The sequence below is a fragment of the Delphinus delphis genome, chromosome 10 (genome assembly GCF_949987515.2).
Source record: "Delphinus delphis chromosome 10, mDelDel1.2, whole genome shotgun sequence".
Lineage (NCBI taxonomy): Eukaryota > Metazoa > Chordata > Mammalia > Artiodactyla > Delphinidae > Delphinus > Delphinus delphis.
In genome coordinates, this window is record NC_082692.2 from 31865363 (window position 1) to 32109155 (window position 243793).

Consider the following 243793-nt stretch of genomic DNA (forward strand, 5'->3'; position numbering starts at 1 on the left):
CCGCCCAGAAATGCAGGCCTGGTCCCTCGACCCTCCCGCATGTGCGCCTGCCTGTCGGCACGGCGGTCACTCGGTCACAACAGAAGTGCCCACCGAGTGCTCATCGGGTGCTTGGAAGTGGGTTCAGTATCCGAACGCGGAGGTTTGATTCCTGTCACCTCCTAGCTGTGTGACCTTGGATGAGTTACTCAACTGCTCTGTGCCTCAGTTTCCCCTCTGTATACAAAGATCATAACAGCACCGATCTCCCGTTCGGTGTGAGGATTAGGCGAGTTAATAGCTGCAAAGAGTTTAGCATGGTGCCTGGCCCATAGTGGGTGCTCAATTACTCTAGCCACTCTGTGTCCCTTGACCTTTGGGGATATGAATAATAACACCCGAGCTTCACCTGCTTAATCCCTAGGAATGGTAATAAGATGAACAAGAGTTTGCCTCTCAGCAAGCTTTTCAGCCTAATAACAGAAAAAAATAACCACCAAACGAAGGCATGAGTGAGTTCATTGTGCCTGAAGGTGGGCACCTCGCAGCCTTTGGTCCTGGAAAACTAGCCCGTGGGTGATGGACTCAGCGAGGGCTGGAGGCGCTTCCTCCTCCAGCTTCAATCAGAACAGCCAAGCAGATGGACTGATTGACGCCCCTAAAGAAGGGTTGGAGCGTCAGAAGGGGGCTCGCTTGGCCCTGGAAGGAGGCAGCCCGGAGGCACGGGGGGCAGCTCCGCCGAGGCCCGCTGAGCAGCCCACGGGCTCCACCACGCAGGCTCTGCTTTTGCTTGTCTGTTCTCCTTCGGCTAAGTCCAGAGCCTCTCCAATCTGAATGCCGAGAGAGCCCTCGCCCACCACACGGCCAAGGAGACTTCCCGCTCCTCGAGGCGATGTTTTCTCCTGGATGTGAACGACGTGACTTGTGATTGTGGCTGGTTTCCACTGGCAGGAGGGGTAGGCTGGGTAGTAGGCCTGTTTTCTCACCCCAGTGAATACCTGGGCAGTCTAGGGTCTTCCTCAGACTGTGATTCCCCCTGGGCACTGGGGAGGAGGGGGGCTAGGACACTGGGGCTGCTCCTGCACCCCAGTCAGATGTGCCGACAGACCCTCCCCAGCCAACCAAGGCAGCGGGGCAGGCAGCACACCTCTGGCCACCAGGCTTCCTTCTGCCCCACTTTCATTCCGCTGTTCATTCTATAAATGTTTAGCTGAGCATCTGCTTGGTACCAGACTGCATCCTCCACCTTTCTGGGAGGCCGGCATCAGCCCCATTTCACAGGTGAGGAAAATGAGGCTTTGAGAGGTTAGAGAGAGAGAGCTAGGAAGATTCAGAGTGGGACTGGAGGCCAAGCTGTCTAACTCCAGAGCCCAGACATCGATTTCCACCTCTCATTAGTCTTCCCTCTGACACTGGGATGATGGTAACGATGCAGAGAAATTCGTTGTGCCCTTCCTATGCGCCAGGCCTCACTCTGAGAGCTTGATGTCCTCACAGCACAGAGATTAAGAGCTTGCCCCAGGTCACAGAGCTCAGTGTGGAAAAGCTGGCCTTTGAACCCAGGATGTCTGGCTCCAGAGTCACTCGTGCTCACACCACTCCTGGACAGATGCCAACACCTGGACCCAGGGAGATGCGAGGTCGCTCTCTGCGCACGGCTGTGGAATACTAGCAGCTCTCCCAGATAGATGATGAGGGGAAAAGCCAAGGGGCAGAACAGTGTGGTCGGGAGGCCGCCATTTGTAGGAGGGCAACCTAACAACGTAGCCCTGTTGACACTGCAGGTGGGGGACCCTGGGGCTGGGGGTGGCAGGCCCCGGGTGTGTGCAGTGGCAGAACCTGAGAGGGGGTGTGATCTCTGAGCTTTAGCGGGGTCACGGGACACAGGGGCTGCATCCCTGGATGGTGCTGACTTATTGGCAGGTCTGGGGTTCATGATATCTGGCTGGAAAATGTCCCTGGGGAGACATTGAGGGGAGCATCCCCAGGTATCGAGCAGCAGCTTTGAGTCCGCATGGAGCTGGCAGTACCAAGGTCTGGACTCAAGATCAGGGGAAGGGGGACATGCCAGGCAGGATGAGGTTCTGTCAGGCCTCTAGGAGGCTGGGATCAGAGGGCTACAGCGCCCACCTAGGATGTTTGCTAAAATACAGCTTCCTGAGGCCCAACCCTGGAGAAACCCTGATTTATAGGAGGTCCAGCGATGGGGCCCTGGAATCTATAGTTTTGTTTGATTTAAAAATGATTTTCATATAGTTTTGTAAAGGTGAAAAGAACAGAGGGAGAGAGGGAGGGAGGGAGGAAAGAAGGAAGGAAAGAAGGAAGGAAGGAAGGGAGGGAGGATGGTACTGAAGAGAATACAGTGACAAGCAAGTCTCCCTTGGGTGCTCCTTCCTGGGGACTGTCCCCTGGGGCCAGCAGTGGCCAGCAGTGGCCAAGCTACTTGCCTTGTTCCAGGTACATGCCCCACCCATATCAAAGCATAGAGGGCCGCTTTTTCACAGCTCTGTTGTAAAGAAGATGCATTTTTAAAAGCTTCTCAGCAAATTTTGATAAACAGCTAGTTTAGCTTAGAGAACTCCTTCGGAGCTGACAGCCCTAGATTCAAATCTTGCTTCTGACATTTATGAGTTTAAGTGAACTTGGGCAGAATACGTGACCTCTCCAAGCTGCAAGCCTTCACTTTTCTATGCATAGAAGGGGGTAATCCTGGTAGAGGTTTTTTTTTTTTAAGATTTATTTATTTAATTTATTTTTGGCTGCATCGGGTCTTTTAGTTGCAGCACGCAGAATCTTCATTGAGGCATGCAGGATCTTTCGTTGTGGCGCACGGGCTCTTCGTTGCGGTGCACAGACTCTTTGTCACAGTACGCGGGCTTCTCTCTAGTTGCAGTGTGTGGGTTTTTTCTCTTCTCTAGTTGTGGCGCAAAGACTCCAGGGAGCATGTGCTCTGTAGTTTGCAACACGCAGTCTCTCTAGTTGAGACACGCGAGCTCAGTAGTTGTGGCACGCGGGCTTAGCTGTCCCATGGCATGTGGGTTCTTACTTCCCTGACCAGGGATCAAACCCGTGTCCCCTGCGTTGCAAGGCGAATTCTTTACCACTGGACCGCCAGGGAAGTCCCCTGGTAGAGTTTTAATAAAGATTAGAAATAATTTTATGGCCAGTGCCTGGTGCATACTAGGAGATAATAATAATAACAAAGGGGATGAGACATTTGCACGTATATGGGGTAACATGAGAACAATCACGAGGAGGGTTTCAGGGAAGGGTTCAAAAGACAGGCCGCCTGCAGAATGAATCCTCTGAGCTCGGCCAGCTGAAAAATCAGTGAATGAACAAAGTGAAAGAGTGAGCCACATCCCCGCGGTCCATGAGCAGCGTCTGGGGTGGTGGGGGCCAGGCGGGGTGATGGGCCAGATGAGATGCCTTTCCACCTCTGGCCGGACCACTCTGAACACCAAGAGAGAACTTTCTGGGGAGAACTGACAAGTCTGGTATGCACTCTGCTTTGGAGGATAATCCGTTTTGGTCTGGATGGCAGGTGTCACTAAATCAGGGCTGGCAGGACCAGGGTTTGCTGGGAACCACAGTCGTGGGGAGATAGGGTCAACTGCCACGGGAGCTTCCATCAGGCCCAGTGTTTGGCTGTTGCTTGGCCTGGTGGCTCTAGGGACTGGGACTTCTTGGGTCCAGCGTGGGGCACATGCAGGAACTAAACAAATCCTTACGGAGTTACCTTTTGGATCCCAAACCTAACTGGAAAAAAATAATTCCATGGAATTCAGAAAAAAAGTCAAGGGAGGGGTTGAGTCAGCAATGGGTCCAAGTCCCAGCTCTACAATGTCCAAGAGGTGTAAATTCAGGTGTGCTCTAATTTTCCTAAGCCTCAGTTTCCTTGTTAGTAAACAGGGCGTCCCTTCAAGGATTAAGCCATATAATGTCTGTAGAGCAACTGGCATAGGGCTTGCTACACAACAATAATCATAGTCTAAATTTATTATTTTTCCTTTTCAAAACAGCCAGTTGGAATTCAATTGATTATATTTGCAAATGAATTTGATATACACTGCTCTGGAGTAGTTGTCACTGAAGTTAGGAAAGCTTGAGCAAAGAGATTTTTTCGGTAGAAGTGAGTTCTGAATTAGTGTTGAAAAGGAAAATTGCCTCTATTTAATTCAACAATTTTTATTCGGCGTCGACCACATACAAGGCAAGGTCTCAGGCCCTAGGGATGAAGCAGTGTGTAAGGCAGACCCACATCCTTCTGCCCTTGTGGAGTGTACGTTCTAGTGAATTATTCTAGGACTAAAGCACCCAGTCATGGTTGGCGGGGGGCGGGGGGGAGCTTTTCCAAACCAAACAAGCCCCTTTCTCCACTGAGAGGGTTAATCTAGGTTGCATCCCACTCAGGAAATAATGACTTGGCTAGTACCACAGGGACACTTTACTGATCCCATAGAAACCCATTCTGGGTTTGATGAAAGACTCACCTGGAGTGAGGGACTGGCACTGCCTAGAATAGGCTCTAAACAAAGGCAGAGAACCCAACCCATTCTGGTTTCTGTACACATCTAGACTGGCTCCCTCCAGATGGCTATCCCAGCAGACACTGGCCTTCATCCAACCATGAGGTGGATGGGAAAGGATGGACCTTACTTCCCAAAGGCCCAGCTAGTGATAGCGCTGTCTTTTGAGTCCCTGAGCTGTGTTTTCTTTCCCCTTGAACTGGGGCTCCCTGAGGGCAGGGCTATGTCTGCCTCTCAGACTGCAGACTTTTCCCCTCTCCTCCTCTCCACGCCTGGCCTCTGGGGAAAAGGGATTTTCTTCCCAATTTCTGAGGTGACGGCTGGCAAACTAAGGACTGAGTTGAGCGGAATTCGCTCTCCTGCTGTCAGGCCAGGACTCTGTCTCATACACAGAGCACGCTCAAACTCTCAATGTGTCCTTTATCTCCTAACAAGCTCCAGAGTCATCTCTGCCCTGTTCACAATGCTGTCAGGAGGCCTGGTTTCCAGGCCAGCTGCTTTCCCATCTCAGGAGAAAGGGCACTGTGAACGCTGGTACTTTCTATCTCACCCCTCCCTGGGAACTATTAGGTAAGCGAGGTGTTGACTTTTCCGAAGCCCTTACTGTTTAGCTACGGGATTAGTTCTAGTCCATTTATTCACCAAGACCGCTGGTCAAACGCTGGGACCAGAAAAGCACATCTCCGTTGCATAATAAATGTTTAATAACGACAGTCGGGATTGACCAGAAAATGCCCTGGCTGGCAGGTCTGAAGTCGCATCGGCTCCAGGAGCGATGAAAGTTCAGCTCCATTGCCCCCACCTACCTACTCTGCCTGCCTCCAGGCTCTGGGAGCTCACAGGCAGCCTGCTTACCTGCCTCCCTCTGCCACCTGCCCACCCTGTGGGAGCCAGCGGAGCCAGCAGGAATGAATCCCTCCACAGCCCTCCAAGGTCCTCTTCTGGGTTTTAGGATGGATCCTGCCTCCTCCTTCAGCCTGGGGCTTCCTTGGGCAGGGGTGCCCTTCTCAGACTGAGCTCCCTGAGGGAGGGGCTGTGTCTCCCCTCAGACTGAGGCTTCTTCCGGAGGGCAGGACTGGGTCTCCCCCTCACTCCCAGCCCCATTCAGCCTGGGATCTCCCTTCTCACGTCTGCCCACCCAGCTCAGCACAGAGCTGGTTCCACCTGAGGCTGCTCTGCACCCAGGCCCCAGGCTCATTAGCAAACAAAGACCAGATCTGTGTGAGCGCTGGCAGATGGGAAAGATAACCCCACTCTGCCCTTTAGGAATTAGTCTAAAATATACGATTATATTTCAGGAGACTTAAGGGTGTTTCTGAAACCTTGGGGCCCAAGACAGTTATAACATATGTCCATTTTAGACTTTGGAAAATAGGGCGCTATAATTGGAAAAGTTAGCAAAGCACTAAGTACAGGGAGCCGGTCTCTTTACATCTCAAATACCAGGTATTTAGGTGGCTTTCTTGGAACCTGGCATTAGGGACACGTGTGAATGGGCCAGGCTCGTTTCTGAGGAGTGAGTGGGAGCAGCTGGTGAGGGTGCTCACGCAGGGCAGGCGGCACCACCTCTGGGCCTCAATGTTAGTGTCCCACATGCCTGGCACAGGGACCCCTTCTTCTTCTCTTCTGACCTGAGCATTCCAAGGTCCCCCGGAGCACGTTGTGGACTCGGGCTTGGCACTCATGGCATAAAGCATGCCAGGGCCTAGCCTTTTCTCCAAGGGTAGCTATGCCCTTGGGTGCTAACGCCAGACTGTCTGAGTTCAAATCCTCCCATGCCCACATAGGCAAGTTACCTAACCTCTCTGGGCCATGATTTCCTCATCTATAAAATGGGATGAAAGTCATAATACTTACTTCCCAGGCTTGTTGAGATGATTAATGCAATAACTTACATAAAGCATTTCACACAGTGCCTGGCACATAGTAAGAACTCAATGTTAGCTACTATAATTATATTTTGAAAGAGTTAAAAATACTTCCAAAGCAATCTTCATTACACCTGGACTCTCTACTGACCCTGCCCTCCTGGGAGACCCCTCTATACTTCTCTCACCTTCACCTCCTGCTTTGATCCAGATGAGTTACTTTTCGTTTGCAATTTATTCATTTGTTCATTCATTCATTGGGTCCTCCAATACGTACTGGGGAGTCCATTGTTGACACAGGCAGCCCTTGCCTGCCAAATGCTACCCCAAACCCTCATCTAAGAGGCGTGACACTTCAGCAGCTTTGTGAGAAAGCAGGGGTGGTCTGTGGAACCCATCCCATTCCTGGAGCTACAGATCCAAGCATGAAGCCAAGTGATAACCACCTGCAGAGTTGAGGGAGGGGTGGGTAGCCCCCCACCTCTACCCCCAAGTATTCCCAGAGCTTCAGCAACTTCCTGTGTAGTGTTTTAGTTTCAAGGTGTGAGGATGACACATCTGGTGTTTTGGTGTAGAGAAAAGCACAATAGACTTCAAGTTTTTCAGACAGTGCAAATGTCCTGGGGCCATCCACATGTATTTCAGTTACCTAGAGCTGTGTAACAAGCTACCCCCAAAGTTAGTGGATTAAGACAATAGTTATCTATTTGATGTTGATTCTGCAGTTTGGACAGGGTATGGTGGGGATAGCTCATTTCTGCTCCATGGCTCCATGCCTCAGACTGTAGGACCACTTCCAGGATGCGTTCACTCAGGTTGGCGAATCGGCGCAGGGTCAGCTGGGGCTGAGCACGGGGCCTGAGTTCTCCTCCACGTGGCCTCTCCTTCTGGCTGTGTTGGGCTTCTCAAGATTGGAAGCTGAGTTTGGAGAAGGAGCATCCCAAGAGCCAGAATTCTAAGAGTACAAGCCCCGCTATGTAAGTGCTACCCAGTTTCTATCTGCATCACTCTTGCTAATGTCCCATTGGCCAAAACAAGTCACATGGCTAAGTCCAGAGTCACTGTGAGCAGAGACCACACAAGAGTGTGAATCCTGAGAGGGATGATCTATTGGGGACCACCAAAATAATAGTCTGTCAAAGAATGAGTCCCAGTCTCTCCAGTGACCAGACATATCCATGTAGGCCCAGATATGGCCATTTCACTGAGACACAACAGTAATGAGTATGTAGGGTAAGCTGCTGGGACAAAGAAACTCCAAAATACAGAGGTTTAAGCAGGACCGAATTTGATACATTTATATATCCAAGTATGCAGTCCGCAGATGATGCAATGGTTTAATCGTGTTAGGTATCCAGATTCCTTCAGTCTTGCTGCTCTGCCTTCCTCAATGTGCAGCTTTCATCGTATGGTCCAAAATGACTGCTCCAGCTCCTGCTATTGCATCTGCATTCCAGCCAGTGGGAAAGAGAAAAATGAAAGGGAGCACTCCTTCCTTGCCATCCCATTGGCTAGGACCTGGTCACAAGCCACATCTAATGGCAAGGGAAGCAGGAAAATGTAGTCCCTGGTGGAGAGTGTTGTACCCAACTAAAACTTTTATCACCATAAAAGAAGAGAAGAGATATAAAGGAACTTTGTGGTCTCAGCCACAGGAAACAAATGACCAGCCCCAGGACATTCTGTCTGTTGATCTTCTGAGTTAGGAGGGATCATATTCCTGACATCAGGAGCAGAGATTTTAAAACAACCTTGAACTATGGCTCTTGACATAGGAGAAGGGTCACCCATGGGTGACAGGTAGACTGGGCTCCGAACAATCAGGAGCCAGCCGACTTCCTAGGGAGCCAGCAGAGAGGAGCACTGGTTCCTACTGGTTCTATCAACTTCACTGCCTGTGGGAAGCCCCTGAGCATCTCCAAGGCGTGGCAGAGGAGGGTCCACTAAGACCACCCACAGTTCCCTAGAGGAGGCTGTGAACCATCCGCTACAGCCCAAAGCACTGGGCGTGTGCTGGCTCCCAGAGCCCGTGATGGAGCTCTGGACCACAGAGGCCAAGGTCATGGATAGGATCTCACAGGTAAACCTGAATCCCTGGCTTCAGAGAGCACCTCTTGTACCACCAGCACCCCCAGCTATGGAATAGCTGGGAACATCTGGCAAGAGCAGGCAGCTCAGTGCAAAGCTATCTGGCTGCCGGTTAAAGGCTGACCTGATAGTTGTCAGCTCTCCCTGCCTGGAGGGGCTCCCCCTGCCTCCACACCACTGGCACCCTGCAAGGGTCTCTCACCAGGCCTGGCCCCTCCCTGTCGGTGTCAGCTGCTTAGTTTACTTTGTAGCATGCCCCCTCCTCGGTCTTACCCCCTTTGATCGAAGGTTCTGTGCTTCGGAGCTAAGCGATTTGTGGGCGATTTGTCCCCCAAAGGGTCTGGGGATAGAGGGCGGGAGAGGACCCTCAGCTTCTTATAAGAACGATGGCACATTTCCACAGAGAGTGGTACAGATACAGGAGCGCTCTCTCTGGGAGCCTGGGGCAAAAGTGTGTACACATTCAGTCCAGAATTGAGACGAGACAAGAGCCAAGGAAGAGCGGACAGGGGAGGCAAACTGAGGATGTGTCCCGCAGTACAAGCAGCAAACCAGGGCTCCTGGGAACTCGCAGTTGATTCATTCAGGAGAAGGCGGCAGACAGGAGAAGGCAAATGCAGAGATCCTCCTAGCTGGAGAGGTCCCTGCTCAAGACTGTCTAGTCCAAGTAGCACGCCAGGTTGGCAGGGAGAAGGCGGTTTCTCAGAAACACTGATTGGGAAGCCAGTCAAAGCCCCTCAGGCTTCAGGACAAAGGAGAAACCACTTAGGGAGAAATCGTCCTTGCTCCACCCACAGCCCCTCTCAGCACATCGTTGCTCTGTGTGGCATTCATACCTGTTAAGATATAAAGCATATACAAGGTGGGTGGATGTGGACAACACACACAAAAGGAACATAAGGAAACATATTCAGCGTTACAAATAATCCAAGAAAGGCAAATGCAAACAAATTAGCATTCACACCAGTTATACAGTGTATACTTTTTGTTCAGTGCAACAGTGCGTCGTGTTAACCCTTGAACACACCATGGGTTTGAACTGTGCAGGCCCACTTATATGTGGAATATTTTTCAATAAAAATTCAATAAGTTTTAAAGTAAAATACAGGACTACACAATCCATGGTTGGTTGAGTCTTCAGATGCCAAGCCATGGATACAGAGGGCCAACTGTAGTTATACACGGATTTTCCACTGTGTGGCGGATGGGTGCCCCTAACCCCCGCATTGTTCAAGGCTCAACTGTACTACTTTTAAATATGTTTTGGCAAATTCCAATGCTGGGACATCAGGATGGTCTGTCCAACTGCCCTCATGGCCCACCCTCCTCCTGTCTGAGCCTACCCCCATCACAGATGATTGGACCTTGACTCTAGGGTTCCAATCCATAGGCTGACCTGAGCCAACCAGGTTCTCCCTCTTCAGAATTTGAACTCAGAAATGATAGGCCATTAGTGGTGGATAAGGGGCCTCTGTGTTGCCAGGGAGACTGGGATAGTGGTCCAGAGTATATGTTTGCAGTGAGGCAAGCCAGTGAGGTGGGACCTGGCCCCGCCAGTTACTGACTACATCTTTGAACAAGTTACTTAGTCTTTCCTTGTCTTGGTTTCTTCAGCTGTAAAATGGGGATAATTATAATCCCTACCCCAGAAGGTGGTTGTGAAAATTAAGGTAATTGTCACAGGCAGTTGGTACAGTACCTGAGACAAAGTAAGTGCTAAGAACACGTGAGCAGCGAGTTACAGAGTGATTTGTCCTCAGAGCTGACAGCTCTGCTAGGTCAAAATTTAAAAAGCTCAAGAAAGAGAGAGAGATGGAGCTGGCAGAGCAGAGAAGCTGGAACAAGGCAGGCCCTTGGGAGCTGGAGGCATCTGTTTGAGCTCCCGTTGGCTCCCAGCTCCGGTTTCCCAGCAGCCTGACTGTACTTGGCTCCCAGTGTGGATGTATCCCTACATTAAACCTCCTTCATTGACTTTTGGAAAGCAGTTTGGCAGGCCACATCAGATGGCACAAAAACAGCCTTGCTCACTGACCTGGGCACTTATCTTACAGAAATAATTAATGAGAAGGAAAGAGCCACATGCACAAAGATGTCCAAGGCAGCTTTATTTATAATAATGGAAAGCTGGAAGCCATCAAATGCCCAGAGATCAGGGAACAGAAAAGTCCCTTGGATGGAATATTATGCAGCCATTAAGAATGACTAATATGAAGACCATGTGGCAACATAAACTGTTTATGGAAGAATAAGCAAAAAAGAACAGAACACAAAATTGCAGGAGACTCATTACATTGTGTAAAAAAAAAAAATGTGTATGTGTGTGGATAGGACTGGCTGAGGTTGCCGAAAATGACAAAAACAAGCTTATTCTTGGGCTATCTGGGGGAAGGGCTCTCTGGGGGAAGGAGTCTCCTTCCCAGTCACCCCCAAGGCACCCCAGCTTGGGAAGAAGAAGGATAAATGACCTCAAACCCCTGGTCCCCACACCCCACTCCTTGTCAGCCCCCACCCCCCTTCTCTGGGGAGAGGATGCTCAGAGCTCGGGCTGCTGGTATTTTTAGCCAGGACTCTTGCAGTCCAGTGTTCCAGGGTAAAAATAGCTGGGGTGGAGGGCACAGCACTAACTTCACTGCTTTCTGCGGCACCCCCCCCCCCTCCCCTGGACCAGGCGCCTCCTGGTCTTGGAGCCATGGTTTTCCACTGCTTCACTCTGGCTCCATCCCATCTCTTAAGGCTTCTCAGCGGCCAGGGAGGAATGTTCTGGTCTGGTACGTCTTGGAGTCTTGGAGGTCAAGTGTTCCATTTTATGGATAAAGAAACTGAGACCGAGATAGAAGGGACATGCCAGGAAGTAGTTGGCCAAAGTAGTCCCATCCTCACCTGTACCCATCCTTTTCCGCCCACCACCCTCTCCCCTACTGCTGTCACTTACAGGAGGGAAGAAGAGCCACGTGGTAGCCACAGGGCTTCAGACAGGGGAAGGGGGTGCTGGAATTGGCGTCATGAGATATGCATTTGACTCCTGGCTCTACTGTTTGTTAGCTGTGGGATTGCAGGTAGGTCACTTTCCACTCCAGACTGCAATTTCTGTGTCTGTAAAATGAATAAGTTGGATAAGACCAGCTCCATCAGCTTTTGGATTGATGAGTTGCATCCGCCATCCCAGGCTGGGGGCCAGACTTGCCAGCTGTTTCCACCTTTACCTACCATCTTCCTAGGAACTGCCGGGTGCTGTGAAGTCTTAGCTCCCCAGGTGGATGGCACACCTCAGTGATTATCTGTGGCCATCACTGCCTGTCAGGTGAGCTTCCCCCCAGCTCCGAACACACATTTGAGGTCCCTCCGTATGTTGGGGTACCTCCTTAAGGAACGAACACTCATTGTAACAGCTGAAACCAACGCTAATTAGGGAGGTAAATCCTACAAGTGCAATTTGAAGCAAAATACATGAGACTTGAAGATAGTCAGCTGCTAGAAGCCTGGAACTCCTCTCCACTCCCCCAAAGCATAGAGAGTGATCCTGGCAAGAATGTACCCACGACAGCAGAGACTATCCCAATGTGATGTGCCTTCCACTTGACCCACAATTCTGCTCCCACGCTGGACCTCGCCCTGCCAATAGAACACATCACGCCCCGCTTGGACCTGTGATTTCAGTCCACAGATCTTATCCCCCGACTAGCTTGGACGTTCCCACACATCGCCCGGTTCACAGCTCATATGGGAAGGGCTTAAAGTGAACAGCCCCAAGTGAGAAATCATAATGCTTGGAGCCAGGAGACAAGCTGAGCCTAAAGGACTGGGCTGGCAAACAAGTCCCATCACCCCAGGCCCAGCCTGCTGGCTCTTCTGGGGCATGTGTGTTATTGTGTATGTGTGAATGTGCGTGCCTGCAGGCCTCTGTACGTACGTGTCTGGAGCCCGTGCGTGCCACAGAACAGTCTTATGACTCCTCTAAGCGTCCCGAGCCTGGGGGCCCAAACCCTCAGGAGTCTGTGATGATAGGACGGGTCCTGAGCTCTTTTCAATATTTCAAACATTAACCTGGAAATTCTACCTGGTTCCCTTAGACAGTTGCAACCTCTAACCCAAGTGTCAAATCTCTGCCCTTAGGTGACACTTTATTGGTACGGTAACACTGGAAACTCTGATTATCTCGGGAACAGGCCTCCCTCATTAATAAAATGGGGAAATGGATCAGTGCATGTTTCGTAGACAAAACACAGAACCCAGGCAGGGATGCTAATCCTGAAATCCTAGGGCTGAGAAGCCCGAGATCAAGGATTCTGAGTCAGGACTTGGAGATCTTGAGAGCCGAGGTGGCTGGAGAGAGGTCTGCACATTGCGGTGAGTCCTCAGACCACACGCGAGACACTCCTCAGCGTCTCAAAGGAGGGTAGAGGCGAATGTGGCCTGTGGGAAGCTCCTGTGGGACCAACCCTTCCTTGTCTCTTGCTGCTCCCTTATCCTGGCGGCCAAAGGCAGAACCAAGCACTCAGCCTGGCAGGCAAAGGAGGGAGAGAGATGGACAGGGGGTCTTTATCCAGCCGATCCTCTGCTCATGTCACCTGTGGGCAGCACAGTGGCCTATCCTCTGGGCAGGGCCACGAGGGCACATCTGGGATCCCCATGGCACTGAGTCACCTGGCAGGCCCCCCAACACAGCCCTGGGGCTTCTAAGCCCTCTCTGAAAGCCAGGTGTCCCCCAAATATGTGTCTACCATGTGGAGATCAGAAGGATGGTCCAGTCATTGTGGTGTGGAAGAAAGAGCCTGTTAACTTAGGTTTTAACTTGGACCCTATCTCTATTAAGCTTTGTTTCCATTGTCCTCAGCCTCGGTTTCCCTGTCTATAAAATGGGAATTGCATACAGACTCTGGGTTTCTTACTAGTCCCACTTGCTAACTGACCTTGGGCGAGTTACTCAATCTCTTTGAACCTCAGTTTCTTTGCCTGTAAAATGGGGACGCTAATCCACTCCCTGCCTTCCTCGCTGGGCTGGGTGAGAATCAAATGGTATAGCATCTGCTGAAATGCTTTGAAAATCAAAGGCTCCTCTGATTTTCAGGAGGAGGACCACAGGGCAGTGTTATTATGACCAAGGACATACGGTGCTCCCCACCTGGGCCAGGCCCTGGGACCACAAGGGAAAGCAGAGATGTGGCCCTGTCCTTAGCCACCCTCTGACTTGGGGAAATAGAAATGACCAGTGCCCATTCTGACGTGGAGGGTGAGCAAGGTACCTAAGGGCTGAAGGGGTTCAGTGGCTGGAAGGGACCCCTAGGGGACTGGAGCTAATCTAGGAGGCTTCCTGGAGGAGGTGAGTCACCTCAAGTAAATGAAGGGCTTTTAAAGTAAGCCCTTGGGGGCTTACTTTAAGGGCTAAGTAAGCCCTCTTACTCATAGAGGGCGTGCTCTGCTCCTGGCCCACACCAAACCCCTTGAAGCCCCTTTACTGGGCTTTTTAGTTACAACACATTGTCTTATTTGATCTTGAAAACAGCCCCATTAGTCAGTTATTATCGATGTCCACCAACAAAGAGGTCCCCCAGCCAAGAAGGCACAGAGGTGAGCCAAGGGTGACCCCAGATATCTGCTGCCCTCCCCGTTTCTCTCCCCATCCCTGCCCCTGCTCCTCTACCTGCATGAAACACAAATGCAGATGGGCCCTTTAGCGTCTCCAGGGATCGAGAGAAAGACTTGCTGCTTGAAAGCCAGCGGGCCTGGGCTGCACAAAAGGCCTTTGCTGCTTCCCTTCCCCAGCTTGGGCGCGCAGCCCCTCCCGTTGGCCACGGGCGCGCACCTGATCGGCTGGAGTCGGGGGCGGAGCGGGGAGCATGGGGGGGAACACTTCCCACAACATGCAGTAGGGCCAGCGCCTTATGCTCCCTTGGAGTACATTTTCTCACCTTTGTTGGGTGATTTGTGTGTGGAACTGTTGTCCCTGCTGGGCCAGGCACTGTCACATCTCAGAATAATGGGAAAGGGAGAAAGACAACCAGAGACACAGATTGACAGAGGGACAGACGTTGCAGGAGACGGAGAAGCATTCAGAGAGAGAGAGAAGGAAGAGAAACAGGGGGTCAGAGCGGGAGAGGCAAGATGGACAGCGGAAACCTACCAGACACACAAAAGAGACGCAGCGGGAGAAGATACAGAGATGGCAGGAAGAGGGGAAGGAAGCAGGGCGAGAGGAACAGGGCGAGAGACAGAAGGCGAAGACATTGACGAGTCAAAAATAAAGCAGAGACGGAGTTTTGAAAAAACAGGCCAAAAAATGTAGAGCAAAGTGGTAAAAAGAGGAAACAACGGTAGTGACGTAGAGATGGGCCGGCAGAGCAGGAGAGGGCGTCCCCAAGCTCGTCATCACTGACGGGGGTTCCTCCAGACCTGACCCCCACTCTGAGCTCCTCACTCCCCACGCCACGAGGTTCCCTCCTACCCTCCGGGCCCCACAGCTCCCCGCCCAGAGGACACCCAGCCTCTGGGACCAGGTGGCCGGAAGGGCAGCGACAGGGGGCCTGAAAGCTAGCAGACCTGGAGCAGGAAGGGCGGGGGCACCTCGTCAGGAGTCCCCGTACTGCCTCCCCACCAGGGAATCAAGTCTAGCAGGCCCAGCCCAGTGCCGAGAGCCCTGGGCCAGAAAGCTGGTAATTCCAGGGCAGGATCTTGCCCCGCCCCTTTAAACAGGCCTGGAGGCGTCAGAACCAATCTCCGTAGCTGACCTTGACCTACGCCTGGCCTGGCCCTTCACCCTTTCTAGAGGGCAACGACCTAGACTTTCTGAAGCCAGACCTCTGGGTCCTCCATTCCCGCCCTGTCACTGACCGCTGGGTGACCTTGAACCCATCACTTCTCCCCTCTGAGCCTCATTTTCCTTATCTGTGAAATGGGAGATAATCGCAGTGCCTGCCTCGTGGGATGACTCTGAGGTTTAGATACGACAAGGGTGACGTGTGCTCAGCACAGCGCCTGGCACGGGGCACTGTGCCACTGAGGGGGGGTCCCTGGGGTGCCGCTGCCAGTGGCAGCAGCCGTGGCCGCGCTGATGGTGTGGGATAGGAATGCTGGCCCTGCCTGACTCCTAGGGACTTCCTGAGGTTTATAAGAGCTAAGGGATGGGAAAGGTGTCCCCACCAGATGACCGGGCTCCGTGCTGGTTCCTGTGCCCAGGCCCCGTGCACCCACCAGGCACAGCTGGGACAGGGTTAGCCCTTAAGACATTTAGGGGCCCAGGAAAATGTTTGGTTTTATTTTAAAGTCAGAAGGAAAAAAATTATCTTGTAAGTCAAAGAAAAGGTTTTCATATGTAATACACATGGGTTTGTCTTTATGCCAGCGAAGTTTATGGAAGAAGGCCTCACACAGGCAAAGTGCCTATGGCCCACAAAAGTCACAGCTCGGTCCTGCCAGCCAGTGAAGGGAAGGACAAGCACACTTTTTGTGGCCCCAGTGGACCAGAGGGAGTAGAGCTGGGCCAAAGCCTTTAAGACCCCTAAGCTGAGGGAAAAGCACATTCTCTGCCCTCATGGAGCCCCAGACCGAGGGGAGACACGGCCCCGCCCTCATGGAGCCCCCGGCTGAGGGGAGACGCGGCCCCGCCCTCAGGGAGCTCCCAATCTCACAGCAGAGACAAAATACAAAAATTTAAAACAGCAAGCAAAATCTCCAAGGCTGTCCCACAATTAGCTGTGTGGCCGTGAGAGAAGTCTGAAGAGAGCTCCCAGGTGGCTGGAGGAGGGTGGTCATCTCAGCAGAGACGAAGGCCCTGGCCTAAGGCGGGAAGAGATGTGGAGGATGGGCAGCAGGGAAGGGAGGTGCTGGCACTGCTCTCAGGAGGGCAAGCCGAACGGAGCGGGGAGGACTGTGGGTCCGGGTACAGAGGGGTCTCAATGTCCAGCCTAGCCCCTCCACGCTGTGCCCACACCTGGGGGCTCCACAGACCACGGCTGTCCCTGAGGCATCTGTGTCCAGAGCTGCAGAGAGACACAGGAGTCACTCCTGGTGCGGTCAGGTAACCGCACACCCAAGGTGCCCCCACAGCCAGGCGCCCAACAGAATTAAATTACCATATTGGAAATAGCAAAGTAAACACCAATAGGTAAAGTGCAAATTAAAGCCGGTCCTCCCAGATACCTTATTTATAGACCTGAGCTCAGTGGCCGCGCCCTCCTGGGCAGGAGCCGCAGGAGCAGAGCAGGGCACCTGCCCGGTGCCAGCCCATTCCCCGGACACTGGGCTTCTTTCTGGCAGGGGTTGTGGCAGGACCCACCTGAGGCCCGGCCACCCCCAGCATCTGGCCTCCCAGAGGGGTGAGGAGGGGCCACCCGCGTGCCTGGGCTTCAACAGCTTGAGGGCTGTGGGGCCAGTGAAGGCTTGCTTGGTAGGAGGGAAGGAGTGGGAGTGGGGGCCAGATGGGGGGTACAGGGTCCGTGGAACCAGTGTTGGGGGTTGAGGTACTGCAATGGTAACAAGAGCTGACACTCACGTAGCGGTTACGGTTCTAAGGGCTTCCAAGCCTTAGCTCACTCCATCCTCACAAGAGGCCTGTGTTCATCCCCTTTTTACAGATGGGGACACTGGCGCAGAGAACGGTACACCACTGCTAAGCGTCCTGTCCGGGATTGGAACCCCACAGTCTATTCTCTTAATCACCACACTCTGCCACCTCTCCAGGGCCACTCCAGCCAATGTAGAAAACTGGCTCAGCGGCCTTATGTGTGCCTCCTACCTAGCACTTGCTTGGTCTCCAGCGTTTTCCCACCATCATACGTGCCAGCCTTCACGTAGGAAAGCACCCAGCTCCACGCCTTGCCCAGCGGCAGCCGGTGGACCAGCTCAGTTAGGCCCTCCCAGGGCTGGGGACACAGAGATGCCCACAAGCTAACCGGCACACAGCTGCCCCCAGGGCGGATCCCTGAGGGCTGCAGGCTGAGGCATGGGACAGAGCACACCTCCCTGTGATGCCAGCCAGTCGGGGTAGAGCCTGACCTTGGCCTTGCTGGCACGGTGCTCTAAGCCATGGAGCGTGAGGCCATGGCTGGTTAGCCACAGGTTTATTAGTGGAGGGAAGATGCCGGGCCAGGGCCAGGAAACCACACTTTGCCCAATTTGCTCATCCCACCAGACCTGGGAAGGCTGTCACCATCTTGGCGGCGGGGAGCCAGGAACAGAAGCTGTGGGCTTGGCAAGAGGGTGGACAGGAAGGAGAAACGGCCACATTGTGTAAAGGGAAAAGGCTCGCCAAAGCCTCATGCTCTCAGCCAATCGGTTGCACATCCGAGAGCTGTTTCTAGTTGAAAGCCAAGGGACACCACCAGACTGACCCTTTGCAAATATCCCCGCCGCCAGGCAAACAGCACCTGCTAAAAATAGCCCCTGTCCTGAGTGGGCTGGCTGGAGGCACTGGCCAAGGGGAAGGCAGGCCCCGAGGATGGGCTCAGCCTGGCTCCTGCTGGGCGCACACCTGTCAGGGCCCTCACCTTCCCTTGCTGGGACTGGCCAGTGGAGATCCTTGTCTCTTTGGTGAGGGGTAGGGGGAGGGCTCTAGTGGTTAAAGATCAAGAGGCAGCCAGTGTGCTGGCAAGAGCCCTAAGAGGGCCTGGGTTCTGCCATCCCCAGCTGTGTGACCCTGGAGCGGTCACTTCTCCCATTTAGGGCTCGGTTTCTACATCTGCACGGAGGCGACAGCCATCCTGCCTAGTCAGAGAACAGGAGCCGGGTGAAGGAGGCAGGGTTGCCATCCTGCACCAGACCCAACAGGGATAAGAATACTGACTTGGAGAGCTTTCTATGTGCCCGGCCTGGTGCCACGCACTTTACCTGTGTCAATTCCTTTAACCCTCATGATGACCCTAGGATGCAGGTATTAGCCCTAGCTCCATTTTACAGGTGAGGAAACTGAGAACAAAGAACTTAGGGCACTAGCCCAAGGTCACATCTAACGAGGACCCAAAGTGGGACTTGAACCCAGGCAGTCCGGCTCCAGAGCCTGGGTTTTCACCACGGCAGACACCAGGTGAGGCATGTGTCATTGTAAGGGTGGAAATGGAAAGGGGTGTGTGTATCAGCCCCATGCTCCCAAGAACCCACCTCTCCTCAAAGAGACCTTCTAGAAGCCAGAGGCCAGGATGAAGAGGCGGGAGATCCCTCACATCCCGTCCATCTCTGCTCCTCCCTCAGGGGGCCAGATGGAGCCGGGAAGGCCACTGCCGAGCCGGCAGGGTAACCGGCGTGTGAAACGTGCCCCGGTCAGAGTGCCCAGGTTGGGTGGGGGAGCGGGCTGCCGTCCATGTGGTCCCTAGCCCACGCACTGTCTAGCTGCCCAGGGGGTGGGTTGGGGAGCCCATAAATAGCCGGCTTCTCATCGGTGTTGGGAATAGAAACCCAATCCAAACAGTGTGGTGAGTCGGGGCTTTCCATAGTGGCCACAACCCCCAGGGGCCTGGAGGCAGCTGTGAGGGCCCCCTTCTCCTCTCGTGTTTCCTAAGGGATCAGGTCATCTTGGGGAGAAAGCCTAGCTGGCCGCAATCCTGGAATCCTTCATAGCTCAGGGAGGAACACTAAGTGGTGACAGGGACACACAAGTAATATTTATTGAGCACCTGCTAGGTGCCCGGCACTGTTTGAAGTGCTTTACGTGGAGTATCCCAGTTAACTTCACCTCAATCCTATGAAATAGGCTGATGATTCTACCCATTTTACAGAGGAGGAAACTGAGGCACAGAGGAGCGAAGTCACATGACTGAGGTCACACAGTTAGAAAGTGGTGGAGGCACAGTGTGTCTCCTGCTCATGGGCCTGGGGGCACAAACCAGTCACACTGGGTCCTACTCTTGAGGTCATCTTGGTCTGGGGGGCCCAACATTCAAGGAAAAGACAGTAGTGGCTCAAGGTGTGTGCACTGCAGGCCTACCAGACAGAGCTGGACCTTCTGAAGTTCCTGGGCTAGTCTGCCCCGTGAAACTTGAACACATCCTCCCGCAGAGCAGAGCTTGAGGGGCAAGGGGGCCGGGAGGTCCCCAGCAGGGCTGACTGGCTGAGGGCCAGCCCGGCCTTGAAGGTGAGACCCCTGTTCCTGGGCCCACTCCATTCTGCAGGGAGGAGTGGAGGAAGGGTGGGGGGATTCCCCAGGGCCATCGAGAGGGGTACAAGTACTCTTAAGGAGAAAAGTCCTGAGGGTCCCACCCCATTGCCACCCACTCAGAGGCCCTTCCAGGATTCTGAGGCCCAAGGAGGGAGTTCATGGTCTACTGTTAATGCCCTTTTGAGATTTGATCAGGCTCAGATACCGCCTCCTGCCACAGGGACCCCACCAGTCTTGGGACTCTGTGTGTTTTCTTGTTCCCAGTAGCTGCCCTTCCCCAGGGTCCCTCGTCAGGACACTCATGATGCCGATTTGCCGGCCTGGTGGAGGGCTTCATTTCTCTTCTCCTTCCAGGATTCGTTGCCAGCAGTCAGCAAAGACATGGAGAAATCTGGATAGAAGCCTAACATCTAGGAGTTCTTGGAATGAGGAAGTCTGTGCCCACGTGGGGCAGGGGCAGGTGACAGCTTGTGGCCTGGATTCTGAAGCACAGGAGAAGGTTGCCCACCTCTCCACTTGGGAGACACAGGTGGGCTGGGGGGAATCAGACCCCTGCCGTGCCTCCAAGGTGCTCCCGGGAGAGGGACCTTGGGCAGGTAACCGGGCATTTTGGCGCAGGGGGTCAGCAGCTGGGGGTCGGGGAGGGGGCAGGAGAGGGAAGCTTTCTCAGAATGGGGCTTGAGGAAGAAGACACAGGCTGGCATGTGTCCTTCAAATCAAGTTCCTGGCTTGCTCTCCGTCCTCCGTACAGCTGGCTTTCCACCCTGCTGCCCCAAGAAATTGCCTCTCTCACCCAAGGGAGGAAGTAGGGTGGGATGGGGTTGCGTCTAGAGGCTCCCTCTCCTGCTCCCACGTTCTCTGGGCCCTGCCTCACAGCCCAGCCCTTCCTGCTTCAGCTTCGTCTTATATGGCCTCCTGGGTCAGGTTGGGCCGGTAGCGGCACAGAGAGCTGGAAACTGGGTCCCTCTCCCCATAGAGGATGCTCGGTAGGCATTATTTTGAGGGAACAAGTGTTGAGAGGATGCAGACGGCCTTTTGGAGGAAATGCTAGGCGAGGAATTCAGAGTCTGCAGAGCTGCTCTGAACTTGGACTTGAATCCAAGGCTGGGAGAGAAAGGGCAGTGCTTCCCGCAAGTCTCAGAGGAAGTGGGAGGACTTCCCTGGTGGTCCAGTGGTTAAGACTCCGGGGCGCGAGTTTGATCCCCGGTCGGAGAACTAAGATCCTACATGCAGCGTGGTGCGGCCAAAAAGTTTTTTAAAAATTTGAAAAGAGAGGAAGGAAGCGGGGCAGAGCTGGCTAAGGACGGCAGCCCAGAGAAGGATGCTGTGCAGAGCCCAAGGCAGACTGCTGGAGGCCATGCTGCGTGAACTGGGCACAGGAAACGGGTGCTTGGGGTCAAACTCGCTGTCCTCTGTTCCCTCTGGCCGTGAGAAAAAGAAAGCCGCTCAGAACCACAGACCCCAGGGCTTAGCAGACCGTGGCACCCACCCTCCCCCAACCTCAGGGTACCTGATGGTTAGAGCTTTTGAGCTCTGGTCTTGGGGCCGTTCAGTCGTTCTGCATGCATTTATCAAGTACAGGTTGCACTGATCGAGGACCTGATCCAGCAGGGGACCAAGGGCAAAATCACTGCCATCGTGGAGCTTACATTTCAGTGAAGGGAGACAGGCAATGCACAAATCAATACAGAAGAGCTACCGAAAATAATAATGACAAAGCAGAGCAAAGGGAATAGAGAAAGCTCGGGGGTTCGGGAGGTGACACTGGGGCAGAGACCTGAAGCAAGTGAGAGGGAGCCATACGGCGGCTGGGGAAGAGCCTACCGGGCAGAGGGAGCAGCCCGTGCAAGGGCCCTGAGGCCGGAGTTCGTGTGGCCATTTGAGACACAGCAGAGGCAGCTGGTGGGGCTGGAGTGGGGCCAGTGAAGCGAGGTGGTAGGAGAGAAGTTTGGGGGCACTGGGAAGCCAGATCAGGCAAAGGTGTGGTGGCCTATGTGAGGCCTTGGGCTTTCACCCTGGGCGAAAGGGAGCCACTGCAGGGTCTGGAGGGAGGACAGCTGTGGGCTGTGTCCACCAGACTCGCTCCGCTGCCATGCTGGAAATAGTCTGAGGGGGCAAGGGAGGAGCAGGGAGACCAGATAGGAACTGTATGATTTGGGGTCTGAAACTTTGCCTCTCCGACCTGGGAGCAGAAACCTCTTGGAGTTGTGACGAGCTTTGAATAAAATTGTTCCTATAAAGGGTCCCACCTGAAATGCAGTGATGACTCCCCGCATCGTGGGTGATAATAGGTTATTCTTGTTATCCTTCATGTGGGGTCCCCCAAGAATCACCCCCAGCAGGTGGCCTTCCTGCCTCTCCTTGAATCCCCCTGGCCATGGGAGCCTTCCAGGAGGGTCTAGGCTTTTCACAGGAGACAGGTATGCAGGGCCTGCAACGTTCTCCAACATTCCCTCTGATACCCGGGCAGACAGTCCCCCCAGGAGAACACTAATAGGCCATGGCTTGGGTCGCTGCTGCCAGGCCCGTCAGAGCTGACCTGGGCTGTGGGGCTCAGGGCTACCCAGGGCAGGCAGGACTGCCCATGTGAGTGGGATGGATGGCAGAGCCAGGGAGAGGGTAGGGAAGAGGTGGCAGATGTGTCTAGGAGGGATTGGGGGGATGCACGTGGTTGCCACATCGTCACAGCTTCTCCCTCCTTCCTGACACCAGTGCCCTGGGGCAGATCCAGGGCAGCCTGCACTGGCTGGCAGGGCTCCTTGTCTCCCACGGTGCTCAGGCAGCCAAGCAGGCAGGCTCTTCTCACTGGTTCCTTGAGCATGGCTGGAGCCACTGTCCTACACAAATATATGACGCTCTGAGCCTGGCTGGGACCTCGCAGACACCTGGGATAACCCTGGCCTTGGACCAGAAGCAGCCTGAGGCTGGTGAGGCAGAAAGGCCGGGACTACCATTGATCAAGAGCCTGCCGTGGAGAGGCCCTGCTCATTTGCTCCTCACAGTAGCTCTCCCTGGAGGACACTGTTGGTGCCAACCTCAGCTCCTCCAGGTTCCCCCAGATCTCTTTATGGGGCCTGGGCGCCTCCTCTGCCTTCTGTGGCCCTCCCCTTTGGGCACACTTCCCTGGGTGACGGCCCCAGGCTACAGGACCTGCCTTGCCTGCAGAGCCAGAAGTGCCTGGAAGTTTACACCCCCAAAGTGGCCTTTAGCCAATGACTAGGGAGCAGGAGAGTGAGATCCCAGCTCCCTTACCTCTGATGGGGACAACCTCGAGAGCCCCACTGTGGGACAGGCTGAGAGCACCCTCTGCACCCCTGTTGGCCTCTTCGTCTCCTGTCCAGCTACACTCAGTCTCTCGCCAGTGTCCTTGGGGAGCTCCGCCTTAGGAAATCACTTAGCTGTGATTCCCCATCTCAGCATCTGCTTCTGGGGAGCTGGACCTGAGACACCTTCTAAGGTGATAGTAGTAGTTGTAGCAGTGACAGCTAACATTTATTAGTTCCTGCTATGGACAAAATACTGTCTTAAGTGCTTTACCATATTAACCTCACGACAACCAACGAAGTAGTTACTCCCATTATCCCCACTTCCCAGATGAGGAAACCAAGGTACAGGTAGGATAAGTCCGTTGCCACAGAGATACTATTGTTATCCTCATACAGATAAGTGGCAGAGTCAGGATTCTTATTTGATACCACTTCTGGTAAGGCATGGACACACACAGACACTCATACCCGCACACACGCATACACACACACACACACACACACACACACGCACACACACATATTGTGATGATGCAGCCTGCAGGGCTCATGGGCCAAACCACAGCAGACACTGTGCCTGGCACTGAGTAGGCATTTGGAGGATGTCCCATAACATGGTATAGCTGAAGACCCAGGGCAGGCCACCCTATCAAGCCCTGATTTGTCCCTATGGGTTCAACAGGGGCAACCTCGGGGCTGTTTCTTGTCCAATCCCTCTCTCACATTCAGGGGGGCAGGACAAAAGAGGCCCACTGAGTGAGGGCAGCCCTTGGGCCTCCAGATGTGTGGTCATTGCTTGGCTCATCCCACACTCATAAAAGTCCCCTGATTAAATACACGGATTACCTCAGGCCTAAAGGTGGGGCCACAAACCAATTAGGCTCCACAGAGCCAGATTTTTGGTGGAGAAAACCAAATATGCACATACATATGCATATTAAATTGAATCAACAAAAAATACTGTTCCCAATAACTTTTGAACAAACAAAATCATAATCAAATCCAGAACCGTAAGCTCTAGGGCGCCCACCTTAGGCCGCTCATTTTGCCAGAAGCCACAGGGACCTGCAGACAGGCAGGATGGAGACCCCAGCCTCTAAAAGTACAGACTACCTGGGCCGGGGTCTTGAGGAGGCCTAGGGAGCATCTTGACCATCAGGACCCAGGAGAAGGGAGTGTCCAGGAAAGGCACTCAACTCAAAAGGCATTTTCCATTCTCAACTGAACAGCCAGGCGCTCTGTGTGTGCCAGCTGAGCCCCACCCTCTCCTGGGCCCCCGCCCCAGCTCAGCGGGTCACTCAGGCCGCAGATGCAACCAAAGAGGTCTTCCATCATCTCATACACACCAGGCCCGAGCCCTTTCAGGCCCAGAATCAGAAAGGAGAACCCAGTCACGCCCACCAGGCAGATTCTGGGAGAGAATGTTGCTCCACGTCTGGATCCCTGCTGCTGCCTCCTGACGGCTCCCAAAAGGGCTTCCCCTGTGCAAGCGGGCGGCCCTCCTTGTCCGGTGGAGGACGTCAATGTACCCTTTGTCACAAAACCCTTTCAGAAGCGAAGCTATTCAGACAGGGCGGCAAACTTTGGAACGATTCATTACCAGGCTGGGCAGCCGCTGCCGGCCGACTCCCTCCCCTCCTGTTTCCGTTTTTCCCTGGGGTGGGGAGCCAGCCTCAGTGGGAGCCCGCACTCCTCCTCTCACGGCTTCCTGCGGGGGCGAGACTCAAGCAGGGCAAGACTGAAAGGCCTCATGGCCTCTAGTGATGTCCCAGCCACGTAACATCCTCTGAGCAGCATGCCAGCCATGGCGCCAGGCAGAGAGGCTGGTGGGTACCCGCTGTCCAGAGAGGGACAGCTCCGTTTCCTCGGGGCTCCAGATGATTTCAAGGGTCCTGCTCCCCGTCACTCTGATCCCCCTTCCTAAGGCAGTCAGCAGAGAAGAGGGACCCTGTGCACAGCACAGTGCCAGGCAGACAGTGGGTATCGACAGATGTTACTGAATAAATGGTCAGGTTGCCACTTCCCACTTATGACACCAGCCTCTCAGGAGAGCGATTCCGGCCAGAGCCTCCAGGACTGGGGAAATCACTTGTGCTCCTGGTCCCAGCGCAAAGCCCTCCCTCCCTTCCTGATACGCCCTCCCCTACGGCCCTGGCCTGTGACTGCTCTGGCTCCACCGTCCCCCCTCCCCCACCTGTTCTCTTCTCCTCATTTTCCTTTCTCACTCCCCATTCCTCGGTCTCTTCTCCCTCTATCCCTTTGGCACTCCTGCGCTGTGCTGGCCTGTGGGGACAGGGCGAATGGGCCATGGTCTGTACCCCAGGGAAGCAAGTGGCAGCAGTCACCATATGCTGGAGTTCAAGGGCCGGGTAGAGGTGTATGTCAGAGGCTCCTGAGTCCCCATCCTGCCCACAAAGGGGAGAGGGCTTCCCAGAAAAGGGCCGTTGAAATGAGTCTTGAAAAATGTGTGCTTATGAGATGGAGAAGGTGAGGGTGGGGGAGGGTATTGCTTCTAGAAGAAACAGCTCTGCAAAGGCCTGGAGACAAGCCAGAGCACGGCATGGGTGGGAGGGGACTCGGGGATCCAGTGTGGCGGAAGTGGAGTCACTCCAGGGTCCTCTTCACCTCTTCCCGCCCATGACCCACCCTTTTTTCCTTTTGCCCTGACCTGTAGCAGAATAGCTCTCCAGTCAAGGTCAGTAGGAGGGCATGGGACGGGGGCATCTGGAGTCGGTACCTGGCTCCACCACCTATAGAGGGTGCTGCTGGTCTCTCTGCCCAGACTCCCCATCCCTTCTCCAGCAGCATCTGGTGGGAGCAGCTTAGCACTCCTGCTACTTGTAGTTCAGGCAGGACTGCTAACTGTTGTCCCCATGCTCCTGGCTACAGGGATGGCCTGGGATCAGAGATGGCCTGTCGTAGAATCCCATCCCCTTGGGCAGAATGATGGGTCCTGGGACGAGCATGTAATCCAAGACGTCTCCTGGATTTCACATACAGCCCCTAGGAAAGAGAGATGCTCTGCACACCTCAGTAAAGGGCAGGAATAGGGTTGTGGTGAAAATTAAGGGAGGTGACGATACACTGATACACAGTGTTTCATTCAAGGACTCCCTAAGTGCTTGGTGAATGTTACCTTTTGTTTCTATTTTCTTTTTCCTTCCCAGCCACACACTCCGGATTGCTCAGGCTAGTCACACCCCTCCTGGTACACAGGGGCACACTGGGGCCTGGAGAGAGGCTGGGACTCGCTCCCTCACTAAGTCTCCTGACTCCAGGGCTGGTTCTCGCCCCAGTCACTGCTCTGGGGTGAGAGGTGGCTTTCCCATAGTGATCTCTCTTCCCAAGCAGAGAGGCAGTGGTGCCTCAGCCTACCGCGGGGACAGTGGCGGAGTGCAGACCCGGTGCCTCCCAGCTCACAGCCTTCCCCACGTGTCTCCTCCTGCCCCTGCTCGAAGCCCTGGCTTCTACGGGCTCCTTCTGTGTCCCTGCCCTGCCGTAGCCTGGCACAGGAGCCAGGCCTCTGGGGTCACTCTGCCCAAACCACCGCATGTTTCAGAGTAACCTCTGCTGTTCCCGTGGGAGTGGGACAACCAGGAAAAGGCCTCGAAAACCGACCTGGAAGGCTTTTCAAACAAAAGAGTGTGATTTCCTTCAGGGGAGGGAAGAAAAAGGGAAAAAATACCCCCCACGGTCCTCCTTGGCTCCAAGTGCCTCAGTCACCGTCTTGGGTGCATTTAGTGGTTTGGCAACTCTGGGTATATTTTAAAATCTGCTGTCCAGGCAGAGAGACAAAGGAGGCTGGTGTAGGGCCAGGGGAGACCTCAGAGGACAGGGGTATTCATCTTGTTAAAAATAGCCCACCCCGTTGCTATTTCTATAGAGCTTGGCAAACAGAGCTGTATGATTTTCCCTTTTTTCGGCCATGCTTTGCTTGGACCATCTGATAAAAATAGTAGATAACACGCTCAAAAAAAGCTGGGCTATTTTTACGTGTAAGCCCCACTTGGAGTGGGCCTGAAGTAGGGTGGCCAAGGAGCAGGGGGGGTGGACGAGAAGGGGAGCAGCCTGGGTAGTTGGGTGGGGGCAGCGCCTGTGACCACAGAGGACCAGGGAAGGGAGGAGGGCAGAACTCAGCCCAGGGAGGAGACACGGGAAGGGACAAGATGCTTCCTCCTGTGTCTACAGCTCAGGGTCAACAAACAGAAGCTGGGCCCTCCTGACCCACCGCGGACTCTGCAGTTTCCCAGGCCCTGTTGGCCCCAGCCCCGACCTTGAGCCCCGTACCCACCACCATCCTCGACGTGGGGAGTCTGGGCTGGAGAGGAAGCAGGCACCGGGCATACCTCTAGGTTGGACTAGCCGTGCCAGAGCTTATGGTAGGGAGAAGAGCCTTCTGGAGAGATACCTGAGGCCTGAGGTGGTGTGAAGAAACAGCAGGGTCTGCTTCCACTGGGGGAGGCTCCGGGGTAGAGGGAGACTGGACATTTGCAGGGAGTAGCTTGAAGACCCCATGCAGGTCAGCCTCCATGGCCAGAGGCAGAGGTCTGCTACCCTTTAAGCTAGAGATGAGGGCAGGCCCCCAGCTCACCCACCAACTTCCGGAGCAGAGAGCTATGGGGTGGTGGGGCCTGCAGGGCCACTGGATTAACTCTTCGAAACTTAAGCCCTTGGACGTAAGAGCCTGGAGACTCCCCACAGGCAGAAGTTGTTTCTCCCCGTGAGACTCTCACTCTTCCTAAGAAATGCTCTTTGTGGGAGGAACATTTTTAAGCCCAGGCCCTGGCACACAGCAGGCTTCAGTATTTTGAATAAGCAGGTAAGACGGTGAGTCAGTGCGAGGGTGCAGCAGGGGTAGACCAAGGCTTCAGGCTTCTAAGCCAGTCTCTCCCAGGGAGAGCAGATGTCAGCTGCTGCCCCCAGAGCCATCCCTTGTTTAGCATAGCCATCTCCTGTCCACAGCCAGAGGGTCAGTCCCGAAGGCACTGCAGCCACCAGCGTCCACCCGAGAACTGAGTTAACTCCCTGGGTTTTTTCCCCCAATCATTACCTCTGACAGTCATCTCTGAGGGTCACATCCTGGCCAGGGAGCACCATGGACTGTGAACTCCCTGCTGTCCCCTCCCCCTTCATTGTCCTAGGCGATGTTGACTTTGCAGGAGTCGCTGGCAGCCCATGTGGCGGGATGCTGGGCCCATTGACTGGCGGGGCTGATTTCTCAGCTGAAACTTCAACGCAGGTAAAAGGCAAACAAATAAACAGGAGGCCGAAAGGCACCTCTGTCCAGGGGCATGGGACCCGAAGCAGGCAATGGGAGGACAGTGCCCAACTGAGCCCTGTGACACTTCCCCCAGATCCAGCTGGCCCCTCAGATCTCCTTGGGTTTTCTGGGCTCAGTTCATTCCACCTTGAATATGTGGTTCCCAGAGCAATGGTTCCTCAGGGTTAATAATGGCTGAGAGTTGGCACTGAGTGGGCACCAAATGTGTGCCAGGCACTGTGCTGCGTCTTGTGTAGGCATCACCAAACCCCACCAGCTAAGTAGCTGAGTATTATTATCAACCGTGTTTTCCAGAGAGAAAATAGAGGCTCAGAGAGGTTAAGTCATCTGCCCAGGGGCACACAGCTAGAAAGTAGCAGAGCAGGGGATCTGACCACCTTCTCTCTGTTACTCAGAAGGTCATTGCTACACCCTTTCCGAGCCACCATCATCTCCCACCTGGTCTGCTGTAGGGCCTCCTTGCTGGTCTTCTGCTTCTGCCCTCACTTGTCCCTTATAGTCAATTCTCTACCCATCAGCCAGAGTGAGCCTGTTAAAGTGTAAGTCAGATCACGGCCTTCCTCTGCTCAGCTCACTCATGACTGTGCCCCACCTGATCTGCTTCCTTGCTACCTCCCTGAACTCAGTCCCTCCACTTGCCCCCTCACTCCACTCCAGCCACCCTGGTCTCGTCATTGTTCCTTCAACACAAGCATACACCTGCCTCAGGGCCTTTGCACTTACTGCTCCTGCTGCCTAAACTGCTCTTCCCCATATATCCATATAATTCACTCCCTCATGTCTGTACTCGAATGTCACCTTTTCAGAGAAAACTTCCCTGCCTTTCCTACCTGCCTCCCATCTCCTGTCTCCTCTCCACCCCCTTGCCTTGCCTTGCTTCATGTTTCTTTGGAGTAATTATGGCTACTGATGTATATGCATGTTTATCAGGGTCTTATTATTATTATTATTTTATCTTCACCTACCAGAATGTGAGCTCCAGAAAGCAGGGGTTTTTATCTGTTTTGTTCATTGCTGTATCCACAGAGCCTAGAATGGAGCCTGGCACGTACTAGGTGCTTAATAGTTGTTGAACAGATGAATTAAAGAATGAATGATCTAGAGCTGCAGTTTTTCCGTATTCTGCTGTTGCTACCTCTGTGCTTGCCCTCCTCAAATTCCACTTGTGGGCACAAGCTATGGCAGCCCCTTCCTGCAGGTTTAGGGACCCCTCAGGCTGAGGACTGACTGTAGTTCCTGTTTATTCCACTCTCTACGCCCATCCGCACCCAGCCCCCCTCCCTTAGCAGCACAGAGCCCTAAGCACATAGAGGGTGATTGAGAAAAGTCTATGGAAACTCAGGGCTTTGCATACCTGACGTATTCCCTCACTACAAGCTGGCCAGCTGCTGAGGAGGGGAACAGAATCCATTCTAGCTGCTCTGGGTGACCATCCAGCAATGACCGGCTGGGCCCCACTCAGGCAGCACTACTGTGGACTCAGACCCTGGTGCACAAGGTTGTGCCGCCTTGTCCACGTGCATGAAGGTCCACTGACCCAGAGTGGATGGTCAGGTAACCATACTCGTGGCAACACTGCGCTGTTCACCTGTTCAGGCCGCCCCGTTCACCCCTGCCGGCACCCTCGCGTGGCTGCACAGGCCCTTGCTCTTGCCTGCCGTGGCCTTGAGTCCGCTGCCTCTCCAGCTCCTCCCTGGGGGGGACAGGCCTGCTCTCTGCTCAGACTCTACTCCTGGGTCCTGGGCAAAGCACTTGGACACCTGGGACCTTGGTTTCCTGGTCTGAGAGCAGGGAGCCTGGGGCAAGCTTCAGCTTCCCTTCAAGCAAACCTAGATTTATACAAAGGTTCCCTCAAGGAATGCTCTCTCTACTTTTACAGAGGGATTCACCACAGATCTCTTCAAATAACCAATGACCTTATGGCTTAGTATATAGGATGCAAGTTACAGAATAAAATTCTGATAGGGGCTGGTTCCTAGACCTCGTTGCTGGCCACCCCCGCTCCTTCCTTCCTGGTGGGTCTCTGGGGGACTGTGCGTAGAAGGCCAGTGTATTAATAAAAGAACTTTGGCAGGTTCTTTGCGTGAAGTTGAGGTGACCTGGCCCCTTTCAGGCCACCTGTCTGTACCTTGGGGGCTGAGGGGTTCTTTCTGGTTCCAGCATGCTCTGGGCGTGGCTAGACATCTGAGGGCTGGGGTAGTGGGGGGTGACAGTGCTTGGCCGAGGAAAGCGTGGCTTAGGGGGAGGTGCTTCTCCTGGACCCTGGGAAAGGCATGCCTCCAGGAACCCTGGCTGTTCTCCTGGAACTCCCTAGACAGGGACGCATCAGGCTTCCAGACTGCGAAAAGGAAAGAGGTCTCTTGGTGTAAGTAAGGTCCGACATTTCGGAGGTGCCTCTTGGTTTCTTCGTCTAGCAAGCATTTATAGAGTGCCACCTATGGCAGACATGGTACCAAGAGCTGGTAGAAAAACACAGACCCAGCCTTGCCTTGGAGGGGTTGCAGTCTGTGGAGAGGCAGACATTAGGCCCTGGAACAGGACTGGCCCTTGGTAAGAGGTCACGGGAGGCACACAGGGCAGCTGCCTCAAAGGGTGTTACAGACTTTGCTCCAGTCTGTGACACTGGAGTTGCCATGCCCATTACAGATGAGGAAACGGAGGCCTGGAGAGGTTGGTTTATAAACGGCAAAAACAGAACCCAAACTAGCTGCTCTGGCTCCAGGCTGATGTTCCTACCACTCCTTAAAGTTTTTCCTCTAGAGACATCCTTCCCCCTCACCTCTACACTTAAACTTGAACTTGTATTTTTAGGAGGGGCAGTAGATTTCCTCTAGGACTTCCATTTTCTGACCTGGATCCTTTGTTCCAACAGAAGTGATCTGCAAGAAGTTGAGTGGGAGTTAGATGTTCAAACCTGGGAAAGAAAGCAGAGCCACTCTGATAAAGCAGTATAGGGTAGTGGTTTAGACCAAGGAGTCTGGAGCCAGACCAGGTAGGTTTAGATCCCGGCTCTGCTACTTATCAGCTGTGTGGCACTGCTTTACCTGCGCCTCAGTTTTCTCTTCTGTAAAATGGAGTGATAATAGTACCCGTCTCCTAGGGTTATGAGATAACACTTGAGTGACCTGATAAATGCGAGATGCCTAGAACAGTGCAGGACACAAACAGAGTGTCAGACACGCATTAACATTATTGAGAAGCAGGATTTCTAGCACCATGTCTGGCTCCTGGTGATATGGACCCAGAACTTTTGCATTAAAAGAACAGAGAGCGAGAGAGAGATTATCATAAACACCTAATCATCCTTCAGAACACATTCAGACAGGACCCTTCCTCTAGGTCCCTGCTAGAGTGTTTGCTCTCCCTGCTTAGGGCTGTCACGGGAGTTTGCATCGCTCAAGCAAAAGTAGGGGAAGGAAAGAGAATTCATACATATGAGCGCCTATTATACATAGGCACTGCTAGGCCCTTTCTAGAGTTTATTTCATTTAGTCTCCACAATGACACTTAGAGGTGATATAATTATCCCCTTTTTAAAGGTGAAGAAATGGGGTTCAAAGAGGTAAGCGACATAGTAAGCTGGAAATCAAACCCACTTAGCATTTCTCGTACCGTGTTTAGTTCCTGGTTTCACGTCTGCCTCCCTGGCAAGGCTGATAGCATTAAGGAATTTTTAACCCAGGTTGGTGACATAGGCAGTTTTCTGGGAAAGGGGATATATACTGCTCATCACTCATCAAGAAGACTTTTGCTCCCCAAAAGGTTAAGAAGTCGCATTCCCCACCTCTTTAGACCCTCAGAGCCCAGCAAAAGGCCAAGTACTTGTCAGTACTCAGATGCATTTATTGAATCAATGAACGAACAAATGAACGAACCAAGGAAGAGGAAGGAACAAACCAAGCAAACCATGAGGGAGAGCAGGATTGAATCCATAAGTGAATCTGAAGGAAACAGGATCCTTGTCTCGATTCTCTTTATTACTCTGGAAGAAAACCAACAGCCTGGACGTAGACCCTCACTGCAGGGGGCCGTGCTGTAGGGTAAGAACGAGCTCTGTTTTTGTTTGCCTTCCACCACTGGGCAGCGAGCCCCGTCCACAGTCCTCACCCCCTCTAGAGCCTCCCCTCCCAGGGCGCACTCCTCCACGCTTGGCCCCTCTCAGAGGAGGCCCCTCTCTGCATCGCTGGAGCGGCAAACACCCCTTTTCCTCGGGTGCCTGCCTCAGGCCTGGGAGGGCTGGGGGAAGGGATGGGAAGGAGGCCTGAAAGGCTGTGTCGGGACCTCTCTGGCCTTTTCTCCCCCGGGCCCTCTGAGGACCAGTGGGAGCCTGGCACCCAGTAGGTGCTTGGTAGATGGCTGGCAATGGAAGGGAGCCCAGGTTTCGGGGGGTGGGCGCTCCCTCCCTGTGCCCCACCACAGTCTCCCAGCTGTAGAACCAGTGATCCCAGTCAGTGTGGGCTTCTCTCAGGCCCCGAGCCCATGCCCATAAACACCCTCCTGGGGGTCACCCCCCCCCAGTACTGGAGGCTCTGGCTTTCCCATCAGGGGCCCCAAGGGGAAAGTGACCAGTGGGGTAGGAGACAGAGGCCAGAGCCTTGGTCAATCTGCCTGTGGCTGGCGTCCTGTGGGGTGCCGGCTGGCAAGGGGCACCTCCCCCTTCCCCACACAGAGCTGGCAAGACAACCGGTTCATGTCTTCTTCAGCCACAGCCTGCAGAAAGCATGTTCCCCTCAGAGCCACGGGCCACTGGCCAGTCCACTGGGGACACCCCTCAGGGAAGGGAGGGTTGGGAGGGGCAGGGCGGGCACCCAGGCTGGCGCACTGTGGCCAGCCACCCTGCTCCGTGGACTGGCGGTTTTCCCGTCTGGCTCCCTGCGGCCCAGACGGCCCCAACACGTCACTGTGGGGTGAGCGGGCTCCTGCCCAAACTCGAACTCACAGCTCAAGCTCCCTGAGGCTCAGAGCCAGGGCCCAAGGAGGAGGGATGGGGAGAGAACAGAGGAGTCGATGCAGAGCTCCCGGGTGTGGCTCACAGTCCGGGCAGATCAGGGAGTGTGCTGAGCCAGAGACGGGAATACCGAGAGGGGCAGATCAATCTGCGGACCTCCTGGAGGAGGTGGGGCAGAAGTGGAAGAGAAGCTGGAGGAAAGGAAGAGAAAGACTCTGCACAGAAGGAAGGACAGGAATCTGGGTGGCCAACCAGAGCGCTCCTGCCTCTCTTCACTTACCTCCTGACGCTCCCCAACCCCATTGGGCTTCCCCAAGAAGCCAAGACTCTCCTGCCCCCGGGCCTTTGCACGTGCCATTCCCCCCACCGGAAGTGCCTTCCCAACCCTTCCTCACAACTCCATCCTTCAAGGCCAGCTCCCAAGTTAGCCTCTCTGTAAAGTCTTCCCTGATTCTCCCTAACTAGAAGCAGTGTCTCTTTCTGAACTCTCAGAGCACATCGTTTACGTAGCCCATTCTTTCTGTCTGCTTTGCCCCCCACATATTCATTCATTCATGCAGACAGACATTATTTAAACAGCCACTATCTTAGGTGCTGGGGGATGCTGAGCAGAGTTAGACTTGCTTCCTGCTCTCATGGAGATGGTGATTGTGGGGAAAGAGTAACATAAACAAATCACCCTTCTACAGTGACACAAGTGCTAGAATTCAATTCCATAAGCATTTAAATGAGCACCTACTATGAGGTGGGCAGCAAATAGGCACTTTTGAAACCTAGTCCTGACCCTCACAGGCACTACCTTAGCTGAGGGTTCAAAGCCTCAGCCCAAACAGGTAGTTGGCAAAGGGTTTTTGAAACTCAGGAAATAACATTGCTAAGGTACAGACTTGGCAAGTTGGGGCACTACAGTTTCAGGGCCCGTTTAGCTAGAGTCATAGAGGCCATGAGAGGCATGTAACTGGGGAGGTGGACTGGGGCCAGAACACCAAGGCAACCACACCCAGAGCTGGGGTCCAAGGCCCATTCTCCACCATTCTCTGTTTGGGGAGGCTGGTTCCCAAGGACACCATCACCTCAGTTCCCCCGCCCTCTGGCTTCTCGCTGAATTGAGCCAATGGGAGATACCAGCAGGTGATCTGAGGATGGGAGAAAAGAGAGGACCCCAGAAGCCTTGCTAGACCACAGTTTGGCAGTGGGTTGTGTCCCTCTATCTATGGCCACAGATCCTGGCAGGCGACCCCTCTCCTGCAGCAATGGCTACTGCCCTGGTCCCTACAGGTCGAGGGGTGGCTCCAACCCATGTTGGTTCCCTCAGCTCTGCTCACACCCCTGTAAATAGCCCTGCATCCAACTCTCTTCAGTTACCCCTTTAAGGCAGCCTCAGAAGCCCGCTGGGACCCTGACCCATTGAGACTTGCTTCTGGAGGCCTGGGAGGAGCCCGGAGGGCCTTAGGACAGAGAAAGAGCCTGAAGGAGTGACGGAGGCTCCACTGAGGTGGCATTTTGTGGGACGGAGAAGCAGAGGAAGGTATTCTAGGCAGAGGGCAAAGCTTCTGCCACAGCACAGAGGTGGGAAAGTGCGAGGGACACAGGCCAGGGTGACTGAGCTCAGGACGCCAAGGCAGAAGACACAGGAAGTAGGAAGAGCGGGAGGCAGGAGGCAAGGCCCTCACTGTGTGCTGGGAAGTTTGCTCTTTATCCCGTAGGTAATGGGAACCATCAGAGTTTTTGTTGTTGTTGTTGTTGTTGTTGTTTTTTGCGGTACGCGGGCCTCTCACTGTTGTGGCCTCTCCCGCTGTGGAGCACAGGCTCCGGACGCGCAGGCTCAGCGGCCATGGCTCACGGGCCCAGCTGCTCCGCGGCATGTGGGATCTTCCCGGACCGGGGCACGAACCCGTGTCCCCTGCATCGGCAGGCAGACTCTTAACCACTGCGCCACCAGGGAAGCCCCCATCAGAGCTTTTTAAAGCATGACACAGTGTGCATTTTAAACAACTCACTGGTGACCTCTTGGGGATAGACTGGTGGGGGTTGGGGGGCATGTCTGGATGAGAAGCCAGAGAACCTGCTGGAAGCCTGATAGAGAAGGCAGCTGAAGAAGAGAGCTTGGGAGGACTCGGCAGGTTTGAGAGGCAGAACTGACCAGAGCTTGCAGATGCTGCTGTCTGGCCCCAGGGCTCTGCGGTCTCGGTTGGTCTGACTTCATGGATGAGCAGGGAAGCCAGAGGAGGAGCAGGTGTGGCAGGGGATGGGGGAGGACAATGAGGGAGGGAGGGAGGGGTCTGGGGGAGAGGCGAGGGCTAGAGACAGGAGCTGTGGGTGGATGTGTCGGCAGGAGCCAGAGATGTGGACGAGATCCCGGGCCCGCTCTCTCCAGAGCAGGCAAGGAAAAGGCCAAAGAAATCAGAAAGCACAGGGTGTCCTGGGAGCCGAGGGAAGAATACCCAGCTAGTGTACAAAGGAGTCCGCTGTCTGTAGGACAGATATCCCACCAGGCCCAGGTGCAAACACCCCACACGCCCAGGGACAAATGCCCTGCTACGCCCGGAAGCAGGATAACCCATTGGGAAAGGCTCCTTTTCTGTGCACTACAAATCTCTGAGACCCTTTTGGGGGAATGGGACAAACAATTTCTTGAATTACTATCTTATTTAACCTTCATATCAAGTGCCTCAGACAGGTGGAGTAACTTGACCACACAACTTAGGGAACTGGGGAGGCTGGGATTTGAACCAGGGCAGTCTGGCTACCCCCTCAGTGTCTCTGTGTGACCTGCCTCGTGGTCACACACACCTCAGCTGCTTTCTGTCCATGTCAGGAGCTCATTTCCCTCTCTCCAGGGCAGCACGCTGGGGCTCCAAGGAGTCTTGTCTCCGTTGCTCCCCCCATGAGTATTAATCCTGCTGGTGGAGCAGCCCCCGCAGAAATCCAGCCTGCACTCCGTAGGACAGAGTTACTGGGTTTGAAGACTGTTCCCGCAGCACCCGCATCTCCCCACCCTCCTCTCTGAGCGGGGGTTTGAGGGTCCCTCTCCATCCCCGTTTCCCAATCCTCAAGTTCTGAAAACCTGAAACATAAGAAAAAGCCTCATGGGAATTTAGAAGCAGGCTCTGCTTCCAATACATTCAACACGTGAAAACCGAGACCAAGGGTCCTTAACTGATGATGATGTCCCAGCTTCTCCTGCTTCCCAAAAACATGGTGGAGCCTGGGGTCCCTCCCAGCCCTGAGATTCTGTGGTTCTAGGAACTCCCCTGCAAGGCCTTAACCCTCCCCAAGGCCATGAGGTCTCTGCTTGAGACAGTTGCCAGGACTTCTTCCAGGGACACCATGCCCCACCCCCACCCCTGCACAGGAGGCAGCGTGGCCAGCCCACCAGGACAGATGCACACCCACCCCCCCCACACACACACACAGACACCCCGTGCATCTCACAGCTGCAGCCCTAATCCTAGACTTGTTTAAAATTGAATTATGGGCTTCCCTGGTGACGCAGTGGTTAAGAGAATCTGCCTGCCAATGCAGAGGACACAGGTTCGAGCCCTGGCCCAGGAAGATCCCACATGCCGCAGAGCAACTAAGCCCGTGTGCCACAACTACTGAGCCTGAGCTCTAGAGCCCGCAAGCCACAACTACTGAGCCCACATGCCACAACTAATGAAGCCCACGCGCCTAGAGCCCGTGCTCCTTAGCAAGAGAAGCCACGACAATGAGAAGCCCACGCACCACAACAAAGAGTAGCCCCCGCTCACCCCAACTAGAGAAAGCCTGCACACAGCAATGAAGACCCAATGCAGCCAATAAATAAATAAACAAATAAAATTTATTTAAAAAAAAAAACTGAATTATGAGCCTGTCCTGCAGTAGCTGAGAAGCTGAGGTGGAAAAGGATTTACTGGTCACATTAAATCACGTGCTTATTGTTACGTGAGCTGGCCAAGGAGATGCTCCGCGTCCCTCCTCCTCCCCGGGTCCTGCCAAAGTGCCCACCCTCTCGCCCACAAAGACCACCTCTGGGGCCCTGTCAGCTTCTTCCAGAGGCCCACACCAGTCCCCCAACCCCACACACCTTGCAGTGGTGGGCAGAGATGATTTAATCCCCACTGTAGAGATAAAGGGATCTGAGGTCTCAAAGAGGGGAGGCCATTTGCCTTGGGCTGTGATGCAAGGAGGCAAAAATGGAGCAAACAGGCTTCTGAACCTGGGGACCCTGCGCCCCTGATTTTACAAGCACGTGTAAGCTCTGGGGCCTTTTCTGGGAAGAGGTCCTTAGCCTTAGGTAGAAAGGGTACAGGGAACACAGTAGGCACAGAGCCCAACTCTCCCCGTAAGATCTCAGGCTATTAAGATGAAACCCCTGAGAAAGCACAGAGGCCTGCCCTGGGGGGTCGGGGGAGGAGCCCCAGAACCCAGTACCCCATCCCAACCCCACCCACTCGTGCTGGTGAGTCACAGCCTGAGTGCTGGCGGACAGGTTCACAGCCCAGTGTGAGATTCTCACCAGGGACCAATCACTCAGCCTGGTCCTCACCCCCAGCCCCGCCCAGCCAGTGCCCCCACCCCCATATTCGCATCCACATTCCCACTCCCCATGGCCCTCTGCCCCGTCCACTGTTTACTCACATGCTCCACTCTCTCTGCTCACATTCCTGGCAAGTCCCCTCCCAACCCACTGTCTCCAGGCACCCCCCACTCACCCCCTGCCCCAGGTGCCCCTGGACAGGCCCTGAACCTGGAACACTGTGAGATTCCTGCCAGGCTACCTTCCCAAGGGACCAAGCCCCCGGGGACCTGCTGAGCCCAAAGGACTTGACCAGGGCACCCAGGCAGCCGGCAGGCTCTCTGTGTTGGTGTTGGCAGGACCCACTGCCTCGTGCTGCCCCTGAAAAGAATTCTGAGGCATCTTTGGCTCTGTTTAGCTGGCGTTTCTACTGCTTAAGGCTGGAGGAGGGGCAGGGCCAATGACGCACGGTCCCTTGACATCGGCAGCCCTCCTGTCCACCAAGAACGTGCGGGGGTCTAGCCTGAACCCCACAGCCCTGTCCAAGTCCCCACAAGGGACCCCTGTTCCAAGTAAATGGCACTGCAGGCATTTAAAAGTGTTTCTCATTCATAGTCTTATGAGAGGCCCACAACATACCAGTTTGGGTAGGTTTGGCAGGGGTGGGGATGGTTATTCACCCATTTTACAGGAAAAGGGACTGAGGCCCAGAGAGCAGACCTGAGACCAAGGTGGAAAAGGCCGCACAGGTTCTGGCAGACAGACCTTGACCCCAATGACCTTATCAGGGGCCACTTTCTGTTCGGCTGGAGGGAGACTCCTGTCGCAGAGGCTCACCCGCATCCTCACCCAACAGGGCTGACCTGCAGAGTTGGGAGGGGAGCAAATGTCCCCTGGACATCCCAGGTGGAGCTAGTTGATCCATGCATTTGTCTCTCTGGATTCAGTCCCTTAAGGGCATTGAGAAAGGGCTTATTTTCCCCCACAAGCTTTCAAGAGCCCCTGGCTGTGTGAAGTGGGTCTTCCTGGGAAAAACAGCGTCCTGGACTGAGGAAGCCAGAGAAGGGGGGAGGGAGTGTCTGTGGGTCTCCCTGTCTCCTCTGGGTGGTAGGGGGATGAAGAGGCTGCAGGGGAGAGCCACTGACCCCCAGTGCCCCCCATGCGGCTCAGCCTCCCTCCTAAGAGAGTCCTCACTCCCACCCAAGTTAGGACAGGGCCGGGGATGGTGGGGGATTTGACAAAGCTGGGCCAAGAGTTCAGGTATTTCTAAAAGAGGTGGTCAGTCGTGATAGAGTGGCCAGAGGGAGGGAGGAGGGTCGCGGGGAGCAGAGGGAGAAGTGAGGCCGGGAAGAATCTGGCAGGAAATTGAGGGAAGAACACAGCAAATGAGCATCGTGTCTGTGAGGGGCATTGGGACAGGCATTGCGTGTATCAAATTGTAACCACGGCCTTTAAGGAAGGTAGGAGCATCCCCATTCTAGAGATGAGAATACTGAGGCTCAGGGAGGTAAAGTGACTTTCCTTCAAAGTCATTCAAAAACAAATGACCTTCTAAGCTGGAACTCAGACGCAGACTCTGTGATTCCAAGTCCTAAATGTTTTCTTCCCTACAAGACTCTAACCTCTTTTGAGAGCTATGACCATTGAATCCTCCACCATATCCAGTACTGAGTTCAGGGTTTAATAATGTAATAGGTGTTCAATAAGTATTGTTGCCCTAATGACTTCAGCCAATTTCCTTGTTTGTAAACTGAGCTAATAATTCCTGAGGTGGACATGCCTGGAGGCAGTGTTTAGACCAGGCTCTTAGAGGCCCCTTCCAGCCCTCCGATCTTTATCTAAGCCTCCCAGGCAGTCATCCAGGGGCCACCAGGGCTCAAGAAGACCTCGAGTCCCCATCTATGAAATGACCTGGGGAGACAAGGTGGCCACCCAGGTTCCTCCCAGCATCGGGGTCTATGACCGTCGCCTTCCACCTTCCACCCCAGGACTGCTCCAGGCATCCCAAGAGATACAATACAAAGTTCCCCAGAAACACACGAAGACTAATTAATTTTATGTTTGGAGGGGAAGCCCCACAAATAAATGAAGGAGAACGTGTGACTGATTCACAGAGAAGTGGCTTAAAAGATCCAAGTCTCAGCCTCATGACTGAGCCTCAAGTCCCCAGTCACATGACTATGAGCAAACCTCTCCTCTCAGCCTCAGTTGCCACATCAGTGAAATGGGGATAACTGTACCTGCCCTGCAGCCCTCATAGGACTCTTCCAAGCCTCAGGTGAATCAAGATGTGAAAGACACCTCTGCAAGCAGGCAAGAGGTGTGCAGAAGTTATTTGCATTTATTGCCTTTAAATGATTATAGTTTCTCATTTATTATCATGATTTGGCCATTAGCCCAAAAGGCTTGGGAGCCATTTCTCTGACTGAGGAGTTCATGGGAAGCCCACACTCACTCGTGCTTAGAGAAGGTTTTTCATTGAGGTGACTGTGGGAAGTTGAGCTGCTTCAAACCATGTCTCCTGGTCAATAAACACTGATTCAGAGACTGAATGGAGGAAGGAAGCAATGACCTCTGTGCACGGTTACTCCTGCATCCTGTGCTAAGGTGGGAACATATGGGCAGGGCTCCTTTTCTGCCCCCTGGGTCAGCAAGTGAAAGTTCCTGAAATGAAAAGTTGAATTTGACTTTGATACAAGGTTCGTGGTGGGGAGGACAAGGCCCCAGAGACACAAACCTTTAAGGAATTTTGAACCCTTTCAGGAAACAATTCCAGCTCCAGGCAAAGAGGATGTCTGATGAAGGGGGAGGGAGAACACCTCCCACCATTTTCTCCTGCTCCCTTCTTCCCCTCCCCCTTCCCTAGTCTAGCTCCCTGCCCCCAACACCCTCTGGTGCAGCCAGACCTGGCCTTGCGTTGGGGACAGTGGGGGGAGCCGTGGGAAAAACAATCAAACCTTGGTCAGCCGGATAATTAGCTGTTCCCCTGTGACCATGGCCTCTGTGTCCTCTCCCCCTGGCCATCACCCCCCCCACCCTCGCCCTGGCAAGACAAGGGTTTCCAAACAGCCGGGAGACATCACCTCATTAATGTTAATGGGAAGTCCGGACATGAGCCTGGCCAGTCATAAATTGCTCCGCGTGAGAAAAGGTGAAAGAGTGTGTATCTGTGTGTCCTGCACATGTGTGTGTGTACACAAGCCTGTGATGTATGTGCAAGTGTGTATCACTTGTGTTGCATATGAGGATGTGTGTGTACAGCAAGTATGCTTGGCACAAAAGAGAAAGTACACGTGTGTGAACTGAACGTGTATACTGCATATGTGTGAGTGTGCTTGTGTGTGCACTTGGAAATACGCAGGCAGCAACTTGTGCCTTTGTAATAAATGTGTGTACGTTTATATCAAAGCACTGCATAATATTTAGGTGCCTGCATGTGCATAGATTGTGCACATGTGAATACATGCGTGATTTACACACACATGTACTGTGAGTGTGCTCTGTCAACATTTGTGCATCTCTATTGGTCTGAAGTGTTTAAAGTAAAGTCTGGCCCATACCAAGCACCCATTCAATGTTGGTTATTTTTATCATTAATAGATCTAATCACACACGTCAGCAAGTGCATGCAGGGGTCCGCTCTGTAAATCTAGGTCTCCAGGTAAGTGTTTGAATGTCTACATCCAAGCGGATGCTGTGAATATATCTGTGAGTCTAAGGGTACGTGTGCACACACGTGGTGTCCGCGTCCGTGAGGATCTGGGTCCCCCTGTCCACGTGGACTGGGTTACGGGCACAATGACCGCGAAGAACAGCTGGGCAGCTGCTGCCTGGCCCCACGCTACGGTCCCACAGGGCTGCTTGGAGGAGGGGAGGCTGGACCCGGCACCCCCAGCCCCGCGCCGTGGCAGACACAGGTGCACAGCGCGCAGATGCTCACAGACTGCCCAGGGCCACTGACCGGCCCAAGGGGTGAGCAAGAAACCTGGAGCCTCCCTTCCTCCTCTCCATTCTCCCTACAAATCCTCCAATCTCCAAGTGCTGTCAGCTCCCATCCTAAATCTCTCAATTTGCCCATTCTCCTCTCTGTCCCCTCTCTCGACAGCAGTAGCCTCTTGTCCCTCCAAATCCACTCTTCACACAGCAGCGAAAGTGATCTTTTAGAAATGCAAATCTCATCACCTAGCTCCCTTGCCTGCTTAAAACCCCTTAATGGACTTGAGGATATGGGGAGGGGGAAGGGTAAGCTGTGACGGAGTGAGAGAGTGGCATATATACACTACCAAATGTAAATAGATAGCTAGTGGGAAGCAGCCGCATAGCACAGGGAGATCAGCTCGGTGCTTTGTGACCACCTAGAGGGGTGGGATAGGGAGGTGGGAGGGAGGGAGACGCAAGAGGGAAGAGATATGGGAACATATGTATATGTATAACTGATTCACTTTGTTATAAAGCAGAAACTAACACACCATTGTAAAGCAATTATACTCCAATAAAGATGTTTAAAAAAAAAAAACCTTAATAGCTTCCCTTTGCTCTTCGGATGAGGTCTAAACTCCCCTGCACGGCCTCTGAGGCCCGGCCGGACCACCCTAGCCATGTCTCCGCCCTCTCCCACCCCAGCCATGTCTCCCACCCTCTCCCGCGGCCCCAGCTCCTCCCACAGCACCTTCCCCTCCCAGGGCCCCTACACCTTCTGTTCCCTCAGCCTGGAATGCTCTGCTCCTTCAGGCTTCTTCTACCCCGTCAGGCCTTGCCTCTGGAAGCTTCCACTTACAGATCCCCCCAGTTTTATGCTTTCCTGTCGCCCTGTAATTCTCTCTACTGCCCTCAACACCCAGGCGATTCCATAGTTGTGTTGCTGTGTCATCCTTGTCCCCCCCCTGTGCACTGTGAGGTGTCCTGGTCACCAGGTGCTGCCCACAGGCTCAGGTCCTGTGTGGCCCGGGCACCTGCTGTGTCCCAGCTCTCAAGAAGCCAGCAGTCTCTTGGGAGAAGAGACACAGACACAGAGAAGACTGTTAAATTTGTACATGCACTGAGAGCCATGAGGAGGGGCAAGAGGGATGCTGACAGTGCTGGGCCTTGAGAAATGAAGAGGGAGCCAGGACAGAGAATTCCAGAGGATTTGAACAGCAGACACAAGCAGCATGGTGCCTGCAGCTTGCTGTCCTCGCGGCATCAATTATAACACCGGAGGTAGTGAGAAGTAAAGCTAGGAAGGCCTGTGGGGACCAGACTGGGGGACCTCAAACACGTTCTTATTTTTATTTAACAATTAGACACCCATCAGCCCAAGAATCCGAAGTCCCATCTGTGTTGGGGACACTCCTGTTCATCAGGTACCACATGACTGAGAGGTGGCTTCCCTAATGCCTGCTAGAACCAGCCCAAGGACCGCTGGGATGGCCAACGAGTCCACGGTCCCAAACTTCCACTTATCAGCGGGAAGGAGAGGTCCAGAGACGAGCAGTGATTTCCCCTCAAACCTATAGCTCAACCAAATGTCCCAGTTCAGCCCAAATTGGACCACCCAGACTGCTCAGAGCCTGTGCCCCAGGGGACAGGGGTCAGGGGTCAGGCAGCTCCTTCCCCAGGAAGGCTCCAGTCCCCTCTAAGTGGAGGGGACCAGCCCCTCACACAGGCCCCAGGCAGGAGCTCGGGCCAGGCAGCAGATGAGAAGGCCCAGGCAGGGACCAAGAGGGTGGGACCTCAGTGACAGGGCCAGGAGCTGTAATCCCCCCGTTTCAGTCGCTGCTGCTAATTCAGGTCCCCAGAAGCTTGCTGAGTTTGCCCTGGACCCAGCCACTTCATCTTCTAATACCTCCCAGCAAAGCCCCTTTTTTCTCCTTCTCGCATAAGGTGGAAGGAGCCGCTGCAGCCTCTTCCCCCTCAGCACCTCCCTCATCACTCAGCCCGGAGCCTCTGCTGGTGGCTGTGGCTGTACCTCCAGTCCCTCCCAGGGTCCCCAAGTCCTTTCCAGTAGAGGATAGTTAAGGCAGCTAACTGCTAGTAAAGACACACCTCTGAATCTGTCTCCCCTGACTTTGGGGAAGCCTGACATTGTACCCCACTGGCCCTCGTGCAGGCGGGATCCCCAAACTGGGGCTTTCACTCATCTTGGGAATAGGAAGGGCTTGGCTGGCTCAGAGACACATCCAGCTGCGAGGCACACGTCCTCCGACCTTCCAGGGGCAGTCTGGCTGGGGTCCCCACTCCTAGTGAACAGACGGACTCTGTCCTCTGTGAGTCGTGCCCTTGCACAAAGGCTCACATCTGGAAGGGTCGCACACTTGGTTTAACGCTCTGCTGTCACCATCTTGAAACCCTTAATAATTCTGAGCAAGTGGTGTGGCATCTTCATTTTGCAGTGAACCCCATGAATTAGGCAGGCAGTCCCTCCTGGAGTTTTGGAGGACGTCCAGGAGGCAGCCAGACCGGGATCCTGAGGAAAGCTGGGTTCTGGTCCCAGCTCAGCCTGGATGATGTATGAGCCTGGGCAAGTCCTTGTCCTCCCTCTGGAACTCAGTTTCCCCAAGAGAACCTTGACTTGGAATACTAAACTAGTTTATCTAGCTTGAATACCAAACACGCTGTCTGGAACTATCCAAAAAGCCAAGCTCAACAGGGGCCTAAATAAGTCAGAGATCGTTGGAAGATAAGAGACAGGGAGGGGACAGAAAAGAAGAAGGGGTCTGTCAGCACCCGTCTGGACAGAGCCTGGTGCGAGGAGTGTGAGGGAAGCAGAGCTAGGTGCCTGTCTTGGGCCTCTGTGTCCCTTCCCTGGGGGCTGGGAAGGCCAGGCAGGGAGAGGGGGTAGTCCAGTTGGCCATGGGCATGGAGGGAGGGCAGGCATGGTCCCGGTGCCCATGACCCTAGTGGAAGGCACCCCCTGTGGGCAGAGCCCCCTCTGAGCCAATGCTCTGTTACCATCCTTGCCTTTGCTAGGTGGGAGGGCGGGCTCGTGCTTAGGGAACAACAAGGGGTCAGCTGCTCAGGTGATGCTGGCCAGGACAGCTCCTCTCCCTTCCCAGGTCTAGTAGGACCCAGAGTCTTCCCCAGGATGGTTCCCCCAGACCCAAAGCATGGCGGGGCCGTGTCCAGCTTCCATTCTCCGACCCCTTCTCACTGACCATTATATTAGCCCATATGCCAGGGAAGAGGCCCGGGAGGAAACAGTTCCACTCTTTGGGAGCTGCAGGCTGCCCTCTCTCAGGACCCTCGGGGCAGGGCCCGGCTTTATGCCTGCTGACACAGGGCTTCTGTGGGTCCCTGAGGTGTTGGCTGGCTTCCCCACTGGCCCCAGAGGTAGGGGCTGGGTATCTACCCAGCATGGGGGCTTCCTGGGGCAGGGATAGATTTGCTCTCCTCCGTTTCCCCTCAGTGGTTAGGACAGGGCCCTGCACGGTGAGCGTGGATGGGGTCCCACTGGGGCGCACGGCTCTCGGGGCTTACTCTCCAGACGTGACACGTGAGCCTGCTCTTCCCGATTTTCAGGAAAGAAAGGCCAGGCCAGCCTGTGAGCTCCAGGAAACTAGGGCCCTGCCCATCTGGTTCCCTAGTAAAGCCCAGGTACCTGGCCCCTAGTAGGGGCCCGTTTATATTCATTAACCAAATGAATGAATGAATTCATTTTTCAATTTCATTGAATAAAAGAATGAAATAAAGAACGAATGAAGCAGCACCTGGAAGTTTCCAAGGAGATGTGCCTTTGCTCTTACACAGGCCCTGGGTAACCAGACAGAGTTCTCTTCCCTGTGGTTTGCTCTTTGTATCTGGAGCTGAAACTGAATGAACGGAGAGGGGTGGGCATGGCCCTCGTCCAGGGTCTGGGGAGGCGCTGCCCAATCTCTCGGGGTCTCTAGGTCACAGGAACTCAGACTCACAGCACACCAGGATAGAAGGGACCCCGGATCATCATCACCAAACTCCTCAGGATCAGTTGAGGCCGCTAAGGCCCAGAGAAGGAAAGGAACTTGCCCTAGGTCACACAGCGAGTTGGTAGGGAAATTAGTACTAGGACCTAGAAGCCCTGATTCCCAGCCCGGAGCTCCTTCCATCTCACTGGCAACCCAGCTATGCCAGGCCTGGACACCGTGAGTCTAGGTTCACCCCTGGTCAGGCAGGCTTGGCCTGTGACCTGGGCCCTGGCTGTCCCCAGAAGTGGCAGCCTGGCCACCTGCTGGCCAGAATGCTTGGAATTGCCTGAGAAGCAGCAGGTTTACAGTTTGTTTGGAATCAGACAGCCTTGCACAACCACGAGGCCTGCAGGAAGCTGGGCAGACCCCTTTCTTTTCTAGCGCTGCTCTGGAGCCAGAGGGCCAGCGGGCCACAGGGCACACAGGGCTGAGCCACCAGATCAGGAAAAACTCAGGGCCCCACTGTTTATGGTGGGGATAGCTCCCCAGGCTCTGTGATCAGACCTCATGCAGGGAGGGACGTCACAGACAGCTGCTCAGGCAGCAGCGGGAATGGTGGCCAGGACCCCAGGCTGGGAGACCAGGCTCTGCCCCCCACCCCAAGTTACAGGCTTGGAATGAGCTCCAGCCGCCCCCTCCCCTGTGCTGCACTCCCTGACAGTTTCCAGGGTAGGTTCTGTCCCTCTCTCACCACCACTTGGCCATCAGTATCAGATGGCCCCATTCTACAGACGTGGCAGCTGAGGCTCCGTGAAGGATCCAAACCCAGGTCGCTCTGGCTTGGAAGTCTTCTCCCTTCCCCGCATTCTGCAGTCGAGTGTCTCGCGACACTGTCCAGTTCTCGTGGCAGCCTGCCTTCCCAGACCTCTCTGTTAAGGAAGACACATGGGACCCACAACCATGGGAAAGATACATTAGGCGCTGATGTTAATGGACCGTGTCAAGTCAGCAGACCTAACCAGCTCATTCTCTTCTAGCTGAAACCTTCCATGGCTCCCCAGTACCCACAGGGTAAGGCCTTAGCTCCCCATCCTCTACTGTGATCTCACCCCTGCAGTCCTCTCCGGACTCAGCCCCATGCTCTCCCTGCTTCAAACCTCATGATCTAGTCCCTAGAAGGTGACTTCTAAACCAGTCCTGGCCATGCTGTTTCCAGCCTCCAGACTTACATTCAGGGAGGGTACTCTCTCTGCCTGAACACCCTCCAGCCCCCTCCTCCCTTCTCATAATTTGAGATTCAGATAAACCATTATCTCCTTGCCTTCCACATGCCCCCCAAGGCTGAATCAGGTCCCCCTCCTATGCCCCCTTAATCCTTTGGCATACTTACACCTCACTAGAGAGAAATGATCTGCCTCTGTGCCTGTCCACCTGTCTACACGGTGAACCAGGCCTCCACCTCTCAAACCCAGTGCCTAGCACTGTATGGGGTATCTGATGGGTATGCAATGAATGCTTATTGAATGAATGAATAAAATGGAGTGATGCCCTGGGGAGGTGAGCCCCAGAAGTTATGGGAGTGTCCAGAGGGCTGGGAAAGTCCCTGGCCAGCCAGGAACCCTGTCCCTCCCTGGAAACACTGGCCTGAAATCAACAAGGTGAAATTTAACTGGAATAAATGAAAAAACTTCCTGGCGGTATCCAAGAAGGCTGTGACCAGGTGGCCCGCAGCCAGACCAGGGGAATGGAAGGTCACCTCCTGCCCTCCCCACGGGAGGGTCTGCCATCCCAGTACCAGCCAGGGAGGGTGTGGCCTCCAGAAGCTCCTCGGACTCAGTCCAGCCCTCTCTCCCCTCTTGAGCAGCATAATACCTCCAGCTCTTGCTCCACAGGCAGGCCCAGAAGTCCATTCACTCTCAGAGGGAAGAATGGAAACTTTAAATAAAGAAAGGCTATGTAAGCTTCTAGAAACACGCCAATGGCAGTGAGCCAGGGACCAGGGAGGCATCCCGTCCAGCCTTCCTGCCTTCGGCAAGGTCCTCAAAATGACTGAGCACTTCAGCACCAGATTCCTGACCAGGGAGCAGCTGGGGGAGAGAGAAATGTGCTGTCCGCAAAACATAATCAATATTGTGATTTAATATTGGGAACATAAAAACACACACCCTGTTGTTCCCATATACCAACTGTAGACAAGGTTCCTGGCCGATGGAACGAGGCAGGGGACAGTGGGGCAAACCACGGGGCCACAATTTAAACAAAGTTGACCTGTGCTGCCTGAGTCGTGTTTTTCAGGACGATTGTTTATAGAAATTGGTAAGTTATTAATATTAATGGTTGTCATGCATTTTTCCCTTCCTTAGCACTGTACCAAGACAGCATTTTTTATATGCATTCTTTTACTTTGCCTCATTTAATGCATTAATTATACTTTGCTTTATACTTCTTTGCTAAAGGTAATCTTCTGTGTGTTTGCCTGAATTCTCCTACCTTGCCAAGCACATGAAAATGCTTCGGGATGGATAAACAGCTAAGTTTTATACAATTCTTGCAATAAGACCAGTACAATTTTAGCTTACTGGTGGTCAGAGATGAGGGAGAAACTCCCTGACTTTCTTGCAACGCCTTCTTCTCTTCTCTGAAAATGGTCACACACCCTTTTATCCCAGAAATCCTTGGCACCCACTCTGCTCGCTGAACTCACCAGAAGGTGTTACAGGTGTTTTCCACAATCCTTATATTTTTAAAAAATATTTATTTATTTATCTGGTTGCGCCAGGTCTTAGTCGCTGAGGGCGTGCTCCTTAGTTGCGGGCGTGCTCCTTGGTTGCGGCTTGTGGGCTCCTCAGTTGTGGCACGCAGGCTCCTTAGCTGTGGCATGCAGATTCCTTAGCTGTGGCATGCGAACTCTTCGTTGCGGCATGTGGGATCTAGCTCCCTGACCAGGGATCGAACCCGAGCCCCCTGCATTGGGAGTGTGGAGTCCTAACCACTGTGCCACCAGGGAAGAAGTTCCTTCCACAATCCTGTTTTAATCCAATGAGCCTTTTGAGGACAGGTCCCAAAAGTATGATCTTAAAACCACCACACCATGCCATTCTAACTGGAAGAGTTCATGTTGCTGCCTTTTCCTTGTTTTTCTTGAAGATACTTGTTAGTATTCTGATCTCCTATTAAAAGTTTTATTAAAACTCTGGAAAAAAAAAAAACCAAAAGCACCACAGCAGCTATTAAAAAAAAAAAAACCCACTGTAGCAGAATCGCCTGCGAACTTTACTGAAAGTGCAGATTCCTGGGCAGCCCCCAGTATCTTCCTGCTCCAGAGTCCCTGGGGAGGGGCCCAGGAATCAGCCTTTTTTCATAAGCTTCCTGATTGATTCTTCTGTGCACTTAAGTTTGAGAACCTCTGGCCTAAAGCATGGTAGGTATTCAGGAAATGTGTGCGGAATGAGCTACTAGTGAATGAGTTTCAAGAGGTACAGTGTAAACAGAAGCGCCACATCCACGGAATCGCTTGGTATTCTTCCCGGCTGACCATGGCATTGGGCAATGTTGCCTCTGAGCCACTCACTGGACCTTGCCTGGACACCGTGCTCCATCCCCATGGGGCTTAGGTCGGTGTTCCTGGTGAAGGTTTCTCTGAGAGCGATGAGGTTCCTCACTCTGTCCCTAGTAACTCCTGTTGGTGGGTACCCAGAGGCGGATGGCCAAGGGATCAGTGAATCCCGCCCCTCCACACTGCAAACTGTATTCTCTGCTTTCTATGACCAACTGGGCCAGGGTCACCTTTTGTGGCCAAGCTGTAGGTTCAGTTCTAGTGCAAAACAAACACTTGCCCTTTGGTGCCCGTCACCCCCTACTTCTGGGTATAGACCACTCTGTTTTTGAGTAAGCCATATCTTTGATCCTGTGTACAGACTGACTCCTAATCCTAGGTGTAGACTGACCCTTCGTCTTGGCTACAGCCTGACCCTTAATCCTACCTAGCCAAATCGAATCCCCCTAAACCAGAAAACAGGCTGACTCCTAACCCTGGTCAGAGCCTGATCCTAAACCCTGATCTCCGCCCCTGTAATTCTAACCACAGAGTGGCCCAACTCTACATAGATTCTCCATAACCCTGACCACAGACTGACCTGGGGCTGGTCTACGAGAGGGGGTGGGGGGAGCAGATGGGAAAGGGATGTGCTGTCAGTGGAGGCCAGAAAGTCATGGCCAGAAAAAAAGGGACGGAGTCTGATCAGTCAGAGTTTTGACGGCTTGTATCTTCCCTGCCACAGCCTGGCGGGGCCTGAGGGCACTGGTACCTTGTGACCTTGGCCGGGCACCAGCCTCCCCTATTGCTGCCTGGCTGCCCCAGGGCCCCTGCCCAGCCCCACCGCATCCACCACAGGACCAGACGGGAAAGGGAAGATGACTGGCCCCGATGCAGGGCTCAGGAATGTGCAGGTATCATTAGTGGACAGAGGCCTGGCACGCGTTGGCCTGTCTGCTCCCACCCCCTCCACGGGGGCAGACCCCAGGGCACAAGTAGAGGGGGTGAGCCTGGAGTGTGGTGTGGGAAGGCCGAGTAGACTGTCCAGATGGGCGACTGGGTCTGACTTCTCCCTGCCTCACCTAGGTAGGGACCTCAGATGTCCCATGAATAGGGTGGGAGCAAAGGCTGTTAGGAGGCTGGTGTCTGGTCCACAAGACTCAGCTCACCCTTAAAGGTTTCCCACTTTCCAGCCAGATTTGAAGAAAATTCAGTCTTGGATCTAAAGGAACAGGGGTGAAGAAGACTCACCTGTGGTTCCAGTTTCAGTGGTCACCCCATCCTGGCCGTAGGAAACATTTGGGTGCAGGGGTGACACAGCCCTCCCCTCAGCATCATAGCCTCAGGCCTTAAGGAAACCCCCCAATCTGAAGGGAAAACAGAAACCCTGACTTCAGAAAGCTCCCCGTGTGAAGGAAGACACAGAGGCCCTACTTCAAGCCAAAACACAGCCCCCTCCCCTGCCAGTAGTGACGTTGTGTGTCCATGGTACTGCTGGCCACGTCGGGGCGGGGGCGGGGGGAAGACTAAAGGGGGTGAGACAGGTTTATCCAGGCAGCCTCCTTGGAGATGATCCCCACATCAAAAGGAAGTCTAGCTCGCCCCTCACACACACACCCTCTGCTGGGTCCTGAGAGCACCCCAGCCCCAGGAATGTTCAGGGCCCAAACCATTTCCTTCTGTGCAACCCAGTGCCCAGCCGGCTAGAAGCCTTGCTGCTTCCCCCTGGGGAGTTTAGGAGGGATGGGGGGCAGAAACAAGCCTCCCAGGCATTCCTCCCACATTCCTGGGGCCATGCCCTCCTTCCTCCCTGCCTCAGCCCAGCCATAAACTATTTCAGGCTTGCAAAATCTGGGCTGTAGCTCTCCTACTCACAGCCCCCAGCGAGGCTGAGGCCTGGGCCCCTGCCAGGAAACCCGCAGCACCCACAGAGCCCAGATGGTTCTGGTCAAGTGGGATGGAGGAAACCGGGTATCCTCTTGGGCCACCTACCATAGGGGTGGGGGAACAGAGAGGGTGGGGCAGAGCCCCAGAGCCACACTCCCCAGAGACTGTGTCCAGGGAAAAGGGAGAAGTGTTTAGGAGGACAATCCAGCATGTGTTTGGGGGTCCAACAGGGGCTGGGGGCATTCAGAGGGATGGTCTCATATAAGGCCCACCTCCCCTTCCCCCATCCCCAGGGTCAGGTCATCATTCCCATTTTATAGATGAGAAAACTGAGCCTTCAATCAAGTTTTTCTTTGGGTTTGTGTAATGTCTCCCCATCTGACCATATGCATTTCAAGAGCCTGGTCTTCTGTCTCTCCATGCTAGCCCCTACTCTCCAGCCCACCCAGATGTCAATAAATGTCATTGTCCTTTCTCCTCCACCCCAACTCCCACATACCCCTGCCCTAGATACCTCTGCAGCACCCCATTTGCCCTCCTTTCCCAGAACCCTCCTCCATGCTCCCTCCCCTCACCCCCTGTGGGTTGTTACTTCCTTTCCCCCTCCCTCTCTGGCCACCGGCTATCTGTGTTAACACCTCTGGTCCCCTCTGTGCCTTGGAGGCTGCTCTGGGACCTGACCTGCTTCTCAAGAAGAATTCTTTCCCCCAAGCCCCAGCTTTCCCCTCTCTCCCCAAGGCCCCCTTCCAGAGTCCCAGCCAGCGTACCTAGGCAACATGCTCCCATCTTCAGGCAGCTGGGGCCTGAAAAAAAGGGTCTGAAACCACCTGCTCCATGGGACAGAGGCCGGGTCTGACACCTCTCCGTATTATCAGGGTCTAGAATAGAGAAGGCCCACGAGAGAGGTAGCCAACAGATGAATAAATCAACAAACGAATGACTGAATGAATCCCACGATTCCACACCGAGCGACTACGTGTTCTAGATGCTGACAATATGGCGATAAATAAAATGGGGGGGGGAATTCTTGTCCCCACGGAGCCTCATTCTAGTGGGGCAAGGGAACAGAGGACAAAGAGAATCCACATATAATGTCAGGTACTTCCAGAAGCAAAATAAAGCTGGAGGCACCGCAGGAGGGATAGGCTGGGTGTGTCTGAAGGATGTTCACCAAAAGGGTGCTTTATGCGTATTAAGTCAAAGGATGAATATGGAAGATGCTGGGTGAGGTTCTGACCCTACACTGCCACTAACCGTGGCAAGTCAGGCCTCCTCCCTGAGCCTCAGTTTCCTTCTGTGTAAAGTGAGGCAGTTGGACTGGAAGGCCACCAAGGACTGGCCTCGGCTTTGACCTTCCAGGACTCCAACACATTATGCCTCTGTGAATGCGATGGGAACATTACAGGCAGCTTAGAAGCGGTTCTGAAGGAGACCGTACCCTGCCCCAGCTATTCCCCAGGCTCCAGTTCTTCTGTTGATGTCACAAAATCTGCATGTTGAAGAGTAGATTTGCATTCTAGGTCCCCAAGCTCCTGGGGTGGCATGTCGTGCAAATGTCAACAATTAGCACAAATAACTAGACTCATATTCAGGGAGTGGGGGCAGGATCACCTTGGGCTGCAAGGAAGGTAGAAATCGCTGGAGGCCTGGGAGCCAGCCCTGCTTCTTCTCGCCTCTTCTGGTGCCCTCATTCTCTAATCCCTAGTCAGACAGCCCCGGCTGGGCTACCCTACAAATGCCCACAGGGACCTCCTCACAACTGACTCCTGACAGCAGGACCAATCTTTCATCCAGGGTTGGGGGATAACCTCACGTAAGCCCCTAAGAGGAGCTGCGCAAACCTGAGACCAGCCCTGCCCCGCCCCATGAGCCTCCAGGGTTTGCAGCAGCCTGGGGGGTCCCGAGCACCTCCTCCTTCAGGCACCACCCCCCATGCCAGGCCAATCCTAGAGGCTCCAACCTCGAAAGCCTCCCCAGACCAGTGAACACTGTGGCTTCCGCTCGCTGTGGCTGCCAGGCCAGGATTTGCGAATCTCACACGCGTACACACACGTGCTCTGACCCAGAGTCTTGTGCGTGCTCTCACACACAAGCCCACGCTGAAGTACATAGAGAACTCCCAGTGGGACTGATGATTTGTGGAAGGAAGAAAACTGACATTCGTGGGGAGCTTTACTTTTGCCCGTCACATTTAACCCTTCTCCCACTGGTGGAGTAATATTTGAGCACTCCTGTTTTACAGAAGAAGAGACAGAGGGTCCGAGTCACACCCTCCCCCAAGGAAACAGCAGATCCAGGAGTGAGCCCGGCTCTGTCCGATGCCAGCCCCTGTGAGCTCGCTGCCCCACGCAGGATCCCAAATGTGCACACATGGAGGGGCTGTTGCAGAAGGAGTCCAGAGCCAGTGGTCCAGAGCCCGAGGCGCTGAGCCTGGTTCTGCAGCTGCCTCTCCAAGGGGACCTGGGTGCAACTCTTCCCCTTCCAAGGCCTCAGTGTCCTCACCTGGGAAATGGGAATCAGAACACCTCTCTTTTCTCTGCATGGGATTAAACCAGATGGCCCTTAAAGGGCCCTTCCGATTCCCACGTCCAGGGTCCTCTGAGGCTAAGCTTGAGCGTCGGGCCACACAAGGCTGTGCGTGAACCTGGCAGGGCCTCCCCGGGTGGCCTCTTGCCTTGCCTCCCCATTGGGGTGGTGGTTAGAGGAGGCCGTGCCAGGCTGGGCCTTTTCTTCCATTGGCCCCTGAGCCCGAGCCCCTCTGGTGCTGACTTACAGTTTCGCCTGTTGCTGACATCAGCACCCATCTGTTTGTGGTGGGAAAAGAGGCCTCCTAGGGAAAGAGGTTTGCAAAATCTCAGCCAGGAAGGACCTCCCAGCTGGGCTGTTGGAGCAGGTTTGGTAAATACCCTGGGCAGGCGCCTCTGGAACCAGGATTGCGTGACCAGAAAGCAATGCTTCCCTCAGGTGACCTGCCCCTTCCCCAGGCACCCGAAACCATGATCAAATTTTCATCCCCGGCTTTGGATCTTCCAGCTAGTTCCCTGAACTACTCAGCGCATTCTTCCTCAGCCCAGCCCATCTCCTGCACCACTGTCCCCCACCAGTGCTGTTTCCACCCTCTATCTGTCATCTTCAACCACCAAAAGTCCATCATCCCTCCTCCATCTTCATCCTCACCCCTACCTCCAGCAGCGCTCCCCCACCCCAACCCAAAGGTCACTATCTAATCCATAATCAATCTCACCCCCTGTCTAAATTCTTTACTGAGCGATAAACTTTGGCCGGAATGATATCCACAACAGCTGCTCCAGGAGACAACAGCGTTCTGTCTGCTACTTGACTGGTGTCCCTTCCAGTGGGGTCTATTCATGTGGCCATCTACAAATCCTCAGAAGATGTGGACACTTCCCTTACTTAATAACCAGCTGTCCCAGGGTGAGCTGAGGGGGGCCCAGCTGGATGCGGCAGCATCTCTAATTCCTCTGAGCAAGCAGTAAGCAATGTACCGGGCTTGTTTAAACACAGATAGTCCAGGTGCTGAAGAACAATTAAAAGTGATCACAGTGGATCAGCCTCCCTGATCAGTCTTCCCTGTCTTAAGCTCAGATAAGCCTATAGAGGAATCTGTTTCCAAATCTATCATCTCTGACAGCAGATACACTGGATTTCCCCTTGCAGAGCCAGCTGGGCTCGATGGAGTTCACACTGCAAGTAACAGCAGAAGAGTTGCCTGAGCCTTCATCCAGCCTGATGTGTCTGCAACTTAAGGGCTAGAAATTATTCCAGAGAATCTTAATTAACGTTCAGTTGTGGTGTAGCAAAAAAAAACAAACAGACTCACTTTGGGGTTCAAAGTCTAAGTTGGAGTCAAGAAAAGACTTGTGCTGGAATCCTGAATCTGTCATTTAACTAACGTGCCTCTGTTTCCTCATCTGTAAAATGAGAATGAGAACATCCTCATATTCGCCTCATAGGACTAGTTTGAGGGTTGAGTGTGTTGAAGAACTCTTAAGGACCTTTTTTCAAGCTCAGCCTGACTGCAAGAGTGAACAAGAGCTGAATCTGAGTAGTCATTCTAGAACACTGCCAGAAAAGCTGCACTTACTATCTTGTCTGACCCATGTAATTTTAAGAGTTCTTTTTACGTGGGTCACTTCCAAAATCAAAATTAAGCCTATTACCGACAGTGCAGTTAAAACAGGACAGTGAGTTCCGATAATTTCTTTTATGAAACCACTTACTTATTTTTATACGCAGACACTCTCTCCAGCTTTGATCTGTTTTTATCTTTATGATACGTTGGAGACAAGACGTTGTATCTGCTCTTCCCTGTGTAAGTCTGGCCACGCCCTTTGGCCAAAGGCAGCTGGAGTGTGAACTTCTATCACTGTCATGGTCACTAGGATCTGAATGTTTCTTGGGACTTGTGCAGAAAAGGAAGCAGATGTCTCTCCCCCTGCCCTCCCCAACCTCCCACCAGGCAGGAGGAGGGTTCAAGCTGAGCCTGCAGAGGACAGACCAAAGCTTTAGGCCGCACTTCTCAAAGAGTGGTCCCCGGCCCGGCCCGGCAGCGTAAGCCTCACTGAGGAACTTGTTAGTTGTGCAAAATTCTCGGGCCCCAGCCCACGTGTGCTGAATCAAAAACTCTGATTTATGCACTTAAGGATGCATCACCCGGGTTCGAAAACCACCACATTCGAGAACAGAAACCCTCAACCACAACATGCATGGACAGTAGGAAACGTTAAGGCACATCCAGGTCCGAGGAAGTCATTTTAGCGTGGAAAAGAAAGGAGGGAGGGCATGATGGGCGCAGGCCTGGGCGCCCAGCCCTTCAGCACTCCTGTCAGCATGTGGGGAGGGCAGCCTGGATCCAGAGAGACATCAGAAATCTTGGGAGTTACGGGGCCGAGAGGGAAGTGGTAAAGGAGCAGCTTGCCTGGTGGCCTCTCACTGGCTGGGGGTCCCAGCAGCTTCCCACAGTTGCCTCTGTTGGCAGGAAACTCCTCCTTCCCCAGGCTCACCCTGAACTCATTAGTGATGCTGGCATTTCCAGCTGTGGTTTGGCACCAGGGTCTGGCACCCTCCCAGACCCGGCCCAGGGCTGTTTCCCCGATAGGGACCTCAACCAGAGGACCTGAGTTCGGGGTGCTCAGGCCTCGACTGTATAAGGCCCCCTGGCCCACTGCACTGTCACAGTCCCCCCTCCTCCCTCCCTGTGTGCCTGGCACTGCACCCGGCCTTGGAGCTAGGGTGAAGGGACACAAAAGCCACGACTTCTGCCCTCAAAGAGCCCATCAAGTAGGCCACTGTTCCCCAAGTTGTAAACCGTGTGCACATTGTGCTGAGTTCTTTGTAAACATTATAGGACTTAATGAGACCGTCACCCATGAAACAGATACCAACCCAGGGCAGTGAGCTATGAGCACCAGAAAAGTGTGGTTGGCCACGTGTGCAGAGTCCAGAGAGGGGTGTGGCTGAGAACAGGGTAGTGGGGAAGGTTCCCCAAAGGGAGGAGACCCCGTGCTGATTTGGAGAAAAAGGATGTGGAGGAAACAAAATATTGTCTCTCTGTCTCTAACCCTCTTTGTCTCTGTCTCCACCTCTCTCTACCTTTTCTTCTTCCCATACATAGACCCCTCTATAAATGAGCAAGCTCTTTTTATGACAGACTGTGATCCTGTCATTAAAACTCTATTGGGACGATTCACTGGAGACTGGGTAAACCAACTGTGGAATAGCCGTACACTGGAATACTGCTCGGTGAGGAAAAGGAGCTACTGTTGTAGCACGTCCTGTTGTCCATGCTACAACATGGGTGAATCTCAGAGGCCTGATGCTCCATGAAAGAAGCTGGATAGAAAAAACTACACACTAACGAGATGATCCCATTTAATATGAAATTTCGGGAAAAAGTAAAACTACAGGAAGAGAAAACAGATCAGCAGTTGCCTGAGGTTGAGAGGCGGAGTAGGGACTGAAACAAACAGCACAGGCAGCTTTGCCGGTGACAGAAGTTTTCTAAAACTGGATCGTGTTGATGGTTGCACAACTATGCAAATGCACTCAAATCACTGAATGTGTGCTTCAGATGAGTCAATGTGGTGATAGATAAGTTTTACCTTCTTAAAGGAACATGACAATTAAAAAAAGAAGATAGTGGATGGATGGTTCGACACGTGAAAAAAACGATTGTTGTAACATGTTGATCGTGTGTTTAGATCATGAGATTGTATTGCTACGGGTGCCCCCTGTATAATTTTTTCAGCTTTTCTGTATGTTTGAAAGTTTTCACTATAAAATGTTGGGGGATCTTATAAAAGGATCTATGATTTAAAAAGGTCACTCTGACCACCAGAATGGCAACATGAGCACCGCGGATGGTGGTGGTGGAGAGGATGTGGAGAAACTGAAACTCTGACTCACTGCTGCTGGGAGCAGAAATTGATAGTCACTTTGGACAACAGGTAGCGTCTACCCTACGATAGTAATTCCTCTCCTAGGTAGATGAGAGAAATGTGTACACGAGTGCACCACAAGCCACAGATAAGAACGTTTCTAGCAGCTTTATTCACCATCGCCCTAAACTGGAAACAACACAATAGTTACCAGTGGAACAGACGAAAAGTTGTATATTTATATTATGGGACACCACGCAGCAATGGGAATGAATGAACCACGCACACACAACATGGTGAATTCACAACGTGTGATCACGGTGTTGAGCAAAAAAAGGTCACACACAACCAAGTACATGTGATGTGATTCCACTTATATAACATTCCAAAGTCAGGCAATACTAACTGTCAGGAATAGAAGACGGAAGAGTGTCTGCCTTTGGTTGGGGCAGCAACTGGGAGGGGCATCGAGCAAGGGTTGTGGGAAGCTGGCAGTGCTGTTTATTAGATGATTAATTGCATGTAAAACTCATAAGCTGCGTGTAAAAAATGATCAAGCTAGGAACGGGATTTGTGTACTCTTTGGCGTGAGTGTTTTAATTAGATAAAAATTAAGTTTATTAAACAGTTAAAAAAAAAAAGAAACCAATTTGACCTTCACTTAAGGAAGCTCTCACCTTGAACCTGACCCCTGAGGGGCTCCCAGAGACGTAGCCGGTTTGCTTCCGGCTACTCTGAGCAGCCTGGGATGGTCCCCACACCATGTCTAGCAGAGGCACAGACCTTGGCATTTGTTAGATCTGCAAGGTCATTGGAGGGGAAAGAGGCATCAGACGCTTTGATGCCAGGCTAGCCCAGGGAACCCGCAAAGTCCTAGAAAGTTTGGCACTCCACCCTAAATCAGAGTGAATCATAAAGGAGCATTCCAGCCCGGGCCTGTGTGAGATCAGGGTACATGCAAACTGTGGGTGAGAAGAACGTGAAGAATTGGGGAGAGACGTAGCAGGTCCACTCTCCTGCGCAAAGTCGCCATCCTCAAATAATCCTCTGCCTTGCCAAAGTCGTCTCAAAGGGCTTTAACAAAAATCTGCTAAAACGTACTCAGTCGGAACTCCTTTTGTAAAAGGAATACTCACCCTTTAGATGTATTTGTGAGGTTTCAGTATTCAGATGACAGATCTCTCAGTGCAAAATCTGCCTTTCTTTTTCTTTATAGCCAACTCCAATTTTCCGTGAAGGGAAAGGTGAGAGGTCGGTTTATAGGTTATCTATAACAGGAAATCTAATTCCAGGTAGAACAGTCAGGCTTCCCCATTATCACAGCTAATTTTGGACTGGCATTGTCCATCTGCCTCCATGTGTGTGATAAAACGCTAAGAATGTGACTGGAAATCCCAAGTCCCTGACACAGGAGTGAAATAGTGACAACACGCACAATCTAAAATATTATCAGATTTCACCGACAGTTTTGCTGTGTTAACAGACCCAGAAAAAAACAACCATCAACAATGTATAAACTCGTTGTGAGCACCATAATATTTAAGAAAAATGTGGAGAATGAATGAATGAGCAGGGGCCTTGGCAGAGCGAAATTTTGGAGACTTTTGTGGCCGATGACCTTTCTAGCCCGCATCATGAGCTGGCTTCTCCCAGCAAATACCCTGATAGAGTTGCTGGGTATTGGGGGAGGGGCTCTAAGGCCAGATGATCCCCTACAAGCACCATAACAGCCTTCTGTGCCCAAACAAGTTTGAGAAATGCTGTGTTCAAGCGAAACAAACTGTTGGCAAGGCTATGGGGTAACAGGCTCAAATACAGCTGGCAGCGGTGCAACCGGGAGCGTTCTTATGGAGGGCACCCTGGCAGTATCTTTTGAAATTAAAAATGCACATGGCCTTTGACCCAACAATTCTGCTCCCTTGGCATTTTTCCTACACTCCCACAAGTAGCAAGTGACGTGTGGGCAAGGATATTTGTTTTGCAACATTGTTTATGATAATAAAAGCCTGGAAACAGCCCCACTCTCTGGAAGGGGGTCTGGCACGATCATCTTGGGAGCAGTGGCTCCCATTTATGGAGTGCTTACTGCACGTCAGGCAGGATCCTAAGCCCTTTACAAGCATTATCTCATTTAATCCACACAAAACGCTCAGGGGTAGACGCCCCTCTTCATCCTGGTCGACACATGAGGAAACTGAGTCCCTAAGAGATTAAGTAACTGGCTTGACTTGAAACGACTGGTTTGTAGTAGAGCAGCAATCTACACGCTAACATTCTGCTTCCAAAGTCAATGCTCTTCACCTCTCCATCACACTTTCCAAATGAAAATTTGAATCACCTCTTCGATGGAATGCACTGGAGCCATAAAAAAAGCCCAAGACAGCCCTACGTGTGCTGATACCAAATGGTTTCCAGATATATTGTTAAGTGAAAGAGGCAAAGTGCAGAGCAGTGTGGGGCAATGGGAGAAAAAGTTTATAAGCACATATATTTCGGACTATCTTTAGAAGGGTGTACAGGAAACTGGTAACTCGGATGCCTCCAAGAAAGGGAACTAAGAAGTGGCTGGAGGAAGAGACTTAACATTTCTGTTTGAATTTGTTTTCAGCTTTTTATTTTATTTTGAAGTGATTTCAAAATTATGGAAACGTTGCAAGGAGAATTGCCTATACCCTAGATTCATTCATTTTTACTGTGCTTGAACTTTTTTTTACCATGTCCATACAGTACCTCTTTGAAATAAAAATTAACAAGACAAAGTTAAACAAGCATTTTCTACCACAGAAATTCTGGAGACTCTAAGATGCTGGGTGTTCAAATCTCTCAGGAGCGAGTCGACTGCATAAGCCTTTTTAGGAAGTCGATCTTGAAACACTCTGCCCCCTGGAACAGATGCTTCCTCACCAATAAGGATGTGACTGAGCCTAGAGTTTTGGAGAAGGGGGCTAAGGACGCTTCCAGAACCATCAAGCTGAGGCCAGGAGCAGCCGAGCCTGACTCGGGGGATGAGGCAGGGCTGACACGGGCCACAGGGCTGCTGCCCTCGGGAGGTCCTCTCCACATGGTAAGGACCACAGCAGTCAGGGACAAAACAGAGGGGTGCCAGGTGTCCAGGCAATGCCAGCCAGCCCTCCCAGTCCTGCCTGGCCCCTTTTATTACCTGCTCAGGCCCTGGTGCCTGTGGACTCGATGCCTGAGATGGGCTGAGGGCCCCTACCCTGTAAGCCAGACACTGGGGGGGAAATCTCGTGTCCAAACACATGGTCTAAATAGACAGAGGGCAGAGGGCAGGCTCCCTCTGCCACCTTAAAGGGCACTGCCTCCTCTGAGCACTTGCTACTTAATCTCAGAGCCTGTCACTTGCCCCCTTCCCGGCCCAGCCCCTGGGGCTCTGCTGCCCTATAATCATCTGCCCTAATTTTTCTAGAGCTTTGCAAGGGTCATCAGTCTGTTTCATGTGTGCGTCATTCTCTCCTGCCCCCACTATCACCTGGGATTTTTGTGATAACAGGGCTGTGTCTCCTCAGACTGGGGCTCCCTGGGGGCAATTCTGCATCTCCCCCTTCAGACTGGGGCTCCTCAAGTTGGGGACCTTGGAGAGCAATAGATCGGGCCCTGTCCCTCTCCTCCCACTGTCCCTTTTGGTTCCAAGGCCAAGGCTCTTTGCAGGCACACATTTCACACACCCCCAGTCTGGGTGCATGCACTCCCTGAGGCCCTTTGCCTGCCTGAAAGGGAGGCTGAAGGCCTGTAGCTGACACCAGCGGCCGGTGGTGGGGCCATTGCCTAACAGAGGCCCGGCCGCAGGTTTCCGATGATTCAGCACTATGGCCTGCACAGGACTTCTGTGGGGCTGGACCCAGGACAAGGCTTCTCAGAATCAAGAAGCAGGAGGCCCAAGGAGCCCAGCTCACCTGGGGACCCTACACTGTAGCCCTGACACACTGGGAAGGAGACACACTTCCTGGGCCCCTCCTGGCGGCCCCAGGCCTGGCCTCTCATAGCACCTGGGCCTGAGTGCCAATGCCTGGGCCTGGCTAGAGGTTCCAGGCCAGTGCTGGGCCAGGAGAGCCCACTGGTGGGGCTGTAGATCCCTCAAGCAAGGTTGTGGCCCCAGGGGAGAGGGGCCTGGTGGCCAGAGAAGGGGACCCAAGGGCCAGCCCAGGCCTTGGGGGGCCGGCTTGGCAGTTCTTTTTCAAACCACTAGATGTCACTTCCATTACAAAGGAACCCACTGGTTGGCATTTTCCCCAGTCAGGTCCCCCCCCACTCCCCACCCCCCCACCCCCCATCCCCCCATCCTTCTCCAAGTCTTAAAGACACAGGCCACAAAGGAAAACTCCACTTTCCCCTGTGGACCAAGACATTGGAAACCCAGCCAGGAGCTGCCTCCAAGCCTGAGCTGAAACTTCCAGGAGCTCCATCGTACCCCACCCCACCCCTGCGAAGGGGTAGAACCCCCATCTCCCCGTCTCCCACCACCCTACAGTTTCTTATGGGGATGGTATTTTCTGAAACCAAAAATGAAACACATGGTCAAACTAATGTTGAATGTATTTAGGGGGACAATACTTAAAACAGGGGGAGGACTTCCGTGGTGGCGCAGTGGTTGAGAGTCCGCCTGCCGATGCAGGGGACACGGGTTCGTGCCCCGGTCCGGGAAGATCCCACATGCCGTGGAGTGGCTGGGCCCATGAGCCATGGCCGCTGAGCCTGCGCGTCCGGAGCCTGTGCTCCGCAACGGGAGAGGCCACAGCAGTGAGAGGCCCACGAACCGCAAAAAAACAAAAAAAACAGGGGGACACATACGCCCAAAGATCCTACGCAGGACCAAGAGGTTCCAGATTCAGCAGAGGCCATGTGGTGCAACCCCTGGCTTCAGACCATCATCAGGAATTTCGGGGGGAGATCTGAAGGGAGTTTCCAGAGCTCTGCTCTTCTTAACCCACATCCCCAATATTCAGTCAACATCTCTAGGTTGACTGGTGGCAATATTACAGTTTACAATATGATTTATTCCACTTGAGTGCTCCACTAATCTCCATGAGATATGTATAACTTAACCCCATTTTACAGATGAAGAAACAGAGGTGTGGAGACGATCAAGTGAGAAAGTTCCTTGAGTCTCTTGCTGCTCTCACTTCACCTCCCTGAGCCAGGCCCTCACAGAGAGGGAGGCTGGAGCCAGCTGGTTGGTTTTATCTGCAGCTCAGGTGGCTGCTTAAAGACTTACTCTTTGGAGCTCATTAATTAGTCCTGTGGTTTCCAAACTTCCTTGCACATTAGAATCACCTGGGGAGCTTTTCAAACTCCTGCTGCCCAGGTCACCCCCCTACCAATTAATTCAGAATGTGGGAGGGCCGGAGTGAGAGCTGGGTGTCTAGGTTTTCCAAATGTCCAGGTGGTTCCAATAAGTAGTCAAGTTTGAGGACCGCTGCTTCGATCACCCCACTCCCGGCCAACCACCAACCACTGAGGGTTTACTTATAAGCTTGTCCCGGTGAGGCATGTAGGCTGTATGCTATTATGTAGCTCATATTTCATAATAGGATACTTAGAAACAAAGGCCTCACACGCTAGGTACACATGTATTGTTACTTTTCTACAGAGAAGTGAGGCAACTTGCCCGGTCACCCAGCTCCTAAATTAGCAGAACCAGGACGAAAACCTAGTCTCGGGCGTTCTCAAACAAATGGTCTGGCCTCTGACAAGGTCAGCTTCTTCCAGAGCTGTTAGCTTAACACAAAGGAAACAGTTCCCAGTCAGTATCTGACCCCTCGCCCTGGCCACCGACTGACGGCCGTCATAACCACGACTGACCCTTAATCTCCACCACAAGCTCACTCCAACCTGACCACAGCTTGACCCTTAACCCTGACCATGACTGACCCCTAATTGAGATCCCCATTTTACAGATGAAGAAACGGGTGGAGAAGGTTGAGGAAGTTCTTCCTTGAATCCTTCCTGAGGGCCCAGGCTGTCCCTAATCCTGGCCACTGTCCCACACACATTTGTCACTTGTCAGAATGTGGAGGGCTCGGGCAGCCCGGTCACGACACTGGTAAATAACTCTGCATAGTGTCATAATTACTAACAATAATAAAATAAACACGTGGGGCCTGTGTGCCAGCCAGGAGGTTGCTGTTTTCATATCCATGATCTCTTCAAAGGATCTCCTGTACTACTCTATTAACTATCAGGTCAGGTGTAAAGCCTTCCCAAAAGCTAGAAAACCTCCGGCCAGTCCTGTCACCTCTCACCTCCTCTCCTCCGTGTACCCAAGGCTTGTCCTTCCCCACTGTATGATCAAACACACACACACACACACACACCCCTCATACACACACACCCCCCTCATACACACACACACACACACACACACACCTCACACACACACACACACACCTCACACACACACACACACACACACACACACACACACCCCCCTCCTTGGCTGGAATGCCATTGCTCCGCCTCCCCAACACCCATGACCCAGGATCCCCCCAAGACCTTGCCTCCGCAGGAAGTCTACGGGGCACCGAGGGTCCCACGTTTTTCCTGATACTGACCCCCTCCAGGACATGTCACCAGGCCCAAGAGAGCGAACAGCCCCCCGGCTGAAGCATCTTCACCAGGTACGGGAGGTCAGGGCCAGCATATCCTTGGGGGTGAAGGTCACATGGCAGAGGTCACTCGTCTACACAGGCACTCACATACGCACACATTCACTAAGTGTTTATGGAGTTCTGAGCAACTGTAAACGTGACTCCCTCAGGCTGCCCCCAGGAGAGGGAAAACCGTAAACACCTCCAGCTCTGGCCAGCTCCCCCAACAAGGCAGGTCACCTCCCAGGACTCGGGGACCTCACCATCACAGGGACTGGCTGTACTCATCTACCTTCTCTTTGGCGAACAACACCTAACCTCCTGTCCCCAACACAGGGGGAAGTCTCCCTCACAGGATCCTGCTTGTGCTTCTCCTGAGCCTTTGCCCAGCTGTACCTGCCCCTGGGAATGCCTCACCTCTCTTATTCCTTCCAAACTCACCACCCTGAAAGGCCCACATTAAGTCTCACCTCCTCTAAGACACTTCCACTGATCTCTGTCACATACAGGGAGTACCTTCTGGAAGAGGATTTAGAACCAAAAAAGCATCTGTGGAATAAGACCTACTATTTCACTGTTAGAAATTCATTCCTTTGGCTTGGATATTACTCTCTCCTCAGGAAGGGTCCTTGGGTATTTATGCAGATGTGCCCCATCAGAAGCAATCGGTACATGGGGGCACTACACTGGAACATGCATTCTGGCTCTAACTCTTTCACTACCTGCTTGAGAGGATCATGGCCCTCTGAATGCACAGTGAGGAGGATGGGCCTGAAGATCTCTCGGGCCCCTCAGCTCCAGGAGACAGTGGTTTCTCCTTCCGATCAAGGCTTTTTATTGGGAAATCACACACTTGACCTTCCCACTTTGAAATGTCGCCATAACTTTAAAGGGGGAGAGAAATCCTACTGGGTCAGGCCTAAAGTGGGACAAAATTAAGTTAGCTCTAAGGAAGACTGTGCATCACGAAGCTTAGGGAATGGTCAAAGCAAAACCACAGAATGTTTCAAAATGCAAGAAAGATGCCCCTCAAAGTCTGAATCTGAATTTACCAGAGGTTAGGGCCCTTTTATTATTTTATTTTATTTTTTTAAAAGGAGAGAGAGGGTGACCTCTCCTTGAGCAAGGGGGTGGGGGGCAGGCCTTGATAGAGTTTCCAGTGCCAAATGATAGAGTGCTGAATGGCCCAGGGCCTCACCCCCGCCTCCTCCATTGTCCCCCATTCTGCTTAATGAAGGCTCAAACCAGAACAGCCAATGAGGCTTGGAAAATCCGCCTGTTGTGAGAGAGGATTTTCCATAAATCTCCCTCATTCCGGCGGCGACAGCCCCGTGCCTACGGAGGGAGGGCTGCCTGGCTCCTGGGGACCCTCCTTAAGAACAGGTGCTTTCTGGCCAGCTCCTTGCTTCTCCGGGCCCCTTGGCTCCCTTGGGGGAGGGGGTTCGGGGGTAGGAAACCCACCCAGCTTCCCCAGAGCCATCTCCAAGGAAAATGACCTTGGGTCCCTTCCGGCCTGCCAGGGCGAGGACATGGGCTCTGACTCACCAACGGCATGGCAGTACGGAGGGTCGCTTGGCATCAATTTGCTTGCCACCCGTTCAAGTCCCACCTTGTGAAACTTTATAGACCTGCGTTATGAAGTATGGTAGCCACTAGCCACATGTGGCTATTTCATTTTAAATGAATGAAAATTAGGTTTTACAAATCCAGTGACTCAGAATTTAGTTTAAGTGCATAGATTAAGTGCTCTGAAGCCACATGTGCCCATCTAGAACCTTTTCACCATCTATTCTATTGGACAGCTCTGCCTATAACCACTACTAGGCAGAGTAGCCTCGCAGAGGTGAAGATGGGCCCATTCAGGGCAAAATTCTAGCATCAACAACAGGAACAGAAATCTGGCACTGACAATGGAGAAGGCCTCAAGGACTCAGGGAGCCCCATCTGGGGGGCAGACAGCCCCTGTCCTCAGGGAGCCCTCAGCCCAAAGAGGGTTAACTAATTCCTTGGCCAGATCTTGTTTTCCCCAAGCAGGTGAGGAGGAAAGGGTCCAGCTGTCACTTAGCAGGCTCATTAGTGATGTCTTCTGGGGCCTTGCCCTCCCCATGGGTAATTATTAACAGGCCTCAGGTGTGAGAGAGCATGCAGCCTTGTCCCCCACCCTCCCATCCAGCTGACTGGGCCAGCTGGGCATCTTGGGGGGCCCAGAGCTGAGAGTCCCACCTGGAGACAGCCCCAGGCTGAGTACATCGCCCCCCTGCCCCCCACTCTGAGCCAAGCCTTGCTTCATGTTGGTAAGATGAACCTCCATCCAGGGACGGGGCACTGACCAGGAAAGCTGCCGACCACTTCCTGATTAAACAATAGAAACTGTTCAGCAAAACTGTTCCACATTTGCTGAGACTTCTGTTTGCCTTCTCCATTAGCTTAACAAGCATGGATGGAAAGATGACTAAGGTTATTAGTGACTGAGTGTAGCTGGGACAGAAGGGCCAGGAGAGGATGGGGTGGCAGGGGCTGGAGCGTGGCTGAAGAAGCTGTGAGTCAGACAGAAATTGTGAGTACACGGGGCCTGCGCCAGGCTTGGGAGCTTCAGGCCTGAGGGGAGGGGGCCCAGGATCAGAGATGGCAAGTGATGGCTTTAGCCTTGTTACCGTGGAAACAGCGTGAAAGAGGGTGCAAGCCCCTGGGTGGGTCAGTGGGCCTGGGGAGGAAGAGGCCTATTCTGCAGCCACAAACGGTGGCCCAGCCCAAGCCCGGCCCTCAAAGGACCCATGTTCACACATACTGACAAGGGCCTGGGGATGCCACCAAGGAGCCCCACCTGGACCTCTTAATGGTGGGTGGAAAGGGTGGCAGGAGGAGTGAGTTCTTAGAACCTTCTTCCTGTGGCAGATCCCAAGCAGGCCCTCGGCCATTATCCATTTCAGTAGGTTTCTGATTCTTTCAATCATACGCCTCTATCGATAAAAAATCTGTGACGTGTGCCCCAACAAATGTATATTTCTTTATAATTTACATGTACTCTCATACTAATAAATTATGTACATGATTGAAAAATACACAAAAACTAGACATTTTAAAAGGATGAAAGAAAAAATAAAGTCAGTTTCCAATTCCTTCCCAAATGTGGACGGATCAGTCCTGTTGCACCCTGTTTTGGAGACCACTGATCTACTTAAAGAGTGTGGGTGACACATTGCTAACTAAGCTCCTTAAACAAGCAAATCTTGTGTTTGCAAATTTGACATCAGCCGTGCCCCCCAGGTGAATGTTAAGATTAGTTGCTATCTTGAAATTAGTTTGAACGTGAGTGAACCCTTGTGCGAGGGTAGAGATGGTGGCAGAGCCGGTGTTGACAGCTGACGACAGGCTGAGAGGTTCTCCCACACACACCCCATCATCACTTTGCCTGTGTTCTTCCTTCTGTGTGGAAGGCCCTTCCACCTTTCTCCACCTTGACAATCACTCATCCTTCCAAACTCCAAATCTCTGCTCTCTTCCAGGATATCTTCCCTGAATCTCAGGCTGGACAAGGGTCCCACCTCTAAGATCCCACAGCCCAGTATGGACACCTCCATCCTGGCCTTTACTACATTCCCTCTGCTCTCCCTAGACTGTGAACTCCTACAGGGCACTGGGTTGCTATATTCATCTTTGTATCCCCGGCCACCAGCATACACAGACATGGACATACCCACCTATATGCACCCCTTGACTGGTGTTTCATGGGATCACCTCCTAAATCAGCTACTAGTGCTCAAATCCTTCTCTCGGGGGGAACCAGGCCAAGACACTGACATATATTAGGTGCTTAACAAATTCTAATTGAGGGTCTATTGAGCAACATCTATGTCCAAGACACGGAGGGTTCAAAGGGGGGGAAATCTCACTGGGCTGGAGCAGTAGCGGAAGGTTCCTGAGGAACCTGTGGATAGAGTTGGGCCATCCAGGATGGGCAGGGTGGAACAGGCAGACAGCAGTGGAGATGGAACTCCCGGGAGAAGGAAGAGCACGAGCAAAGGTGGGGATGCTGGAAAGAAGGCGACCAATCCAGAGAGCAATGAGGAAGTGTTGAGTGACACACCCCACCCTTGCCCCAAGGGGTTTCCCTGTTCCATGCCTAGGCCCTGGGTTCCTCCTTCTCCGAGTCCGGAGTCTCAGCAGCTAGACTTGGGGCTTGGCATCTCAGGGGAGGAGCTTCTCAGGAATTCCACGCACTGGCAAGGAGCAAGCCCCCTCCCTGCCCCCACGCTTTGGAGCACTGCTCCCAAGAGCTTTCCCAAGACAGGCGAAGGGATTAGGCCGACTTCTGGGAAGGCTGATGCCTCCAGCTGCCCCCTCTCCCCACGTCTGCAGAAGGGAGGGAGGCAGAAGGAGGGAGCCAGGGGTGCTCTCCGTTTCTCTGTTGATCATTAAATGCAATTAAAAGTAGGCAGGAAACAAATCTGGGCACGCCAAGAGTGCCCTGAAAATCCCCTCGTCCACCTTGGCCTCTGGGGTTCCTGCCTGAGCTGGCAGCCATCCAGGCAGTGGTGGCCACAGCAGCAGCAGTGACGTCCATCCTGGGCAGCCACACTCAGCCAGGAAAGGGGCGTCCAGGTTTGCTCTGAGGCTAAGTCCCCACCCCTTAGAATGAAACTCAGAGAGGGCTGGCCAAGGAGTCCAGATACCTCATGCCCAGGCTGGCTCTGCCATCTGCTAGTTGGGGGACCTTGGATAAGTTCCTTAACCTACCCGTGACTCAGTTTCCCTAGCTGTACAATAAAGGAACTGAATACGGAGTCCCTTCAGCTCTGATGTGTTATGTTCTAAGTCTGAGCTGCATTCTGCCCAAGGTTCTTCAGCCCAGATATTCGAGGGACTGACCCACAAATCTCAAACTAAACTGCTCTGGGGTCCCAGGCTGGGGCCAGAGTGCTATTGTAAAGACCATGACAATTCGGGAGGAGGGAAGACCAGCATTTGAACGCTCAGGCAGGTTCCAGGGGGTGAGGATCCTCACTGGCCCCTCTCTGAGCCAACCAGGCCCCAGCAATACCAGGCCCACATATTTTAGGGTCAGATTGCCTCTAGTTTCTGTCCTCTCTTCTCTTTTCTGAGGAGAGAGTGGTCACCTGGAGCAAGAATATGGGGTCACAGAGAACAAATCACGAAGTTAACCTTCTTTTCTCCTTCAAAAGGGTCTTGGGTCCTGAGAGACACCATGGATACTATGATTCCAGGGAAACCAGAAGGGGCTTAGCACCCCGTCATTCATTGGCGCCTCCCATCTTGTGATTCTCGCATGCCACAGAGGGCCAACATGGAAGCACAGCATGGTCTTTGGTGGAGGAGGTTGAACCTCAGGGAAACTTCCCCACCGATGTGAGGTCCCAGGGACCTGGCCACGTTCCCGGGAAAGCGCTCTAAATTAATACACACAAGGCCCCATCCCATCCATCCACAGGCAAGCCGATGTGGCTTCTCCAGGCACCTTCGGATATGAAGATGACTTGGGTGGGTCCTGCCATGGTTAGAGTCTCTCCCTGGAGCCAGTTGTCCACAGGTTAAAGCAAATAAGGTCAGGGGCATGGGCCCTTCCTGGACCCCTTAGCCCTGGGAAATACTCCACTCTCTGACACTGCATCCATCTCACCCCAGCCAGACCTTGTAAATAAAAGCATGTCCAAATTAGAACTATAGTAGGATACAATTCTTCACCTAGGAGATTGGCAAAAATTCCAAAAACAAAAAAATTGAGAGCACGCTTTGTTAGGCCAGGCTGTGGGGAAATAGTCACACTCATCCATTGCTGCAGGAAGTTTAATTGTTACAATCTCTGGAGAACAATTTGACAATATGTATCAAGATTACAAAAGCATATACCCTTTGACCAACAATTCCAGGTCTGGGAATTGATGCTACAGATATACCTAATAGTGTGAAATGACGCATGTAGAAGATTATTCACTGCCTCATTGTTTGTAAAAGCTAAAGATGGAAATGACCTAACTCAACAAGGGACTGGTTGAATAAATGACAGGTCAGCTGTGCAATGGAATACTATGCAGCTGTAAAGGGGTGGGGAGCGGCATCAAGACATTCCTTATGTACCGTGACCCAAATTCCTCGAAGATAAACTAAACTGGAGAGGTGAGGTACAGAACCATGTGTAAAGTATGCTACCTTTTGTGGAGGAAAGGGAGGAAATAAATAAGAATAGAAACTTAAAAATCCATGCCTTCCCTTGTGGAGACAGGGTAACAGCTTAAGAGCATTGGAACCAACTTGCCCTGCCCATGCCTCCACCTTGGACTGAGGAGTGAATGAGGTAACAGGAGAAAGTCAAGAGCTCTGGACCGACCAGGGGAAGGTACCCCAAGAGCCTGGCTGCAATTAGTCCTGTCCCCAGGCCTCCCCCTCATCCCCCAGGGTCTTCTCATTTACAAGCTAACCTCAGGAAGTAAGTTTGAGCACACTGCCCCTGGCCTCATTAGGGCCAATTGTCCTGGGCCAATGAGGAAAGAGCAGAGGTGGGGCTTAGTATGTAAATGAGGCATCGTATCTGGTAAAAGCAAGCCCTGCCCAGGGAACAAAACCTTAAACTATGTTGGTTGTCGCTGGCGCTCTTCACACCACAAGTGATGATTTGGCTTCAGCACTAAAGTGTCTGTCCTCCGTTTGAAATTGATTGCTTGTATTCTATTCTTTGTAGTTAAACTGCAAACTGATTCTGGTTTTTGAGTCGTGTAAAGGCTGCTAGTGAAAGGTGTTTTATATCTAGCTGTATGTCTGCCTATTTCTAAGCGAACCTGATTGAAGTTAATACTGGGGCCCCCTAAGGATATTTTCCCCTTGAAATGAGGCTCTAGTTGGGGAGGGGGGTATCCTCTTGGGAACACAGTAGGTGCTTAGAAAATGTTTGCTGAAATAATTATCTAATTTAAGTAGGAATCAGATGGAAGCCAGAAGGTCCTGTCCCCCGCCCCCCGCATTGATTGCAGTTGGTGAGGAAGCTAGGCTTTCATCAAGGGAAAGCAGGGGCCCACACCTGGCCTGTATCCTCCACACACCTGCCTGGGGCCTCCAGTTTTCTGCCTGATCTTGTGGTGGTGGCAGACCAGGGCAGACCACTGGCGACAAGGGGCGTGGTCCCCCCAAGTCGACTGGAGCGAGTTCCTGAGATAGGGATGCAATGGCAGGAATGTGAGGGGCCAGAGGCAGTGATGGACCCCGCCAGCCCAAGAGCTGAACAAATATTGACCCTAAGCAAGGCGGCCTCTTGAAAGCCCTCCACAGGATGCCTCTCGCTGTTCTCCTATCTCCAGCCACCCTCACCTAGTGCCTCCAGCAGCGGGGGAGGGGAGTAAAGGGCTGCTGCTCTCCCTTTGGGACCCAAGGCCCAGAAACCCTGGGCGGGGGACACCGTGTCAGCCTCGCTGGTCCTGGTATGAAGTTCTGGGAGCTTCCAGGCCCGGGTCTCACTGTCCTCTAGGCTCTCCAGCCTGGATGTGGGTGGTACCTGGAATAGGATGTGGGCTTCCCTGGAGCCAGGCTGTCCTTAAAATGCCCCAAGGAGGCCCTTGTCCCAGTGCGTTCATTTAAAAAAGAAACTCACTACAGGTCATGGACAACTGTGTAGCAGTCAACTGCCTTCCCAGTTACTAATAATAAGTAACATTTATTAAGAAACTTCTGCATACCAGGCACTAAATGCTTTACATGTATTAACTCATTTAATCCTCACCATAACTTTAAGAAATGGGCACTATTTTTTTATCCCCATTTCACTGAAGCAGACACCAAGGCACAGGGAGAGTGACAAATGCCAAGTAGAGAAAAGTCTCTCAGAGATATCATTCGGCCATTCAGGGTGTGGATGTAGAAATGTGGAGATGGGAGGTACTTTGAGAAGGTTGGGTACCTGCCACCTTTTACAGATGTGGAGACTGAGGCCCTGAGGGGGGAATGACTTGCACGTAATAACTCGGGCCGCAGAGCAAAGGCGCTGAATCAAAGGTGCTGCTGACTGGTTGACATTCCTAGGAAGCTGACCGCTGAGCCCTAGGGTTACCTGAGGTCTTGTCTTCCAAGAATCCCAAATGCTTTGTTTTCTTTTCCTGCAGGCCTGATACTCTGGGTAAACACCCCCAGCCCCTGTCCCCATTGGATCTCTTTCTCCTCTCCCACCTCACTCATCCTCACCCTGACATTTTCTCACATCACCCCAGCAAATTGCTTTCCGGGTCCCAGTCCCAGGGCCCTGTCTTCTGTGGCTTCTCCAGTATGTTTTGGAAAAACCTCTATGGGTCTCCCTGAGGGCATTGGGCTGGCTGATCCCCAAGAACATGCCCTCTGTACCTCTGAGGTTCTAGGAATCTCAGACTCTATTTCTATATTCCACAGAGTGGTTTCTGTCTCCACCTGGACCCTGCTTGGACCCTGCAGGGAGCTGGGGTCTGCTCTCAGTTTCACAGCCAGGTTGGGAGAAAGTCGAGAATGGGGACAGGAAGGGTGGGGAGCTCGGAGAGGTGTATTCAAGAAGGGGTTCACTCATCACCACCCCCTAGTCTCCTAACCAGATTTCATCACTCCATCCCCACATGGCTTGCCAGCCTCCAAGGCCTGGGCTGGACCCCTAGGACCCCTCTGCTGGTGGGGGAAGAATTCTAAGAGAATGTAAGCTGAGATGGGGTGAGGTGGGGTCTGCGGCTCACTGACCTCAGAGGCTGACCTCCCCTCAAGGACGCTGAGGAGCCCTGACTGGGGATGGGGCTGGGCCCCTCCAGCTCTGCCAAGGGCAGCGCCTTCTGCTCAGAAGGAAACACAGCCTGTGTGTGTGTGTGCCCTGGCCTGCCCCTCCCCAGGCTCGCCCTTGCCTCCCAGGTCGGTGACCTCTGGAACTCTGAGAATACTCAGGAAATCTCCCATCCTTCTGCTTGTCTTTAGGTCAGAATCACTGCACGAGATCCCCAAGCAGGGAGAAGCCTCCTGGGTGCTCGCCTCAGCTCTCACTGCCCACACGCCATTTGGGAAAAGGGCAGGGCAGCCCCCCAGAGCCCCACGCAGACCTGCAGGTGGCCCACGCTCACCCCAGCCCAGCTGGGGCCTCAGTCTGTGTGGCGGTGTAGAGTCCACATCTTGCAGGGGAGGCTCTCAAAGAGGCACCAGGCTCCCCACGTCCCCAGGACATGCATTTCCAGGCTCCAGAGCCTGGAGGCAAGAAAGGATGAGGCACAGATACCTTCCAGGGACCAGGGACAAGCAGTCAGAGGAAAACAATCTAGTGTTGACACACTGAGCAGGCTGGGAACTAAGGAGGTATCTTGGGATGGGAAGTGGAAGCCAGGCCTAGAGCATAAGTGGGTGCTTCAGAACACAGAGGAATCCCTCCATTTCTTCTACCTGATGCAGATGAGCTGGGCTTGAGAACTCCCTAGGGCAGAGCTGTGTCTCCCCTCAGACCGGGGGTTGTCTGAGTTTTTTTCCTCATCCGACTAGAAGTTTCTAGAACATGGACTAGGAGCCAAGAATAGAAGTTAAAGAAGACCAATTCCAAGCCATGACCAGAAAGAACTCACTTTTTTTTTCTTTGTCATTTTAATTATCTTTATGGAAAATAAAGCCCACACACATGCTGGATATCAAAAAATTTTCAGTTTGGTCATCAAGCTCACCTACTCTGAGAAACACATCTTCATCTACCAGAAGGAAAAGAGGAACAGCTAAAATTTCATCTCACTTGCTTTTTAAATTAGACAATATATCCAGATGGTTCTAATATCGAAATAATACACAAGAATACACCTTGAGAATTCTTACCCCAATACCTCCATTCCTCCCCATTCCAGCCACCATATGTCATCACTCACAGCAGCCTCTATGTGTCCTTCCAGTGTCTGTTAATGTAAATACAAGTGAATATTCTTGCTTTCCCCTCCCCAGAGAGAACTTTCTGGTAGCTAGAACTAATCCAGTCAATAGCTCAGGTGTGATGCTCAGGTGTGATGCTGACCAGACTGACCTTCAGGCCCCTCGCCTGGGTGGGGGTAACCACCCGTAGCCCCACTTGCTGTGAGGAAGGTGACAGCCTAGGTAATGGCCCAGCATACAGCAAGTGCTCAATAAGTGAGTGCTTATTGTTTGGGGGGGTGGTTAAAGGAGAAATCATCTGAATTCAATCTGTTCCCTTACATTGGGCTAAGCTGGGCTTGTGGGCAAGTGGATTTGGAGAGAAGAGCTCTCCAAGTAAAGAGGACGGGGAGGGAGGGGGGACTGAGAAGTGGGGTGAGGCCAGCACAGATGTAGAGCAAGCGGCACTTCTGAGGTCTGCGGGTTCTGAGAATCTCCCCACCAGGCATCCTGGTCCTGGAACAGAAGTCATGCCCGTGTTTCCCTGGTAGCTCAGGCCCAGCAGCCTCGCAGGCCAGGTCTAAAGCCCTATCTAAGGTACACAGCGTTATCTCCATTCCCCTCGCCCGGGGAGCCCAGGCCTCCCAGTGGTCCTGGCTCCCACTGCTTCGTTAATGTTTACCATCACTGGAGATCGGCAGGCACGCACAGAGCGGGCGGCCCCCCCTCCCACCTGGAAACGAACGCACACCGGGGCTTGTGAAAGCCACACGCAGCTGATCGCCTCTGAGGGTCCCTGTGAGCCCCTCCCACAGCCAGGCGGGCACCAACATCAAGACCCTGCACCCCCCGCTGGCAGCCCCGGCTCCTTCAAGCACAGGGAGGGACAGTGAGACAGATCACCCAGATCTCACTGTCCAGCCCCCACGTGGCTGGTGCAAATCAAGACGCGCTGTAATAGGTGTAGAATGCGTTCAGATTGTGAAGGCTTAGCCTGAAAAACTAACATGAATTATCTCAATTAGTTTTCATCTATTGATTACCTGTTGATAATATCTGGGGATATATGAAGTTCAATCAATACATATAAGTATATAAAATCTATTATTAAAATTAATTTCACCTGTTCATTTTACTTTCTTAATGTGGCTACTAGAAAAATTCAGAACATAGACATGACTCATTACAATTCTATTAAACAGTGCTGACCAAGAGCATTACAGGAAATATATCTTGGAGGCTGTACCCTTTCCCTCCTGTCAGAACCGGGATAGGGTCACACCACCTCTTCCAGCCCCTAGAGCCTTTCCCGTCTCCTGCCATCAGATTGGGGTCCTCTGAGGTCAGGGGCCAGGTCTCTGCTCTCTCCTCCTAGCTGTGCCTAGACAGCTGGGAGGAGCGCAAGGTGGCAACGTGGGAGCCGGCCATCCACACCCTCGGCCAAGTCAGTGAGGGCGTGGCCCAGGGAAGGCCCTGCCCCCAGCCCTGTGGCCTGCCATAATCACAAGACGCTCATCTCATTCCGCTGGTCTTAAGAGGAGGCATCATTTTCCCAAGACTTTGGATGCAGTCATTCAGCAAGTTGTGGAACACACCTGGCTTAGAAACGGCTTGGCATGTTCACAAATGGCAAAATGTCATGGGGAATCCACAGATAAATGTAGGAGAGGTCATGGCACACAGTCTGCCTCCTTTCAGCCTCATTCCACCATTTTTTGACACACAAACCCTTCCCAGGAGGGCTCTTCTCGGAATGGATGATGTCCCCGTGTCCACTCTCTCCCAAGCTCAACATTTTAGCTCTTTACCCTCACAAAGCCTCTTTTCCAGGTCCTCACCCTCTATGCGCCCCCTGCACACGCTCACCATGTCTCCCCCTCCACCCTCCCCAGCTGAACCTGATTCACTTCGTGTGCTGTGCTCAGCGGGTCAGTCATCTCCCTCGCGCTGAATATGTCCATTAACCCAGCCTATAACTGCCTTGCTTTTCAATCACTACACGTTACTGTTGACACATCATGCGTTGTCAACAAGTCTCCAAGTCTTTTCCACTAAGTCCCTCTGCTGCCTCCCACTTAGACAGTTGGTGTTGGGGACCCCAGTCCAGGGCCTGGAAGATGCCATCTTGTACCACTGGATGCCTCGTGGCCACCTGCTGCGGCCCTTCTGGGTCCTGATTCCCTCACTGGTGCTTCACTGCTCTGGTCAATTCTAAGGTGAATCCTCAGACTTCAGCCCGGTTGACTTCTCAGTACCGTTTGGCACAGTTGGTCACCCTCTTATGAAAACCTTTTTTTCACTTGATTTTCCAGCCGTCACACTCTCCTGGTTTTCCTCCTTCTCCCCTGGCTGCCCCTTCTCAGCCTCCTCCACTGGTTCTTTCTCAGCTTCCCAGCTCTGTAACATTGGAATTCCCCACGGCTATTCTTTGAACCCCTTCTCGCTTCTTGTTCTTATTTTCACTCACTCCCCTGGTGAACTCATCTGGATCAGAAGCTTTAAATATTATTTATAAATTAATGCCTCCCAAATTTAAATCTCCTGCCCAGACCTCTCCTCTGAATCCCAGACTCACACATCCATCTGTACATTGTCATCTCCACCTGATGTCTAAGGGGCATCTCAGACTTAGCATTCCATACCTGACCTTCTGATCGCCCCACTCCCACCAACATGTCCACCCACAGGCCGCACCATCTCAGAATTTCGGTCCCATCAACACCATCCTTCCAATGGCTCAGACCAAAATCCTTGCAGTTACATTCAACTCCTCTCTTTCTCTCCCATCCCATATCCAATTTGGCAGCAAATCCTGTTGGCTCTATATTGAAAACGTATCCAAATCCAACCATTTCTCTGTCACTTCCAATCTGGTTCAACCCACTATCATTTCTCGCTCGGATTTTTGCAAGAGCCTCATGACTTTTGCCCCCGCTCTTTGGATTACTACAGTTTCCCTGCTCTGCCCTCCCCCACTACAGTCTGTTCTCAACCCAGCAGCCAGAATCATCCTATTAAAATCTAATTCAGGGCTTCCCTGGTGGCGCGGTGGTTGAGAGTCCGCCTGCCGATGCGGGGGACACGGGCTCGTGCCCCGGTCCGGGAGGATCCCACATGCCGCCGAGCGGCTGGGCCCGTGAGCCATGGCCGCTGAGCCTGCTTGTCCGGAGCCTGTGCTCCGCAACGGGAGAGGCCACAACAGTGAGAGGCCCGCATACTGCCAAAAAAAAAAAAAATCTAATTCAGATTCTAGCCCTCCTCTGCTCAGACACTTCAAGGGCTCCTGCCTCACTTGGAGTAGACGCTGAAGGTCTTCACAGGGGCCCCCAGGCCCTAAAGGACCCAGCTTCCCTTTCCGTTTCCTCCCCATCCCCTCCACTCTCCCCCTCATTCTCTCTGCTCCAGCCATGCTGACTACTTGCAGCTCCTCCAACACCTGAGCTTGCTTCAGCTTCCAGGGCTTTGCAACCGCCTCCCTCTCTGGATAGCCTCGCGCTCCCTCCCTCCTTCAGCTCTCCGCTCAAATGTCACCTTCTGAGGCCTCCCCTGACCACCGCATCTGGAACTGCCACCCCAGCCTCTGGCACTGTTTATCATTCCTTCTCACTTAATTTTTCTCCCTAGCACTTTTTTTTCTTTCTAATATACTATACACATTTCTTATTTTGTTACTGTCAGTCTCCTACCACTAGAATATAAGCTTCAGTGGCGCAGGGGTTTTTGTCTGTTTTGTTCACAGCTGTATCCTTGACTCCTAAAAGAAAACCTGGCACATACTACATGTTCAATCAATATTTGTTGAATGAACAAGACAGGACTAATAACAGATCCCCTGCCCCGGTTGGCATCCACTGGAAACTGAAAACTGTCCTCTTCTAGACCTATGTGGGTTCATTAAGCAATACCCTTGGCATACGGCCTTCTAACACACTACATAATTCACTTAATTTTTCTGGTTTTCATTTATCGTTCATCTTTCCCTGTTGAACATAATCTCCGTGAAGGATTTTTTTTTTTTTTGGTCTGTTTTCTTCATTGATGTATACCAGTGTCTTAGAGGAAAGCCCAGCCAATAGTAGGCCCTCCAAGAATGTCTGCTGAATGAATGGATGACCATTTATCCAGCTACTGATCCGTAAAACCACTTCAGGATCCAGCTCTACTTCCCCATCTTGACCCTCAAAGTACTTGAGAGGCTTTATCAAGAACTCTGCGGAGGGGCTTCCCTGGTGGCGCAGTGGTTGGGAGTCCACCTGCCGATGCAGGGGACACGGGTTCGTGCCCCGGTCCGGGAAGATCCCACATGCCGCAGAGCGGCTGGGCCCGTGAGCCATGGTCACTGGGCCTGCGCGTCCGGAGCCGGTGCGCCGCAACAGTGAGAGGCCCGCGTACTGCAAAAAAAAAAAAAGAACTCTGTGGAGTTCCCATACTTCCCACAATTCCCACATCTTCCAGTCTCCAATCTTCCTGAGAGTCAGCAAGTCCATTAGTCAGAAATCTTAATAGGAGAAAAGACTATGAAAACTAGAGTTTTCTTCTCTCTGATTACCCAACACCAGTAAGACCTGAATGTTTGAAAACACACTGTTAGCCAAAACACGGGGAAATAGACCCTCTCATATGTTCAAGATGGGGACACAAATTGGCACAACTCCTATGGAATTTGACAACTTGATGATATCTATCAAAAGTAAACATGCACGTATTCTTTGACCCAGCAATTCTACCTCTGAGTGTTTATTCTATAGAAACACATACGTATCACATATATCAAACATTCAGGAAGTGACATATATGCAAGGTTATTTGTTGTAGAGATGTTGACGAGAGAGAAAGTCTGGGGACTGTGGGGGACTGACTGAATAGATGATGGGGCATTTGGACCATGGTTACCCCCAGGGCGTTAAAAAAATGTGGTAGCTCCATATGCACGGCTGTGTAAAAATCTCCAAGATACATTGTTAGAGGAAGAGAAAGATTTAAAAATGACAAGTGAAATATGCTACAATTTGTCTTTTTAAAAGGTTAAGTAGGTAGGTAGGTGGATGGATGGATACATACATGGATAGATAGATAGATAGGTGAATAGATAGATAGATAGATAGATAGATAGATAGATAGATAGATAGATAGATAGGTGAATAGATAGATAGGTGAATAGATCGATAGATAGGTCAATAGATAGATAGATAGGTGAATAGATAGATAGATAATATGTATCACCAATGGTAACACTGGTTGCCTTTGAGGATGGGAACTGGGAGGCTAGGAGTCCGGGTTAAGAGAGAGACTTTTCACTGTATACCCTTTGGTACTTTTTGAATTTTATTCCATTTTATTCTGATCTATTTCTCAACACTCTTGTGTGGTTTTTTTAAATTTATTTATTTATTTTTGGCTGCATTGGGCCCTTGCTGCTGCGCGCGGGCTCTCTCCAGTTGTCGCGAGCGAGGGCCACCCTGTGCTGCGGTGCGCGGGCCCCTCACCACGGTGGCCCCTCTTGCTGTAGGGCCTCAGCAGTTGCGGCACGCGGTCCCAGCAGCTGTGCCTTGCGGGCTCTAGAGCACAGGCTCAGTAGTTGTGGCACATGGGCCCAGCCACTCCACCGCATGTGGGACCCTCCTGGACCAGGGCCCGAACCCGTGTCCCCTGCATCGACAGGCGGACTCCCAACCACTGCGCCACCAGGGAAGCCCAACACTCTTGTTTTTAATTGGCCTGACACACTAGTCACGGTGAGCCCATGCTGGCTCCTGGAGACCCCTTCCTTTTCTAAGTGCCCACAGACCATTTCTTTCCCAGTCTACAAGGATCCTGGCCCAGGACTGCCCTCCTCTGTGTAGCTGCACGTTCTGACCTCCTCCTCTTTTTGAAACTCAGAACCACATTTCCTCTTTACTGCGTTCCCATGCCTTAAACTTCTTCCGAAGGGGCCAAGTGGACCCAGCAGTCTCGTTCACAAGCTTCCTTTGTGCCTGAAATGACATTTTATGCGGGGAGACCTCCGACACATCCCAGGAGAAGCTGGTAGGAAGAGCTTGTCCTGCCTCCAGGGCCCCCTGGGCTTCTCTTTCCTCTCCCAGTGTGTGATCCTGTCCTCTGGGTCTGAAGGCAGGTCTCCTGGTCTCTGGAAGAGGAGCAAACCCCAGGAGTGCCACCCTCTAGCCACACCCCGCCCACATTCTGCCACCAGGCCCAGCTGCAGCCTCTTTCTCCCTTGGTCTCCCCCAGGCTCTGGTCCTGGCCAAAAAAGCTTGAGTGGCCCCTAGTATCTTTCACAAAGTTCTGCCAGTTCTTGTCTTCCAGGCACCAGCTTTACAGGCCTGCAGTCCTGTCTCGTATGTGTCCTTGTCTCTTCTGCTCAAGCCTTCCCCAAACAGGAATGTGGCAAAGCCCGTGCTGCCCGCTGTCTCTTTGGCCACCTCTCCTCTTCCTTCATCGGTGGAACATAAACCAGCCTGTGTGTGATTGCACCGTCTGATGTACATTTTTGGGAGCTTCCAAGCCCTCTTGAGATATCTTTCCCTCCCAGAGATTCATGCCATGGGATCCTGCCTATCTCGTCGCTGAAATATTGTCAGGCTGACTTTGGAAAGTCTTACTACAGGCCCTCAGCAGCTCTCATCAGGATGTTTGCAAGAACATTCTTGTTTCAGTCTGAGCTCCTCCCAACGTCTCTCATCCATTCTCCGCACCGGCACTGGGTGACCTTTCTGATGCACAGCTAACCAAGCCCCTCCACTGCTGAAAGTCATTCAAGACCCTACGGGATAAAATCCAAGATTGCCGCAGGACTTACAAAGCCCAGCATGGTGTGGTTTCTGGTCACCTCTCCACCTGCACCTCCCACCTCTCTCTCTCTCTCTAACTCCATCCTTTAACTAAATATTTAATTGTGCACACTTTCCTGGACTCACTATGTTATTTCACATCTTTATGCTGCTTCTCCTGCTGCTCCTTCAGAAGAGGATGACCTTCCAACTGTTCTCGATAGGGGTACTCAAGACCTCGCTCAGGGGCCACCTTTTCCAGGGAACTTTCCCTGACGCTTCCCTCTCCAGGTAGGGCTAATTCTGCTCCTCTGGTTTCTCTTTGCTTCCTGGGCTTGAACTTGGCTCTTGTTACACATAGAAGACACTGCTCATTCTCCCTAACAGCCATACCCCCTACCCCTTCCTCCTTGCCACCAGAGCCCATACCTTTTCAGGTGACGATGTATCCAGGCCCAGAGGATGAATCAAGCTTCATCTAAACTATCATGAGCATCTTGTTCCCAGCCACCTGACCTTCACTTTCCCCGCCTCCCTTGCAGCATCCCCTCTCACTCCCAGCCAATGAGTCATGAGAGGTCATTTTCTAAGGGGGCTTCTGGGGAACACTTTTCTTCCCTGATAAGAATACAGCCTCATTACCTAGAGATTGTCATACTGAGTGAAGTAAGTCAGACAAAGACAAATATCATAAGATATCTCTTATATGTGGAATCTAAAAACAAAAAGGTACAAATGAACTTATTTACAAAACAGAAATAGAGTCACAGATGTAGAAAACAAACCTATGGTTACTGGGGGGGAAGCAGGGGGGTGGGGGGGAAGAGGGATAAATTGGGAGACTGGGATTGACATATACACACTACTATACATAAAACAGATAACTGATAAGGACCTACTGTATAGCACAGGGAACTCTTCTCAATACTCTGTAATGACCTATATGGGAATAGAATCTAAAAAAGAGTGGATACGTGTATACACATAAATGATTCACTTTGCTGTACAGCAGAAACTAGCACAACATTGTAAATCAACTATACTCCAAAAACAAATTTTTTAAAGAAGAATAAACCCTATTTTCTCCTTGGTCTTTTTTTCTGCTTTGAATGTAAATGTAGGAGGCACCATAGCCACCAACTTGCAACCATGAAGCAACAAGCATGTGGACAAAAAGTTAACATGTTGAGGACGGCAGAGCAGAAAGAAAAAGACAGAGGTTTTTTGGGGGGTTTGTTTTATTTATTTATTTATTTTTGGCTACGTTGGGTCTTTGTTGCTGTGTGCGGGCTTTCTCCGGTTGCAGCGAGCGGGGGCTACTCTTCGTTGTGGTGTGCGGGCTTCTCATTGCGGTGGCTTCTCCTGTTGCAGGGCACGGGCTCTAGGTGCTCGGGCTTCAGTAGTTGTGGCACACAGGTTCAGTAGTTGTGGCTCGTGGTCTCTAGAGCACAGGCTCAGTCGTTGTGGCGCACGGGCTTAGTTGCTCCGTGGCATGTGGGATCTTCCCGGACCAGGGCTCGAACCCGTGTCCCCTACACTGGCAGGCGGATTCTTAACCACTGCGCCACCAGGGAAGTCCAAAGCCAGAGTTTTTTGTAACATGGTTGAGTCCTTCCATCAAGCCTGAAGCCACCTGCCCCCAGACTTCCTGCTGTGTGAGACTGATAAATGTCTTTTTTGCTCAAGTCACTCTCCATTGTGTATTCTATTACTTGAGATCAAATGCACTCCAAACTGCTATAACATGGTATATGAAAATGCTCTTGTTGGACTCTGTCTCCATGACTAGATGGTATGCTTTTTTTTTTTTTTTTAACATCTTTATTGGAGTATAATTGCTTTACAAGATGGTATGTTTTTGAGGGCAGGAATGGTGTCTTATTCCTCTTGGTGTTCCCAGAGCCTAACACAATGACTCAAGAAATGATGGTTCAACTAAACTGAACCAACTTCCCTTCCCTGACTATTAGGAGTAAGGGACAGGCTCACCTTTATCCCACATTTCCCATGTCGCTGTCAGTATGCCAACCCACTCTGTCAACCAATCCTCCTGCCCCCATTCACCTCCCCCAACACTCTGAGAGATGAAATGGTCCCCAACACCCGTTAAGAGCTAGTCAGATGCCTGGCGAGTCCTGGCAGATGAGGTCCCCCTACCCCTGTGTCCCGCCCTGGGCCAGGTGGGCGCTGTGCATCAAGAAAGCACCATCGGGGCTCCCCTGGTGGCGCAGTGGTTGGGAGTCCGCCTGCCGATGCAGGGGACACGGGTTCGTGCCCCGGTCTGGGAGGATCCCACGTGCCGCGGAGCGGCTGGGCCCGTGAGCCATGGCCGCTGAGCCTGCGCGTCCAAAGCCTGTGCTCCGCAATGGGAGAGGCCACGGCAGTGAGAGGCCCGGGTACCGCCAGAAAAAAAAAAAAAAAAGAAAGCACCATCCCATCCCTGTCCTTCTGCTGCCCCAGAAGCCCCACGGGCAGAACACACCCTGTTAGCCCAACCAGAAGGTTCCTCCTTCCCAGTGTCTGGATCCAGATTCCTACTGCTTCGGGGTACCTCACCTTCACTCTCTTTAGGAATAGACGTTCCTCAAAGGCAGAAACTTGGCCTTCAGGATGGAGCCCAGCCTAGCCAAGTACAGTAGACACCTCAGTAAAAAAGAGGGCACTGCATCAGCCACTCCCAGCGGAACTACCGACTGCTGCCTTTCCCAGGGCTTGGCTCGGGAAGATGAGACGTTCCAGAATGAAATGCCAGCCTTGCCAGCTCATTATTAACAGAGGCACAAAACATACCTTTTAAACCTAATCGTGCCGAGCGTTTAAACCACTGATGGCATTTCATATTGATTTCCAAGGGCTCGAAATATGTGTACCCAATACTGAACACAGAATTTACCTTCCGGTTAAATGTAACAGAGTGTCACCCTGGGGACAGCTCTCCCCCTTGCCCACATTCTCACCTGGTGACCAACCTCACCTGGGGCCTCAGCCGATAACCCTGCACGGCCTCCGTGAAGCCTGCAGACTGATGATGCCCATGGCAGGGAGGGCCCGAGACAACCCCCCCGCCCCGACCCTGGGGGAGCTCTCCAACATGCCCATCCCTTTCTGCTCCCACCAGCCAAGCCACATGTGTCCCAAGAACCGTTTTGTTAGTCCCTAAATCTGTCTGCCAGTTGTGCTTGTTATTGTAGTTATGTAATTTAATCAACTATGACACAAAACAATGAAATATGACTGTGAAAAGAAAGAGTTTTCTTTTTTTATTAAAAAAACACAAGTTGAATGCTTTGGAAGTTTTGGTAATAGCAAACCACTGAAAAAATTGCCATTGAGTCAAATGGGAAAAAGACAGACTGTAAAGAGTGGGACTGGCAGGCTGGGAGGGAGTGGGGGGGAGTGGGGGGGGTCCAAACATCTGGAAGAATCCTGCCCTTGATTGGTTCTTTTTTTTTTTTTTTTTTTTTTAAGATGTGGACCATTTTTAAAGTCTTTATTAAATTTGTTACAATACTGCTTCTGTTGTTTATGGTTTTTTTAAGTTTATTTTTGCCACAAGGCATGTGGGATCTTAATTCCCTGACCAGGGATCGAACCCACACCCCCTGCATTGGAAGGCAAAGTCTTAACCACTGGACTGCCAGGGAGGTCCCCTTGATTGGTTCTTAAGAGGTATGAAGTTCTCGCTCTACTTTAAATAAACCAGAACTGGAGCTCAGAGAAGACAAGAGTGTCAGGGGTAGTTTATGCAAGAAAGACCATTCAGCACTCAGGAGAGCCTGGGCCCAGGGGAGGGGGCCTCAGCCACACACCTAAACGCAGGCAAATGTTAGCGCATCCATGAGTCTCCAGTTAAAATGGCATATTTACCCTTCATACATCTAATTATTTTATGATCCCCGTGCTAACCAGCCAACTGCAAGCCTTGATGTTATTAGATAGGAGGGCTTCATTGCTCCAAGTATAAACCCTACAGCAGAGGGCTTATCACTCTGCACCTCCATTTCCTCATGGATTATATTTGACCTGTCTCGGAGGGCTGTGAAGATTAATTAGGAGAGTGAAATAGTTAGCAAATCGCCCAACACATAGGAAGCACTCAACTCACCAGCCAACCAATTAAGCAAGTCAGAAACTTTGGAACCACTTCCAGCACCTCCCTCTCCCTCACCTCCCAACTCCTCCTACCCAGCCCATCGTCGTAACCCTGCCAAGTCCACTGCTAAAAAAGCTCCTGACTCTGTCCTAGGAGCTCCAGCCTCACGGCAACCACCCCAGACCAAGTCACCACCTTGCTAGAGGACAGCACCAGGTCCCTACCTATTCCTGCTGCTTGACCTCTCATCCCAACCCAGAGTCCAGCCTCCTCCAGCAATGAGGGATGTTTTAAAAACACAAATCCGGGGCTTCCCCGGTGGCACAGTGGTTGAGAGTCCGCCTGCCGATGCAAGGGACACAGGTTCGTGTCCTGGTCCGGGAAGATCCCACGTGCCGCGGAGCGGTTGGGCCCGTGAGCCATGGCCGCTGAGCCTGCGCGTCCGGAGCCTGTGCTCCGCAACGGGAGAGGACACGACAGTGAGAGGACCGCGTACCGCAAAAAAAAAAAAAAAAAAAAAAAAATCCCACACATCCGATCATGTCACTCCTTTGCTTAAAACTCTTCAACAACTTTTCAAATTCCTTCAAATGGCTGAAAAAGCCCTATACACACACACACACACACACACACACACACACACACACACACATGCATGCACTCAGAGCATTCCAACTGTGCAAGCCACCTGTCAGCTCCTCAGAATGCACTCTGCCCCGCCTGTCTCAGGACCTTTGAACATACTGTGCCCGCCACCTAGAACAGTCCTGACCCCTTCTTGGCCTGGTAAGTGGCTCCTCGCCCTTCAGGCCTCTTAAATGCCATTTTCTCAGTAACGCTTTCCCTTTCACTTATACAAAACTTATTTATTCGGTACCTTCTACATGCCAGGCACAGTTCTAGAAACTGGGAATACAACAGCAAGCAAGACAGACAAAATCCCTGCCCTCCTCAAGATTATATTCTAGTGGGAGAGAAAGATAATATACAATTAAATACTATTTTCAGTTGGTGGTAATAAAAGCATCTAATCAAAATACAATTCATTTTATTATTAGAAGAAATAAATGATTAGAAGACATGATTTACATTTTTAATTGTTTAAGACAATTGTTTCAATAAGGCATTTATTTTGATCTATATCAAATATATGATACATACATGTATACATATATATAACAGGGACTGTTAAAATTTAGTTCTAGAATGTTTTTTGTTTGTGTAATTTGGAAAGTATATGACTCCAGCATGTTCCCTCAATCAAAAGATAAAATAAAATACAATGGCACTGCTCATGGCTATACACACATGAACACACATTCCTAAAAACTGAGATACAGAGCCCGTTACAGGACACAGGCTCACACAGGTACATACACAAAGATACACCAGACTTGAAACAACACACACACACACACAAACTGACAGTCATAAACACACAGAGACCAGCCCCCAAAAGCCAGCCCTGCCTGCTGGAGGTGTGATTACCAAGGGTGATAAATCTCGCCCCCTCCTAAGTCATCATCATTCAGATGCTCATCAGCAGCTGGGGTGGCAACGGGAGGCCCTAAATTCTACCCCCATTCCCAACAGTTACCCAGAAACCCGACTCCCAGGCAGAGGCTGAGGTTAAGTTAAAATGAAGAGAGATCAAGGTACCTTGTAATTTTGTGGTCACTCTCTACACTGACCTCTGCTCAGCCCCCAAGCCCAGCATCAATACCAGTCCCGTTCCCAACACAGACCACCCCACTCAAGACACAGGCACCCATGAGCACACACTCTACCCACACTTAACACCATCCCCGTCCTCACGTCCCTGCACACACACTTACAAACCACACACTCCTACACAAGCCCATCCCACTCACATGGAGATGCAGGTCAGCCACCAGTCTTCTCGGAAAATGGGAACATCTGGGGTGTGAACCCAGGCTCCACGCCCTCACATACCCGGTGCCCATGACCTGCCTTCTCTCCTCACCATTGCCTGAAAGTTGTGACTCACTGCTCTTACACCCAGAGCCACCCAGGCAGGGCCCAAGCCAGTCTCCAAGCCTCCCCATCGTCCACTGGCACCTGACCCACCAGCCACACTGCTCGCGAGCATCAGAGGAAAGGCCAAAGTCTTCAGGGACAAGGTCCCTCCTGAGTGGGTCAGGGCAAGTCACAGGATCTGAGGTGACGTCAGGGGATTCGGGACATCAGGAGCCCAGGGAGGGCTGATCCCTGGGCAGAGGGCACAGCTGACTGCCCAGGTCCAAGTGGGCCTGGCACCCTGGGGCTCAGCTGGCCGTGACAGCAGGGCCCAGTGAAGAGACGGCAGTGGGGCAGCCCACAGAGAAGCCTGTCCGATTGCCACTGGGGAATCATCAGGGATGTCCCTCCACCCTCGCGCTAGGGCTTGGCTCCCAGGTGCCTCTGGAAGTAAGAACAGTGCCAAGGAGATGACCACAAGAGTCACCTCTTAGAGTCTCTGGAAGGAGACAAGACCAACACCCTTTCAGAACGTCTTCTCTCTGATTCCCTGGTTCCAAGAGAGAACCAGGCAGCTGGGAAGCCATAAGGAGAGCAGGCACAGAATGGTTCACGCCCTTCCATGGGAATAGAACAGCCCTGAGACTCTGATTCCAGGACTTGGGGCAGGGGATACAGAGGAGAAAGAAAATGGGGAGAAGCAGCCCTCTTCCAGCTCCCACTCTCCTGAACTGTCACCTATCCCACCCAGCCCCTGTGCCAGCCCAGCCCCAGGCTCCCCTTTAGGAAGTACTGAGAACCAGTAGTTTTCCTTCCTAGGGGTCCTTTCCAGAGTGACAGGAGACCAAGACCCAGCTGTACAGCAGGACAATGGAGAACAGGACCAAAAGTGTCAGGAAGATGCAGCAGGAGAAACTAAGGTCGGAGTAAGGAAGGACTGCCTGGTTGACAAAAGACAATTTAATTCATTTAATAAATACTATACGAGCAACAGCTCTGCATCGGGCACTGTGCGAGGTGCTGGGGCCACAGTGATGTAGGGAGTGTGTTCTCTGCCCTCAAAGAACTGAGACTATAGTGAAGTAATAAGAACATCCAGCACCTATATAATGTGTATGATAGGCTAAGCGCTATTCTCAGGGTTTTTACACATCATATGACTCTCATAACCAGTCTTCTAAACTAGATACTATTTTTACTCCCATTTCAAAGATGGCAAAGAGGGGCTTCCCTGGTGGCGCAGTGGTTGAGAGTCCACCTGCCGATGCAGGGGACACGGGTTCGTGCCCCGGTCTGGGAAGATCCCACATGCCGCGGAGCGGCTAGGCCCGTGAGCCATGGCCGCTGAGCCTGCGCGTCGGGAGCCTGTGCTCCGCAACGGGAGAGGCCACGACAGTGAGAGGCCCGCATACCACAAAGAAAAAAAAAAAAGATGGCAAAGAAACTGAAACATAGAAGGGTTAAGTAACTTGCCCAAGGCTGCACAGGATTCGAACTGGGCACCCTGGCTCCAGAGTCTGTGCTCCTCGCCGTCTTGCTCTCCTCCTCCTGTTGGCAGTAGCAGGCTGTCTTGTGCCCATTTCCCCATAGTACTGGGGCCCCTCATCTTTCCCAACCCCACCCCAGCCTGAATCATCTGTCATCACACTTAGGTCATCTTCACCCAATCACCAAACACACACAGCACCTGCTATGTGCCAGGCCTCGTGCTGGTGCTGGGAATGCAGCCCTCAACCAGGCTGGAGTCTGGCCCCGGGGAGCTCTCTGTCCCTGGGTGAGGTCAGCCAGGTAAACAGAGCATCAGTGTGGGAAGACAGGTCTAGAGGCAGCGTAGATATGGGCCACTCTGGAACCCCGTGTGAAGGAACCACAATGACAGCAGCAAGAACTACCGGCATTCGTGGAAGTTTAAAATCCTTTGTGTATCAAAAGATACTATCAACAGAGTAAAAAGGTGACCCACAGAATGGGAGAAAATATCTGCAAGTCATATATCTGAGAAGGGATTAATACCCAGAATATATATACAGAACTCCCAAAACTCAACAACAACAACAAAAACAAACAACGCAATTAAAAAATGAGCGAAGGACTTGAACAGATATTTCTTCAAAGAAGATATACAAATGGCCAATAAGCACATGAAAAAGTGCTCAACATCACAGATCATTAGAGAAACACAGATCAAAACTACAATAAGATACCACCTCATACCCATTAGGATGGCTGCTATCCAAAAACCCCAGATCGTAAGTGTTGGGGAGGATGTGGAGAAACTGGAAATTTCGTGCACCGTTGGTGAGAATGTAATATGGTGTAGCTGCTGTGGAAAGCAGTTTGGCGGTTCCTCAAAATGTGGTCTATACATACAATGGAATATTATTCAGCCTTAAAACGAAAGGAAGTTCTAACATATGCTACAACAGGGATACACCTTGAGGACATTTTATTAAGTGAAATAAGCTAGTCACAAAAAGACAAATGCTGTATGATTCTACTTACTTGAGGTATTCAGCATAGTAAAAATCATAGAGATAGAAAGTAGAATGGTAGTTGCCAGGGGCTGGGGAAGGGGTAATGGAGAGTCGTTCATAGGGTCCTGAGTTTCAGTTGGAACAGATGAAAAGTTCTATAGATAGATGGGGGTGATAGTTGGGCAGCAATATGAATGTTCTTCATACCACTGAACTGTACACTTTAAAATGGTTAAGACAGTAAATTTTATGTACGTGTATCTTACCACAATAAAAATAATTAAGTAAAAGAACTAGAGGCAAACCATAACTGCAGTGCCAGCCAGTCCGAGGTAAGAAAGTCTGCCCGAGGCATGGACAGGAGAGAGGCCACGGAAAAAGCAGCAAGAGGGAAACCTGGGTGTGGGTGAGGGCAGAGCTGGCCTCTGCCACCAAACCTCATTATGTCCTGTCACTTACTCGCTCGAGGGCTGTTTCCTCATCTGTCTAATGGGATTGAAAAAAACCTGCTCTGCTGAACCCATAGGAGATCGCATGTGCAAAGGGCTTGGGAAAGGATAAACAGGCAGCTTGCTGTATTTGAGACAGGGGACAACCGTTGAAAGCCACAGCCGGGGATCTAGCAGAAGGCATTAGATTTATACACCTGGAGAAAGCATTCCTGAAGAACTCTGTGAATAAATGTAGGACAGGAGCGCGAGCTTGAGACAGAGCCTTCCCAGAGGCAGGGACAGGCCTTTCCACAGAGGGCTTTCCTGTGAGGGTCTTCTTGTCCATCCCCCTGCCTCCTCCAGGCCTGTCTTACTCTACAAGCCCCTCAGAGCCCCTGCCCCTGCCCCTGGGGAGCCCCCGGAGCTGCAAGGAGGCCACAGTCACTTGCAGCCATGGAGCCCAAGGCAGTGACAGGAGGATCCAGCCAGGCTGAGCGCAGGGTTCCCCCCCTGCCCCCCCGGGGAGGACAAGAAGGAGAGACATGAGCTGGATGGGTAAATCTCGAAAGCTTTCCGGAAGCCTGGCTGAGCCAGCCTGGCGAGGAAATAGCAGGGCCACAGCCCATCACCCACAGTGGCAAAAAGCATGGAACGTTGACACAACCCAGGCCAGGGGTCAAGCCCCACTCTGCTCCTTGCTCTCTGTGCTATCTTAAGCTTTCTAGTTTTCGTTTTCTACTCTGGTAAAAACAGGGGGTGGCATTCGTACCCTTCTCACGGGATTGTTGTAAGGAATACAGGTGAATCTATATACTGTCCCCAGGGCCCCATGAAGTTATCATTATTATTACTTGTACGCTGCTTCCCAAGGCTGGGGGGTGGGGTGGAACAGAGATGAGAACGGAAGGACTTAGGGTGTTGCTGGGTCAGGACTGGGCAATGCTGGGGCACCTTCAAGTGTCTGCGGGTGAGGGTGAGGGGACCAGGGGCCTGCCCGGCTAAGGCCTGACCTCCTAGGTCCCAGACATGCCCCTCCCTTCGGTTTGGCTAGGAGCCCCCTCCCACCTATGGGAATCCCAAGCCCGGCATGTGTTTTCCTCTCCCCAAAAATTGCTCTCCTGTCAGTGCCGAGGGGCAGCACCCTGGACTTTACCCTCCCTTTGGGGCTCACAAGTTCCCTGGGCTGTTTGCCCTTAAAGACCCAGGTCCCTCCTCATGGCCCATGGCCAGCCAGGAGAGGAAACAGCCCCAAGAGGAGGCATTCAAGGGAGCCATCGCCTTCCTCTTTGGGTCTCTTCTTAGCCCCGCCCTGGGCCACCCCTCGGTCCCCACCTCCTACTCAACCCCACACATCTGGGTCTGTTGGTGACCCAACAGGTAATCATTAACCTCAGGGAGAAGTGCTGGCCCTTTAAGGCTGCCCTGGGAAGAGATGACAAAATCACCCCACTGGACTTTGTGCCCTGAGGCGGCTGTAGAAAACAAGGCCTGGGAGCTACGTGCAGCCTGCCCAGGCAGGCCCACAGCCGGGCAGTCCAGCCTGGAGAGCGGCTTTTCCTGGCCCCTTTCCCTTTCCCTCTCTCTCCCCCTGATAAGCTTGCCCTGCCAGTGAATAATGGAGCCAGGCTGTGCACTCGGGTCTCCAGGACTCATACTCTTGGAGATGGGCATCCCTCTGCCCGAATTGTGAGGCTTGGTTCATATCCCACCTTCTTCCAATAGGTGTCTCAGCCTGGATCACCCTTTTGATGTCCATCTGTCACTGTGTGAGAAGGGGAGCCCTGGTAAGGGCCACCCATCTGTGCCCAGCACCCAGCCCAGAGCCCAAGGTGCCGACCCTGCAAAGGCACCGGCCTAGCGAAGACAAGGGCAGGTGGTGATCTATGGGGGAGGAGCCAGGACCCTTGGGTTCTGGACCCAGCTCTGCCCTGAGCCATCAGGGGCCTCGGGAGTGTCTCTGCCCATCTCTGAGCCCAGTGTGTCTGCCTGCAGGCGTTGGGCCTTCTCATTGCCAGCCAGTGGCCGTGGCTCTGCAGCCGTCGGGTGGCGATGATGGAGCAGGTGGTGCTGATGCAGGGGATGGCCTCCACCCTCCTCTCCCCTGTGAACCAGGACCACAGGTGGGTCACAGGCATATCTTGGGCTAAACAAGATGGGCAAAAGCTCTCTTAAATGGCTTACACCAGATGTATGGCTGTGTAAGAATCTTTCAGACTTCTTCAGGGAAACTTTCTCTGACAGCCCCAGCATTCGGCCCCAACGCTGAGGCACTTGCTCCGGTAAATATCTCACCTCCGTGAATGCTTTGTACCTCCTTGAGGCCGGGAACTGTATCACCTCTGACTCTGAGAGCCAGAGTAAGCCCAGCGCCTGGCACATCAAAGGCCCTGGGCAAATATCTTTTGAGTGAATAAATGAATAAGTGTCAATGGCTTTAAAATATAAGCACTGCATGCAGGGGGAGCCCCAGATCGGAGTGATGATGTGCAGGTTGGGCCAGGCTGGGCCCAAGCTCTTTCATCGAAAAGCTAGGTGAGCTTGAGAAATAATCTGAGCTTCCTGGCCCGACTTTGGCCCAGATTCTACAGGCCAGTTAGTTGGTGAACATCCATTAGGGGCCAGATGGGAGAATCCAAAGACATGGTCTCTGCCTTTGCAGAGCTCACTTGTGGTCGAATGCACCCCTCTGAAATAATCTGAGAGCAACAGCAAGGAGAAGGCAGGATGGGATAGATAGACCAAAGGTAGGAATGGGAGGGTGATAGAACAGGGTGGAAGCAATCCCAGGAGGCTTCCCAGAGGAAGTGAGTTTGGAACTACCGTACAGACCCAGGACATGAGTCTCATTCATCCATTCATCCAACCATTGAAACAGACATAGTTAATAGCGAGGCCCTGATGATATAATAGCAAATGAGCATAGCCCTTACCTCAAGGAGCTTACAGCCTCATTGGGAAGCTGGCATCTAAACTCAGATGACCACACAGTCTGAGATGTGACCTGAGATATAGAGACCATGTACCCGAAACTGGAGGAAGGGGGAGCCTCTTGGGAAGGTCAACTGTGAAGAAATCCCCACCAGTAGATCTGAGCTTCAAAGGGAGCAGGAGACGCAGGTAATGAGAAGGGGCAGGAGGAACCTCGTAAGGCAACAGGTACCTGGCAGGTAAATGAGGTTAATGAGGACCTCCTGCTTCTCCAGGTTCTTGGCGACCCCACCTTTGACCAACAATTTCCTGGCACTGGCTCAGGCTGCCAAGGGGGACAGAGGGGGAGGAAGAGGATGGTAAACAGCAGGTGAGGTCAAAGGTGGCTCTGGAAGGCAAGGGGCACATTCCGAAAAGTCTCCCCAGCCTCAGGCCTGCAGCAGAGCCCAAAGTCCGATAGCAAACCCACACCTGCATTCCAGACATCCAAAGAGGCCATAAATACCTGAGAACCCACCAGAAAGGATGCTTTTGGCTGCCCGGGCATTCCTCCCTTTCCCCACTCCACAGCTCAGTTCCCCTAAGCCCCACTTTCTCCAGGAGGCCCTCTGGACTCACTGGAAGGAGCTGAGGATTCCCCCCCTCCCCGGGCATGACCACCGCCTCCTCTTCTCCCCTCTCTTCACTCCCCTTGGCCCAGACTGGCCAGTGGGAACCCTAGAGAGCTTACCGTATGCAACCCTCCTGGGCAGTGCCAGAAAGCCCTGACATTTCTCAGCCAGCAGCCAGATCTGGGGCCCACTCTGACCCTCACAGGCTGTGTGACCTTGGGCAAGTTACCAAACCTCACCAAACCTTGGTTTTATCATCCGGAAAATGGGGATGCTGACAGGAAACCCCTTCCCAGGGCTTTTGGAAAGAGTAAATGAGAGAAAGTATGTGAAATAACATTAGGCATTATTGTTCTAAAGGCTGGATGTAACTAGAGTTCACCCAAACTTCTAATGTGACTGATGAAGAAACTGAGGTCCAGAAAAGACCTGAAAAAATGGAAGGACTGGGTATTCTCCCCTCCCCCTCTTTCTCCTATGATTCATCTTCTTAGTTCAGCCTGGCCTTCTAAACATGGGTTCCTAAACTTTAGGGGCACACGTTCCTTAGAGAAAGCAACGAAAGCAAGGACTTTCTCTCCCCAGAAGGCATTCATCGACATACCCCCAACTCTGTGCAGGTAGTTACAGGGGATTCATTGCCCCAGATTGGAGATCCTTGCTCTACTACAGAGCAGAAAAAGAGAGGCTGTCACAGTCCCCAGGGAAGCAGGAAATGACAAGGGGCAAATCCTGAACTTTGGGGAGCAAACCTCACCCAAGGGTCCCCCAAAGCTGATCCTCAAGGCCCTGGGAAGAAAGTCCTGCCTGAGCGCCCCTCCAAATCGCTCATCACCACGTCCCTTACCCCAACCCACTCATCCCCTCTCAACCCACTAAAACCTCCTGAACTGGTCAATTCTGGTCCTTGAAATTCAAGCCGAATCTTAGAGACCATCTGTGCAAACCTCTTTATCTCTCCAGTGAGGACTACAGACAACAAAATGTATACCCACTTGCTTGAAGTCACCCAGATAATCGGTACAGGGTCCAGGCTGCCTTAACCAACTCAGTCCCACAGGCAGGCGTCAAGGACCTACTCTGGGTTCTGTGCCCTGCTGGCAGGGGTGGGGCAGCCAAGAATTGATGAGTTGTGACTTGATTGGCCAAGCAGGCCTAAAATCCTTGGAATGAGAGTGCAAACAGGTTACCAGGCTCCTGATTGTGTAAGAGAGCTTGCAAAATCTCTAGCAGTTCAGCAAAGGCAGAGTTGGAGCATTCATCCATTCGACAAATTGTATTGGACCCCAAGCACTAGACATGAACGTACAGCGGTAAATCACCTGGACAAGGTTCCTGTTTTCCTGGAATCCTAGAGAGGGACAAAGATGATAAACAAGTAAACACATCAAATTAATTCAACTAGAGATAAATGCTATAGAGAAAGTAAATACAGTGAGAGTTGAACAGCTCAGCAATGTAATTCACATTGTGGGGGGAGAGGTGTTCAAGGAAGGCATCTTGGAGGAGGTGACATTGATCTGAGTCCCGAAAGGTGAGGAGAAGGCATCCAACCAAAGGTGTGGAACCAGAATGTTCCAGAAGGAAGGAACAGCAAGAGCAAAGTCCCTAAGGCAGACATGAATCTGATATGTTCAGGAACAGAGAGGTCAGTGTGTGCAGGGGGTGAGGGGCCCTCTCGGGGAGGTTGTCAGGAGGCAGATGAGGAGGATAGACTTTATGGTGCACAGGGAGAGTTTAAGCAGAGACAGCATGATGCCATGTGTGTGGTGTCAAAGCTCACCCTGGCTGCTGGGAGGGACAAGAATCGGAGGGGCTGGAGGGGGACCAAGAAAGCCATGGAGCCCAGGCCAGATGGTGGGAAAGGGGGCGCAAGGGATGGAAATATTTTTGAAGTAGAACAGGCCCCAGGGTTGCTGATGGATTTGGATGTGGGAGATAAAGCAAAAGCGCTGATCAAATATGAATGCCAGGCTTCAGGCCTGGGCAATGGCAGTGATGGAGACACCATTTACAGGTACAGAAAGACGTTCCAAGGGAACCAAGAGTTATGAGCTGTAGACCTGGGAAAAAGCTCAATGTCCTTTGCTCACAAAACCTGTCATGTTCGCAGACGTAGAGAACAAACGTATGGACACCAAGGAGGGAAAGTGGCAGGTGGGGTGGCGGTGGTGGGATGAATTGGGAGATTGGGATTAACATATATACACTAATATGTATAAAATAGCTAATAAGCAACTGCTGTATAAAAAGTCAATAAAATTCAAAAATTCAGAAAAAAACCTGTCCCGTTTGAATGTGCTTTATAACAGTGTGTCCACATGACAACAAAAGATAGAGCCTTTTAAAGGATTCAAAGGAGGTTGTGACAGATGGGGAAGCAGAGGCCGGGCTCTGACAATGGCCAAAAATGTCCAGAAATGTATCAATCATGAGTAGAATTTCAAAATTCCTTTCCTTCTGTGTTTTCCACACAGTGAGGCAGACGGCCAGGCTTCTCCCCTGGGGCCAAAGGAGAGTGGTCAGGGACAGCGGGGCTGGCAGGGAGGCTCGTGCCCAGCGTTTGTGGTCCTTTAACTCTTGCTCACTCTCTCATCCCATCTTCATATTACGGGAACAGTGACATTGGATTGTGACTTTTTTTTTTAAATAAGAGTTCCTTTTTATTGGAAAAAAAAGTATCAGCTGGAATCATATACAAAACCACACTCTGTGTACCACGTTCTGAGGGAAACGTGGGCATGGACCCTGCAGCCAGAGCTCCCAGTGGAAGCCTCCCGGACTTCAGGGTTCCACTGACCACTGCCCCTGTGCCTATCACTGCAAACCCCAGAGAAAGACCCAGCAAATTCCTTCCTCCAGGGATTCTAGTTGGGAAACTCAGCCTCTTCCAACTGTGTATCCCGCAAGGCCCCACTGAACCCCAAACCCACAGTCTTACCCAGCCACAGTCTCAGGCCCAGGCTCATCCCGGCCTCTCTCCTAGGCCTCTGCTGACCTCGGCCACATCCTTCGTCTTTCTCCCCCATCCCAGTCCCTCCTCCATGTGGTCCTTCTTTCCTTCTGATGAAGCTGTCATATGTCTTCCCTCCTGGCTGGTCTAGCACCAGGCCACCTCCTCTAGAAAGCCCCCAGGGGTTAAGCCTGCTGCCACCACCATCCACCTAGATGTAGGGTTTCCAGCCCTCCTTTCCCTTCTGCTCTGTACGCTGGTGTGTGATGACCCTGGAGAGTGTGTGTGTGAGAGACAAGCCTGGAAGAACACATCCCCTACTCAGGATGGGGGATCTTAAGGGGTCTTGAAGCGACCAGTGAACCCCCTACCACTCTCTTCCTCCAGAATCCCCCCTTTATGAGCCTGCTTCTGGCCCTGCCTCTCACTCTCCCTAGGCTCTGCCTCAGGTCCCTTCCATCGAGCTGACAAATATTTACCAAGTGCCTATTCTTTGCCAAGCACGTGCTGGGAGGGCACCAATGCGTGGGGGCATGGGGAGTAGGTAAGTAGTCGAGATGGAGAAAGACAAAATCTCTCCAACAGGGATGGGTGCTGTTCACTCACTCGACAAATTGAACACCTATGATGTTTTGGGTGCTGTTCCAGAAACTTAAGATATAGCAGCGATCAAAACAAAGATAACTGTCCTTGTGGAACTTAAACCCTAGCGGGGGAGAGAGACAATAGACAAGGCACCTAACGAATAAATACCATTTTATAATGTGAGAAAATTAGAAAGTGGTTGTGCTTAGAAGAAAGAGAGTAGGGTAAGAGAGATGAGGGTGTGGGAAGCATGTTGCCCTTTTAAATAAGACACTCAGGGTAGGCCTCCGTGAGAAGGTGATGTCTGAGCAAAAACTTGAAGAATGTGAGGTAGGGAGTCCTGCAGATATCTGGAGAAAGACTATTCCAGGCAGAGGAGAAAAGCTGTGCAAGGTCCTGGGCAAGGAGCAGGCCTGATATGTTTGAAGAACAGCAAGGAGGCCAGTGGGGTTAAAGCAGTGAGGAGGAGAGGAGCTGAAGGTGGGGCCAGGGAGGAAACCAGACTGGAAAGGGATCCTGTAGCACCTTGAAGGCCATGGTGAGGAATTTGGTTTTTACTCTGAGGAAAATGAAGAGCCATTGCAGGGGTTTGACTCACACTTTCCACATTAAATGGTGTGATTGACAGACAGTGATTGGGGCGGGTGTGTGTGTGCTATTTATTTATTTATTTATTACCTAATGAGGTCAGGGAGTTCTCTCTGAGGAGCAGCATCTAAGCTGGGGGCTGAAGGGTAGAGCGTGGACACGCCCACCCTTCTATCCCCTCCTCTTCCTCAGTCTGTCAACCAGGGAAAAGCCTTCTGTGGTCCAACTACCCCTCCCTCATCCTCTTTCCCTCCCTCCCTCTCCTCTCCCATCCCGTTGCTGACCCTCCTTCCCCTCACCTCTTTTTGTTTTCAGCTTCACCCCAAGGAGATAAGGGCCTCTTCCTTCCCACAGTTCTTAGAAGACAGTTGTAAAAAGCAGAAGGAAAGCCTGCAGCAGGCCCTTGGCAGAAGGGAGGGCAGCAGATTACAGTGTCTGGTGCTGGCCGCTCACCCTGTAATCATCAGGGTGTCTCGGGTGCACAGGGACCCTGCAAGCATGCGGGGGGGGGGGCATCTTTTGGGCCCTGGCCTCAGTCCAGCCTTCAAGCCCTGACAGGGCAGAAGCTAAGAGGAACCACCAAGCTTTCAAACACAACCCCTCATGGTACAGAGGGTGAGAAGGAGGCCCTGAGAAAAAATTGTGCAGCTCTAGGTCACATAGTAAGAGTCAAACCCAGGACACTGTCCACACCCCAGACTGTCTCATCCTGCAGCCCAGGCCTTGGGCTCAAGAAGCCAGTCTTTGGCACTCCCTGTCTCAGACAAAGAAGGGAGGGCTGTCATGGGCAGACATCGTGATCTAAGGGCCCGGCAGGGAGGCGCACTGCCGGACACCGGCTCCAAGTGGCTGGGAAAACTCTTTCCCATTGAGAGTGACGCTAACCCCGCAGTTCTGGGAGAACAGGAATGGCTCTGCCCAGCTCTGCTCCCACCCCACTGGAGGAACATGGCCAGCCAGTGGGTTAAAGGCTCAGGAGGAAAAGAAAGCCAATTGGCCCTCTTGTCATCCCCAGCACAGGGGCCTGGGTTCAAGGCCTGAATGAGAGCCTTCTGTCGTCTAGGAAAGGGGACTCGCAGTGTCAGCCTCCTGGGTCATCTGTCTGTCTGAGAACAGGCCCGGCTCTTCTTGGTTGTCACGTGCCACGCGTGGCTGTGGCCTCCAGCACCTGAGTCATCTGTAACTCATTGCCCTCTGCTCTTGGTCTCAAGAGGTCTGGGCCAAGTGGACTTGGCATGGGGATGGTAAGACCTGTCTGGTATCCCTGGTCCAGGCCTGTCCCTCCCCCTCCCTCCACCCTGTTCGGAGATACAGGAAGGGCCAGACCACAGGCAGAGGACACAGTGTGAACACACCTCTGCTCACAGAGGACCCAGAGTGGCTCCTACCAGATCCCTCCCCAGTTCACACACACAGACACACACGCGCATACACACACACACACACACTCACTCACACACTCATGCTGGGTGGCCCCACATGCCCCAGAGCCTCCCTCTGGCTCAGAGCCTAGGCCTGGGACTTGGGCTCTGCTGTTACTCCCTAGGTGAACTCAGGAAGGATTCCTCCCCTTTCTAGGCCTCAGTTGCCTCCTCTGATTCTGGAACTCCCCGATCTCCAAGATCTCTTCCAGTCTGTAATCTAAGAAGGGACTTTCATGAAGTGATTTCAGACCTGTGGTCAGCCAGCAAAGGGAGAGCTGGGAGGGTGATGGTGGTCACCGCTAAGGAGGGGACTCCTTCCTGGTACCTTCCAGATCCCACCACACCTAAGGCTACAGGCAAGCAAGGGAAGGGATGGTAATGCCCTGGCAGACTCTTCCCGAACAAGCTGGCTGACGGCCTCCAGGGCCCCTCTGCAGCCGCCATCCCCAGGCCTGGGAAGGAGCCTTTCACAGGGCTCCCCCTCAGACCGGGGCTCCCTGAGGGCGGGGCCGCGCCTCCCCTCAGACCGGGGCTCCCTGAAGAAAGTAAGGCTGTGTCTGCCCCTCAGTTGAGAGCCCCATAGGTCAAGAGCTTTTGGTTCCACTTTTTTTTTCCAAACCAAATCTTCCCCTTCTTGCGTGATCCTGACCCAACACCAGAGCCAGTTCCCCTTTCTGCCGGTTTTACGATACGTGACCTGGATCCCAGGGTGACAGCTCCCACAGGAACAGAGATGAGCAGTGATGTAGCAAATCTGAAGAGCGATCTACCAGGTCTTTTGCATCTTCCACCTGTTTTACCTCAAATCATCCCAGGAATGTGGGTCACACCTAGATCGCATTCCCCAGAGGAAAGACAGGGCAGAGTTTCAGAAAGCCAGGGATTTTCCAGGTCACACAGCATGGGGTCCCTAGCTCCTCACCCTCTATCTGTGGTGTCCACGCACCCAGACCCTGCAACTCCTGCTGACGGCCACCTCTCCCACCCCCAGGAAGGGGTTAATGAGCACTAGGCCTCGCAGGGTGGAGGGCAGTTGGGAAAGTTAGGGAGGGAGCAGTGTTTCTCCACTTGGCCAGAGCTTCAGTTTCCCAACCCAGTGTTACTGTGGGGCAGAGACAGGAGCCAGGCAGGCGGGGCACCACCAGGCTGCAGATCCCAGCACTGTCTCCTGTCTGAGTGGCAGAGGAACCAGACTAGCCCCTGAGGGCTCTTGGCCCGGAGAGGCCTGGCCTCTGGGGATGGGGACCCAGGCCCAGCTGAGGCTTCTACTTAAGAGAGCAAAAAGGAGCCCCAGAGAGGAGGCTGCTGGCAGGGCTGGTATCCATGAGGTGGAGAAGTAGCGGACACCCTCTTCTGGGTCTCCAGTTGCCCATCCCACAGCCTCTAAGAAATTGCCTTCCCGACATTTTTGTTTTACCATAACCCATGTGAAAAAAGTACATCCTTCATGGGACTCCCTGAACACCTATGCACACACACATACCCCAAGAGTTTCAAGAAACAGTACTTAGCCTTATTACGTGCAAGCTTCTCTGAATATTTTCTACCCTGTTCTCTTTCGTATTTTAGAAAAAGCATCCTGCTGTTGCAAACCATCCCACTGACCTCATGACCCATTGATAGATGACAATTTGCAGTTTGGAAAACACTTCTGTAAGCTCACCAAGCTAGATCCATCGCCATTGCACAGATGGGGACACTGAGGCCCAGAGGGGAACCAAAGCCTTCCCAAGGTCACCGGGCTGGTCAATGACGGAGCCCCAGCTGGAGTTCAGGTGGCTCCCAGGGAAGATTTTCCTCTGTAAGTTTCCAGAGCCTGGGGGACTTCTTGAGATAGCTGCCTGCAGAAACAAGGCCGGGGCCAGGCAGGATTCCCGCCGGCAGACCATCAGAAAAGATGAGATAGACGTTTGCTAACCAGCAGGCTCCCCTAGACCTCCCCCAGGTCACAGCGCTCAAGGCCATATTGAGCCTATGTAAAGGTCGGGCTTGCCGGGTTGAAGGGTGGGTGGCGGTGGGCAGAATTCAGTGCCTCCAGAAAGGTCCCAGCGATGAGGGAGAGGGGAAAGGGAGGCTCCCAGTCTGAGGAGGGAGACAAAAAGCCCCTCCCTCTGGGAGCCCCCACCTGAGCGGGGAGACCCTATCTCTGCTGCGGGCAGAGACTGAGGACATATCCAGAATGAGGGCCCGAATTCCATGTCTACACTGGGAACCTCTCTGGCAAAGCAGCGAGAAGGGTGAGGAGGAAGAAGGGAAGCATCGAGGCACCTGAAGGAATCACCTGAATGCAAAGGCCAGCCACTCCCTCCAGGCAGCGCTGCCAGATTAAGTATAGGATGCCCAGTTACATCTGAATTTCAGATAAACAATGAAAGTGAAAATTTAACCTGTATTTTCATTTGCTGTATCTGGCAACCCGCCTCCAGGACTGTCCCCCCTCAGACCCAACGGATCAGGTTGACCAGGGGCCATGAGGCCCACCTGGGACTCACGGCAGGAGAAACTCAGGGCTCTAGGTACCCGGTACTGATCAAGGGATCCCGTCAGCCTCCAGCAGGCAGTCCTCGAAACCCACAGACACTCCCGGCCCGAGCAGCTGCCTCTCCCCCAGCACCCGCGCCCGGAAGTGTGGCTGGGATGGGGAAGGCCCTGGACAGCCTCTGGGGTGGGCATGTGGTGGTGGCCAAGCGAGAGCCAGCAGCTCCCTTTGCCCATTCTCTGCAGCCCCACCAGGCCAGTCGAGATAAGACGGTCTTCAGGGAAACTTCCTGTTAGGCAAACGCCAACGGCCGGGCCTGGCACATCACCGGCATCTGGAGGCCGTTTCTCTGAAGTCATGGGCCCTGGGGTGCGGGGAGGGCTTTACCATCCCTGAGTCAAGTTCTCTCCCCCACCCTCACGTCTCTTCTGCCCTCCTTCCTCCCTGCACCCCCCAACACGCCACCCACACTTGTGGCTGTCAGTGTGGCCACTGGGGGCAGGCAGTGCCAAGGGTATGGCTGCGGTGGTCCCACTGGCCTCACCGGGAGGGCTTTCCCTGAGCTCCCATAGCCTTTGTGGCCAAAAACGTCCCTTTCCCCAGACCTAGGAGGGGAGCTAAGTGCTGGGTCCCAGGCCCTGCCTGCACCTTATGACTAGGAGGAAAGGAAAAGTTGTTTCTATTTCCCTGTGGGTTTTTACACTGGCTGTTTCCACATTCCACACCAACCAAGGGAATAAACTATCTAAACTGCTGAGCCTTCTTTGGGTACTATAGATCAGCCTCAAGAAAGCAAGCCCAGAGTGGCACCCCAGTCCTCAGGGAGCACCCAGGCTGAAAAGAGAGAATCCATCCCTGCCCTTGGGGACACTGACAGAGTGACGTGACTAATATCCCCTCATTCATTCATTAAACAAGTACTCTATTGATTGAGCCCCTCTTAAGTAGAAATTACTTTATATTCATTACGTAATTTAATCCACAGTAACACCTGGGAGATAGATTTTACCACGCCCACGTGACAGACCACGACAATGAGGCCCAGAGAGGTCAAGCAACTTGCACAGGGTCACAGAGCCAGAAAACACTATCGATGTCAAAAGTACAGCCCAGCTCTGTCTGATCCCAAATCCTCTTCTCCTACACCCTGTGGCCAGTCACAACAGCGACAATAGCTGACCCTTTGGGAGAACTCGCTACATGCCAGTCACCGCCCTCAGTCCGTCCACATTTCTCCAGGCCTCAGGTATCATGGTACCTGTTTAATAGACAACAACTAAGTCTCAAAAAAGTAATTTTGCCCCAAAACACGTCTAGAAGTTGTCAGGGTTGGGCCTGTGTTTAGGGTTTGGGTTTTGGACATCAGGGACCCAGAATTACCCGTCGGGATTTGAACCCAGGCAGTCAGGCCAGGCTAGGCCAGAAGTGACCCAGTGTTATCATTTCTGTGGCTGCCAGAAAGCAGGTTATTAATAGCTGCGAGGTGTTTATTATTGCTGAACAGTCAGCAGCTCCCGGAGGGGAGCGCAGGGTCATGGGACTCCAGCCAGGTCAGCCCCCCTCCCACCAGCCCCATGGGGGCTCATCCTGAGAAGCCGGATCGCTCAGCTGGGTCCCACAGCCCCAGGAGACCTTACCCAACCAGGCGGCCACCCCGTGACTGGGAATGGTGACCCCTGTCACACTTGTGAGTGTGCGAGCTGTGTGGATGGTTCGTGCGGAAGGAGACCTGTGACCTGGCGTCTTGCTCCGGGTGAGAGGAGGCGGCGAGGGTGTCTGCCAGGGGCTGGCCTCCCCACGGTTCCCAGCCTCAGGGGCCCAGCAGGCCCTGAACCCAAGCCCAGCATCCTCTCTCTTTCTCGAGCTGGACAGAGAGGAGCAAGGATGGAGCAGCTGGGAGGGAAACCATGGGGAAGGAAGCAGAGACACCTGGGGTGGGGGTGGAGATTCTTCTGGAAGCCAAAAGCAAACAGATATGCAAACACCTTCTCTGAATTATTTCCCCAGAAGCCATCTTCCTGCTGCCTCCCTGGGAGATGGCAGCTCCCAGCTCTCAAAGTCCCAGGGAAAGCATTCTTCTCCCTGCCCCATCCCAGAGCCCCGCTCCCACCCCACCTGTACCACAAACCTTTCCCCCAGAGATCCTGGAGCCCTCCTGGGAGGGCTTCTGCGATGGACACTCCTGAGGGCCTGGCTTACCTGAGTCCTCAGCAGGGGAGCAAGGATGTACACTTGCAAAGATGGGTATAAAACCCAGTCATGGTATTTTGGTTTAAAAATTAAAAAGTGAGGAGGGAGAAAAACAACCAAATTATACTAAAGTAAGAGAAGAAAAAGGCATTGACGTGGGCACTAGAAATAACAACATAATTATAGTGACCATTGTGAGCACACCCTACATACCAGGCACTGTACTGGGTACCTTCACACGTCAACATCACTTCCTTCCCTCAAGCTCAAGGGCAGGTATGATTGTCCCCATTTTGGAGGTGAGAAAGTTGAGGCCCAGAGAAGTAATTTGGCCAGCGGCAGACCCAGGATTCCAACCTAGATCTGTCAGAAGTCCTGGTGGGGCTTAGGGCAGCCCAGATCAGGCTCTGCAGAGGCAGCAGGCAGGGTGTTTGAGGAGAAGTCCCTAAGGGCTGGCCTCAAAGGCCATCACCCCACCTCCTGGGGACTTCTGGCCTCCGGATGGCTGCACCCGCTGCAAATGGGGTGGGAAGTGGGGACACGGTATCCCCACAGGGAGCCCAAGGAGGTGATAGAATGGGGTTCTCAGAGGAGACAGGCAGAGCCCCAGGAGGGAGGTACGTGCTGGCATCTGCCCCACTTGGAGCCAGACCTATGGAGCAGCAGGGGATGCGTGGGGAAACATCACGGCCCAGCCACCCTTGGCTCATAACACATAGAAAAGTCGGGCAGGGACTGCAAACGTGCACTGGGAGGTGAGGGAAGCTTGCAGGCCCCCAAAGGGCTCACCAGGCGCCGATATTCCATGATTCCAAATATCTACAGCAGCCGAATGAAGGCGAGGGGGCGCCTTCCTGAGAATGGCGTCCATCTTAATCAACAGAGAAATGTCTGGTGGCAGGGATTCTGTCTCCTCCCTCAAACGAGAAACTCTGGGAAGGCAGGAAGCACCCTGAAAGCAAGGACCATGTCAGCCGCCTCAGACTGGGAGCTCCCTGAGGGTAGTACTTATACTTTCTTCACTAACAGACTCACCACCCAAAGACAAATGCAACCTTTGAAAATCTGTTTCAGCTCTCGGTCCTCTGGTCCTGAGGGGACCCAGGCCCGGCCTTCCTCCTATAGGCCCCTAGGCCTGACGGGTCCTTTTCCTTTGAATCCCTGTTCCCCTCGGTTCTAGCTCATCCACCTTTGGAGTCACTCCCACCTCCTCCTCTGCAGATGCTCAGCCAGGCCCTATCTTTGCCTTGCATTTTCCCTTTCCAGGAAGATTATGAATATTCACTGATTCCTTCCCTGCCCTCCCCTGTTCCCCATGTCCTGATGGATAATGTCCTGTGGATGCAGCTGAATTATCTTCCTCCCAAGAACTCCAAGGCCAACCTGGTGGGGCCTCCCAGAGGTCATCTCGTCTGGCCCCCATCTGTAGGCTAAAGCCAGCCCCGGTAAGTGAGAGCCCATTCTGCACCAGGGCATAGCCCACATGGCTGCTAGTCCATAAATTCTGGAGGTTGCGAGGGAGGAAGGAAGGAAGGGGAGGACAAGATTCCATAGCCCTTTCCTCCAAATCCCTTGTGCTTCTCTCTCTGCCAGTTCTTCTCAGCCTCTAGCCTCTCTCCCTCCTGCTATAGATGAGGCCCACTTTCTTTTGGTGAGACTTCAATAAAACTGACTGGCTCTCCTCATTCTAGAAATTTCGACAATACTTTGTCCTGCCTGGGTCAGCCCTTGCCCTGAGTCTTCCCACCAAGGCAGACTGCTGCTGGTCTCTGACTGCTTTATAAATATCCTTCCTTCCTGGAACCTCCCTCCACCCGCTGAGACCATCATGCTAAGACTTATGAATGGGAAGGGACAAAGGTCCTAGCCCCAAAGAAATGATCATTTATTTAGATGGTTCAGATATGATTGGTGAGTAACAACTACCCCAAAACATCATAGTCTGAAACAACAACAGCCGTATATTTACTCACAACCCTGTACATCTGGGCAGGAGATTGCTTGCCTCCTTTTTGTGTTGTGCAAGAGTGGCTCACCTGGGGCTAGAGAATCCAAAATGACCTCACTCACACGTCTGGGGCCTCAGCTTGGGGTGGTTGGAACAGTTGGGGGCAGGCTGAGCCCCTCTCTTTCTCTCTACGTGGCCTCTCTCTCCAGTAGGGTAGTTGAACTTCCTTACAGCATGGCAGCCGCCGGCTAAGAGGGAAAAAATGGAAACTGCAATCTCCCTCAAGGCCGAGGCCCGAAAGTCCCAGAACATCTGTTCTGCCACATCCTCTTAGTCAAAGCAAGTCATAAGGCCAGCCCAGACTCAACAGAGGAAAAGTAGACTCTTTTTCTTGCAGCACGCAGACGTAGGGGTGGAAAGCGCTGCTGGCAGCCATATTTGGACCCAGGCCACCACAACGGCACTAACACGTGAAACGGATCCAGAATCACCAAGTTCTGTACGGATCCACCCAGCCTCCTTACAGGACGAAAGAGTAGGCTGTCAGCTTCCTTGGAGAAGAAGTACACAAAGGCCTTTGGGGCTGTGGCCAGGGTAGGTTGCCCCTTAGGAAAAGGGGAAAGGGGCTCAGGCTGGGCAGAGCAGAGTTGAGAAGGAGCGCTATGTCTCCAGGGAAAACAGTGGCCAGACCAGAGGGGAGGGTGTGAGTCCCACAGAGGGGAGAAAGGCTGGGACAGCTTGGCACTGAGCCTTGAGAGGTCCTTTGGGAAGGCTGCAGGGGGTGTATGAGCAGGTCTTATACAACTGGGGGATGCAGCATGTTCGTTTTATCCTTCTTTTTCTCCAGAGTCTATTTAAAGACTGTTTCTGTCTTCCAAGGCTGCGTGTTGCAATCTCTTCCATCTTAGGTTTCAGATCTTCTACTGACGAGCCCAGGCCCTAGAGACATCTCTTGCCTTGCCACGCTTGGGGAAATATGGATTTCAGCCCTGGGTTTGGCCACCACCACATCCTCCCCCGTCCCATTTTTCTTCTGCCTGTTTGTATTCAGTCTAGACGATTCATTTTTAGTTGTTGATGTTCTGCCCTAGCCTGGGGCAACTGTGGTGAGGTGGGAAGAGCACTGGAATCGGAGTCAGGAAAGCTGGTTTAAATTCTGGCTTGGCCATTTTACTGGCTGTGAGTCGATTCGGGCAAGTTATTTACCCTCTCTGACCCTCATCTACCAAGTAGAAATAATGAGCCCCGTCCCCAGGGTGGCTAAAAGGAGGAGACAGGGCCTGGCACAGGGGAAGAGGCCTCTCTGTCCCTCATCCCCACCACCGACTCTGAGTTCCCCTCTCCTCACCCAGCCCTGCTCAAGTCCCCACCTGTCAAAAAGCCTGTCTACCCACCACTCCCGCCAGTGCCAGCCATCACCTACCTCCATAGTCTTGGGATAAAACAAACCCTCAGTCACCAGGCTTCAGTTTCAACAATGTCAGTCAGATAACAAATGTTTATTGAGCATGTCCCAGGCACGTTCTAGGAGCTGGAGATACAATGTACAACATTGAACAAAACAGATAAAAATCTCTGCCCTCACATTGCTTGCATTCTAGTAGTGGGGGAAATAAGAGGAGGGGTAAATTTTAAAGCAACACTGTCCAAAACGGTAGGCACCAGCCTCATATGTACACTGCATACTTGACATGTTGCTACTCCCAATTGAGAAGTTTGATAAAAGCAAAATACACATCAGATTCGAAGACTTAATACCGAAAAACATAAAATCTCTCATTAATCATTTTTATATTGATTCGATATTTTAGATATGTTGGGGTTAAGTAAAATATATGATTAAATTAAACGTCACCTGTTTCTTTTTACCTTTCAACATCTGGCTCAGAGAACACTTTAAACTACATACATGGTTCATTCACATCATAGTTCTATTGGACAGACCTGTTCTAGGGTATGTTAGATGGTGGCATGTGCTATGGGAAAAAAAAGAAGGATGGTGAAAAGAGGAGCCCGAGTGCAGAGGAGCCCGAGTGCAGGGTGTTGATTGTAAATGCAATAGTCAAGCAGCCTTGCTGAGATGGTAACAAAACTTAAAGGTGAGAGAGCCACGCATGCCACATCTGGGGGAAGAGGACTCTAGGAAGAGAGGACCGCACGTGCAAAGGCCCTGAGGTGGGAGCGCACCCGCGAGGAACAGAGAAGCCAGTGTGGCTGGAGCTGAGTGGTCAAGGTGGGGTCAGAGGTCATTGAGTTGGGGAGATCAAGGCAACACAGATGGTGCAGGGCCTTTTAAGGCCACTGTATGGACTTTGGCTTCTTTCGCCGAATAAAACGGAGTCTGCAGGGTTTTGAGCCAAAAGGTAATATGATTCAGCTCACATTTTAACAGGCTCACTCTGGCTGATGAGAATGCAGGAGAGAGAAGAATCTGGAAGGCCAGTTGGAGGCTCAGGCAAATATCCACTTGGGGTGACAAGAGCCCCGACCTCACAGGTCTTGTGGATCGTGTTAACCAGCGGAAGAGCCACAGGTGGAAAGCGCCTGGAAAATGAGCACTTAACTAGAACCAAAGCTGCACGAGGGCAGGAACCTCGCCTCCCTAGTCCCCCCCCACCCAGTGTGGCCAGGAGAGGCAGGGGGGTGCCCTCCCTTTTCAGCCACCGAAGTCACCTCTACCCTCCTCAGGGTGTCTCCCACGGGAGGATTACAACCACCTCCCTGCAGAGGTGCTCCTTGATTAAAACCCCTCACGTGCTGCTCATCCCCAGGTCATAGGCTCTTGGCACCATGGGTGCGGCAGGCAAGGGCTATTCCTGCCTCTCTCTCCCACCTTCATCCCCTCACCCACTCCCTGCCCGAGTCCTCCCTCCATGCCTTCGCTCACACTGCCCCTTCTGCCTGGGATGTCGGCTTCAACCCTTCCACCCGCCCCTCCATGTTGTCTTCTCCTTCACACTCTTTAAGGGGCAGCCTAAGGGTAATATAATGAGCAGACCTCCCAGACTCCACCACCCGCAATCCATCCCCACTCCCAAGCTGGATCAAATGCCCCCATCATAATTTATGTATTTTTCTATTTGTGGATTTATAGTTCTGTGTCTCCTCACCCACCCTCACCAGATCCTTGAGGGGTGGAATTGTGTCTTATTCATAACGGCATCCCTTGCCCTGGCACGATGGCTGGTGGCCCAATAAATATGGTTTGAAGGAATAAAAGAGGCTAGAGAAGTGGATTTGGAAGCACTGTTCAAAAACGCCAAAGACCCAGACAGCTTCCACCTTCCCCGGGCCTGCAGGAGAGCTGGGCCTACGCAGCAAGGCAGGGCAGGGAGTCCCCTCAGGGGCAAGTGGAACCGTGGGCCCACCTTCCAGAGGCTCAAGGAACTCCAGGACTACTACGTAAAACTAATTTATACCCTGGGGGTACAGGCCCCACACAAGCACCCCTTTCCCATTCCCAGCCCCTTCCTGTCCTCTGGGAAACAAGCTCAGAGACATGGCCAGTTCCTTCCCTCACAAGGGACATTGCCTGGATCACATGACTCCTGAAGGCAGCTCTGCTCATTGCAGGGCCCTTGGCTCCTATCTAAGGAGCTGTCTCTCCCTCCCCCACTTCCACAGACGGTAGAAGATGAACGAGCTCCCCCAGGACGGGCCCAGCCAGAATGGAAAGACTCTGGCCCCCGGCACAATGAGGTGGGTCACCCCGTATCCTACACGCTTGGAACCCCTTTCCCAGACCTCAGGCAAATGCCATGTTTCCCATGGGAGGAGGGAAAGGGGCAGGAGGAAGTCTGGAACAAAGATTCAATGGAGAAGGAGAAACCAGGAGGAGCTTTGAGATCAGAATTAAATTCTTTAATACAAAATGCTTTTTTTTAAGATATATCTGTATTTCTTTGTTGTTGTTTAAAAATAAATATGTACTACGGAATATCTCGAAAAACTGCACTAGAGACAAAGATGTGATGTTAATATCTTTTCCCCCACAATTATTACGGATAAACAGTAGCACCAATAAATAAATGATAACAAATATTAAAATTAAAAAAGGAGAGAGATTTAGTATGTAGAATTCTCTATTTTTTCTTGTTTTGTTTTTACATATAAAAAAACAGAATAGCAATGTCTATCAGAATCATATATACATAAACATATATATATATATTATATATATATACACAAACACAAGTTACCAAATATATATATAGTATGTAGATGTATATTGAAACCTTATTTCAAAGGAATGTGTGGTGGGGAGCCAAGGGAAAGGGGAGGGCAGAACTGAGTGTTAGCAAAATTAAATATCTGCTCAGGACAAGCTGGTGACTGTCACCGATCAGAGCAAGAGAGATTGGAAACAGGAATTTTATACACAAAGACCAGTACAAATAAGAGAGAGCGAGACAGCAAGAGATGGATCTCATAAATAGTTGAAATTAAATATTAACCAAGAATACTGAAAAAAACCCTACTCTTTAATTAAATTAACTGTTTTAATTTCTAATTAAAAGGGCATATTAAATAACTACCATATATAAAACACTTCTCTTTTCTCTGCCTCCAGGGTGGGCACCGGGACCCTGCCCTGTCTCTCTATGCCGCAGGAAGGGTCGGGTTGGGGGACGGAGGTGGGTTAACCACTCACACACACACAGCCAGGTCTCCTGGGGGGACAGAACTAGTGGTTTCAATGGTCTGAGGACATCGGGCCCTCCTGGGCTGTGCCCCGGGAAGCGAAGCTGGGAGAGGGCCAAGGCAGGAGGCCCTTCCCTCAGAGGATGAGCTGCCACTGGGCGGCCCTTCCTCCACCAACGTCTCTCTTCTCTTCGCCAAGGCATGTCAGTGGCCTCCTGGGCATCTCGGAAGCGGGTGAGAGGAGGTGAAGGCTGCCCAGACTCCTGAATCTTCCAGGCAAGTGCCCCTGGGGGCAAGATGCCCGTGCAGCACGTGGAGGGGTTCTCCAAAGCACAGCAGTGTCCCGAGGCTCCCCCAAACTCCTGGTCAGAGCCAGCGTCCTCGTGCCCTGTACCTGTTGCCTGTCTTTCTGTCCGTTTGACTCGGGATAGAGGCTCGGGGCCAGGGCTGGGTTTGTCGGTGTTTCCAAAAGCAGGCCAAATTTGCCCCCGTGCCCTGGCCTTGCGCGTCCCCAGGCAGGTGAGGGGACCCCGGCTTCCCTAAGAGGGATAAAAAGATGATGCCAGAGTCTCTGCTTCCATCCTCTTCCCTGTCAGGATCTGGGTGGGGGCGTTCTCCTCCCAACTCAAGTCCACAGCAGTCAAATACATCCAGTGAAGACACCAATAACATTAGCAATGTTAATTTAAAAAAAAAGAATATATATATTTTATATATATATATAAAATATATATATTTATTTTTATATATTTTATATATATATATAAACGCATGTATGTGGGTGGGTGTGTCTACAGGAATCCCAGAAATAAAACTCTCTAATCTTCCGGGCTCGGTGATTTAGCAGCAAGAGAAATAAAATGGCGATCCAATTCCAAGAGGGACCGTGCTGGGTCACCCGCCCGGGAATGCTTCTGCCGGAGTCTTGTGCTCCGGACCCAAAGTGCTCTGCGCACAGCCTCCTCTTCCTTCATGTCAGGTTTCTGGATTCAGGACTGTTCTGTTGATGGTGGTGGTGGTGCGGGGGCAGCGGCTATGGGTCATTCTGTGTCAGTCTTTCCTGGTGAGACGTCTCGTTCCTGAAACTCTGAGGGAGGCTCCTTCCTCCCACCCAGCTCACCGCCTTGGCTTGTCACATCTGCAGAGAACGGGAAACAGAGGCTGGGGGTTAGGGCCAGGGGAGGAGCCCCGGTGGGGAGGCCGCAGCCTCCCCTTCCTGCAGCCCGAGGCCAGCAGGGGAGAGGACAGAGAAAGCGCAGTCCTGCCTCTGGGAGAGTGGCAGCTACGTCCGGGGCTCCCAGTCTGCCCTCTGGAGATTACAATCTAGCTGAGACAAGACAAAGGCAGAATGACATCTCATCACAAGCAACAAATGAACACGTCCCAAAGAACAGTCCCTAGTTGACATTTAAGAGCTGATAGGTGAGCAAAGTTGGACCAAGTTAATCAGCAAAGCCTCCCTGCAGAAGGAGATGTTTCAGTGCAGTCCCTATGGTGCTGGTTTGGGGGAGTGAGTTGGGAGAGCAAAGGATAGGGCCTGTGCAGAGGCCAAGCAGGCCAGGAAGCTGGGGAAGTGAGGCTCCCAAGAGAGGCGGAGCCAGCAGGGCTTGGGGCCCTGGGAAGGTGAGAGACACACCTCCCCTCGCCATGCCCACCGTCCTGGCCTCAGCTGCAGGCCCCAGGTACCAGGCTGCCTTACCTTTCCAATATGCTATTTAACTTAGGGTCGGGGAGGCAGAGGGGACTCCTAGAACTTTCCCATCATGCCCCTGCACCTGGGCTGCTTGCCTTTTACCCTCCCCACTTGAAGAGAGGTCAGAGCAGGCCCTGCCCTTCTGAGAGCTTAGGAATGGGGATCCTAAGCCTCCTGTTTGAGGACTGAAATTCCCCCATACAGCCAGGTGAGAGGATGGGTTCGGGTAACTTCAGTTAGCCCCCAGGTCACTGCAGACATCCCCCTATCCCATCACTGCAGAATGATCACCGTGGTAACCCTAAAATGGCAAATCCCTTATCTTCTCGGAGGTCCCTGGGAGATGTGGAGACCCCTCAGCCAGCCCTGGGGTGAGGCAGAGCCCCCACCCCAGCACTAGTGTACACTTCCTGCCTTCACGTACCGCCAAGACAGACAGAACCCACAGTAACACCCCCAGGGCCTGGTCCCCAGCCTCCCTGACACGCACAAGCCACAGGAACACGGGAGACGGGGGAGAGAGCTACACTCCAAGGACCCTGTTAACCAATGAGGCATCTGGACTAGCCGGGGGCACCCTGGCCCTGCCCGGGAATCCCCATAAAAGCCTCTCCTTCCTGGGTGAAGCTTACGCTGGCCCAGAGGGCTCCCTGCCTTTGAGCACAGGCCAGACGAGTATAAACACCAGCGAGGCATCAAAAGATTGCCAGCCACCTGTCACGGCCCCGTGCTCTTGCCCTCACCCCTGAACTCGGTCATGTATTCACTCACGCACCTGACACTTCCTTGGTCCCTGGTGTGAACAAGGGACAGAGGCACAGATGCCTGGGGTGGGAGTGGGGGGTCACACAGATGAATAAAACCTAGGCCCAGGGGTGAGGAGCTCACAGCCTAACATTAGGAGAATGGGTGTGGCTCCCTCCCTCCACCCATCCCAGGGGCATTTGGAAATAGGTGGGCTGTTCGGGGTTGTCGCCGTGATGACTGGAGTATTAAGCTATCTAGCGTCTCCTGATGTTAAATCTCCTATCTGCCCTAAACCAACAGGCAGAGCCCACGCCCTCCAGGACCCCAGTCTAAGGATGAACTCAAGCCCTGTCCCCAAGGAGAGACCCAGCGGTGCAGACCTCAGAGGCGGTGGCGAGGCCCCCAAGTGTTTGCGCTTTGTAGAGGCGCATCCCCCCACGCCGGGAAGGGCCCTTCCTATTAGCAGCAGAGGTAGGAATCACGACGTCAGAACCAACAGCCACTACGAGCAGGACCACGGGACACAACACTCAGCCTGCGTCCACACCACCACGGGAAGCCACACTGGCCTGCCCACTCACGCAACCAGGGCAAGCTCTGAACTGGCCCTGGCGGGCCGGCCAGCACCCGCTGCCCAGCGCAGGGGCCCCGCGAGCAGAGAAGGCGGCAGTCACCAGGCAAGCAGCTAGAAGCTGAGCAAGCAGCTGGCCCCTTTCAGGTGCGCGTTCGCTCGCTCTCGCTCGCTCGCTCGCGCGCTCTCTCTCTCTCCCCATCTCTGTGCAAAGCCCCTCTCTGACTTGCTCGCCCTCTGGGAACCAACCTGCAAGTACGTTCGTTTAACTCAAGCTGCCTCGCCTTGCAACGCGAGTCTGTGTTTTTGCAGGAACATTTACACGTCTGCGGATCTTGTACAAACAAATGCTTTCTCCGCTCTGAGCAAGGCCCACAGGGACTGCAAAAGGCAAAAGGAAAGACATCTAAGCTAGAGCGTCAGCAGAGAGAGAGAAAAAAATCCATGCAACACCCCCGACCACGTCAGCAGCTGCACCCCACCCAGCTCACGGGCCCCACACCCTTCCACGCCCTGGAAGGGTCCGACGCCACAGCGGAAGACAAGAGAGAGCGGCGGAAAGAGGCAGCACTGGCTAGGAAGCCTGCCCGCAGGAAGAGGCGGACGTACACGGGCAGAATGCAAGGACAGGGGTGCTGTAAGGGGCAGCGCTGTCCCACGGGCACAAGTGCAAGTCTCGGGCCACAGGGCCCCAACGGCTACCACCCCCGGAAAAGCACACCTTCACTCTCCACCTGCTGGGGATGGCAATCGGGGCCACCTCCTCCCTGTGTGGAGGCTCATGCCCAGGCCCCTCCACCAAAGTGGGGGCTGAAGCAGGGAGTGACGGCAGGCTAGGCCCAGAGGCAGGGTCCACAGGCCAGGCCGCTGTGGCCAAAGGGTCGCCCACAGCCTCAAACCCAGAGGAAGAGGCCACCCTACGGGAAGGCTTCTGTGGGTGCCATGGGTTGGGCTGGAATAGGGGGCTCTCCTCCAGAGGCCCCAAGTCCACAAGGAGGGGCCGCAGTGGTGTTTGACGCCACATCCTCCTTCAGCCAACAACGAGCTGCCTCACCTCATCCACGCCCCTTCCTCACGCCACGTCTGCCCTCCCCACCCCCACCCCCCAGCTTCCAGAGAAGTGCGGAAGCCTAGAGCAGTGGAAACCAGTTGGGTGAGCAGGCATCAGCGCCCGGCACCCGTGCCAACATGGGCCCGCCACCAGTGCCCAGTGGGTGAGGGAAAGGCGGTGGGTGCCCAGCCAAGCCAGAGGCCCCTCCCTGAATCCTCCAGGCCCACTCTGCCCACCCGCCCACCCCCAGCCCTGGACCAGCAATGCCACCACCACATCTACCCATCGGTGCCAATTAGTGGAGTGAGAGTGAGAGAGAGTCACTAGGGGAGAGGGAGGATAGGAGCCAGGGAAGGGGAGCAGGAGGGAGGCAGGGTTCCAGGGTCCTGCAGGCGGGAGTTTGATTGGGGGCTGGGAGGCTCCAGGAAACGAGACAGCGGTGGCACCACGTACGCGCTCCAGGATTTATACCGGGATTTCTTGCGCTTTCTTTTTTGCCCCTTTCCCTTTCCTCGAACTGATTTTCTGGAAAATAAAAAAACAGAGACAGACAGAGAGAAAGCAAGGGGGTAGGGGAGAGGAAAGGAAGCAGTGAGGAGGGCAGGACACAGGACACGCTCCGAGGCACGAGGGAGAGCTTGCACACGTGCACGCACACGGGATGGGCCGGGGCGGCAGGCACTCAATGGCGCCTTCTTCTCACTTTACCCTTGGGCGGAGCGGGGGGTGGGGGGGCGGCAAACCCAGCTCCTAGCAAGGCTGTGTGTGTGGCGGGGGGAGCAGAGGCTGGGTGGAGGGCACTGGACCCACAGGCCTCCACGCTCATGGTGTCTCCTGGTTCCAGGCAGGGGGCAAAGCCTAGGGGGCAGGCTCTCTGCCCAGCATCCCTGAACAAGTCTGACCCTGAAGGTCAGGGGCCATAAGAGGTAGGCCAGAGTTTGGGGAGAAGGTCAGAGACTTGACTCGAGGGGGGTCGAGGGAAGGGGGTGCAGGCTGTACTCCAGGCACCTTCTGCCTTCATTTCCAAGTACCAGAGCGAGGGGTCCCTCCAGGGGCCCTGCCTCTGTGAATCTCAGTGTAGGGGAGCAGCTATCTTGGGCGCTGGCGCAAAACCAAGGGTGGCATACGAAAGGCGCCAGCCAGCCCGGCCATAACCTGGGCTGAGAGGCGGGGCCCCAGGCAGGCGGCAGGGTGGGGTGGGAGTTAGGGAGGCGTGGGGAGGGGGGCCTGGGCGGCATTTGGCGAAGCGTCCTCTCCCCAGCCTGTCAAAGCCTGCTACACCATCTCACCAGACTCTCTTCGGAGACCAGGCGAAACCCCACTCTCCCTGTGGGCAAGGCAGGCGTTTGGGGAACAGGCAAGGGCGGCAAGCTGAAGCCTGTCCCCCTCCAGGGAACCAGCCCTCTCCACACCTGCCCGGCCCCAGAGAATGCCCCTCAGGATGGCTGCCACATGGGACAAATGAAGGGGAGGGGATGGAGGAGAGGGGCAAGTCTGTTCCCTCTCGGGAGAAAGTTCTGGAGGAAGGAAGGTCTTCATTCACACGCGCACAGACACACTCTCTCTCTCTCTGAGCCTCCTGTCCCCAATCACTGCTTAGCAATCCTGAAGTTGGGGACTTAGGGAAGAGGCAAGGGGTTGAGGCCTAGGGGGCTTCAATGTCACCAGAGCGTTGGGGGCAGACAGGACGATGGGTGGGGGAAGGGCAGAGGTGCTCTCTCTCAGTCTCTTCCCCTGCAGGCTCTCTCCCGTGCCAGCCGCTCGCCCTGTCTTGAAGGATCACCGCTGCCAGACCTCACCCCCTGCTCCATCCTGACCTGACCCTCCACACTGAGCAACTGAAAGCCTCAGGAAATGGCCAACATTCACCTCTTTCTCCCCGGCCAAGGCGGCTGAGCGTCTCTGGCCTGCCTCACTCCCGCAGGAGGGCACGCACCAAGAAAACACCCCAGCTGGCCCCAAATCCAACTGCACCACCACTGCAGCCACCAACGAGGCCATTTCCTCTAACACACAAAAGCTGGCCTCTCTGCCACCCACTCCCTCTCCCTGCCATGGGTGACAGGAGGCTAGAGCAGGCCCGGGAGCCAGCTTCCACGACAGCCCCCGACACGCCAAGACCGCAAGTCCTGGCCGGGAATGGCCCGGAGATGCATCGTCTCTTCCAAAGGAAGTTCCAGGCACCAGGCTGGGTTTTGTCAGTTGTTCTAGAGCCATAATCCTGGAGTTTGCTCCATCCCCCTGCTGCCACCACAAGTCCCCATGAAACCAACTCTCAGACCCAGTGAAGCCATCAGACCCCCCTGAGAGAGGAAGCCAAGAGCCCCAAACCAAGACAACCACCAAGTAGAGGGAGAAGAGGGAAAGTCACGGCCACTTACTTTTCTTGCCTTGCTCTATCTTTCTTTGGTCTGCAGTGGGTAGAGAAAGAGAAAAGAACAAAACGGAGAGGAGTTCAGATGGTGATGGTAACGAGAATAATAATAATAAAAACTTAACATAGTATTTATGATACATCACTACAGTTTTAAACTCTTGACATATAAGGACTCATTTAATCCTTATAACAATGCTAAGCAGTACATACTATTACTGTGCCCATTTTACAGATGTGGAAACCGAGGCACATTGAAGTAATATCGAAATGCCCACAGTTACACAGCTGGAAGGTGGAAACGGGCTAACAAGTGGAACGTACTTAACCCTGGCCTAGAGTGGGCCCCCTGAATTCGTTCAGCAGCCATTCACTGAACAAATGACTCCGTGACTCCATCCTTACCTGCATTCACATTTGTTGTGCTGTAGGAAGCTCATCTCTCCTATGTGCTGGCCTTGGTGAGGTTTGATCCGCATAATCTGGAGGAAAAGGAAGCAGATCACAGCGGTTAGTGACCCAGCCAGCCATACCCAGGCGGGAGACCCCATGGCTCCTGCCACTCAGCACCCAGGGGTTCTACAGAGCAGGGAAGGGTGGCGGAAGTACGGGGGGACCAGGGGCTCTACCAGAAAGAGCCTCAGGCCCCCCCCAACTCCCCCCACCCCGCTGACCTCGAGGAGCCCCTGCTTCTCTTGAGGGCAGACATGGCTGCAGGGTTGGCCAGGCTGGGAATTTGGGTCCTGGGTTCTTGCCACTCCCCATCCCTCCCCTCCTCTTACCCCTCCAGGCCTCACCCTACCCCCAGTAACTACCCAAGAGCCACCCACCCCTCCCTGGGGTCTCAGAGTTCCCTCCAGCCCCATCCAGGCTGAGATGTGCCCCATCACCAGGCAGTACCAAACGACTGGCTTTTTAAACTCTCCACAGACCAGGCTCATCCAGCTTCCCAAACAGAGCCCCCAGGGAGGGAGGGCTCTCTCCCTCCTAGAGAGGAAGGGAGGGGCTCCTGTCACAGGTGTCATCCCCCTCCTGAGATCAGGGGACAGAGGTCAGGGAGGAGGAGGAGGTGGTCGGGGCTTGCTGGAAACCTGGGCTCAGAAATGCGAGCATCTTTTTCTCCAAAGAGGGTAAGACCTCCACATCTCCCCTTGACTGACTCAGGGGCGAGAGGTGGGCAAGGCAAGCCTGGCTCCTCCCTTCAAGAGCTGCCCAGGAGAGGGCCGGGGACCACCTGTTGACAAAGCCTAATGCCCCACCCACCCACGCGGCCCCTCCCCCGCTCCCCACAGGTGCCCACCTGCATGGTGATGTTGAACTCTTCGGTGGGCACACACTCCAGACCCTCGTCATTGCAGCAGCCCCCACACCGCATCAGGGGCACACAGGACGGCTTGAAGATGTACTCGATCTCATCGGGGTACTCCTGGAAGATGTCCACCAGGGTCTCAATTGGACGGCAGTAGCTGCGCTGGTAGACGTCCATGAACTTCACCACTGCATGGCAGGGGGTGACACATGAGCCTAGCAGGTCACGTTAGAGGTGGCCGGCCCTTCTCTCCACCCGCTCCTGTCTGGAAGAGGTACCCACTACCGTCCTTCTGAAAATCTAACTTAAGTCTCTTGGCTGTGGCTGAAGTCCTCTCCTAGCTTTCCACCACCAACACTGAGAAAGGCCTGTTTTTATTCCAAAGATCACATGGCACTGTCAGGTTCGAAGGGAGTCAGCCTGCACATCTGATCCCCTAGCCTCGCCAGGACAGCCAAGCCAATCCCTAGGTCAACCGTGATGCCAGAGGACAGTCTGAGTATGAGTATACCTGTTGGGGGTCTCTAAGCTTCCCGTGAAAGGAGGAGCAGCCAGCTTGGCAAGCCCACTCTCCATTTCCCTCCAACTCCCCACAGCGGCTGCCCTGCCGTTAACCGACAACCACTTACTGAGCACTTCTTATGTGCTGGGCACTGTGTACAGGAGTCCACAGATGCCACCCCAAACAATTCTCCCGTCCATGGTACTCTGAGGTTCTAGTAGGACCCCCTGTTTTACAAATGGGGAACTAGAGGCTTACAGAGGCTGAGTAACTGGCCCCAAGGCCACACTGCCAGTAAGTAACAGAGTTAAAGTCAACTCTGACATCAAAGCCCTCCCAAGCCAACATCCTGTGAAACAGAGGGGAAGCATCAGGGGGCACTTTGCCACCTGCCAGTCCCCCTCCCCAGACTCGGGCTGAGGAGGTGGTGGGCACTGGCACAGGGGCTGGGTCTGCCTGGAAACAGCAGGTGGCTATGGGCGGGAACACTGTGCTGGCCCTGCGAGCCACCGATAACCCCACCCAGGAGGGCAAACTGCTTGCATCATGGAAAAAACGGTGCCGCCACTGCAGTCACGGAGCATTTCTAGAAGCTGATCTGGAGGGAGACCAGGGTAAAGACAACTTCCCAGGCTGGCCGTGGAGCCTGGGGTGCACCGGAGCATGAAGGGGTAATTCTGGGCCACAGAGGTAGGGCCCCTGAGAATAAATAAAGTCAGGACTCTGAATGACTACTCCAAATTGTGGCCTGGCCTGCCACTCCCCATCAGCCCTCCACCACCACCACAGAGCAATCCTGTCCCTGAAATGAGTTTCCCCTGAACAGAAGGGAAGCAGCAGCATCCAGCCAGCGAGGAAGCCTGGGCTCTGGCCAGGACTTGGTGTGACCTTGGGACAGTTCCTCCCTCTCTAGGCCTCAGACTCTGCACATCTGTGTAAGTGGGTTGGGCTGATCTCTAAAGACACTGAAACAGAGGTTGAAGTATAGGGTTCTGCCTTCCATCTCCAGCCCTAAGAACAAGCGCCCTTTTCTCAGTCCAGGAGACACAAGGTTAGAGCCCCACCAAGACATCTGAAGGGCATACCCCCAGCTGCCTCTTCCCAGAGGCCACAGCTGAGCCTCTCCTCACTCCTCCCTCCAGAAGGGTGAAGGAAGATGAGCCTGGGTGCTGGGGAGGGGGGTATATATAGTGGATTAGGGAGAATGTGAGGAGCTGAGGGGAAGTGGGGAGGCTGTACGTGTGAAAACAGGAAGGAAAACACTGGGGGCTCCCAAGCCAGTCCTTGGCCTTGCCTGAGGTCTCTGCTTCCCCATCCAGACAATGGGCACAGAATTCCCCACCGCTACAAGGGTTAGGACCAAGCATCACCAAAAAGAGTATAAACAAGACCAGGGATCTGAAGAAGTCCTTTTGTAAGCCAGGTCTATATTGAAGAAGATGACTAATCAAGAATTCTTGCCCTGACACTGCGTCCTGGCTGGGGCTAGAGGTGGCCAAGCCTTCAGGGCCACAAGGACAGGACGGCAGAACAGTCTGGCCTGGGTCATGGCAGTTGGTAGCTGATGGTAAAAAGATCCAGGGTGGGAATTCCTTGGAAAAGCTCCCTGGCATCCTCAGGGCCCACAGGAGGTAGACGGGGGTGACTTCACCGCACCCTTCGCACCCCAGCCAACACCTCCAAGGAAAGCTGTCCTGCTTTTGCTCAGGCGTGGGCGCACATACACTCCAACTTCAGGCTTCGTGGTTTTCCTTATTTCTCTAAGACAACCTTTACCCCAGCAAACAAAGACCATTTGTCTTGCCTCTCCCAGACCTCAGAGAGAGACCAGTGGAGGCTGAGGCAGGGTGGGTGCACCCTGGGAGCGGAGGCCTGTCAGTGGCACAGGTGGGGAAGCCAGGCCCTGGGTCAAGGAAAGGGCTCCTGAGTGAGGAAGGAGGCAGAACTGGCCAGGCGTCACCACCAGCCTGGGGAGTAGAAACACTGCCCCTGGCCACCATCCGGGCCACTGGATTTGGGTCAGGGAAACTCGCCTGGAGGAAGACCCCAGGGTCGTCCCTTCTCAGAGGTGGGGAGCTGGGGGAGTGGCACATCGGGCTGGAGCAGAGGCCACATTCAGTAGTGGGGAGAGCCAGGGCATCCCTAGAGAAATGGGAGGATCTGTACTCCAAACCGCGGCAAACAAAAGGCAGGCAGACTCAGGCTGGGCAGAGGGGCGGGGCTCCTGGGAGCTACAGCCAGCCCTCTGCTGGACCAAGAGGGAAGTTCACAAGCACCCAAACCTACTCCCCAGGAGGGCAGCGGGAGGCTGTAGGGCTTTCTCTCTCCACCCCCAAAGGAATGCCAAGTGGGGGGAGGGAGTTCCATGAGCCTGGGCCCTCTGCACCTCCAGCTCATACACAGCCAGCAATCTAGACAGCAGGGGCCACAGCCTCTGCCACACAGACCCCACAGGTGGAATCTGGCTGGGTTGGAAGTGACATGGAGTATCCATCCTCCCCTGGGAGCAGGGGCGACAAGGGACACCTCCCCTGACACCTGGGATCCTTGAACACTATTCGTCTTCCTGGTCTGTGCTCGCAACTCCCTCTCCAAATAAAATTTTACTGGAAAGAGCAGAAAAAAAAGACCACAAGTCCTATTTCTAGCCGTGGTCTGAGTAGTACAGACAGAGTGCTCCAGAATGGAAGGATTAATCTCCCGGAGCTCACCTTTTCCTTTCTAGATCCCCAGATTCCTGTGCCCCTTCCCCACCCAAACCCCAACAGACCTGAGAAGGAACTAGGCCTTCCCACCCATCCCCTGGGGGATCAAGGGACCCCCCCCCCATCCATGTGCAGGGGTGGGCGTGGGGGGGGACTTACCTTCGTGAGGTTTCTGCTCTCCTTCTGCCATGGGTGCAGCCTGGGACCACTGAAGACAAAACAAAGAACGAAGAATGGGCATGGGCAGAAGCAGGGATGCACAGACCCAGCCACCCCGCCCCTGCTCCCTCCTTAAGTCCCTCCCAACCCGCAGCCTCTGGCTTCCCCGGGGCTTCTCAATGGTGCAGGGCACCTCCGGGGGCTCTCCACAGCACAAAGCACCACCCCTGGACTGCTCCCGTTCTGAAGCCAAGGAAGATAAAGACTGACCAGATATTGGGGGGGGGGGGGCTCAAAACACAGGAGGAAAACACCAGAATGCTGTGCTGCCCAGGTCCCCGCCCCTCCCCCACATTTCCCTTTCCCAGCCCTCACTGGCCCCTTGCTGAGCTAAAAGAAGTGAAGTCTCTCAGCCCCCCTGACTCCCTGGTCCAAAGCCACGGGTAAGTATTAAGGTCAAACAGGAGGACAAATTTGGACTGGGGCAGGAAGGAAGGACTGGGGGCGAGAAAAACAACATGGTGACCTTCTCCTGCTGACATAACAAATACCAGGGTGCGCTGTTGCTGTGGGGGGGGCAGTACAGAGGACCGAAGGGCACCAAGCACCCTCCCCCATCCAAACTCTTCTATCCTCAGGAATACTTAGCAAAGCCACAGGTTGCCTAGAGGGGAAAACATGGGAGGAAACCCTGGGGGAGGGGAGGGCCCCATTTTTCCCTGCGCACCCATCTCCCTAGAGCCTGAATTTATCTCCAAAGCCCCGAGCCTCGAGCTCCCACCTTGTTCCCTGGTTTCTTCTCCCTCCCAGACTGAGGGGGTTCCCAAGTCCCTCTCACCTGCTGGACACCTTCCTCAAAGGCAACCAGGGAAGCCTTTTATGCCTTAGCACTGCCCAACCCCTAGGGGGCCCCCTGCACTACCTAGGCCTGAGGCCTCTCATCCCTCCCCACCCCCACCAGATCATTCCTCCCCTCCCCAGAAGCTGTGAAGGTCAACTAGCCCAACCATGTGGACCTGACAGCACCCCGCAGGCAGAGGCTTCTCCCAGCCCTTCCAGAGGGTCTCCAGTTGTCACCAACTGCCCACCCCACCTGCCCCTCTTTTGGGGCAGATCCCGAGCAGCAGAGCTGCGCTCTAGCCCACAGAACTGCAGACTCCGCAGAGACTCTGTCTGTCTGTCTGTCTCTCTCTTTCCCACACCCCCTCCAATACACCCCAGACCCCCAGCCTTGCTTCCAGGGCCAAGTTTCCAGGATCCCAGCTGGAGCCTCCCCCTACAGTTCCCTCAGGGACCCCCCTGGAGTCTCTGCCTCAGCCCCTCACCCATCTCCACGGCACCCCCTGGCTTCCCTCTGCCAACATTCTGCCTATGCCCTCCACTCCTCCTGGGCCCCAAAGAGCAAAGGGATCAGAAACTTCATACCCCCTCCAAGTCCAGGGGGCACTGGGAGGGGCAGTTCTGGGCGGGGAGGGGCCAGGTGTCCTTCTCTGGGGGCCTCTGAAGGTCACACTGTGGCCAGGCGGCCTCTCCTCCCCCTCCCCCCACCTTGGAGGCCTGGAGCCAAGGCCTTTGTGCCAGGGTCTGAGGAACTCCGGGTGGCAGCAGGGACCCCAGCCCATTTTCTTCCTTCTGCCACTCTCTAAGGGGATTCTGTAGCTAAAGGAAGAGCGGAAAAGGATCCCTTAGGTGGTTTTGGGAAGCAAGGTGGGTGGGCAAGTTTGGAGTTCCGAAAAAACCACCTGCTCCTGCTCCAACGCCCATTTCACCAGAACAAAGTGTGTTTGCACGGCTGGCAGGAGCTCCCTCCAAAGGTTCGGGGAGGGCTAGTCCCACACGGCCCATGTCACAGCAAATTTCAAACCATTTTTCCAAAAAGTGTAAAGTGGTCTGAGGACCCTCTTTAAACCCTCCCTTAGGCCACCCCCATAAAAGCTAAAGCACAGCTCACTCGGAAGTGTGGGGGAGGGGAGGGAAGCAGACTGTCACGAAGTCGGGACTTTAGGTTGAGTCTCGACAAAGCACCCGGCTGGGCCCAGGCAGCCCGACTCCTGACAGCGATCATTCTTTTCCCGGACTCTGGGGCCGGAGAGAGGTTAGATGGGTCTTCTCAGCAGAAGGGAATAAAAAATAAAGAGGTGGCAGGGGCTTCTCTTCGAGCAGAGAGGAAATGGGGAAGGGACGTTAGGAAATTCCTCCTAGGAGGGGGTTAAGGGCTGGGGACAGCGGGAAGGAATAGGGGTGGTTCTCCGGGTCCTCTGCAAGGGACTACCTCGAGAGGTCACCTTCCCGCGGAGGGCAGGCGGGGGGAGGGGCGCCGCTCGCCACCCCGGGTTCCCCGCTCGGGCCGCCGCGGCTCCGGGAACACGCGGCCGGCCAGGCCCGGGCTGATGTAATCGGCTCCGCGCCGCGCGCGCCCGGCCGGGCGGGGGAGGGCGGGCACCGAGCGGGACGCGAGCTGGGACGGGCGGGGGTGTTGCGGCGCAGGTGGCCCGGCGGAGAGGGGGGGTCCCAGTAGCAATCCACCCCAAAACTTTTCCCCAACTCGAGGCGAGGGCCGCAGAGATCGAGCGGCAGTGACAGCAAGCCCCTCTCTCGCCTGCACCCTGCCGTCTCCACGCTCTCTGCCCTCCCCCGGTCCAAGGTCCGAGCACCCCCACCCCCCGCCCGCTGGGCTCCGGCTCCCGCCCCCGCTGCCCGGACTTCCAGTTCGTCGGGGACCAGCGGCCGGGAGCAAACTTCAGCCGCCAGCGGCAGCGCAAGCCCAGCCCCCTCAGCTGCCTCCTCCGGCTCCCGCCCTCCGCTGGTCGGCCCAGATCCTACGTGCGGTAACTCTGGTGGGTGGGCAGGGCCCGCGTGGGCGGTGAGACTCTGTCCCGGTGTCCTCCCACCTAGCGCGCGCCCCCTCCCCCTACACGTATGAAGATAGAGGCGAAGCCGCGCGCCTGGTGCCCAAGGACCCGCGTGGGGCACTGAGCCCCCACGCGCGCACTCGCATGCACGTCCCCAGCCGGGAGAGGCGCTCGCAGCGGCCCGCGGCGCCAGGCGGGCACGGCGGCTTACCTTGGCATGGTGGAGGTAGAGCAGCAAGGCAAGGCTCCAATGCACCCAAGAGAGCAGAAAGTTCATGGTTTCGGAGGCCCGGCCGGGGCCGGCGCGGCTCGCGCTCCCTCTCCGGCTCGGGCTGCGGGGCGGCCCGCTCTCCTCGGCGCCCAGGCGGGCGCCTCTTCCTCCCGGAGCCGAGGCCCGGGCCAGGGCCTGAGGCGCGCGCGCGGCTGGAGCACTGTCTGTGCACACAGCCGCGTCACCCGTCCATGAGCCCGGCTTCCGAGAGCCGAGTCGCCACCGCGGCCCCCTCTCCTCTTCCTTCTCTTCTTCCTCCTCCCCCTCCTCGGACTGCGGCTCCTCCCGGCCCGAGCTAGCACTTCTCCCGGTTCCGCTCGGCTCGGCTGCCCCGGCGCGGACCACGGCTCCTCCGGAGCGAGAACAGCCCAGAAGTTGGACGAAAAGTTTCAGTGCAACGCCGCGAGCCCCGACCCCCTCCACCCCGCCTCCGGGCGCGGGCTCCGGCTCCTGCCCGCGGCTAGCCGCCGCGTCCACCGTCGGCCGCCGGCCGGGGAGGAGGTGGGCGCTGGGGCAGGGGGCGGTGTCTGTCTGTCTGTCCGTCAGCGCGGCTGGTCCGACGTGGGATCCTGAGGGGGAGGGCTCGCGCCGCGCTCTGGCGGTCACCCCCAAAATCAGGTCACTCACTTTGCCCCTGTCCCTCTCGTTTCTCGCTCGGCAGCGCGCGCTCTCTGACCCGGTCTCTCTATCTTCCTCCACTTCTCTTTGGAGCTCTTGCTACACCTCTTGCTTCTCTGCTGGTTTCCAAAATCCGAAGTGATTTGGGGGCGTAAAGGAGCAATCTCCCCAAACGGTCGGCCCGATTTAGCGGGGAATGGGAAGCAAAAATAAATTAAAAGGGGGAAAGAATACGGTTTTTTCCAAAAAAAAATGTTTCAGAATAAAAGGAGGACGGTAAACCCTGGATAAATGAATATCAAATTCCAGTGCGGAGACTCCTGGCTGGTGACCCCGCTGGTTCGTCCGCCTCGCCGATGCGTCTCCCGACCGAGCGCCGCTGCCGCCGGCTCCACTCGCCCCCCGCGCCGCGGCCTCCTTGCAGCCCGGCTGCCCCAAGCCTCTGCGCTCCTCACCGCTATGAGCAGACTAAAAAGAAGGCCTGGCCCCGCCCCGACACGCCCAGGGGCGGGAACAGGCCCTGCCTCGGCTCCTTGAGTCCGTCCCCTCCGCGCGTCTTCGGCCCCTGGCGCTGCCTTCGCCTGGGGACCCCAAGCGAAGCCTGGACCCCCACCCACACCAGCGAAGCGAAACCTCGACCCCCCCACAAGGTTCACAGCCTGAAAATTACCTATGCGCCCCCCTTTGCCCGGAGACACACACGCCCGCGCGGTATTTGGGGGGAGGGTACAGGAAAGTGAGGTTATGTGCGGACAGGACTCGAGAGCTATTCCCTCTATGCTGGGAATATTGGAGTGGGCAGGGGTCTGGGGGAGTCGGAAGGGGACTGGTGGAAAGAGGGACACACAGATCTACTGGAATCCTGGGCTGACCCCTGGCCTTCTCCCCTGCTCCAACACTCTCAGCTACCCCCCCAACACACTCACACGCGTCCTCACTCTCACGCAGATGCTGCTCTCCCTCTCCCAAGTTCACCCAGCTTCCCTGTGGTGGCTGAGCGCCCCCTAGTGACTACCGTCTGCACACCCCAGCTCCGGTTCAAGAGGCCTCAGGAAGAGGGTTGAGGGAGATTACCCCTGGTATCCCCATTTCTGACCTCTCAAACAGTGGCATGTTTGGGACTCAAATGGCCCCATGTGCACAGAGCCCAGTGCTAGGCACAGAGGGCATGATGTATCCATCTGGACACTGTGCCCTTCTGGAGCCCTCATCTGGCCTGCTGCAGCCCACAGGCTGGGGCGACTGGTGTCCTTTGGGAAGTGTTCAGGGAGTCTCCCCTGGGGAGAAGTATTTGGCACCGTGTTCGTGGGGCTGAGAACAGGAAGCCGTGTGGTTCTGGGGTTAGTCAGTGGCCCAGAGGGAAGAGGACCTGTTGGAGCCCACGTATGCACTGTGGAGTCTGGCAGAGCCCAAAGGGAGAGGCAGCTGGGCAGACAGAGGCCCTTGTTCCTGCTTCCCGCCCCCCCCCCCCGAGATGCTGCCAGGGAACTGAGGCCAGGGGGCTGGTGGGGGCGGATAGAGGCCAGGGCCTGAGTGATGATTCAAACCTACTCACCAGCACTAAGGAACGTCTGTAGGCCAGCTGCCCAGAGCTCCCACCAGGCCGGAGGCCAAGGCTTCTATCAGCCCCAGAGTCCAGGCTCACAGCTCATCTTCCGAACAGAATTGGGGAGTCCTCCTCAGCAGCCCCCAGACCTCCGGGATCCCTTGCCCACTTCTCGCAGCTGGCAGTCTCTTCTCCCTTTACCTCAGTCACCCCCGTTCCTTCAAAGCCTCCCTCTCCCCCAACTCCTCGTGTCTTCCCTAAGTGCTCCCCAAGGCCCCCCAACTCACCCTTGCATACAGGAACCAGCCTGGAAAAATTCCTGGTTGGGCTTTGACCCAGCAGCTCCCAGGCTCCCCCAGGGAACAAGGAGTGGGGGTGATACCTGTGGGAAGAGAGGGACTAACCGGTCTTATTATTCATCCAGATCTGGCCAGGGCCTGGCCTGGGGCTGATGTGGCCTCTGTGAAGGCCTGGGCTGAGAATGGGAGCTAGGCTGAGAACAGAACACAGCAGCTCCTCAGCTCATGGCGCTGTGGTTTGGTGGGGGTGACAGGTTACCCCTTTAGTGCCCCGGTTCCACAGGAGTGGTGTCCTGAGGCCCTTGCGAGCAGAGGGGCTGGCTCAGCCGCCACCCTACCACACCCTCTCCATCGTTCATGCCTCCAGTCCCGTCTCCACCACCTAGCAGCCTCCCCAGCAGCAGGGACAAGGTCTTTTTACAGTTAGTCTCCACCTCCCAGGCAGGCCTCCTCACCAAGGCTCCACCCTCCAAGATGCCACGTGGGACATGGAAGCGAAGCCACTAGACTTCCTCCTTGCCCAACCTGGTCCTCGTCTAGCACCCCCAGAACACAAGATGTGGGCACCTTGGCAGGGATCCCCTGCCTTATCCCTACCCTGGGGCCGGCAGAGCCCAGGACAGAGGCTCCCCGCTTCACCACCGGGGGTCACTCTGGCCCCCTCCTCTGCATCCCTTCTCATCCCAGCCTTCCTTGGCCCCCGGAGAGGCCTGAAGAGGTCTTAATAAAGGACCCTGAAGTTGGGAGGAAGACGGAGGGGTTCCAAGGAGGGATGGCCATCAGTTGTCACTTAATAGCCACTAGTCTCTCCCCTACCTGAGCCAACCATTCCCCATTCAGCAAAGTGTGTTACAGCAACCTCTGTGACCTCTGCTCAGGAAACCAGGGGGATGAGGGAGCAGAACTGCAGCCTTGCCTGAAGGGTCCTGAGCACCCTTCACTAGGGTGAGGAGGGGTCTCCCATCTCCACCCTTCATTTCACAGCCACAACCTGGTGGTGACTTGGGGGTGGGGGGTTGACTCTGGGTCCCATCCCCCAATATGATGTCACCAGCTTTCACATTAATACGCTGTCATGGATCCAACCCCATGGGTGATCATCAAACTGAGAGCCCCACGCTCCTGGGTCTTCAAAAATGGGGGCCAGAAACACACAGAACAAGAACACAAGTCAACAGCCATAAGACCACATCACATCTCTATAGCATCTTCTCCTTCCATGGACTTAATCCCCTCCAACAAACTTGATTCCACTTATCCTCCCTCTGCAGGCTGCTTCAGGACAGGGACTATCAGGGCAGACTTTCCCCCAGAGAATTCCAAGGGTACAGAGGGACCCAAGGTCATCCAGCAACATGGCAAGGAGGGGTGGGGGCGTGTGGAGCAGCGAGCAGCCCAGACAGAGGTCACGCTGGGCCCCCTCAGCGGCAACCTCAGCCCCACTCGGAGGGCCCCACCTCACAGCCAGGGCAGCCTCGGCCTGTGGCTCTGTAGTAGTTCAGAAGGAGCCAAAGAGGAAGGGGAAGGTGTTCCAGGTGAGGGTGAAGGGGAGAGAAGGGCAGAGGTGGGTGGAGAAGAGCGTGAAAGGTGTCCAGAAGCCAGCAGTGGCCCCAGACAAAGGGAGTAGTGATCGGGCCCAAGGCACAATAGCTGTACTTTGTCCTGATGTCCTGACACCTCTGATGTTCAGGGTCGCTCTCCCTGTGTGGGTGGAGGCTGTTCCCTGCTTGGGTAAAGAGGCAGAGCCTCTCTGAAGCTAGAAGGGAGATGGGGGAGAGAGGCGCTGAGTCTCACTGTTGTCTAAACATTTCTCCAAGTGGTTTCTCTGTGATGGAAGAAAGGTGTCTCACTCACGCCATCCCCCAACCCCCAGGTGCCTAGCAGGACACAGAGCTGATCCACAGCAAGGGTAGGAATAGAATCTGTTGAATGGAAGGAGAGAGAATTGGTTTGGTTTCCCTCAATTCTCTCTCTCTCTCTGTCTCTCTCTCTCTGTCTCTCTCTCTCTGTCTCTCTGTCTCTCTCTCTCTCTCTCACTAGGTCTTTACAATAAAGCAATGGGAAGATGAAGCGAAAGCAAGGAAGAAGGCCCTCTTTCTCCAGTGCCAGTATCATGTTCCCATCTGGTTTTGGAGGTCTGACTTGGAGTAATGATGCCAACTGGGGAACAAGATTAGAGCAGAGGAAGCCCAGGAAGAGGAGCCAGTCAGGAAAAGGGGAGGGAAGAGGGAGAGGAAGCAGAAGGGGCAGGGTAGGGTCACTGTCTGATGGAGCACCCCTACCCACAGCAGCCCCAGACCCATCAGCCACGTCTCTGCCCCTCCTTCACGGGCCTCAGTTTCATCCCCGAACACCAGGCTGTCTCTCTGGATCGCTTCTCCCCAACAGCCCCAGGCATGTCCACTTCCTGACACCCCAACTTTGCCATCCCTCAAAGTCTGACCCCCATCCTGCCCTCTGCTGCGTCTGTTCACACCCTCACCCAGTCTTGGAGGGAATCCCTCCGCTGGGAAGAAGGTGGTGGCAGAGGTGGCAGCTAAGGACCTAAAGCTGCATTCTCCCTCCCCACCTGGGCCATGCCTGGGAGCCGAGCTTTGTTCCAATCTGTGGATCTTTCCCGAAGCCTGACAGGCACCAGGCACTGTGCTAATGTTATAGAAGATACAGGGGCACCTAAGTAGAGCAGTGGAAAGCACAAGGACTCTGGATCCAAATGGACCCAAGTGGTACTGCCACTCCTTAACTGTGTGACCTTAGGCAAGTTAATCAACCTCTCTAACCCACAGTTCCCCTCATCTGTAAAACAAGAGTGAAAGTACCCGCCTTAGGGAGTTGTTGCACACAGACAGCTGCCCACAGCTACCCAAGAAGGTAGGATGGGAAGGAGACCCTGAGAGAGGACAAAGTGTCAGGAAGGTACTGAGGTGGAGCAGTCAGACCGGCTGGAATGGGCATCAGGAAGGGCTTTCTGTGGGAGGTAGCTCCGGACATTTATTCCACAAGCAAAAAAAAAAAAAACTTTTGGCCACACCTTGCAGCTTGCGGGATCTCAATTCCCCAACTAGTGGTCGAACTCAGGGCCCTGGCAGTGAGAGCGCCGAGTCCTAACCAGTGGACTGCCAGAGAGCTCCCTCCACAAGCAAATATTAAACTCAGCCTATGAGCCCTGTTTTGGGCTGGGCCCTGGGGCTACAACAATGTAGAAGGGGCTTCCTGTGTGCGGGAGAACCAAAGAGTACACTGAAAATAGAAACTCTCTGAAGGGGCACATGATTGCTGGGAGTGGGAGAAGGCTTCCTGGAGGAGGTGACACTAAAGTCTTGCAGGAAGAGCAGGAGCCTAGTTCACTGAGTGGAGTGGGGATTGGGAACAGGCAGGGAAGTGAGGTCTGGGAAACGCTGCTGGCTCACCCAGCTCTCCCACTGCTCCCCTGGGTGACAGAGACTTTGAGGCTAGGCAGAGTAGGGAATTAGGGCTTCTTCAGAAACATTCCCAGCCGAAGTGCAAAAGGACAATGCTGCTCCCTCAGGGGGTGAGCCCCACACTGGTTTCCCCGCCTTCTGGGACAGCACTCCTCTGCCAGAGTATTTAAACAAACAAGCAGACACTAGAGGTAGGTCCAGCTCGCACGCTGAGCACTGCTGTTGATGGCCCCAGGGGCGAGAGGAAGAGGGCAGAGGACACCAGCCTGTGACAAGCACAGGGCCACTCAACTGGGGCAAAGCTCTAAGCACAAAGACCTTTCCTCCAGCTCTGCCCCCTTCCTATCCCCACCTGGTGCCCAGAGCTCTCCTGTCTGCCTGCCACACACATGTGGAGACTGGAAACAGCCCTGGGCAAAAAACTCAAATGTGCTGCATGCTGTGTGACCTTGACCAAGTCAGTCCCCACTTCTGGACCTCAGGCTTCTCCTAGGTGAAAGAGTGAGGTTGCACTCCCTAAGCTTTAGGGCTCTGCAACAGCTCCATCAGACACTCCAACTGAGATCACTGATACAAAATGTCATATCTTCCAGGGGTCTGTGTGTTTTTAAAGGCTCCCAGGGAGGGCAATGCTTAACTCAAAGAAATCCAGCACGAATGGTGAAATCTGGAGCGCAGCACCAAGTGGTGGAGGGGAGATGTGATTCCAAGGACCCCCTCAAATCCTAGCAGGTAGGGAACTGCTTCCTCTCTCACCTGGCAGGCCAGGACCTCTGTCCTTTTGGAAAAGGCTTGGTGAACCCTCACTGTGAAACGCCCCCACCAGCTCCCCTGCCCCACCCGCCTCCCCCGTAGCATGCAGTGGGAAAAGCCAGACAGGCTGGGCTCAATCTTCATTCACCACATCCAAGCCATGAGACTTTGGACAAGTCACTTCATCTGCCTGAGCCGCAGTTTCCTCATCTGTAAAATGAGAGTTACTGCGCTTACCTCCCAGGGTTGTAGGGAGATATATGGAGACAGTGGATAGAAGCAAAGCTCCTGGCCTAGAGTTAAGCGTCACATAATGTTACTTCCCTTCCCCTTCTCCCGTCCCTACCCCCATGTGTGAGCAAACTCTCAGAGAATGCAAACCTACTATCATTTGGCTAAAGTCAAGCAAAAAGGAATAGGGAAAACGGGTTTATCCCATCCCTCTGTGGGGAGAGAGGGGGAAGAAAAGAAAGAAAGAAAGGAAAGAAAGAAATCACACAGTGCATGCCAAAGATGACTAGGGGTGGGGGATATGTTGGCTTAGTTCCTGCTCTAGCCTTTCTTTGGAGCAACTGTGTCACCAGGTTGTCACTGAGTTGGCCACAATGTAGGTTCCTTCAGGGAAATCCTAGGGAGAAAAAAAAAAAACGAAAGCAAGGACTCAAGGTGGCCCCCACCTCTTAGCAAGAAGGGTCCCTTCTCTCCTTCCACAGTGACCCCCTGGGCCTGGGCCGGAAGTCTGGCCCATGACCCAGGCCCCCCAGGACGGTTCACAAAGATAAAGCCGGTTAATGATTGGCCCCCTGAGAGGAGCCGCCCCACCATCCTGCCTGCCTTTGCAGACCCAGAAGTGCAGGGCGGGCCGTGGGGAGTGGGGGAGACTTCCCCTCAGCTTCCAGGAGCAGCCTGCCCTAGCATCCTCGAGATAATCAGTGAAACGCACAATTAGTCAAGGGGTATCCATGTCAGGAGAACATCGGACCGATTCCTGGAAGCCCTGGGCGTCCTTAGAGGTGGGGCAGCTGCGGGAGGGTGTGGGAGTGGGCAGATACAGCACACCCAGTTTTATCTGCCTCGTTGATTGGAATTTCGTTTGGGATTTCGTTTGAAGAAAAGGCTTCTCTGCTGAAGAAGTATGAAAATCCCTGCACTGGCCAGATGAGCAGGAGGCCAGGGCTGTCTGGAGCCAGCCAGATCTCTTGACTCATAGCTCAGCCTCATGGCTGCCTCTCCAAGGGCCACTTAAGCACTTAATCAGGACCCAGCCTTGAGCCAGGCACCTTTGGGATACATAGGGCTTCAGCCCTCTGGGGAGCCAGGCAGTGCCAGGGAAGGGTGCTGGCACTAGATGCCTTGAGCATCTGCAGCAGGTCAGCTTCCGGGCCCAGGACTCCATCGTTTGCTCCCCCTTCCCACGTAGAGGGACTCGGCACTTCCTCATTCCATGTGGTGCCCTCCAGAGAGCACAGCCTGCGTGAACCATGCCCCACTGGGGTCCCCTGGAGAGATGGCTCGCTCCACATTTCCCCATATGCCAGCACACTCATTCAGACCCATCTCCTTCCAGAACACAGCTGGAAGCATCAGGAAAAGTAAAGTAGGGCAGCTCCAGGCTGCTGGGCCTGCCGCCAGTTTCCCCAGGTCCTAGGACCTGGCCCTGGTCTGCTCCAGCTTTGGGACACAAGCCCCCTCAGTTGAGGGTGATGGCCAAAATATTTAACACCCATTATGGCCCAGGCGCAGTTTACATGGAGCTGGGGGCATATGCTGAGCCAGACATAAACCCCTCATTTCTGGAGTGTGGGGAGGGGCAGGGGACTTAGGAAGGGACTAGGGTGGCCAGAGAGGCATATGGGGGACTCAGGGGCTGGAACAGCAGCTATTTACCAGTCAGGTGACTGTGCCGGGCTGTACCAGCTGAGCGCCTGCCCTGCCCCAGTCTCCTCTCAACTCTAGGCTGGAATGTGCAGTTCCCAGCCTAGAATGAGGACTGTCTGGGGCCCTGATCTGCATGCCTCCATATCTCCTCCGCTCCTGGGAAGATCAGGGCGCGGTTCCCCCCATGCTCCATCCACAAGTGTAGCCCACACGCAACATAGCAGGGACCTCACCATTCATGGGTTCCAGCCACCATCGAAAAAAGGGCAGGTACGCCAGCCAGAATTCCCAAGTGCCCAGATCATGGACAGTTATGAGTAATCAGAGCATTTTCCTTTCCCTCCTTGTCTCTCTTTGCTTGCATAGCTCATCTCCCCTCATCTCCTTCTCTCTCCACCCTTTCCGCTCCCATTGTCCCAGGGGACCTCCTGGCCAGTCCTGTTAGCTGAGTGCTCCTCTGGTCTGTCAGAAGCCTCGGCTTCTCAGAGCCCCCTGGGAGGTGACCGTCCCCCACTTCCCATTCACTGTTGGGGGGCAGGCTGGGCAGTGGGGGACAAGCTAGGGGAAAGGATGGTCTTCACATCTCCCCAGTTCCCACTGGCCCTCCAGGGACTATGGGAGAACTGCAGAAGGGACATTTCTGAGGAGATAGGATGTGCCCCTGCCCATCAGGCACCAGGGTTGGTGGGGTGGCAACTCTAGGGGCCAGACCCGCTCCGCCAAGCCCCGGTGTGACCTGAGTCTTTAAAGAGGACAGCTGTACGGTGAGTCTGCCCTTCACCAGCCCCCGGCCATTGCCCTGGGGGAGCTGCCCCACCCCTCCCCCACCACGTGACCCTCTCCCCACCACTCATCTGCCAACCTCCTCCTCTCCATCTCCTCGGATCTCCAGGCTGAAGGCTGCAGGGACTAATAAACCGCGTGCAGGCGCGCGCGTGCGTGCACACACACACACACACACGCACACGCACACGCACACACACACACACCACCGCCCATGACAGAGCCCCACAGAGAAGAGAGGAGTATTCCCGGAAATCCAGCTGTTCCAGGCAAGCCAACCTGGGTCACGGCGCCCTTCCTACAGGGGCTGTGGGGAGAGACTGGGCGTCCCCTGAGCAGCCCCTCTCAATACCACCACAGGAATTACCTTGCAAGCCCCTCACACAGACAGTGTCTCTGAGGCCCTGCCAATAAATACCACTGCTTTTCCAGAGCAGTTCCTCAGAGACCAGGTGTGGGGCTGCGACTGGAGGTCAGGACACCTGAGTTGAAAACCAGGAACTGTTGCTGCCTGGCTGGGTGACCTGGAGCAAGGCCCTGCCCACCCGTGACCTCAGTGTGTTCTCTATAGAGTGAAGGCAAAGACTGATCTCTAAAGCCCTGTTAGGGATCCCACGCCACGGCTGTGGGGAATGGGGAGGAAGCAGTAAGGATGAGAGCTGTGTACACACTGGCGAGCGGCCTGGCAGACTGAAAGAGGGGGAGGGAGGGCCGGGGTCACCACGCCAGCGCCACCTCTTAGAGATGCCGTGCAGATCACAGGAGCATAGGCGGACGGGAGGCAGAGAAGGGCTTACTCTCTTCAGTCCGCTGTCTGACCAGCAGCTGGGTTTGCCTGTTGCCATCAACCAGAGCAGCTGGTACTGCAGCCAGAAGGATTTGAGTTAGATATGCAGAAGCCTAGCAAACTCATCTTCTCTGCAGGGACTTATGGGGTGATGGCAGCGGGATGTTTATCTAGAGACTTCTAGGCCCATTCGTGGCCTGGATGAAATGTCAGGGAGTGGGAGAGAAGGGGAGAGAAAGGAGAGGGAAAGACAAGGTGTTAGCTCCCCCCCACCCCCTTTTAGGGGAGGAGGTGGGTGGGGTGCCCGTGCCTCCAGTCTGGGAGCTGAAGTGGAGGAAGGAATTTGTCAGGGGTGTGGTGGGCCCGAGAGCGGGGCAGCAGGGGAATGGAATGAGAAGGCTGTCGAGTGGCGGAGCAAGTGTTTGCGGGAAATGGAGAGAAAGACCCTTCCCGGGTTGGAGGGGGTGAGACGGAGCCTCAGCCCAGGGCCCTGGGCACCCCAGCCCCACTCTAGGCTCAACAGAACCTCACTGGGGCAGGGTCTGCGCCTCTGCTGTGACTTCAGCTTGGGCACGGGAGCCCAGAGCCACTGTCTGAGAGGTAGAGTGACACCTACCCAGCCTGGGCCCAGGCACTGGGGAGGGTAAGACTGGCAGTGCCCACAGGGCAGACTGAGGACAAGGGGCCTTCCCTCCCCCAAGGCTGCAGGACACTCAGGCCAGTTCTGCTTTTCCTCTGGGTATCACCCCCACCTCTCACCTGGGGCCAGCTGGTAAGGCTCTAGGAGAGGGTCTGCCCTTGCTCTACTCCTGGCCTAGCCCTTGGGCAGGTGGGAAAATTCTGAGACTCATTCCATAGTCCCTCCTCCTCCTCTGTCCCAAACCCAGGAATCTCTAGTCTCCTGAGTGAACTGAGGCTGAAAAACCACCCAAGAAGTCCCTCTTTCCCACTATCCACCTTCCTTTTTGCTGCAGTGAGGACCAGGTAAGGAGGAGTCTGAGCAAGAGAACGGGCCAAGCCCTGCAAATACCTCGACCAAATAATGAGCAATCTGAGGTGAGGCCCGGGTACCTGGATGGGGGCCAGGCGAGCAGATGTGCTGCTATGCGTGTGTGTTACAAGGAAGCTGGTCGGCCACCCAGTTCCCTCTAGAAGCCCAGGTCCCCAGCTCCCAATCTTCCAGCCTGGAAAGAGTTATTAAGTGATTCCACGCTTCTGTTGGCTCTGCCCCCATCCTCCCAGGCTCTCTCCGCATCACCATCCTCCTTCTTCTCTGTCTGTCCTACCTAAGCAGGTGTTGAAGGTTTCTCGCACCACCTTCCCAGGTCTGTCCTCACAAAGCCACCTTGGGACACACCCCTCACCTCTCCTCCTCTCCTGGCCTAAAGCCCTTCCAGAGATTCCTGGCTGTCAGAGGACAGGGCCGCAGTTGTCCCCACCCCAGGGCTGGCAGGCACAGCCTCCAACCTCCTTGAAGCCGCCCAAGGGGAAGGCGAGGAGCGGAGAGGAGCTGTCCTGCTGCGCTGGCTGGGTGCAGGCTAGGGAGCCTCATTGCTGACTGGCTGTAACCCAGGCAGAGGTGAAGGGCCTGGAACCCCCTTCTACCTGAAACTACAGCACAGCCTCACCGGGCACTTCCGGCAGCAGGGTTCAGATGAAGCTGTTGTCTGACTATGGACACCTTCTGGACATTCTTGGAAGCCCAGGGCCCCCCCCTCAATCAGGACCCCTCCTGGGTGTCTCACCCAGTGCCACCCCAAGCCTCTAGAGGGCGCGGGAGAGCAGTGCTTGACTTCCCTGCCCCTGGGGCATACCCTGGTGGCCCTCAGCACAGGCCCCTGCAACCAACCAGCTGCCCTACAGCCTGCCCCTGGGGGAAGGGCCCCATGCTGAAGGCTGCGCAGCCAGACGCACTGTCTAGGGGCAGGAGTGTATGGGCCAGGCCTGGGAAGGGGACTGTTCAGAGGATGCAGGGACAAGTGGGCTACGGGGGATGCTAACAACCGGCGAGTGTGAACGGTGGAAAGATGATCTGAGACCAATCTGAGATTATTCTGTTCATCTGGGAACAAAAAGGAGGGCTGTGGCCTGGGCCCTTGGAATTTCTGGCTGACCTGGGAGTAACGAGGGGCTTCTTGGCCCACAGAGCAAAGCTGCAAAGCTCCCCACCCCCATGCAGGATCAGAACTAGGGTGAGGCAAGTGAAGCAGCAGTTAGGGTACACAGTTTAAGGAGGTGCTCACGCTCAAGTGCAGGGTTGGCCCTGTCAGTGAGCGCCTCCATAAATACTGTACCCTCTCGCCTCGTTCCCCTCATCTTAGTCCCAGCCCTGCACTCTGGGCTGCCCGTCCTGGGGACTAAAGCCAAAGGCATACGGGAGGCAGAGGTGGGGTGGGGGAGCAGAATGGTCGCTTTTTCACACTGGACCCCTCAAAGGGAAGGACTAACCCCTAACTCAGCGAGAGGGGAGGGAATGAGGAGGGACACAGCTGTCTGTTGCCTAAGCCCAAGCCTCTGTGTCTGTCTGTCTGTGTCAGTGTCTGCATGTGTATTTGTGCATCCAGATGGTGGGTCTGCCAGTTTCTAGCTCTGAGTCCTTGGGCAAGTTACCCAACCTCTCTGAGCCTCAGTTTCCTTGAAAACTTGTAATAATAATCCCTACACCACAGGGTTGTAGTGAGGATTGTAGTGAGATAATATATGGAAAGGATGTGGCGTAAGCACCTGGCCTGCACACGGTAGAAGCTAAATTAACACTGATCACTATTCCCATCGTTAATAATATAATTATTGTGTGTGGCTTCAGCTGACTTTGCAGCCTTATTTCCCACTGCCTCCCTACATATACGTCCCACTCCAGCCTGACAGGTCTTCTGATAGCCCCAGACACACATATTACTTGTTTCTTCCTCCTGGTTTATGCCCCATCAGCCATGAAGGTACACCTCTTAAAACAAGACTCCCTGAACCGCTCCTGCTCAGTGGTCTCCCCCAAACTCCTACAGCATGAGCTGTCTATATCCCTCATGCCAGCCTCGGTTTGCTATTCCATGCATTTAGCTTTCTGAGGGTGTGTGTGTATGTGTGTTCTCTCTTCAAGCACACTTACATAGGAAGGACCGTATTTTTCCGTGGTCTGTATCCCTCCACCCCAGCCTAAGGACTAACACAAGCCTGCAGGTGCAGAGAACCACATGTAGACTCTGTGAATGATGATGATAATAATGGTAAATACCGCCTTTGACCGCATTCCTCTTGTGTGCCTTTCATTATCTCATTAATCCCTTAGTATCTAATTGTAAAACTACAGTTGGGAGAGTTTAAGTAACTTGCCCAAGGTCATACCACAAGTAAACAGAGCTGGGATTTCAACTGTCTGGCCCCCAAACCTGTACTCTTAACCACTATGATTTGAATAAAAGAATAAACTGAAAACCAGAATTTCCTTTTCGTACTCTAAGAAGGAAATAACAAGAAAGCAAAGTGAACTTCAGTCCAATGCTTTCAGGGCTTCAAATCAGAGTCCATTGCCGGGGGCGGGGTGGGGGGGGCAGGGGGTGTGGTTCGCGATCCCACACGGTTCAGAGTGAGGCCAGAAACCTCAGTTGCTGCAGAAAGAGGCACCCAGGTAGTCTTTCCTTACTCATTAGGGTTCTAAAAAAAAATTAGCAAATGAAGTTGAAAAAATACTCATCCCAGAGTCAGAAAAATCACTTACCTTGATTGTTCAGTCACCAGAGTGTTCGAGTTGATCCTAGCTGTCTCTTAACTGTCTGTAGGAGAAACTTACTTTCCCTTTGCTGATCACCAATTTAGCCACTTTTTGATCATTAAATGGGCAACATTGGTCAGTCAGCAAATATTACATGGAGTGATCACCAGAAAACCCCTCGCTGACTGATTTTCACACATACCCCCATCAATCCCCAGCTGTTAGAGTAAAATTTGGCCATTGGGAATGTATCCCCTTCATGCCTCTGTCCTCCTTTGCTATCGTCCTTTTGTCATTCCAGGGCTGAACCACTTGGAATGTCTACGCTACGTTCCTCTCCCTGTGACTCAGTTTTCTTATCTGGAAAATGGGGATAATAATGGTACTGACTCCACAGAGCTATGGCAAGCACCTAATGAGGTGACCTGTGTAAATAAAGCACAGGGGTTGGCGTGGAGTGAGTGTGTTATCAACATCTGAGGCTGTGGTGTTGTCATTTCGAGCTGGGTAGATGTGCCCAGATGCTGACCCCACTCTGGCCGCAGAGAAACAGCTTCTCCCAGCGCCTCTCCCCTCCTGCCTACTAGGATGGGTGTCCCTGGAAATCAGCCTTCTGCACTCTCTCACCCCTCCAGTCACACCTCAGCCCCCAAGAGACTTAGACTCATCATCGAACTCCACGGCTAAGAGGTAGTGGGAGCTTATCCAGTCTAACTTTACTTTTCCTGATGTGGAAGGCAAAATCTTCTGCAACCTACATGGCTTGCCCCAAATCATATACCATTTTCTACCAAACTACCTGCAAAATCCTATATATTCAAAACATGGAGCTTTACACACCTTGGCCAACAAATCCAAGTTTGCTCAAAACACTTCGGGACTTTATTTCTCTTTGTGAATTGACCTCAGATTTCATTGTACACCAAACAAGGAAATCAATCTCATAATTTGGTGCCACACCTTGTTCTGGACCAAAAACAAAAACAAAAAAAGAGGTGTTGTTATTACCTGCTCAGTTTGCTTACTCTTCTGGGTCACACATCTTGGCATTAAATAGCTTTTGGCTATTTCCACATACTATTCAGTTCCCAAGGATGAAATCTTGATATCGCTGAGGAAAAATTTGAATGTAATAAAGGTTCTGAAGGTAGTTCATTTGTTCATTTGCTGGTTCATAAAGTTAGTAAGTATTTCTTGATACTTTCTTATATACCAGCCCTTGTGCAGGAGGATGAAATACCATTGTAAACCAGACACACAATTTCTGCCCTTTTGGAATGGTCATGTTAGTTCCTGAGCAAAGCATACATGGTCTATGATTATGTGGAAGTGGTAATAATAAAAGCCTGTAATAATGGATTAAGGGACTTCCAGGAAAAGATGGCAGCCTGAACACCTGCATCCACTTTTGCTCTTTCCCGAAGCCACTAAAACAAAGTGAAAGGCTTTCTAAATTCTTCTTTCCTTTTGATTTTGTTTCTTAAGATATATACCCACGAGGACAGGGAGGATGGGAGAGGAGATAAAAGCAACAAAATGTTGGAAGCTGGAAAGCAGGTGGAAGAACAGTAAAGAACACGGAACAGGCGGTGGTGAAAGTCATTACCACCTAATCTATAACCCAGAATCCCCAAAAGGCTCAGGAATTGGTGACACCAGTTACCTCAGCAAGTGAGGGTGAAGGGAATTGAGTAAGTAAGAGGACTGGGAAAGTGTTTTTAAAAAGCAGCCAGATCTGGACTTCCCTGGTGGTGCAGTGCTTAAGAATCTTCCTGCCAATGCAGGGGACATGGGTTCGAGCCTTGGTCTGGGAAGATCCCACGTGCCGCGAAGCGGCTGGGCCCGTGCGCCACAACTACTGACTGAGCCTGCACTCTAGAGCCTGCGAGCCACAACTACTGAGCCCGCGTGCCACAACTACTGAAGCTCGTGAGCCTGGAGCCCGTGCTCCACAACAAGAGAAGCCACCACAATGAAGAGTACCGCGTACCACAATGAAGAGTAGCTCCCGCTCACCGCAACTAGAGAAAGTCCGCGTGCAGCAATGAAGACCCAACACAGCCATAAATAAATAAATAAATTTTATTTTAAAAAAAGCCATCAGATCCTCAGATTCTTCCCCTACCCCATACAGCCAGGCAAAAGCTAGAGGCTACTCGCTGGTGAGGGGAAAGCAGAGGGTCCCTGACAAGGAAACCCCAGGACACTGAAGGAAGGAGTATCTCATTGAAAATGTTCACATAGTGGATGCTGAGACCTGGGTCCTCTTACCCCCTGGAATCTCAGAACACTGGCCATTGTCCTCCAGGCTGGAACCTAGAGGGTGCATCTCTGAGGAATCTGACCAATCTGAAAGGAAGAAAAGACCAAAGATACTAATACTGGGGGCTTGAAAATGAAATATTCCAGCCAGATCACCGTCGCATGAGGCTCACAGACAAGGCACACACACTTGTGCACGCACGCACACACACACAGCTTCCCACCAGCTTTTCAGATCCCCACATTTAAAAATAAGCAAACAACCAAGGCTTATGAGACATCTGAGGCTTCTAACACAAAAGGCAGAGCAAAACAAAACAAAACAAAAATTGACTTGGGGGACTTCCCTGGTGGTGCTGTGGTTAAGAATCTGCCTGCCAATGCAGGGGACATGGGTTCAATCCCTGGTCTCGGAAGATCCCACATGCCACAAAGCAACTAAGCCCATGCACCACAACTACTGAGCCTGCGCTCTAGAGCCCATGCTCTGCAACAAGAGAAGCCACCGCAATGAGAAGCCCGCACACCATAATGGAAGAGTAGCCCCCGCTCGCCACACTAGAGGAAGTCTGCGTGCAGCAAAGAAGATCCAATGCCACCAAAAATAAACAAATAAATAAAATTCTTTAAAAAAAAAAAGTGACTTGGAGGAAGCCATGATCACATACCAAGAAGAAAACTTAAAAATGACAACATATTATTATATCCTGAGCATGATAAGGAAAGATATTGCAAAAATGCAACAAAAGGGCTTCCCTGGTGGCGCAGTGGTTGAGAGTCCGCCTGCCGATGCAGGGGACATGGGTTCGTGCCCCGGTCTGGGAAGATCCCACATGCCGCGGAGCAGCTGGCTCCGTGAGCCATGGCCACTGAGCCTGCGCGTCCGGAGCCTGTGCTCCGCAAAGGGAGAGGCCACAACAGTGAGAGGCCCGCGTACCGCAAAAAAAAAAAAAAAAAATGCAACAAAAGTCTAATAGTATTTTCTAAAAAGGGAACAAGAGAGAGAGCTTAAAAATCAAACATGTCAGCAGAAATAAAAACAACTCAGTAGAAGTTTGGAAGATAACGCTGAGGAAATGATCATAAAGTGGAGGGAAGATAACAAAAGGATGGAAATTTTTGAACGACTGTACAATAAAACTGGAAGACCAGTTCAGGCAATAGTAACCAAGTAGCAGGAGAACATCCAAATAGTTGGAGAAACAGAGAAACTAAGGGCAAGACACCATCAATGACATAATCTAAAAAAGAACTGAAGAACTTCTGAGATCCCAGTGCAATGGATAATTTTTTAAAATTTATTTATTTTTGGCTGCATTGGGTCTTCATTGCTGCGCGGGGCCTTTCTCTAGTTGCAGTGAGCAGGGGCTACTCTTCGTTGTGGTGCGCAGGCTTCTCATACCGGTGGCTTCTCTTGTTGCAGAGCATGGGCTCTAGGCACACGGGCTCAGTAGTTGTGGCTCGCAGGCTCAGCAGTTGTGGTGCACGGGCTTAGTTGCTCTGGGGCATGTGGGATCTTCCCGGACCAGGGCTCGAACCCGTGTCCCCTGCATTGGCAGGCAGATTCTTAACCACAGCGACATCAGGGAAGTTCCTGGATAATCATTTTTAAAAGTATTGTTTTTTCAATTTCTAATTGTTCATTATGAATATATAGGAATACAATTGATTTTTTAATATCTACCTTGCATCTTACAACCTTACTAAAACCATTTATTAGTTCTAGTAGCTTCTTTGTATATTCCATCAGATTTTCTACATGGATAATCATGGTGTCAGCAAATAATGACAATTTTACTTCTTTCTTTTCCGTCTGAATGCTTTGTATTTTTTTTTCTTGCCTTGTTGCACTGTTAGAACCTCTGGTACAATGTTGAATAGAAACAGTAAGAATAAACGTCCTTGTCTTGTTCCTGATCTTAGAGGGAGAACATTCAATCTTTCACCATCACCGTTTTTTTGTAGAGGTTCTTTATCAGGTTGTGGAAGTTCCTTTCTACTCCTGATTTGTGGAAATTCTTTTATCAGGAATGGATATTGAATCTTGTCAAATGCTTCTTCTACATCTATTAAGATGAACATTTTTTTCTTTTTTAATTAGGTAGTATGATGAATTATGTTGATTGATCTTTTTTTTTTTTAATGTTACCAACCTTCATTCCTAGGATAAATCCCACTTGGGCATGATGTGTCATCATAGAGATAGAGATAAAGATAGAGTTAGATTTGATTTACAAAAATTTTGTTGGGAATTTCTGCATCAACGCCCATGAGGGATATTGATCTATAGTTTTTCATTCTTGTAATATCTTTATCTGGTTTTGGTATTAGAGTAATGTTGGTCTCATACAATGAGTTGAGATTTCCCTCCTTTATAATTTTCTAGAAAATTTGTATAGAATTGATATTTTTTTCTTCCTTAAATGTTAAGCAAAGTTCATTAGTAAAGCTATCCAGGCCTGGAGTTTTCTTTGTGGGAAGGCTTTTAACTACAAATCCAATTTTTAAAAAATTGATATAGGTCTATTCAGGTTATCTATTTCTTTTCGAGTAAATTCCTACAGTTTGTGTCTTTCAAGGAATTTGTTTATTTCATCTAAGTTATGGGAATTATTAGAGTAAAATTATTTATAATAGTTTCTTATTATCTTTTAAGTATCTGTATAATCTATAGGGAAGTCACCACATTCATTCTTTTTTAAAAAATAAATTTATTTATTTATGGCTGCGTTGGGTCTTTGTTGCTGCATGTGGGCTTTCTCTAATTGTGTTGAGCGGGGGTGGGGGGCTACTCTTCACTGCAATGTGCGGGCTTCTTATTGCAGTGGCTTCTCTTGTTGTGGAGCATGGGTTCTAGGCGCACAGGCTTCAGTAGTTGTGGCACGTGCTCTCAGTAGTTGTGGCTCGCGGGCTCTAGAGCGCGCAGACTCAGTAGTTGTGGCACACAGGCTTAGTTGCTCTGCGGCATGTGGGATCTTCCTGGACCAGGGCTCAAACCCATGTCCCCTGCATTGGCAGGCGGATTCTTAACCACTTCGCCACCCAGGAAGTCCCACCACTTTCATTCTTGATACTGGTAATTTGTGTCTTCTTTTTTTCCTGATCAATCTGGCTAGATGTTTATTAATTTTATTGATCTTAAAAGACAGTTTTTGGTTTCATTGATCTTCTCTAATATTTTTCTGTTTCTACTTCATTAATTTTTCTCTGATCTTTATTATTTCCTTTCTTCTGCTTACTTTGTGTTTAATTTGCTCCAGTTAAAAGTTTTTAGATTTGGGAATTCCCTGGCTGTCCAGTGGTTAGGACTCAGTGCTTTCACTACCGTGGCCCGGGTTCCATCCCTGGAGGTTCAATCCCTGGTCTGGGAACTAAGATCCCACAAGCTGTGAGTCACAGCCAAAAATAAAAATAAAAGTTTTTAAATTCATTAAAAAATTTTAAACTGTAAAACAAAAATAACACAGGAACAATTTTTCATCTATTTTGTGCTCTGGAATAAACTTTCCATTTCAAAAGCTCTCAGTAGGTATGAAAACACATCCAATCATTCATTCAGCAAATATTGAGCACCTGTAAGTGTTGGACACTATTCTAGGCACTGGAGGTAGAATAGCAAATAAAACAAAGTTAACGCCCTCACTGAGCTGACTTCTAGTTGAAGGACATAAGGCGATAAATAAGTAGGCAGATACATGTATAAGACGTCAGGTAGTAATAAATGCTATACAGAAAAATAAAGCAAGGTAAGAGGGGATAGAAACTGAGCAGGCTGGGTGGGACTATTTCTATTTCAAACGGGCTTAGCAAAGGGCTGGCTCTGAACAGAGACCTTGAGGAAATATGGGAGAAGGCCATAAAATGTCTGACAGAGCAGCAAGCACAAAGTACCTAAAGTTGGAACATGCTTGTTTATCTGAGGAAAAGTGAGAATGTCTAAATGGCAGGCGAGAGAGGAAGCTAGGGGTCAGAACATGTAAAGTCTAATAGGTGCTGTAGAAACTTCGAAGGGCAGGCACCTTCATTCCAGGCACCTTTTCTGAGTGCGGCAGGGAGAATTCTGAGATGGCCTCCCAGGATTCCTCACCCGCTGTGTGCACTCCCAAGACTGTGAATATGACAGCTTTCACTCCTGTGATTAGGTTATATTATATGGCACAGTTGATTCTAGAAATGAGAGACTGTCCCAATGGGTCAGACCTAGTCACGTGAACCTTTTTTTATTTTATTTTTTATTGGAGTACAGTTGTTTTAAAATGTTGTGTTAGTTTCTGCTGTACAGCAAAGTGAATCAGTTATACATATACATATATCCACTCTTTTTTATTCTTTTCCCATCTAGGTCATTACAGAGTATTGAGTAGAGTTCCCTGTGCTGTACAGTAGGTTCTTATTAGTTATCTATTTTATATATAGTAGTGTGCATATGTCAATCCAATTCTCCCAATTTATCCCTCCTCCCCCTTTCCCCCTTGGTAACCATACGTATATTTCTACATCTGTGGTTCTATTTCTGTTTTGCAAATAGGATCATTTGTAGCATTTTTTTTAGATCCCACATATAAGCGATATCATATGATATTTGTCTTTCTCTGTCTGACTTACTTCACTCAGTGTGAACATGAACCTTTTAAAAGTAGAGTTTTCTCAACAATGAAAAACATACAGCCAATTCAAAAATGGGCAAAGACCTAAAGAGACATTTCTCCAAAGATACACAAATGACCTATAAGCATATGAAAAGATGCTTAACACCACTATTCATTAGGGAAATGTAAATCAAAACTACAGTGAGATACCACTATACAGCCATTAGGATGGCTATTCAAAGAAAAAAAAAAACAGAAAATAAAAAGTGTTTGTGAGGGATGTAGAGAAATTGGAACACTTGTGCACTGTTGGTGGGAATGTAAAATGCTACAGCCACTGTGGAACACTGTATGGAGGTCTTCAAAAAATTAAAAAGAGAATTATTATATGATCCAGCAATTCTACTTCTGGGCATACACCCAAAAGAATTGAAAGCAGGATCTCAAAGAGATATTTGTACACCCATGATTACAGCAGCATTATTCACAAGAGCCAAAACATGGAAGTAACCAAAGTGTCCATCAACAGATGAGTAAATAAGCAAAATGTGGTCTATACATACAACGCAATATCACTCAGCATATCAGAATTCTTTAATATGCTACAACATGGGTGCATCTTGAGGACATTATGCTAAGTGAAATAAGCATCACAAAAAGACAAGTACTATATGATTCCGCTTACATGAAGTACTTAGTGTAGTCAAAATCACAGAGACGAAAAGTAGAATGGTAGCGGCCAAGGGGCCAGGGTGACGGGAGGATGGGGAGTTATCGTTTAATGGGGATACAGTTTCAGTTTTACAAGATGAAAGAATTCTGGAACCGTATGGTGATGATGTTTGCACAACATTATGACTGTATTTAATATAGCTGAACTGTACACTTAAAAATGGTTAAGATGGTAAATTTTATGTTATGTGTCTTTTACCACAATAAAAAAAAATTGGAGGGCTTCCCTGGTGGCGCAGTGGTTGAGAGTCCACCTGCCGATGCAGGGGACACGGGTTCGTGCCCTGGTCTGGGAAGATCCCACATGCCGCGGAGCGGCTGGGCCCGCGAGCCATGGCCGCTGAGCCTGTGCGTCCGGAGCCTGTGCTCCGCAACGGGAGAGGCCACAGCAGTGAGAGGCCCGCGTACTGCAAAAAAAAAAAAAAAAAAAAGGAGAAAAAAACAGCAGAGTTTTCTTTGGCTGGTCAAAGAAGAAGTCAGAGATTTAAAGCATGATGCGTTGATGTTCCACTGCTGGCTTCAGTATGGAGGGGACTGTGTGGCAAGGTATACAGGCAGCCTTTAGGAGCTGCAAGCAGCCAGCCCTGGCTGACAGCCAGCAAGGAAATGGAATCTCAATCCTACAGTCACAAAGAACCAAATTCTGCCAACAATAAGAATGAGCTTGGAAGTGGATTTTTTCCCCCCAGAGCCTCCAGATAAAATCTCAGTCCGGCCAACACCTTGATTTCGAACTTGTGATACCCTAATCAGAGAACCCAGCCATCCATGCCAGACTTCTGACTTACAGAACTGTGAGCTAATAAATGGATGTTGCTTTGAGGTGCTAAATTGGTGGTCATTTATTATACCACAACAGACACCTAATACACTCAGTATGATGGGAAGCCATAGGTACATGTAGCCTTTTTTATGAGTCTTACTTTGTCACCCCAATTAGATAATAAGCTCCCTGAAGGCATAAACCCAACAGTCTCTGTGTGTCTCTGTGTCCTTCCACAAGACTGACCAGTTGCCACATGAACACCCAGGAACTATTCCACAAATGGGTAAAACATTTTGATCAAAGGCAAGCTACTTGGGAAAACTGCCTAGGCTCTTGTACTAACCACTTTGGAGGACTGCTGATATATGTGTAAGCTCTTTAAGAAAAAGTTGCCCATTGTATACGTATGTTTTGCCCTCTTCTGGGGGGAATGACATCTTCAAATGCAACATGCTGAAATAGAACTCACCTACCGTCCAAACACAGCTCCACCAGACCTTCCCTTCCACTGCCAGTAACACCACCATCGCCCAGGTACCCAAGCTCTGAACCTTAAACTCACGCTCAATTCCTGCCTCTCCCATCCACCCCATAGTTGGAGTCCTAGAAATTCATTTTCCAAAATGCCTCTCCGTAAGTCCCAGCCATCATGTTCCCACCACTGTCAGCCTAACTGAGGCTTCTTCTGGTCTCACCAGCATGAGGGCAAGGGCTCCCAAAGAGCTTCACCATTCCCTCTTCCCTGCCTCAAATCCTCGTTGGTCCACCACCTGGCTAACCCCCTAAGATAACACTTGGCAATTTAAGCTCTTTCTCTAAGACGTCCATAGGCTCCTCACTGGTCACTTAGGTGAGCTGGTTGCCCCACACCAGGCTATGAGCATCTTGAGGGCAAGGGCCATGTGTTGAGCTTCTTTGTAGCATCATTGATATCCCATGCCTGTATGAAGCTATTGATGATAATGGTCATGACCATGGGAATTTGGAGGCTTCCTTTTCTTCTAGGTCAGAGAAGACCAGCCTGGGCTGTCATTCTCCCACGCTCTAAAGACTTAATCAGAAGCAGGAGAAAGCTGTGAAGCGTGTCTATTCTTCTCTATAAACCTACTACCCCCAACCCCTCCCCGCCCCTTGGAATCCTGGCCAGCATGCACCTCCCACCCCAGTTACTCCTTTATCTATATCAGCTGTCAGATCTTTTGTTCACAATAAAGGGGTTCCCTTCTCGAGGGTATATGCAATTTAACATGGAGATAGTCTTAAAGGAAGCAAATGTTAATGGTAGGGGTTCAAGTATCAGCTGGTGGGTGGATTGAGATGTTTGGACCGGGACATAGAGTTTTACTCCAGCATCCAAAAACACACCCCCACCCGTGCAGCAGGACTGATGTCAACAAAAGAATAGCATTGAACACGCATACCCTCCCCCCACAGCTGGGAACAGAACAAGAATCCAGGAAACGGGCAGGATCCAGAGCAGGCTGCTGTTAAGAATCCCCAGTGAGGAGATGCAGAGAAAATGTGTGAGATGTCGAATGCCCAAAATAAAAAAAAAGTTCCTCCCATCCACCCCACCTGAGACCCTTTTCCTACACCCCCAAAGGTCAGGCTGGGTTGGAGGGTTGGTCACTCAGTCAAGAAGTGCAGGGAAGGCTGCTATGACTTTGGTCGTTTCCATGCCCCCAACCTTATTACCAACTCCAAAGAGAATGGACCCCCTTTCCACAAGTCCAACCCACCCCAGGAGTGAATGATGGAGAAGGCATCTTCTAGATCCATCACACTCTCCCTATTCCATCTGTCCCATTCCCCTGATTGAAGCCCAGAGAAGGGGACCCCTTTGCAATCCTTGCTTCCCTGTGATTATAGCCCACAGCTCAGGGCCTAGAGAGGGGCAGGCTCTATGTGTGTGCGCAGGCGCGGGGCGGGGTGGGCGGAGGGGAGACCCGGGAAGATGAGAGGCGCAACGCAAGAGGAGGAAGGGAGGAAGATGTGCACAGCTTTGGGGGGGTGCTGGCCCTCTGGCATCCTGGAGGAGTCTTCCTCCTTAATTGCTTGAGTTCTACAGCTGTCATGGCTAACGAGAAATTAAAAAGCACCCTGACCCCTGACCCCGCCCCTGCCCCCGTCCTCACAAGTGCTTTCTCAGCACGTTGCCCTGGGAGAAGCACCCAGCGGAGGATGCTACAGAGACCTGACCCGGGGATGCCTTGGGCTGACGGCTCTCCGCTCCCGAGGCGGGAGGCAGGAGGCCACAGCAGGGACGGGAGGTGGGAGTGGGTCCCCAGCTTCTCCACTCAGGCTCTGGTTTCCTGGACGGCCCTGATTATATCTCCTGCTTCATAATCTCCACAGCTCTTCTGGGACTTGTCAGACCTCAGGCCCAGATTTGGGGTTTGGGAAATAGGGTCCCTGGAACTGCACTTTGAAGATCTAGACTCAGCTGGCCTGGGCACAGTGAGCAATTCTATAAAATGGAGGGAAATGAAGAAAAGATGGGTCAGAAACCACAGCAAGAAGGATCTCAGCTAGCACAGGGAAGAACTTCCCAGCTGTCTCTCACACCACACCCAGAGAAACAGTCTCCTCTCTAAAGATAAGAAGCCTCTGCTTATCATCGCCCATGGGAGTCTGCATGATCTGGTGGGTGCCTGCCTCCTCTCCCCACCCCCATCCAGAACTAAAGGCCGGACACTAACTTATTTGCTCTCAGAATGGAATTCCAACACCTACAGATTTGAGACCATCAACGTAGCTCCTGCCACCCACCCTTCCCCCTCGTCCCCCCAAGGACCACTGAATTTTCACAAGCCAAACGCTATGTTCTAATGTCTTCCCTTCCCACTTTTCACCTGCACTGCCCCCCACAGTTCTGCACAGTACAGTTAAATAGTGGCATCGTGTACCCAGATTACCCGTCGTGTACCCAGTGGATCCTAGTTCTTTCACTTTAAATAGTAACACTGCAATCTGCAACGAACGTCTCCGCAGCTCACTTAATCAAGTGAATAGATTTCTGAATACATTTTTTTTGAATCAATGGGGTGACATTTTGCACCATTTTATTTTATTTTTTGACAAAGAGTTCTTTTTTCTTCTTTAAAAAAAATTTTTTTTATTTGGGTATAGTTGTCTTACAATGTTGTGTTAGTTTCTACTGTACAGCAAAGTGGAGTTCCCTGTGCTATACAGCAGGTTCTTACTAGTTATCGATTTTATACATATTAGTGTATATATGTCAATCCCAATCTCCCAATTCATCCCACCCCCCCATACACTGATTCCCGAATACATCTGCTATTGTTCTTTCAAACTTGTGTAGATACTGTGGAGATTAATGACAGGCAATGTCATTTCAAATTGTTCCTAACTTCATCATAGATTGTTGCCTTCACAGATTTTCTCAAATGATGGATACCTTTCATACAGCAACTGTCCTTTGGAGTTCTGGGATGTTTTGAAGGGTTTTTTTTGGTGTTAAAATAGGGTTTTCCAGCTCAAGATGGTTGGGGATCTGCACATGAAGTCAACCAATGATCGCTGCACATGTGCGATCCCCTATCACATTAGTATTCCATTCTGGCAAATGTTACATAAGTCCGTTTTTACGTAAGTCAGAATCCATTCAAATCAGGAGATAAGTGAAGCAGGTATCTGCTTGGCAGCAATGTAAACACGGGAAAAGACGGAAACCTGCCTAGTGAGGGTGTCACAGCTCACCTTGCCCGTGAACAAGGGTTACTTCAGAGCGAAGGAGTAGAGAGCGTGACACACGTGTTTACACCCTGTCAGCCAGGGCTCTCTCTTGCCAAGGCTGCTGGAAAAGCTTGACTCAGGCTGAGTTTACGTAAGTCAGCCTTACGTAAGTGTATACCTATAAAGACGCTGGAAGGTACAAGGAGAAATGTAAATAGCCGGGATTATGGGTGTGAGTTTAGTTTGGGGGACCTGATATTACGAGACCACTTTAAAAATAATGCAAGCATGCTCAAGATGAAGCTTGGGCAGAATGCCTACTATGCGTCCAGCCCTGTGGAGGGGTTGTCAGGTAATTAAGAGATGTTATGAGACGGTCCCTGCCTTAATGAAGCCTATAATCAAGTTATGGAAAGCGCTAGAATCCACTAAAGCAGGCTTCCATCTCCCTCCCACTTGGCTGGCCCCGGGGCTCTGGCCACTGTCTGCTCACTCTTAATACCCCTTCCCCTCCCCCACATTACTCCCTAGCCAAGCTCTCCCCTCATCCTGTTCCCCCAGCTTGTCCCCACAGAGGAGGAAACCTCTCCATGTACGGGACATTCCTTGGCATGTCACTGATATTCACAGCTATGACAATGTCAAAAGGCACACCCCCCCCCACGCCCGCCTCCCTCAGCTGCCTTTCTTGCCTCCCCAGTATCGTTGGGGGGACTCCAGTGTTCCTGCCTTCTCTCTGTCCCCAGCCTCCTCCCTAAACGCAGCTCAGGGGGACTCAGGATGGGGATGAGGGAGGGAGGGGCAGATAGGCCTCCACCATCTGCATGTTCTCAGCAATCAAATCGTCCTCCCCCGACGCCTGTCCGGGGCTGGAGTCGGGGGGTGGGCGAGTGCTGAGTCAGGATATTCCTCACATTCCCTCCCTTCTCCTGTGGCCCGAATGCCGCAAACCCTGCCTCCGAGTGACCAGCCTCAGCTGAGTGTCTGCTCCTGGGCACTGACCCCAGCCTCAGACCAGCCCTCGTCCCTCACACCCCGAGGGGGAGGCCACAGGAGGGAGATCATGCTGCCTACTCTCCCCTGGCCCCCTGCTGGGAAGAGGTTGGGGACCTCGCTTCTGCCTCCTGCTGCTCCCATTTCCCTCCCTCACCCCTGGCTCCGTCTCCCCCACCTGGCCCTACTCACAAAATCTGCTGCCACTGATCGGGAAAGGACAGCGAAGGTGGTGGAGAATGAGAAGCGAGGCACACAGCCAGTGGGGCACCACACGGGGCATGGTCCCCTCTTGAGTGCAATGTCTGGAGAGCCTCTGGTGTGCAGAAGCAAACCTGAGGGAAGCCCTGGGAAAGGTTTCCAACTCCAGGGAGCCCCCAGTCTGAAGGGAGGCCCTGCTTGTCCTCAGGGAGCCCAGAGTCTGATGAGGGAGACTCCCCACAAGGAGTGGGCAAGGGAGGAAGGAGGCTGTGCTCTCTAGCTAACTTATACTAACATATAAAGACTCAGAAGTTCAAGGGCAAAGCTATGTGAGTGAGCCTGGAAGGTGCAAGAAGCACAGGAACCATCAGCAGGTAAAACTTGTCTAGACAGGAAAGGAAGGCTTCCTGGAGGAAGAGACTTTATGGGACAGAGAACATTTCTGGAGACTCAGAAATGAGCAAGGAGGACAAGGTGAGTGGGAGGGCCCAGGACAGAGAGAAGGCCTCCCTAGGGCAGCAGAGCCTGGGAATGGGCACTAGACAGGGATCAGGATCCCAGGCTCCTTTTCAGGTGGCAGCGGCCAAGGCCCTGCCCCTCTCGGGCCACAGATGCCTCCTCAGCACAACGTGGAGCTCGGCCACAGGACTCCGAGGGCACCTCCAACAGGATGTGTGTCAGGCCCTCCTGCTCAGCTCAGTGCTCTGCTGTCAAACAAAGGACCTGCATTTTCATTTTCACTGGACCCACAGATTATATTCCCAGTCTTGCCCCCCAGCCCAGAAGGTCTATTTTCTTCCCTGTGTCTTCTCCTCTGGAGAAGCCCTGGTGGGGAGGAGAGCAGGAGGGCGGTCTGAGGGGCTTGGCTTCCTGGCTCCTACAGGCTACGTGCAGGGAGGAGGTGGGCCCTGCTGAGGCTTCTGGCACATGCAGGCCCCAGGCCTGACCCTTGGCAGCCGGCAGCAGCCCATTCAGCCCACAAATGGCCTCATCCCTCGGAGGGCCCAGCAGGATCATTTCACAACGTGTGTGCTCGATGGAGCCTGTTCTTGGAAAGCTGGGGACGGGACAGCTCAGTCCTGGGTGTGGGAAAGGCCTAGGCCCCTAGGGTCTGCGCTTGAACAATAAACAGCCGAGGGCCCACTTGTATAGGAGGGGGAGTGGGGACAGAGTTTAGCCAGTGCTCTGTAGCTGGGGGGAGACAAGGGTCCCTCCAAGAGCTTACCACACAGCCTTCCCCGCTCAAGGGGAATACTCCAATCAGAGGAGGGGCACGGGAGGAGGCTGGGATTCGAGGGTGTGAGGCAGAGGCATGCAGGGTGGCAGGGGAGGATGTCATAGCCCAGCAGGCTGAGAGGGCTCAGGGCAGGGCCCGTCACAGTGCCCGGTTCCCATGGACACGCCATATGGGTTTGGGAGGTGAGGATTCAGAATTACAGTCAGAGGCAGTAGGTGCCCCGTCCTTGCACAGCTGGCATCTGGCCACCTGAGCTGGGACAGAGAAGCAAGAGAAAAGCCCAGACCATAGGAGGGTTCAATTTGCAGGGTACAGACTATATCCTGAGTCCACTAAGAAGTAGGGCACAGGGGCTTCCCTGGTGGCGCAGTGGTTAAGAATCCGCCTGCCAATGCAGGGGACACGGGTTCGAGCCATGGTCCGGGAAGATCCCACACACCGCAGAGCAACTAAGCCCGTGCACCACAACTACTGAGCCTGCGCTCTAGAGCCCATGAGCCACAACTACTGAAGCCCGCACGCCTAGAGCCCGTGCTCTGCAACAAGAGAAGCGACCGCAATGAGAAGCTCGTGCACCACAACAAAGAGTAGCCCCCGCCCGCCACAACCAGAGAAAGCCCGCGCGCAGCAACAAAGACCCAACGCAGCCATAAATAAATAAATAAATTTATCTTAAAAAGAAAAGAAAGAAAAAAGAAATAGGGCACAGAAGCTGAGCAGGACGGGGTGGGGGGCAGGGGCAGGCATTTTCAGAGAAGGCTTCCTGGAGAGGGGACTTGAAACAAACCTCTCTATGACAAAGGAGAAAGAGTGAGGCTTTGCACGGAACAGGGCTGAGGGTGTCCTGATGGAGAGAACAGCCTCTACAAAGGCCTAGAAGTGCCTGGGAAATGAAGATTACCCCACCTCACCCCCTTTGGGTGAAAGAGGGGGAGGAGCTGTGCTGATCCATGGGAAAAATCCCCAGATGACGGGTCAGGGCCAATCCGCCTTTGATGTGCCAGTTCAAATAACTGAGGCCTGGATGCTTCTAATAGGCAGGGGCCAGGCCAGCCGTGTGGGGGGGCTGCTGGAGGAGGGGACTTAGCACTGTGACTGTCATAGCTCAATAAACGTCTTAATGAATGCACTGATTGAATGATTGATTGATTGATAGGGCGGTGCTTTTCTGAGAGACTGGCAAATGCGGCCTCTGGGCTCAGCCCCCGTCTGATGCCTCCATGGGGTTTATAAATACACGGCAGATTTCACCCATGGACTAGTGCCCCCTCCAGGCTGCCTCCTCGGCTCTCCTGGCTCCTCTGCCTCTACTCAAAGACCTTAGCCTCTAAAACAATACAAAATTATCAAAAAGGATTTTCATGTACAGATAAAATTCAAGTACGTATAATAGCAACTGCAATAATAATTAACATTTAGTGATCATTTACTGCATGCCAGGCTCTGTGCCAGTTGCTTTATATGTCTAATCTCATAAATCTCAGAACAGCCCTTCTAAGTAAACACTGCTAGACTCACAAAAATTGTGTGTTCAAGAGAAATGTTTTTAACTTCATTTTGGTTCTCTGACACACATTTTAACATCTCTGAAATCAGGATGCGCCTTGCAGTCAATAACAAGAAGTCACTGTGTCAGAGTTTAATTAGCAGTATTCTTTCTTCTTCATAGTACGTCATTTGTTTGTTTTGCTTTTGATGAAATATAGTTGACTACGTCCATGGCCTACATAACTGACCACCTGCACCTTTTAATCAATAGTGGATGAGAGACAGTTCTTGTTTCTCTGTTTCCAAGTCTGTTCCTGGGAGTGGAGGTTGTGTCTCAACCCATCAGCCTGGGGGCTGCCTGAGAACAGGCTGTCTTCTCTCCCCAGAGCTCCCAGCAGCCCCCAGCCCAGCACCCCCAGCTAGGGAGGCCCACTAGACACGAGGGGATGAGGGGGCACGGAGTACCCTGGACCTTCCAAACAAACCCTTTTTAGGGAGCACAGAAAGAAGAGTGCTGGGAAGCTGATCTCAGCAGATCCCCGGAGGAATGGAGGTCAAAGGGAAGGAACAGGATTGCCCCACACTTCTCCAGGAAGCTCTAGGCCATTGGAAACAGCGTAGGCCAGCACTAGGCCAGCCAGACCAGGAGCCACTTGCAAACGCTGGGCCTGGCCTCCTCCAGCACTTGCTACGCTTACCTGCCAAAGTGTGTTCCCCTTGGCCTGCCCCTCTGCCCTCAGGCCGGGCCCAGGAGACAGGCAAGTAAGAGCAAGTGAGGGAGGAACCAGCCTCATCGGAGAGCCGAGGAAACTGAGACCCGAGGGCCCCCGACCTGGCTCTGCCCCAGCAGAGGTGCTGAGCTGGGTGCCCATGCCCACCCTCCAGGCTCCCCTCAGTGGGGGATCTCCGGAAGTCAAGGGGCGAGGGGAAGGGAGAAGTGTCTCTTGCCAGGGACTCTCCCACTTGGTCAGAACATTGCCACCACCTCCTCCTCCTTCCCTCTTTTCCCAGGACTCCTCCCCTCAGCGGCCCGTTCCTCTCCGTCCTCCACTTCCCGGAAGCGCCATCCTGGGATGCTGGTGGCCCCCAGAGGCCCACTGACCACTCAGTCAGGTGCCCAAGCCCCGCCTGGTTGGTGGGGGAGGGGGAAAGGGCTAGAGAAACCATTACTTGTTCCCTCCCCTCCAGACCTGGGGGCGGAGGCGTCTGAATCTGCAGCAGGGCTGGAGGATTAGGTCTTTAATGAGGACCAGGGACTTACGGGGTTAGGGAGGGGGCTTTCATCCCGGCCTGGGTCAGGGAGGGAGCCCAGTGTCCCGTGCTGGGCTTCCCAAGCCCCCTCTTTCAGCACCGCCTCCCTACTCCCCTGTCTTTGGAGGCTCACGGTTGGGTCCTGCTGGGGTGCATGTGGGAGGCCAAATAATGGCTGCCCCTCCTGCCCATGGCCCACCAGGACTCTGCAGTCAGAGCCTACCAGAGCCACACACGCTCAGAATCCCCGCTCACAGCTGTGGGCCTTCAGGACAGAGCCCATGCCTCCTGCCTGTCTCCTACCACGCACCCCTGCAGGTGGATTTCAGAGGCTCCTTCCCTTCTCTCTGCGTCTCCTGGCCGTGGGCCATGGACCCAGTAAATGACCTCTGGAAAAGGGGTGGGGGTGGGAGGTGCATAGACACCGAGACCCACTGTGACTACTGCCTGGGGTGACACTGAGCTGAGCCCCACGTGCAAGTGGAGGTGGTGAAAGGGGAGCAGGTGGGGGGTTAGGGCAGGGACTGAGCAGTCGGGTCCCAAGACTAAAGCTTGGGGAACTGGGGCTGGGATCCCTCGGACTGAGTGCATAGTGACCCCATTTCTCAGGGAGAAAATGGCCCCCGGGGATGGAGAGGGCAAGGCCTACTTACCGGGGCTGGACCCCAGGGAGAGAATCTCAAGGCCCTTAGGGATGCGAGGAGCCTCGGAGCTCAGTACACACCCCTGCTTTCTTTTTTTTTTTACAATTTGAAAACTTTTTATTTATTTTTTTATTTTTATTTTTTTTACATCTTTATTGGAGTATAATTGCTTTACAATGGTGTGTTAGTTTCTGCTTTATAACAAAGTGAATCAGTTATACATATGTTCCCATATCTCTTCCCTCTTGCGTCTCCCTGCCTCCCACCCTCCCTATCCCACCCCTCTAGGTGGTCACAAAGCACCGAGCTGATCTCCCTGTGCTATGCGTCTGCTTCCCACTAGCTATCTATTTTACGTTTGGAAGTGTATATATGTCCATGACACTGAGCCGGGAGCCTCAGACCCAGAAAGGGCAAAGGGCTAGTCCAAGGTCCCACAGGGAGTTAGGAGTGAGTCTGGAATCAACCCAGTGCTCCCACCAACCAGCCTAGTGCAACCAACCCACACTAGTGCTGAGACCTAGAAAGGTATTAACTCACCTAATTCCTCTTATGAAGAAACTGAGACTCAGAGAAGCCAAGTAACTTGCTGAAAGTCACACGAGGAGTCTGGCTCTAAGGCTCGTAAATGTCTGGTTCACAGTGATCTCTCCAGATCGCTTCTTGGGCATGAGGCCTGAATCCTGAAGCTGAAGCAGAGTGTCTCTAGGGATGCAGGGGTGCAGGAACTGGGGGCTGACCCAGGAGGTGGGGGCTCTCTACTTGGCTGGGGCACAGAGCTCGTCCCTACCCTTCTAGGACCATCCCAGTCCCCGCCTGGAGGACCCAGGGCAGGCAGGGAGACCAGGTGCCCCCATGCCCAGCCTGCTCACTGTGTCTTTAGTGCCAGCTCAGCCCTGCCCTCCCAGCACACCGTGAGGAGAGCTGCCCCTCAGCGGTCAGCTGAGCCTGGGCTCTGCTGGGCCCCCACCCTTCCACCCCATTCCAGACCACCCCACAGTGATGCCAGGAGACACTGGGTAGCAAGAAGAAGGGGGCCTCTGCAAACACGAACACTAACCCAGGCATGGTGCCAAGTGTTATACGGGACATATCTTTTCACCAGCATATTTCCAGCCCCTTAGCACGGTGCCTGGCTTTTGAAAACACTCCGTAACTGCTGCATGAATGACTGACAAACACAAAGATCAGTGAGGCGTGGACTTGCCCTCCAAGAGGTGACAAGCTGATGGAGGAATCAGTTATGTAGACTACTAATTATAACACGAGGCAAACAAAATACAGCAGGAACTCAGTGGAGGGAGAGGTTAATTCCAACTGCAGGACTGGAGGAGGCAGCATTTGAGCTATGTAATAATAACAATAATAGTGACGATGATGACGATGGCTTAGATTTATTGGATTTGTCTGGCACACTTCTCAGTACTTTTTATGCATTAACTTATTTATTCTTCATACTACCACCAGATGTAGATACTATTAATATGCCCATTTTACAGATGGTGAAACCAAGGCTCAAAGTAAGTTGCAGTAAGTCACACAGCTATAATAAATGAGCAGAGCCATGATTTGAGCCCAATTTTCACTGAAAAGGATGTTTGGTTTTTACATTTGTCCATTTGACATTCATTCAACAATTATTTATTAACTACTGCTCTGTACCAGACAGTCAGAGGCTAACTGACCACAGAACTGACCTCTACGGGTGATCCAGCAGGACTATAAATAACCTTAACATAAAACAGGAAGTAATTTGGTTCAAAAAGATGTACAGACAGAGGATGGAGAAAGTACAAGGCAATGGTGACAGAGGCTTCATGGGGGAGGTGGCCTGTGAGCTGGACTTAGAAGGCTGGATAGAGTTTGGACACCTGGAGGTGGCAGGGGGTATTCTAGGCCAAGGGAACAGCTTAAGCAAAGGCACAGGGGCAGGAATGGGAGGGACCTATATAAGAAACAGTGAAAGGTGCAATTTGACCAGATAGGGAGGTTGCAAACGAGCACCCATGGGCCACATCCGGGCCTCAGACGTGTTCTGTCTGGCCCACCCGCACTGGCCTGCACAGTGTCCTTGAAAAAGGCGCAGTCCATCGCCAGAGCCAGAAGGTAAACAATGAGGTTGGGGGTGGAGGAAGGCGGGCTTTGTAGTCTTAAATTCCAGAAATGCAACAACCATTGAGAAGCGGAGTAGTACACCTCCCCCCTCAGTCCAGTCCACTTCCCTTGTCCCCAGTTACCTGTCTGGCCCCTGTAGGCATTTGAGTTTGAGGACCTGGATGAGAGCCCAGGGCACCGAAGAGAGCAACAGTGGATAACCATGGGAAGATACCTTGAGGTCTAGACACAAAGGGCCTTGAACACTGGGCTAAAGAATATGGGCTTTATGTTGGCAATAGCTGTGTAATTATAGCCCCTCCACCACCCGCAGCTGGGTGAGAAGGACATGCACGCGCACGGGCACACACACACACACACACACACACACACACACACAGACACACACACACACACACACGGGGTCTGGGGACAGTCTAAATTGATGTCAACCGAACCTGGGAAGCCCCAAGAGAAATCTTTACACACATTGTCCTGGCCTCAGCCTCAGATTTCACAGCCCTCCTGTCCCCATGCCCAGCCCCGAAGTTGTCCCAGCTGTGCCCTCAGCAAGCTTCTCTCTTCTTTATGCAGAAGGGAGTCCCAGAGGTGTCTCCTGACCCCAGAAGCTCCCAACCCCCAGTGCGGAGTTTGCTGGCCAGACTGAGAATTCCGGACAGGATTTAAAACTGGAATTTCCCTCTGGGTGGGTGGGGCTGATCAGGTGAGCTGTGTTACAGGGCTGGGGGCTGAGTGGAAAAATTTGGCCTGTCCCAGCCCCTTCTCCCAGTGACTCAGGCCCTGGGTGGTGGTGAGTCTGGGGAGGGGATGAGACAGGAACCCATAGAAAAAAGTTCTCTTGTCTCTGGCTCTGCCACTGCCCAGTTCCCCCTCCCCCATTCCACACACACCCAGCCTCGCTGCTCACCACAGCCACTGGCTGTATCTGTGGGCACAGACACAGCCAGCTCATCCCAGGGCCTTCCCAGCCTGGTTAGGAGCAGGGTGACCAGCCCACCGGAACTTGGGCCTAGCCCACTTCCGGGCAGCCTTGGGGAGACAGGTGTCCCCATGGTGGATATGGAGGCAGGCTTGCCAGGTTTAGCAAATAAAAATACAGGACATTCATTGTCCCATGCAATATACTGAAAATTATTTGTTATATTTTCTCTCTTCTTTATGCAAAAGGGAGTCCTGGAGCCAAGCACTCTGAAATTCAAATTTAACTGGGAATCTTCCATTTTATCTGGTGACTTTCTGTGAGGGACAGGGGTGAGGATAGCGAATAGAATACCCAAGGCACCTCCACCGCTCAGGCCCACCGACGGTCCAAGATCTCCTCTGCCCCACCCCCCCTTACCATGTGCCCCTGCTAGACCCCTTGGTCCCCTGCTAGACCTCAGGGAGCCCCACTTTGGCCTCAAGGCCTCTCTCAGATCTCCTAAGTCCCCAAGCACCAGGCCTTTTCTCCCAGAGAGTCCCAGGACCTCAACCCTCATGCCAGACAGGGAGCCTGCAAGGATGCAGGGGGTAGTTTTCTGGACAGGACTGTGTCTGAGGACACCCCATCTCCACAGCATTTTCTTCAAGTTAGGAGGATTGGAGGGAGGAGGGGGTCTGCAGCTCCAGGGGACCTCAGACACCCTGCCTTCCTCCCTCTTCTGACTTTCTCCCCTTCACCCAGGGTCTGGTTGAAACAGGGTTTCTTGTCCCCTCTCTTCTTCTGGACCCCACACCCCTCCCAAAACACACTTGCCCATGAACCTGTAATAGTCCCCATCACTGTAGTATTCAAGCCCAGGCCAGGGGTCTTGTACAGAGAACGGGGCAGCAGGTGGGGACTGGATTCCACCAGCATCCCTGCCTGCGTGGAATAAGCACCTCCGATGTGTGGGCACTGCACTAGGCCCCAGGACAGCAGTGGCCGAGGGCCTCAAGCCACTGCCAGCCCACTGGGAGACAGAGGACACTCATCAGACAGTGAGGGAGGGGCAGAGAGAGGTAAGGACAGAGGACATGGCTGCCTTGAGAACATCAGGAAGACCTTTTAGGTTTCATAAGGCAGACACACCTGGGCAGCCACTGCATCTAGGCTGTGGCTGTGGAGACTCCTCCTCCCACTCCTCCTCAGGTTTAAATCGGGCTTCTCTCTGCCCCCGCCTCTACGGGCTGACTGGCTCTGACAGTAAGCTCCCTGAGGGCAGGGCCACGGTGCCGTGTCAGATGTTCTCTGGAGATGGCGGTGTTTTGACTCAGGATTGGTTGACAGTTGTTTTTTTGGCAGCAGCTGCCTCAGGCCATGGGGTGAGGGATGCTGTAGATGCTGAAGGACTATCTTGTCCCAGAGACGCACCCTCTCTTTCCTGGAGATTCCCACACCCACCTGCGGTACAGAGAGGGTAGGGCAGGGACCCATTGTCCAGATGGAGAAGCCAAGTCCCAGTGACTCACCTAAAGTCACGCAGCCCATGGGAGGAGGGTGGAGCCGGGAGAAGAGCCCCGGGGGTCCCAGAGCATACCCCAGGACTCCCACCACCTCCCTCCCCGCATCCACCCACGACTTTGGTGATGCTGGCCAAAAGGGAAGACACTGGCTGTTATCATAGTGAAGCGCTCTCACTCCTTCACGCAGAGCCATCAGAAGTCAGAGGGGGAAGAGAAGCATTTCTCTCACCTTTGGGACCCCTGCACAGTCGGCCTAGGTCCTGAGCCTCAGAGGGGCTGGGGCAGGCCAGCACCAAATTCTGGATCCCCAGATGCCTGGTTCAGAATTAGGCTGAGCCAGCCTTCCCCTACCCACTCCGTTGGGGATCCTGACTCTCGACCCCCAGGGGTCCTGCCCCCGGTCGTTGCCTCCATATCCATCCACACCCTCCCCACACGTTGGGCTTGCCTTGAATAATCACATCCTGGCAGAAATCAACCATCAGGCATCTGTCAGTCTCCAGGCTAGATAGCACAGTGGGCAGAGCTATGACTGAGCTGTGAACCCAGCAGAGCCAATCTGGCCACCACCCAAACCAGACACTCCCCATACAATAGCCTCTGATCTCTTAGTTGGCAGAGACGTTATGTTGTTGAAAACAGAGATGAGTAGATCTTACAAGTTCTCATCACAAGAAAAAGCATTGTAACTATGCATGGTGAGGAATATTAATTACACTTATTGTGGTGATCATTTCACAATATAGACAAATATCAGATCGTTATGTTGTATATATGACTAATATAATGTTATGTGTCAATTATACATCGATAAAAATAATTTTCTGTTTAAAAAAAAAAGAAAGAAAAAAGAAGACAGAGGCTGAATCTGCTGGAAGGGCCCCCTTCCCCCACCCCACCCCACCCCGTCCACCTCCACTAACAAACCTCGGCACCTCAACAGGGAGAAACAAGGAGGGGAAGAGGAAGGACCCTGAGAGGCCCACAGTGTCGGAGCCAGAAGGGAGTCAGGAGACCCACCAGGCAGTCCCTCAATACACAGATAGGGAAACTGAGGCTGTGGGATAAAGGAAAGAAAAATGGGCTTCCAAAGCTCTGGGTTCTAGTATTGGCCAGCCACTGTGTGACCCTGGGCGAGTGTCTTCCCCACTCTGTGCTCTGGGATCCCCCCACCCCCACCTTGCTGTTCCAGGGTTCTGGTTAAAGCATCTTGCCCAAGGAACTCAGGTCCAACCACGGTCAGCCTCTTGTGGACTCCTCTCCTGACTAGCGCTCCAGCCCCTACCCCAGCCAGGTCCTAGAGACTTAGGGCAGATGGGGTGGAGGGAGGGGGGGAGGGGGGTATCACCCTAGGGAGGGGCAGCAGGGAAGGGAAACTAAGTGTGTCCCTGGCTTGCCCCAGCCTGTCCCCTGCATCCGGGGAAGGGTGAGAGTGACTGTCAGCTGGGGAAGGGGGGCAAGAGGGGCAGGCTGGGGAAGGGCAGGGAACCCCCGTCTGGACTTGTTGGGGCAGCCGGGTGCAGCTGTTTCCGGCTAATGAAAGGGCCCTGATTGATATGGCAGCAGGGACTGACTCTAACCCTCACATTGGAGCCCTTCCCATCCTCCCCAACCTGGGCACACCCAGGGGCCCTCTTTAAGGATAGGCAAAAGCCAGGGAGAAGAGAAGAGAGGGGCTCCTGCTGCCACTGGGGACAATACCCCAAGGACCAGGAGAGGAAAGCTTGTCTAATCTTCCTGCCCCAGCCCAGCAGGGAGGGGAGTCTAGGGCTGGGCCGTGGGAGGTAGACCAAGCCAGAGCCCAGGAGGACAGGCGAGGGAAGAGGGGCAAGGGGTTTGCTCCCTCCTCTCCGCATCCTGGGGTGCATACACACATGTTTGAACATTCAAATATATACACACAGAAATAGATTTTATCCATCTAGCCCCCAGGGATGGCAGAGAGGAGAGCAGGGATTGTTGCTGAGCATTCATTTTACAAAGTGTATAGCCATCTACCTTTCGCCAGGCCCACATAATAATAGCTAACATTTATTGAGCATGTCCTGTGTATGGCTGGGCATCCTTCTAAGACCTCTAGGGGTATGAGCCCATTGACTCCTCACCACAGCCCTATGAGGTAGGTGCTATCATCACCCTTATTTTATAGATGAGGACATAGAAGCCCAGAGTGGTTAAGAACTTTCCAGTGGTCACACAGCGGTCACAGGCAGAGTCAAGATGTGAACTCAGTCTCCAGGGCTTGAGGCCTTAAACACTGTGCTACTGCCTGCAGGGAACTCATGGTGGGGTCAGGAAGACATGCCAAATTGTAAGCAATTTGTAAATAAATAATGACCTTATAAATGGGAAATAGAGATGTACAAGGTACAATGAGGGGCACTGTGGATGGGGGTAGGGGGGAAAGGGAGAACCATACAGTAAACTTTTGAATTGAAATTGAAGGGGTTTTTTCTACTTTAGTTGTTTTTTTTTTTAACTTTTTCTTTTTATGGTAAAATATACATAACATAAAATTTACCATTTTAACCATTTGAAGTGTACAATCTAGTGACAGTTTTTAGTTTTAATGAAGTTCAATTAATCTTTTCTTTTGTTCCCTGTGTTTTGGTGTCATTACTAAAGAAATCATTGCCAAATCCAAGGTCTTGAAGATTTTCCCCTATTTTCTTCTAAGAGTTTTAAAGTTTTAGCTGTTAAATTTAGATCACTAATCCATTTTGAAGCAATTTTTATATATAGTGTAAGGTAAGGTAACATTATGAAATCTGCACACGGATCATTTTGGTTCTTCCATTCCAGCTGGATGTCTTTTCTTTTTCTTGCCTGGTTGCTCCAGCTAGAACTTCTGTTACTGTGTTGAATAGAAGTGACAAAGAGCAGGCATCCTTGTCTTGTTTCTGACTGTAGGGGAAAAGCTTTCTGTCTTTCACCATTAAAAATGAGGTTAGCTGTGGACTTTTCATGTATGGCCTCTGTCATGTTGAGGAAGTTCCCTTCTATGCCAGTTTTTTGAGAGATTTAATTATGAAATTTTTTGTATTTTGTCAAATGCTTTTTCCACATCAATTGTGATGATTTTCTATCTTTTTTTCCTTTGTTCTATTAATGTGCATTACATTGACTGATTTTCATATATTGAACCATCATTGAACCATCCCTCATATAGTAGACCATCCTTAGTCATGATGTATAATTCTTTCTAAACACTGCTGAATTTGGTTTGCTAGTATTTTGTTGAGGATTTTTGCATCTATATGTATAAGGGATTTTGGCCTGTAATTTTCTTTCCTTGTAGTGTTTTTGTCTGGTTTTGGTATCAGGGTAATTCTCACCTCATAGAATGAGTGGAAATGTTCCCTCCTCTTCAATGTTTTGGAAGATTTTGAGAAGGATTGGTGTTAATTCTTTACATGTTTGGTAAAATTCACCAGTGAAAAGTCCTTGACTTTTCTTTGCCCTGTTGAGAAAATTCCCTTCTGTAGGGGTTTCGTTACTGATTCAACCTTTTCCATTGTTATAGGTCTATTCAGAGCTTCCATTTCTGTTTCAGTCAGTTTTGGAATTCTGTGTGTTTCTAGGAATTGATTCATTTTATCTAAGCTATCCAATTTGTTGGCATATTATTGGTTGTAATATTCTCTTATAATCTATTTTATTTCTGTAAAATCAGTAGCCGTGTACACACTTTCATTTCTGATTTTAGCAATTTGAGCATTTTCTCTTTTTTTCTTAGTCAGTCTAGTTAAAGATTGTGAATTTTGTTCATCTTTGCAAAGAATTTTTGGTTTTGTTTATTTTTCATGTTGTTTCTCTATTCTCTGTTTATCTCTACTCGCATTTATTTGCCTTCTTCTGTTAGCTTTGGGATTACTTTGCTCCTCTTTTTCTAGTTCTTTAAGGTGCACACTTAGGTTATTGATTAGAGATCTTTCCTTTTTTTAATGTAGGAATTTACAGCTATAAAATTCTCTCTGAGCACTGCTTTCTCTGCATCTCATAAGTTTTGGCATGTTGTGTTTTTATTTTCATTCATCTCTATGTATTTTCTAATTTTCCTTATGATTTCTTCTTTGACTCAATGGTTGTTTAAGAGTATATTGTTTGATTTCCACATTTTTGTGAATTTTTCGGTTTTCCTTCTGTTACTGATTTCTAGTTACATCTCACTGTGATCAGAAAAGACACTTTGTATGATTTCAATATTTTAAAATGTATTAAGACTTACTTTGTGGCTAAGATACAGTTGATCCTAGAGAATGTTTCCTGTGAACTTGAGAAGAATGTGTATTCTGTATATGTCTGTTATGTCTAATTGGTTCATAGTGTTGTTCAGTTACCCTATTTCTTTATTGATCTTCTGTCTAATTGTCCTATCCATTATTGGATGTCGTGTATTGAAGTGTCCAACTATTATTGTAGACTTGTCTATTTCTCCTTTCAGTCATGTCAATTTTTACTTCATATATTTTGGGCCTCTGTTTTTAGGTATTTATAGATTTATAATTGTTATATCTTCTTGCTGAATTGAATCTTTCATTAATATATAATGGCCTTCTTTGTCTCTTTTTTTTTTTTTTTTTTTTTTGCGGTACGCGGGCCTCTCACTGCTGTGGCCTCTCCCATTGCGGCACACAGGCTCCGGACGCGCAGGCTCAGCTGCCATGGCTCACGGGCCCAGCTGCTCCGCGGCATGTGGGATCCTCCCGGACCGGGGCATGAACCTGTCTCCCCTGCATCGGCAGGCGGACTCTCAACCACTGCGCCACCAGGGAAGCCCCTTTGTCTCTTTTAATATTTTTTGACTTACAGTCTATTTTGTATGACAATAATTTAACCGCTCCAGCTCTCTTTTGACTACTATTTGCATGGGATATCTTTTTCCATCCTTTTACTTTCAATCTCTTTATGCCATTATATCTAAAGTAAGCCTCTTGTAGACAGCAGATTGTGTGTTTTTTTAATCCAATCTTTGCCTTTTAATAGGAGAGTTTAATCCATTTACATTTACTGTGATTACTAATTAAAAATGATTTATTTCTGCCATTTAGCTGATTTCTGTATGTCTTATCTGTTTGTTTGTTTTTTCCCAATTCCTTCATTACTGCCTATTTTGGTATTTAGTTGACTTTTTGTAATGTATCATTTGACACCCTTCTTTTTTCCTTTTTTGTATATTTTTTATAATTTTCTTAATTATTATCTTGGGATTATAATTAACATCTTAAACTTATAAGAACCTAGTTTTAATAATACCACCTTAGTTTCAATATATAAACATTCTGCTCCTTTACATCTCCATCTCTCCCCCTTTATATTATCATCACAGAAGGTATCTTTATACATCATGTGCCCATTAACATAGATTTAGGGCTTCCCTGGAGGTACAGTGGTTAAGAATCCATCTGCCAATGCAGGGGACATGGGTTCAAGCCCTGGTCCAGGAAGATCCCACATGCCGCGGAGCAACTGAGCTCATGTGCCACAACTACTGAGCCTGTGCTCTAGAGCCCATGAGCCACAACTACTGAGCCTGCGTGCTGCAACTACTGAAGCCCACACGCCTAGAACCTGTGCTCCACAATGAGAGAAGCCACCACAATGAGAAGCCCACGCACTGCAACAAAGAGTAGCCCCCACTCGCCGCAACTAGAGAAACCCCGCGCACAGCAACGAAGATCCAACACAGCCAAAAATAAATAAATAAAATAAATTTTTTACAAAATTAAAATAAAATAAACAAAACCCCCCATAGATTTGTAATTATTGTTTTATGCATTTGCTTTTTAAATCAAATAATGATCTTACAAGAGGGAAAGGTTTCAGAGAAAGAAGTACAAGGTATGATGAGCCCTCAAAGGATGGGCACTGTGTATGGGGACTGGAGGAAAAGTAAAGAACCAGCAGAGCCTTCCAGGACAGTACACATTTGAATTAAAACTGAGTTTTAAAGAATAATAAAAAAAAAATTACTATGTAGAGCTGCTCACTCACAGGAAAAGATGTCCAAAATATTTCACTTAGTGCAAAAAGTTGGTTATCAAACAGCATGAATGATTTCATTTTTGTCAGTATGTGTGTATTTATACATATTTCAAGATATATGTGTACATATGCATAGAAAAAATTCATGATTATACTCATAGCACTTTAACAGTGGTTATCTCCAATTGTTGGAACTATGGGAAGAGGAAACATTTCCTTTTTTTCTTTTCTAGTGCATTCTATATTGTTTGAATTATTTATAATGAGCATGCATCACTTTTATAACCAGGAAAAGCAACAATGTCTTTTTTGTTCTGAAGGGTAAAAAGAATAAGTAGGCATTCATTGTGGAGACAAAGTGGGGAAGGACCTGTTAGGCAGAAGGAACAGCAAAGAGGCATGAAAACCATGCTCTATTACAGGAACTGCCAGCCATAGGCATGGCTGTAGGGCATTGGAGATGGCTGGAAAAGAAGTATTTCCAGGGACCATATTACCAAGGCCCTTTCATTTCATTTAAAAAAAAAAAAAAGAGGGCTTCCCTGGTGGCGCAGTGGTTGAGGGTCCGCCTGCCGATGCAGGGGACATGGGTTCGTGCCCCGGTCCAGGAAGATCCCACACACCACGGAGCGGCTGGGCCCATGAGCCATGGCCGCTGAGCCTGCACGTCCGGAGCCTGTGCTCCGCAACGGGAGAGGCCACAGCAGTGAGAGGCCCGCATACCGCAAAAAAAAAAAGAGGACTTCCCAGGTGGCGCAGTGGTTAAGAATCCACCTGCCAATGCAGGGGATATGGTTTCGAGCCCTGGTCCAGGAAGATCCCACATGCCGCAGAGCAACTAAACCCGTGTGCCACAACTACTGAGCCCACGTGCTGCAACTACTGAAGCCCACGCGCCTGGAGCCTGAGCTCCGCAGCAAGAGAAGCCACTGCAATGAGAAGCCCACGCACCGCAACGAAGAGTAGCCCCCGCTCACTGCAACTAGGGAAAGCCTGTGCACAGCAATGAAGACCCAACGCAGCCAAAGATAAATAAATAAATAAAATATATATTTTTTCAAAAAGAGTATGGAATTAGTTCTTGGCATGAGGGCAGGAGATAACAGGTTTTGATTTACATGTTAAGCAAATTAGTGAATGGGGATGGGGAAGAACCCAGAGGCTGGAAGGCCAGTGTGAAAGCTGTTGCACTAATTAAGGGAAAAGAAGATGGGACTGGAGGTGAGTCACGGCTTAGAGGGTAGAGAATAAAAATGGAAATACAAGGTAAGTGGAGGCCAAATCAGACAACAATTACCCATGAATGGGAAGTGGATTAGTCTGTCTCACCAGACTCCCCAGTGCTGTAGCCTAGCCTGGCATACTAACGGCAGGAGGCCAGGTCTAGAGGTGATCATGAAGGAGGGGGAGGAAAATTCCCATTAAAAGAATCCTGTAGCCCCTTTACAGCTGGCAAAGTCCTCTGACTTCCATCTCTTAGCACATCAGAATGTTGTTCCCATTCCACAGATGAAGAAACGGAGGCCTGGAGAGGTGATGCAGCCAGAGCAAGACCCAGAGAACATCATTTATTAGCCACATGGGCGGGAGCACAGCTATCCCCAGCAGAGCCTGAGCAATGACTGTGTGTTCACTTTCTAGTTGTGTGACGTTCACATTCACATAACCTCTCTGTGCCTCAGTCTCCTGCTCTGTGAAATAGGGGAAATAGTACACTACCTCATATGGTTGCTGAAAGAATTCAATTACTTAGAGCTTAGAGCCTGGCACATAGTCAGTGCTCAGTAAATATGTGCTCTGATTATTTTTTATAATTATTATTAGTATCTACATAGTATCCCAGGCAGATCACCTGAAAAGAATGAATGGGTGGGAGCCAGGCTCCTAGCATTCACCAGACCCCTTCCTTACTTCTCAGACCCTGACTCCTATGAAAAAGACCCAGAGGTTGGAATCTGCATCTGTGGTCTGGTCCACTAGGGCTCTGGGGCTCTCTGCAGCACCAAACCCTTTCTGTTCATTCCCATGCTCCTTGGTACTAACGTTCATTCATTCATTTAGCAAATGTACCAAACTCTGGGCCTGTACTGGAGGCTGGGGCTACAGAGAAAATTATGGCCTGGGCCTGCCTTCAGGGAGTTCACTGTGTAGTCAGCTCAGCTTACCCACTCACTCACTCACCCACTCACTCATTTATTTATCATTTACTAGGAGCCTCCTCTGGGCCACACACATACACTCTGTTTATATCTCCTCCTGCCTTTGGACATTAAGCAATTATCCCAGGAGTCATTTCCCAGGGATTGTTTTGCTTCCAGTCTTTTTCTTATACTTTTCCCCCTGTGTACCCAGTCTGTGCCCACAAACAAAATCACACAGAAAACCAAAACAGAGATCCAGGAAGAATACATTCTTCCCCCACATTTCCTGTGGCTGAAGATCTTCCACTAGTTCTTGGAGTCTGGAGGGGACAGCAGCAACAACTGAATCTTCTGGATTTTCTTCCTTTCATTCATTCATTCATTTATTCATTTAACAAACCGCTTACTGAGCACTGTGTCTGGGCCAAGCCCCGTACTGGGCAGAGCAGGGAAAACAGAAATGAACAACCACAGAGCACACCCTCAAGGTGTCTCCACTGAGGTGGGTCAGTGGCTCCTTCTTTCCAGGAATATTTATTGAGCATCTTCCATGCGTCAGGCACCAGTCAAGGCTTTGGGATTGTGAATAAGAAAGATGAAATCCCTGCCCTCATGGAGCTTACCTTCTAGACAGAAAGACAGACAATGGGCAAACCAATGCATACATAGATGGGCAACTATCCATGATCAAGGCTCTAAAGAAAATAAAACAGATTGATATGGTAGTGACTGAGGTTGGACAGCGCAATCTATTCGAATCTCAGCAGGGCCTTCTCTGAGATAGCAATTACACCTACCTCTGCTGTGAGGAGGAAATGAGTTAACACATGTGAAGCCTAGCACATAGTAAGCACTATAAGTTATCTTTAAAAAAAAAAAAAAATGCACAAACAGATCATCAAAACACCAGGCAGTCAGTGTAGGATAAAGTGATATAGACGTGAGGCATTCTGAGAGCACTGCGGAGGAGCTCCAGGGGGCCAGGCGTGGCCCAAACAGGGATGGAGGTGAGGACGCTGAACACAGATGCTCCTCTTCCCCACCCCACCCACAGCCCTGCAGCCCACTGGTCACCCCCAAGGATGTTGCTTCTCTAAGGGACTGGAGCGGGTGGGGTGGGGCAGAAGAAACACACATGCCTCACCTCCCTCTAGGACAAGAGAGGAGGGAGGGTTCACAGGTGTCCACTGAGGCCCTCGCCAGGCCCAGGGCAAGTGGGAGAGTGCCTGCTTTCACGGCCATCCCCTTCCAGGGCCCCTGGCTCTCCAAAGTGCCCATTGCCCCATTTGGTGATGGAGATGCAGGGTGTGAGGGTCCCCAGATGCTCAATCCATGTGAGATTGAATGAAAGAGCAACTTCCATTCCTGGAGTCCCTCCCTAGATCCTAGGATCCCTTCCAACAGCTCTGTGGTAGAAGTATCACTGCCCCCATCTTTCAGATGAGCACACAGAGGCTAAGGGAGAATACAGATCATTCTCGGTCACTCAGTTCAGAAATGGCAGAGGAATTTAAAATCTGGCCTGACCACAAAGCGGCTGTTCTTTTTATCCTCCCCCACTCTGCTTCCCCTCAACAGCAGCAGGGAGTGTGCAGGAAAGACCATGGGGGTGGGTGGGGAGGGCTGGGAGACTCAGGAGGGTGGAGGGAGTGAGGCAGATGTTGCTGTGCAGAATGACCTGACGCTGAAGTGAGGGCTCCAGGACTGGGGGGTCGCGGGGGGGTTTACAACCAGGAAGACATGGAAGAGATGGAACCACAGGGAGAAATCCCACCCGCCCCACCCCCAGCACAATAGGCATTCCGGCAAACAGGATGAGGATGGAGCAAGGCCCTCTGCTCCGCACCAACAACCCCTTGAGCATCGGCTGACCAGGCAGCCCCATTTCAAGCCTCATGCCCACAGGGACCAGGATGTGGGCACCCAGGGACAGACAAGCCCTGACGTAGACAAGTCTGCGACTCCCCATGCGCGGCCTCCGCAGCCAAAAGCCAAATACTCCTTGTGGTTTGGGTCCCAGCCAAGCGCCCACACCCCAGCTCACGGGACCACAACTTCCCTGTTGCATCAGGTTACCAAGCGCGTGCACACAGCCCAGAGCTGGTTACACAACTGTGGTGCGCGCATACGGCACCCACACACCCCGGGTGGCCGGGGTCCACAGCGGAAACCGCAGCCTTGCACGGAGGGCACAGGGCCCTCTACAAGCTCCTGGCGTGGAGAGCCGGGCGAGCAGTGGGGAGGACGCCTGGCCAGGAGCCAGGATTCTGCGAGCTCCGCCACCAGCTCACTGTGAAACCCCAGTAAGTCATGTCCCCAGAGCCTGTTTCCCCACCTATAAAGGAAGATCTCCTTCTACCTTCATGATCCAGATACCCCTTTCCCTCCATGCCACTCAGCACCCTCTGAACCACCACCAACATCCTCCTTTCCCCTAGGAGAGTCTACGAGAAGGGGAGGCGGGAATTATGCAGCGTGGAGACAGAGGGTTGGATGAGATGACCTCTAAAAGGGCCCTTCTCAGATGCGGCTTCTCCCCCAACAGAAGTGGGTGTGCCTTAGGCGGAATGCCATGGTCACCTCCTCCCTAGAAGAGGCAGGGCTGTGGCCAGAGCTTTTTGAGGTGGCTCTAAGGAGCAGGAGATAGGGGAGGTAACTTTCTTCTCTGCACTTGTTTTTTTCCATTGCTCTACAACAAACATGTGTTACAAATTACTTTGCAATAGAAGGCGGGGATGAGCTTGACACATTAACCTTCCCTGGGGGCATTTGCCCTCCGCCCAGGATGATGCCTTAAGCCAGTGTTTCCTTAAGCGCCTTGTGGTGAAAGGAATCAGCGTAGGAAACCTGGGCTAAACAAAGTCTGACAGGTTTTCTTGCTCGAAGGACTGCTCTGAGCCTCCAACGTCTCTGGGCCGAGACCTTCTGTGAGGAAGAGTGAGACGAGGAAACACATTTGTTCTCAGGGCTCTTTATAGGGAAGCACCTCGAGAGACACTTTCTAGGTACTGTGGGAACTCAGGGTCCAGTGAGGCGGAGAGCCAGGCACACACCCAACCATGAAGGGCCGCCATGGGAGAAGAGATGGCAGGCCTCGGAGGGCAGCAAGGGCAGACGCCCTAGGCGGCCTCCTGGGACTGCATGAGTCAAACGCCAACCCCTTTGCCCAGAGCTGGCCAGAGCTCCGCATCCCGGTGAAGGCAGGTGGTAATGTGAGAGGGACCTTGGGTGGCCCGGCCACCTGCCTGAGGTTACTTAGATCTGCAGTGACCCCTGCTGGCTCTGCCCAAAATCACCCCTCGCCTTGTCCTCACCTTCCTGGTCTACCTCACCCTCCTCACCCACCTTCTCCTCCTCAACCCCTGACCCTCCAGCATCTTCCCCAATGCCTCCACGCAGCCCTATGGGGATCCACCCCTGACCACACCCTGCCACCAGGACCCCACTCATTTCCCCATCGCTGGGACTGGAATCTGGCTGGGCTGTGACAGAGCCCATTGGTGAATTCTGGGGCCTGACCTGGGGAGATTCTGATGGCACGAGGAAGGGGGCTCCAAAGATGGCCTGCCCGCCTCTCAAGGGCATGGGACACCCACAAGACCCCTCTAATAATAGCAGACATTCGCTGAGCACTATCTCCCAGGAACACAGCTAAACTTTTGTATAGGTTATTCCATCTGATTCCCATAAGAATCCTAAGAAGTAGGCACTATTTCTACCTCTGTTATTAATCCAGTTTTCAGAAATGAAACTGAGACTCAGAAGTAAAAAAGTTAGGAAATGGCAAAGCTTGGATTCAAATCCAGCTCTCTGACTTCACAGCCCATCCACTTACCCACTAAGCTATTTCATTATTCTTGCATCTGCCCACCACCAGGGCCACCTTCATGTTCGATGCCTGCCCAGTACCCACTGCTTTGGGGAAATGTGCCTCCATGGGCCTTGCCCCCTGCCCTCCAGGGATGGCCCAGGGATCCAAATCTGGCCAGCTCTTGTACCCTTCCTCCTGGTAAACTGGGTTGCAGATTTGATTTCCATGCCCAGGACCCACTCCCTCTTCTGATCATTGCGTCTCGATTTCTTTGGGGCAATACCCAGGCCCTCCACAGAAATGGCTTGCATGGAGATGACTCACCCCACCCCCATCTCCAGGGGGAGACATGTGATTCAGGCCTGGCCACTCAAGCACCAAAACGTCCTGATTGGTTCAGGAAGTTACATATGACCGAAACCAGGCCAACAGAGCCAATGCCAGGATTTTACTAAAGCCAGTGGGAAGGAGAATAGTTTTCTGCTCTGGAGTTGCTAACTGGATGTGTGTCTGTCAGAAGCTGCCTGAGAAGGAAGCTGACACAGGGGAGCAGAGACCAGTCCTGATGACTTTACGCATGCTGTGCCAAAGACAGGTCCATCCCTGGACTTTTCAGTGACCATAAGCCAATAAGTTACTTCTTTGTTGTTCTTGTCTTAAGCAAGTATAAGCTAGGTTCCTTCCTTCAAAACAAAGATCTATCAGAGCCTCCCCACCCCCATTGTTAATCATTGTTAACAGCTGTGTCTCCTTCTTGCCTGTTCCTCCTATGCTTACTTAGACATACTGGACATTTTTTAAATAAAAATTGACACCACTGGCTACTCCTTCCTTCAAAATATACCCTTTTGCTTATTTTTGTGAAAACTTCACTCCCCTAGTTTTCCTCTGGCCCTTTCAAAGTCCCTTCCGGCTCTTCTTCCTTTGCAGGTACCTCTTCATTTGCAAGTCACAGAAACCAACTCTGGCATTTGTTAAGCCCCCCAAAAATAGCATCTATTGGGAAAATATTGAGGAAGTAGCTCAGGGAATGGACTAGGAGGCTGGAGTACCTAGCTTGGAAATGAGATATAAATTACTTGGCTGAATTCCAAAGGCCTCTTCCACGCTAGTGTCAGGACTCTCAAGATATTCAGTCCCAAGGAAGAGTCTGGCCCAGCTGAGCCCCGCTCACATGGCCAGCCCTGGGCCACCCCATGCAGGTGAGAGGGAGGGGCTGATGGAACAGGTCTCTAGGGATCCTTCTAAACGCTAGAGCGGGTGAGCAGATCATCTGATTTATCGCCCCACGAGATGGCAGAAAGACCACGCTCCAAAGGGGAAACAAGGACGAGGAGGCCACACAAGGAGGGTGAACATCTTCCCAGGGTTCTCAGTGCTGTGCCTTTAGTGTTTTCTCTTCCCACTTTTTACTGCTCCCACTCACATGCCTACAAGTCCCAACATAAACCTCCAGCCCAGACCTGTCTCCTGAGTCCATATCCGTATCTCCGTGAGCCTCGCTACATAGATGGCTCATAGGCCCTTCGACTCAATTAGTCCAACACTGAACTTGTGCTGATCACCAAACCTGCTCCTTCTTCAGGGTCCCTTAGCTCAAAAAATGCAACCACCAGTCACTCAGCTGATCAGACTGAAAACTGGGAGTCACTGAGTCATTCTCAGTGTCCTGCCTGCCTGAGGGCCTCCACACATGCCAGTCCCTCTCTGGCACTCTCTCCAGTCTTCGCCACCCCGCCTCTCCCCCAGCTAAGTCCTTGTGTCATAGACTTCTATCCATCTCCTCTTCTTCTTTAGTAGTAGAAAGTGCTGATCTGTAGCTCAACCCATGGCAGTCTAGAAGAAAGACAAATTCCTCAGCCCAGCCAAATTAGCCTTAACGGGTCTCAGAATTCCAGCTCAGCAAACAGGTTATTATCTTGCTGGGCGTCTCCTCCAGCAAGGAGGAAGATGGTACTCGCCATCCTCTTCCCACTCAGGCATTGGCCCAGGCAGCCACAAGAAGAAAGGGGTCCCAGGGCCAGATGTGCCCCTCCCGGGGCCTGCTGTCTCCAACTCCTGCAGCTTGCTCTGGTGCCCCAGATTTCCTCTGACCTCCAAACCCTAGAGAATCCCTCTCTCCACCTCTGTCCTCCACCTTTGGTGATCCCCCAAAAGCATGAGGATGTGCCTAAGAGATGAAGTATGGAGGGTAAGAGGTGGGGGACTCGTTTGGCCTAAACCTCACTAGGCTGTGATCTCCTTAGGGCAGGGATCAAGCTCTTTCCGTCCCTGTCTTCCTATACCTGGCATGGTGCCTGGCACAGAGTGGGCACTTAGTCAATGTCTACTGGATAAATAGAAAGGCTGTCTAGGGGGTGGTTTGCTGGGGTGAGGAGGATAATTTGAGATGCTGCCCACTGGGTGCTCTGAGGACCAGAGGAGAAAATGAGATGGGAAGGTGGTGAGAGCCAATGGTCTGCCCCAACCCCTCCACTGCCTTTGATGGGGGAGGCGACACAGCTGGGGGAGGCCAGGGGGAATCCAGAGCTGGTGGGAACCGGATTCCAGCAGACCCTCCTCTCGCCCCTACTCCCACACCCAGACGGGGTCTGTGTGTGAGCAAGCACCTTTGGCTATTGTCTCTGATCTGTGACACCCCTGCTCCTCTTGATAGAGCAGAATCAAAGAGGTATTGCCACAGGGCCACACAAGAGCTGTCCAGACACACAGGGGTCTTCCAGGCCATTGTCTTCCCCGCACCCCCAGCCACTCCCAGGAGCCAGGCTGATCCCAGGGAGACCCGAGAAACAGGAGTAGTTCCAAACGGGTAGCTCGACTACAAATGTCACCTGGAAAAGCCTTCGGGGTGCAGCCGGTTCAGTCTGATGCCTGCAAAGGGCAGATGAGGAAACAAAGGCCAGAGCGCAAGGGTTTGCCCCCAGCCACAGAGGATGCTATCTGTAAAATACGGATAGCAGTGATTGTACTAATCTTACAGTGATATTGAGGGAACTCAATCAGTTGACACATATAAAGTGCCTGGAAGGGGCCTGATATGTAGTAAGTGCTCAATAAACACCGGCTGTCACTACTGAATCAACATCAAAAGGTCTCCGTGTACTGCCAAAGTTTTTCCTAACCCGGCAAAAGGCCTTCCCCTGAGGAGTGATTTGCAGGGGGCAAGTGGGAGGCAGCTCCGTCACACCCATTTCCCAGGGTGTGGGAAGAGCCTGGGCCCTTCCCGAGCTCTCACTGACCTCACCCTCCAATCCCCAGCCTCTGGGATTCAGTGGCCCCTCAGCCTCTCCAGTCGCCAGCCTGTCTGGCGGGCTCTCACGCCTGATGCAGAGATAAACACATCCCGCGATAGTATTGTTTCCCACTTCCAGAAGCTCTCAAGTGCAATCCTAGAGGGTGGGATTAGCCAGGCATTTGAGCTGTTCAGGGGTTTGGAAGGATCGAGAGAGGCTGTTCCCAGAACTGGCCAGTCCCATCCTCGAGGCAGTTGGGGTGGCTGGGCCTGCAGGCAAGGGGTAAGGGGAGCAGCTGTGACCTGAGCTTCTGGAACAGTCTGCTGTCCTCCCCTACCACCATACACACTCACTTGGCCTCATGTGGCAGGAGGGGCTGCCCAGCTGAGTGGAAAAATGGGATAACTCTCTCCGATAGTCAATTCTCTCCCTGCCCCCAGAACAGAGCCTTCCGGTCCCTGTATTCCCTCAAGTGGCTGAACCAGGTGACTAGCCAGGTGTCTCCTGGGAAAGAGAAACTCTGAGCCCATGGCAGAGAGTGCCCACAGCACCCAGAGCCAGTGAGGGGCAGGCAGAGGCACGGGGAGTCTGGAGGAATGGAGTGTCAAGGCTGCTTACATCATCATCTCTGGTAGGGTCAGCCCAGGGAGAGAGGCCTTCCTCTCCCAACCAGGGCGGGCCCTCCTTCCCTCCCCACCCCCCAGTACTCTGGGTACCGCTACTCGCATGACCTCACTGCTACGGCCAGGCCAGGCATGTGGCCAGGAGCCAGGCACCCGCCAAAATTCACATCCCCTAGAGACTAGCACGAGCCAGGCAGGGCCAGGACATGTCGCTCAGATAACCTCCACCTGCCCGAACACATGCCTGCAAAGACAGCCTGTCCCACTAAGCGTTTTCACCAGCCAGGCAGGCTCACCTCCCGTCTCAACAAGGCTGAACTTCGGGCACCCTCCTCTACTGCTCCCATCTGTCAGCCAGATACATCCCAACTCCGACTTCTCCCCTGCTAAGTTCTGCTCAGCTGTCCTGTCACAGGAAATCTCCCCTGAGTCCCCTTCCCGCCTCTGACCTGTCCGTTATTTCACACAGTGATGTCCATTGTGGTAGTGATGACGGAAGGGGCAGAGGGGAAGTGATGGAGGTGATGACGTGGACATGGCTGTTGCACTCATTCTCGCAGTTTCGGTGGTGGTGATGGTGATGGAGGTGGTGTTCATGGTGGTAATGGTGAGGGTACTCACGGCGGTGGAGGTGACAGTGGTGGTGACAGAGGGCTGGCAGTGTTAGCAGAGGTGGTGGCATTGCTGGGATGGTGACAACAGTGGAGGTAGCAACGGTGGTTGAAGCAGCGGGAATGAGGTGAACAGGGGGTGTCTCTCTCCCCTCCCTAAAGCTCAGGGACAAGACTAGACCCTCAGACATGTCCCTGAGGACTCCAGGAAGAGTGGGGAGTAAAAAGTAAGCAGGGCATTTAGTCACAGGAAGCCCCAGAGCAATGAGGTAATGACCCCTTGCCCAGTTCCCCAGTGAGGCACGATATGTTCCCCTCCCTGATCTTCAGTGACCTTCCCGCCGACTTGAAGCACGAATCATCTGGCCCAGAAACTGCTGAGGCTTCCCTTGAGAGAAGGTGGGAAGAGGCCAGGCTTAGGAGACGGAGGATCCAATATTGGAATCGCAACTAAATGGAACAAACTTAGGTCTGAATCTCCCTGTAGAATGGGAATCATAATTCTTACCGGCAGGGTCATTGTAAAGACTGAGATGCGTATCTTTAAAAGTGTCTGGCACAGAAGAGTAGCACGATGAATAATACATCTTTTTCGTTCTGTTTTCCAAGGCTTTCTTATCAAGCCGTGGCCTCACCAACCCCTTTTGCCACATGCCTCCCTGTATTAGCTTTCTAGAAGCGCCATAACAAGTTACCACAAACTAGGTGGCTTAAAACCACAGAAATGTATTATCTTGCCGTTTTGGAGGCCAGAAGGTGTCAGCAGGGTCATGCTCCCTCCAAAGGCTCTAGGGAAGAACCTTCCCTTGTCTTTTCCAGTTTCCAGTGGCTTGAGGCGTTCCCTGGCTTGGGGCTCCCATCTGTGCCACCGTCTTCACGTGGATCTTCACATGGCTTTCTCCCGTGGGTTTCTGTATGTTCTTTTCTGCTTCTAAAAGTACTCTCATCGGATTTAAGGCCCAGCCTAAGCCAGCACTATCTCATCTCAATCCTCACCTTAATTATATCTGCAAAGACCCTATTTCCAAATATCACACGGTGAGGTCTCAGGTGGATATAAATTTGCGGAGAAAACTATTCAAACCACCAGACCCCTCGCCAGCCTGAGTACGCCAAACCTAATTTGCTAACCCGCACACCACCTGGCACGGTCACGGGCCCTGTCCCTCTGAGCCTCCCAGGCCTGCTCCCAGACACCCCGCCCCATCCCCTCCTCCCACAGACTGCCAGGCCCTCAGCCCTGGTCCCGGGCTCCCTGGTGCCATGCGTGCATGCCTGTGTGCATGTGCACAGACTCCCCTTTTCACTTGGCGGTGAGAAAGGGGGATTCTAGGCTTGAGTTGGAGCCCACAGGGGCCTCTCTGCTCGGAAATGCTTCTTCCTCTCCCCCTGGCAGCTGTTTGGCTTGGCAGGCTCCCAGCTGGCAGGCTCGCCGCCAAGGAGCCCTGGGGGGCAGGGGGAGGGAATGGCGAGGGGCAGGCAGTTCCCTCCTCGGGCCCAGGCCCTGGGAGCTGGGCCAATGGCAGGCCTCCCTGCTGGCCCGCTCCAGCCCCCTTGCTCTTGGTCCTCCTCCTCCTCCTGTCCTCCTCTCCATCCCACAAAGGGGAATTCTGGAGACCCCACCACCACCCCACCCCGGCCAAAGAGAAGACGTGCAGAAGGGGAGCAGCATTGGCAAAGCAAGAAACACACACCGGGAGAAAGAGCAGTTGGCAGACCCTGGGTCTTTGCTCAGGGGGCTTTGGGCACTCTGAGGGCACCCCAGGACAACCTAGACTCTTCCAACCTCTGGATCCCCTGTCCCCACCCTCCCACCCCGTCCACCCCGCTCCTCCCACATTCCTGAAATCTCCTGTCCTTAGCGCCCCCTCTAGGGCACTTGGCTTCTCCTTCCAGGGCCCCTCTGAACCCCCAAGCTGTTGCCCATTTTTCTGAATCAGTCCTCCCTTCAGATAAGTAGGATTGAAAATCATGCCCCCCAGCCCCCAGCAGGTCTGGGACCTTTTACTACTGATGGAAAAATAGTAAAGAAACATACAGGGAGGGGCCCAGTATAATGAGCCTGGGTTTTAGGGTCTAATAGGTCTGGGTTTATGTCGCAGCCCTGCCACTTAAAACACCCGTGTGACCCTGGACAGGTGATTTAGCCTCTCTGACCCTCAATTTCCTCTCATAAAAGTGGGGGTATTCATAGTTAATTTCCAGATTGCAAGGATAAAACGTCACAGCTTCTGAAACAAGGTAGGTGTTCTCTGAATGGTAAGAATGTACTACATGCCAAGCACTGCGTTAAGTGCTTTGTATAGATTAACTCATTCAACCCTAATAATAACGTCATGAAACAGAAACCGTTGCATGGCCGAGAGAGCTGAGCAGTGTCCCATAGCTGGTAAGTGGCTGAGTTGGGATTTGATTCCAGGTGCTTTGAATGCAGCCCCTGCTCTGTGCCTACACCACTGGCAGTGTAGCCAAGGTCTCTAGTATTAGGATTAATATTAATAGAGAAAAAGTGTGCTTAGGTAAATTTTGGAAGGAAAAGGTATCAAGTATAGTTTTAAACTTACTTGGGCTTCATTTTAAAACTTTTTTTTAACCCAGTTATTTTACTCGATTTGCCAGCTTTAGGGAAGAGATCCAAATTTGGGAGCAACCCTAAAGGTTCCATGTTCGTATTGCTTGTGCTGGCCATCACGGCAGTCTTGCTGGAGATGAACCACAGCATCAGAGCCCATGCTTCATTGTCAGTCTTGACGCAAAGATGTCACCAGTTCTAGTTATCTGTCACCACATAATAGGTGTTGATTGGAAACTTTTCCCAAAATGGGGTAGAACTTCTCAATTATCTCTTCCGTGTAACTTAAGCATAGTAATATAAATAAAGTAATAGTTGGATGTTAATTAAAAGAAGAAAGGCATAGAGAGCAGATGGGCTGCCAGGGTTTTCCCAGGGGCCCCTGCAGGTGCAGCACGGAAGTCTCCCTTGCCCTGCACACATGGATTTGCATGCGGTTCTTGAGTAGGGATCTGCCCAGCTGCCTTGGCAGTTCTGGAAGTCCCAGACACGGGAGCCAGCTCATCCCAGCCTCCCAGCCACGGCAGGAGACCACTGGACCGGAGGCTCCTTCGGCTCTCTCATGCCCTGGCACATCTGGAAGCTGTTAGCCTCCATCCCCTTCCCCACCTCCGCCTCCGTGCTCCAGCTGTTCTTGGTGGTTAATTCTGGGAAGGACCCCTCAGCCATGGATGCTTGCAGAGGATGGGGTGGGGGAGGGGGTCCTCCCCACTGTGCTGGTGGGGGGGGATGGAGGCGGGCAGGCTGCAGAGGGTTCATATGCGTCACCCAGAAGAACTGGTCTCCTCCTCCTCCAGCCTTGCAGACCGTCTGCCTGCCCTTGGGGTTACTAGGGGTTGAGTAATGAGGAGGGAAGAGAGAGGGAGGAGGCACGGGAGAGTGTGAAGGGAGACCAGGGAACAGAGACTGAGAGAATGTTTCTGCTGGAAGAGATCTGCAAAAAGTCATCTGATATTGTCCATCCCCCTGTTGCCTGGGGGTCATGACAACAACCACATAGTGTAGTGGACAGAGGGTAGCCTTTGTGGTTGAGCAGAGCTGGGTCACAATCCTGGCTCCATTACTGTTGGTCTGTGTGACCTTGAACAAGGTCCTTACCCTCTCCAGGTCTGAGCAGCCTCATCTGTGCAATGGGAAGATGGTACCTCCCCTGCCAGAGGGTTCCCTGATTTGGTTCACACCCCAAATCATTGGCTTCCTCCTCTCTAAGAGCTGCAGGAAGCTGCGTGGGATGCCTTCCCCTCACTCCACACCCTGCCCCACTTTCTGGGGTCTCACTCACTAGTGACTGCACCCAGTTCATTCACCCCACACCTGGACCTGCTCTGAAAGCCATGCCCTACCCAGATGGAGCCTGACTCTCCCTCCTCTTTGCCCAGCTCTGCCCTCCTCACTTTCTAAACTTGCTGAAGACGCCCTGCTGAGGGAGACTGCCTCTACTCTCCCTCCACCTCGTAGTAACTGTGGCCTTGGGGAGGTTATTGAACATCTCTGAGACTCAGTTATCCCGGGGGTTCAATGTCATCACTGCTGCAAAGATGCTTACGTGCTGTCGCATGTCATCATCACAGCAATTCTGGAAAATATGGTTTCTTAGCCACCATTTTATAGCTATGGAGGGAAGGACAGATGCTTACATTCATTGAAGACTTGCTACACACCAAGCCCTGTGCTGGGCCTGAAAGAAAAGCTGAGAAAATCCTGGATTCTCCCCCTTAGAAGATGTGGGCTTTAAAAAGCCAAGGACTGGCTAATATCTCCTGTGGGTACTACTGCAAAAGGGCGGTGTCCCCAGGCCACCACACAGCCTGCCCTGTCTGTTATCATCCTGGTTGGGACACTCAAAGCACGGCTGCTCAGTCCCAAGCCAAGGAGCTGATCCACCACCTGTACTTGGATGGCGCTACGCCCACACTTTCCTGCCGGTCAACAGGCTCCTGTCCCTCTGGAACAATGAAATCACGTCCCCCCTTCCCCCCCTCCCCCCACCCCCCCTCCGGGCTCTGACCCCATTCTCAGCCTCTCCTCTCCCCACCCCTCATTCCACACCCCCTTAACCCATTTGATGACTGGTCCGCAGTAGCCAATCCAGGTTGACTCCTCGTTATTTTTTCACAACCATTCGAGGGCTCCTTTTATGCCAGGCACTGTGCTAAGTGCTTTACGTCTACTGTCTCATTTGACACACCCCCACAGCAAGCCCCCAGATGAGTATTATTATACCAATCTTGCGCATGAGGAAACCAAGCCTCAGAAACAGGGCCACCCCATGCACTGGGCAGACCTAGTCTATGGGACCAGCACCCTCTGTGCTTGTCAGCAGCCTTGCGCTGGTGTTAAAGAGCCAAGTCCACCCAGAGCAAAGGATTCTAGACCTGAGCAATCAACTGCCTATGCGTCAGCGCTCCCTAGGTGCCCACTAGGGTCTCAAACAACGTGTCCAAAACCAAACCCCTGATTTTTCCCTCCAAATGCACTTCACTCACAGGTTCCGCATCACAGCTAATAGCAACTCCATCCTTCCAACAAATGGCTCAGGACATAAATCTCAGTGCCACCATCAACACCTCTCCCCTACCTCTTGCTTTCAATCATCAGGAGGTCTTGTTGGCTCTACCTTCAAAATATATTCAAACCCCACGACTCCCAACCGCCAAGCTGCCATCTCCTCTCTCCTGGTTTAGTTCAGGGGCCTCTCACAGGTCTCTCTCCTTCTGCTTTTGGACCCTACAGTCTACTCTCTACACAGTCACCAGAGTTAGAGTTGACCCTTTTCAAGCCAACCTCTTGCCTCCTCTGCTCAACACACCCCAGTGTTACTTCCCACTCGGCATAAAAGCCAGGCCCGTACAATGGCCTCCAGCACCCACACATCTGACCTCTGCCCCCTCCCTCCCCTCTTACCACCTTCCCTGTGCCCTCTGCTCCAGCCACACTAGCCTCAAACATTCAAGGCACTTTCCTGCCTCAGGGCCTTTGCTCCTGATGTTTTCTTTACCTGGAATGCTTTGCCCCCAAACATCCTCATGGCTCATTCCCTTACCTCCTTCAGGTTTTGATCCTAAATCTCACCTCTCAATTAGGCCTACTCTGACCAAACTATTTGTTTCTGTACCAACCTTTCCATCAACACTCTCAATCTTCTCCCCTTATCCTATTCAACTCTTAATTTCCAAAGCCCTTATAGGTCTCTAATATACCCTATAATTTACTTACTTTTGTTTCTTCTTTATCATCTCTCTCAACCACTAGAGTGCCAACTCCATGTGGGCAGGCAAATGTCTCTGTTTTGTTCACTGCCATATACCAAGGACCTAGAACTATGCTTGGTACATAGTAGGTGCTTAATAAATATTTCTTGAATGAATGAGATGACTGAGCTGGTATATATCCCAAAGACACCTATGGGACAGCGCATCTTGGGGGATTCAGGTGAGCTATTTGAAAGGTAAATTCACTTTTTTGCTAAGCATTTTTGGAGGTCTGCCATGTATCAGGCCCTGTGCTGAGTCCGGGAAAGTGATCAGGGACAGACATGGTCCCTGCTCTGGAGACTGCTTACCCAGAGGAGGACACAAGTACCATGTCCAGGAGTGGGGTCTCAGTGGAGGTCATTCAGCTTAATACAAACAGTAATCACGGAGCACATAGCATATGTGAGGCCCCTTGCTAGGACACCAGTTTTATTTTGCCCTTAAAATAGGTTTCACGGTTGAAAACACCTTCCCATCCATATCTCCTGAGACTCCCACCATCACTGCCACCATATCACCTCCAAACCCTCCCTCCTTTCCTCCCTTCATCCCTCCCTCCCTCCCTTTCTTCTCTCCCTCTTTTCTTTCTTCTAGAACACTTACTGAGCATCTGTTCCTTTCATAACACAGCAAGCTGTGGGTTGTAGGGTACCAATGTGGTTTCAGAGTCCCAGGAAATTTAAAACTATTTCAGTAAAAAGACCAAGCTGTTAGATAAGGAACAAACAAGCCATAGCCCTCAGGAGAAGGTAGGCTCAACCAAAGATACAGGGAGTTCCCAAGAAGAGAGTAGATCTGAGCCAGATCTAAGACCAAAAGAAAAAAAAGAGTTTTCAGATATTCCAAGGTAGAAAGGAAGAAGGAAAAGGATGCCAGGTGGAAGGGACAGCTTGAACAAAGGCTCAGAGAAGAGAATGAGCTGGCATGAAGGGCATCAATCTGGTTGGCACAGCAAGGTCATCTGAGGGGTGGTAGGATGTGCAGAGCGCCCAGCCCATGTGATGCGTGAGAAGGTCAGCAGTTGGACTGTGCAGCTGGACTTGACCACAGGCAGTAGAGCAAAGCACCAACTCTGGATTCACATGGACCTGGAACCAGATCCCGGCCAAGCCCCTTGGGCAAGTCACTTCCTCTCTGCCTTGGATTTCTCACATTTAAAATAGAGATAATTCCCAGCTCACAAAATGTTTATGAGGATTAAATGAGATGATGTATATGAAAACTTCTGGCATAGTACCTTGTAGATGCTTTTTAAAAAATGTTTATTGAATCTGAGAAAATGAAGGCAGAGGGTGTGAACCACTCATTCAGGTTTAGTCACAGAAAGAGGGAAACATATTGCACAATGGCCGGAGAGTGCAGAGCAGGGTCAAGGGAGACTTTTTTTTTTTAATTGTGGAAGACTGTGGGTATTTGAAAGCTGAGGAGGATGGGTGCAGCCAAAAGAGAGGCAGGCTAGTGATGAAAATGTTGTAAAACTGACTGTGGGGATGGTTGCACAACTCTGTGACTAGACTAAACCATTGAATTCTCACTTTAAGTGGGTGAATTGTATGGTATGTGAATTACACCTCAAGAAAGCTGCTTTAAAAAAAAAAAAAAGCAGGCTGGATAGAACTACAAGCTCCCAGGAAGGGGGTACTCAGCGAGGGCCAGACTTAAAGAAGAGACGAGGATACGGCGTTCCTCCAAGACAGCCTGGTGGGCTGGTGGGCTCACTCCTCTGTGCCACAGGCTTTAATAGGTGCCTACCAAGTACCAGGCACTGTACCAGGGACTGGGAGGCTGAGATGCCCTCGAGGTGCTCACAGTGCCTGGGCGAGGCCAACAGGAGCAGAGCCATGGGAGGGCACGCAGAGTGTGGTGGAAGCAGGGAGGACACTGCCCTGCTCCCAGTCTTCAGCTGGAGGGGGCTTGATGTCTCGATCTGAGAAAGACCCACCAGTGGACTCAGTGCTGAGGCAGACAGACACCTGGGCTGTGACTGGGGGTCGACGCATAGCAAGGTAGGGTGCTCCCTAGTCTAACTGGGACAGTTGTTGAAAGTGCCCCATCCTGGAAGAAGTCAGAGTCCTGAAGCCATCACCCTTGATCTCCAAATCGCTTCCATGAGACCTTGACAAGGGACCACCAAGAACATTCATGGAGTCCTCACTGCATACACAGCTCTAACCTGCATGTGGTGTCTTTGTTTTCTTGAGTAAATGCCTCCCACCCCAAAACATGGTGGGTCCTGCTCATGCGGTAAAGCCATGCTTTTGATGACAGGTGGAGGGAGAGACCTGGTGGGCTTGGGGACAGGGCAAGGAGTTCGTTTGGGCCACTTTCTGTGGACAAACCACAGCTGGAAGAGCACCAAGAGTCAGACAGATCTCTTGAGTCGACAGTACATGTCTTTAGGACACAGCCCAGACCAACCTGTAATGTCAGGCGTCCAGCATGTCCCCAGGCACCAGGCTGTCCCCACCACCACCACCACCGCCACCCAGAGCTAACCACAGCCTTCGTCTTCGCCTCCCCCACCCCCAGAGCCACACCCCTGCTGGCCCCTCCCCCTACACCACCCCGCCCCACTCTGGGCTCATCGGGCAAACTGAGGCAGTGTGCTGGAGGGAGGGTCCTAAATGGGGTCCTGGCTTCTAGCACCCCGGTTCTGCCATCAACCTGCTGTGTGACTGCCCCTCTGGACTCCGTCTCCTCACCTGTGAAGCGGGGGGACATGGCAAGGTTCAGAGCATAGGTTCCAGACCAGAAACTCCAGACTCCTGGGTTTTGATTCCCAGCTCTTCACCCAGCTGCTCTGTGAACCTGGGAAAATTATGTGTCCTCTTTGTGTTTCAACATCTTTAACTGACGTGGGGGTAGTGGTAGCATCCCCCTCAAATGTTAGTGTGAGGAGCAAACAGGTGGATCGATATAAAGCACTCAGGATGCTGCCTGGCTCATAACTGTTAACTGTGTGTATTATTACGACTATGAGGTAGGAGTGCCCAGTGGTCTCTGGGGTCCCTTCCGGCTCTGGCTGGAGTTCTGCTGGCACCACCATATTTGTCTGCGTTTCTAATTATGCACAATATGTTGCTGTTATTTGTAACCTGGGCATCGCAAATCTGATGACTCCTTGACCATGGACCTCTTTGACTTACCCTTTCCTGTAACATCCAATGCAAGGCTTGAGCCCCACTCGCAGAGCCCTTCCCCGAATCTCTGAGGGCTGGGGGATGGGGGGCTTCTCCCAAGTCTTTCCTCATGAAGCTCTCTGACATTTGGTGAGCTGCTCCTAAGCTTCACCAGGCCTACATCTATGTGGCAGACTTAAGTGAAGGTTCAAGTGTACGGTGGAAAAATACAGCACAGAGCGGGAAGCACCTTCAACATTGAGGTGAAACAATGGGCATCTGGGTAAATAAGCCCCAGTACACACACAATGGAACACTGTGCAGCTGTAAAAAAATAATAATAATGCAAAAGCCCCTGCTGCCCAGAGAAGGATCACTAAGTAAATACCAAGCTGGGTGCAGGATACTGTGAAGGACACATTTGTGAAAGAAAGGGAAAGGACCATAGATTTATATACATTTGCTGTATGTGCATAGACTATCTCTGGGAAGCCACATAAGAAACTGGTGGTCACCTTCGTGGCTGGGGGCAAGGCAGAGGGAGACTTTTCATTGTTTACACCTTCGTACATTTAAAATTTTGATATATGCAAATATATTACTTACTAAGAAAAAAATAATAATTTTTTAAAATCAAGGTGAAACTTCATTGGGAGTTCCCTGGTGGTCCTGTGGTTAGGATTCGGTGCTTTCACTGCCATGGCCTGGGTTCAATCCCTGGTTGGGGAACTGAGATCCCACAAGCCTCATGACACAGCCAAAATAAAAAATAGGGGCTTCCCTGGTGGCGCAGTGGTTGAGAGTCCGCCTGCCGATGAAGGGGACGTGGGTTCGTGCCCCGGTCCGGGAAGATCCCACATGCCGTGGAGCGGCTGGGCCCGTGAGCCATGGCCGCTGAGCCTGCGCGTCCGGAGCCTGTGCTCCGCAATGGGAGAGGCCACAACAGTGAGAGGCCCGCATAACGCAAAAAATAAAATAAAATAAATAAATAAATAATAAATAAATAAAAGATGAGACTTCATTCTGCCTAGAGATGTCTTTGCTGGTCCTCACCAACTGGCCCTCTTTAGAGGGCCCTACCCGCACCTCTCTCTGCCCAGCTGCCTCAGACATGCCAGTTTCCTCAACATCTTGTAATATGCAAAACTTTCTCTCTTGACCTCATCTTCACCTATTCAAGGCCAGGCCTGTCTCTCCCAAAGGGCCCATTGCTGTATCTTCCCCACAAAAGAACCACTTCCTCAAGACGAAACACAGTACATTCCTAGAAAGCAGAAAAAGTGGCAGCAGCTTCTGTATTAAATGGCCCTTTCGTTTTTCTGCCAGGTCTGTTTCCAAACCAGCCTCCTGTCTGGACTGTGAGTTTCTTGTGGGCAGAAACTTGTCTTATTCATCCTTTATCTCCAGCCTCATAGGTGCTTGCCATGCACACCACGTCATTTGTCCAGGGGATTCACAGCATCCTAAGGGCAGGAACTCCAAATTATCACATCTGTTCCTCCCTCAATGCCTAGCACAGGACAGCTCAGACCTCACACATAGAGCACGGCTAGGAAATGTCTGTCTGAATTGGTTTGGTAAGGTAAGTGTGTGGATGTGGAAAGATAGACAGGGAGGGTGGAACTTGGGGCAGATCTGGAGCAGGAAAGCAGCTGCTGTATAATAATAACAGCTCACGTTAACTGAGCATTTTACTACCTGCCAGGTGCTCCTCTAAAAGCTTTTCATGTGTTACCTCATTTAATCTTCACAACAACCTTACCAACTAGCAACAACCCTGTATTATCCCTATTGTACCGATAAGGAAACTGAGGCATGGAGCGATGAAGGAACTTGGCCAACATCACTGCAAACAAGTGTCAAAGCTGGGATTTGAACACAGTGTGAACCCAGAGCATATGTTCCCAACTTTATCTCACATGACCACAGTATAAAGCATATGCTCTCCAGAGAGAGCCTGGCCTGGCCACAGCACAAACGAGATGGAAGGGCTCAGCCCAGCCAGAGCCTGGGGCTGAGAGGTGGAGAAAAGGCCTTATAGCAGGGGTCTCCAATCCCCGGGGCTGCGGAGTGGTCCGCGGCCTGTTAGGAGCGGGGCTGCACAGCAGGAGGTGAGCGGTGGGAGAGCCAGCGAAGCTTCATCTGCAGCTCCCCATCGCTCTCATTACTGCCTGAACCACCCCCAGCACCCCACCCACCCCCGTCTGTGGAAAAATTGTCTTCCACAAAACTGGTGCCAAAAAGGTGGGGGACCGCTGCCTTATAGAATCTCCCTCTGCAGAGATTTTTCCAGGAAAGGGAGGACCACTCTCGGTCCAGGCCTGCTTGGAGGGTGGGGGGCTGGACACAATCACCTTCCAAGGTGTTCAGCATCTTCTGACTCGCAACTGAGCTGACAGCCCTAAGGGCAGAAGACTACGTTTGGGGGTCCCTCATGGCTACAGCTTGGAGCGGCCACCCATGCCAGAGATTAAAGGTGGGAACAACACAGCTCCTGAAGAGAGACAAATGTCGATCTGATCCCAAATCCCTGCCTGGCAGGCAGAGGCCCCAGCAAGGCCACCAGGAAACAGGCAAGAGACAAGAAGGTTGGGCTTTCCAGCTCCCAGACTGCTAATCCCAGCCCAGAGTGGCCTGACCCCTCCCACTAACCACCCGTGCTCCCAAGTGTGTCCCAGCCCACCAGAGGGGCCCTACACCCTCCCGGGGTACAACAACCCTCAGCTTTGATGTGTACCAGTAAATACACACCCCAAGAAATCCATTCATTCTTCTCCCATAAGTTTTCCCCGAGCTCACTACACTGGAAGCCCTGTGTTAGGCACCAGGGACGCTGGCCCACTCAGAAGTTACCCATCCATTGGGGAAAAGCGGTGCCTGAACAAGGAAGTACACTGAGGGTCCTTATCGGTTAGACACTGGGAAGGACATATGGGAGCCCGATGGATGCAGAAGTCAGTCAAGGCTACTTAAAGGAGTTAGTTAATGTTCGAGCTGAACTTTGAAAAAAGTAATAAATGAGGTCAGGGGGAGCAGGGAAGGGGATGAGCTTTCCAGGCAGCGCTGAGGCCATCGCATTTGTGTGGCGGCCAGGCCAGCCTCTCTCTGGAGAGCATATGCTTTATATTTTGGGAGACTGCAGGCCAGCTGGGGAGGGTAGGTCGTCTGGGGTGACCGGCTTGCGGAGCCGAAGAGTATCAACCACAGGCAAGATGGAGAGGGGAGGGAAGCAGAGGGCTGGGAGCCACTCGGGCCCCTGCAGGGTCCTGGATTTATGCTGCAGGAGACAGAGAACCACGGAGGGGCAGTAAGCAAGGGCGTGACATGCTAGGGGGGAACCCTGGGCCTTGATGGTCAGCCTCATGGTCTGCGGGCCCCTGCTGCCCTTCACACAAAGCAGGATCCTGTCTATGTGTGTTTGAACCATGTTTCACCCACAGGCATGTTAAGGGAAGAGAAAGGAAGAGAACCCCACACATGGCTGGTCTGGACGCTGTCCTAGGCCCCAAAGGTGGCTAATGCCAGGTCCAGCTGGTCCCCATTGCTATCGACCGTAACTCCAGCAGGGGCTCAGAGGAGAGCAAAGAGAGCCTTTCATGGGGGAGGAGAGACTGGAAATAAGGTGAGAGATTTAAGATGACAGCAAACACTTATTGAGTGTTTAGCATATACTGGGCACTGTCTCAAGGCTTTTTACATATTAATCCTATGAAGTAGATTCTATTACTGTCCTCATTTTACAGAATGAAGCAAGTAAAGCACAGAGAAGTCCCACGGTATCTACCAAGGGGATTCAAATCCAGAGTCAGGCTCCTTTTGCTTATACTATAAATACTTACTGAACACCTACTATGTGCCAGGCACGGTCTGGGCACCTAGGATACAATGGTGAATAAACAGCGAAGTTACAAATAGTCCATGTTGTCAACAAGTACGCCGCACTACCTCCCTGAGGTGGGATGAACAGAAGCAAGGGTCAGTCCTCATGCCTGGAGAGGATGCTCAGTGCCCCAGGGCATTATTGGCCCAGTTGCCAAGGAGAAAGAGCAGCCCCTTTGCTAAGAAGCTGGTGGCATCTGGGGCTCATGACCCCTTCTCTGATAGCCAGGCTACTGGACGGAGGACCTAGGGCTCAGGCCCTGCAGCACCCACCCTCACCACTGGGAAGAGTGTCCCTCTCACCGTCTCTCTGGGCTGTGCCCAATCTCTCGGCAGCCACTGGGGGGGGGGGGGGGGGGCAGTCTGCCAGGCAGACTTCACAGGAGAAACAGAGGAGACTCAGTTTCTCCTTCCCCAAGTCTTTTCTCGACCCTGCAGCACCGAGGGCTTCTGTCAGGCCTGGGGACTAGAGCGAATAGGTAGGAGGAAATAGCAGGACACTGGGGCAACTGGGCTGCTCTCCTGCCTGGGTGGTCAGCAGCTACCTCTGCAATATGACTCAGCAGCAGCCACTGAAGCCAGGCAAGGGAGAGAGGGCTTTGGTGTTGCAATCTTGCGCCAGCTACTCCAGGCAGGCGGTCTGAGGGCCAGGTCAGCCTCAAGGGTGTGGACTAGGGTAGGAGTGTGTATTGGAGGGATCTTTGGGGAATTTTTTAAATTCATAGGCCAAGGGCAAGAAAGGCATTATCTGAGCTTATATTCCTGCTGCAAGCTCTACAGAGCCCCTGCCATGCCCTTCTTCCAACCAGTTCCTTTCTTCCTCCTCTTTCCCCAAGAACCTCCCTGAAATTCTACCTCCTCCAGATAGCCTTCCTGAACTGTCAGAAGTTAATGCTTCTCCTCGCCTCTGATCCATGTACCAATGCACAGACTGACTCAAGGCTTCTCCAGTGTTTTCCTCAAACTGTCATCCAAGTCAGGGAGTACAGCGCCCCCATGCCTCCTGACACAATAGTCAAATTCTTTTGACATCTGATCTTTTAGCTTCAAATATATGTGAGCTTTGCATTCTACTCCAGGATATAGTCATACATATCTGTTATTATATTGTGTTATTTTATTTTTTTACATCTTTATTGGATTATAATTGCTTTACAATGTTGTGTTAGTTTCTGCTGTACGATAAAGTGAATCAGCTATAAGTATACCTATATCCCCTCCCTCTTGAACCTGTATTTTTTTTTAATGTCTTAAGTTACTTACAAGGTGAATCATAATTTTTCTCCTAATACCTTCTAGGAAATTGATGCTGCAAGAAGATGCCCCACGTGTAACCTATAACTTTGTAAAGTGCCTGGGACTTCAGCACGAATATCATGTATGCCTCGACTGGAGGACCAATGAGGCAATAAACTTCAGCTGGAAGGACACAAGAGCTTCTTGTTGATACAGAGACACTGAGCCCTGCAGTCCTTAGGGACAGCCAGGCACGTGGGCAGCTGGAGCACCCTCTGTGATCACCTCTGGTAACAGAGAACAAATACTACCTTGTTCTATGGATGCCATGATGGGGCTGTGGTCAGGAAGCAGTTATCTAGAACAATGGTTCTCAAACTTGGCTATAAATTAGAATCCCCTGAGGATTTTCTAAAAATCCCAATGCTCAGACCACAACCTATACGAATTAAATCAGTGTCTCTGAGGATGAAATCTAGTCAAGGGTAGTTTTCAAGCCTCCCCCAAAGGATTCCAATGTGCAATGAGTTTGAGAACCAAGGATCTGGGCCAACCCCTTTATAATGCAGATGGAGGTGCTGAAACCCAGGGAAGAGAACTGACTGCCCAAGGTCATGAAGCATGGCAGCGGCCAGGCCCAAGTGTTCTAGTGCCCAAGGCAGCCCTCCTTCTGCTGTGCCCCTGCCCCCATCCTCCACGTTGTTGTGGGAACTGAGCTGGCCAACTGCTACTCCCACATGGACCTTGGGGTTCTTGGCTCAAAAGAAGAAATCCAGGACAGGCTGACAGATCCCCCTCACCCCAATATGCCCCCACCAAGCAGCCCCTGAGGCTGGACACCTTAGGGCAGAGCCCAACCCAGAAATTCTCCGGGCCCCGGACACCACCCTGGATTTAACAGGAGCTCAGGGAGACTGGGGGGACAGGTGGGTCTTGCTGCAGGGACACCAAAGGGAGATGTGCTACAGCCATGGTGAAAGGGCTGGGGGCAGGAATGGATGATGACTTCCCTGGCCCTGCCCTGTGGGGCCCCGTACTCCCCACTCCCTCCATTCCCCACCCTTCTAATGATGTACTGACCCCTGCCCTCCACTTCACCACCCTCGCCCCCACCCACCATGGGAGGTGACAAAAATGCCAGCAGCCTGCAGAGTGTCAGCAACTGTTTTCATTCTGGGGTCTGGATGGGCTTTATAGGTCCATCTGGGGCCCTGCAGGGCCCTGTATCCAGGCTATCCTGTCTGTGAGGCACACACACACTAAACAGAATTTCTGGAGGCAGAGGAGGAGGCATCTCAGGGGTTCTGAGCCATTGGACTTGGGTGGGTGGGCGGGGCCGCAGGGGAAGACAAAGAGGCTGAATGGTGGGGGGAGGGTGTCAATACTTCTGTCCCCTTCCTCTCCTATCTTCTAACCCAGTGCTTCTCAACCCTGGGAGCACCAAGAAGCATGTGGTGGGGGGGGCGGTTTTAAAATACTGATGCCTAGGTATTTGAAAGTTGCTAAGAGAACAGATCTTAAAAGTCTTCATTACAAGAAAAAAAATTTTTGTAACTATCTGTGGAGATGGATGTTAACTAGGCATATTGCGGCGATCATTTCACAATGTATACAAATATCAAATCATTATGTTGTACACCCGAAACTAATATAGTGTTATACGTCAATTATACCATAAAAAAAATTTTTTTTAATTAAAAAAAAAAAACGACTGATGCCTGGGAACTTCCCCGGCGGTCCAGTAGTTAGGACTTGGTACTTTCAAAGCATGGGCCGAGGTTCGATCCCTGGTAGGGGAACTAAGATCCTGCTAAGCCCTGCGGTGTAGCCAAAAAATTTTAATAAAAAATAAAAACGACTGATGCCTGGGCTCCGGCCCTAGGGGCCGTCTGCTTTTAAATCTCCACACGTGATTCTTTTTTTTTATATAACATTGAAACTTTTATTTTTTAATTAAAATTCAAGTTGCTAAAAGTGGATAGAGTAGACAGTTGGACAGCCTATTTGGCAGAGCTATGTTTGAATAAAAAAAAAAAAAAAAGATGTGCAGCCCGGGGGGAGACCCCTGCCTGACAGAATCATACGGACAGGAGGATGGATTCTCAAACTGAGCAGAGGGTCAGGGAAAGTGTCTGCCCTTTCTGGGGGGTGCAGGGCAGGTAATGTACCCTGGCCTCCTTCTTCAAGTCCATCATCAACACGATGCAATAAAATGTCATGGCTGGAGCACACAGAGATGCTGGTCCTCTCACTCCCCTTTCCTCGCCTTGGGCAAATTACTTGGCTTCTCAGAGCCTCGTGGAGAGAATATTTGCCACCTGGGAGGTACCTGTGATAACTAAGTGATTAGGTCTACACGGTTCTGAGCACATAGTAAGCAATCAGGAATAGGTAACTTTTATTGTAAAAAAAAATAATAAAAGCTAATTTGTACACCCATGCTCAAAGCAGTATTATTCACAAGAGCACCTTGGGTTACTTGGAAGTAACCCAAGTGTCCGTCGATAGAAGAATGGCTAAGCAAAATGTGGTCTATACATACAACGGAATATCATTCAGCCTTAAAAAGGAAGAAAATTCTGCAATATGCTACAATACGGATGCACATTGAGGACGTTATACTAAGTGAAATAAGACAAATGTTGTATGATTCCACTTACATGAGGTACTTGAAGTCAACATCAGAGAGACAGAAAGTAGAATGGTGGCTGCCAGGGGCTGGGGAGAGAGGGGGATGGGCAGTTAGTGTTTGATGCGTACAGAGTTTCAGCTTTACAAGACGAAGGCAGTTCTGGGAAGGATGGTGGTGAAAGTTGCACATTACGAATGTATTTTACACAGCTGAGCTGTACACTTAAAAAATGGTTAGGATGGGGACTCCCCTGGTGGTCCAGTGGTTAAGACTTCGTGCTCCCAATGCAGGGGATCCTGGTTCGATCCCTGGTCAGAGAACTAGATCCCGCATATGGCAATGAAGATCTTGCATGCCGCAAGTAAGACCCGGAGCAGCCAAATAAATTTTTTAAAAAATGGTTAGGATGAGAAATTGTACATTATGCATATTTTACCACAGTTTTTTAAATGTGGAGAAAGTGAAACCACAGCCAGAATTGGTGATACAGCTGACCACAGGCCTGAGCAAGGCTGTTCCAGGGAAGGGTGGACACAGGCCCTGCCTTCAGGCCTTTCCTTCTGAGATGGTACAGGGAGACAGATGCACAATAAATGAACTCAGCATTTACACTGTTAATAAACAGGAAATAATAGATGGGTTTAAATATTTACACGGTATGCAGGCTTCAGGGTGAGGACATTACTGGGGAGGGCCAAGAGGAAGAGGGGAAGAAGGGGCCAGGAGACAGACGGAGAATGTAAACCCTGATAGAAAATGTGGGGGTTGAAGCCACTCAAATACGTGTTTCAGGCGTACCCAGGAGGAGGGGTAACCCCTGTCTAGGCCCCAGGGAGTGTGCCACAGCCTAAGCCGCGTGTCCCTTCCTTCCACGGGAGATCCTTGTTTACCCTTTGAGACTGGAAGAGAATGTAATCAAATTATGACTCGTTATTCTAAATTACCATCTCCAGTGGGGAAGGCAGGCAGGCAGGGAGCCTGGAAAGGGGAAGCAAGCTGTTTTCTAGGACATTGTTTGTTTGCTCATTCTCCAGCTCCCTCTGTCCCCAAGCCCTTTCCTCCCTTTCTGCCTTCTCCATCCTGGCTTCTCCCTCCCTCCTTCCTGGATTCTGCTCCCTCCCTCCACCAGCTCCCAGGGCAGATTTGGGGGGAAGAGGGGGAAAGGGCAAAGCAGGCACTTCTTAGGTGACCATGGGAACAACCACAAGGAATATTCTGCCCCACAGGACTACCTGACCAGCCAAAAAGAATTTTTCCAGCCCCTCCCCTCTCCCAGCAAGATAGAGCAAATATTGACACAATGTCTCTATTTCTAGATGTAGGGTCACTTGATTGACTAGGACTCTTTCTCTAACTTGCTGTGTCACTTTGGGCAAGTCACTAGTCCTCTCTTGAGCTGGGAGGTCATTCCAGAAAGAAGAACTTCCTCTGCTTGCCCTTTCCTGCCTCCCAGGACTGGTGTGAGAACAAGGGGTGAGTCCACTGGTCAGAGACCCTCAGATCTGGGAGCCTGGAGGCCTGAGGCAGGTGACATGCACAGGCCTTCAGGGACAGGGGCAGCTGGGCTTGTCGTATGGTCCCCATAGAGATCCCAGGACCAACCTGGCCTGGAAGTCTTGAACTAGATGCCCCCCTAAGAGCATCCCATCCGTCCCCTGGCCTCCACTCAAGCCCACATGCAGCTTCTCAGAGAGGAGGGAAAGGTCAGATGGGCTAGATAGGGGAGAGCAAAGAAGGCCTCCTCCCTCACCCTGTGCCCGGGTACCTTCCAACCACCCACAGGACTGAGCAAAGGCTGGCTCCACTTCCTCGCCTGGGTTCTCATGCTCCAAGGCTTGGTAGCTTGTGGTGATAAATACAACCGAAAATCTTTCTCAGGGGTCAAAAGGAAACTGAGAAAAGGGAAAAGGTGGCATTTTTCCAAACATGACAGACATTCCCCCCTCCCCACAAACACACACACACACACACACACACACACACACACACACACACACACACGAGCTGTGCGTAGAGCACATACCACGTGGTCATGAGACCCGTGTCACTGAGAAAATCTAGTTTACATTCTTTTATTATTAATATCCTTAACTTTAATCAATTCACCCAGAAACTGTCAGATCCAAAGCTCACCCAGAGACTGCCACCAGCCCGGAAGGACAGTGCTGAGGGGATGCTGTGACTGCCCTTTCCTGGCCCTGCAGTCTTCTCACTGCCCACAGCACCTTCCAACCTCACTCCATTCCCCTCCACCCAAGGGCAGGCTTCCTGAGGGGCCTGCAGTGGCTTCTGTAGGGACAGCAGGGCCAACATGAAGGAAGAGAGGAGGAAGCTTAGCTCCCCTGGCTCCCAGCCTCTCCCCCGACCCATCGTAGCCCCAGGACGGAGGTGCAAAGGATGTACTTCATCTCTAGAAGGATGGGGCCATCAAGTCAGATATGACCTCAGAGACCCACACTCCACCTTTCACTCTCCAGTGAGGTCACTGGAGTCCAGAGCAGCTCAGGGACACGCCCCAGGTCCCACAGCCAGTCAGTAGTGGACCCAGCGCTGAGACCCAGGTCTCCTGACTCTCCTATCAGCAGTGACTCCCCAGGCTTTCTCAGCCGTCGCCCCCCCGCGACCCACTACCACTGTCCTACTCAGTGTGGGTTGCTGTGGCAAAATACTGTATACTGCTGTGTGGCTTAAAAACCAGACATTTAGTTCTCACGGTTCTGGAGGCTGGGCAGTCCAAGATCCAGGTGCCAACAGATTTGGTTCTTGGTGAGGGTCCACTTCCTGGTTGCAGATGGTCCTGCTCTCACAGTAGCCTCACAAGGCAGACGGAGGAAGCTCTGGTGTCTCCTCCTCTTCTTATAAAGCCACTAATCCCATCGCTGGGGCTTCACCCTCAGGACTCATCTAAATCTAATCAGCTCCCAAAGGCCTATCCTCCTAATACAATCACACTGGGGGTTAGGGCACACATGTGGGGTGGGGGGCACACAAACATTCAGTCTCTGACAACCACTGTGTGGCTTTTGCCCACCACCCTACCAGTCCTCTCCAGGACTCTGAGGAAAATCATTCCAAATAGTAGAGCTCCCCAGGGGCCCCTGCCAGCTGTTCCTTAAAGTAGCCCCCTTCTCACCTAGATGCCCATCCCTGGCCTGGGACCCAAGTGATTCCCTGACCCTCTGATAATGTCCACAGCAACAAAGATAAGGTCAGGGATTTACGTGGGACCTGAGGATCGCCTCTGGATTCAGATCAGGCTTTGAACAGAGCTCCTACCAACTCCGATCACTCTCAGCCCATCGCACCTGGTGACTCCCCAGACATCATTTTGTACAAGAGGAGAAACTGAGGCTCAGTGAGGTGAACGGACTGGCCCCAGCTGACCCAGCTGGTTAGTGGCAACTTAGAGCCCCCAGGTCTTCCACTCTGTGGCAGACTCCATGAGGCACTGTTCAGACCCCCACTTCAGGAATAAAGGGCGTATTTTTCCAGTTGCTGAGTGTGCTGCAGGCAGAAGGCCTGAGCGGCCAACCCCTGTGGAGACTGCCTGGCTGAAGTGGGGGTGACCTGCCCACATCCGATGGCTGATTGTCATGTGGATATAAAGATCTGACCCTCCTGTCCCTGCTTGAGTCAACCCTGAAGGATCATCCTAGCATCAGAACTCCCTGTGAGAGGCTGCGGCAGCTCACTGAGCCCCACTGCAGCCTGACCCCTCCCTCTTCCCGATCCCCCTTCCTTCCCTTTAGCAGACTCCGATCCTGGAGCTCTCCTAGAACACCCACTGCATGCTAACCTCTGCCTCCGAGTCTACTTCTCAGGAGCCCAATCTGTGACATACTCTGAATCCAGGGTGTGGGTTTCCATTGCTCTGAGAGATCTGGCACCTTACTTAGGGAAATAAATTTACCCAAAGGAAGACAAAAAATAAACAGCTGCATGGGGCACATGGAAGATGAAGAGGGCATGGCCCCTGATGCTCACAGAAGTCGGAAGGGAAAACAGATCCACCAGCTGACAGTCAAGATATTAAATGAAGGGCCCGCAAGAGCAAGATGGCAATTGGCATAGATGCTTGCAAAGTCCTGCTTTGGGGTCAGTCTGGAAGAGGAGCAGATTACAGAGTGTGCGCTCTTTAGCAGCAGGATGAGTGTGAGGTTAGAGGACAAGCCCATTGGGCCAGGCACATTCTCTCTCAATCTGGGGACCTTAACAGACGTAGGGTGTTGAAATGGGGGTGCCAAGAGCCCAAATTATATCCTGTACTGGTCATACAACATCTGGGACACTGGGCCCAGCTTAGAGCATCACATTTTAAGGAGGATACTGACCAGCCCCAGCTGCACACCAGGGCACTGAGGTCTGGAACTTATGAGAGAAAGATAGAAGTTAAGGATGATCAGACCAAAGACTTGGGTGCCAGTGTTGTCTTCCAACCATTTAAACACAATGGTGTAGAAAAGGGTCAGACGGCAGAGCAAGGACCAGCAGGTATAAGTCACAGAGGGGCATGTTTGGGCTGTCCACAAACGGAGCAGGCCACCTTGATAGCACTATGTCCCCATTAGCGGGAAATGCCCCCTCAAAGCACCTCATGGATTAGGGTCATGGCACATCTACTGTCCTCCAACATCCATTCTTTCCTTCTTCCTTAGTGTGTAACAGCACCTCTGATTCTTAGCTGTGCACATGGCTGTCCAGAATTAAGACATTTCCCAGAAGCCTTTTCAGTTAGGGGTAGCTATATAACTCAGTTCTGGCAATATAAGAGATATAAGCTAAAGCACGGACGACTTCCAGAAGGCGTCTTTCAAGGACGGCAGGTTGGGCCATTCTATTTTTTTTTTCTATTTATTTATTTTTGGCTGCACCGCGCAGCTTGTGACATCTTAGTTCCCTAACCAGGGATTGAATCCGGGCCCTCGGCAGTGAGAGCTCAGAGTCTTAAACACTGGATTACCAGAGAGTTCCAGGGCCATTCTTTGTGTCTTTCTCCTTTCTCTTCCCTAGACCATAAGGGCAGAATGACTGGAGCTCAAGCCATCATCTAGGACTAAGAGATAGCACAGCAACCAGCTGAAAGGAGCTTGGGTCTCAGAGTCCTTTGCCATCTTATTGAAGTCGCTGCTGTTTGGAGTCTTCTGCCATGAAGAGCTGACATGACTCCTAACTAATACAGTGGTGGCCATTTGTTGACTTTTCTGTCCAGCACTTTCTCTTTCTCTTGAAACAGTACTTCCCTTCTTTGGGGAAACTGCTCTTCTTTTTGCCTTTCCTGCAGCTTCTCCATCAAGTTCCACTGGGGACTGCCAATCTTAGTGACTCAGCCCCTGCCTCAAGGCTGGGAACTGCTGGCAGTCTCCTGAGGAGAGAACAAGGGAATAAAGGCAAAGTGCAGAGAGAAACAGAGACAAGAGGAGGAGGGGAAGAGCCCGGTGGTGGTTGAGTCTCTGGCTCCAGGTGTCCGGAGGCCCCACTGAACCCTGCCCATCCTAGGTTCGTTCTAAAAGGTAGCAAATGTCCTTCTACAAACTGGATGACTGTCAAAACTGAGAGAGTCCTGGTTAATGTGGAATAGTATGTAACTAAGGAGCCAGAGATAGAAGGCAGACAAGCACTGAAGTGGCAGGAAGGAAAGAGAGAGAGAGAATGCAGAAAGAGACAAAGGAGGTAAGGGGTGGGCCAGGCCTTGAAAGAAGTGGGGGATTCCGACTAGGAGATGAGGGAGGGCACCCCTGAAGAGGAACATGATGGAGGTGGAGGAGGGAAGGAAAATGAGCAGGGGTGGGTTTTGAGAGTCTGTGCGGGAGAAGAGGGAGGAAAAGAGTAGGAAGGGTAGTGGGAGGCACGTCACGTCACTCACGTCAGGCCGCAGAGTTGGGACTTTATTCCCCTTAGTCAGCAGTTTAGTCTTAGTCAGACTTTAGTCTTCCAGTTCCTTAAAAATGCAAATTCAGACTCCAGCTGTGGGCGATGAGATGCCATGGAGCAGGAAAGTGATTGGGGTGTTTAGGAAAATCAGACAGAGACAGTAGAGTAGATTGGAGATGGGGAAACTGAAGACGATGGACAAATTGAGGTATTAGAAGATGGTGGAAATTTAAATGATAAGGAAGAGGGGGAAATCATGAGATAACTTTGAAATTCATGAAACTTATGAAAACTTTGGAAATTGGACGAGGGCAGTCAATGGTGACTCTGTAAGTGAGAGGGAGACCGACAACGCTGACAGCATTTATCAGGAAGGTGGTGGTGGCCTTACTTAGACATGGTGTGTACTTAAGCTCCTTCAGAAGAACCAAATAGAAACTTCTGTAGGTAGTCGGAGCCAGAGGCTGGAGCTCACAGAAGCACTGCTGTGGATGCTGCTCTTATCAGCCTGAAGGTGAAAGCTGAAGGGCAAGAGTGGCTGAGACCCTGAAAGAGAGCAGAGTGGGGAGGTGGGAGCTGAAGACTGAACTCTGCCATTCCAGGTTACAAGGATGGGAATGTTCACAGAACCAGAATTCTAGAACCACACAGAACTCCTCACAGATGGAGAAACTGAGGCCCAGAGAGCGTGCGTATCTGACTTCAGGTCGCCAGTTGGTTAAAGCAGAGCCTGATTTTCAGTCTGCAGCTCCTTCCTTTTGCTTTTGTAGGTGTCCCCATGTGCATGCAGGGGACAGCATCTCCCTAGGTGCCATTTTATACCCAGTAGCAAAAGTGTGCCAGCAATTCCAAAGTGTTCTAAAGGGTTAAAAACCTTCTCCTTATACCATAACTGAATTGAGGCGCTGGGAAAAAGAAATCTGATGAGTTTCTCAGCCTGACAGGGACATGAAGGCCTTTTCTGAAAGGTCATCCAGCCCTCTGCAGAAATGCCCAGTCACAACCAGGGCTTGCCTGGTTTGGGAGGAAACTGAGTGGAGTGGGTCTCACTGGCCCCCACCACTGGGTGAAGCTGGGGTGAGGCAAATCCAGCCAAGCACTGGGGGGTCTGGACTAGGGTGCACTCACTTGGAGAGGCTTCTGGCCTGGGCCTGGGGAGTGCACACAAAGGGCACTGCAGGCTTTCTGTCCTCTGGCAGTTTTGTTTGGGGCCTCCTGCCTCTGGCCTCACTTTCCAGAAAGGTTCTGGGGTGCTGAAGGCCCCTAAAGCTGCTTCTCACCAATCCCACTTCTCTTTTGTATTTTCCCCCCTTATCCGTATCAGGGCAGCAGCATGCTGTAGTGATCCAGCATAGAAATGAATCAGTTTTGCTTTACAATTAATCTGTTATATGGTACATTTAAACTTTATGTACTTTTCCTGATGTGTGTTTTTTTTTTTTAGTTTTCGAAGGGAAGAGCAGGGAGGGGAGAGAAAGCAAATAAACCCCAGGCTAATCATCTAGTTTACAAAATGTTTCTTTATCAACACCCTGGAGAGTGTTCCCCCAATACATGTAATCATTTGTTCACAAAAGGCACATAGTAGCTGCTTGATTGAAACGTGCTTTCGAAATGGATCAATGAAGAAATAAGGGGATAAGATGAGTAATTTGGACAGAGTAAAGTCCTGGTGAGGAAAAGAAACAACACTGAAAAGTTGCTGGAAAACACTGAATGAGCAAGGACTCTGGACACACCCTGATTGTTTCCAGGCCCATTGCATCAAACAGGGCACACCTGTAGGTAGAGAGGCCCCCGCTGAGCAAGGGGTTCTTTGTCAAGGTCTCCTCACCCACCCCCACTCAAAGCTGTTTGGAGGCAGCAGCCCAAACAAGCAGGGAACTGCCCCTTTTTTAAAGGTCATGGGAAACCCAGGTGAGCAGCCAGGCAAGCCCAAAACCAGCAGTCCCTGGCTGTCACCTCAACCCTGACTGAAGTGCTGTCCCTTCCCTCATCTGCACAAAGCCAGTTGGGGAGGAGGGGCAGTGGGGGCAGAGGAAACCGGACCCTTGTTGGGAGGCGCCCAGCCTCAGCTCCTGGCCCTGGCCATCAGGCCACGTGTTGTTATGGTTTGAGTTGACCAGCTGGAATCAGCAGGAGGGTTGTAAGGAAACCACATTAATTAGGAGAAAGCAAACAGGACTGTCACTGGCTCTGCCAGCCCTTTCTCCCAGTTCTCCCGCAGCCCCCTCCCACCCTTGTCTCTACCCCATCAGCTCTCTCCTTCCCGTGCCTTTTTGCTGCCTCTGCTCATTCACAGCGAACATCTGAACATCTGTGTGGCTCTTGGCTCTGACCCACTCTTCCTGGGCGAGGTGGGAGGAAGGCTGGAAGAGCACACTCACCCACAGCTGGGACCAGAACTTCCTCAGCCCCGAAGCCACAGACAGGCTGATCCACCCATGGCTTCCTAACTCTTGCTTTTGCTCTGACCTGAGACGGCTGTCCTGTTGGCCAGCAGCAAGTCACTTAGACCAGATCATCTCTGCTGCGAGTTTAAGTTTTTCTTGGCTAAATGAACACTTCTGGGTTCATCTGTTATGAATGTTTCCCTGAACGTCTTCATTAGGACGGTTTACTTGGGACTTGAGTTCTCTCAAGGGTCCAGGACAAGGGGTGGGGGAAAGAAGGAAGATTTCCTTGGAAAATGGGGTGGAAACAAGGGGGCTGGGCTCCTGGGAGGAGGAGGTGGACAGAAGATTGTGTCAGGATAAGGAATGGTTCATCGGCCTCCCTTCTCTCATACATGTTCACACAGTGTCATTGCTGCCCTTCAAGGCCCAGGATTACTATTGCAGCTGGAAATAGTTCTTCCCGTGCATGAGAGTGACTCTGCCAACAGCCCCAGAAACTCTGGCTCCTGAAAAGACCTCTCCTTTGGGTGGCAACTACCACTTTGCAGCCCCCCAGAGAAGGGCCCTCACTCCCTTATATCCCACAGTACAGTTGTACTTGAAAATACAACAACAACAAAAACCACAACATACCCAACTAGGGACAGGGGTATATAAGACTCACTAATGAAAAGATGCTGTTTTTGGAGTAGGAAGATAGGTCTTAGAAAATATGTTTGAATTAAAAGCAACCTAAATGCCTAGTAATTGGGGATTGGTTAAGTAAGTTAGGGCACTTGCAGACAATCAAATAGTATACAGCCATTTAAAACAGTGCTAAAGGGGATGTTGTGCTTCCACTGCAGGGGGTGCAGGTTTGATCCCTGGTCAGGGAACTAAGAACTTGCATGCTGCATGGCTCGGCCAAAATTTTTTAAATTAAAAATAAAAAACAAAAACAGTGCTAAAGAACAGAAAACGAGATCAAACAGAGATTCCAGAAATAGATCTATACCAGATAAAATGCAATGGGTGGAAGTATGACATTTTGTTTTTCTCTTTGTTTTGTGTGGTACGCGGGCCTCTCACCGCTGCGGCCTCTCCTGCCGTGGAGCACAGGCTCCAGATGCGCAGGCCCAGCAGCCATGGCCCATGGGCCCAGCCGCTCCGCAGCATGCGGGATCCTCCCGGACCGGGGCACGAACCCGCGTCCCCTGCATCGGCAGGCGGACTCCCAACCACTGCGCCACCAGGGAAGCCCATGGAAGTATGACATTTTTAATAAATGATGCTGGGTCAGTTAAATTTCGCTATGGGGGAAAAAAATGAATCTTAATCCCAATCTCAGACCACATAATAAAACAATTCCAGATGAGTTCAGATCTAATGTGAAAGTTAAACAATAAAGTTTTTGGAAGAAAACAGAGGAGAACATCTTCATGACCCTGACAAGGAAAAAACTTTAAATAAGAAACCAAACAAGCCAACCAAAAAGGAAAGAAACCTGATAAATTACACTATGTTAAAATTAAAAACAATGCTTATCGAAAAATATACAGTTGACCCTTGAATGACACAGGCTTGAATTGCACGGGTCCATTCAAATGTAGATTTTTTTTTCAATAGTAAATACTACAGTACCATTTGATCCTTGGTTGGTTGGTTCCCCGATTGTGGAACCATGAATACAAAAGAACCCTGGATATGGGGGAACCCTGTACACAGAGGGCTGACTACAAGTTATACTCGGATTTCTGACTACGTGGAGATCAGTGCCTTAACCCCCACGTTGTTCAAGGGTCAACTGTAATACAGAAGAATGAAAAGGCAACCCACAGAGAGGCAGATGACATTTGCCATACACACATCCAATGAAGGACAAGTATCCAGAATATATAAAGAACTTCTACAAATCAATAAGAAAGGCAACCCAATATAAAATGGGTCAGAACTTGAAAAGGCATTTTACAAAAGAGGAGATCGAGATGGCTTATAAACATATGAAAAGTGACTCATCCTCATTTAGGCATCAGAGAAATCTAAATTAAAAACACAATGAGATCCTACTAGGTACTCACCAGAATGGCCAAGATGAAAAATCACAAAAAATATCAATTATTGATAAGGAGGTGGAACACTGGGAACTGGTACAACTACTATGGAAAACTGTTTGGCAGAATCTACTTAAGCTGAGTATATACATACCCTATAACCGAACGGTTTCACTCCTAGATATAGTCCCAAGAGAAGTTTGCTCTTGTCTTCACAAAAATCATGTAGAAGAATGTACATCACAGCACTATTTGTAACAGTCCCAACTGGACATTATCTAAATCCTATCAACAAAAGAAAGGATAAGTAAATTGTAGTATAATCACAATGGAACATTATACGACAATGAGAATGAATGATGACAACAATATGTAACAATACGGGTGAATCTCACAAACATGATGTTGGTGAGCAGATGAAAGCAGACAGAAAAGAGTACATGCTACATGAGATTCTGTTTATATAACATTCAAATGCAGGAAAAAGTAATTTATGGTGCTAAAAGTCAGGATAATGATTACCCTTGAGGGGGTAGTGTCTGGAAGGGGACACCAGGGGGTGTTCTGGTGTGCTAGGAATGTTCTACTTGTTGGTGTGAGTAATGTGTTCCCTTTGTGAAATTTTATCAAGTTGTATACTGATAATGTGTATACTTTCTTATATAGGTTATTCTTCAATAACAATTTTATTTTTAAAGTAAAGGCTAGTCTCTGGAGCAAAATCTGGCCTCAGAGAGTTCTTTTTTCATGTAAGGGCTAATTACGCAAGGATTCAGAAAAATAAGATATTACAAAACAAAGAATATACACAGTATTATTTCATGTTGCTGAATGCAAATAATGCTTATCTATGGATTATGGATATTTCTTTTCTCTTTATTGTCATATTTTTTCTACTATGATCACGTTACTTGTCATTGTAGAAAATATAAGTTGCTTTTTAAAATAAAATTTGATTATATTAAATTAGGATATGATAACAAATGGAGGGTTAGCACTCAAATACTTTAGCTCACTATGTCCAAAACAAACCCCGGGTGGGGCTCTGTTACTGCCGTGGTCCCAGTCATCCCCAGAAGTTGGGGACTTGTAAAGAAACAAGGGGTATGGCACAAGCAGGAAGGGCTCAAGGTCAACTGTACAAAAGGGAAGTATATAGAAGCTACAAGAACAGCCAAGGATTTCCTTATCCTGGCCAGAACACCTGGACCTATATACCACCAAAACCCTCTGCTCCACTCCTAATCCATGTGTCCATCTCACTCACTGAGATTGACCTTTCTCTGGGTTTCCCCTTCCCAGGACCTGGTAAGTTTCCCCTTCCCAGGACCTGTTTTTGCTGAATTTGATGTTTTAAGGAAACCCAGTGCCACGTTTCTCCCACTCTCCTCACCTCTGGTGACACCACTCAAGCTCCCCATGCAGCAGCTGCTCTGCATCCTCTTAGTCCACAAGCGTGGCAGTCCCAACTGTCAGATGGACTCCTTCCCTCCCCTTCATCAGGGAATGTGCTCTGCCATTTAATGAGCCTGATTTTCCCATCCTTGAATTAGAGTAGGATAACTAGAAAATCCCCCTTCCGGTGTGGAAAAGAACATCCTAACCACAATGTGGAAGAATTGAGCTGTGAATGGCTTTCCTTTCTTATGCAGCTCTAGGGGAATATCCTATACACCCTGCAAATCCAAAAGACAGAAAACTGGGCAGCTGTGTTTTCTTTCTGGTACTACAAGCTTCTTTATTAGGCAAGTATGTCAAACTTATGAAAAGCACCTAGCACAAAGGCCATTTCAGTAACTGTGCTATTAATAAATTACGTTTATTGAGCACTTATGTTTTATCCCATCTAATCTTCACAAAAACGGTATAAAATAGGTTCTACTCATTCACTCAACAAGTATATAACGCACTCATTATGTGTCAAGCGCATAATGGATGCTGGAGCTATGAGAGTCAACCAAAAAAAACAATGTCCTTGCCGTCAAGGAGCTTACAGTCTGGTGAGGAGACACATACTACACAAACAGATGCAAAATTGCAGTTGAGTGGGGCACTAAGATGGAGAGGTATCTGGTGCTGAGAACAAGTAACAGGGAGGTTAAGGAAGACTCTAATGTGGAAGTGAAGTTTGAGCTGAGCCCTGAGAAATAAGTTTACCAGTAGCCACAGAGCAGGCAAATAGCTGAGCAAAGGCCCTGGGGCCAAAGGGAAGCGCCAAGTTATGAGAATGAAAGACGCGCGGGGGGTGGGGTGGGGGTGGTATTAACTCTATCCCAGGTCTGCGGGATACCTGATGTTCCAGAAACATTGTTTCTAACCATTTCAACTGCTCTGGTACAGACTTAAGCCCAGCCTCAAGAAGCTGAAAATCCACATCACTTGAAGAGAAGAAAAAGTTTTAAAGAAATAGGAGCAGTGCATGTGATTTTACCGAAGAAGCCCGCCAGGGAACGAAAGCGACCTTGGGAACTTCGAGGACTGGCAGACAGGAGCTAAAGATCTCCCTAGACTCTCGGAACAAAGCACAGGCTTCACACAACGCCGCACCGTTTTGCTCAAAGCGGGAGAGGTGAGGAAATGGAAGTAACGGACAAGAATAACGGAGCTAGAAGCCCACAGGGCGCAAGCTTCCGGCCCACCACTGCGGCTGCGCGCGCGCCGTTCCGGAAGCGGAAGTGCACAAGAGGTCAGCGTTGGTTTTCAAGATGGTGGCCCTCAATGTGCTGCTGTCCGGCTGCGGACGGGTGCTCAGAGGGCTCCTGGCAGGCCAGGCCGCGACCAGCCGGGCCCGGCCTCCAGCTCGCGGGTTCAGGGAAGGTGAGTCCTGGGTCCTGGTGACCTCCCAGCGTTGAAGAGGAGAAGCAAAGGTTGCTTCCTTCTGCCTCCGTGCTCCCCTCCCTCCCTTTCCTTCAGGCGGTTCCGAAACGCCGGAGATGCTTGGGCTCCGAGAGTGCTTGCAGTTCCCTTCCAGACCCTGATGCTGTTACTTTGACCTCCCACCCATCGTGATTGTCCTCATGCGTGGGGATGGGGGAGGGGGATGGAGATCGGAGAGAAAAGCCTACTTAGTTAGCAGGGGCAGAAGAGAAACCTGTCCCAGGGTTCAGGAAAGTTTTTGGTCAGGGTCTGCGTGTTAATTCTCCGTTCCGTATTCGCCGAATCGCCGCCTCCTTCATTAAAGAATTCCTGCGCCATCGGGGAAGGACATCTGGATAACCTCCCCCGGGCCTCCCTTTCCAGTTTCTCATCTGAAAATGCTGTAATCTGATGGCAGCTTTTTCTGCCTGGGCCACTAGTCTGAGAAGTGGAAGCTAAGGTGGAAAGACCATTGAACAGTTGAAACAGAGGCATATGCTGGATGGTGGTTTTGCTTTTCATTAATCTTAAGTATGGAAAAGCAGTCTGATTCTAGTATTGCACCGAGAGCTTACTGAAGGCCAAGTGCTGTACTTCAAGCTGTTAAGGGATTCTGGAGAAAAAAAAATATAACCCTTTTCCTGAGAATTTAGGTTCTAATAAGATGATATGATACACTCCAATAAATGCAAGTTAGGTATTAGGTATTTACATGCGGAAGTACAGGGAGATTAGGTTACCGGCAACAGCAAACCGAATTGGAAGTTTTCATGAAGGGGGCGTGTCTTTAACAGGCTCATAAAAGGATGGAATCTGGCAGAGTGAAGAGGTCTTTCAGGACATAGTCTTTGTGCACTGCTGGAAGCAGGAAAGGATGAGTGATGTGCAATAGAAGTGAAGTGGTTTTGTGTGTGTGTGAGTGTGTGTTTTTAAGATCTGGTGTAGTATTGACCAGCATATCCTTTAACTAAAGCTGAGAAGAATCCAGAGGAAAATAGAGATCTTTTTTGCCAGGGGGACCATAAAAGTCCAAAAAGAAGAGCCTAATGAAGAGAGCATTGGATTTGTCTCAGAAAAGGTGTCCTTTTTTAGCTTTCAAACAGCAATTTCAATAGAGTGGCATACAAGGAACCCAGTTTGGGGAAATGAGAGAGATGGTTCATGAAGAAATGAATAGGTGCGTTTGAAAAATTTAGCTATGAAGGGAAGATGGAACATTTGCTAGAAAGAACAACAAAATCCAGATACTGCCTGGTTAGCATAAGATAAACTAATTCATTGATAAAGAAAGACAACAAAGAGGTGTCTTGGATAAGGTGTTCCATCTGTTCCCATGCTGCACAACAGGCATACGCCCATAACATTTTTGAGGGCGTCTACCAAGTGTCAAACACTAACGGCTGCAATTTACTTATCCTTTATGAAATCAAAAGTTGAAAACAGTTTTTTGCTATGTCCCCAGAGGATAAGCAAGCGGAAGAGTTTTGATTTTTTACAAAGGAATATTTGAGATTAGAATTTTTCAGTTGGAGAGTTTGTGAAATGCTGGGCTGTATGATGAGATGGGTGTTTGAAGTCTTCCTTGCCATAAATACCTGGTAGCTTCTCTGTGTTACTGTCAGACCTAAAGGCTAAATAATTGAATTTATGTGATCTTACATGAAGGCATTACCATATTTTATATTTTTCTTGAGAACCATCTATCTCCAAAGCCTTTAAATGAAAAAAAAAAAACTTGATATTCTATCCATTATGTGTAAGGCATAAAGAATTACACATAAAGCTAATTTTGACTGGTTCCAGCTGGTATATTTGACACACAAATAATATTGTACACATAGAATTTAAAGTCATGGAGAGGAAAGTGGGTGTCTTGCTGAAAATATTCAAGCATTCTACTTTTCAGAGTATCAGATAGTACTTCCTTAATTTTAGTCAGAGTTCATGGGCACTCAGCACCACTCCTCCTGCCTATAGAATCTCTCTGTCTGAAGCAGTGATTCTCAATTGGGGGCAGTTTTGTCCCTCAGGGAACATTTGGCAATGTCCAGAGACATTTTTGGTTGTCACAGCTTGTGCTCATGGCATGTGGTGGGTAGAAGCCAGGGGTGCTGCTAAGCATCTTCCAGTGCACAGGATAGCCCTCCACCACAAAGAACCACCTGGCCTGAAATACTGATCCTGCTGCTGTTGAGAAAGCCTGGTCTGAAGTTTGACAGAGGGACAGACAAAACCAAAAAAGATAATTACAGAAGAAGCAAGACTAAAGGAAGACAAAAAATGGAAGTTGTGGTTTACTAAGTGCCTGCTGCAAACACTGCTAGGTTTCCCACGTACACTTATTCAGTCTTCTCAACAATCCTTAAAGGTGAATATTACAGGCATTTTTACAAATGAGGAAATCTGGTCCAGAGGTGTTGGGTAGCAGCCCAATATCACACAGCTAGTAAGTAGTAGAGTTGGAAGAACAGCCAGCACTTTTCCCTCCAATACCATCACCTTGGTATTCCATAGCAGGGCTTCTGCATGGTTCCCTCCCTTCCCTGAAAGCTCTTGTCAGTTAACTTGCTGGAGACCATTTAGTTTCATGATTGACACTGTCAGACCTAGCAAAGGTTAGACCTTGTTCCTGCCTTGTCACTCTTAGAGCCCTTGTGAAGGAATGCATTTAAAACAAGAAAAATAAACACATATGACTATCTGAATTAACAGTAATGATCTATCAGACCCTCAGAGCAGAGTGTGTTGAAAAGGAATAAAGGCTGAAGGGAATTTTCTTCATCTTTTCCTAAGGGAGGTTTCTGGAGGACTTAGCATTTCAGACAAGGATATGCCTGGCAGGATGGGCATTCTTATAGGTAAAAGCTTTGAGAGAGGAGTGAACAAATTGGGGCCTTTAAAGAATTCAAAAGACGTAGTCCAGGGACTTCCCTGGTGGCGCAGTGGTTAGGACTGTTCCAAGTGCAGGGGGCCCGGGTTCGATCCCTGGCCAGGGAACTAGATCTCACATGCATGCTGCAACCAAGAGTTCACATGCCACAACTAAGGTGCCCACGTGCCGCAACTAAGGAGCTGGCGAGCCGCAACTAAGGAGCCCACCTGCCGCAACTAAGACCCAGTGCAACCAAATAAATAAATAAATATTAAAAAAAAAAAAAAGACATAGTCCAGAGTAACCTCTAGTGGAAGGAGATTTTTATGTAGCAGTAAGACTCCTCATTTGAAGGATAGTGCAGAGAGACATTCCCTCAGAGGTCCAAGGGAAAAGGAAGGGGTAGGTGATGAGAGAATCAGAAAACTTTAGTGGCAGAATTAAAGATGAACAGAAGGGAGCAGAGCTTGAGCGAGGAAGGAGTTTGAGAGAAGTAGTCAATGGCCATACTTCCCAAACATGCGCTCTACTCCCTGACCCTACATAAGATTGTTGGTGCTGCCGTTTAGCCACGTTGCCATTCGGTTACTCCGTCCCTTCATACTCTACTTGGGACTTGGTTTCCATGGATCCTTTCCAAGAAGGACCTTGGTCTCTGGGCACTTCCTGCAGCAGTGCCCTCCACTCCTCGTCATTCTGCTCTCCTCACTTCCTCCTTTACTAAACAGCTGGGTCTTTATCCTGCTGCAGTTCACTGTGTCTGTGTTTATGTGGCCATCGAGGTCTTTTTGCGTTCACTGCAATCTCACCTCAATGCTGTTTGCTCTAGACACACTTCAGTTATCTTGGACTCCATCCTAGGTGAGTATTTACTGAAGTACTCAAAGGACCTCTTTATGAGGCATGGACTTTGTTAGAGTGAGATTCCCTTGCTTGGTTTAGTTCTCTTTTCTCCTCTAGGGCAAAGACTGTGTCTCCTAGTAGGCTGGAGCTCTCCATAGTGGGTGGAGCCCGGCTGTACACTCCATGGGTACTCAGCAAATGTGTTGCCTCCTATGGCACAGATTATTTGATGTGTATGAGAAGTGCCTATCTTAGAAGATTTTGGCCCTTAATTCTAGTTTAGGAAACTGCTTCGTATCTTTCCTTAGTTTACTTGATACAGCCATATCTCAGAACACAAGAGCAATTCCATCTTTTCCTAAACAAGTTTTCAGTTAGTGACTAACAGTTTTTTAGTCCAGCTTTTCTTAGCCACCCCCACTTCTGTTGAATGGAGAGGAGGCCAGGAACAAATGGATATCAGGTTTTGTTTGGTTTTGACATGTTTTTGTATGCATGCTGAAAAGCAATACTATTTTGATTCCTAACTCCTGTTTTCAGAGACTTGAAATCTCCTAGGGCCTCTTCAGGCTCCGGTGGGCCCTCTGCCCCTGCACTGAGACACCGCCCTGACCAATCTCTGTCCTGTATGAGTTCTCCAGTCATTCCTTCTCATTTGACGAATTGTCTCTATTAGATAAGCATCTGCCTATTGTTTTACCCACTGACTTATAGTGAGATGATTCACTAGCTCAGAGTTGCTGTGTGGGGAGCTCATTAACAGTGGAGCTTGCTACGGGCTTTGATCTCTCTTCCAGGGGCCAGTGGAATGACTTCAGGGTTTGGTTCTTTGCCGGGAGTGATGTGTGTTTTGCTAGACTTGTTTACTTGATGGTTAGGACCCAAGTGCCTCCACCTAGAGGGGAAGCACATGTTTGTCCGCTTCGTTTCAGGGCACTGTTCTCACGCTGACTTGAGTGGTACCAGAGTGGGTCTCTCCTTTTGTTTCCTATCCGGATTCTTAAAAACTCGCCCCCCACCTGTTGTTGCTCAGATTGGGTCACCCTCCGTCCCTCTTCCAACTTGGTTTTTGCAAATTTGCAAAGTTTCCGGGGTGCCTGGCAGCCCTGCTGGGCTAGGGCTGCGTCCTTCTGCCTCCCTACTTTTGTAGCTGACACGGTGCAGTGACCATCTCCCTGCAGCTGTGCTGGCCACCAGACTGAGTACCAGTTTGAGTCTCACCCACATCCCATTTAGGCTGGTATCTCTTCGAAACAAGTTGATCTTTGCGGTGACACATTTTCTCTGAGGGAGAGAAACCTAGTTTGTCTTTGAATTGATTAGTATACAGTGTTCTCTGGAAAAAGCCTCGGGGCCTTTCTGGCCATTGTTACTCCTTTGTGTGTGTGGAGTTGAAGTTGAGAGGCTCTCAGGTTGGTTGGTTGAAGTAATGAGTCTTTATGAATGGCCTTGCCCAGAAAACAAATGGGGGACAATTCCAGGCAATCTGTGTCCAGTTTGGTGTCAGTCACAAAGCTCAGTGATCACAGATGCTGCTGTGGGCCTCCGGGTGGGTTAGAATTGCCTCACTTTTTTTTCTTAGACATTTTCGTTCTCTCTTTTTACTGTTTATTTTTTATTGCAAAGGCAGTACATGTTTATTTTAGAAACTTCAGAAAATCACCTCCTCCCATCCCTGAGGGAAAACCAGTATTACCATTTAGGTGCGTAGCTGTAGGGGTGTGTGAGCTTCCTGTAATCCATGTCTAATTGTGTGTACACTTATGGAAGCGTTTCCAGGGCAAGGTCCGTAACTTTCATTAGATTCACAAAGTTAACCTTAGGCTCTTTCTAATCTGGCTAGGGCTGAGTAGAACGAATTGTGGTAGCCAAGCTACTGTTAAAATATGGTTTTACTATTTGGGGAGACAGTTTGCAGCCTAGTATGTGCACTCATGTTTTCTGTTACAGTAGTTAGCAGTCAGAAGGGCATTATGAGAAGTATTTTGCTCCCTAGCCTTTATGGAGCATCTGTGGTATGAGCTCCTATGCTAAAAGCCATGGCTTCTTTCTCTAAAGAAACTGGGAGACCAGGGAGAATCTCCAAGAACTTTCTATTTGATTCTATTTGCCGAATGTGGGTTATTAGCTTGGTTCTTCCTTTGGATATTGTTGAAGTTGTCTTTCTGCATCCTGGTTAAGTAAGAGGAAATATGTACAGCCTGGCTTGCGTGCCTGTGTGCGTGCGGCTTAATTGTCTTGCCCTCGGGTTCTCTTCTGACTGCCTCAGCGAAGAGCTGAGGGAGGCCCTCTCAGTGCGGAACTGCAGCACTCTCTGCAGTTCTGCCTGGACCCCATATCTGCAGGCCCCTCATTCCCACCTCTCCCATCACCCCTCTCCGGTGTGGATAACAAAATGCACCCCTACAGGGAGAGGATTTGACTCGCACAGCTGCCCTTGTACAGCTTGTACACAAGGCTCTCAGGATGTTTTAGGAGTGAACTGGTCTCATTACCTAGCCACCGTGGGACCCCTGGAGCAGTGTTAGCTCAGTGCTGTATCTTAGATTGCAAACTCGTCAAGGTCAGGAACCATATTTGTCTGGTTCTCCTAATGAAAGAACATATGCGATGGGTATTTTTGAAGGTCTTTTAGCGGCTTCTGCCCACTTCCCACCCCCCACCTTCAACCCTCATCTCTTAGGCCATTGTTGCTAGCCACAGTAGGGCAAGGTCTTGCCAAGTACCTTGGATGGAACCAAGATTAATCTCAGAAAGGCAGAAACAGTGTGGAGACCCTTAATCCCAGACAGATAATATGATGTGGGCATCTGGGCTTGCCCCCGCCCATCCTCCAGGGCACAGAGCCTTGGCACTGGGAGGTGAACCCTGCATACTTCCTTTTCCAGGTCAGGGCTGTGGGAGAGTGCAGAGAGAGGGCTCCGTTTTTCTGCATGTGTAAAGTTTGAGCTGTTACTTGAAACTCCCTGTTCCTTATTAAATGGCTGACCTAGTTTTTCCCCTTTATCTCTGTAGTGGTGGAGATCCAAGCAGGGAAGACAACTATAGTAAGTATCGTCGAGTTGGCCACTTCTAACATCTTTAATGCTTGGAGCTGCCTGGCTGCTCCTCTGAGGGAGGGTGGGAGGCCCCAACTGGACTCCTGGCTTCAGGATCTGCTCCCTCTGTGACCATAAATCCCACAGTCTACTATTTTCAACCTGTGTGTGAGAGTGTGGTTAATCAGGAACAGTTGCTGTGCCTGGACTAAGACATCTGTTACTTGATTAAAGTGGCCCTTTGTATGACAAGAGCTCATAGGTATTTGCTGATATGTTCTTTGGCGGGTGATAAGTCAGTTTTCCAAAGGGGAAAACTAAGGTAATGACAAGACTAGAGAGAGTAGACCCCGGGCGAGGAGCCTGGATCTTTCCTTTCTGCCTAGAATGACTAAGCTACTACTCCTTCAGTGATGTAGTTAGAAGGTGACACTCTCTGGGCCCTGGGCTCATAGCTGGCACCCTGTCTTCTCTGTTGGTGAGAAAGCTAGCACAGTTCTTCACCCACCTACTCCCCCCTCCCTCACTGGGCCTATCTCACCTCCCTTCCTCCGGGAGTCATGGGGCCTAGATTATCCTATAATCCCTAAAAGACAACGTTGTTTTCACACGGCCTTCCACGCCTCCAAGAAATCCTCAACCACTCCACTGAGTTCCCAGAAGCCTCTGTAGCTTCCATGTCAAGCAGGGATTTAACCCTCTGGCGGCCAGTCAAGACCAGTCCTCCCTAAGGCCTTCTTATCCCCAGGACAAGCCTTAGGGTTCCGTCTTTGGGTCTTCCCCAGAACACGCCCTCAGCCTTTTTACCGCTTAGCCCCAAAACAGTTCTTTCTAGGGGGATCCCATTCCCTTAGGGCACCTTTTTTGGTTCCCTTATCTAAAGCCAAAACAAGTATTCACCCTTTAAACTCCATGCTGGTGGACAGAAGCACGTCTGGCTTTTGAGTGTGAAGAGTGTTTTTCCTGTGGGGCATGAATTTTCTATTTGTGGAATTAACACAGAAGTATGTGGCCCCATGAGAGCCCTTGGGGGAGGTAACCCAGCCATGCCTGGAGAGGCGCTGCCATGGCTGACTTTGGGTATTACTCTCCGGGGTCTCACTTTCTTCATCAGTAAAATAAGATCATGATTCTGCCCTCACTAGGTTGTGGGGTTAAATGAGATGATACATGTGGCCCATTATTAGCACAGAGCCAGGCCTATAGTGGGGAGTCAATAAGTGTTAGCTCTCCCCCACCAGGCCCACCTTGACCCCCTCCCAAGTCCTTCCATGTACCTGCACATTTTCCCTAGCGCACTTTCCCCGTTCTGGCATAGCTGTGGTGGCCTTGGCAGAAGGGTAGTAACAGCACCCTGCACGGCCAAGCCTTGCTTCTGGCCCCCTTTGCCTTCTGCCAGTTCTTCCCTGGGAGACAGTGTTGCTTCCCTCCCAGAGTCTCTCAGACCTGTCCCAACATCACACAATCTGTGGCCTCAATCAGCAAGGCTTTCTAAACTCCCCTTCTTGCAATTGGAGCTGATGCCCAGATCATTGGTTTATTGAGCTTAGTAATTCCAAGGCTGTGTCACAGGATACAGCAGCCATGGAGGAGGTCACTTCACATGTGGCCTCAGCACGGTTTGAGAGGTGGAATCCAGAGTGATAAGAGGAGGAGGGCAGGGGAATGTATCCTCCCCTCTGTGTTTTTAGAGAGAGGGGGGAGGAGGAGAGCGCACACAGTTGTCTGCTTGTATAGGCCTAGACCAGCTTTCTCAGCCTGGTGCTGCTGGCGTTTTAGACTGGCTGGTTCTGTGTTGTGAGTGAGGGCTGTCCTGTGCATGTAGGGTGGTGAGCACCTTCCCTGCTAGAGGCCAGTAGCACTCCATCCCCCCGTGGGGATGATCAGAAATGTCTCAGACATTGTCCAGTGTCCCCTGGACCCTGTTTTTAGGCAACCCTGCCTGGTTGAGAACCACTGGCAAAAACTTACCTCTGTCAGATAAAACTGGAAACTGCAGTTTCCTCTGAGAAGGACACGCAGGATGGGAGGGAGACTTCCTTTCGACTCCACATCCCTGCACAGTTTGAAACTTTCTACCATGTGCATTTATTGCTTTTTCCCAAAGGAGAGAGAGGGAAGCATAATGTTCTGGAGTTTTTGTCTTTTTGAGGAAGGAAAGGTAGCATTCAGCTGATAGAGCAAACCCCTCCCTCTTGCCACCAGCATTAAGTTCAGTTTCTACTACCCTTGCAGACCATCAAACCCATCTCTGTGGCTACTCCAAGGTCCATTGTCCAGCAGCTATGGAATCAGCACCACAATTCAGGCAGAGAGACCCATTAGCTACTCGCCTGAGGCCCCCAGAGATGAAGTCTCACCAGCACTCCTACCACTCGGGGGGTTGTTTGAGGATGAGAGGCTCTGCACAGCCCTCTCCCTCACAGGCTCTCTTTCTCTGCCTTCTAGATTGAAGGCCGAATCACAGGGACTCCCAAGGAAAGTCCAAATCCCCCCAACCCCTCCGGCCAGTGCCCTATCTGCCGCTGGAACCTGAAACACAAGTATAACTACGAGGTGAGTCTGGGCACAGACACACATGTCTGCGCGTCTTGGAGCTCGTGTTCCCTGTGGGCTTAAGCAGCATCTCATGGAACCACCAAGACAGAAGCATTTTGTCCAGTTTTAAAAATGCTCAGGCTCCACCTCCAGATGTTTCTGTTGGCCTGGGGTGGAGCCCAGCCATCATTATATTTTAAAGCTCCCCAGGTGATTCTAATGTGCAGCGAGGGTGGAGAGTCACTGACTTAGTTCATGGTCTGGTTGCGGTCGATTCAGACCACCAGGGCCCTGGAGCCCAGTCTCGTAGGGCTGTGTTCTGATTCCACCAGGGGGGTGGAATCAGAATCTGAGCTTGGCTTTCCTCCTTTTATAATGAGGACATCTCTGGAGAGTCCTTACTATGATCTGGGGATATATCATTCTCTTTCCATATTGGAGCTACAGAGACCCCTGTTTGCTGTAGGTCTTCTAGAGCTGTTGTTTCACAGAGAGATGACAAGAGTGAACAACAATAGGTGAGTTGTACGGGGTGCTGCTCTGTGTGTAAGCACCTATGGGGCATAATTCACTTAGTTTTCCCAATATCCCTGTGAAGTAGGTACTATTTTCATCCTTGTTTTACAGATGAGGAAATTTGAGGCATGACCTTGTTAATGAACAAGTTAATGAACTTGCCTCAGATCACCCACCCAGCTAGTAAGTATCAGAGCTGGGATGCACACTCTGGGGCTACAAAACCCAGGCAGAGCCTATGATCCCAGCTACTACTCTATATCATGTCTAGAGATGGGGCGGGCCTGGGGGAAAGGACGCAGCCCTGGAGAAATCCATACTTGTCCTTTAGCATTCTATTGGTGACATTAAGCAACCCTGTTTTTAGGTTTCAGGTGATTCAGACTCTGGGCCAGTTTGACCTGCAGGTTGTCCCTATGCCCCTCTGTGGAATGGGATGACTAAGGGCAGAGATCCCGGTCAGGTGGTCAGAGCAGGAGAGGCCACATGTCCACGGGATCTGAACAGAATGACCCAACTAATCTCCTGGGCTGGGAGCCTTGGCTTCAGGCCACCCCGGGGTGGGGGTGGGGGTATTCTTTTGACCTGTCCCGGCCCTTCCGCTGATGGCCACCTGGAGTAACAGGGAACTTGCAGGCCATGGGGCACTGCTCTCAGCTTCTTGTGACATGGAAGTTAGTGGGGTCCTGGCCATACTTAGAATCCCAGCTGTGAATAGAGAGGTGAACCCCACACCTGCCTGATCACCATGGGGCACTCTTCCTATGAGCCATTTCCAGGAAATGGACTTGGCTCTGTTTATCAAGCAGAAGAAATCCAGTCCCCTCCAAGGTAAAGGCTGAAGAAGTTGTTTTCCTTTTACCCCTTTCCGCTCAGGGCACTGCAACTTTGAGCTGCACAAAGCTGTCTGCCTTTTTGGCAGCCTGCAGTGGGGGCACTGGGGCTGTGAGACCAGTGTATTATCCCTGGATAATCCAATCCAAGTTCTTTTCATCAGAGTCTGGAGATTACAGGGGTGGCATTTGGGGGCCTGGGTCCCCCGGGAGCTTTCCAGTGATTAAAACAAACCTGCCGTTATACAGCGAGGTACCTGCCAGGGCAGCGAGTCAGTTTGAGGACCAGGACCATGGAGATAGGCATGCCAGGCCCCTCTGGGTCAGGTGGGCGACTTTTCTTTAACCCTCTCAGCCATGCTGTGAGAGTTGGGAGGGGACGTGGTCTCTCTTGATTCTGATTCTTAATTCTTGACTCTCTCCTTGACTCATCCAAAGCAGTCTGATGGTTCAAAGGAAGCCGAAGAATCCATTTACATCTGGTCACAGGGGGCTTAGAAGATGTGGGATTTAACCTTGCAACCTGGCCCCATCCTCAGCTCGTTGCTGCCTGGGGCTTCAGAGGGCATGGCACAAGGTCGAGGGGCTCTCTGTGGGTCTTCTGGGCTGTGGCATGTAGACTCTGGGGGCGGAAATGGTACAGGTTTTCCCTGTTGTGCAGAAGTACATGACATACCCCCTACACCACCCAAGGAGGAGAACACACCTTTCATCACCAGGAAAGATACCGTGGGTGCATGAAATCTTGTTAACCTTCTTGAAGAGTTCCTGTTCTCTAACCTAGTCTATCGGAAGACTTATCTCATGGAGGAGCTGAGAGGACTCTTGGGGATGGTAATGGGGTCAGGAAATCTTGCTAAGTTGGGATTGAACCTTTGTTAGGGTGGAGATAGCAGGCCCGCGTGCAGAGCTCTGTGGGGAGGGAGTGGCCTCAGGTCTGTTCCGGGGGAGCCTCAGCCTCTGGCAGCCTCCCCTGGAGGCCACTCAGCCCTGGCTCCCCAGCAGCAAGTGCCTGTCCAGAGGACCCTCATCTCCTGTTTTCCGTTTCCACTAGGATGTTCTGCTGCTCAGTCAGTTCATCCGGCCACACGGGGGCATGCTGCCCCGAAGGGTCACGGGCCTGTGCCAGGAAGAGCACCGCAAGATTGAGGAGTGTGTGAAGATGGCCCACCGAGCAGGTAGAAAGCACCTTGGGCTAAGAGGGGCAGAAGCGGGCTGTGGGCACCATTTCCACCCTCCAGCTGCCCCGTGTTCCAGCCCCTCCTGAAAGGGCAATGGGTATCCAGAGGCTTCATTATACTCACCCCCTAGTGCCAACCTCCCACCCCCTTGGGCTTTCCCTCCAGCCCCCAAGAGCTACACAGGGAGCTGCAGAGACCATCCCCTTAAATGCTTTTCTCTCCACTCAGGTCTGCTCCCAAATCACAGACCTAAGCTTCCAGAAGGATTTGTTCCAAAGAGCAAACCCCAACTCAACAGGTAAGCAGGTAACCTGGGCTGGGGAGGCTGTCTCCTGGAGTTCGTTCCACAGTTCAGGAAAGCTGGAGCATTCCATCCCTTCCAGCCTAAGCACCCACCCCATCAGTCCGACCACTGTGTACGCTTCTGTTACTCTCCCCTGCCGGCCTCAGCCTCTTTCCTTGTCCCTCCCCAGTAGGGCACTTAGCACAGGGGTAAGAAGGGTAAGAAGGTCGTTGTTGGGCATTAGAATGTGCTAATCTTCTGTTTATGACATCATACTGAGTTGCTATGGGAATGTCAGAGCACTTCTGCAAACTTTCTGTAATAGCACTGGGGTTATTAAAGGGCAAAATGAGGCCTTAGAAATAGAAATGGGAAGGCTGTCTGGGGCAGGGCCACTGTACATAGCTGCGCAAATCGTACACTGCAAAACTTTAAGGCAGCATCCAGGTAGACTAGATTGTGAATGGTGCTCCCTAGAGTTGTGCAGTTAACGACCTGCACAGCTGCACATGGTATCCCATGAGGTCCTGAGGTTTTATAGAGGAGGAGAGGAAGTCCCCTAGGTCCTAGAATCAGTCAGTCTGCCTTTCAGCCTAAGCAGGGTGGCCCCCTCTGGTGTAGAAATAGATTCCTGTCTAACACTTAAACAGCTGTCTCTGACATTACCACACTCACATACTCCTAGAACTATAATACCCCCTGGTTGAGAGTAGATCCAGGTCTGTAAAATCGATGTTGGTATTTCTTCTTGTTCTCCCGTATCGTATCAATAAACGCCCTGCCTTCAGCCTGTCCCGCTGCCACTGGAATTGCACTCTGTGGTTAAAGCAAAGCAAGATACCCCACCCCCAGCAAATCTCCTAGGCTGATCCCCAACAGAACCCAGGCATGGAGGATGAGAGGCCAGGCAAATACTAGCCATGGATTGCTGGGCTGGGGGTGCAGGGCCAGAGCTGGGTCTTCACTGACGCCTCGCCAACACCCTGGCCCCTTGCCCATCTCCACCTGCACCTCCCACACTGCTAGCTGGGCCATCTGCCAGCAGCCCCAGAGGAACGGGACATATTAACCTCTTCCTGTCTTTCCCAAATGTGCTGCGGACCTTTTGGGGGTTGAGCCCCCCCCTACCCTGACTCGTTAAGAGACAAGCAGCAGGCCTAAGGACACAATCCATCCTTCCCTCAGGCCTTTGAAGCAAAGCCAGGCTCCCTCCCATATATCCGGTGTCCTTTAACGTGACACCGGATTGATGATGCGTGGAGGCTCTTGGGTTGCAAAGGCCACCCTGGGGAGGAGAGGGAGTCCTGGCTACATGGGAGGCTGATTCCTTACAAGGGACTTTATGATTCCATCCAGAGGTCCTTGAGCTGCCATGCACCGGCCGGGCCCGGGGGAGCCATGCGTCCTCCTTCCCCACTCCTTCAGGAGAGGTAGGAGGAAGGAGCCTTGGTTCTTAGAGCTGGAGTGTTCCCAGAGAGCCATCCAGAGGCCCTCAGCCCCCTCCCCTGCCAGGTGGCTGCTCCTTGTGGCACAAGCATCAGGCCCAGGGCCAGCTGAATCCCAGCTTCCCTGGGGTCTCTCCAGGGTGGGAGGGGCAGGGAGCCTTTAGGGCAGCAACTATGGAGAGCCTGGTGAGCCTCGGGATCTGGGGTCTTCAAACCCAAGGAGCAACCCTTTGGGGGAGGCTGCTCCCACACCCCACCTCTTCACCCACCCTTCTGAAGCCTGGGAAATGCCAGCACAGGGGCCTGCCAGGTCCCAGCACCACCAAAGGCATCCCTGGGGCCAGCCTACTGCACAGAGGCCTCCCTGCTGGGGCACTGACAGCCACAGTGGACATGGGGAAGCCCTCTCCTGCTGGCCCACCTCGCACGTGGCATGGAGGCCAATACCACCCACAGCTTTTACTTCCTCTCAAAGCTCAGAGCAGAAGACACAGGTCCAGGGGAGCTCAGTTGAAATGTATAAATCAGCAGTCATTTTTTCACTCTTAGCTAAAAATTTTCAGCCATGGTTATTAATTTTTTTAATTAAAACCTCTAATTTGAGGGTCTCTAGAGGCGGCTGGGTTGAGCCCTAACCTAGTGTGGAAGCAGGGGAGGATCCTGGCCTCTGCCATGGCTGAGCTTTCAGGACGAAGGGTGGGCCTCTCTGGACAGGATCCAAGTTTCGTTCTGGACGGAGTAAACCCCAGTCCCAGCCGGCATGAGCCACTTTTCCGGGAACTATCAGGGCCCTGCTGCCATCCCCAAAGGAGGCAAAAGGACTATGGGTGGCAGCCATCTTTCCCCACCCCACCCCCTCCTACTTACAAGAACATTCCTGGCCCCCATCATGGGTTGGGTGAGGGGCAGGGATCCTCTACGAGTTATGGCTGCCTAGGCTTGTTCCCTGAAGGCTGGGGTGGCAGAGTGAGCCAAGTGGGGGAGAGGGAAGGATTCCTCCAGGCCCTTACATCAGCCTCTCCTCTCCCCGTGACTGGGCCACAGAGGGATGATCTGCTCTCTGAGCAGCCTCTTCCTCCACCTCCTCCCCCAGCAAATACACACAAACACTGACGACTCATAAAGATCCAGGAAGCGTGTGGCCTTGTGCTGCCTGACCCTGGCCACACACACCTGCGGCAGCAGGAGCCCAGCCCATCTGTTTACAGCATATTCAGCAGTTGCTCCCAGGAAAAGCCCTTCTCAAGAAAGGAAAACTGGTGAAAGGGTTTGGTTGGCCAAGCGCGGCTTGGGCCTGAGGAGGCCATGCCCACGGTCCCACGGCCACCTCTCATCCTCGCTCCACAGGTACCTCACCCGCTGGTCTCCCCGCTCCGTCAAGCCCATCTACAACAAAGGCCACCGCTGGAACAAGGTGCGCATGGCCGTGGGGTCCCCCCTCCTGAAGGACAACGTCTCCTACGCGAGCAGGCCTTTGGTGCTGTATCACTGACTGAGAGCACGGCCTCCCGAGAGCCAGCCGTGAGCTCATCCTGCACTCCCGCCCCATCCCACCAGGGTGGCCCGGCTCCTCCAACGTGGATGGCACGAGGGCTAGCAGGTCCAACACTAGTGCCCTGGGCCTGCTCTGCAACAGAGCTGGGCGCTGGGTGCAGGTGGGGCAGTCGAGTCCCCAGGCAGCTGCTGTGGTCTTGTGACTGGCCTGGGCTCATTGCTGGTGGACAGGAGCTTTGCCCACAGGAATGTTATAAACCAGGCTTGTACTCACCCACTGGGTGTGCGCCCACTGCTTGGGAAGTGCGGGGGGCTCAACCCGTTTCCGGCCAGTTACTGAGCATTAAGTCACTGATCTCTTGTGATGGGCCATGTGAATGCAACAGGGGAGTTCACGGGCCAAACAGGTTCCCTTCCTCTCTATTGACAGCTGTTAGCTTTTTGGCCAGGAGGGCTGCAAGGAGGAGGTAAGTTAGGCTGCCTGGCCCATGTGCAGCTCTCATCTGAGTCCAGGAAGCTGCCCTCCTCAGAGGGCTCCTGGCTGTCACCCCCCCCTGCCATTTCCTCCCACCTTTCTCTCTCGTTAGCACATTCCAACCCTCTGCCACTTGCTCTATTTGAGCTGGGCCTCTCCTCAGCCTGGACACCAGATGGAGGTGGAGATGAGGGGAGGCAGCAGCACAGAACAAACAGACCAAATTCACTGGACTTTATGAAAATACTGTTTAGACTCTCCAGACTCCCCAGGCAGCCCTCCTACAGCATGAACGGCAGGTCGATGTTCTTCTCGCCAGTGCCCACGTAGATGTAGCCATAGTTCTTGGTGCGAGGAGCATGGTAGAAGGTGAGACCTGGCCAGAGCAGGCTGCGCAGCACCACCAGGGTGTTGCCTCTCTCCATCTGGATGCTCCAGGACCCTGAGGAGGAGCAGGAGGCAAGGCCTGGGCACTGTGGAGGCAGAGCCCTGCCGGCCATGCAGAGGCCCCAGGCTCCGGGCAGCCAGGCCCGAGCATTAAGGTCCAATGGGAAAAGGGAAGACAGTTTAATTATCCCGACACTTTACTCCTTCTGATTGCTTTTGAGCCGTTTCACTGCTCATTAAAACCACTTCCAGAGGGAGGGCAAAGGAAATGAAAAGAGGTAAAACTCAAAGCAGTCCGTTTTGTTCCTGTCAGCAAGTCTAGTGAAAGGTTGCGTGGGGGAGGAAGCTGAATCCACAGTGCACAGGCAGAGGGGAGCTGGGGCTGGGCTAGGAGAGGCTCCAGGCTCCCTCTCACCCTGCGCTAGGGGTGCTCACTGGTGGCCTTCAGTCCTGGTGCGCTTCACTGCTGTTTGCCATTTGCGCTCTCTTCCCCAGCCCAGAAGCCTCTGCTCTGAGATGGATGAGACCTGACCAGGCTCACAAAGAAGTGGGGCCGTTTCAGGCCTCCCAGCTCAGTAGCCCTTTCTAGCAGCCGGTAGACTGGGAGCCATCCTTGGCGGCAGGGTACTTGAGCTGCAACTAATAAGCCTTTGTCTGTCCTGGGTTCTGCCCGGGTTTCTGCTCCCCAGACAGGAGCAGCCCAGCCTGGGGCTGAGCTGTGCAGCCGTGAGGACTTGGCGGGAAGGGCCTGATCCAGCTCCAGAACCAAGGGAGGGAGCCGTTGTGTGGGAGGAAGGAGCCTGGGAAAATCGCCTCTGGATGCAGATCTGGAACTTCTATTCCCCTGCGCACTGAGGCCTCTCCCGGCCCAGCCGCAGCTCTGCCCCAGGCCCTGCCAGAAAGGCAAATGCTTTGAAGGTTTTGGTGCTGGACCAGCCAGTGATGCGCTGAGAACTGCGCCTAGGCCTTCATGAGCTGCCAGGTCAGCCCGGCTGCCTAGCTTCCACTGCCCCTCTGCCCCCAGGCCTCCTCCAGCCACAGCCCACCATGGTCACTCCACACCCAGCAGCCTCGGAGCTCAGGTCCCACCCTCCCACCCTGAATCCAAGAGATCTGACCACCAGGCACCCCTGGCTCTGATGGCAGCTCAGCCCTACTCAGGGTGCCAGCGCCTGCCCAGGTCAAAGCCAGAGCTTTTGGGGGGTGTGTAGGTCAGCTGGCCTTGGGCTGCTTAGGGAGAGGCCACCTGGAGGCCACCTCAGCACTGTGCAGTGGCCTGCACCGAGTGCCACCACCCATGCAGTGAGATGATGAAGCAGAAAGCAGTGTGGGCTTGACCCCGCTCCCCCAGGCCCGCTCAGTGCTGGCCAGACAGCATTAAGAAGAAAGGTGTTCCTGGGTTCCCAGAGCTCTGGGTGGGGCACTGCCTAGGTTGGGAATGGGGGCAGTATCTTTCCTGGTCAGAGAAGTGGAGAGTATTTCCCCTAGCTCGCAGCTTTCCTCTGCATATCTCCAACTCATAGACCTGCCCACAGAGTTCTAGAGGCCTTAAAGGCCTGTTGCTTTCCCAGTCACTCGTTTCAGAAAACAGATGGCCTAGGGGTAACCGGAGAGGGGGTGTGACAGAACAAAGTGTTCCCAGTGCACTGCATTCAGCGTCTGGCCAGAAGCACAGGCCCCCCCCCCCAGCAGACAGCCCCTGTTAGCCCCCCCTGCCAGTTCCCAGAGCATCGTCTGGGGTGTCCCTCCCCGCCCTTGGAGACCAGGGCCACACAGCCCCCCTTGAACTGAAAAAGGTCAGGCTCTGCCCACCTGGGGAGGGCAGCTTGCAGCCAGATGCTGCCCTGGAGAAAGAACTGGAATCCTGGAGTCCCCCAGCCCAGACCACTGTCAGCAGTTCCCTGTTGCTGGCGCCTTGGCACACCCTGGGCAAGGGCTGGGTCCTGGCCTCCCCTGGCACCAGCCTGCCCACCTAGGGTTTGGCCACCGGGGGGCCCAGGCTCATCAGCAGGGGCTCTCCCCACCCCACCCAAGAGCAAAGAGAAACTGATGGGGATGCTAGAGAAATACATTGCTGCCTCCAGGGTGGGGGCCGGTGCTGAGCAGGCCCAGGGTGCCGGCCGAGTACAGGAGCGGCATGGGAAGTGGCCGGCCAGCCAATGACACTACCTCCTCCCTCCCTTGCATTCCTGTCACACTCCTTTCCTTGTCCCTGGCGCAGCTTGTCGCCCAGGAAACACACACTCAACATGCCAGGAGTCACGTAGTGTCTACCTGGGAAGCCAGGCGCTTGCTGTCACCTTCACCCACTTTTCTCACTGCAACTGCTGGAAAGGCTGGGCCCAGCCAGCCACCACTTGTGGGACTCCAGGGAAAGCAGCCTCCTGCGGCCCTGGTGTTTCCATTCACAGCCCCTGGTCTCTCCCAAGTCTCCCCAGACCTCCCCTCCGGTCCCCTGGCAACCACTCTTCTCCACAAGCGCTCTTCTTCAAGGGTGTGGTGGGAGGGATATAAGCTGGTAAATCAGGAATGGGCCCTCCTGCACCAGCAGGAAGTTCCAGGGCCTCACCCGCCTTGCCAATATGGAAACCTCCGGCTGGGGTAGGCTCCTCATAGTTACATTCTCCTGCCTGCCAGGAAGGAAGGCAGCAAAGCTCTGAGATTAAGTTTGAGGAGTAGAGTGGACCAGGCTGGGGTTCAGGGCTGTCCAGGGGCAGCAGATGGCTTAAACCGGTCCTCAGACCAGCACCACACAACTTGTCACACACAGAAATGGCCATGGGACCTTTCTCAGAGCAGCCACTCCCGTGACACCAGGGCCACAGTGCATGGGAAGGGGGTGGGGGCGGGGTGGGGAACCAGGCGGAAGAGTTCCCAGTCTTATTGATGAGCAAGGCCAGGCCCCCCGGTCCAGAAGACCGAGCACCTGTCACCCAGGCTTCCACAGGGCTGGAAGGGAGGTGCCACCTGCACACACCCCAAGAGAAGGCTGATCCTGGACACCGTGTTCCCCGGCCCTCTTCGATGCTGTCCCCCTGGTCCCCCGCTGCTTTCCGGGGAAGCAGGCCCCTTGCTGCCCTCTGCTGCCTGAACTGGGCATTGTGCTGGAGCCTCAGCGGCCCTGTGCTGAGCAGTTCCTGAGATCTGTCAGCTCCGGCCCAGAGTGGAGCAAGGAGAGGCGCTCTGCCCTCTACCCAGCTCGCTCTGCTTCCCAGGACACCTGCGACTTCGCTTGTGAGGCACCTTGTATTTTACTTTTCTGTTTCATTTGATCTTTCCAAACCTCTGTGAGGCAAAGATGGTGTCGTGTTCCCGGCGGCGTCTCTGGTGCCTGGTACATAGTAGCTGCTCAGTGGCTATTCTTTGCTGATAGAGTGGAAGATTAAGGAGCATTGAATGGCAAGAGTACTGCCTAGAAATCTGGCGTCCTGACCTGGTACTTCATGTGTCATCTGGCAAGAGCCCAAGCTCAGAGAACTCTTAGCTGTTGCCCTGTATCCACCAGGAGGATGGTTCCGCTCCCAAAGCCCTACTCCCACACAACTCCGCAGACCCCAAGGCACAGTTAGGAGGGCATTAGTGGCCCCAGGCAGGGCCAATCTAAGCCATACCTGCTCACAGATGACATGAAGTTCCCCTGAACAATTGCCTCAGACCCAGAAAGGAAACTGATCCTACCTGGGCAGAAAACACGGCTCCCAAATTCCACCCCTCCAGCCAGTGCTGGTGTCCCGGGGAACTCGGGGTTTTGGCCTCACTTAGCAGCCCAGCCATTCTGGCTGCTGTCTGCCTGATGGGGCAGCCTCCCAGCCGCTCCTTTTGCTCTTTCACTGGAAGATAAGGAAGGGAGTCTGGGAGCAAAGAGTGTCTGCTCTCCCCCGACCATCCACACTTTTACCCCCACACCATGGCCCCCATCAAGACATCATGAGAAAAAGCTGGGCCCGAATTCCTGGAGGCTTTCTGGTGTTGGCTCTGGGAGGAAGGGAGCTGGAGGCCCAGAAGCTGTGGAGTTTCCCAAGGTCAGGTCCGGAGCATCCCTCCCCTCAGGCCCACACACACAGGAGATGTCAGGAGCCCTCAGCCCCTAAGGCTCCAGGACTATGGCAAAGTGCGGGGGTGGACTGGGCTGTTGAATCATTGGTTGACGCTTCAGCCCTAAGGCCCACCATTAGGGCAAGAAGTCTAGGCGCAAGGGGGAGGAGGCGCTCTTGTGTTACCCACCCACCCCCCCCAGTCACCCAGCGCTGTGGAGGGAGTGCCTCATCCGCTGGCCCTGGAGCATTCTGCTGCAGGTGAGAAGGCTGAGAAGTCAGCACCAGACAGAGCTTTCCAGCCACATACTGAATCAGGAAGGAGGGGCTGCTGCCGCCAGATTAGGGGCTCTAAGAGGACTTTTCTCCATCCACCATTCAGCCCATGGCGCCAGGTCCCACCACCAGTGTTCCTGGCTCCCTGTATCAACCAGGGATGTGCAGCCCCCTCCGGCCTTGCCAGGCGGGGAGCAAAAAATTGGAGGAGGGAGTCTGGGAAGTATGTCTGGTGGTTGAGAAATGCCCATCCCCAGTAAACCTTTTTCATCTCCCCCAGAGTTCCAGGACCCCCTTTTCCATGCTCAAGGAGGGTTCACTCTGGAGCCCCCATGTGGTGGAGGCCAGAGTAGCCACTCTTTGCTGGCAGTCCTTACCCACCTGGGACCCACGGCCCAGCCCCTGGGGCACTGCAGTACCCCTGAAACAGCCTCCAGATCCCTGGCTTGCCCCTTTCCATCCATCCATGCACCACTGCCTTGTTATCACAGACCTGCTCACAAGCCACCAGCAGCTCCTACTGCCTTGGTCTACGTCTCCTACCCCTTGACCTTCTAGGCTCTCCTAGGCCTGCCCAACCCACCTCTAAGGCCTTTTTGCTACCGACAACAAGATCAGTAATAATTATTAATTTTTACTTGAGTCCTTAATGTGTTAAGCACTATTATAAATGTTTTCTATATGTGTTAACTCATTTAATTCTCATAACAACCCAATGAGGTAGGAAGTATTATTCCCCTTTTACAAATTGAGGCACAAGGAAATTGAGGGACTTGCCTGAGGTCACCCAGCTAGTATGCAGTAGATTCAGGATTCCAACGCAGGCTTTCTGGTTCTAAAGCCCTTTCCTTTAACAACTACTGCCGTCCCACCCTACCCTGAGTTCCAGCCCGACTGGGTTGCTCATTGCTCCTCAGAAGCGTTTCCCCTTAGTGGTGGGGGTGACTATTGTCCTGCCATTCCCAATGTCCACTTAAAATGAAACACCATCTACTTGACACCATAGTTAAGGCCAGACCCTTGGAGTCCAATGCTCTAACACTTAACTATGTCCTTGGGTTTAACTCTCTGAGCCTCTGTTTCTTCATCTATAAAATGGGGGTAATAGTATCTACCTCATAGGTCAGCTGTGAAGATTAAAATGAGATAACGCATGGGAAGGACAGTACAATGTCTGGCACACGGTAAGCAGTGTCATTGCTTTTATGAGTAGTTACTAGTATCATTATCTTTGCCATCATCAACAACAGATCCCTCCAGTTCTCAGAACACCAAGCATGGGGAGGGAAAGAAGCAGGGGTGTTGAGTCAGTGCCTTGGGTCTGGCCCCCGAATGCCCAGAGCCTGGCACCTGTCCTGGGATGCAGCATCCAAGCAAGAACATCTTCCAAGGACATGCCTGTCTCTACTGGTGGACCCCAGGAAGGAAATGGGGTCTCTGTGACTCCACCAACTGCTGGCTGTATGCCTGGGCCAGGTGGGACCTGAAGCACAATAAGGCCTCTGGAGACCTCCCTGGTGGCACGGTGGTTAAGAATCCACCTACCAATGCAGGGGACAAGGGTTCAATCCCTGGACCGAGAAGATCCCACGTGCCGTGGAGCAACTAAACTCGTGCACCACAACTCCTAAGCCTGCGCTCTAGAGCCCACGAGCCACAACTACTGAGCCCGCGCACCTAGAGCCTGTGCTCTGCAGCAAGAGAAGCCACCGCAATGAGAAGCCCACGCACCGCAACGGAGAGTAGCCCCCGCTCGCTGCAACTAGAGAAAGACCACACGCAGCAATGAAGACCCAACACAGCCAAATAAATATTTTTTTTAAAAAGGCCTCTGAAGTTGTATGTTTTATGATTAAAAAGTACAACCACTTAACAGGAGGCAAATGTATAGAACTCATTTCCTTAGCAGGTGACCTCAGCAGGTCGGTCAGCACCCACTCACTGAGCACCAGCTGTGTGCCAAGCATTGGATCTAACCCTGAAACTAACCATTGCGATGTATGTATGGCTAGTATTTTCAGGGGTGTTTTCAGAGATGTTTTGGGTCGGGGGGAGATTCCCAATTTGCCTCCATTCAAGATTGGTATGAAAATCAAAAGGAACACTGAGAGACTTCCTGTCTGTGGAAGCACATGGAAGACAATCCTTTCATCTGCAAACACTTACCAGCTGTTTACTAGGAGCTGAGCCCTGGGGAAGCCCCATCCTCAAGGCCCCACAGTGAACCCCCAGTTCCCACCCAGGCCCTAGGTCCCACTCTTAGAGGAGAATGGCAGGTGGCACGGCCCACTGCTCTGACCTGGGGCAAATCCAATGTCCTCCAAGTAACAGGCTGTTACCTTTGGGGATGTCATGCTCCAAGGAGTCCATGAAGTCCAGGGAGGGGTCCAGGTCAGCCTTCTCAAGCAAGGTCTTGTTCTTCAGCTCAGCAGGCTCCCTGAAGTGGAAGTAGGAACTGAGCTTCTTGGCTTCAGACAAGGACAGTCCTACAAAAGGGGCAGCAGGTAGGAAGTGAAGGTCATTCCCAAACCCCACAGCCCCCTTCCTCTATGATTGGGGACCACGTGGAGGGGGTTGCAGAGGAGTCAGTCAGCTACTGACGGGGGACTGAAGGGTGAAAAGGGAGCAGGGTTCTCTCAGCCCGAACTTGGCTCAGATCCTGCAATGAGGACAGACCATGGAGGAGGAGGGTAGGAAAAAGCGGGGAGCCCAGCCACACAAAGCCCCAGACCCAGGTGGCCAGATGCTCCCCCACCCTCAGGCATAAAAGAGTCAGGGTCCAGTGACTGGGTACCCCTGCCAGGCACAGATACCAGGTCATTGGGCACATCCTCCCAAGTGATGTGGCCACAGCTATTCTTCCTCTGAGAAAGTGGGCAGTCTCCCCTGGACTCCCAGGCACGTGTCCAACTATGCTCAAGAAGAGATGCCTTCTGGCCCTAAGAGATGCCTGAGAATTCACCTTCAAAGGTCCGATTGACACGGATGGGTCCAAAAGGGGTCTTAAAGAGGGCACCTCGGGGGATGACAGCCACAGCCTTGTCGATCTGGTCAATGATGGACACCAAGCGGGTCTCTTCCTTGATCTGGACCTGAGGAGACAGGAGACAAGCCACCCTGCCAGGGCGCTGTGCCCAGTCACCCCTGGTGCAAGGGCCTCAGCATGACCATCTGATCTGGGTCACCACAGTGTAGATGCCAGGGCCATGGAAAATCACGATGGTGAGTCCTCGCCTTCCCGCCCTCCGTTCCTTTCTTAAATGGGTGATGAGTGCAATATTTAAAACTTAAAAAAAAAAGCAGTCTCTCTCATTTCATCCTTGGCCCCCAAATTGCCCTCACTGGGGGCAGACATCGTTAATGGTTTTTTATGTACCTTTCCAGAGACAAACCATTCTATCATATTTTAATGTTGCTTATTTTGCCTTTTTAAAATATAAAAGCTATCATGCTCACTGTAGACTATCTGGGTAATAGAGAAATATTTTATAATATACCTAAGAAAATGAAAACCACTCATAATCCCACCTTCTAAAGGTAATCGCTGATAACATATTGGTATACTTCCTTCTATTCTTTTTTTCTATGCCTATATTCAAAGGAAAATTAGAGTTACAGTTTATATAGTTTCATGCCCTGCCCTTTGACTTAACATTATTTCTCAAGCATCACCCCATACTATTTTTACGCAGATGAAATTTGGTTATAATCAATATCAAGGGCAGCCCTGAACAAAAGGACTTCATAGAGATGTTTGGGAAAAAGCAGCACTTGACAGGGAAAACATGTCACTGGGAGCCCCCAAAGTCACTCAACCACCTGTTTCCCACGGGCTGCTGACTAGAATTGATTACGAAGGAGGAGACTGAAACTAAATAAGTGTCTAGGCCAGGGGCTTTAAATATGTCACCTCATTTAATCTGCACAAGCCTGCAAAGTAAACATAATGATCCCAACTCTACAGAAAATAAAACTGAGGGGAGGTTAAGTTTGTCAGGCGGGCACGGGGTTGCAGCTGAAGCATCATAGACCTAGACCCAGAGTTTCGGCATCACCTGGGTTCCAGTGCAGAGGCTGGGTTTTGAATCCCAGGTTTCTCTAGTTTCAGAACTTGGGCTGGTTATTTTTTTACTGCACAATCCCATTTCTAGGAGTTGATCCTTCAAATCGAGTGCACGCATGGGAAATGACGCATGCACAAGCTTATTCACTGTGGCATCGCTTGTCAGAGTGAAAACTTGGAAACCGACATTTCCATGAATGAGACGCCAGTTAAATATGGTACGTTCACACAATGGTAAAAAGAATGGAGAGGTTCTTCAAGGCACTGATGTAGAAAAATCTCCAAAATATATTGTTAGGAGAAAAAAGCAAGGTGCAGAACTGTGTGCATAACATGTTGCCATTTGTTTTGTTTTGTTTTTTAAGATAAAAAGAGAATATGTCGGGGTGAGGTATTGGCTGAGGTTTGTACTTGCATAAAATGTCTCTGGAAGCAGAGCTTCTCAAACTTAAATGCATATTTAAATCCCCTTGGAGGGACTTCCCTGGTGGCACAGTGGTTAAGAATCCGCCTGCCAATGCAGGGGACACAGGTTCGAGCCCTGGTCCAGGAAGATCCCCCATGCCGAGGAGCAACTAAGCCCGTGCTCCACAACTACCGATCCTGTGTGCTAGAGCCCACGAACCACAACTACTGAGCCTGCACGCCTAGTGCCCATGCTCTACAGCAAGAGAAGCCACCGCAATGAGAAGCCCCCAATTGCCGCAACTAGAGAAAGCCCGCTTGCATTAACGAAGACCCAATGCGGCCAAAAATAAATAAATAAACTTATTTTAAAAATAATAAAAATTAAAAATAAATCCCCTTGGAACATGTTAAAATTCAGATCCTGATGCCAGCCCAAGAGTCTGCATTTCTAACTCCCAGGGCATGGTGATGCTTCTGATACAGACTGCACTTTGAGTGGCAAGACTTGGACACACACACACACACACACACACACGCAACACGGTTATATTAATGACCCCCAGAAAGACGACCTGAGTGACTGGTGAATAGGGTAGGAGGGAAACTTTACTATATTCCTTTTTGTGAATTGTGAACCAAGTGAATGTATTACCTAGTACAATACACATTTATACAAAAATATAAGCACCTGCGCACACCCCTTGCCCCAGAGCAAAGCAGACACCCCTTCTTCCCAGCCCCAGCCCCATAGCATGGCTCCCCCGAGAGCTGCCCAGCCACTTTAACACCCTGTCATCACTCAGGAGTGGTGTTACCCTGGGCAAGTCACTTAACCTCTCTATGTTTCAGTTTCCTCCTCTCTACCACCTGGAAAGTAAGGTACCAACTTCCCAGAGCTGTGAGGATGAAGCAATGGGACTGATACAGTGGCACAGGGCCTTACACACCCAGCACCCCAGGCCTAGCTCGCCCCAGTGGCAGTGATTATAAACGTTGTTTCTGCCGCAGTGTGCACTGGGCTGGGGTTTGGATGGCCCAGGTCCCTTTCATTTGGGTCCTCCTCCTCCTCTTGTCTTCACTCACCACTACTTCTTCTTCAAAGACCTTTTCGCCCTCATTCACCTTCTGCAGCTCGGTGTGTTCATACGCATGTGAGGGGTCCCCCATGAAGCGGCCCTTCACCACAGACGTCTGCATCTCCATCTCCTCCGTGGCAGGGGGCAGGAGGCTCCACTCCATGCAGTTCAGGCTGCCAACAACATCTCCATCACCCCGATTCTAACTCCCCTCTCACTCCAGCTTCCTGCCCCCGCCCCTTCTCAAGAGAGGTGAGGCCCAAGAAGAGCTGTTGGGAGTCATATCTTTCCCCTATGAAGCACTAAGTGCCTGTGGTGCACCCCACCCCACACGTGATGAAATTCAGCATGCCAAGATTCCAAGAGCTTCTTCCTAGATAGATATCTGGACTGTGAGGTCCTGAATGAGTTTCTGGAAGCTGAACTTTCCTCAGTTGCAGGTGCCTCTGCTCCTGTGGGCCCCAAATTCATGCTCAGCCTGCCTGCTGAGCTGACAGCATGGCCATCTCCCCCCACTTCTCAGGAAAGCCCAGCCCAGGCCCAAGAAGCTCTCCTCCTCCGAGGTCTTCCCTTCTTTCTCACATCCTGCCAGGAGGGGATATCCTCCCACTCCTCCCTCATCCATGTAAGGCCTGCGTCCCCAGCCTGCTCTCTGATCACGTTTCCTCCCTTCACTCTCCACTGGCTCCTTCACAACGTGAAAATGCCCCAGCTTTATAAAACAACAGCCCTCAAATCCATGCCCCTCTAGAAAATTCCCCTTTCCTGTCCCGCCCACTTCTTCCCCAATTCTGAATCATAAGCGAGAACAATTTGCTCTGTGGCAGCCCTTGCTCTCCCTCACTTTCACTCTCTGACCACTGCACCATGATTCTGCCCCTGGCACCCCAAGAAACTGCTCCAAAGAAGGTCATCCATGGGACCTAAAAGCCAACAAACGCGGGCTTCCCTGGTGGCGCAGTGGTTGAGAGTCCGCCTGCCGATGCAGGGGACACGGGTTCGTGCCCCGGTCCAGGAAGATCCCACATGCCACGGAGCGGCTGGGCCCGTGAGCCATGGCCGCTGAGCCTGCGCGTCCAGAGCCTGTGCTCCGCAACAGGAGAGGCCGCAACAGTGAGAGGCCCGCGTATAGAAAAAAAAAAAAAAAAAGCCAACAAACGCATCTCCATTTCTATCTCCTTTGACATCTCCCTTCTCCCTCCTCCAGTGCCTTAAGTACTTCCAAGGATCTATTCTCACTGCTCTTTTCTCTCCACAGTCTCACCTACCTGACCCCTAGAACGCCAGCTACTCCCTAGTTGACATCCAGAATCCAGCCACTTCTCACCACCTCCACTGCTTCCACCCTTGTCCAAGCCACCATCTACTCTTGCCCAGATATTGCAGTAGCTTCCTAACCGGTCTCCCCATGTCCATACCTGCTCCCCTTTCAGTCTAGTCCCCACCCTGCTGTTAAAACCTAAGCCAGATCGTGTCTCTGTGCAGAACCTTCCAGTGACTTCCCATTGAGCCAAGTCCTTACAGTGCCCCACAGGGCCCTGCACAATTGTCTCGGCCCCTCTCTGACCTCATGTCCTGCAATGGTCCCCCTCACTCACTCCTCTCTAGCCACACTAGCCTCTTCAGGGTTCCACACTACACTAAGCACACACCTGCCTCAGGGCCTTTGCACTTGCCTGGAATGCTTTTCCCTGAGATAAACACACAGCTTACTCTCTCAAGTTGCTTCAGGTCTCTTCTCAAATGTTACTATTTATAATAGTACCCCATCCTGTATTCTCTGTCTCCTTTAGCACCAATGCTAAGTGTATGCAGTATATGTGTATGTTTATTTATCGTCTGTCTCCCCTCCCCCACATACACACTAAAATGTAAACTCCATGAAGACAAGGACTTTGTCTCTTTTTGCAGTGGATTCCCCATGCCTAGATCAATGCCTGGCACATACTACGTGCCAAAGAAATAAAAACTGATTGGAATAGGGTGAGTCTCAAATCTCTATCTTCAGTCCAAATTTTTCTTCTGTACTCCAGATCTGTACTTTAATATGCCTCCTTACCACCCTGCCCCATAGGCACGTCACACCAAATTCACTAGGCCTTCCCTAGTACCTCCTGAATTCTCTCCCAGTGGGGGGCACCAGCACTTACCCAGCTGCCTAAGCTGGAAGGAAGGGTCAACCTTGACCTCCTCTTCACCTTTCCCCATTTAGTCATAAGTCCTGCCACTTCTACCACTTAAATCTTTCCAATCCCTCCCCTCTATTCCCTCAGCTACCTCCTCCTTTCAGTCCCCCTTCATCTGGACACTGCAACACACTTCCAAATGCTCACCCACTTCCAGACCATTCTACCCACTCAGGTCTGAGCAGGCTCTTCTTGACTAAAGGCCCTCAGTGGCTCCCCATAGCCTGTGGACAAAGTTCAAACCGCTTGGCCTCTCCATCCAGTTCAACATAACACCCTAGGCTGCCACTGCCATGTTTGTCTTCCCACTATTCTCCCAAAAAGCCCAAAGCCAGCCCAAGCCAATAAGCTTGCAGTTGTTCCCTCTAACTGGCATGCCTGTCCCCGACACTTTCCTAGAGAACTCCAGATCATCTCTCAGATCTCAGTAATCTTATCTAATTACTCTCTAGGAGAATGTCCCACCCTGGCACCCCTTTGTGTACACCTCTGTCCCAGGTTTAAGACACTTTGCTGTAATTGCTGGGTTACCCATTGGTCTCCCTTCCTAGGATGTGAATAACTTGGAGATAGGGGTGAGTCTTAGCCATCTTTTTAACCCCAAGTCTAGCACAGGATACATCCAATCAATGTTGGATTGATGCATGGATAGATAAATGAAGTCTCCAACTTCCTGCAGCCTCAACGGAATGCTTGTAAGATGATGAGCTCCCCATCGTCGGGGGTAGTCAAAAAGAGGCTGGATGGTCCTGTATGGCACTGTCCAGGGAAATTTCTTCAGTTCTAAATCCCTTCTCTCCCATTCCACATTCGTTCACTACTTCCTAGAGTGCCTCCTGTGAGCCAACACCTCCACCAAAGATGCTTCAGGACCCACTTCCAAACAGCTCCCCACCCCCCTCAAGGCTTCTGACCCTTCTCCAAACTGGACTCTTTGAAAACGCAGGTCCACCACCTGACGTCTACTCTGGGTCTTCATTCTCCAGAAACTTTCACCTTGCCCAGCCTCCGTTCTTGCCACACGTCCATTGTAAACCCACCAAGTCTCTAAGTTTCTCTGGCGCCCCTCCCCACGTATCCTCCCAGGGAGGACCTCGCCCACTCGCTTCCTGGACCTCTCCCCTTTCGATCCTACCTCGCAGCCACCCCTTCCTGGCCCTCGCTAGCTCCCGGCTCCTCAGTATCCCCCTGTGGCCTCAGCCAGCCCGGGCGCCGCCTCCACCTGTACAGGGTCTTGCGCGGTGCGAGCTGGTCCTCGCTCAGGCCCTGCGCGATGTAGTAATCGTCGACGAGGCCGAGGATGCGGCCCCAGAAAAGGACCCGATCGAAACGGTAGTCGCGTTTAACCAGCATAAGGGAAGTGAGCAGTGAGGCCCGACGGTCCGGGCTGAGGCCCTGCCCACTACCGGACGCCAGCTCCAGAGACAATAGGAGGCTCTCTTCGTCCATTCCTCCAGCGGCTCTGCTCAACGCCTGCCCCGTTGCTAGGAGAAGCCGGTGTCCACTGAGACCCAAAGCTCCGCCCTTCCATCCGACCGGAAGCGGGATTTCACGCACGCGACCTCCTGCAGCTCAACCTTCTAGGGCCTCCTGCCAGCCCTTCTTCCCATGGAGCCCTTCCGAAAAGCCTGGGGGTACACTAGCTCCCTCCCGCTTCCTTTCCCGAGTAAGTGTCTGGAGGTGTTCACTTGTCAGGGCAACGGTGTGGTTTTCCCCCCAAATAGGCAGGATACAGTCGATAGGTTGGAGGTCCAAATAAGCCAAATTCTGGGGATATTTTTGTTTTCCCTAAGCCCTTTCACACGGTCGACATTTACTGAGTCCTCACTGTATATGCAGTTGGGGTTTGGGAAGAAAAATGCAACAGCGACACTAGCTATATTATTTCACTCCAGTCGTGTCCTTTCTTGGCCTCAGAATTATCTATGCAGAAAAGAATTTGAGATCCTCTTGGCTCTAGGATACCAAGGCAATTAATCCCCCGCAAAGCCAGGTCTTACAAAGACCTAGGCAAGGTGATGGGGGGGGGGGCGGTGAAGTTCCCCAGTGGCCCAGTGGTTGGTTAGGACTCCCCGCTTTCACTGCCTGAACACCTGAGCCAATCCCTGGTGGGGGAATTAAGATCCCACTAGCCCTGCGGCACAGGTAGCTGGGGCCTAGGCAATGGGGCAAGGTATAGGGCCATACCTTGGGAAAGGAGGGTGCGAAGAGGGGTACAAAATGGGTGATTTTATAGACTACACTCTCCCATCAACATTTTCATTTACATTAACAACTACATGTTCCCTACCACCTACATTTACCTACCTCAAGCCCCACAACGGTTGCTTTTAGGCGAAAGTGGTGGCAACAGATGGAAGGCCAGAACCCCACTGAAGCTGGGGCTCTTCACTCCCTGGGCCAGATACTATTTCTTCACATCCATCTCTGGAGTGCCCAGCCAAGATTAAGAGATAAACAGGGACTTGCATAGTGGTGCAGTGGTTAAGGATCCGCCTGTCAATGCAGGGTACACGGGTTTGATCCCTGGTCCGGGAGGATCCCACATGCCAGAGAGCAACTAAGCCCGTGCGCCACAACTACTGAGCCTGCGCAATAGAGCCCGCGAGCCACAACTACTGAAGCCCGCGCACCTAGAGCCCATGCTCCGCAACAAAGAGAAGGCCCCGCGATAAGAAGCCCGCACACCACAACGAGGAGTAGCCCTGCTCGCCACAACTAGAGAAAACCCGTGCTCAGCAACGAAGACCCAATGCAGCCAAAAATAAATATTTAAAAAGAGATAAACAGGTGCCTCAGCAGGCTTGTTGTCAGAGAAGGAGATGGGATTTATTGATAAAATTATTAACTGGTATTTTAATTTCTGGATTCCTTTGGAGGACTCATGAAATCAGAATGACCTGTCCCCAATGCCAACCCGACAGAGAACTGTCTAAATTACCTGAATAATTACTTTGTTTTGATTGCCTAGACATTGTTTATGAAGGCTTTTAAAAGTAGTACTTGAGGGATCTGACTTGGCTTAATGTGTCTTACATCTCAAAACAATTTATAACTTGTTCAAAACTCTCCCTCCCTTTAGGCAGACCCCTTAGCCTGTCCCTTCCCAAGTGGGAGATATGGCCCTGCTCCTCTTCTGTAAGGTAATATCAGACACAAAACCAGCAAAGTCCAGCTGGTGGAATATGCTTCAAGTGGACACAGCACAGAAAAGATCTCAAACCTTTTGTTTGCATTGATTCCATACTTACTCCGCACCAATAAATGGCAGGTTCCATGTCACGAAACACAATCTGAAGCCAGAGACGGAAGTCCTGCTGCTTTCCAATTCTACCACCTTCAGTAGGGCAAACCCTGTTTAATTAGCTCAGAGTAAAATCACACAGGGTGTACAGCAGTGTAAAGCAGTGAGCCTCGAGCCAGCTGGACTGGGTTTGAATCCAGGTTTTGACACTTATGCAAGATATTCAATCTCATGAATCCAGGTTTCGACACTTATCTTATGCAAGTTATTCAACCTCCCCAATCTCCCCAAGCATCATCTATAAAACGGGGACTATAATATGAACTTTTCAAGGTTATTAGATTAGATAATGTATGTAAAGTGCTTAAAATCTACTATAAAATATAAACTATTTTCTTAAAATATAAAACATAAAACATTCTTCTTAAAACGTAAAAAATAGTATATATTGCCCCCATTTACACATACATACACACACACACACACTCCCAAACACACACCCCTATCTCCAACACCAGCAGGATGAGGATTCTGTCTTCAACTTGCTTCCAAGAAATAAGCAGGTGTTCGCAGGGACAAAGGGCCTCAGTGCTTAGTGGACAGGACAGCATCAGGCTGGAGAGGACAACAGTAAGGCTCAGGATGGCCAAGCCAGAAATGTAGCCGAGGAAGGACAGCCACAGGCAGGAGAGCAGGGTTTGCCTGAGGACAATACTGCCAACAGCAACTGCCGGCAGCCACCATGCAACTGCAATGGAGAGAGGCAGGGCAGAATTCCAGAAGGGACATCTGGCCTCAGGGAAGTGAGCCTGCAGGGCAGCCTTGGTGCCTTAGCCTACGGTTCAATCAGGCTTTGCAAAGACTCTCTCGGTTTTCTTTTCTCAGCTCCCTTCCCCCATGTGACCTCTGCTCTGGGTACACATACTCACGTGGCAAGCAAAGAACATCGGGCTAAGAGTTAGCTGATGAGAACTCTTGCCCCAGCTCTGATATCGAACTGTTATAGAACCTTGGCCAAGTCACTTAACTTCCCAGATTGGCCTGGGGCTGATGAAGAGAAAGAATCATTAGTAAAAAAAAATCATGGAAGCCCAAAGCATAAGAGGCCAAGGGGGAAGATAAGATACTCTAACCTCAAGCCTGGAAAGTCTCTTTAAGCTAAAAGAGTTTCAGGAAAATGTAACATTAATCCATACATTTTATATTTAAGTTCATGAGTCATATCCACATTATGTCCCTGGTAAAAATTCTGAAAGGCCACAGCAAAAAGCAGAAAAGGGTCACCTCCATAGGGGTGTCCGTCTATGGGCCCATGTTTGCTTTCCAACCCCCAAAAGAAACACCTGACCCAGAACCCTCTGGGAAAATCAGCCTTTGATTCAAAGAGATGCTTGTTCAGTGATGATTATTACAGCCCTAACCATACCATCAGCCCCCCGGGAAGTCTAAGGGAGGCAGGCAGCCAGAAGGAGAGAACCTTCCTCTCGCCAGGAATTAACTAGCTCCAAGCAAGAGATGGGTGACTTGGTGCCACAGGGGGAAAGATAATTTAGCCATTGTGTTCACGATGAGCATTCCCATTCACTCGTGGAAACCCTTCAGTGTCACTGGTGCCTGGAACCAAATGTAATCCTCCCAGGCTGTAGCTGGGATGGCGGGTCGGCCACAGGACAGGGTCACAGTCAATTTGTGGCCCCGGCTGGGCACTCTATAGTTGAGCTTGGGTCGAAACCAGTCTTCTCCACAGTCGCGGTGACCCTGTGCCATGACAATGGTGCCCATGAGTGGAGGAACCTGCAGCTCACTGAAGGCATCAGCCATGAAAATGGCTCGGAAGAGGCGGCGCAAACAAGCTGCTGTGCTCAGGCTCGGGTCCATGCTGTTGGGGACCAAGCGGGACAAGTCAAGTTCATAGAACTCCTTGGGACTGAGGGCATTGCCCCCAAGGAGGATCAGCACTCGTGGTACTAGTGTCCTGGCAAAGAGACCCTCCAGGTGGCTGAGGATGCCCTCCAGTTCTGCCAGGGTTTGTTGGCATTTCCTGCTGCTCACCTCGGCAGTGGCCCGAGGTTTCTTCTTCACCACTTCCTCTGCCTGTGAGGACAAAGAATGGTGACAGAGAAGTTCTGCAAGGTAGGGGAAAGCTAATGACCTTTGAAGAACCCTCTGGGATGGAGCAGATTTATGGGACTGGATTTCCAGTTCAGTGAACTGCCACAGGCAAGACACTGGGTTTTATCAGAGGGTAATGTATCAAAAAGGAAACTACGTTCTTTGTACAAAATCATAATTCTTCCACACTTAGAACAGCAAAGACAGTGTTCTGAAGCAGGAGGCATCCAGAAATTAGCAACTAAAATACTCAAGGAGATGTGGTGGCACGGTAGGTGGCAAATTTTTGCTGTGCTGAGAGTGAAAACAAGACTGAGGATTATTTGGTCTAATAAATTCTGGAGTTCATCCTCCAGTTAAACATGGCAAATGGAAGGAAGGGAGGGATGGAGGGAGGGAGGGAGGAAGGAAGGAAGGCAGGAAGGAAAGAGGGAATGGAGGGAGACAGGAAGGGAGGGAAGGAGGGGAGAGAAAGAGGACTCCCAAGGGCAAAAAGAACTGGAAGGGACTTCCCTGGTGGCACAGTGGTTAAGAATCCGCCTGCCAACGCAGGGAACACGGGTTCAAGCCCTGGCCCAGGAAGATCCCACATGCCGCGGAGCAACTAAGCCTGTGCGCCACAACTACTGGGCCTGCACTCTAGAGCCCAAAGCCACAACTACTGAGACCGCGTGCCACAACTACTGAAGTCGTCATGCCTAGAGCCAGTGCTCCGCAAAAAGAGAAGCCACTGCAATGAGAAGCCCGCGCACTGCAACAAAGAGCAGCCCCCACTCGCCGAAACTAGAGAAAGCCGGCGCACAGCAACAAAGACTCAACACAGCCAAAAATAAATAAATAAATAAATTGCAAAAAAAAGAACTGGAAAATAGACAACAGTGTCCAAAGGCAGCAACAAATTTCTGGAAGAGAGAAAGCAGACGGAAGAGTTCGAAAGAGCTGAATACCAAGTACTGACAGAGGGGACTCCCCTGAGAAGTTTGAAATGATTCACAATGCAGAAGCCCATAAAGGCCCAGGAATTGTCCACTTAAGCACCACAGCAGACAAAAGTGAACACATGGGGACTGAGGGAACACCTGTGCAAGGACCCTTAGATCACCTGCCAATTTCCTCCACCCAGACAGAATGTTTTGGAAGTCCTCTTTCTCTCTTTCTTTCCTTTCTTCCTATTTCTCTGATTTAGTAGTATTTCAGATGGGAGCACAGATAAGCATGTGTTCAATTTGCCATGTTTAACTGGAAGACCACTCCAGAATCACCTTTATTAGACCAATCTTCTTTCCTGTTATCACTACCATTACTTTCTCACCCAATATCCTTCAAGGCTATCAGCTAGCTCAGAGGCCCAGCCATGCACACAGAACTTTCATGACTTATTCTTAAATATTTATCAGACACCAAATAAAAGCCTCTAACATGAAAGAGACAAAAACAAATAAATAGGAAAAGGAATCTGGAAGAAACGGAGACACTGCAAGCGACAGAGAAAAGCTTCAAAAATACAATAATTAACGTCCACAGGTAAGAGAAGTTCATACAGACAGGAAACAACAGGATGCAATTTAAAAGGAACATGTAAAAATTAAGAAAAAGCTCTTAAGACTATGACTGGCAAAAAAGAAAAAAAACTGATATAAGTGTTAGAATATAAACTCAAGGAAGTTTATATAAATTTATATAAACATAATATAAACCCACAGAAAATATAACATAGAAACAAAGAGATGAGGATATGGACAGAAAAGACACTAAAATTAAAGGATCAGATCTTCCCTGGTGGCGCAGTGGTTGAGAGTCTGCCTGCCGATGCAGGGGACGCGGGTTCGTGCCCCGGTCCGGGAAGATCCCACATGTCGCGGAGCGGCTGGGCCCGTGAGCCATGGCCGCTGAGCCTGCGCGTCCGGAGCCTGTGCTCCGCAACGGGAGAGGCCACAACAGTGAGAGGCCCGCATACCGCAAAAAAAAAAATTAATTAATTAATTAAATTAAATTAAAGGATCAGTTCATGAAGTCCAAATGCAACACACAATAGGAGTTTCAGAAAAAGAAAACAAGAGGAAAAGCAGGAAGGGTTAGACTATCAAGACTAGAGTGGGTAGAAAGGGGGCTTCCCTGGTGGCGCAGTGGTTGAGAGTCTGCCTGCCGATGCAGGGGACATGGGTTCGTGCCCCGGTCCGGGAGGATCCCATATGCCGCGGAGCGGCTAGGCCCGTTAGCCATGGCCGCTGGGCTTGCGCGTCTGGAGCCTGTGCTCTGCAACGGGAGAGGCCACAACAGTGAGAGGCCGGCGCACCGCAAAAAAAAAAAAAAAGACCAGAGTGGGTAGAAAGGGACAGAAGCCATAGGGCTGAAACATCCCTTACAGCTGCTTAGGCTGACAGGCCTGAAGATTCCTTAGACGCCCTTTTTACCTGCCCACCATCTAATAGCCACAAAGTCTCCCCACCAATTTTCTCCCAAAGCCTGTGCCCACCTGGGGAGGTTTTCGGTAGAAGTGCTTAAGCTGTTCGTAGGGCAGAGGGAGTTGCTGGCGTTGGTACATGATATGCTTCAGAAGTTCACAAGTAAACCGACAGCACCCTTCCTGGCTGACAGGCCCGGGAAACACCACTGGCACCACGCAGACTCTGGGGCGAAGGGGATCCGAAGGGTTGGGAGGTTCCTGGGGGGAGGTGGTCTCAAGTTCTATCTGGGGGTCGTGGGTTTCCTCCGACTTCTCACACCACTCCAAATCTGGTAGGTGCACAGGGGGACAAGAGAGAAAAATGAAAAACTTAAAAGGCCAAAGCCAGTCTTCTCATTCCCTTGTGGCGACATCGGCCACCACTGCGGAGGCGACACCCCGACACATGCAGATTCCCTCCGCAAACTCCCCTGTGGGCGGTGGCGCGGAGGTTCCGGATCCCAGTTGCCTAAGGGGAAGTGACGGCGGGATTTGTGGGGAACGGGTGGAGGATTTCGGAGGCAGCGACTGGGGCTCTGCTCAGAAAGTGGAGGCCCTGATCTGGGAAAACCAGTTGAGAGAAAGTGTAGTCAAGCAGGGCCCAGAACCCGTCGCGAAAAGGGGGGTGAACCAATGGAATCCAGGGCCTTGGGGGCGATGGAGTCAACGGCGCCGAGTCAGAACTGGGAGGGACGCCGGGAAATGGGGACAAGGACGACAGGCCAGAGAAGGGGCCAGGGGCTAAGTGACTGGAGGGAGCAGCGGTAGGGAGGAAACAGACTCCTCGAGCTCCGGACCCCACGCCTTACCAGAGACTGCGGCCGGGGCCTGCACTTCCGGCTCTGGGGCCGCCATCATGACCTCCTCCCCACTCTCCGTGCGGTTTGAATAGGCGCCCCGCGCAGCCTCATGGGAAACGCGGCCTCCACTTCCGGTTCCGTTGCCGGAAAGTGGGCGGGGCGCCGCGTCAGTGTGGCGGAGGCTGGGCTGGGTGGGGAATTGAGCTCTGCGCTCTCCTTCTTAACACCGTCCGGCAAGTCCGCTGAACCCTTCTCCTACAGGGAAACCATGGGTTCTCAGCCACTTAGCGCTGCCTTCCAAAGGACACCCGCCCGCATGCATCCGTTCTCTCCTGCGTTCCGTATTCGCTGCGCACCTACTTCGTGCCAGGCCCTGTCCTAGGTGCTGGAGACTCTGCAGCGAAGAAGCCAGAGGCAGGCGCTGTCCGCAAAGTGTTCAATGCCTAATGGATTCAATGCAATGTGATGAATTATATAGTAAGGCATACATGGGCAGCGGACGCGAAGAACAGGAGCGCCTAACCTAGAGGGGGTGGGAGTGAGGGGTGGTCCCGGAGGAAACTGAGACCTGTAGGATGAGTAAAGGTAAAGAGGAGGGCCTGGTGGTCCTGGAGACTGTTAGAAAGAAACAACCCCCAAACGGATTCACTTGTGCTAAATCTCACCAAGACTCATTTCCTAACCTAGTAGCAGTTTCAGCTTCTCCTGGAGTGGAATTTTAAACTAACCAGTCTGGAATTTCCTAGTCAGCGCTAGTGAGGTAATCTGCAAGATAAGTCCCCCAACATTCCCCCTAATCCTTTCTTTC

At 52.0% G+C, this 243793-nt stretch overlaps 4 protein-coding genes and 1 long non-coding RNA gene across 7 annotated transcripts; 1 reads left to right on the forward strand and 4 right to left on the reverse strand.

Moving 5' to 3' along the window:
* Positions 1–108954: 108954 nt before the first annotated feature.
* Positions 108955–126812, reverse strand: VEGFA (vascular endothelial growth factor A). Its single transcript, XM_060021629.1, has 9 exons — positions 126792–126812; positions 123931–124707; positions 120868–120916; positions 117493–117689; positions 116598–116674; positions 116200–116229; positions 114272–114343; positions 113017–113148; positions 108955–110894 (listed from the first exon to the last, which is right to left on the reverse strand). The coding sequence occupies exons 1-9, from the start codon at positions 126810–126812 to the stop codon at positions 110873–110875; spliced, it is 1377 nt and encodes a 458-aa protein (XP_059877612.1). The 3' UTR covers positions 108955–110872.
* Positions 126813–130948: 4136 nt separating this feature from the next.
* On the reverse strand, positions 130949–206168 carry LOC132431516 (uncharacterized). Its single transcript, XR_009520767.1, has 4 exons — positions 206041–206168; positions 203734–203864; positions 193311–193368; positions 130949–131256 (listed from the first exon to the last, which is right to left on the reverse strand). It is a non-coding gene; the product is annotated as an uncharacterized lncRNA (long non-coding RNA).
* A 109-nt stretch (positions 206169–206277) lies between these two features.
* MRPS18A (mitochondrial ribosomal protein S18A) lies at positions 206278–228478 on the forward strand. 2 transcript variants are annotated; one of them, XM_060021750.1, is made up of 7 exons: positions 206278–206396; positions 213166–213197; positions 215637–215744; positions 218130–218253; positions 218485–218554; positions 221332–221945; positions 227901–228478. In XM_060021750.1, the coding sequence occupies exons 1-6, from the start codon at positions 206285–206287 to the stop codon at positions 221474–221476; spliced, it is 591 nt and encodes a 196-aa protein (XP_059877733.1). In that variant the 5' UTR covers positions 206278–206284; the 3' UTR covers positions 221477–221945; positions 227901–228478. The 2 variants fall into 2 exon arrangements, with proteins under 2 accessions (XP_059877733.1, XP_059877734.1); XM_060021751.1 differs by lacking the exons at positions 215637–215744; positions 227901–228478 and having other exon boundaries at positions 221332–221752.
* RSPH9 (radial spoke head component 9) lies at positions 216262–235877 on the reverse strand. Of its 2 annotated transcripts, none has more exons than XM_060021749.1 (5): positions 235606–235877; positions 232205–232370; positions 229613–229742; positions 228990–229136; positions 216262–217697 (listed from the first exon to the last, which is right to left on the reverse strand). In XM_060021749.1, the coding sequence occupies exons 1-5, from the start codon at positions 235830–235832 to the stop codon at positions 217570–217572; spliced, it is 798 nt and encodes a 265-aa protein (XP_059877732.1). In that variant the 5' UTR covers positions 235833–235877; the 3' UTR covers positions 216262–217569. The 2 variants fall into 2 exon arrangements, with proteins under 2 accessions (XP_059877732.1, XP_059877731.1); XM_060021748.2 differs by lacking the exon at positions 216262–217697 and adding an exon at positions 222176–222395.
* A 1246-nt stretch (positions 235878–237123) lies between these two features.
* MAD2L1BP (MAD2L1 binding protein) lies at positions 237124–243223 on the reverse strand. Its single transcript, XM_060021752.1, has 3 exons — positions 242995–243223; positions 242216–242475; positions 237124–239721 (listed from the first exon to the last, which is right to left on the reverse strand). Exons 1-3 carry the CDS (start codon positions 243041–243043, stop codon positions 239209–239211), a joined length of 822 nt encoding a protein of 273 aa, XP_059877735.1. The 5' UTR covers positions 243044–243223; the 3' UTR covers positions 237124–239208.
* Positions 243224–243793: the final 570 nt, after the last annotated feature.

Bases quoted from the DNA above. Each gene is read 5' to 3' on its own strand.
- MRPS18A (XM_060021750.1), top strand. From the start codon at position 206,285: ATGGTGGCCCTCAATGTGCTGCTGTCCGGCTGCGGACGGGTGCTCAGA. The intron at 206,397-213,165 runs GTGAGTCCTGGG...TTATCTCTGTAG, and splicing joins AGCTCGCGGGTTCAGGGAAG to TGGTGGAGATCCAAGCAGGG. The intron at 218,555-221,331 runs GTAAGCAGGTAA...CTCGCTCCACAG, and splicing joins AGCAAACCCCAACTCAACAG to GTACCTCACCCGCTGGTCTC.
- RSPH9 (XM_060021748.2), bottom strand. From the start codon at position 235,832: ATGGACGAAGAGAGCCTCCTATTGTCTCTGGAGCTGGCGTCCGGTAGT. The intron at 232,371-235,605 runs GTGGAGGCGGCG...TGTTGTTGGCAG, and splicing joins CCGCGCAAGACCCTGTACAG to CCTGAACTGCATGGAGTGGA. The intron at 229,743-232,204 runs GTGAGTGAAGAC...CTGTCTCCTCAG, and splicing joins TCTTTGAAGAAGAAGTAGTG to GTCCAGATCAAGGAAGAGAC.
- VEGFA (XM_060021629.1), bottom strand. From the start codon at position 126,812: ATGAACGATGGAGAGGGTGTG. The intron at 124,708-126,791 runs GTAGGGTGGCGG...CAAGAGGTGTAG, and splicing joins TGAACGATGGAGAGGGTGTG to CAAGAGCTCCAAAGAGAAGT. The intron at 120,917-123,930 runs GTAAGCCGCCGT...TTTTGTCTTCAG, and splicing joins TCTACCTCCACCATGCCAAG to TGGTCCCAGGCTGCACCCAT.
- MAD2L1BP (XM_060021752.1), bottom strand. From the start codon at position 243,043: ATGATGGCGGCCCCAGAGCCGGAAGTGCAGGCCCCGGCCGCAGTCTCT. The intron at 242,476-242,994 runs GTAAGGCGTGGG...TGCACCTACCAG, and splicing joins GGCCCCGGCCGCAGTCTCTG to ATTTGGAGTGGTGTGAGAAG. The intron at 239,722-242,215 runs GTGGGCACAGGC...TTGTCCTCACAG, and splicing joins TCTACCGAAAACCTCCCCAG to GCAGAGGAAGTGGTGAAGAA.